The sequence below is a fragment of the Dendrobates tinctorius genome, unplaced genomic scaffold, assembly GCF_039654945.1.
Source record: "Dendrobates tinctorius isolate UK_male_01 unplaced genomic scaffold, ASM3965494v1 ptg000074l, whole genome shotgun sequence".
NCBI lineage: Eukaryota > Metazoa > Chordata > Amphibia > Anura > Dendrobatidae > Dendrobates > Dendrobates tinctorius.
The window spans coordinates 17,297,754-17,586,111 of NW_027361742.1; the positions used below are offsets into that span (position 1 = coordinate 17,297,754).

Consider the following 288,358-nt stretch of genomic DNA (forward strand, 5'->3'; position numbering starts at 1 on the left):
ACGTGGTCTTTCCCTTGTGTGCAGGTCCAGTGATGCTCCAAGAAACGGTGGATTCCCTCCTCTGGATTCCTTTCTTGTCTTTTCTTCGTGGCTCCTCACGGCAACATAGGAAAGCCACCTTGTTATCCACAGAATAGTTTACAAAGTCTTTCCTTCGCAGCTCAGGCACCTCTCGTTCCTGTAGAAATCTTGGCTCTCTCATTACACACAGAAAAGCAGCCCCTCCCCTCTCCAGTGCTGGCAGAAGAGACCAAAACAGTCTTTACAGCAGGGAAGCGCAGAATGTCCCACTGCTCTAACCAAGGGGGTGCTGTCTCTTAAAATGGCAGCTTGTCTCGACGGTCCATAGCAACGCCACTACCTTACACTTGCAGGACAGACCTCGGTATCTAACACTTCCTTCACTCCTTCACCTCCTCAAGGGCCTCCACCTGCGCTCTCAACACATCCATTAATGAGACATGTGTTCCAAAAGTACAAATAGAATCCCCCCACCTCCATATTCTGCAGCCAGGACTCACAGCAATGAGGCAGTGTTTAAATTAATACACCTTAGGGTATGTGCATACGATCAGGAATGGGTCAGTATTTGTTCAGGATTTGACACAGGTGAAATCTGCACCAAATCTGCATCTGAGTTCACTGACAGGTCATGTTTTTGATGCGTTTTTACATGCGTTTTTATGCGGTTTTTCCGCATGCATTTTTTATGCGGTTTTTAATTTTGTCACTTGAAACAAAGCTAATTGAAAGTTGGCTTCTGAGAAGGAAAAAAAGTGATCTCCTGTTTTCAGATATATCGGGGTATGTGCACACAGTCAGTAAACACTGTGGGTTGGATCTGCAGTGTCCAATCTGCAGTGTCCAGCTGTTACAGCATAGTGGATGGGATTTCAAGAAATTCCATGCCCACTACGCGTGCACTGGCCCCCGCAGCTCACTCGCGGAGACAGACATGTGTCACATCTTTCCAGACTGCAGCATGTCAACATCACAAAACAATCACTGACCTCAGGGAAACCAGTCAAAGAAAACACTGCAGCAGCCGGCAAAGGCGTTCAATCAGTGAAATCCTAGGTGCATTGCTCCCTGGGAAATATGAATATGCAAATAAAGTCCGTGGAGCCTCATTTAAGAGTTTCAAACATGGGACTAGCCAGATCTTCCTCCAGGGAAGGACCCAGCCAAGGAGTGGCTCCTTTCGGAAACCACCATTACCACCATATTAAGTGGCCCTTTAAGTCAATATCCAGCTCTTTAATATTCAGCTGTTTCCGGGTAGTTTCAAGGTCACTATGCCACCAATCTGTTGTCCTGTCTTCTTGCGGCCGGGTTAGCTGACTCTACGGTGCCTGCAGTTTAGGTGACTCCTATGTGGGCTGCGGGAACTGGCACTGAAGGCTGGATCCATAGTGCCAATGGGACATGGACCCCCTGTAGGACTGTGGGTTTCGGTAACTGCGGCCGGCTTGCGGCCTGGCTACTTTGCTTTGAATGGGTACCTTCTGCTACCCACCCGGGTTCCGGCATTGTCAGCTGGTTCTCGCCAGAGCCTTTGGCCTAGGTGCCTCCATCTTGGTATCCGAAGGTCCAGCACCATCAGCTGGTCCTTGGTAGTGCTTTCTAGCACAGGTACCTCCTGCCTAGTAACCGTGGTCCAGCACCGTCAGCTGTTCCTCGGTAGTGCCATTGGCTCTTGTAGCTTTTGCTACCCATCTGGGTTCCAGCACCGTCAGCTGGTTCTCGGCAGTGTCTTTGGCACGGGTACTCCCTGTTGCCCAGCCTGTTTTCAGCACGCCTGCTGTTTCCGGGTAGTGTCAAGGTCACTATGCCACCAATCCGTTGTCCTGTCGTCTTGCGGCCGGGTTAGCCAACTCTACGGTGCCTGCAGTTTAGGTGACTCCTATGTGGGCTGCGGGAACTGGCACTGAAGGCTGGATCCGTAGTGCCAATGGGACATGGACCCCATGTAGGACTGTGGGTTTCAGTAACTGCGGCCGGCTTGCGGCCTGGCTACTTTGCTTTGAATGGGTACCTTCTTCTACCCACCCGGGTTTCGGCATTGTCAGCTGGTTCTCGCCAGAGCCTTTGGCCTAGGTGCCTCCATCTTGGTATCCGAAGGTCCAGCACCGTCAGCTGGTCCTTGGTAGTGCTTTCTAGCACAGGTACCTCCTGCCTGGTAACCGTGGTCCAGCACCGTCAGCTGTTCCTCGGTAGTGCCATTGGCTCTTGTAGCTTTTGCTACCCATCTGGGTTCCAGTACCGTCAGCTGGTTCTCGGCAGTGTCTTTCGCACGGGTACTCCCTGTTGCCCAGCCTGTTTTCAGCACGCCTGCTGTTTCCGGGTAGTGTCAAGGTCACTATGCCACCAATCCGTTGTCCTGTCATCTTGCGGCCGGGTTAGCCGACTCTACGGTGCCTGCAGTTTAGGTGACTCCTATGTGGGCTGCGGGAACTGGCACTGAAGGCTGGATCCGTAGTGCCAATGGGACATGGACCCCCTGTAGGACTGTGGGTTTCGGTAACTGCGGCCGGCTTGCGGCCTGGCTACTTTGCTTTGAATGGGTACCTTCTGCTACCCGCCCGGGTTCTGGCATTGTCAGCTGGTTCTCGCCAGAGCCTTTGGCCTAGGTGCCTCCATCTTGGTATCCGAAGGTCCAGCACCGTCAGCTGGTCCTTGGTAGTGCTTTCTAGCACAGGTACCTCCTGCCTAGTAACCGTGGTCCAGCACCGTCAGCTGTTCCTCTGTAGTGCCATTGGCTCTTGTAGCTTTTGCTACCCATCTGGGTTCCAGCACCGTCAGCTGGTTCTCGGCAGTGTCTTTGGCACGGGTACTCCCTGTTGCCCAGCCTGTTTTCAGCACGCCTGCTGTTTCCGGGTAGTGTCAAGGTCACTATGCCACCAATCCGTTGTCCTGTCGACTTGCGGCCGGGTTAGCCGACTCTACGGTGCCTGCAGTTTAGGTGACTCCTATGTGGGCTGCGGGAACTGGCACTGAAGGCTGGATCCATAGTGCTAATGGGACATGGACCCCCTGTAGGACTGTGGGTTTCGGTAACTGCGGCCGGCTTGCGGCCTGGCTACTTTGCTTTGGATGGGTACCTTCTGCTACCCACCCGGGTTCCAGCACTGTCAGCTGGTTCTCGCCAGAGCCTTTGGCCTAGGTGCCTCCATCTCGGTATCCGAAGTCCAGCACCGTCAGCTGGTCCTTGGTAGTGCTTTTTAGCACAGGTACCTTCTGCTTAGTAACCGTGGTCCAGCACCATCAGTTGGTCCTCGGTAGTGCCATTGGCTCTTGTTCCTTCTGCTACCAATCCGGGTGCCAGCACCGTCAGCTGGTTCTCGGCAGAGCCATTGACCTAGGTGCCTCCTTCTTGGTATCCGAGTTCCAGCAACGTCTGCTGGTCCTTGGTAGTGCTTTTTAGCACAGGTACCTTCTGCTTAGTAAACGTGGTCCAGCACCGTCAGCTGTTCCTCGGTAGTGCCATTGGCTCTTGTAGCTTTTGCTACCCATCTGGGTTCCAGCACCATCAGCTGGTTCTCGGCAGTGTCTTTGGCACGGGTACTCCCTGTTGCCAAGCCTGTTTTCAGCACGCCTGCTGTTTCCGGGTAGTGTCAAGGTCACTATGCCACCAATCCGTTGTCCTGTCGTTTTGCGGCCGGGTTAGCCGACTCTACAGTGCCTGCAGTTTAGGTGACTCCTATGTGGGCTGCGGGAACTGGCACTGAAGGCTGGATCCATAGTGCCAATGGGACATGGACCCCCTGTAGGACTGTGGGTTTCGGTAACTGCGGCCGGCTTGCGGCCTGGCTACTTTGCTTTGAATGGGTACCTTCTGCTACCCACCCGGGTTCCGGCATTGTCAGCTGGTTCTCGCCAGAGCCTTTGGCCTAGGTGCCTCCATCTTGGTATCCGAAGGTCCAGCACCGTCAGCTGGTCCTTGGTAGTGCTTTCTAGCACAGGTACCTCCTGTCTAGTAACCGTGGTCCAGCACCGTCAGCTGTTCCTCGGTAGAGCCATTGGCTCTTGTAGCTTTTGCTACCCATCTGGGTTCCAGTACCGTCAGCTGGTTCTCGGCAGTGTCTTTGGCACGGGTACTCCCTGTTGCCCAGCCTGTTTTCAGCACGCCTGCTGTTTCCGGGTAGTGTCAAGGTCACTATGCCACCAATCCGTTGTCCTGTCGTCTTGCGGCCGGGTTAGCCGACTCTACGGTGCCTGCAGTTTAGGTGACTCCTATGTGGGCTGCGGGAACTGGCACTGAAGGCTGGATCCGTAGTGCCAATGGGACATGGACCCCCTGTAGGACTGTGGGTTTCGGTAACTACGGCCTGGCTACTTTGCTTTGAATGGGTACCTTCTGCTACCCACCCGGGTTCTGGCATTGTCAGCTGGTTCTCGCCAGAGCCTTTGGCCTAGGTGCCTCCATCTTGGTATCCGAAGGTCCAGCACCGTCAGCTGGTCCTTGGTAGTGCTTTCTAGCACAGGTACCTCCTGCCTAGTAACCGTGGTCCAGCACCGTCAGCTGTTCCTCGGTAGTGCCATTGGCTCTTGTAGCTTTTGCTACCCATCTGGGTTCCAGCACCGTCAGCTGGTTCTCGGCAGTGTCTTTGGCACGGGTACTCCCTGTTGCCCAGCCTGTTTTCAGCACGCCTGCTGTTTCCGGGTAGTGTCAAGGTCACTATGCCACCAATCCGTTGTCCTGTCGTCTTGCGGCCGGGTTAGCCGACTCTACGGTGCCTGCAGTTTAGGTGACTCCTATGTGGGCTGCGGGAACTGGCACTGAAGGCTGGATCCATAGTGCCAATGGGACATGGACCCCCTGTAGGACTGTGGGTTTCGGTAACTGCGGCCGGCTTGCGGCCTGGCTACTTTGCTTTGGATGGGTACCTTCTGCTACCCACCCGGGTTCCAGCACTGTCAGCTGGTTCTCGCCAGAGCCTTTGGCCTAGGTGCCTCCATCTCGGTATACGAAGTCCAGCACCGTCAGCTGGTCCTTGATAGTGCTTTTTAGCACAGGTACCTTCTGCTTAGTAACCGTGGTCCAGCACCATCAGTTGGTCCTCGGTAGTGCCATTGACTCTTGTTCCTTCTGCTACCCATCCGGGTTCCAGCACTCTCTGCTGGATCTCGCCAGAGCCTTTGGCCTAGGTGCCTCCATCTCGGTATCCGAAGTCCAGCACCGTCAGCTGGTCCTTGGTAGTGGTTTTTAGCACAGGTACCTTCTGCTTAGTAACCGTGGTCCAGCACCGTCAGTTGGTCCTCGGTAGTGCCATTGGCTCTTGTTCATTCTGCTACCCATCCGGGTGCCAGCACTGTCTGCTGGTTCTCACCAGAGCCTTTGGCCTAGGTGCCTCCATCTCGGTATCCGAGGTCCAGCACCGTCAGCTGGTCCTTGGTAGTGCTTTTTAGCACAGGTACCTTCTGCTTAGTAACCGTGGTCCAGCACCGTCAGTTGGTCCTCGGTAGTGCCATTGGCTCTTGTTCCTTCTGCTACCCATCCGGGTGCCAGCAATGTCTGCTGGTTCTCACCAGAGCCTTTGGCCTAGGTGCCTCCATCTCGGTATCCGAGGTCCAGCACTGTCAGCTGGTCCTTGGTAGTGCTTTTTAGCACAGGTACCTTCTGCTTAGTAACCGTGGTCCAGCACCGCCAGTTGGTCCTCGGTAGTGCCATTGGCTCTTTGTCAGAGACACCGCACTGAACTTGCTCACTGAGCCAGTGCGCGTGTCCTGAGTAAAGCGAACTGTGCTCAAAGCTACCTGTGGAGCGGGCAGCACCCGAATAGATGCGTACTTCAGAGCTGCAGGTCCTGAAGCACGTGACTGCTAGAGGCGTGGCCTAAACTCCACAGAGCTAGGAGCTGCAAGACAATTCCTAGCAGAGTAACTGCGAGACAAAGTTACCAAGGGGCATAGACAGGGAGAATAGTCAGGACGTAGCCAATGAGTCACACACAGAGATAGCTGCAAGGTACCAAAGGGGGCGAGCAGAGAGTAGTCAGGTCACAGGCAATGAGTCATACACAGATAGTTGCAAGGTACAAGAGGGGCGAGCAGAGAGTGGTCAGGTCACATGCAATGAGTCATACACAGATAATAACGCAGTACAAAATCAACAGGCAAACTCACAATGGGAAACAGAATCGACTCAGAACCATATAAACAAGCTATAGCAACAAACAGGCACACGGGGGTCAGCACACTAGGCCAATGGCAAAAGTATAACTGGCAGGGATTGAAGCTACCCAGGGGTTTATGAAGCTCTCCCAGAACCAGAAAGAGGCCACAATCATTAACCCCAAGTGTGCAGATCAAAACCTGCACAGAGCTCCAGACATTAACCCCCGGTGTGCAGCTCAAAAACCCGCACTGGGATCATGACAGTACCCCCCTCTCAACGGGGGGCCTCTGGACCCCCAGGCTTCCCCGGGTACTTGGCATGGAACGCCTGAACCAGGCGATCTGCATGTACCAAGCGAGCAGGGACACATGAGCGCTCTTCTGGTCCATATCACTTCCAGTGGACCAGGTACTGCAAAGAGTGGCGCACCCGCCGAGAGTCCACAATATGTCCGACCTCATACTCCAATTGACCCTCCACCAGCACTGGAGGAACAACAGTCTCAGAGTTCTCTTTGACAGATCCTGCTGGTTTCAACAGAGACTTATGGAACACATTAGATATTTTTAAGGAGGCGGGGAGACGCAACCTATATGCCACAGGGTTGACTATCTCCACAATCTCGTACGGACCAATGAACTTTGGTCCCAACTTAACTGATGGTACCTTTAAGTTGATGTTACGCGTGGAGAGCCAAACCTTCTCTCCCACCTGAAACATGTCTCCCGAGGTTCTCTTTTTGTCCGCAAAATATTTGTATCTCCCCTGGGCTCGAGAGATATTACGCTGGACCTCAGCCCAGAAGTCTCTTAACCGTTGAACGGACCCCTCTGCTCCTGGACAACCGGAATCCACCCGAGAAAACTCCCCAAAATGCGGATTAAAGCCATAGTTAATCAGGAATGGGGACATGTTGGTGGACTGACTCACCCGGTTGTTAAAAGCGAATTCAGCCAACGGTAAAGCATCACACCAATCCTCCTGTCTGGCGGAGGTCAGACACCTGAGAATTTGCTCCAGGGATTGATTGGTGCGTTCTGTCTGACCATTACTCTCCGGGTGATATGCCGACGAGAAGGAGAGTGAGATGCCCAATTTCATACAGAACGCCCTCCAAAATTTGGCCACAAACTGCACTCCTCTGTCAGACACAACATTCAGGGGTACCCCATGCAATCGGACCACATGCTGCACAAACAATCTTGACAACGTTTCTGCTGAAGGTAATGCTGCCAAGGGAATGAAATGGGCCTGTTTAGAAAACCTATCCACCACCACCCAGATCACGGTATTGCCCCTGGAAGGTGGAAGGCCGGTAATAAAATCCATGGAAAGATGAGTCCATGGCCTATCAGGAACCGGTAAAGGTATGAGTTCCCCAGCCGGTCGGTTATGCAAGCTTTTGGAACGGGCACATATGCCACAAGCAGAAACAAATTCCTTGACATCGGACCTTAACGAAGGCCACCAAAAACCCCTGGCTACTGCCTCTCTAGTGGCCGTGATACCTGGATGAGCACTCAGCCTAGAATCATGAAACTCCTGCAGAAGTCTAGGCCGCAATGAATCTGGAACAAACAGTTTATCGCTTGGCCTGGTTGCCGGAGCTAGGGCCTGAGCCCTTAGGATTTCTTGTTCCAACTCAGTTGAGACCCCCGCCACTACCACCCCTGGGGGAAGAATGGAGGACGGTGGCTCAGGGGGAGACACTGGATCAAAACTTCTGGACAGGGCATCCGCTTTAACATTTTTGGACCCCGGTCGAAAAGTAATTGAGAACTGAAATCGTGAAAAAAAAAGTGACCAACGGGCCTGTCTAGGAGTAAGCCTCTTAGCAGATTCAAGGTATGCCAAATTTTTGTGATCTGTGACAACCGTGATAGGGTAAGCCGCCCCTTCCAAAAAGTGCCTCCATTCCTCAAACGCCAGCTTGACCGCAAGAAGTTCTCTATTGCCTACATCATAGTTTTTCTCAGCTGAAGAGAACTTCTTGGAGAAGAAGGCACAGGGTTTGAGATTGGTAAGGGTGGCCAGACCCTGGGACAGCATAGCCCCCACCCCCACTTCAGAAGCATCCACCTCCACAATGAATGGTTTGGACGGGTCAGGTTGCACCAACACCGGGGCAGACATAAAACATTTCTTAATCGCTGAGAAGGATTCCTTAGCGAGTACAGACCAATTTTTTACATCAGCTCCCTTCTGGGTAAGATTAAGATCCGTGAGTGGTTTCACCACTTGTGAGAAACCTTTAATGAATCTCCGGTAATAGTTCGCAAATCCTAAGAAGCGCTGGAGCCCCTTGAGATCTCGAGGCTGAACCCAGTCAGCGATCGCCAGCACCTTCTTAGGATCCATACGAAACCCCTCACAGGACACAATCAACCCCAAAAAAGACAGCTCCTGTACAAAAAATGAACATTTTTCCAATTTGGCGAACAATTGGTTCTCCCTGAGTCTCTGGAGAACTGTCTTTAGATGTTGCAAGTGAGATTGACTGTCCGGGGAATACACCAAAATATCATCCAAATAAATAATAACAAAACGGCCTATCAGATCAGAAAACACAACATTGATGAAATTTTGGAAAATAGCGGGTGCATTAGTTAACCCAAATGGCATTACCAGGTTCTCAAAGAGTCCTTCTGATGTGAGGAATGCCGTTTTCCACTCGTCCCCTTCCCGAACCCTTATCAGATTGTAGGCCCCCCGCAGATCTAACTTGGAGAACCATTGGGCCCCAGCTAACTGGTTACATAAGTCTGGGATGAGGGGAAGCGGGTAAGAGTTCCTAACCGTTATCTTGTTCAGTTCCCGAAAGTCGAGGCACGGCCGCAAACCACCATCTTTTTTCTTCACAAAGAAGAACCCTGCTGCCACAGGTGACACAGAAGGCCTGATATGCCCTTTGCGGAGACTCTCAGCTATGTACTCCTTCATGGCTTGGCGCTCAGGCCCAGACAAATTGAACAATCGAGCCTTAGGTAACTTGGCTCCGGGTACTAAATCAATGGCACAATCATAGGGTCTATGTGGTGGCAGCGCCTCAGCCTCACTTTCGGAAAAAACGTCTTCGAAATCTTTCAGGTACTCCGGAATACCTTCCAGATCGACAGACGACACAGACACGGATTTAACAGCGTTAACAAGATGTCCCCGGTTACCACATTTATTATTGCATCCCCATTGAGTGATTTCCCCTGTAACCCAATCAATGGTAGGATTATGGCGTTGAAGCCAAGGCATCCCCAGTACCAGTCCTGCAGGCAAGTTATCTAGCACCAGACAACTTAGTTTCTCCACATGAGTGGAACCCACTTTTAGAGAAAAATGTTCAGACCTGCAACAGATACCGTCTTGGTTAAGAGGAGATGAGTCAATTGCCACAAGTTTAACAGGATCATGAAGCCTGACTGTCCCTATCTTATTAAGAGTCATAACCTTGGTATCAATCAGGTTCACAGCCGAACCGCAGTCAATAAAAGCAGTAGTCTGAACAGGACCATAACCAAGTTCCAGTTCCACCTGCAGCACCATTTTTGCACATGAGGAAAATTGTACCTGAAGGTCTGGGTAGCCTCCTCGATTACTACCCAGACCTAGTCGTTTCCCGCCATCTTGGAGGATGACGGACAGGAGGGGCAGTCCTTCTTCCAATGTCCAGATTTCCCACAATAGAAGCACAACTGCTTTTCCCAGCGGCGTCTTCTTTCCTTTCCCTCACAGGTGACAGCGCTCACCTCCATAGCCATAGGAAGAGTCTGGGTCTCATCTCCACTGAAGAATAAGGGCGATTCCCGTTGCATAATGCCTCTAGCCCGCAGCCTGCGATCCATGCGAACCGCTTGGACCATGGCATCCTCCAGGGAGTCAGGCGGAGGATGAAGTGCCAAAGCATCCTTCAGACGTTCACACAGGCCTCTGTGGAACAGCCCCCGAAGGGCGGCATCACTCCAGGAAATCTCCGCTGCCCAACGTCTGAATTCAGTACAGAACCATTCGGACGAGTGCCCCCCCTGACAGACACTCATTACTTTGTCCTCAGCAAACCGCACTCTATCAGGCTCATCATAAATAAGCCCTAAGGCTTCAAAAAATGCATCCACAGACATTCTCTCAGGGGCAGAAGAGGAAAGCGAGAACGCCCAGGCTTGTGGGGACCCCCTAAGCAGGGACATCACCACCCCCACCCTCTGTTTCTCATCCCCAGAGGAGCGGGGTCTCAAAGAAAAAAAAAGCTTGCAGCCCTCCTTAAATGCCCTGAAGTCATCCTTGTTACCAGAAAATATATCTGGCAATTTAACCGGGGATTCAGGTGGGATTAAAATGACATCTCTATTCCCCACCTGCTGGAAGCCTGCGGAAAGTACCCCCTGAACTGAGTCCTCAACCCGCCGTTGGGACTGGGCCAGAGCTTGGTGTTCCAAACTAAGCTTCTGCAGTGACTGAGTCAGGCCTTTCACCTGCTCAGATAAAGCACACATTGGGTCCATGCTGCAGCAGTGAGGAGAGAAAAAAAAAAAAAAAAATTGTAGGCCAGTTATAATGTCAGAGACACCGCACTGAACTTGCTCACTGAGCCAGTGCGCGTGTCCTGAGTAAAGCAAACTGTGCTCAAAGCTACCTGTGGAGTGGGCAGCACCCGAATAGATGCATACTTCAGAGCTGCAGGTCCTGAAGCACGTGACTGCTAGAGGCGTGGCCTAAACTCCACAGAGCTAGGAGCTGCAAGACAATTCCTAGCAGAGTAACTGCGAGACAAAGTTACCAAGGGGCACAGACAGGGAGAATAGTCAGGATGTAGCCAATGAGTCACACACAGAGATAGCTGCAAGGTACCAAAGGGGGCGAGCAGAGAGTAGTCAGGTCACAGGCAATGAGTCATACACAGATAGTTGCAAGGTACAAGAGGGGCGAGCAGAGAGTGGTCAGGTCACATGCAATGAGTCATACACAGATAATAACGCAGTACAAAATCAACAGGCAAACTCACAACGGGAAACAGAATCGGGTCAGAACCATATAAACAAGCTATAGCAACAAACAGGCACATGGGGGTCAGCACACTAGGCCAATGGCAAAAGTATAACTGGCAGGGATTGAAGCTACCCAGGGGTTTATGAAGCTCTCCCAGAACCAGAAAGAGGCCACAATCATTAACCCCAAGTGTGCAGATCAAAACCTGCACAGAGCTCCAGACATTAACCCCCGGTGTGCAGCTCAAAAACCCACACTGGGATCATGACACTCTTGTTCCTTCTGCTACCCATCCGGGTTCCAGCACTGTCTGCTGGTTCTCACCAGAGCCTTTGGCCTAGGTGCCTCCATCTCGGTATCCGAGGTCCTGCACCGTCAGCTGGTCCTTGGTAGTGCTTTTTAGCACAGGTACCGTATGCTCAGTAACCGGGGTCCAGCACCGTCAGCTGTTCCTCAGTAGTGCCATTGGCTATTGTTTCTTCTGCTGCCACTACGGGTTCCAGTACTGTCAGCTGGTTCTCGCCAGTTTCTCAGCCTTCTTGTACCTTCTGCTACATTTCCAAGATCAAGCTTTTTGAAATTGTCTTTGGTAATCCTTATTGATCTCCATGACGACGACCCTGATGACGACGACCCTGAAGACCACACCAAAGAAGACCAGAAATATGACCCTAAATAATAAGACCAAGAGGACAAAGAACATGAAGACAACCACCAAGATACAGAACAAAAGACAGAAGAACAAGAAGCAGAAGAAGCAAAAGCAGAAGAACAGAAAGCAGAAGAACATTAAGCATAAGACTAAAAATCAGCATAGAAGAAATCAAAATTATAAGCAGAAGAAGACTAAGCAGTAAATAGGGGTGAGTCCGTTCCTCCTCGTGGTGCCCCTGGAAAATGCCTGCTGCTGCAGGCCAAACTGAACGCGGACAAATCCTGTTGTAAATCTTTAGTGACAGGCAGAACGTATGGTGTAATCTTATAACTTTTATAGATAAGTACTACAGGAATGCCTGTCACCATAAGAAAATGAAGAAAAAGAAGAATAGGAAGAAGATGAAGAAATAGCATATTAAAATTAATAATAGCTGAATAAGAAGAATATGAAGAATGGAAAAAAAAAATTAATGGGAAGAAGATGAAGAAGAAGAAGATGAATAAGGTGAAGAAAAAGTTGATGAAAAAAATGCTACTGCTGCGGATCATGAAGGAGAAAGTGTGGGAGAAGTACAAAAGAAGGTGAAGAGCATGGAAGTTATGAGACATACATATCTGACAAAATACTTTTAGTTAACATAGTCAATATCTTTTTAACTCCGAACGTCTTGAAAAAAAAATTGGAATTAATGCTTTGCCATGTGATTTGAATAAACCACTATGCCTTTAATGTCTCCTCCACCTCCCACAATACATTCTACATGATTCTTATTTGTTTTCAATTATGCAGAATTAGCCAACAAGGAAATAAAGGGCTTTTTAAATTCCGATACCGGAAGTCCCATTGACTTGAATGGGACTTCCGGTATCGGAATCGGCGATACCCGATATTTTTTTCGTATCAGGCGATACCATCCGATACGATATTTTTGGGTATCGAACGGTATCGCTCAACACTAGTCGTGAGCGAAGCACTGCTCCACCCGCGTCTGTTAGTGACAGGTCCTGGCTGTAATACACAATCAACACCTGCTTGGTATGGGATCGGCTCGCTCCGTGAGCCCGCTCCATATACCCGCTTCCGATATGCACAGTACATATATGGCAGATGTCATAAAGGGGTTAATCCAACAGCCCTTTTAGGGCTAATTCTATTCTATCATATGGCAGTTAGCTGCAATTAAGGGAGAATTAGCTGCTGTATTAGGAAGAGTGTACTGGAGATACTTAAGGGAGTTTTACACATAGCAATATCGCTAGCAATATCGCTAATGCATCACCGATTTTGTGACGCAGCTATGTGTCCGGCTCCCCCCGCTGTCTGTCACTGATCGCACGAGATCGGCCGGGTCCAATTCTCATCGGGCGATTCCTGCTAGCGCTGACGAGCGACGTGTGGATGCGGGCGGGAGGACGTCAGCATCGCTGCGTGTGAAAGGTAAGTAATGACCGCTGCTGCGTCGCTACATCGCTAGTGAGATCTGCCTGTTTGGCAGCTCACTAGCGACCATTTAGCGATGCACCAGCGATCCTGACCGGGTCGTATCGTGGTCGGATCGCTGGTGCATCGCTAAATGTAAAGAGGCCTTTAGAGCAGCGTTGATTGGATAACAGTCCTTGGTGTTTCTGCGTTAAACTAGCAGACCTTTTCAGATTTAATTCAAATAGATTATATTCTCCTCTAATTAAAGATGGGCGATCTTGTTCAGGAGATGTTAACCAATCTCAAATTCTTCACAAACATTACACATTTACATTCATGTTCAAATTCCTGAGCATTTTTTCTAATACTCAGCAAAAGTTGGCAAAAGCTCATAAGTGATCAAGTTTATACTAATGCTTTGTAAGGACTTTGGCTATGATAGTGGTGCTGTATGATGAGTGGGACTGATTTGTTTCATTAGCAGAGTGGGTGTGTCTAGGTCAGAGTAGCAGCTGACTGTATTTTTTTTTTATTAATGTGTGGAGATTCCAGCAGCCAATCAGGGTCCAGAAACCATCCACAATGTCCAGACACAAAGGCTTCTGTCATTGACTGCCAAAGTCACATGTCCCTCTCTATATACAGATAGGTCCATGTATATTTGGACAGAGACAACATTTTTCTAATTTTGGTTCTAGACATTACCACATTGAATTTTAAACAAAACAATTCAGATGCAGTTGAAGGTCAGACTTTCAGCTTTCATTTGAGGGTAGCCACATTAAAATTGGATGAAGGGTTTAGGAGTTTCAGCTCCTTAACATGTGCCACCCTGTTTTTAAAGGGACCAAAAGTAATTGGACAGATTAAATAATTGTAAATAAAATGTTCATTTCTAGTACTTGGTTGAAAACCCTTTGTTGGCAGTGACTGCCTGAAGTCTTGAACTCATGGAGATCACCAGACACTGTGTTTCCTCCTTTTTGATGCTCTGCCAGGCCTTCACTGCGGCGGTTTTCAGTTGCTGTTTGTTTGTGGGCCTTTCTGTCTGAAGTGTAGTCTTTAACAAGGGAAATGCATGCTCAATTGGGTTGACATCAGGTGACTGACTTGGCCATTCAAGAATATTCCACTTCTTTGCTTTTATAAACTCCTGGGTTGCTTTGGCTTTATGTTTTGGGTCATTGTCCATCTGTAGTATGAAACGACGCTCAATCAGTTTGGCTGCATTTGGCTGGATCTGAGCACCCAGTATGGCTCTGAATACCTCAGAATTCATTCGGCTGCTTCTGTCCTTGTGTCACATCATCAATAAACACTTGTGACCCAGTGCCACTGGCAGCCATGCATGCCCAAGCCATCACACTGCCTTCGCCATACTTTTCTCTTTCCATCATTCTGGTAGAGGCTGATCTTGGTTTCATCTGTCCAAAGAATGCTCTTCCAAAACTGTGCTGGCTTTTTTAGATTTTTTTTAGCAAAGTCCAGTCTAGCCTTTTTATTATTGATGCTTATGAGTGGCTTGCACCGTGCAGTGAACCCTCTGTATTTACTTTCATGCAGTCTTCTCTTTATGGTAGATTTGGATATTGATACGCCTATCTCCTGGAGAGTGTTGTTCACTTGGTTGGCTGTTATGAAGGGATTTCTCTTCACCATGGAGATTATTCTGCGATCATCCACCACTGTTGTCTTCCGTGGGCGTACAGGTCTTTTTGCATTGATGAGTTCACCAGTGCTTTCTTTCTTTCTCAGGATGTACCAAACTGTAGATTTTCCCACTCCTAATGTTGTAGCACTTTCTCGGATGGGTTTTTTCTGTTTTTGCAGCTTAAGGATGGCTTGTTTCACTTGCATGGAGAGCTCCTTTTACCGCCTGTTTCCTTCACAGCAAAACCTTCCAAATGCAAGCACCACACCTCAAATCAACTTCAGGCCTTTTATCTGCTTAATTGAGAATGACATAACGAAGGGATTGCCCACACCTGTCCATGAAATAGCCTTGGAGTCAATTGTCCAATTACTTTTGGTCCATTTAAAAACAGGGTGGCACATGTTAAGGAGCTGAAACTCCTAAACCCTTCATCCAATTTTAATGTGGATACCCACAAATGAAAGCTGATAGTCTGAACTTCAACTCCATCTGAATTGTTTGGTTTAAAATTCATTGTGGTAATGTCTAGAACCAAAATTAGAAAAATGTCTCTGTTCAAATATATATGGACCTAACTGTAAAAAGTGGTCATGTTGTTTTGTGCCTTTTTGTAAGTGTAACAGCAAAGAGAAGCTACTCCTGCTGCTGCAAATAGTCAGTTAGATGGCTAGGCATTTTATTGTCAGCTAGTTCAGCTAGATAGGATCCTGTGTCATATCAGCCTTCCAGCATCTCAATCGTTTGTGCTAATAGTGTGGTGCAGGCAGGAGTCCACATTTAAGAATCTAAACAGTTTGTGCTAGTACTGTCGTGGAGGTAGGATTCCACATTTCCAAATCTAAGTAGTTTGTACTAATATTGTGGTGCAGGCTGGAGTACACATTTCTGAATCTAAATTGTTTGTGCTAATACTGTGGGGCAGGCAAAAGTCCACATTTCAGAATCTAAATCTTTTGTGATAATACTGTGGTGCAGGCAGAAGTCCTCATTTCAGAATCTAAATTGCTTGTGCTAATAGTGTGGTGCAACCAGGAGTCCACATTTATGAATCTAAATCTTTTGTGCTAATGCCGTGGTGCAGGCAGGAGTCCACATTTCATAATCTAAATAATTTGTGCCAATACAGTAGTGCAGCCAGGAGTCCACATTTCAGTATCTAAATAGTTTATACTAATACTGTGATTCAGGCAGAAATCCACATTTCAGAATCAAAATCATTTGTCCTAATAGTGTGGTGTAGCCAGGATGGTTCACATTTTTTAATCTAAATCGTTTGTGCTAATAGTGTGGTGCAGCCAAGAGTCCACATTTCTGAATCTAAATCCTTTCTTCTCATATTCTGGTCCAGACACCAGGCCATATTTCTGATTGTAAATCCTTTCTGCTATTAGTGTGGTCAAGACACCAAGCCACATTTCAGAATTTAAAACCTTTCTGCTAATAGTGTGGGACATAGACCAGGTCACATTTCAGAATCAAAATTGTTTGTGGTAAAAGTATGGGCCAGACACCAGGCCACATTTCAGATTCTAAATCCTTTCTGCTTTAAATGTGGGCAGAATGACACATTTCAGAGTCTAAATTGTTTGTGCTAATAGTATGGGACAGAGACTAGGCCACATTTCAGAATGTAAATCATTTGTTTTAATAGTGTGTGAAAGACATCAGACCACATTTCTGAATCTAATCTAAATCCTTTCTGCTATAAGTGTGGGCAAGAGACCAGGCCACATTTCTGAATCTGAATCCTTTCTGCTAATATTGTGGGCCAGAGACAAAGCCACATTTCTGAATCTGAATCCTTTCTGCTAATATTGTGGTCCAGTAGGAAATAATAGTAACGGTCCTAGGAACGCTGGAAATGAGACCAAGACAAGAATATTGGTGTTAATCCACAACACGTTTCAACGGTTAAACAGTCTTCTTCAGGTGGAAGTTTTCAACCTGATGAAGTCGGTTTAACCATTGAAACGCGTTGTGGATTAACATCAATATTCTTGTCTTGGTCTCATTTCCAGCGCTCCTAGGACTGTTACTATTATTTCCCATTGCATTTTGTATCCTCCTAGAAGGCTAACGGCTGGAGCTGCGGTGGACCTTTCTCCTCTGTTTTTAACTGCGACCTTCACAGCACTCCCTAGTGACAGCTTTTTTTTTCTCCTGGATATCATCAATATTGTGGTCCTGACACACTATCTCAGCAAATAAATACTGATTGTTAATAGTTAATTGTTAATTTATCGACAGGTGACAGATCTGGGCATAGGGTTGTGAAACAGCTGATTGAAAGAGGGGAAGGGTACATCCAACATGAGTGGGAAAAAGCAAGGTTGTGGTGTAAGGGGGAAGAGGCTTGGTGTTCAAGATGTACATGGGTTAGGTGGCAATGTTACTGAAAGCTGAACAAACACAGTCTCATCCTATCCAAAGACAACTGACAACATGTATTACTGGACGGGCTCACTTTCTTTGGAAGTTTGCTTTGTAGGTGAGGGCCAGAAAGAGCATGTGTTACAGTGAATGACAAGCACTGCATCAAGTGACTTCTACTCCTCTTCCTCCACCTTAACATCACACACAGTACAATCCTCAGACGTGGCACCCCAATTAGCCTTGTTTCCCCCACGTCACAACTTTCCAACTGGCCAACTGACTGTGGGGAACCAAACAATGGGAGAGTCTGCAGAGCTGTTCACAGATTCTATTCCATGGGCATCAGAGGTTTGCTCCAAAGATTCACAGAATCCAGAGAAGGAAAGCATCTGCATTCTGCACCAATGCCCAAACTTTTTTCAAGTTGGATCTGGGGCTGGATGAAGTAGGGTCCGAGCAGGATCCAGACCCTCATCAACAGACGTTAACCTCCGGGACTGGTAGGTGATCCTGATGAGACTCACATCCAGAGGCACTCATGGATTGTACTGTGCTGTCAAGGCAGGAAGAGAAGGGTTACTCCCACTTGGTGTGAACCCAGAGGTATGCAGCTAAGTATTTCAGCAGAGGAGGTGGAGGTGGGGGAGGAAACCGAAGAGGTTATGTTGTCACTTGCTGCATGTACATAGAGTGATGCAACCATGACAAACACCCGCTGCCAACACTCAGCTACAACTGTGACTGTGGCCAGCAGCCCTCGCAGTAATGCAGTTTTCAGCAAATGTAGCCTAGCCTAGGCTTTTTTTGAAACCACAGAGGATGACCCAACTCATGCTATATGCACACTTTGCAAAGAATGACTCGGTAGAGGAAAATTATGCAATAATTTGACTACTATATGCATGAAGAGGCACATGAGCGATCAACATGCGATAGTTTGGGAATCTTACTGCGCAAAAATGCGGACTAGCTGGCCTCGCCAATCACCGGACTTCCCATCAGCGACATCTGCTGCTTTTTTTCCTCCTCCATCATCGTGGCAAGTGTTCTCACACATGTCTCCGGCATCAGAACCTCCACTTGTTTACTACCTACAGTGAGAGTGACTGAAAGCCCTTCAGCTATTACAAAAGTGGAGCTGCCTGCTGTTTTTGTTTCACCGAGAACACTACATCTTTCTCAATCGACCATAACATATCAACACAATCCAGCAAATTGTCATGTTCACCCTACTCTGTCCGCACAGCAGCAAGCCCTCAGTCCTGCAATTATGGTCACATAAAAGAATGATTCCTCCTACACATGCCAAAGCTAAGAGCTTGAACTCCACCATCTCCAATCTGTTGGCCACAGAAATGTTGCTTTTCCGCCTAATGGATACAGATGATTTCTGAAAGCTTATGGAATTTGCAGTCCCCCAGTATCAGTTTCCCAGTCACAATTACTTCTCTAAGAAAGCTGTGCCTGCATTACACCAGCATCTCGCAGACAACATCATCCGTTCCTTGAAAAAATTCTATTTCTGCCAGGGTGCATTTCAGCACTGAAACTTGGAAGAGGAAACATGTGCAAGGGCATTGCATCTTGTGTAATGGACACTAGGTAACTTTGGTGGTTGAAGGGGTAGGCGGGCAAGAAACTGCTCCACAAGTCTCTGTATCCCCAAGGCTTGTGAAGCGATGGCCGGGGACCACCACAATACAGGGAGACTATGGTACACGAGATGAGGTGCAAGCAACAAAGGGTTAATTTATTTACAGGCAAGAAATGCAGTGTTTAGGAAAATGGAGAAACAGGGGTATGCTATGGAAACAGACAATTTACAAGGATAATATTCTCTAGCTGGGCCGTCAAGCAGCACAGAGCACCAACTATAACAGCTCAGTGTATTTATCCAACTGGCAAGACAATACAGTAAAGTAATGTATGATGCTACACTAACTATAACCTATCTGGCCTTTGCTAACCTGGCCACACGGCTGCCGTGCTCTATCTATTGCAGCCTATCCTAAACCCTAGCATGTGCACAGAAGAGGTTAACACTCACAGTAGCGTTGGTATCTCAGTCCAATCCCGGCGCCCCTGCAGCTTTGCAAGATGGTGCGCACTTCTTCCTGGAAGCTCTGTGCAACGTGGTCTTTCCCTTGTGTGCAGGTCCAGTGATGCTCCAACAAACGGTGGATTCCCTCCTCTGGATTCCTTTCTTGTCTTTTCTTCGTGGCTCCTCACGGCAACATAGGAAAGCCACCTTGTTATCCACAGAATAGTTTACAAAGTCTTTCCTTCGCAGCTCAGGCACCTCTCGTTCCTGTAGAAATCTTGGCTCTCTCATTACACACAGAAAAGCAGCCCCTCCCCTCTCCAGTGCTGGCAGAAGAGACCAAAACAGTCTTTACAGCAGGGAAGCGCAGAATGTCCCACTGCTCTAACCAAGGGGGTGCTGTCTCTTAAAATGGCAGCTTGTTTCGACGGTCCATAGCAACGCCACTACCTTACACTTGCAGGACAGACCTCGGTATCTAACACTTCCTTCACTCCTTCACCTCCTCAAGGGCCTCCACCTGCGCTCTCAACACATCCATTAATGAGACATGTGTTCCAAAAGTACAAATAGAATCCCCCCACCTCCATATTCTGCAGCCAGGACTCACAGCAATGAGGCAGTGTTTAAATTAATACACCTTAGGGTATGTGCATACGATCAGGAATGGGTCAGTATTTGTTCAGGATTTGACACAGGTGAAATCTGCACCAAATCTGCATCTGAGTTCACTGACAGGTCATGTTTTTGATGCGTTTTTACATGCGTTTTTATGCGGTTTTTCCGCATGCATTTTTTATGCGGTTTTTAATTTTGTCACTTGAAACAAAGCTAATTGAAAGTTGGCTTCTGAGAAGGAAAAAAAGTGATCTCCTGTTTTCAGATATATCGGGGTATGTGCACACAGTCAGTAAACACTGTGGGTTGGATCTGCAGTGTCCAATCTGCAGTGTCCAGCTGTTACAGCATAGTGGATGGGATTTCAAGAAATTCCATGCCCACTACGCGTGCACTGGCCCCCGCAGCTCACTCGCGGAGACAGACATGTGTCACATCTTTCCAGACTGCAGCATGTCAACATCACAAAACAATCACTGACCTCAGGGAAACCAGTCAAAGAAAACACTGCAGCAGCCGGCAAAGGCGTTCAATCAGTGAAATCCTAGGTGCATTGCTCCCTGGGAAATATGAATATGCAAATAAAGTCCGTGGAGCCTCATTTAAGAGTTTCAAACATGGGACTAGCCAGATCTTCCTCCAGGGAAGGTCCCAGACAAGGAGTGGCTCCTTTCGGAAACCACCATTACCACCATATTAAGTGGCCCTTTAAGTCAATATCCAGCTCTTTACGAGTTTACAGATATGACAAGGGAAATACCAAGGCCAGGTATCCATCCACAGACAGCTGTTTTGGGGTGTTGCCCCTCATCAGTGTGGAGTAGGATTCTGGCTAGGTGGGAGCAATGCCTAGTTGACCAACATCACGAAACAATCACTGACCTCAGGGAGACCAGTCAAAGAAAACACTGTGGCAGCCAGCAAAGGCGCTCAATCAGACATGTGTCACATCTTTCCAGATTGCAGCATGTCAATTTATGTAGCGGAGACTCTCAGTCTCTACTGCGTAAATTACCCATGCACTTTTTATTAGATGTGGTAAAACCGCGTATCTTCTTAATCACATGCGTCTTAACTGCTGCTACACAGCTTACTACACATGTGTACTAGTTCAAATAATGGTAAATTTTGTGACACACCTGGACTTACATGACACAGGAAGTGGAGGAAAGCACAGAGAGCGGTCCCCTCCTTTTTTAATAAATAAACAATTGAAAAGAATTAGCGTATTTTTTAACCAGCCAGAGTGAAGAAGACTACTGGGACTGATATTTCAGGCTGGTAAGGATCCAATAACCATGAACAGCACCAGTCTGAAAATACCAGGCCGCAGCAGTCTGCTTACCTTGGATGGTTAGCAAGAATATTGAGATCCCCTCCAAAAAAATAGCGTCCGGTCCCCCTATTTTTGTTAATTAGCCAAGGAAAAAGCAGACAGCTGCAGCCTAGTATTCTCAGGCTGGCGAGGCCCAAGGATTTTGGCCCTCACCAGGCTAAAGCAGTCCACAGCCATCCCACAACTGCCACATCCAAAGATGTGTCAATTGTGGTATTTTACCCGGCTCTTCCCACTTGCCCTGTAGCAGTGACAAGTGGGGTTCATATTTGTGGGGTTGATGTCACCTATGTATTGTCAGGTGACATCAAGCCCACGGCTTGGTAATGGAGAAGCGTCTATGAAACACCTATCCATTACTAATCCTATAGTTACATGGTAAATAAAGACACAGCCAGAATAAAGTCTTTTAATTGAAATAATGACACAGATTCCTTTAATAGATCTTAAATAAGCCATACTTACTGCATCGCCTATTTCACTGACACCCTCATTTCCTGGAAGAGAATTAAAATAAAAAGCAATAGCTCCTGTCCGCCAAGAAGATATTCATACTGTCCCACAACATGTCCAGCTCTGCTACATCCGGATGCCTTTGGCTGAACGGTGGCATTTTGCCACCATTCAGCCTGACATCCAGTACACAGCTGAGCTTGAAGATGATCACCGGAGATAGCTCAGTCCCCAGCGGTCATGTGCACTGCAGTTCTCTAAATCAGCTGATCTATAGTGAGAACTGCAGTGTAGGTGAATTTCCAGCTGAAACAAGGTACGCCATTACTTAAATTAGTACACATGCATAGTAAGCTGCGTTCCCACACTTAATATGCAAGTGACTAACAAGAAAATGCGGTTTTACCGCATCTAATGAAAGTGTATGGGTAATTTACGCAGTGGAGACTGAACATCTCCGCTACATAAATTGACATGCTGTGGTCTGGAAAGACGCTCCGCATGTCCATCTCCGCAGGGAATCCGGAGGCTTCCATGCACGCATAGTGGGCATGGGATTTCTTGAAATCTCATCCACTATGCTGTAACATCTGGACGCTGTGGGTAGAACACTGAGGATGTACACAGCATCCAACTCGCAGCGTTTACTGACCGTGGAAACATACCCTTAAAGATCGCAGTCACACAGCTCAGTTACCAGAGGCACTTGCGGAATGTATCATGGTGTCAGGGCAGAAAGAGGAGAAGGGTGACTCAGGGTGAGGAATGTGAGAAGAGAGAGGATGATGATGAGGTTGTAGATCCCACTTGGTACGAACCCAGATGTATGCAGCTGAGTAGCTCAGCAGAGGAGGTGGAGGAGGAGGAAGGCAAGGAGTTTATTTTGCGTCTTTCCACACCGACACAAAATAATGCAAGCACTGCATCCTCAGCCCCAATTCTGGCTGTGGCCAGCTCCGGTCGCAAGAGTGCAGTTCGCAGAGGCAGCAAGGGTTGCCTAGCCTGGGCCTTTTTTGAGACCGCAATGAATGACCCAACTTATGTTATCTGCCAAATATGCAAAAAAAACTTAGTAGAGACAAAGATTGCAATAATTGGAGTACTACATACATGAAGAGGGAGGGAACGGCATACACAACCATGAGTGTTACCCTGCCACCAATACACCATGGACTTGGACCTCATGGAAGCGCCTTAGACACGAGTGCCTTCTTGCGGCACTATTTTCATCATAGACCTCATTCCGGGGGGCAGAGCCTCCTCGTGGGTATGTCTACCCTTTGAGACTGAGACTATGTCTGAGTACATCAGGGATTATCTGGCAAAGGGGGTTTATCAGGAAGTCTGTGTCTCCTGCTGGGGCCGGGTTCTTCTTTTTTCAAAAGATGAGTGGAGAGTTACGCCCTTGCATAGACTATAGGGGATTGAATGCCATCACCATAAAAAAACAAATATCCTTTGCTTCTAATTTCTGAGCTCTTTTATAGGCTGTGGGGTGCTAGGATATTTACCAAATTGGACTTGATGGGGCCTATAACCTAATCCGTATTCTGGAAGGGGACAAATGGAAGATCACTTTTAACACCCGGGATTGTCATTATGAATACCTAGTTATACCATTTGGCCTCTGTAATGCCCCCCGCAGTCTTTCAGGACTTTGTGAATGACATCTTTTGGGAGCTGTTATCCAAATCCGTGGTGGTATATCTGGATATTTCCATCTACTCTCTGGAAATCGGCACTCACCGTAAAAATGTGTGTAGGGTCTTTGAGCTCCTGCGCGCCAATTCTCTTTTTGTCAAACTGGAGAAGTACGTGTTTGAGCAGGAGTCCCTACCATTCCTGGGGTATATCGCTTCAGCCAAGGGCTTAGCTATGGACCCTGCTAAGCTGGAATTGGTGATGAATTGCAGGAGCCTCACTCCCTTAAAGCGGTGCAGTGCTTTATGGGGTTTATCATTTACTACCGCCAATTCATTCCCCACTTTTCCACTCTAGCAGCTCCTTTGGTAGCCCTCACCAAGAAGTGAGCTAATCCTAAGCGGTGGCCTGAAGAGGTCTCCAAGGCCTTTACCTCCCTAAAGTCCCATTTCGCTAAGGCGCCAGTTCTACATTGGCTCAATGTGGATCAGCCCTTCATCTTGGAGGTGGATGCCTCTTCTGTCGGTGCTGGAGCAGTCCTGTACCAAAAGGATGCTCAAGGTCGGAATCATGCCTGTTCCTTTTTTCCAAGACCTTCTCACCGGCAGAGAGAAATTATTCCATTGGAGACAGGGAGTTGTTGGCCATGAAATTGTCTTTTTTGGAGTGGAGACATCTCCTGGAGGGGACTTGGCATCCTTTTAAGGTCTACACGGACCACAAGAAACTCCTCTATCTGCAAATCGCCCAAAGCCTGAATTCTCGTCAGGCCAGGTGGTCTTTTGTTCTTCTCCCAGTTCAATTTTACCATCCATTTTTTTGGCCGGAGAGAAGAATTTGCGTGCCGATGCCCTGTCCCGTTCTGTGGTCTCGTCTGAAGATGGGGACGAGCCACGTCTTATAGTGCTTCCTGAGAGCATTCGGACAGGGGAACTGGTGTCGCTAGAGCAGGTACTTCTGGGCAAGACCTATGTTCCACCTAATCTGTGGCCGGAGTTTCTCACGTGGACTCACACCTCCTATTTGGGTGGCCATTTTGGCACAAAATGGACCATCGAGCTTCTAGAGAGGTCTTACTGGTGGCCTTGGATGGTTCAGGATGTCAGGGAGGTCATGCAAGCTGGTGTCTCGTGTGCTAGGAATCGGCCTTTCAGGCAGAGATCATTGGGGTTGCTTTATACTTTGCCTGTGGCAGATAGGCCCTGGGAGATGGTCAGGATGGACTCCATAGCAGACCTGCCCAAATCTCATAACAATAAGCTTGTCTGGATGGTCACCGACCATTTCTCCAAAATGGAACACCTGGTTACTCTTCCATGTATACCATCCGCACGGGCTCTGGCGGCATTGTTCATCAAGCACGTGTTCTGTCTTCATGGGATGCCTGATAAGGTTGTCAGTGACCGTCGTCCCCAGTTTGCCTCTCGTTTATGGAGGGAGCTTTGTCGCCTGCTCTGCATAGAGCTCAATTTGTCCTCAGTGTATCATCCTGAGATGAATGGGCTGATAGACAGGACCACCCAGATACTGGTCACTTATCTGCGGCACTTTGTGTCCATCAGGCATGACAACTGGTCGTTCGTGCTGCCTTGGGCAGAGTTTGCTCTGAACAATGCCGTCGCCTTTTCAACTGAACTATGGTCAGCATCTGCGTGTCCCTGTGTCTATGCCTGTCTCATCTTCCAACCCTAGAGTAGTAGACTGGGCAGTGGAGGCGTGTGACATCTGGGATCGCATGCAGGATGCAAATAAGGTGTCGAAGGAGATTATCTGCTGAAATGCATCGTCATCCTGCTCCAGTCTTTGCCCCGGGTGATTTAGTGTTGCTGTCAGCTCGTAACAACAGGCTACGTGTAGAGTCCACTAAATTTGCTCCCTGTTATCTAGGTCATTTCAAGGTCCTTGAACAGGTGAATCTTGTAGTCTCTCACCTCAGTCTTCCGCTGCACTTGAACATCACCGATCTTTTCATGAGTCTCTTCTGAAACCTATGTATATGACCCGGTTTTCTGAATCTTCTGCTGGAGGCTTGGATGATTTTGAGGTTAACGCCATAATTGGGTCCATGGTGGTGCACGGCAAATAATTCTTTTTGGTTGACTGGAAGGGTCATGGACCTATTGAGCATATTCATGCCGGCCAGCTTATTGCAGCTTTCGAGCATGACAAATGGCACCGGAGGGTCTAGTGGGACGCCCCGCAGCTCGCCCAGGGCTGTGGGGTACTCGGTACCGGGCCGGTGTCAGGGGGATGGTGTGTCACAGCAGCGGTGACCCGGTCCATGGCCCTGGGTGCCCAATATCAATGGCGGTGGTGTTAAAGGTGTTAGAGTTTATAGGTATAGTTCGTGACGCCACCCGTGGTATTTGGCAAGTGAGGTGTTAGCCAACGCTGCATACAGATCCTCTGGGACTGATGGTGTGGTGCAGCAGAGATGGTATAGCTCCCCACAGGTGGAGCTGTAGTCCCAGGGCAGTGTAGGTGCAATGGATGAGGAGAGGCACAGGATGGTGTAGATGTTGTTACCCAGGTATAGTGATGCGGGAATAACTGGAGGACACCAAAGTATGCGGTTCCAAAGCTTTACTCACTGTTTGCAGTTCACACAACTGCCTGCCTCTGTACTGTGTTCTCCAGGTCAGGGCTCCAGCCAACCTCCAGGCAGGACAGGACTCTCCCTTCCACACTCCGCCAATATGTACCTTCACTGAACGACTCCTCAAATGCGCCTTTAGGTACGAAGCACTCCAGTACTTAGTTACCCTGGAATGCCTCTCTCTAGATATTCCTAGTCTTTACTTGTATGACAGACAGCTGTAGCCTGCTTCGGGGACTCCTCTAATGAGTCCCGGCTCTCTATCCATTTCGCTGTTGTGTCCCAAGTCTATGGTGGGAGTAAGGCATTAGCGGCTCACTACTCCTCCGGTGTCTGTTGCCGGATATAAAGATCCAATCAACCTTGGGGACCGGGCCCCGGCCTTTGCGCTGAGAACCTATAGGCAGGGTTACTATCCAACCCACTCCTCCTCTCTGTTCTCCTTCTCCTTCGTTCCGATCTGTTCTATCTTTCTCTTATGGAATCTGTAGTCTTCGGTCTACGTCTCTTTCTCCTTCTCTTCCTTCCCTGAGAAGCTCGTTACACTAAGACCAGTCCTCAGCCTCTCCTGTCTGACTGCCTTCCTCCGCCTTGAGCTCCTCTCAGGCTGACCTGCTGTCAGCCTGCTCTCTTCTCTGGGTCTCTCCCCAGACTGACCCCTTCTGGGTCTCTCCCAGACTAACCTGAAATCCTACACTTTCCCTCTCTTTTATATCATCCAAATCCACCCGCCTCCCAGCACATCTCGTGTTACGAAGCAGGGTTCCACAAGGGGTGCTCTGCTAACCCCCAGCCTGTAGCTGTTAGGTGGCCCCACTGAACTATCCTGTGTGTGGAATGCAGGTGTGGAGCATGGTCAGGAGTTCCCACCTTACCTGGATGGTGGGGCACTACACCTTAGGAGAAGGTGCAGTACCTCTGTGGCGACTGAAGCCTCAGGGGCGCCACATACCCCCCGTTAAACACAGCACGTCCGCGGGCTGCAGGACAACAAAAGGTACAATACAGGAACACACAATAATTTTTAAATGCTGTTTAACAATACTTATCTAATCTTCCCAGTATAGGAGGCACATTTTTTAAACGTTACAAACAGGCTAACTTCCTATCTTAGTATCAAAGTTTACTTAAGTGCAATTCTCAACTCAAAGTTCTATACTCAACACATTCTCTTTATTACATTTTCTATCAATTATTCTCTTTTTCTTTTTCTCTACTACTACTGCTATTGCTGGACGCAAGACACTGACCATCTACTCTTGGCCTGTCACCTGTCACTTGCAATTCTTCAATCTTTATTCAATTCTCACATTCTAGCTCAAAATTTCCTAAGTCTCTCTATCAAAATATTCTATAAAAGACATTTACTTTTCATGAGACACAATATTATCAAATACGGTATCAATAAAACATTCAAGATTCTTATAATGTGCTGGACACTGCTCCCAGCCGGGATTTCTTGCAGTGTCCCTTGAGGTAGACATCATTCTTCGAAAAGTGTCCATGCATCAACATTATCTTTGCAAAGAGTCTTTGTGTAACCATTATCTTCACAAAGAGGCTACATACGTAAAACCAAGAAAGGGCACCTAAAGAGGTGCAAACTATTTACAATGCAGTTCCGATCAATCAGCGTCTGTGATCTCTTCAGTTCAAATAGAAAACGCTGCCATTCAAAAACTGGTCAACATGATGAACAAAAAGGCACAACTGGTGCAAACAAGAACCCTCCTGGGTACGAGAAATGTTGTAAGTTTAGGTAATCAGCGACTACCAGACTCAAGGTAGTCATTGGCAATCCGTAGGTACTCCTCTTCCCATGGTGTCAAATCTGTAAACTTTAACTTGGGCTGCCGGATAGGTGCAGGTACTGGGTCAGCTGGGTTCTCAGTAACTGGTACAGGAGCCGTCTGGTTGGTAGCTGTGGTCAAAGGGGCAGCAACTGGTGAGCTCAGCAGGTATCGGTGAATAAATTCTTTGGGGATGCGGCGGATGTTCAATGTGTACCACCCCCTCAGTCCTTCATGCCGAGTGAACGTCACGTACTCTCCGGGCTGCAGGTCCCTGTCTGGGTGCCCCCGTCTCAGATGGGGCTCCACATCCCACCGGTTGAAGAACAGGTCACTGATCCATTTGGGGTCTGCGATAAAGCTGAAACCCCTCTCCCGATTCACATTCAGGACCTGCCCCCAACCGGCTGCATCCCGGGGGCCATGATGACCTGTACAGGCCCTCTCCTTCCGGGCCAGATCCGGGTCCAACACAGCCTACTTCCTCTGCTCCCTCTCCCAATACTCCGCTGCCAGTTTCTTCAGTGTGGCTCGCAGTGGGCCTCATTCTGCTCCTCCCGGGACCCACTTTCACCCTCAGCACCAGCATCCCGGTCCCAGGCCAGGTCCAAGATGACCTGGCCAGCTGCTGCAGCTGCCGCACACCCAGAGGCCTCCCCAGGTAAAGGGACATCTGACATAGCTGGGGCCTCCTGGCAGTGCGGCCTCGGCTCCGATGCAGGCGGTAATTGAGCGGCTGGTGGTTCAGGACCCGCAGGGGACGCTGTGGGGACCTGCGCAGCCGCGTCAGGTCTGGGCGGGGGCTCCGCTTCCATCCCCGGGTCCTCCGGTGATTTCTTCGGGCAAGCGGCACCCAGCCACACAGTCAGGGTAGACGTGTATGTTAGCGCTGCCCGGGGACAGTCCAGTGTGGCAGCGGCAGGTACCGGTGGAGGGGGTACTGCTGGTGTAGGCCCCGACGGGGCGCGCTGCCGGCTCAGTCTTTCCAAGGCCTCCCGCCTCAGCTGCAGACGGGTTGCCAATTCAGTTATTTCGGCTTCTAGTAATTGTCGGTCCATGTTGGAGTTCGGGTTGGAGCCGTCAGCCATGGTGCCGGGGGTTTGCACTTCCCCGCACTCTGCAGGCCTCCTTCCCTTGCTCTCCAAAATGGCGTTCTGGCATTCTTCTTCTTGCTCCGCCCTTCTGCTCGCCACTGGCTTTCTCTGCCCCTCCTTCCGGGGGCGGCGTCTTCTTCCTGCGCCTCCATACCAAGCCAGTATACGAACCCCTCGGGGGGTGGGCCATGCATCTGTCACATAGTAATTTAGGCAGGGACAGCCCAAGACTCTTTGCTGTCTTTTCTTAGGACCTCCCATCTCTTCACGCCCTTCTTCTCCACGCCAGCGGCCATTTCTATTGTCCATTTTACAGTCTATTAAACGTGGTCTTCTGCACATTTTCAAAAATTGTAAATTCAAGGCACACAGAACCCGATGGCATCGGGCTTCGTCATCCTGTTCGTGACGCCAAAAATTGGGACGCCCCACGGCTCGCCCAGGGCTGTGGGGTACTTGGTACCGGGCCGGTGTCAGGGGGATGGTGTGTCACAGCAGCGGTGACCCGGTCCGTGGCCCTAGGTGCCCAATATCAATGGCGGTGGTGTTAAAGGTGTTAGAGTTTATAGGTATAGTTCATGACGCCACCTGTGGTATTTGGCAAGTGAGGTGTTAGCCAACGCTGTGTACAGATCCTCTGGGACTGATGGTGTGGCGCAGCAGAGATGGTATAGCTCCCCACAGGTGGAGCTGTAGTCCCAGGGCAGTGTAGGTGCAATGGATGAGGAGAGGCACAGGATGGTGTAGATGTTGTTACCCAGGTATAGCGATGCGGGAATAACTGGAGGACACCAGAGTATGCAGTTACAAAGCTTTACTCACTGCTTGCAGTTCACACAACTGCCTGCCTCCGTACTGTGTTCTCCAGGTCAGGACTCTCCCTTCCATACTCCGCCAATATGTACCTTCACTGAGCGACTCCTCAAATGCGCCTTTAGGTGCGAAGCACTCCAGTACTTAGTTACCCTGGAATGCCTCTCTCTAGATGTTCCTAGTCTTTTCTTGTATGACAGACAGCTGTAGCCTGCTTCGGGGACTCCTCTCCTGAGTCCCGGCTCTCTATCCATTTCATTGTTGTGTCCCAAGTCTATGGTGGGAGTAAGGCATTAGCGGCTCACTACTCCTCCGGTGTCTGTAGCCGGTTATAAAGGTCCAATCAACCTCAGGGACCGGGCCCCGGCCTTTGCGCTGAGAACCTATAGGCAGGGTTCCTATCCAACCCACTCCTCCCCTCTGTTCTCCTTCGTTCCGATCTGTTCTATCTTTCTCTTATGGAATCTGTAGTCTTCGGTCTACATCTCTTTCTCCTTCTCTTCCTTCCCTGAGAAGCTCATTCCACTAAGACCAGTCCTCAGCCTCTCCTGTCTGACTGCCTTCCTCTGCCTTGAGCTCCTCTCAGGCTGACCTGCTGTCAGCCTGCTCTCTTCTCTGGGTCTCTCCCCAGACTGACCCCTTCTGGGTCTCTCCCAGACTAACCTGAAATCCTACACTTTCCCTCTCTTTTATATCATCTAACTCCACCCGCCTCCCAGCACATCTCGTGTTACAAAGCCGGGTTCCACGAGGGGTGCTCTGCTAACCCCCAGCCTGTAGCTGTTAGGTGGCCCCACTGAACTATCCTGTGTGTGGAATGCAGGTGTGGAGCGTGGTCAGGAGTTCCCACCTTACCTGGATGGTGGGGCACTACACCATAGGAGAAGGTGCAGCACCTCTGTGGCGACTGAAGCCTCAGGGGCGCCACACTAGCAGGGAAGGTAATGTTAGGCACCAGGATTCTCCCACTGCACGGGGTAGATCACAAGCCTTGTCTGCCTCTGTGGTCTCCCATTCTGCTGTGGCCCCAGTGGGAGCTGCTCAGCAAAGATGTAGGTCTCAGTGTCTTGCTCAGACTCATGCTGTTCACTTGGTTACTGCTGGCTTTCCAGCCAAAACTATAGTAACTAGCAATAGGCAGCGACCATCAGGCGTTCCAGAGGCTAAGTCCAGAAATCACCCTACTGAGCATGTTCGTGAGGTGGCGACCTCTCATTGGTGGTCGGACGTCAGCTGCTTGGGTGACATGGCAGTTCCAGTTAGGTCCACGAGCAAGGTCTTGACTGACTGGACTTGAACAAGAATGTATAAAAGGTTCCCTGGAGCGTGTATTGGTGCGCTAAGATCATTTGTGTATGGTGTGTTGCTGGATATATTACCACCCTGTGTGCATGTGTGCCGCTACTAGCACTGCGAGTGTGTGTCTAGGCAGGCAGTGTAGGGTGGGAGCTCCAGCTTGACTTAGCATCTGACACCGGGCATCCTAAGTCGCATGTGCAGCTAGCACAACTGTGTGTCATAGCGAGCACAACCACCAGCCTAGACTTCCCTGGGGGATAGCTATAGGGACCCCCACTAGCGTCATTACTTGCTGTACCCGTGAAGTCTAATGGTATAGCTCCGAGTGCTCTGTTTTGTACCACTCTGTGGAGCATCCAAGCAGGTACTTTGCACTCTTTCCACACAGAGTGACCTTTAGCTCTGTGTGTTTACGGTGCTTGAACACAGCATCGCTCTGCTATTGATTTCTAGCTGCGGTTCCTCTATCACCACCCGGAGGACCATGGGCTGTGACCGTACCTTCTCATAATTTATATTTGGTGCAATGCTCAAACAGTGTTTTTGCATTTTAACTCAGTGTTTGATCAGTATTTTACTTCACTATTTGGTCAGTATTTTACCTCAGTGTTTGGTCAGTATTTTACCTCTGTTTTAGTATTTTACCTCAGTATTTGGTCAGTATTTTACCTCAGTATTTAATCAGTATTTTACCTCAGTGTTTTAGTATTTTACCTCAGTAATTGATCAGTATTTTACCTCACTATTTGGTCAATGGTTTACCTCAGTGTTTGGTCTGCCTTTTACCTCAGTATTTGGTCAGTATTTTATCTCAGTGTTTTAATATTTTAACTCAGTTTTTGATCAGTATTTTACTTCAGTATTTGGTCAGCATTTAACCTCAGCGTTTGGTCAGTATTTTACCTTAGTGTTTTAGTATTTTACCTCAGTATTTGGTCAGTATTTTACCTCAGTGTTAGGTCAGTATTTTACCTCAGTGTTTGGTCAGTATTTTACCACAGTGTTTGGTCAGCATTTTACTTCAGTATTTGGTCAGCATTTAACCTCAGCGTTTGGTCAGTATTTTACCTTAGTGTTTTAGTATTTTACCTCAGTATTTGGTCAGTATTTTACCTCAGTGTTTGGTCAGTATTTTACTACAGTGTTTGGTCAGTATTTTACTTCAGTATTTGGCCAGCATTTTACCTCACTATTTGGTCAATGGTTTACCTCAGTGTTTGGTCTATATTTTACCTCAGTATTTGGTCAGTATTTTATCTCAGTGTTTTAATATTTTAACCCGTTTTTGATCAGTATTTTACTTCAGTATTTGGTCAGCATTTTACTTCAGTATTTGGTCAGTATTTTACCTCAGTGCTTGATCAGTATTTTACCTCAGTATTTGGTCAGTATTTTACCTCATCATTGTCAGTATTTTACCTTAGTGTTTTAGTATTTTACCTCAGTATATGGTCAGTATTTTACTTCAGTATTTGGTCAGTATTTTACCTCAGTGCTTGGTCAGTAATTTACCTCAGTGCTTGGTCTGTATTTTACCTCAGTGTTTAGTCGGTATTTTACCTCAGTGTTTGGTCCCTATTTTACCTCAGTATTTGGTCAGTATTTTAGCTCGGTATTTAGTCAGTGGTTTACCTCATTGTTTGGTCAGTATTTTACCTCAGTGTTTGGTCAGTATTTTACATCAGTATTTGGTCAGTATTTTACCTCAGTATTTGGTCAGTATTTTACCCCAGTATTTGGTCAGTATTTTACCTCAATATTTCGTCATTATTTTACCTCAGTGTTTGGTGAGTATTTTATTACCTCTGTTATGATTGCGTCACCAAGGAAAAGAGCAAGCCCAAGCTAAGCCACAGAAAACCAGAGAGGTAGGTAACTAAGTGGATTGCAGACCCCAGCATGCCTACAATGATCCTAGATGCCTCAGCACAGCCGGAGAGCTAACTAAGCTTAAAGCAAGAAAGGGGAAATCTGAACTGCCCCAGAGCAGACCCCAAAGGAATAGATAGCCCCCAAACATATATTGTTGGTGAGACAAGATGAAAACACAAACGCAGGTAGGAAAATAGACTGAGCAAATGATGGGGCCAACACTGACTAGACAGGACAGGAAAGGAAAGACACTGTGTGCAATCATGCAAAAAACCCTGCAAAAAAATTCCAACACGTTTGATGCAAAAAAATACTGAAGTCGCACGACTTCGCCCACTATATCAGCACTCTAGTATATTCTGAAAGCAGAGCAAAATGAGGCCAATCTAATAAGGGACAAAAACAAACTGGCACAAGCAGTAACATATGGATGGTGATTCAGCACAGCCCCAGCCCAGACTAGATCAAATGTAAACATAATAGCAAATGAACACTTAGCTGAACATTCAGGGACTGAGCTGGAAACTAAGACCTCAGGAGACAGGAAGAAAATCACCAGCAGAGATAGAGGGAGTCGGCTGTCTTAAATCCCAGTCTGAAACCCCAGATCTCCAATCGTCATCCTCATTATCAGGTGGCAAGCCCCTGTTAATCAGATCAGCGCCAATACCTCCAGTAACCACCAGAGGGAGCCCAGAAAGAGAACTCGCAATCCCTCTGTCAATTTGACCAGCTCCACTACCAGAGGTAGGCCAGAGGTAGGCCAGAAAGCGAATTCACAACACACCTCATTGTTTGGTCAGTATTTGATAACTATTTTACCTTAGTATTTTACTTCAGTATTTGGTCAGTTTCTTACCTCAAAATTTGGTCATTATTTTACTTCAGTATTTGGCCAGTATTTTACTGGGTCTCGTGAAGCGCAGCGTGAGTCAAGAATAGCTGCTGCTAAAGCCTATGGGGCCTCAGAACAATGCTTTATAGGACAACAGAAACGGGGAACGTTGGGGGAAGCGCTGGACTACGTCAAACCTGTGTGGGACCTTTTTTCATAATAATCTGGTGAAAGAGGGATAGCGTCTTGTTTTTATTTCTCTCTTTCTGTGTTTTTCAGGTTTCCATTTGTGGACTACATTAGATTCTCTGGACTACTTTGGATTCCCTGGACTATGTCAGACCAATCAATTCCTATAACCATCAACAAGCTTTTTCCACCTCTCAACTGGAATTTTGGACCATTCTTCTTTTGCAAACTTCTCCAGGTGTCTCATATTTGAAGGGGCGCCAGGCAGCTTCACAATGCTATTAACCTGCAGATTAACCCCATATATGCAGGTTAATAACTTTTTTACATGAAAGGTTCCCTTTAAGTCTAAGCTTCCTTGGATATTCACTGCAAATTCTCAGCCCTGAGTCCACTGCCAGAAGGCAATTCTGAATGTCAAGTAGATGAAAAATGGGGAAAGATTCCGGTGCAATCATCCAGGGATAAAATGGATTTTTATTTAAATGTAGGTAAAACATTAAAAGGCGAGGCCTAGTACCTGACGCATTTCAGGTGTATACACACCCTTAATCATAGGCCCGGGGTCACACTTGCAAGCAAGTCGCACGAGTCTCGCATCTTAATACCCGGCACTGCCGCCGGCACTCGGACCGGAGCACTCAGCTGCATAGAAATACAGTACATGCAGCCGCACACTCTGGTCCCGAGTTTCGGAGTTTCTCGCAAGTGTGACCCCGGCCATAGGCTAAGGGGGTGTATACACCTGAAATGCGTCAGGTACGAGGCCTCACCTTTTAATGTTTAACTACGTTTAAATAAAGATTTCATTTTATCCCTGGATGGTTGTGCCAGAATCTTTCCCCGTTTTTCTTCTACCTTCCTGTGATCATTAGTGGAAATGGCATCCTCAGGAGGAACTTCGGGCCAAATGTCCAGCTACACATTCTCAGCATGAGGGACCAGAGAAAAAGGAGCAAAAGGTGACAAAAGATTGTAAAAGTAGTATAAATTTCTTTATTTAACAAATCTGCTAAAAACCATTACATACAGAAGGTAACAAGAAAAGTGCACCAAGATACATGCCAATAGGACGGGGAAAAAACCCCTACAAAAACGCCACCATAATGTATGTTAGAAAACTCATAGTCAAGTGACCAGGGGGCATGGCAAGTGCTCTTTTAGGACAAAAAAGTCATTTAAATTAAGTAGCTGAGGGCTTACCATCCTGCCCACACATGTGCCTGGAGACATGACGCGCTTGCCGCTCTGAGGACCTGGCGCTTACATAGTGCATGCGCCGATTCAAGGCCTCCCATTGGTCACAGAGTCCCATGTGACCTGTCACATGGGCTACTTAAAGGTCCTGGGCCCTGAGCACACCATCCCCTTGAGAAAGCGGTGTTGTGCCAGTGAAACGCGAGTCGGGGTGGACATCTGGCCCCGGGATCACCTCTCTGAAGCCCCAACCAGTCTGGTAAGCCCTCAGCTACTTAGTTTAAATGACCTTTTTGTCCTAAAAGAGCAATTGCCATGCCCCTGGTCACTTGACTATGAGTTTTCTGACATACATTATGGTGGCGTTTTTGTAGGGGTGTTTTCCCGTCCTATTGGCATGTATCTTGGTGCAATTTTCTTGCTACCTTCTGTATGTAATGGTTTTTAGCGGATTTGTTAAATAAAGAAATTTATACTACTTTTACAATCTTTTGTCACCTTTCGCTCCTTTTTCTCTGGTCCCTTATGTATTTTGGAGTTGGTGTAGTTTTTGATAGGGAGGTACATCACTGGGTGTTTCTTTCCCTTGCAATAATATGCAACTGGGTTTTGTTGCTAACATTTTCTGTGTGGTAAGCTCCTTCGCCCCCCCCCCCTGCATCTCACTATGGATGTCGAGTCTCTGTGCTCAAACAATGGCAACACTAGGTACAAGCCAATACTTTATAAAAAAAGAAAAATCCAACCAGAGGATAAGCCCTACAACTAATCAGGTTTGTATTGAATTACAACAATGCCTACCGGAACTTAAAAAAAGACTGCAAAAATAATATAAAATGTTCGTGAAAGTAAAACAAATTTTAAAAAAATGATGGTGGAAGATGGAGACTGAAGGAGTAAGAAATCTTAACATAGATGTGCTAGCATTGCTGAAATACTGGAGTGTTTATCTATAAAGAAACGTAAAGGACTTGTACCCAAACCTTACTACCCAGCTCTAGTCTACATATAAAGAGTGAAATGTTCTCATCTACATTCTCCAATGTGGTGAATGCGCGACTACATTTATGAGAAAACCTAAGTACACCCTCTTTAAATTCTATGGTTTCTATGGTATCAGGACATAGTGAAAAAAAATGCTGATCCTTAGAAGGTCCTATAAAAGGGTATATACCTAATTACCTAATTAACATAGTACAGGGTGGGCCATTTATATGGATACATCTAAATAAAATGGGAAAGGTTGGTGATATCAACTTCCTGTTTATGGCATATTAGTATATGGGAGGAGAAAACTTTTCAACATAGGTGGTGACCATAGTGGCCATTTTGAAGTCGGCCATTTTGGATCCAACTTTATTTTTTTCAATTGGAAGAGGGTCATGTGACACATCAAACTTATTGAAAATTTCACAAGAAAAAGAATGGTGTGCTTGGTTTTAACGTAACTTTATTCTTTCATGAGTTATTTACAAGTTTATGACCACTTATAAAATGTGTTCAAAGTGCTGCCCATTGTGTTGGATTGTCAATGCAGCCCTCTTCTCCCACTCTTGACACAGTGATAGCAACACCACAGAAGAAATGCTAGCACAGGCTTCCAGTATCCATTGTTTCAGATGCTGCACATCTCGTATCTTCACAGCATAGACAATTGCCTTCAGATGACCCCAAAGATAAAATTCTAAGGGGGTCAGATTGGGAGACCTTGGTGGCCATTCAACACACATAATTGATGGTATGGTGTGGTATATGGGGTACAAAGATAGTGGGGCCATTCTTCATCAATGGAAACCTCAATGACACTGGATATCTGAAATTGCTACATGATGATGTGTTGCCCTCTTTATGCACTGAAGATGGAACGTTCCCTGAGATTTTCCAGCAAGATGGTGCACCACCACATTATAGGTGTCAGGTCCGAGCATTCCTTCAAGGAATCTGACACCCTTAGACTAGCATTTTTTCTGCGGTGTTGCTCAGTGTGTCAAGAGTGGGAGAAGAGGGTTGCATTGCCAATCCAACACAATGGACAGCACGCTGAACACATTTAATAAGTGGTCATAAACTTGTAAATAACTCATGAAAGAATAAAGTTATGTTAAAGCCAAGCACACCATTGTTTTTCTTGTGAAATTCTCAATAAGTTTGATGCGTCACTTGACCCTCTTCCCATTGGAAAACAAAGTTGGATCCAAAATGGCCAACTTTAAAATGGCCGCCATGGTCACCACCCATCTTGAAAAGTTTCCCCCTCCCATATACTAATGTGCCCCAAACAGGAAGTTGATATCACCACCCATTCCCATTTTATTTAGGTGTATCCATATAAATGGCCCACCCTGTATTATCACAGACCTGCTGTAAAGCTGGAAAATAGAAAAACTTAACAATTAATCAAATAATGTCCTTCTTTTATGGTTGTCCTAAAGAAGAAATTGGCTTGACTTTGAAAAGAGTTGACAACAAACCACTTTTATCTACAGTTGGTCCTTGGACCTTGTCTTCACCATTTCAGCAGTGTGGATCAAATCCACGTCTGTAATATAATATGCTGAATTCTTGTGGATGCTGCAGCCACTGTTATCCTCACGCTATTAGTGGCTCCAACACACAACTCCAACAGGTGTGCATACCATATTCTACCTACTCTGCATAGGCTGGATAAAAACCTATTTGCGCTTTATGTTTTTCTCTAACAACAATTAATCAAGGGTATTTGATTAACAGCACCTGACTGCTACTTATCCTTTTAGTTCATATGAAAGCAATAAGGGAGTACTTATTTTTTTCATTTTGGCCTAATTTTTGTAAAATTAATAATGAGACAATGTTTTTGGGTTATGCTAACTAGCACTACAAAAATAAATGGGGAGATCTTGGTATCAAAGCTGACCAAGTAAGTTTAACATTTCTGGATATTAAAGGGAGTCTGTCAGCACAAAGTGACTGTTGAAACCAAGCTCTTTTCCTTGATTGACAGCTCAGGGTTTACAAGAGCCAGAGAAGGGCAGACATACATGGAGAACAAGTAGATAGGCAGGATGGTATAATGAACTGTTTGGACAATTCTGCTTGCTTTCAGTAGTCATTTTAAGCTGACAGACTCCTTTTAAAATGTGTCACCTTTCAAAAAACATTTGCCTTCATTTTCACTTCCATTAACAATAACAGTAGCCTTACTTATCTTCCCTGGATCCCAGCACTGTGTCTCCAATGCTGTGTCTCAGCAGTTTGTGCAATCATGCCATGTACATTATAGACACAGCACTGGACCCAGACGAGGTAAGTAAAGCTCAGCTTATTTTTTTAAAAAATATAAAAGAGCCTATGGGTAAATTTTTTGTTGAAAGACAAGCATTTTAAGTTGTTATACATTTTCAATACACATATTTTATGAATATAATAGGCTTCAGATGATGTCTTTGGTTACTGTAAGACTAAGATCAATCAACAATCTAACAACATGGGCAAAACTTGATCACAATAAAACATATATCAATGATATTGTCATTTTAATTTAGTAAATGATTCATTTGATTTAGTAATATAATAGTACTAGCAGGAAGAGGAAGCAATATCTCCCCCAATCCAATTAGTTTGTATATTAATCATAGTCAATTGAAAAACATTATATTTAAAAAGTACCTGTATTTACATCCTTGTAAACGTCATGACACACAAAATATACAAGTACCTGTAGTTGTACCATTGTAAACCTCACTACGCACAAAAATTACAAACACAACAGTAAATTTGGTACAAATCAGCACATAAATGGAATTTGCCATGTTAATTAGACACATGTATGTTTACTTTTTTGTAAACTCTCCCAGTATGTGATCAGTTCACTGGGCTCAAATTGGTGAGAAGTGACTATCTGGTTGTAAAGACAGGGAGAAAATAAAACTTTCCAGTGGTTAAAATCAGAATCTTTAGGAGGTGGTACAGGCAAAATCCCCAGTTTGTGTAGGCAGACTCCAACAAATACATCTTCTAAGTGAAGCAGTTTGATACTTGCAGATGCCTCCAAAATCTTTTCTGCCAAGTCTCCTGAAAACACATAGCCAGTTCCTGAGCAAAACAAAGGATAGTGTTCACCTGGGTACAATTCCAGGGACATGTACCATTTACTCTCAGTATTACGATTGGGTATAAAGTTTCTCATTAAATATCCGGTGAAGTAACTTTTTCGAGGTAGTTGGTCCGGTCTTAGCAGTTTATTTATTAAATATTCTGTATTAACAAACATGTCACTGTCTGTCTTCATCACATATGGAATTTGTGGACAATATGTTGCTACCCATTTCAATCCCATCAAAGTTTTTAGAGTCAAGTTGTTGTAGGTGTCCATAAAATCCTGCTGTATAATGTCATGATAAGTTTGACTTTCATTTAGAAGAGCTTGCTCTGCATCATTAGTGAGTGCAGTTTCTTTCCCTAACAAGAATAACCTCAGTGTTAGAACACCAGGAACAATGTCTTCTTTTCCCCATGTCTGCCTGATTGCTTGACGCGCTTCTCTCTGCCATGCTTGTACTGCAATAAGAAGAATAATAAAAGGTCTGTTCTCCAGGCATTTATTGGGTTCATTAATGCTGTACTTGAAGTGGTATATGTCAGGATACATATTGCCTGGTTCTCCAGTTTGTTTTAATCTTGACAACATTTCAGGGTTCTCTTCCAAACCTGAATAATTTCTTAGACTTTTCAAGAAATTAAGGTTAATCAGGCGGCCGGTTGGAAAGATATTTGTGTTAGCAAATCTCTTCGGAAACCAGTTATAATTGTTTACAGCCAATAATATAAAGAAGAGGAATGCCGCGGTCACAAATCCCGACATGATGCCATGGACCACTGAGCGTGTGGGGTTCAGTTTCAGCCATGAGGAGCAGCGGAGTCGTTTTCTTAAAAACATGTTGGAAATGTCAAGTATTCCTTTGCAGTATCACAGCAAAGCCTATATGTCTGAAAGCCAATCCTGAAAATCAAAAATAAAAGTTGAGTACTGAACATAAATATATTCTTTTTTTAAAACACATTCAAAAATAAATATCAAATTCTGTATGTTTGTTTCTAAAACCAGATACATTAGTTGCACATGAAATCACACCTGCAAGAAACAATGACGGCATATTTTTAATTTCTTTGGTCTGTATTTTTTATAAATATATATGTATATAAGAAATAACATTCTATACACACAAATAAATAAAATATCATATATATACAGTATATATATATAGCATATCAGAAGGATAGGGGATCAGAGCAGAAGGGGTTAAACAGACGGATAGTCAAAACGAGGTCCAAGGTTAGGCAACAAAAGATTAACATACAGAACTCAGGCACAAAGGAAACAAACCACACTTAGCTGAATGTACGTCTGGCAGAGGTCTGGGAGAAACAGCTCAGTTAGGTAGCATGGCAATCACCTGGGATAATGAACATTTGGAGACAGCAACTGCCTCCCAGTCTCAGATTGGATAGGCGAGTTGCCAATCAACACACTGACAGTTCAGCACACCCCTCTACCAGATTGGAAGGCTGAGCTGTCAATAATTGTATATCCCAGACATACTGAGGGGTGGAACTGTGACAATATGTGTGTATACACAATGACAGCATGTTGGCCTTGCAGCACTGAGGTCCTGGGTTCAAATGCAACCAAAGACAAAATCTGCAGTTTGCGTGGGTTTCCTCTCACATTCCAAACACATATTTATAGAGAATTTAGATTGTGAGCCTAAAAGAATTTAAATTGTGTCTCTCATCGTCATCACTTTCCCAGTGAAGATGTTGTCTGTAAAGCACTGTGGAATCAATTGCACTATATAAGCCAGCAAAGAAAATATATATAGTAAATACATTATCACATCATAATGTTAGTGACTTACAGTATGTCTCTGTATGCCTCCAATTTAGTGCTATATTTTATGCTACATTACTAAAGTAAAAACCTTGCTTCTAGGGAAGTGTTTAGTGCCATACAAAGGTACCATACACTTGGACAGTGTACATGAAGTGTCTGAACCTTTGTTATCCAGATTCTGTGTAACACTTACATGCTCCCTTCTTATAACTATGCCTAATAAATAAGCATAATTTTATTGCTCACCCATTGCAGGCATATTTCCATACATTAAATGCATAGCAGAATCTAAAAAGAGACAAGGGGACTGATTCACGAGCAGTTTCCACCAGAATTCCAGTGTCAAACAGCTTGAAATGAGGTAAAATTTGTTGATGTACACAAGTTAATCGCAGCTCCCCAGGCTAGGTCTAAGAAAGAACACCTTTTGTAAGACAAAGGCTGATCTTCCAGATTTATTTGAAATGTCATTGTACAGGTCTGTCGGAATGTTCTTCTAATATTGACTCCTCTTTGCCTCTCTATTCTCTCCAAGTACTTAGGGAGCATTACTTCTGAAATGTTATGTAATGAACTGCAAATTTGGCTTTGCTGATGTTATGATTCCATATTCTTAAAATATCAATGTGATTTAGGTCTTGTTCAGAAGTTTTTTCTTTTTTTTTTGCAGATGTAAAAAAACTGCCTGATTTTCATCAGTGTTCTGGATCAGATTTTCAATAGTATTTGGTCGGTGTCCATTTATCCCATCAGTGTTACAAACGTTTTTCCTATACACAAAAAAAAATGAAACTAGTAGAAGTTAAGAAACCTTCATCAGTTAGTGAAAGATGGACAACACTAGGATGCAACTAAGGCATTTTTCATAGACTCATAGACTTGAATACGCAATTTTGATTATTGGATTCATGACCAGGATCATATTCGGCATATCTCTATTTCTTTAAAAAAAAAAAACACAGGTACAGAACACATATGTGAAAAACAGATCTCTGAATCAGGTCTTAAGTAGGGTGTTGGTATTAGTTAGTATTTAAAGGTTATGGGAATGACTGTATTTGGACAATAAAACAGGCTTCGAACTTCCCTTATATTAAGTAATTTTTTTAAGAACTGTACATGCAAAGTAAGGTCTCACCCATGCTCTACTTTTCGTCAAATGATTTCTCAGTGCCTTTTGGCTCTATGTCATTTTTACTAAATGATGTAAGCTGAACATGAGGCATACTACATTTTCTCAGAAGTTTTAACCAATCTGAGAGACACAATCTAGATGAGGCATACCTAGTCTAGTGTACAAAAGCTGAGTCTGTGGATCACCCCCAGGGCTGTGGGGTTTTACTCAGTACCGGGCCGGTGTCTTAAAGGTGATGTATCGCGGTGGCAATGACCCAGTCCGTGGCCCTGAGTGTCCATGTAAAATAAGAGGATTAAAGTTTATGTGTAGATAAGTTTGTGACGTCACCTGTAGTATCTGGTCAGAGGTGACCAGCGCTGCAGTGCAGATCCTCTGGGACAGATGGTGTGATGCAGCAGAGGTGTAATAGCTCTCCATAGGCAAAGCTGTAGTCCCAGGGCATTTGTAGATGTTGAGGTAGATGGTGTAGTGTGCAGGCAGGGAATGTAGCAGTGCTGAAGGGGTTGGCGCAGGAAGAAGGCAATGACACAGATGAATGCAGTTCCAAAGCTTTACTCACGTTTCTGTCATACACAGGTGCCCGCTTCAGTGCCGCGTCCTCCAGGTGAGGGACTCAGCCAACTCCCAGGCAGATGGAGTATACCCTTCCAGAATTCCCTTCCATATGTGCCTTTACTGAACGTCTCCTTTCTGCGCTAATCTGAAGTACTTGCAGTTATGAATTACACTCAAGTTCCTCTTCTGTCTGTTACTTAGAACTTCACTCATATGACAGGCAGCTGTAGCCTACTTCAGGGACTCATTGCAATCATGTTTCGGATCACACACGTTGCTACTGTGTCGTCGAGTCTTAGGTGGGAATAAAGTTGTCACAACTTCTATTCCTCCGGTTTCTGCTGTAGGATCATTAGTATCACACACAGCCTCAGATAACGGCGCCCGGCCTTTGGCACTTAAACTTAGGGAAGGGCTCTGCTCTAGCCCTCAGTCCCCAGCTCTTCCTCCACACGTTCCGCCCTTTCCTTTCTATCCCTCTGAAGAACTGATCCTTCTGTTCCCTTTCTTCCCAGCAGCTCCAGCTCACAGGAGGCTGCTGCATAAACGTCCTCTCACTCTCTCCCCCTCTAGGGAACTGATCATGACATCCTATCAGTTTTCCCCTTCTCTACTGCAACCTAAGCTCCACCCACCTCCCAGCACCCTTTATGAACCAAGCAGGGGTCATAGAGGGTGCCCTGCTGTCTAAGGTTTCCATGCTGGGTGCAGGTGCTGAAGTCTGGTCAGGTGTCCCCATCTTACCTGGGTAGTGAGGCACCACACCTCGGGAGGAGATGCAGTACCTCTGTGGCGACTGAACCCTCAGAGGCGCCACATCTGCATTCTCTCTGTCTGACATCATGTCAGTGGAATGGAAAATAAGAGTTGTTTGAAAGGGAATCTGTCATCAGGTTTTTGGCACCTAGTCTGACAACAGAGACCCTTATACCAGCGATGTATCACTTACTGGGGTGCTTGCTGTAGTTAAAATCACTGTTTTATCAACAGGAGTTTATCACAAGAGGACTGGAAAACCTTCTACTAAGTAATCGTCCTCCTTAATATGAAGAACCACGCCCCACAAAAGAACACAGAAAGCTGCCATTCAGTGGTGTGGGTGGCGTTATACAGAGCTCAACATTCAGAGAACTAGTAGATTTGCAGCAGATATAACCGTGATTTTATAAAAATGTCAGCAAGCAGCCCAGTAAGTGACACATTGCTGGAATCAGCGCCTCTGACTCTACATTATGGTGCTCTCAGATGGGGTAGTAATGGCCTGGTGATAGATTCCCTTTACAGGGCCTTACTTTCTCAATGTTCCACTCACAACATGGATGACATATGGGCTACTAGCTGTATTGTGTAGCACACAGAATAGTAATATAGATGCAGCTTTAGAATAAGATTTCAGCAGGACATCTTCACAAATAGTGTTAAAAAGGTTGGCTTCTGACAAAAGTATACAGTCACTCAATGTGACTGCAGATTACCGAATCCTGACAGCATGCAGTGTGTTATGATCCCGCGGTTTTCCCGGGGCAATCGAGTGTTCACATGAACACATATATACAATTTGTATACTTGTGGTCATGTACAGTCTCATATGGCTTCTCTCAATTAGCTTCTATTAGGAGAGGCCAAATGCATGTATTTGACACATGACTGTGTAAGGGGGCGAGGAGTCGAAGGTGCAGTTCATCTGCTTAGTAAGGTGGAATCTGAAGATGGAGGGAGCATTTCTGAAGGTACAAAATTTATGGGAGCACCGGGTCATGTGGTAGTTTTGGTGCAGTGATATGGGGCCCATCATATACTGGAGCATTATATGGTGCCCATCATATTCTGTATGGAGCATTATATGGGGCCTATTCTGTTTGGAGTAATATATGGAGCCCATCATATCCTGGAGCATTATATGGTGCCCAACATATACTGTATGGAGCATTATATGGGAGCCATTATTCTGCATGGAGCAATAAATGGATCTCATTATACTGTGTGGAGCATTACATGGGGCTAATTATACTGTATGGAGCAATATATGGGGCTCATTATTCTGTATGGAGCACTATGTGGTGCCCATAATACTGTATGGAGCAATATATGGGGCTCATTATTCTATATGGAGTACTATGTGGTGCCCATAATACTGTATGGAGCAATATATGGGGCTCATTATTCTGTATGGAATAATATATGGGGCTCATTATTCTGTACAGATTTTTTTCAAAAATAACACCCTACCCTTCCCATAAAAGACATGACAGGAAAAGCCAGGTAGGTACATGTCCAAAATGCTATCACCTGCGACAGACCATTGTATCTGTTTGACTTGCACTGGACTATTAAAAGTTATGATAGAAAAGGGTTCATATTTTTCTCAGTTCTGTGTTTTGTTTAATATTAACTAGTCTCATATTATGTTTAAGATTTTTCAAGGTGTCATATTCGATATAATATTTTCTTATTTCATATGTAAAGTTCTGACAACCTGTGCGTTATGGGTAGAATACTAGGAAATGGATGATAATGAAAACTTATTATGAAATACTTCTGAGAAAGGGCAGTTGGTGGAACTTTCAAAGGGAACTGTTACGTGTTACAGAACCACTCAGCACCCAGAATATGTTGTGCAGTTATATGTATGTATAATAGGTTCTATGTGAGATGCATGTCCCTAATGCATCAGCCCACAGGCTGCACCCCTGGGCAGAGGGTACACGATATTCTCCTTTTGTCCGCCCTCCCCCCCACCTTTGAAATTCCCACAGTAAACATCGGCAGGCTCCGGCCACCTGCGGCTTTTGTAATGCATGTCTGGCCTGCCGCTTTTCTATTGGCCTGCCCTCTGTATCTGTGTGATATATTCTGTGTCCTGTGAGTAAAGTGTTGTCAGACTGGAAATACAGTGGGGAAAAAAAGTATTTAGTCAGTCAGCAATAGTGCAAGTTCCACCACTTAAAAAGATGATAGGCGTCTGTAATTTACATCATAGGTAGACCTCAACTATGGGAGACAAACTGAGAAAAAAAAATCCAGAAAATCACATTGTCTGGTTTTTTTTTCATTTTATTTGCATATTATGGTGGAAAATAAGTATTTGGTCAGAAACAAAATTTCATCTCAATACTTTGTGATATATCCTTTGTTGGCAATGACAGAGGTCAAACGTTTTCTGTAAGTCTTCACAAGGTTGCCACACACTGTTGTTGGTATGTTGGCCCATTCCTCCATGCAGATCTCCTCTAGAGCAATGATGTTTTTGGCTTTTCGCTTGGCAACACGGACTTTCAACTCCCTCCAAAGGTTTTCTATAGGGTTGAGATCTGGAGACTGGCTAGGCCACTCCAGGACCTTGAAATGCTTCTTACGAAGCCACTCCTTCGTTGCCCTGGCGGTGTGCTTTGGATCATTGTCATGTTGAAAGACCCAGCCACGTTTCATCTTCAATGCCCTTGCTGATGGAAGGAGGTTTGCACTCAAAATCTCATGATACATGGCCCCATTCATTCTTTCATGTACCCGGATCAGTCGTCCTGGCCCCTTTGCAGAGAAACAGCCCCAAAGCATGATGTTTCCACCACCATGCTTTACAGTAGGTATGGTGTTTGATGGATGCAACTCAGTATTCTTTTTCCTCCAAACACGACAAGTTGTGTTTCTACCAAACAGTTCCAGTTTGGTTTCATCAGACCATAGGACATTCTCCCAAAACTCCTCTGGATCATCCAAATGCTCTCTAGCAAACTTCAGACGGGCCCGGACATGTACAGGCTTAAGCAGTGGGACACGTCTGGCACTGCAGGATCTGAGTCCATGGTGGCGTAGTGTGTTACTTATGGTAGGCCTTGTTACATTGGTCCCAGCTCTCTGCAGTTCATTCACTAGGTCCCCCCGCGTGGTTCTGGGATTTTTGCTCACCGTTCTTGTGATCATTCTGACCCCACGGGGTGGGATTTTGCGTGGAGCACCAGATCGAGGGAGATTATCAGTGGTCTTGTATGTCTTCCATTTTCTAATTATTGCTCCCACAGTTGACTTCTTCATTCCAAGCTGGTTGACTATTGCAGATTCAGTCTTCCCAGCCTGGTGCAGGGCTACAATTTTGTTTCTGGTGTCCTTTGACAGCTCTTTGGTCTTCACCATAGTGGAGTTTGGAGTCAGACTGTTTGAGGGTGTGCACAGGTGTCTTTTTATACTGATAACAAGTTTAAACAGGTGCCATTACTACAGGTAATGAGTGGAGGAAAGAGGAGACTCTTAAAGAAGAAGTTACAGGTCTGTGAGAGCCAGAAATCTTGATTGCTTGTTTCTGACCAAATACTTATTTTCCACCATAATATGCAAATAAAATGAAAAAAAACAGACAATGTGATTTTCTGGATTTTTTTTTCTCAGTTTGTCTCCCATAGTTGAGGTCTACCTATGATGTAAATTACAGACGCCTCTCATCTTTTTAAGTGGTGGAACTTGCACTATTGCTGACTGACTAAATACTTTTTTTCCCCACTGTACGTGGAGAAGCAGTGATCTTTTATATGCTCCCATGTAACCAAGGAATTCCAGCCAGCGTCATTCATTCAGACTCCAGCCAATGCAGAGCGGACCTCCGAAAACACGGGGTGGTACTGAAAGAGGTACCCCAGCCTGGGTAGACCCCGTTACAGGAACCTTGCATGTAGTGTTACTTCTGTCTTTAAACAATGTAAGAAAACTGCTTACAGGGCAATAAACAGAATTGTTCATGCTCACGACCAGTGTACATTCTCTTCTCTGAGTGGTTGTTATTAAGAGGGCCTAGTCCCACAATTTGGCCTCACTGGTGATTCAATAGTTTTACTTTGGGTCAGAACTAAACAGCTGCAACAGATTTTGGTGCCAAAACAGGGTGTCACGAAGTGACTGGCCCTGTGTGACACGACCCAGCAACCGGTCGGTCACTAAACAATAAACAAGAGAACAACGGGGACACAATTACAACAGTGGGCCCTGCAATAGGGAATGGGGAAATATACACCTCCTGCACTCTCCTGAGGCTGTGCCCTGGCCTATCCTGACATCCCTATACGGTTTCTTTCAAACCGTTGCCGAACAGGATACCTTAGCCCTCACTTGCCCTGCACCTATCCTTCAGTAGGGAATTGGTAAGTGCGGACATTGGTCCCAGTGTTGCACTAATACAACACCAAGGGAAAATATAACAGACAAGGTAAGACAAACAACACTTAGCTTTCTCTGCTTCAATGCACAGCAAACTAAGGCACCAGATCACAGCATTCAGCTGAAGCACCACTGCACAGCAACCTCCTGTCTTCAGCACAGTTGGTTTCCAAAGGACCTGTTATAACCAACTGTCAGCTGATGCACAAGGTGACCATTTAAAGGAAGGTGGGAGTGGTCACCATCTGCATCAGCAAAACTCACCTAGCAATGCAATGTAATTACACCAGCGGCCACCGGGGGGAAAAAAAATGACGTTAACACCCGATGGCCTGAAAGAAAAAAAGTTTATATATGAGAATGCAGATCTGCCACACATCCAAAAATTGGATCGTGACACAGGGACTGTGCCAAACCAGGCTATTTGGAAGCTGTATATGAGATTCTTGAAAAAGTGAACTTCCAGCTTCAGCAGGGTAAGAAGCCTTTCGTTCTTACACTTCAGTTTCACTTTCTCAGTGATTTTCCTGGATTTCTGAGTTAAGTTCTGTACTGCAGTATATTACACATAAATCAATTCACAGTCACACAGACTCTGCATAACTTGTACCTCCCTATCATTTGAATCTATTTATTATCCATTGACTAAGACTACCACTTCCATGTTCTTCATCATTAATGTACTATATCCCTCTTTTATTTAAACCTTTCTATTCCGATCTGCAAATGTGAGCTGTATGGCCTGACTTCCTATTCCTAGGCTGTAAAATCCCATAATGGCCACAGCTTTCACTGCATCATCTTTTCTAGTGTCTGAGATAGTCACCTCATATTAGCAGTGAAAGCTCATGTGTAGAGTTGAGCGACTTTGGTCGGATCGGGTTTCATGAAACGAAATTTGTTTCAGATTAAACTGGTACGACTAGGGCGAAAAAAGTCGGAGTTTCGTCTGAAACCCGACCCCAATGCAAGTCAAGGGGGAATAAAAGCCGGCATTGAGTGGATGAATGTCATCCGCTCAATGCCGACTTTTATTTCCCATTGACTTGCATTGGGGTCGGGTTTTGGACGAAACTCTGACTTTTTTTGCCCTAGTCGGACCAGTTTCATCTGAAACAAATTTTGTTTCATGAAACCCGATCCGACCAAAGTCGCGCAACTCTACTCATGTGATTTGATACCAGCAGGGCATGATGGGGACACCCACGAGTCTACGCCTGACCTCAAATGAGTGAAATGGTGCGGGACTTTTTTTTGTTATCTACGCAAATTAAATGGAAAATTGTTTAAACCCACAGAGACTTGCAGATTTCATGGAAATCAACTCGGAGTAGATTCTCAGCAGATAAATTCAATTATGTCTACTTGAGACCTTACACAGGCATCACTTTTTTGTGACAGATTAACTTGAAGCATTACATCAGCCATACACTGTCTCTACTTATGCACTTATGTACTATGTTCACACAGAGTTCTTTGACGTGGATTTTTCTGGACGAAAAATCCACAACTAAAAACCACTGTTTTTCAATGCATTGTTTATTATGCAGAGAGCAGGCACTTGGAAAGCCTGTGCAGTGCCTGTCAGATCGCTGATCTGACACAGCACTGTGCAAAGTTTCAGATCAGCGATCTGACACTAGACAGTGATGTCCCCCCGGGACAATAAAATAAAGTTAAAAAAAAACACGAGTACAAATAATTTATAAAAAATCCCCAAATAAATAAAAAAAAAAAATTCTCTAATAAATTATTTTTTATTGTAAATAAAAAAACAATAAAAGTACACATATTTAGTATCACCACGTCCGTTACAACCCACCCTATAAACTATTCCACTAGTTAACCCCTTTAGGGAACCCCTTAAAAAAACAAAAAAGCAAAAAACAATGCTTTATCATCATACCGCCGAACAAAAAGTGCAATAACGTGCAATCAAAAAGACAGATATAAATAACCATGGTACCGCTAAAAACGTCATCTTGTCCAGCAAAAAATGAGCTGCCATACAGCATCATCAGCAAAAAAATAGAAAAGTTATAGCTCGCAGAATAAAGCGATGCAAAAATGATTATTTTTTATATAAAATTGTTTTTATTGTATAAAAGCGCCAAAACATAAAAAAAGATATAGATGAGGTATCACTGTAATTGTACTGACCCAAAGAATAAAATTACTTTATCAATTTTACCACAGGCGGAACGGTGTAAACACCCCCCCGCCCAAAAGAATTTCATGAAATGCTGGTTTTTGTTCATTCTGCATTCCAAAAATCAGAATAAAAAGCGATCAAAAAATGTCACATGCCCGAAAATGGTACCAATAAAAACGTAAACTCGTCGGCAAAAAATAAGACCTCACATGACTCTTTGGGTCAAAATTCGGAAAAATTATAGCTTTCAATATGTGGTGATGCAAAAACTATTTTTACAATAAAAAGCATCTTTTAGCGTGTGAGAGCTGTCAAACATAAAAACCCGCTATAAATAGTAAATCAAACCCCCCTTTATCACCCTTAGTTAGGGAAAAATAATACAATTAAAAAAATGTATTTATTTCCATTTTCCCATTAGGGCTAGGGTTAGGACCGAGACTAGGGTTAGGGGTGTGTTGGGGTTAGGGTTGGAGTTAGAATTGGGGGATTTCCACTGTTTAGGCACATCAGAGGCTCTCCAAATGCAACATGGTGTCTGATCTCAATTCCAGCCAATTCTGCGTTGAAAAAGTCAAACGGTGCTCCTTCCCTTCCAAGTTCTGCCATGCGCCAAAACAGCGGTTTACCCCCACATATGGGGTATCAGCCTACTCAGAACAAATTGCACAACAACTTTTGGGGTCCAATTTCTCCTGTTACCCTTGTGAAAATAAAATATTGGGGGCAAAAATATCAATTTTGCGGAAAATTTTTTTTAAAAATGTTTATGGCTCTACGTTATAAACTTCTGTGAAGCACTTGGGGGTTCAAAGTGCTCACCACACATCTAGATAAGTTCCTTGGGGGGTTTAGTTTCCAAAATGCGGTCACTTGTTGGGAGTTTTAACAGTTTAGGCACATCAGGGGCTCTCCAAAGGCAACATGACACCCGCAGACCATTCCATCAAAGTCTGCATTCCAAAACGTCACTACTTCCCTTCCAAACCCCAACATATGCTCATACAGTAGCTTTCTCCCACATATGAAACATCAGCGTACTCAAGACAAATTGGACAACAACTTTTGGGGTCCAATTTCTCCTGTTACCCTTAGGAAAATAAAAAAATTGGGGACTAAAAGATCATGTTTGTGGAAAAAATATGACTATTTTATTTTACGGCTGTACGTTATAAACTTCTGTGAAGCCCTTGGGGGTTCAAAGTTCTCACCACACATCTAGATAAGTTCCTTGGGTGGGTCTAGTTTCCAAAATGGTGTCATTTGTGGGGGGTTTCCACTGTTTAGGCACATCAGGGGCTTTCCAAACGCGACATGGTGTCCGATCTCAATTCCAGCCAAAAAAGTCAAATTGGCCCGGTCATTAACGTGCAAACCACCCTTGGGGGTAAAGGGGTTAATGTGGATTTAGGTGTGGAATCTATGCCAAAAAACCAAGCTGAAAAATTCCATGTGACCATCCCATAAAAGAAACATAGAGTATGCGGAAGCACATCAAAAGCAAACCTTTCATTGAGTCAAGCAACCTTTTCAGTCCATTGTCAGGCATAACAATAAATCAGTAGTAACCAGTATTTATACAGGTGCTAACAATCAGCAATTACATATTAATTGTTCCACTAAACATTAAAAAGTGTCAAAATATAGTGAATCAATCATTTTCTGAAAAAAAAAATGACAAAAAATAGAAAAATAACTAGGTCAGCTCACCGCTGCAACAATTTATGTAGAGATCCCAAGAAAGCCTTTCAGAATAGACAATCTATGGTCTGGTTATGGTGCACACAGTATTCACTGACCTGGCAGCCAGGTAAAATAGCTACAAAAAGACCAAATAGGATATTCTACAGCACCAAGAAAAAAAAAGTTGGTATTAAATTTTAGCGTTCCATAGCAGAGGATATAATAGATACACAACATGCACATACAGTAGTTAAAAATAATCCAGTTTTCTTATGCGTTTCAGGTTAAAATAAAAACCTTCATCAAAGCTGAAAGCAGACATGGTGGAGGAGTGGGCCTTCTTCTTTCTTCCAACTGTACCTTTAACCCAATCCCACCTCTACCCTCCCTTATCCTCCCTTATCCTCCCCTCTTTTGAAGTCTATTCTGCCCGCATCTACTCCCCCTTCAACCTCCAAACGGCCGTCATATACCGACCTCCGGGCCCGAGCACTGCCTTTATTGACCAATTCTCCACCTGGCTTCTTCACTTTCTCTCTACTGACATTCCTACCATCATCATGGGTAACTTCAACATCCCCATTGACACCCACCGGTCGGCAGCCTCCAAACTCCTGTCCCTTACTTTATCTTTTGGACTTACTCAGTGGTCCTCCTCAGCCACCCACAGACAGACACACATTAGACCTGGTCTTCACCCGTCTCTGCTCCCTATCTAACTTCACAACCTCCCCTCTCCCTCCATCTGACCACCATCTACTCACTTTCTCATCACTGTCCTCCTCACTTGCCACCCATGTCCAGCAACATGCGCAGCCCCGTAGAAACCTTGCACATCTAGATACTCGCATACTCTCTGACTCTATTCTGCCACTGTCCTCCTTAGCTTCACTCCACGACACAGACACTGCCACTAGTTTCTACAATGCCACTCTTGCATCAGCCATCAACTCGGTCACCCGCCATGCATAGCAGAATGCCTATGAGCCAAATCCTCCTTCTTCTCTCGCTTCCTCAAACTCAATGTGGACAAATATCAACTTATTATGTTTCCTCCATCTAGCAAACCTTCCCTACCTGATGTATCACAATAAATAAATTCACACTTTCCACTGTCCCGGTAATCCACTGCCTTGGAGTAACCCTTGTCTCTGCCCTGTCCTTCAAACTATACATCCAAGCTCTCGCCAACTCCTGCTGCCTCCAGCTCAAAAATATTTCCAGAATCCATCCTTTCCTCAACCCTCATTCTACCAAAATGCTTGTGGATGTCCTAATCATCTTCTGCCTCGACTACTGCAACATCCTCCTCTGTGACCTACCTTCTAACTCTCTCGCCCACTCCAGTCCATCCTTAACTCTGCTGCCCAAACATTAAGGGCCCCGTTACATTTAGCGATGTGGGTCGCCCTTCCAGGGCTGTGGGGTACTCAATACCGGGCCGGTCTCTCAGAGGGAGGTGTCACAGCAGCGGTGACCCGGTCCGTGGCCCTGGGCGCCCATGTAAAAGGGGTTGAGTGACGGAATAAAGTTTATGAGTGATTCGTGACGCCACCTGTGGTGTTCAGCAAGGGAGGTGTTAAGCCGACGCTGCAGACAGATCCTCTGGGATAGATGGTGGGGTTCAGCAGTGATGTTATAGCCCTCCACAGGCAGGGCTGCAGTCCCAGGGCAGAGTAGATGAAGAGAATAGGTGTTGAGGAAGAGGGTGCTCGTATGGCAGACAGCTGTAGCCTTCTATCTCCTTTGGCTCACACGTCGCTGTGGTGCCTCCGAGTCTTAGATGGGAATAGAGCATTTACAGCTTCCTATTCCTCTGGTTTCTGTTGCAGGACCGTCAGTATCCATACAACCTTGGAGACCAGGCTCCAGATCATGCGCTCTAGCTGGGAATGAGCCTCAACTCACTGCTCAATCTCCCCGCTCCTCTCCTTATGTCCACACACTTCGCCCTCCTCACAGAACTACCTTTTCCCCTTCCTGGCCCCCAGAGAGCAGCTCTTCCCCCAGTTTTGGTTCAGAGCTCCCTCTGCTGGCCTGGAGTGGGAACTGTGTTGTGTGTATTAACTAACTGCTAGAGAGACCCTTTATTGCTTCCAGGCATGACATCACACTCCCTAGGAGGAAGGTAATGCCACTGTGGCGACCATACTCCTGGGGGCGCCACAGATGCACCAGCGATCCCGACAACGATATGACCCGGTCAGGATCGCTGGTGCATCGCTAAATGGTCGCTAGTGAGCTGCCAAACAGGCAGATCTCAGTAGCGACACAGCAGCGGTCATTACTTACCTGTCAGACGCGGCGATGATGACGTCCTCCGCCCGCGTCCATGCGTCGCTCGTCAGCGCCAGCAGGAAGCCGTCGTCGATAAATGGCCCAGGACGTTCTCACGCGATCAGCGATAGCCAGCGGGGGAGCCGGTCGGAGGAGTCAAATGTAGCGATATCGCTAGCAATATCGCTGCTGCGTCACAAAACTGGTGACGCTTTAGCAATATTGCTAGCTATATCGCTATGTGTAAAGCCCCCTTTAATCTCTCTCCTCGCTACACTCCTGTTTCCCCTCTTTGGAAATCCCTTCACTGGCTCCCAGTTTCCCAGCGTATCCAGTTTAATCTAACACTGACCTACAAAGCCTTCCATAACCTCTCTCCTCCGCATACTGTATTTCCGAACTAATCTCTCAATATCTCCCAAAACCTCCTCTCCTCCACACTTATTCATTCTTCAGTATTACACCCGGTCCCTGTCCTGGCACGGCACCCAGATCTGCCACTGTTACACCTGGTCCCCGTCCTGGCGCTGCATCCAGGTCTGCCACTGCCCCCCGTTCTGGGCAATCACCTCGAGCCTTGCACGCTGTCCTTAGGCAGCAGCCGGCCTTCTCTGTGTCTCATGCTGCTGTTCAGTTGAGCATTCAGGTCTCCCTCGTGTCGGCAGATCTGTAACTAAAGCTATTAGGGCACGCCCGCCCGCTCTCCTGCCTTCTTAAAGGGACAACGTGCATTTTTCAAAAAGTGCAATTAACCAATGGCAGCGCACTGGCTGCTATTTCTGGCCTCTCCTCCATAGGGAGAGTGCCAGAGCAACGAGTATCAATCATTGCTACATCCGGTTCTCATGCTAACCTGTCTGCGCTGCATCTGCAGTCTCTGTGCATTCTCTAATGCTATCTGTCTCCACAGAGTATCAGTATCCTGTGCTTCCTGGTTATATCTGCAACCATCTGGGCGAAAGCCATCCCGTTCTGCCAACAGCCATCCGAGTCCGAGGACTGTGTGAAGGTCACTGGAACCGACTCCTTACCAACTACCCGGATCCAGGACCCGTCTCATTACGGACTCTGCTGTAACGACTGTTATCCCTTTTGATCCCGCTGGGACAGCTGCCACGTGTTCGGGGTCTAACTGGAGGTAGCACCTGTGTCCTCCGGGTATTCCATTCTGGCCCTGTCTGAGGGGCTTTACTATGGGTACCCGGGGCTCACTAGTCACGCCCCCTTCGGAGCCCCCCGGACCGTGGTCCCGAGGTTCCACTTTAAAAATAAAAACGAATGTGAACTTCACATCTCTGCGTCCGCTTCCATTCGTTACACTCAGCCAATTGCCTCCAACACTTCTTCCGAATATCCCCCATCCTCTGGAATTCTGTGCCCCAACGTGTCTGGCTATCCACCACATTTGGATCCTTCAAACAGAACCTGAAAACCCATCTCTTCAAAAAAGCTTACAACCTGTAATGACCACACGGCCACCTCAACATCATCGGAGCTACTGCAACCCCTGACCTACTGTCTTCTTCCCCATAATCCAGGAGAATGTAAGCCTGCAAGGAAGGGTCCTCTCCCCTCTGTACCAGTCTGTCATTGTTGTCATGGTCCAGTCCGGAGTTTATTTTCTGCTGTCCTATCTCTGGACTGGTCATGCGGGGGTTAATCTCCTCGGCCTCATTCTGGATCTAGCTGGGCTATTTCAGTCTGTCACAGCCTGCTGACCAGTGTTAGTGATAGCTCAAGCTTCCAGTTTAGAGCCTCTGACCCTTGTACCTTGGTGATCCTCCTGCCTTTGACTTGTATCCCCATGTATGACCCGGACTGATCTCTGACCCCATCTCTTGGTATCCATCTCTGCTGCTACGATATCTGTCTGGCTTTTGATTCCCCGGCTTGGACCCCAACCACGTCTTCCATCTCACATTTTTGGACCCCGTGCTCATGTTTGGCTTTTTGACCCTCGGGTTGGTATTTTGACTTCATGTATTGCTGCTACTTCTGGTACGTCTGTTCCTGATCGTTTCTGACTCGGTTCGTCTGACCATTCTCTCATTACCTGTGGCACCTGTGCGGTTGCTCAGTGTTGCTATGCTTAGTGTGTAACCTCTCTTCCTTCACCAGCTCCCTCTGGTGGGGGTTTCACTACAATTGTTAGCTTTGTTTACTGTAAGTAAGTGGTATTTGTATTTTGATGTAACCCCGTGTCATGTAAAGCACCATGGAATTAATGGTGCTACATAAATAAATACCGTAATAATATTAATTTTCTGCATCATGTATCACTTTGGCAAACATAGTGCAAAGCAATCCAAGTGCAATTTTAAATGAGATTGTGTGAAAAATATCTCTGGTCCCTTGTTCCACTTTTTTCCGAGGTGTGTCACATTTTGGTACTGGATTTGATCTCTGGCATCACCTAATAGATATAATAAATATAAAAATCAATATCGACCTTTTAAGCAGTGTTGCCACATGTTACATAAGAAGACAAACCAAAAGCTCCATTTTCAGACAAGTGTGCAAAGCAGAAGATCTGAAATGGCTAAGTGAGGGACCTCAGACTGGAGATCTAAGGGAGTATGACACCTAGAGGTTTTTTATTTTAGTTGGTAACTCCATTATGTGTCTCGCAGTTATGTCCACCAGTCTTGTTATTTTTTATGTAGCGTTTATGATGCATGATATTATCACATTGCTGATCTGAGTGGAAATAGTGCACGTTTGTGCAATAACTTCTCTGTTTTTGCCATTTGGTATGATTGACCTTTAGGCAATCTAATAAAAAATGCTGGTATATTTGTCATCAAAAAAATATTCAAAACCAGCATAATTGTCACATGTGGCCAGAAACCGGCTAAACACCAATAATGTTCCTCCACCCAAAGTAGAGACTAAAAGGTAATAACCGTGGAGTACTCCCAACAGCATGCATACAACAGGAAAGTTTGGAGTAACCATAAACCACTAAGAGAAATTGTAGAATACATAAAAGATAAATCTTTATTATAATAGTTCATTTAAAAAGTTATCATACATTTATAAATATATATGAGGTGATTGGAAAGAGCAATCCAGAAAAACAAGGAGGCCAGAAAAGACCCCAACAAATAATAGGTGAGATAGGCAAAAGAAGAAAGCACCGCATGAATGAAAAAGCTGCCATACAATTCTCAGTGTGCAGTGTAATGCACCATGCCCAAATTATCTCTATAAACGCCACACTGGGGAACTATATGAAAGAAATCACAATATCAACTCAGCAGCGGTGTACTAAAAAAATATATAGAAACTAATCACAGGGAAATAATACCCATAGTTTTCAAACGTCATATTGCCACTTACCCATGCTGACAGTATAGAAAGGGGGGAAGACGCCTCACTCTACCCCGACGCGCGTTTTCCCACGGCTTTATCTAGAGTTTTTAGTACACCGCTGCTGAGTTGATATAGTGATTTCTTTCATATAGTTCCCTAGTGTGGCGTTTATAGAGATAATTTGGGCATGGTGCATTACACTGCACACTGAGAATTGTATGGCAGCTTTTTCATTCATGCGGTGCTTTCTTCTTTTGCCTATCTCACCTATTATTTGTAGGGGTGCTTTCTGGCCTCCTTGTTCTTCTGGATTGCTCTTTCCAATCACCTCATATACAGTTGTGGCCAAAAGTATTGACACCCCTGCAATTTTGTCAGATAACACTCAGTTTCTTCTTGAAAATGATTGCAAACACAAATTCTTTGGTATTATTATCTTCATTTAATTTGTCTTAAATAAAAAAACACAAAAGAGAATGAAGCAAAAAGCAAAACATTGATCATTTCACACAAAACTCCAAAAATGGGCCAGACAAAGTATTGGCACCCTCAGCCTAATACTTGGTTGCACAACCTTTAGCCAAAATAACTGCAACCAACCGCTTCCGGTAACCATCATTGAGTTTCTTACAATGCTCTGCTGGAATTTTAGACTATTCTTCTTTGGCAAACTGCTCCAGGTCCCTGATATTAGAAGGGTGCCTTCTCCAAACTGCCATTTTTAGATCTCTCCACAGGTGTTCTATGGGATTCAGATCTGGACTCATTGCTGGCCACCTTAGAAGTCTCCAGTGCTTTCTCTCAAACCATTTTCTAGTGCTTTTTGAAGTGTGCTTTGGGTCATTGTCCTGCTGGAAGACCCATGACCTCTGAGGGAGACCCAGCTTTCTCACACTGGGCCCTACATTATGCTGAAAAATTTGTTGGTAGTCTTCAGACTTCATAATGCCATGCATACGGTCAAGCAGTCCAGTGTCAGAGGCAGCAAAGCAACCCCAAAACATCAGCTAACCTCCGCCATGTTTGACTGTAGGGACCGTGTTCTTTTCTTTGAATGCCTCTTTTTTTCTCCTGTAAACTCTATGCTGATGCCTTTGCCCAAAAAGCTCTACTTTTGTCTCATCTGACCAGAGAACATTCTTCCAAAACATTTTAGGCTTTTTCAGGTAAGTTTTGGCAAACTCCAGCCTGGCTTTTTTATGTCTCGGGGTAAGAAGTGGGGTCTTCCTGGGTCTCCTACCATATAGTCCCTTTTCATTCAGACGCCAACGGATAGTACGGGTTGACACTATTGTACCCTCGGACTGCAGGGCAGCTTGAACTTGTTTGGATGTTAGTCGAGGTTCTTTATCCAACATCCGCACAATCTTGCGTTGAAATCTCTTGTCAATTTTTCTTTTCCGTCCACATCTAGGGAGGTTAGCCACAGTGCCATGGACTTTAAGCTTCTTGATGACACTGTGCACGATAGACACAGGAACATTCAGGTCTTTGGAGATGGACTTGTAGCCTTGAGATTGCTCATGCTTCCTCACAATTTGGTTTCTCAAGTCCTCAGACAGTTCTTTGGTCTTCTTTCTTTTCTCCATGCTCAATGTGGTACACACAAGGACACAGGACAGAGGTTGAGTCAACTTTAATCCATGTCAACTGGCTGCAAGTGTGATTTAGTTATTGCCAACACATGTTAGGTGCCACAGGTAAGTTACAGGTGCTGTTAATTACACAAATTAGAGAAGCATCACATGATTTTTCGAACATTGCCAATACTTTTGTCCACCCTCTTTTTTATGTTTGGTGTGGAATTATATCCAATTTGGCTTCAGGACAATTCTTTTTGTGTTTTTTCATTTAAGACAAATTAAATGAAGATAATAATACCAAAGAATTTGTGTTTGCAATCATTTTCAGGAAGAAACTGAGTATTATCTGACAAAATTGCAGGGGTGTCAATACTTTTGGCCACAACTGTATATTTATAAATGTATGATAATTTTTTAAATTAACTATTATAATAAAGATTTATCTTTTAAGTATTCTAAAATTTCTCTTTTTGTGGTTTACGGTATATTTGTCAGTATAGTAGATTGAGAGTAGTAGACAGAGTAGACATTGACAAGCTTTATTGATATTTGCTTTGCACTCACATTAATGTGTTGGCTTTATTCAGTCACGTTGTTCAGGCACTTATTGTTAACAACACATGCAAATATTCGTATTGTGCTCTTTTAATACTACAGTGTCATCTAATATACCAGACTACTTGGATGGTTGGTTGTTTGTTAGACATGGGTTTTTCAGCCTTATTTCAAGCTCAATGTGTTTTTTCATGTATGTTTGACTTTTTAAATGTTTTTATATTTGTTTGATATATGGTTAAATAAAATGTTTTATATTTATGGTGATTCCTGCATTCATAGCATGTTTCTTTTTGATTTTGTTACATGGTTAATTCATCACATGCTACAGACTGACTCCAAGTATTAGGTGATGCTTGCATTACATTTTTTTCTTGAGACTTATAGGCCATGCAATACTCTTACCAGAATTTACATATGCAAAGGAAGAGGACTGGATCTCTGACTCAACTTAGTAGCAATTCTTAGGGTATGTGCACACACTGCAGATTCACCTGCAGGTTTGTTTCCTGCGGAACCGCAGGTAAAACCGCAGGTAAAGTGACCTGCGGTTTTGCCCTGCAGTTTGCCACCTGGACAATGGAATAGGTGGCAAACCGCAGCAGAATCCGCAGAAACAATTGACATGCTGCGGGAAAAAAAACGCAGCTTTTCCGCAGGTAAAAAACCGCAGCGTGAGCACTGCGGTTTTGAAAACCCATAGGCTAACATGGTAAAGTACCATGTCTGCGGAACTGCTGCAGTTCTGCATGGCCAAAATAGCAGCAAAACCGCAGCAAAACCGCAGCGTGTGCACATGGCCTTAAAGTCAATATTGACCCTTTAATGAACCTTGCTGAATGACCTAACATAAGAAGCCAAACATAAAACTGCATTTGCAGATACATGTTTTGGGTTGTTGCCCCTCCTCAGTGCAAAACAAGAGATACTGCTATATATAATAGGTGGCACAAGAGATCAAGTTGTCTTACTTCCAATTTATCACCTGCAAAAAAAATAAAATTGTAAACCAACCCAAATACTCCCTGTTCCGACCTAATCCATTTAATAATGAGTGTCCCTCGATGATCTCCCCCATAGAGCAGTTACATCACGAGATGTGACCGCTCTACAGGTCCTCCGATGACACACTGACCGGAGATAATACTCCCGCAGTGTACTTCATCAGAGTTTGTGCTCTCACATTACGGCAGTGCTGCTGTTCGAGGATTTTCTCAGGAAGCGGTGCCACAAGTGACAGGATGACCTCCGATGATCTCTAGGCGGCGGAGTGATACACGGTGGGAGGATTATCTCCATTCACTGAACACTGGAGACCCTGTAGAGCAGTCACATCTCCTGATGTGACAGCTCTACACGGGAGATCGTTGTGGGACAATCATTAAATGGATTACATCGGAACAGGGAGTATACTGTTGGTTTATTTTACTTTTTTGCAGGTGATCAAGGGTATTGGGGATCAGCTGTATGGTGAGTATGTGTACTGTATGTGTGTTTTTTTTTTACTATTCAACACAGTAGCTGGATGATGGGACTATTACTGTCCCATCATCGACTAATGCTGTCACTATAGCAGACATAGCCGGATGGGACTAATAGTCCCATCGGACGATGCCTGCCTACACACAGACCCGCACACACACATAGCCCCGCAGACCCCCGCACACAAACACAGATACACACAGACACCTGCACCCAGGCCCGCATATATTCTCCGCACACAGATAGTCTCGCCCACACACTCGTCCTCCTCCCGATCTGCAGTGTTTTTCACACCCAATTCGGCAGCAAAACCACAAATCTTTTTACACCTGCGGTTTTGCTGCGGATTTAAATGACTCAGTGGTAGTCAATGGGTGCAGAAACGCTGCAGATCCGCAAAAATTGACATGCTTCGGAAAATAAAATGCCGCAAATCTGCGCGTATTTTTCCGCAGCTTGTGCACACCAATTCTGAATTTCCCATTGACTAACATTGGTTGTGCACTACACTGCAGATTGGATGCAATTCCGTGCCTCCAAAAACGTTGCAGATCCGCATCAAAATCCGCAACGTGTGCAGTTGTGCACATAGCTTAACAGTCACTTCAGCTGCCGCCTGCTGTCACTGTTATCACTTGAATATAACTCTCATCATTCTCCCCTGCTCACGCTGATCGCAGGCAGAGCAGGGGAGAATGATGAGAGCAGTCTTCAGCATCTGATACCGGGGACCAGCACTTTCTGTATTGCTGATTCTCAGGTGCCGGGATATGTAAGATGGATGTCATCCATGTGTGGCATCGATGAGCACGTGTGTAGAACGTTCTGCGCCCCGTGCTGAAGGTAAAAAACGAACATGTCAACATGTTTTGCCCGTGGAAACACTGGCATGTGCATAGACCCATTCACTTGAATGGGTCTGCGTGTCTAAGTGTCTTTGATGCCTCTTTCCGAGACACTGTCATGTGAAAGAGGCCTTAAAGCGATATCAAATCCCAAAATGCTATTTACATGCAGTTATAGTTGTAATCTGCAGGTAAATAGCATTTAACGGGAACCTATCAGTTGATACATGCTGCCCAAAAGCTGCGGCGTTTCAGAGAAAAACTTGTTAATAGCTGTGCTATTGACTAGTCGTACAAGCAAGTCTCCTGCAGCTTCTCCCTGCATGCTGACAGTGACTGATAAGTCTCGAGTAGAGATGAGTGAGCACTAAAGTGCTCAGATGCTTGTCACTTGAACCGAGCAATTCCGAATGCTTAAATGCTCATTTCAAGTAATACTGTAAGTATAATGGGAGTCAATGGGAAATCCAAGCTTTTTTTTCCCGGCAGACCCTACAAGGAGGTCTGGGGGGGCTGTGAAAATGTTGCATTGGATAGAAAAAGTGCTGAATAGAAGGAGAACAGCATGGGGAAGACTCCTGGAAGCATCTCTGTTTCAAAGACTGCTGCTGAGAACAATGGTGCGATACTTTTACTCCGCTTTAAGGACAGACAATAAAACATTCAAAATCGAAGAGATATTGGAGTTTACGGATAAAAATGCTAAGAAACATTATTTCCTGTACAATGATTTGTATATAAGACAACATGTAATAAGGATGAAAAAAAAACTAAAATTCTATTTTAAAAAAATGGAAATTTCAATGTATGGTAATTTATGAAGGAAGCAAGAACTACCAAAAATTTGATGGAAGAGACTCAGATATACCCTGTATTAGACATAAAGTAGGACCTCATACACATTCTGTTCAAATTGTCAAGTAGTGGTACTCCTAGACTCATAAAGCCTATGCACTAAATGCAAAGCCTGCCAAAAATTTCAAGCAAGGTCATTCATACACTATTGAAGTCACCAATTGTATTGCCTCATTAAAAGGTTGTGAACAAAGTGTAGTTTTGGCACTCCTACCCTCACAAAAGCTCTGCACACAGTGCAGAGCCATACATATGCCCATGAATACACCAACTGGAGTGCCTCACTCAAATATTAAGAAAGTGTAGATGCGTACTTCTACACTCATAAAGACTCTGCACACAGGGCAATGCCAGAAAAAAATTCTAAGGAGGGTCATCCATACACCCTTGAAGGCACCAACTGGAGGGCCTCATAAAAACATTAAGAAAGTGTATTTATGGGGCGTGGCTTTGGGTGCCGCACATGGCAGTCGTGTGAGTGCTCAGCTCCCGTGATATTACCCATTGAAGCGACCTATAACTCGACTTAGAGGCTTTCCCTTGAATTTCTTATTAGACATTTTTCTCTTATTTAATGGGATCATTTTGACACTAAGAATGTCAATTTTGGTTCAGTAATAATTGAACTGTGCCCCCTTGAGGGGAGTGGAGCCAGAGCCTGAGGCGCTGGGGGAGAAAGGAGAGGAGCTGAGGTGGGAGGCACCACAGCAAACAGCTGTGAGACTGAACGCGCCCTGTCACGGAGTGGGCCCCATCTTCCCCGCCTCACTGCTTGAGCATAAGCACTGGCAATGGTCAGAAAGCATCTAAGAAGAGACAGGTCAGTGAACTGAGATTAAGTGTGGACATATCGGAGCTCTTCTGCCGCTGTAGTAGTAAGTGCTGTAGCGGTGAAAAGCAGAGAGTGGCTGAGGTGGGAGGTGCCGCTGCATATAGCTAAGGGGTTGAATACACCCTGTTCCAGAGCTGACGTCATCTTTCCCCGCCTTCTATTTAGAGCCTCTACGCCAGCGAATACCTGACTGTGGCTGAGAGGAAACAGGTTGGCTAAAAGTGAATCTGGCTAACACAGCTACCTCCTCAGTAAAATAGAGCCATTTTGTGAGACTTTGCAGTGTAAGAGCGGGTCCCCAGAGGAATAAAGGTACCCGGGTCTAATTTTGATTATCCTTTGCTTCTTCTCAGTTGGAGCTACTGAGATAGTGCCCACCCATTGTGACTGGAAGGATCTGGAGTTTTAACAGCGGGGAAACTACAGAGACATAATAAGAACTTGAGATCTGGACAATTTAGAATTGAACATATTACGATTCTGGCAGCACTAGAGGAGCAGCATAATATTAGCATAATCTAAAACTTAGATTTAGGCTATGTGCACACGCTGCAGATTGGTCTGTGGATTTGCATCTGCAGAACCGCAGGTAAAACCGCAGGTAAAATGACCTGCGGTTTTACCTGCGGATTGGCCTGCGGTTTTCCCCTGCGGTTTATCAGCTCTACAATGGAGGAGATGGTACACCGCAGCAGAATCCACAGAAAATAAGTGACATGTCATTTCTTTCTGCGGATTCAAAACCGCAGCTTTTCCGCAGTTAAAAATCCGCAGCATGTGGACAGCAGATTGTAAATCACATAGATTTACGTGCTACTGTACACGGTCTGCAGAACTGCTGCAGATCCGCAGCAGCCAAAACCGCAGCGGATCCGCAGCGTGTACACATAGCCTAAGTGTTTAGATTGTGTTTCTGGCTACAAAACATTAAGATAGTGCCGGTGAACGCTGACCCTATAATGAGATATAGTAGGTAAGGTACTATAAAAGTGCTGTTTCACTCTGTGCTGGTAGAGCCTACTGGGACTATTTTAATTTATTTATTTTATCTTTTTAATTTAATTTATCTATTTTGTGCGATATGACTCTCTGATTTAAGGGTACAAAAATTAAACGTTTGAAAAATTTTCAAAATTTTTGCCTAATTTCAGTTTTTTCATAAATAAACGCAAGTCATATCGAAGAAATTTTACGACTAACATGAAGTACAATATGTCACGAAAAATCTCAGAATCAGTAGGATCCATTGAAGCATTCCAGAGCTATAACCTCATAAAGTGACAATGGTCAGAATTGTAAAAACTGGCTTGGTCATTAAGTACAAAATTGGCTCTGTCACTAAGGGGTTAAACATTAAAAGATAAGCAAGACCCCTATTTAGACACTGAACTATCTCCTAAATTGAATACCTGCTTAGACAGCGGAGGTTGGCATCCCACTAGACAGCGGATATTGCTGTGACGGGGTATGCGACAGAGCAGGAAGAGACACTAGGCCGATAAACAATCCAATGAGATTTATTGGAACAGGGAACTGGGGCAACACAAATGAAGGTAATTCTGCAGCATCTGTACTGAGTCCACAATGAAACCCCAATGCGTCCACAATGAGTCAAAACAAAGGGACCAGATCCGGGGGCACCACCTGGCAATCCAACACCAGGAAAATAGAAATAGTCCTTGGATGAATTCAATGAATCCAGCAGATCATGGACGGTCACCGGGATCTCGCCTCAGCATAAAAGCCCAGCCCTTCGCAAGTCATCACATAACAACAGTCTTTAGTTTCAGTCCTTAAATCCAGTAGGGTGGTGAGACATCACAATTCCATGTGGCAAATGATCTCCAATCTCCAAACTTGATACCAGAATCCAGCCACAGCTGCATTTCCTAGTCCTTCAAAGCACACAGTTTCAGCTAACCGAACATGTGGCTTATTCTCCTACCCCTCTTAGTATCTCTGCCCAACAAAGGGGCTGATACCAACACCCACCCCTTAAACATAGCTCCAAGGATTAAGAACATTTCAGAAACCCTGTCTGCAGTCTTTCTACAGGTTTGTGTATTGGAGACGCCCCCTGCAGAGTGGAACAAAGACAAGCATGCCCCCACCAGATAAAAGACAAGGAATGCTAATGTAAGCCTGATTACAGTATGGTCCATGTGTACAGGCTGGGGATGACTCTGTTACAATCCCTTCCCCCTTCAAGTAGTGTACAGACTAGTGACCTCAACAGGTCGCTTGTCAAGTACACGTAGACATGGCTGACATAACTCATGGCTCCTGTCTGGACAATCCATCAGCATTTGTGTCAACTGCCTCATCTTTATTGTATGGGGAAGTTGTAGGGTTGAAGGCTGAGCTGCACTTTACATCCTCTTTGACTTAAGCTCTGCTTCCTGCACCCACAAATTGACATTGTAGCGCTCCCACATCATTTCCTAGGACAATATCTGCAGGCAGGCCCCTCATCACCCCAACCACGCATTGCTTGACCCCAAAGCCAAAGTCCAGTTCTACAGTTGCTTTTGGGATATTCTTCCATTAGCCTCCAGCTAATTCAATGGTAATCCCAGGTCCATGCTGTGCTGCCTCTGGCCGAACCACTCTGGTATCAGCTATGGTGAGAAATGCCCCAGAGTCACCCACCTGAAAAGTGTTTGCTGCTTTTTTATAGTCCTCCTGGGCCTTCTGCAACATCTCAATTAATTTCTTCTGAATCTCCTGCAAGTTTGCAAGTCTGACGGTAACAGCATGGATAGAAGTGTTAACTGGAAGGTTAGGAATCATCACTGGATGTAAGCCATAGTTAGCATAAAATGGACTTTGGGATGTAGAACTGTGCTTCGAATTGTTATAAGCAAATTCAGCTGTCGCTAATTTGTACACCCAGTCATCTTGAAGGTATGAAATAAAGCAGCGGAGGTATTGTTCGAGAGTCTGGTAAGTCCTTTCCGTCTGACCGTTGGATTGAGGGTGGAATGCAGTAGACAAATTAACAGTCACTCCTAGAACTGTACAGAAGCTCTTCCAAAACCTCGATGTGAATTGCACCCCTCTGTCAGAGACTACATTGTCAGGAATTTCATGCAGCCTAAATACTTCTGTAAGCATTAATTCTGTGGTTTGTTCCGCTGTAGGAATCCCTTTAGTTGGGATGAAGTGGGCAATTTTTGTGAGTCGATCCACCACAACAAGGATCACAGTCATCTCTTTAGAAGGAGGTAGATCCACGATAAAATCCATTGAGATTGATCCCCAAGGCCTGGATGGAATTGGAAGGGGTTGAAGAAGTCCTAACGGAGACGATCGTGGTGTCTTGTTTCGTGCGCATGTTAAGCAGGAGGAAGCATACTTCTTCACATCGTTCGTACAACTAGGCCAACAAAATGAACGAAGCAGTAGTTCTTGGGTCTTCTTAACTCCAGGGTGTCCTGCGAGTTTAGAATCATGGACTAGTTTGAGAACTTCCAGTCGTACAGATCCAGGAACATATATTCTGTGGTTCAGCATCCAAAACCCATCCTTAAAAAAGAGATTGACATCCTTTGGGGGATGGTCAAGAAAAGGGTCATCTTGGTATCCATCTTTAATCTTGGTATAAAAAACTTTAGAGTCCAGTATTCCCAAAAAAATTTTAGGGTATAGAATGGTACCATCAGAGTTTGACCCCTCCTGAGGTTCAGAAAAAATCCTGGACAGTGCATCAGCCTTGCCATTTTTTGATCCAGGCCGATAGGAAATTATAAAATTAAATCTGGAGAAAAACAAGGCCCATCGTGCTTGTCGTGCAGACAATCTTTTAGCTGTACGGATGAACTCCAGATTCTTGTGGTCAGTGAGGACAGTCACTGGATGATTTGCACCTTCCAAAAGGTGTCTCCATTCGGAGAAGGCAGCTTTAATGGCTAACAGGTCTTTATTTCCGATATCATAGTTCCTTTCTGCAGATGACATGGTGTAAGAAAGAAATGCACATGGGTGAAGTTGCATCTTGTCTCCAACTCGCTGAGATAACACGACTCCTACCGCAGCGTCTGAGGCGTCCACTTCCACAACAAAAGGTAATTCCGGATTTGGACGGATAAGTATGGGTGCAGAAGTAAAAAGAGCTTTTAATTTGTCAAAAGCCTCCTGTGCCTCAGAAAACCAAAAAAATGCCTTGTTTTTTTTTTGTAAGTAAGGTGATTGGTAAGATGATCCTTGAGACGTTTTTTATAAATCTCCTGTAGAAATTGGCAAAACCTATAAAGCGCTGAACGTCCTTTAAATTTCTTGGAGTAGGCCAGTCAACTATTGCATTGATTATGCTAGAATCCATGCTCAGACCTTCTGAGGAGATGATATATCCTAAAAATTGAATCTTGGATTGCTCAAACTCACACTTTTCGAGTTTGATGTAGAGATGGTTCTCCTGTAGATGTTCCAAGACTAATTGGAGTTGCCTGCGATGTTCCTCCAAGGTATCTGAAAATATAAGAATGTCATCCAGATAAGCAACAACAAATTGGTCCAAGAAATCTCGAAAAACATTGTTGATGAAATGCTGAAAGGTGTCCGGGGCGTTGGTAAGGCCAAAGGGCATGACCAGATACTCAAAATGTCCATATCTTGTTCTGAAAGTGGTTTTCCACTCATCCCCTGGGCGAATCCGTATGGGATTGTAAGCCCCTCTTTGATCCAGCTTGGTAAAGATCTTCGCAGAATAGAGTCTTACAAATAACTCAGGAATTAAGGGAAGTGAGTAGCGGTTTTTGACTGTAATTTTATTTAATTCTCTGTAATCGATGCATGGCCGCAGAGTGGAGTCATTTTTTCTCCAAAAAGAACAAAAGTGCCCCGGTTGGAGATGTGGAAGGTTGAATGAAACCCTTCTCCAAATTTTCATCAAGATATTCCCTTAGTACTTTTAATTCTGGTTCAGAAAGGTTATAAATCCGCCCATATGGAATGTTTGTTCCAGGAAGCAATTCAATGGGGCAGTCATAAGGACGATGAGGAGGAAATTGACCAGCTTTTCTCTTACTGCAAACATCAGAGAACTGTTGATACTGAGGTGGCAGTTTATCTTCATTCCTATGAGAAATTTCTGAGACTGTTTGTTTGAAAACAGGTGGATTACTATGGAAATTGTTCTTACAGTACTCAGATGGAAACCTAATGGTCCTTGATGCCCAATTGATAGAAGGATTATGAACAGAAAACCACAGGATTCCTAGACCTAGAATCACTGGAAATTTCGGAGACGAAATAAGGTGAAAACTGACAGCTTCACGATGGTTAGGTTCAATAGAAATCTCAAGTTCAATTGTCTCATGCATAACAGGTCCAGAAGATAAGGGTGAACCGTCCACTGTTTCCATTTCAATAGGCATGGATTTGGTCCTACTTGAAATATTATTGTCAAGTGTGAATTTTAAGTCCATAAAATTTCCTCCTGCTCCGGAATCTAGCAAGGCAGAACATTGTATTTTTTGGGTGCCCATTATGACCTGAATGGGGATAACAAAATGAGATGTGACGAAAGTATTTTGTCTTTATTTTGTGTTACTGATGAGATGGTCTGCATAATTGTATCTGGCTGTTGAAAAAGGTCCAAATTGCTTGCAGACCTGGTGTTTGTGAAGGCTATAGTCCTCTTGTTAGGACAATTAATGGCAAAATATCCAGAGCCCCCACAATAGAGGCGTAGGTTCTCTGCACGTCGCCTCTCCTTCTCTTGGGCTGGGAGAGGTTTTCGGATGACATCAATTTGCATGGGTCAGACGCATTTTCCGTTCCTTGTTGATGGTTTGCTGCTGAAAAGAAGGCCGGATTATTTTCAAGGACCCACAGTCTTTCCTTTCTGCATTCAGTAAGTCTCTGATCAATTCGGATGCATAATTGAATCATAGAATCGTAGAGTTGGAAGGGACCTCCTGGGCCATCTGGTCCAACCCCCTGCTCAAAGCAGGATTCGCTAAATCATCCCAGTCAGATGTCTGTCCAGCCTCTGTTTGAAGACTTCCATTGAAGGAGAACTCACCACTTCTCGTGGCAGCCTGTTCCACTCATTGATCACTCTAACTGTCAAAAAGTTTTTTCTAATATCTAATCTGTGTCTCCTCCCATTCAGTTTCATCCCATTGCTTCTAGTCTTTCCTTGTGCAAATGAGAATAAAGTTGATCCTTCTACAATGTGACAGCCCTTTAGATATTTGTAGACAGCAATTAAGTCTCCTCTCAGTCTTCTCTTTTGCAAACTAAACATTCCCAAATCCTGCAACCTTTCCTCATAAGACAGGGTTTGCAGACCGGTCACCATTCTGGTCGCTCTTTTCTGAACTTGCTCCAGTTTGTTGATGTCTTTTTTAAAATGTGGTGCCCAAAACTGGACACAATATTCCAGATGAGGTCTGACCAAAGAGGAGTAGAGGGAAATAATGACTTCACGTGATCTAGACTGTATGCTTCTGTTAATACATCCTAGAATTGCATTTGCCTTTTTTGCTGCTGCATCACACTGTTGACTCATATTCAGTCTGTGATCTATTAGTATACCCAAGTCTTTTTTTTGGAGGACTTTATAATTGAATAAAGTCCTCCAAATGTTCTGGGGTTTCGACCCTGGCAAGCTCGTCCTTCACTAGCTCTGATTATCCTCGACGAAATTGACTCCTCTGGGCTGCAGGATTCCATGTGGTGTCGGCCACCCAGTGGCGAAATTCTGATGTGTATTCAGCAACCGAACGTCATCCTTGACGTAAATTATGCAATCTGGTTTCCGCTGTGGCACAGCGATTTGGGTCATCAAAAACTTGATCCATAGCTGTGATGAAGGAATTTAAGTTATTGAGGAGGTCACAGTTCTTTTCCACATATGGTGAGGCCCATGCAAGTGCTTCATCAGTCAGGAGGTTAATCATGAACAGCACTTTTTTCCTGTCACTGGTAAAAGGAGCAGGTTGCATCTGGAAGTAAATCCGGCATTGGTTGAGGAATCCTCAATAATGCTGACGATTCCCACTGAACTTGGCAGGCAGCGGCATCCGTGCGTTTGAGTCTGAGCTTGAATTGCGCACATCCAGGAGTTGCCTTTGTAAATCAATTATTTCCTGCTGTTGACCCGATACCACGGTTTGTAACTTAGAAAATTTTTCTTGGTAGGTGGTAACAAAGTTTTGAAGTTCAGCAACTTGCTGCCTCAAGGTTGTTACAACGGACTCCATTTTGGCACGAGATTATTCTGTCACGGTCTGTACTGAATTGGAGTCTATATTTTTGCATCCACTAGGGGGCACAGAGGCAGATAACGTAGTCAGATAACAGCCGGGTGTCAGTACACTGGAGAGGCAGTTCGGTAGCAGAGGATCAAGCAGATAACGTAGTCAGATGACAGCCGGGGGTCGGTACACTGGAGAGGCAGTTCGGTAGCAGAGGATCAAGCAGATAACGTAGTCAGATGACAGCCGGGGGTCGGTACACTGGAGAGGCAGTTCGGTAGCAGAGGATCAGCAGAAGGAAGAGCTTGACTAGAGGCTGGAAGCACAATAATCTCGCACTGCAGCAATCACAAGGCCAGGTTTATAAAGGGCGTGTAATTAGCAATCAGAGGGCCAATTAGAGAACACAGGGTGGAGCCGATCAGGAACAACAGTCACTGGTATCTGGGTTTTAGCAAGGAGCTGTCCAGTTGACTTGAATAGCTCAGGAGGTAGAGCTGCTGGGTCATGGACCTACCACTCTAGTATCTCTGCCCAACTAGGGGGCTGATCACAACACCCACCACCTTAAACATAGCTCAAAGGATTAAGAACATTCCAGAAACCCTGTCTGCAGTCTCTCTACAGGTTTGTGTACTGGAGATGCCCCCTACAGAGTGGAACAAAGACAAGATACCCGATGTTTACATTAGAAACCAATTTCCAGCGTTGCTAGTCCTGATCACTGGGGCTGTCTATGTGACAGCTCACCAGTGATCAGCCTAATGATGTCCCAGCAATCCCATCATGTAACAGTTTAGTGTAACAGGGGCTTTAGGGATCAGTGACCTGTCATAAGTCATCTGTATGAGCACCACATGAAGACCCCCCCACAGCCCAGCCACGGAGCACGAGCATATCATTAACTCAAAAGTGAAAATAAAGATTAAATGACAAAAAACAGATTTCATCAACTGAGGTAATAATAATGTTATTTTTATATAGCGCTAACATATTCCGCAATGCACACATTATCATCACTGTTCCCAATGGGGCTCACAATCTAAATCCCCTATCTTTGGAATGTGGGAGGAAAACCACGCAAACACGGGGAGAACATACAAACTCCTTGCAGATGTTGTACTTGATGGGATTGGAACCCAGGACTCCAGCACTGCAAGGCTGCAGTGCTATCCACTGAGCTACCGTGCTGCCCAGCATTAAAAGGTATCATTTTAACAGTATAATGGCACCAACCTGACACTGTAAGTTACTCAGCACAATCCTGCTGACAGGTTCCCTTTAAACCCACTGGAGCGCATTGTGATTACAGTAAACATCTGTGATTACAAGGCAGAGTCAAAGTGAGAGTGAGTAAAAGAGAGTCTTATTTAAGGAAAACCCAACATGGGCTTTTATTTTTGGAGGAATTTGCACGTTTGGTAGTGGGGCGAATCCCTCCCTCAACTCCGTGTTTTGGGAGTTTCTTTATGTCCACAATTCCCATTTAAACTCTCAGTTATGTCTTGTGTGTCAGTGTTGTTTCTCAAGCTGCTATTTTATTTTTGGAGGGATTTGCAGGTTTGGCAGTAGGGGAATCCCTCCACTCCACTATGGGTTTTGGGAGTGCCTCTATGTCCACGATTCCCATTTAAACTCTGTTTTGTCTTAGTGGTCAGTGTTTTGTTTTGCCAGCTGCAGAGCAGGAGGATCTGTTCAACCCAGGCCTCTGTGAAGTTGAATACAGTGCCAGGGACTTCAAAGCTGCTGATGAACCCAAGAGATATATGGCACTGCAGTGCCACGGCAACAGGTTTGGACACTGACTCTTTGGAGGACCCGGCTGCAAACCAGAGGTTATTGCTTACCTGGTTTTCTGGAATAGAAACTTGTTATGTTGAGCTTACTTGAGTCCTTGCCTATTGCCACACTGTGTGAACACTGCTGCACTACATGTGGTGGAGAATGTGGACAGTGTGAACTGAGGCATGCCCCAAAATCAAGTTGCAGGTCAGTGGTCAAGCTTGAAACGCTACAGATCAGGCCTGCCAACAGGATGGAGGAAATACTCAAGCAGTTGGCCCTCACTGAGCAGCAGCAGCTGCAATTTCAGTGGCAACAGCAGGAGCAGCACCAGCAGCTTCAGCAGCAACAGCAGGAGCAGCAGCAACTGATGCAGCAGCAACAGCAACATAATCATCATCAGCAGCAGAAGAGTAACCACATGATTCTGCAACAGAGTGTGGCTCTGCGAGAGACACCCCCACCACTGACCCCGATTTGTTCTGAGGCCCTGCACAAAGTCCGGTCAGCGTAAATGAAGTTGAGTCCGGAATATGACATGGAAGCCTTCCTGTTATGAATGGGTCACCGAGGATAGCAGGACCAAGCTAAGCCACCAGAAAACTAGAGAGGTTGGTAACTAAGCGGATTGCAGACTCCTGATCCTATCCACACAACTAGCAGTAGCCGTGGAGCGTACCTACGATGCCCTAGACGCCTCGGCACAGCCGGAGAGCTAACTAAGCCTAAAGCAAGAAAGGTGAAATCTAAACTGCCCCGGAGCAGACCCCAAAGGAATAGATAGCCCCCAAACATATATTGTCGGTGAGACAAGATGAAAACACAAACGCAGGCAGAAAAATTGACTGAGCAAATGATGGGGCCCAGACTGACTAGACAGGACAGGAAGGAAGGACACTGTCTGCAATCACGCAAAAAACCCTGAAAAATCCAACACATCTGATGCTCAAAAAAACACTGAAGTCACACGACTTCGCCCCCACTATATCAGCACTCTGGTATATACTGAAAGCAAAGCAAAAAGAGAGCAATATAACAGGGGACAGAACAAACTGACACAAGCAGTAACATATGGGCGGTGATCCAGCACAGCCTCAGCAGGAGCAAGCTGACCCGCACAAAGCAGAGATAGACAAAACCAGATCAAATGCAAAAAGATTAGCAAATTAACCACTTAGCTGAACAATGCAGGAACAGAGCAGTTGACATCAGACATCAGAAGGCACAGGAAGAAAATCACCAGCAGGGATTGAAGGAAGTCAGCTGTCTTAAATACTCCAGTCAGAAACCCCAGATCTCCAATCATCATTATCATTATCAGGTGACAAACCTCTGTCAGTCTGACCAGCTACACTACCTCCAGTAACCACCAGAGGGAGCCCAGAAAGAGAACTCGCAACACCTCTGTCAATCTAACCAGCTCCACTACCTTCAGTAACCACCAGAGGGAGCCCAGAAAGAGAATTCACAACACCTTCCTCAATGTCTTCTAATGCAGAGTGGAGCGGGACAGCCTACCTACTTCCCAGTGGGTTGAAGTGGTGACCCCATTCCTGATGAGACGCTCATGAAGCTTACTTTGACATCAGTTGGGAGAATGCCCAGAACTATGGGGAACTTAAAGGTGTGATCCTTTCCTGACTGGGGGTTAACACATACAGTGGGGAAAAAAAGTATTTAGTCAGTCAGCAATAGTGTAAGTTCCACCACTTAAAAAGATGAGAGGCGTCTGTAATTTACATCATAGGTAGACCTCAACTATGGGAGACAAACTGAGAAAAACAAATCCAGAAAATCACATTGTCTGTTTTTTTTCATTTTATTTGCATATTATGGTGGAAAATAAGTATTTGGTCAGAAACAAAATTTCATCTCAATACTTTGTGATATATCCTTTGTTGGCAATCACAGAGGTCAAACGTTTTCTGTAAGTCTTCACAAGGTTGCCACACACTGTTGTTGGTATGTTGGCCCATTCCTCCATGCAGATCTCCTCTAGAGCAGTGATGTTTTTGGCTTTTCGCTTGGCAACACGGACTTTCAACTCCCTCCAAAGGTTTTCTATAGGGTTGAGATCTGGAGACTGGCTAGGCCACTCCAGGACCTTGAAATGCTTCTTACAAAGCCACTCCTTCGTTGCCCTGGCGGTGTGCTTTGGATCATTGTCATGTTGAAAGACCCAGCCACGTTTCATCTTCAATGCCCTTGCTGATGGAAGGAGGTTTGCACTCAAAATCTCACGATACATGGCCCCATTCATTCTTTCATGTACCCGGATCAGTCGTCCTGGCCCCTTTGCAGAGAAACAGCCCCAAAGCATGATGTTTCCACCACCATGCTTTACAGTAGGTATGGTGTTTGATGGATGCAACTCAGTATTCTTTTTCCTCCAAACACGACACGTTGTGTTTCTACCAAACAGTTCCAGTTTGGTTTCATCAGACCATAGGACATTCTCCCAAAACTCCTCTGGATCATCCAAATGCTCTCTAGCAAACTTCAGACGGGCCCGGACATGTACAGGCTTAAGCAGTGGGACACGTCTGGCACTGCAGGATCTGAGTCCATGGTGGCGTAGTGTGTTACTTATGGTAGGCCTTGTTACATTGGTCCCAGCTCTCTGCAGTTCATTCACTAGGTCCCCCCGCGTGGTTCTGGGATTTTTGCTCACCGTTCTTCTGATCATTCTGACCCCACGGGGTGGGATTTTGCGTGGAGCACCAGATCGAGGGAGATTATCAGTGGTCTTGTATGTCTTCCATTTTCTAATTATTGCTCCCACAGTTGATTTCTTCACTCCAAGCTGGTTGGCTATTGCAGATTCAGTCTTCCCAGCCTGGTGCAGGGCTACAATTTTGTTTCTGGTGTCCTTTGACAGCTCTTTGGTCTTCACCATAGTGGAGTTTGGAGTCAGACTGTTTGAGGGTGTGCACAGGTGTCTTTTTATACTGATAAGTTTAAACAGGTGCCATTACTACAGGTAATGAGTGGAGGAAAGAGGAGACTCTTAAAGAAGAAGTTACAGGTCTGTGAGAGCCAGAAATCTTGATTGCTTGTTTCTGACCAAATACTTATTTTCCACCATAATATGCAAATAAAATGAAAAAAAAACAGACAATGTGATTTTCTGGATTTTTTTTTCTCAGTTTGTCTCCCATAGTTGAGGTCTACCTATGAAGTAAATTACAGACGCCTCTCATCTTTTTAAGTGGTGGAACTTGCACTATTGCTGACTGACTAAATACTTTTTTTCCCCACTGTATGTACAGGCACAACGGGTGTTTCTGTAGTCCTTTGTGGAGGCCCGATCCGCCAGGTCTCAGTAGTATAACTTGTTGCAGCTAGTAAAAAAATGTTTCCAGCCTGAGACCTTGACTGCTTCCCAGATGTACACAAGAACCAAGGGAAAAATACAGAAATGTAACTTTAATTAATGTATCAAAACATAGAACAATCAAAGACATATAACTAGAAATGTTAAAAAGCAGGAAACCACAAGGTGGCGCCACAGTACCAAAAACACAGAGTAAAAGGGCTTCACAATGCATGCTGAATAGATTGAAAGTGGGGTACAAAATAGTACTAGAAAAGGCAACTAAGACCAAAGTTGTTAAATACCTAAGAAATAGCAATTTCAGGGGCGTCGGGCTGTTTGGTGTGCACCACGTCAAATGTCAGGTAATGCTTCGGTTATAAATCCTTGAAGAAACAAATCCAGCTATGAAGGATAATAAAATCCAAAGACCTTTATTCCAAATTCAGTAAAATACAAAAAACCCAACCGGTAATACCGGAGGAAAGGTTTGCCAGAGGAGCACTGGACGCATTTCAAACGAATGTTCTTAGACTCAGTATGCTTCGGTTATACTTTACTTTTAGAACAGACTGAGAAGAATTTTATAGGGGTTCTTTTGGAACCTCACAGGGATTTTTCTCTGTGAAATTAGTATTGCTTAGGTATTTAGCCCCTAAGGTCTTAGTGTCACGATCCATTTTTTGGATCTGTGGCAGATCCGGGCTCATATATAACCTTTTTTTTTCTTTGAAGCCTCTGGCTTAATGTTAGTTTTTGCCCCCGGTGGCCGCCGGTGTTACTACAACCTTAGTTGCTCTGCTAATGGGTTTTTGCCCCCGGTGCCCGCTGGGGTTACTACATGTTTAAATTAGCCAACAGGTGTTACCACCCCCCTCCTTCCTATAAAAGGTTGTCAGGTGCTCTGGATCACTGTTGGTGATATTGGTCATTCCCTAACCAACCTTGGAGGAGAGAGGAGCTATTTGGAGCAGTGCTGTTGCAGCTCATCTGAGAGCCTTGATGTTTCAGCTGGAAGCTTTGTCCGCATACCGTACTCTGCTGCCTCAGGAGCATTGGCAGCAGAGAAAGCTAAGTGTTGTTTATTTTTCCCCTGTCTGTTATTTTCCTTGGTGTTTATTAGTACAGCGGTGGGATCAGTGTCCGCACCAGCCAGTTCCCTAGTAAGGGATAGGTGCAGGGCTAGTGAGGGACTGAGGTATCCTGGTCGGCGACAGGTTGAAAGAACCTGTATAGGGAACGTTAGGAGTGTTCAGGGACACAGCCTCAGGAGAGCGCAGGAGGTTGTCCACGTCCCCGTTCCCTATTATAGGGCCCATCGTTGTAATTGTTTCCCTTGTTTGTCTTGTTGTTTTAGTTAGCGACTGATTGGTGGGTTGCGTCACACAGGGCAAGTCACTTCGTGACACTTAGTTACCTTTTCTAATCCTATTTTGTACCCCACTTGCAATCTATTCAGCATGCATTGCTAGTCTCTTTGGCTCTGTGTTTTTGGTACTGTGGCGCCACCCTGTGATTTCTCACTTTTTAACATTTCTAGTTATACAGTATGTATTTCAGTGTTGTATTTTTTGATACAATAACACATTTCTGTATATTTCCGTTGGTTCTTGTGTACATTTTTTCTCTATATGATTATACTTCGATATGTACTAATTGCGTTATTTTTAATAGAATCATAGAATGGTAGTTTTGGAAGGGACCTCCTGGGTCATCTGGTCCAACCCCCTGCTCAAAGCAGGATTCACTAAATCATCCCAGACAGATGTCTGTTCAGCCTCTGTTTGAAGACTTCTATTGAAGGAGAACTCACCACCTCTCGTGGCAGCCTGTTCCACTCATTGATCACCCTAACTGTCAAAAAGTTTTTTCTAATATCTCATCTGTGTCTCCTCCCTTTCAGTTTCATCTCATTGCTTCTAGTCTTTCCTTGTGCAAATGAGAATAAAGATGATCCTTCTACAATGCAACAGCCCTTGAGATATTTGTAGACCGCTTTTAGGCCGGGGTCACACTGGCGAGGAATACGGACGATTGAGAGGCGTTAAAAGCACACATTACACACGGACAAATTATTCTCTATGGGTTTGCTCCCAACAGCCGTATATTTCTCGGGCGTATTCTACGGTCCGTGTCAATCGCAGCATGCTGCGATTGTCAGCGTACTACGCCCGTAATACGCCAATGCAAGTCTATGGGTGCACAAAAAATACGGATTACACACGGACCACACATGTGACTTGCGAGAAATACGCACCCGGTGTCTTTTAGAAAAGCCGGCAATTCAGTGCGCTATACAGTAAACTCACACTGACAGGTTTAATAAAGAAAGAAATAGATATAGACACATAGAATACATATACAGTATATATATATATATATATATATATACACACATGTCATTGTGACAAACATATATATATATATTTATATATCATTCCCCAACCCGACATGAAATGACACATGGTTTACATTCAGTAAAGCATTTCATTTCAAGTTTTTTTATATGTCCTTGACTAATAATTAGATGAGGGTTTGTGTGCAAAATTTGGGAGTTGTAGTTGTTATTTTAAGGGGTTAATTCATTGTTAAACAATGCGTGGGCTTCCCATTGCCCTATATTGGTGGCGAGTGGGTTAATCTAACAAAGGGTTAATGTCACCATTCGATTGTAAGGTGACATTAACCCTTTGTTAGATTAACCCATTCGCCACTGCTAACAACATGTATGAATGTAAGCGAAGGCCATCATCACTGCGGATGCCTTTACCCAATCTGTGCAAGGTGCACTTCAACTAACACAGGCCAAGGTTCTCCTGGACTCAGGGAGCCTAGTGACTCTTGTGCATGGGTCACTGGGAAAAAAGTTGGTGTCATATGCATTCATGGCGAACTCTGCAATTATCCAACAGCAGAGGTTACAATTTTTACTTTGTGTGGAGAGGTTAAACATGTGGTGGGAGTGGTTAAGACCCTTCCTTATGGGGCTGTTCTGGGAAGATACTTGCCCCTGTTCTGCTCCTCCGGGCGTGGAGCACGAAGATCCAGAGCCTGGGATTCCTGCTGTAGGGTCCCGTCACATAGGGAAAGAGTGTGAACTCGACAGGTTTCCCCTAGAGGTGTTGGCAGGAGAGACTGAGGAGACTACGACAGTTCCAGAGCTGGAAATTGCCACCTGAGGACAGCTTCTGTCTGTCGAAACGCGTTATGGATATCTAATAGAGGACTGTAATTTTATACCTCTAAGGCCTCTCACACTTCCGTTTTTGACAATCAGTCAAGATCCACCAATTTTGAAAAAAAACGGATCCGCCATTTTTCTTTGCGGATCCGTTTTTTTCCCCATTGACTTTCATTATTGGCGGATCCTGACTGATTGCCGTCCGTTGCATCCATTTTTTTGAGGATCCGCCACAATGTTAGTGTCCTCAAAGATTTCCAAACGGAGCTTGCAACGTTTTTTTGGCCGGCGGATCCTCCAGACATTGAATTAACCCCAAATTCTGTCTGGGTGCCGGACAAAAAAAAGAAATCTCTCTCTCTCTCCCCCCCCCCTTCCCGGCCAGCGGTTCCTTTAAATTTCCTCATTTTTAGGATCCGTCTAAAAACGGATCCTGTGCCATCCGTTCACATCAGTTGAGAACGGATCCGCTTGTCTGCCTTTTTAACTGATGCAAATAACTGAAGTGTGAAAGAGGCCTAACACCCTTCCAGTGTGTGCGATCCTTTAGACCGGGTTCATTTTTAGCTCTGCATTTTTTTTTTCCTCTGTTGAGGTTCCCGGCTGGAGCTGCACCTTTTCCTTAATCACGCCTGGCTGTCGCTCCTCTTTGGACTGTCTCATTCATTGCTTGGGGGATTTTTGGAACAGCTCTGCTTCTGTGTTCCACTGTGACCTGGGCACGGGAAAAGGTGATAAAAATGGGGTGGCTCCGCAACCGGGTGCGGAGATGGTTTTCCTGCACATGGCAGTGTGGCGCCCCTGAGGCTCAGTCACCACAGAGGTACTGCACCTTCTCCTAAGGTGTGGTGCCCCACCATCCAGGTAAGTTGGGGGCTCCTGACCACACTCCAGCACTCGCACCCCACACAATAGAGTAGTTCAGCAAAACCACATTGTGCCTCCTTGCTTAGAGAGTAGCAGAGCACCTTTGGTGGTTCCCTGCTTGGAACACTAGACGTGCTGGGAGGTGGGTGGAGTTGAGAATGCATAAAAGAGCGGGATGGTTTAGGATTACAGGTCAGTCAGGAGGTCGGTCAGACGGGGAGTCTGAGAGAGGAAGCCACTCGGAGAGGAGTGGAGATCCGTGGAAGAGGGATGGAGGAAGGAGTGCTGCAGCTGCCTCAGTGATCTGAGCCAGCTGGCACGGGAAAGGAAAGAAGGAGAAGGACATTGAACTGAAGCCTGAGCTTCCATAAGAGAGAAAGACAAGTACGGAACGTAGGAGTAAAAGGGAACACAGAGGATGTGGGAGAGAGGAAGAATCCTGCCTAGAAGCTCTAAGCGCAAGGCCGGGGCCCGGTCCCCGAGGTTGTATGGACACTAATGGTTCTGCAGCAGACACCGGTGGAGTAGTAGGCTGTAAATGCACTACTCCCATCTAAGACTTGAGGGCACAACAGCAACACGGGTAGAGAGCCGGGACTTAGGAGTTGAGAGTCCCCGAAGCAGGCTACAGCTGTCTGCCGTGCAAGTAGAGTTCTTGGGAACATCTGTCAGGAGGAACTCCAGTGTAACTCAGTACTAGGAGATCTTCACACTTAAAGGCGCTATAGAGACGTTCAGAAAAGGCACATAAGTTGGCGGAGCGTGGAAAGGAGCATTCCATCTTGCCTGGAGGTTGACTGAGTCCTTGACCCGGAGGACACGGCACAGAAGCACTACAGACTGTGAGTAAAGCTTTGGAACTACATGCCCTGGTGTCCTCCATTCCTTCCTGAGTCTGTCCGCCTGGCACTGCTACATCCCCTGCGCCAAACACTACACCATCTAAGTGTCTCTTCACCTATCCTGCCCTGGGACAACAGCTCTGCCTGTGGAGGGCTATAACATCATTGCTGTACCACACCATCTGTCCCGGAGGATCTGTCTGCAGCGTCAGCTTAACACCTCCCTTGCCGAACACCACAGGTGGCGTCACAAACTATTCCATTAACTATAATCCACCATTCACATACCCCCCATTACTTGGGTGCCCAGGGCCACGGTCCGGGTCACCGCTGCTGTGACACATCCCACTGATACTGACCCGGTACCGAGTACCCCACGGCCCTGGGAGGGCAACCCAGCAGTCAACCAGAAGTTACTTTATAGGGTTGACAAAATCCACGATGAAGTATTGGGACAGCTCATAGTTCCCCAATTGGTGCTCAACATGGCTCACACACATGCTGGCTGGGCTCTTAGGGGTTAAAAAGACACAAAATGTATTTTAAAATGGGTCTTTTGACCTGGGATTTACACCGAGGTTCAGAGGTTTTGTGAGACTTGTCCAGAGTGTCAACTGACTACACCCACCGCAATCTTACGGAGTGCATTGGTACCTCTACCCATTACAGAGGTACCTTTTAAGCTTATTGTTATGGATCTGGTAGGGTCAATCGTAAAATCCACCCATGGCCACCAACATATACTATTGGTTAGTAGATTATGCCACCATTAACCCGAAGGCAATTCCACTTCATCAAACTCGGCTAAACTTATTGCCCAGGAGCTGTTAGCCATGTTCTGTCGCCTTGGGCTACCTAAAGGATATCCTCATGGATTAGGGAACTCCTTTATGTCCAAGGTGACAAAGGAACTATGCAAGGTTCTACAAATAAAACAATTGTGCACGTCGGTGTATCACCCACAGAGCGATGGATTAGTCAAATGGTTAAAGAAAACTCTTAAATCAATTTTGAAAAAAGTGGTTTCCAAGGAATGAAGCGATTGGGACCTGTTACTGACCTATGTAATGTTTGCTGTCCTTGAGGTACCACAGACTTCAATGGGGTTCTAACCCTTTGAGCTATTGTACGACAGGCATCCTTGGGGTCTGCTTGACTTAGCCAAACAGATGTGGGAACAGCGGCCTACTCTGCATAAGAGTGTAAAGGGGGCTTCACACATAGCGATATCGCTAGCAATATCGCTAAAGCATCACCGATTTTGTGACGCAGCAGCGATATTGCTAGTGATATCTCTATATGTGACACTTACCTCCGAACGGCTCCCCCGCTGGTTATCGGTGATCGCGCGAGAACGTCCTGGGCCATTTCTCGGCGGCGGCTTCCTGCTGGGTTTCCTGCTGGCGCCGACAAGCAACACGTGGACGCGGGCGGGAAGAAGTCTTCATCACCGCGTCTGACAGGTAAGTGACGACTGCCAACCACTGCTACGTCGCTGGTGAGATCTGCCTGTTTGGCAGCTCACTGGCGACCATTTAGCGATGCACCAGAGATCCTGACCGGGTCGTATCGCTGTCGTGATCGCTGGTGCATCGCTAAATGTAACAGGACCCTAATAGAGCACGTGGCAAGTATGCAGGACCGGATTGTGGAGGTCATGCCTATAGTGAAAGAACATCTAGTGAATGCTAAGGCAGCGCAGAACTGAGCATATAACAGAAATGCCATGGTGAGACCCTTTAAAGAAGGGGATAAGATAAGATAAGATAAGATAGTCCTTTAATCGTCCCACCATGGGGAAATTCAGAGTATTGGGTATTGGTCTTAGTGCCCACCACAGAAAGTGAGCTTATGTCTAAGCGGCAAGTGCTGTATGAAGGCCAGGAAAAGGTTGTGGGGTGAATTAACGAGTATACCAGCCCGGGAAGAGAAAACCAGAACAATTATATGATATAAATCTGCTAGAAGCATGGAAGGACTGGAAATCTATGATTTCGGATGTGACTCAGGTGGCATCATCTGGGGACCCTCCAAAACCGGCCAGGGAGGAGGTCGAGAGAGATCAAGATTATTGATGCTAACATGGCCAGTACTTTAATATACTCGATCTGACCAAGGTTTACTGGCAGGTGCCTTTTACAGAGTTGGTGAAATAAAAGACCACCTTTATAATGCCGCAGGGTCTATATCACTATGTCGTCTTGCCTTTTTGGATTACATGGGGCCCCAGCCATGTTCCAGAGGCCGATGAACATAGTGTTAGAGCCCCATCAGAAGTATGCATCTAAAGTATCATCTTTAGTACTGACTTGCTTACCCCCTTGTTGCAAGTACAAGCGTTAGTGAATACACTCAGAGCCGCAGGCTTGACAGCGAATGCAAAAAAATGTGTGATAGGTCTTAAGGAAGCCCAGTACTTAGGGTACGTGATCGACCGTGTGGTTATCAAACCCCAAATAAATAAGACTGTGGCCATTCAAAAGTGGCCCTAGCCTCTTAATACTAAACAGGTAAGAGTGTTTTTCAGCATCATTGAATATTAAAAAAAAAAAAAAACAGCCAATATTCCTTACATAACAAAAGGAGTGAGTCCAGCTATAATGTCAATGGGAACTAGCAAATAGAACTAAAATTTAACTTTTAATTAATAAATTTAAAAAGTTCTAAAAAGAAAGAACAAATGAGAAAAAACTTGACGCTATAAAAACAGATCATTAATTCCACTCATCAATCAGTCAAAATGTGAGATATACAGTAAATCCAGTTATCTCAATGCCAGTCACAGTCCATCAATCGGTTGTCACACTAAGTATATTGCTTTGTACATTGTAGTCATTAAAGAGTGATAAGATGAGTCAATAAATGCATCTAGTTATCTCAAAAGTCAGTCACAGTTCCTTTATATACAATCTCAAATGAAACCGATACTGTACCTTCCATAAATACAACCCAATTTTTATTCAGTGTATTGGGTATTTACTGTATATCAACACTATAGATGTATCCAATTCACATCATAAAATCAATCCACTTTGTGTATACAATGAAATCCTGCCACTATCAATCAATCCATTTTGTGTATACAAAATAGTCCTGTTGGATCCACTATGTCCTGTTAACCGCAGATAGCGGCAGGACATTCTTCAAGTACATTGCTATTTTTTCAAAGAATTATTCCTGATCCTCTGATGAACCCTACTGGGTAGAAACGCATCGGGTGAATACTCAGAGCCTATGACTTAACTCTCATGGTTCACATTCTAATACGCTGATGAATTTGTTGCAGTGTACTATTTGGGCGAGATCAATCCTTTTTTCCTTCATTGTACTGTATACACAAAATGGATTGATTTTATGATGTGAATTGAACACATCTATACTGTTGATATAAATACCCAATACACTGAATATAAATTGGGTTGTATTTATGGAAGGAACAGTATCAGTTCCATTTGAGATTGTATATAATGGAACTGTGACTAAAGTTTGAGATAATTGGAAGCATTTACCGTCTCTCCTTATCACTCATTAATGAGAACAATGTAGAAAGCACTATATTTAGGCTCAGTTCACACTGGGTGTTTTGTTGCTCTTTTTTCTGCAGCAAAATCTAAGTGCTTGACAGGAAAGAAGCTGCAGCAAAAATGCAGGTTTTGCTTTGTTTTCAATGTCTTTTTTAATGCGTTTTTTCCATTCAATTCAATGGGTGAAAAACGCTGAAAAAACGCTGAAAGAAGTGACATGCTCTATGTCCAAAAAAACAAGCAAACCACAAAATACTGATGACAAAAAAACAAGCTGTGTGCATGAGATTTCTGAAATCTCATAGACATAGCTGGTACTGTCAAATGCAGCTGAAAATTAGCATAAAAAAATTTAAAACGCAGCAAAAACGCTCAGTGTAAACTCAGACTTAGTGTGACAACTGATTGATGGACTGTGACTGGCATTAAGAAAACTGGATTTACTGCATACCTCGCCTTTTGACTGACTGATGAGTGGAATTACTGATCTGTTTTTATAGCGTCAAGTTTTTTCTTGTTTGGTCTCTTTTTAGACCTTACTAAGTTTATTAATTAAAAGATAAATTTTAGTTCTACTTGTTGGTTCCTCATTGTCATTGGATATAACAGATGGTTCATGCCTAATTTTGTAAGGAGATTGGTCCAATCTCTTAAAAGGAAAGACGTCAGTCATGGTTCGGTGGAACCCTCAGGCGGAGGAAGTGTTCCAATCTATAAATTTTGAGTTGTGCAGTGTGCTGACAGCCTGTCCTCACCAGCCCCAACTTCAAGAAAGGCTTAATTGACCAAACGAATGCCTCGGAGGTAGGCCTAGGAACGGTTGTGTCAGAGTAGTCGAACGGAGAAGAACATCACCTACTTGAGTAGGAGACTTACCCCAGCCCACAAAAATAAAATGTAGTGGAGGAGCGCTTGGCCATTAAGTGGGAATTGGAGTCCCTACGTTATTATTTGCAGGGGTGACAGTTTCACTTGGTGACCGAACATTCACCCTTGGTATGGATGAGAAACGCCAAGGAGAAGAATGCTCGAGTCACCAGATGGTTCCTGTCACTGCAAAACTTCAGCTTCATGGTGGAACATTGAGCGGAGAAGGCACAACGAAATGCGAAAACCCTGTCACTGGCACACTGTATGGTGACAAGTGTTCAACCCCACAAGTTTGAACAGAAGAGAGGGGGATATGTGAGGCAGAGAGGGGAATCATATACGAGGGCCGGTATGCATATACAGACATATTAACCCTTTTACCCCCAAGGGTGGTTTGCACATTAATGACCGGGCCAATTTTTACAATTATGACCACTGTCTCTTTATGAGGTAATAACTCTGGAACGCTTCCATGGATCCCGGTGATTCTGACATTGTTTTTCTCGTGATATATTGTACTTCATGTTAGTGGTAAAATTTCATTCATATAACTTGCGCTTATTTGTGAAAAAAATGGAAATTTGGCAAAAATTTAGCAATTTTCCAACTTTGAATTTTTATGGCCTTAAATCACAGAGATATGGCACACAAAAAACTTAATAAGTAACATTACCCACATGTCAAAAAAAATGTCCTAAATAGTTTATGCACCACCTTAATTGCAATTATGAAAACACCATATCCACCATCAATGGATGGCAGAAAAAGAGGCATAGATAGATAGAATAAAATTTCAACAAAATATATTACACATCAAAATTTCACAAAGTTCACAATTAGCAAGGAATATACACATAAATTGTGCCATGGGTATATATAAAGAAACACTTTGAGGATAAAGATTATTGGACCAACACCAATGCCTTTTCAGTAAGATTAGTAAAAATATATAGCAAAAAATGCTCAGTATTCATATATTTATTGACTATACATCATGAAGCATGAGATGCATGCTGTAAAAAGATGTGAAAATCAGCTTACTGCGAATAAACGCTAGCCCCCCCAAAAAATTGTCAGAGCTAATCCAATATCTGTACAATAGAATTAAATGTATCGCCAGCAATACAAAATCAAGTGCTAAATGCAATGTCCTAGTCCATGTGTACTTAATTGCTGCAACACAAAAATAGCACATTGTGCCAGATACAAAGAGGTGAAGAAAAAAATTTCCATTGCTGCAATACAATTGCTAGCCACCTAGTTGCAAAGAAAAATCCTTCACTTACAAGTGTTTTGTTTCTTTAGGCCGGGGTCACACTAGAGAGGAATACGGACCAGTGAGAGGCGTTAAAAGCACGTATTACACACGGACAAATAATTCTTTATGGGGCAGCTCGCAACAGCCGTATAATTCTCGTCCGTATTCTACGGTCCGTGTCAATCGCAGCATGCTGCGATTGTCAGTGTACTACGCCCATAGTACGCCAATGCAAGTCTATGGGTGCGCAAAAAATACGGATTACACACGGACCACACGTGTGACTTGCGAGAAATAAGCAGGTCTTTTGGCAGGTGACAGGAAATGGGCCAATTCATCATCAGGAAGCTTAGACATGCTAATTAGCTGAAAAAGCACTCCAGACATCCAGGAAGTACGCTTCCACGGAGTCCTGCAGCATCATGGCGCCATATTTCCTCAATGTGGAGATGCTGATTGTACTAGTGCAGGAGCGCCTGGAAATCTGGGACCAACGTGATGCCCATTATGCCAACCGGGCAAGAAAGGAGGCGTCATGGAGGCACATATGTCGCCAGATGTTCTACGATTTTGCTGATCGGCCACGTGAGGAGCAGCAGCAACTGAGTAAGTACAACCCAAAAACTGTTTAAAATTACCTCACATCAAAAAAGGCATTTAGAATCAGACCCCCCCCCCCCCCCGTCCTGTGCTTGGAATTTTTGCCTCATGAGGCGGGTAGATTTTTATGTGACCCATGGTTTTACACTGCCATAATTTGGCCGAGGCCACAAGCTCCTCATCCTCCTAGTCAACCAAGTTATTAAGTGTAGTTACTTGATACCTGAACTATTGTGACCCTGTGTATCTGGCCTGGATGCCTCAATTATATATGCCACCCTGGGTAGAAAGCACACCCTAGAAGGCCACATGCCTAGGCTACTGGTAGCAAATCTGACCTAGCAAATATGTGAAATTGAGAATATTTCCTGTCACATTGCAGTGGAAGATGTGATGGGACACTGGCGCAGCATCCGCGACCAATACAGGTGGGAACATCAGCAGCGATCCAGGAGTGGTGATGCGGGCCACATAAAGAGGAAATTTATCTATTATGACCGCCTCTCCTTCCTCGCTCCAATTCTGGATCTGAGACCGTAAGTAAATACCTCACACCACATTACACAGATACTTTACAGGGCCCAAAAAAGGATTTATTTTTGGCTCTGTTCTATTTCATAACAGAACTCAGTCCAACCTTACGGAGAAACTGGCTCAGATACCGAGCCCATCATAGATCCTGGGTCTGTAGGGGAAGAGGTGGCTGGCCCATCTTCTCCCCCTCCAAGAAGTATGGGTGAAGATTCCTCTCAGGAAGACCCAGTGCCTGCACATACCCCACCACCAGGACCACATCCACAAGCAGGACCGTCTGCTGCTGCCCCATAAGCCACACAGGAGGAGCAGGGCAACATCAGCAGCAGCCCAACTGCCCACATCCGGGGCTCCCCACAGCCTGCTGGACCATCCTGGCGAGGAAGAAGAAGGCGCCAGATCCCTGCCCAAGATACCCGTACCAATCTTGACACAGGGGTACTGAACTATCTGGCTAGAGTCAATAATGATGATGGCGAGGAGGCATACTCACGTAGCCTGGCCCTTTATCTTCGTGCCCTTTCCTGTGAGGTGAGGCTACGTATTTGAGGATGTTTTCTGATCCTGCTTGATGCAAGCACACACCCCAATACCCCATATGAGTTATTTGAATATCTGGAGAGGTGGCAGCTTTCCCCCAGGAATCTGATGCGCCTTAGACACCCCACACACATGCTTGCTCAAGCAGGCTCTGAGAATCCTCAAATACGTGGGCCTACACCTCTCCCCCTTCCTCTCCCTACCCAACCTTTCCTACAGAAGCCACATATGTCTGGCTCTAGCCAACCTCACCAATATGGCCACTTGTTGCCACCCAGTGTTGGAGGCTGGTCCCAACCTGGTTGGGGACGACATGGCTATTTTGGTGGGTATGAGACACGGGCCTACCAGCCCCAACAAGAGGCCCCTCTCCAGTATCACTGTGGCCAGTACCAACCACAATCCCAGGAGGCAGTACACTAGCCACATCATGGGCAACAGTATGCCCCCACACAGAGCGATGGCCAAGTTGGGCAAAGTAGCCAGCAGCAAACACAGGCTGGTCTTCCACCTTCTCCTCCCACGACCTACCAAAATTTATAATGTTGCCATTTTGGTATTGGCTAATGGTTTTGTGGTTGTTTGTTTGTCAGAAAATGTTATTTGTTCCCAATTTTCACATCTGCACAAAGGCCAATTTGGCTCATTGCCACATTGATCATACGGCAATAATGTTTTTCTAAAAAAAACAAATAAGGCAAAAGTAAACATTTGTCTACTACATTTTACGTCTATCTCAATTCTAAAAAAAAGGTGTCAGCATACTAATATATGCTTACCAATGCAATTAAACAGTCATAAAATCATAAGGGGTTTAAATATATATATTTAGACACACATAAACCAAAAAATTATAACATAGACACAGCATGCTCTTGCCAAGTAGTTTCCCCCTCAGGTGACCTAAAGTAATTTGTGAAAATATCACGCACTTTGAGCCCAGAGAGCGGTCTACGTTGAGGGTTGATAGGTGATCTCGCCCTACGCACATTGTCCGAACCACGCACAACACCAGCAGAGGAGGAACAATCATGTATCCTGGTGAAGTTATGAAGAACGACACATGCTTTTATTACTTCATTTACATTTTGTTCACTCAGCTGAATGGCAGACTGGAGTACCCGCCATTTGGCACAAAGAATGCCAAAGGAACACTCCACCAGTCGCCGAGCAAGTGATAGGCGCAAGTTAAAAATTCTGCGCCGGTGGTCCAGGTTGCGCCGGGGATATGGTCTCATGACATTGCGCATTAACTGAAACGCCTCATCTGCCACAAGGACATAAGGGACTGATTCTTGAGTGGAGCCTGGTAGCTGGCGTGGTGGTGGTAGATCCAACTGGTTGGTGCGTAGCCGCCGACCCATAATGGAAGTATTGAAGACTCGAGAGTCTCCCGTCCTTCCATAGGCCCCAATGTCGACAATTACAAACTTGTATTGAGGGTCAGCCAGAGCCAACAATACAACAGAAAAGTATTGTTTATAATTGAAGAATTGTGACCTGGAGTTTGGCGGCTTACGCACCCGGATATGTTTGCCATCAAGGGCCCCAATACAATTATGAAACTGGCAGTCCTCCTCAAAGTCTCTTGATATCCTCAAACAGTCTGCCATCCTGGGCTCGGGCATGACAAGTTGATGTAGTCTTGACCATATTTCACTACATGTCGACCTGACTATGCCAGAAATGGTAGATCTTCCAATGAGAAACTCATGGTGGAGGGCGGCATAAGACAGGCCAGTGGACAGGAAGCTGAAGAACAACAGAAATGGAACATTTTAGAATGCACAAATTAACAAAAGACCAGGTACATACATACCAAACTTGTCAGTGATTAAGATCTACTAACACACATATATTTGGTCGCACAATGACTAAGTGAGATTCAGTACATATTACACATAACATTCTGGCCTGTAAGTTTAAACATATCTGGAATGAGATGAGGCCATTAAACTTAGTCCAAAAAGCAAAAAATACACATACTTTGGGCAGCACATCATGAACATAGAGAATGTGGTTGTGTAGTACATACCGTAATGTGAGTAGAAGTCGCTCCTCTGCAGATATAGCTTTGCGCATCCTTGAGTCCTGAAAGGTTATCCCAGGGCGCACTGTCTCCAAGAGTAGATCAAATGTTGCAAGGCTCATGCTTCATGATGTATAGTCAATAAATATATGAATACTGAGCATTTTTTGCTATATATTTTTACTAATCTTACTGAGAAGGCATTGGTGCTGATCCAATAATCTTTATCCTCAAAGTGTTTCTTTATATACAGTCATATGTTAAAGTTTGGGCACCCCTATTAATGTTAACCTTTTTTCTTTATAACAATTTTGGTTTTTGCAACAGCTATTTCAGTTTCATATATCTAATAACTGATGGACTCAGTTATATTTCTAGATTCAAATGAGGTTTATTGTACTAACAGAAAATGTGCAATCTGCATTTAAACAAAATTTGACCGGTGCAAAAGTATGGGCACCCTTATTTTCTTGATTTGAACACTCCTAACTACTTTTTACCTACTTCCTGAAGCACTAAATTGGTTTTGTAACCTCATTGAGCTTTGAACTTCATAGCCAGGTGTATCAAATCATGAGAAAAGGTATTTAAGGTGGCCACTTGCAAGTAGTTCTCCTATTTGATTCTCCTATGAAGAGTGGCATCATAGGCTCCTCAAAACAACTCTCAAATGATCTGAAAACAAAGATTATTCAACATAGCTTTTCAGGGAAGGATACAAAAAGGTGTCTCAGAGATTTAATCTGTCAGTTTCCACTGTGAGGAACATAGTAAGGAAATGGAAGAATACAGGTACAGTTCTTGTTAAGCCAAGAAGTGGCAGGCCAAGAAAAATATCAGAAAGGCAGAGAAGAAGAATGGTGAGATCAGTCAAGGACAATCCACAGACCACCTCCAAAGACCTGCAGCATCATCTTGCTGCAGATGGTGTCACTGTGCATTAGTCAACAATACAGCGCACTTTGCACAAGGAGAAGCTGTATGGGAGAGTTATGCGAAAGAAGAAGCCGTTTCTGCAAGCACGCCACAAACAGAGTCGCCTGAGGTATGCAAAAGCACATTTGGACAAGCCAGTTACATTTTGGAAGAAGGTCCTGTGGACTGATGAAACAAAGATTGAGTTGTTTGGTCATGCAAAAAGGTGTTATGCGTGGAGGCTAAAAAACACAGCATTCCAAGAAAAACACTTGCTACCCACAGTAAAATTTGGTGGAGGTTCCATCATGCTTTGGGGCTGTGTGGCCAATGCCGGCACTGGGAATCTTGTTGAAGTTGAGGGTCACATGGATTCAACTCAGTATCAGCAGATTCTTGACAATAATGTGCAAGAATCAGTGACGAAGTTGAAGTTACGCAGGGGATGGATATTTCAGCAAGACAATGATCCAAAACACCGCTCCAAATCTACTCAGGCGTTCATGCAGAGTAACAATTACAATGTTCTGGAATGGCCATCCCAGTCCCCAGACCTGAATATCATTGAACATCTGTGGGATGATTTGAAGCGGGCTGTCCATGCTCGGCGACCATCAAACTTAACTGAACTGGAATTGTTTTGTAAACAGGAATGGTCACAAATACCTTCATCCAGGATCCAGGAACTCATTAATAGCTAAAGGAAGTGACTAGAGGCTGTTATTTTTGCAAAAGGAGGATCTACGAAATATTAAGGTCACTTTTATGTTGAGGCGCCCATACTTTTGCACTGGTCAAATTTTGTTTAAATGCAGATTGCACATTTTCTGTTAGTACAATAAAACTCATTTGAATCCAGAAATATAACTGAGTCCATCAGTTATTACATATATGAAACTGAAATAGCTGTTGCAAAAACCAAAATTGTTATAAAGAAAAAAGGTTAACATTGATAGGGGTGCCCAAACTTTAACATATGACTGTATACCCATGGCACAATTTATGTGTATATTCCTTGTTAATTGTGAACTTTGTGAAATTTTGATGTGTAAAAAATTTTGTTGAAATTTTGTTCTACAGTCATATGTAAAAGTTTGGGCACCCCTATTAATGTTAACCTTTTTTATTTATAACAATTTTGGTTTTTGCAACAGCCATTTCAGTTTCACATATCTAATAACTGATGGACTCAGTTATATTTCTGGATTCAAATGAGGTTTATTGTACTAACAGAAAATGTGCAATCTGCATTTAAACAAAATTTGACCGGTGCAAAAGTATGGGCACCCTTATCATTTTCTTGATTTGAACACTCCTAACTACTTTTTACAGACTTCCTGAAGCACTAAATTGGTTTTGTAACCTCATTGAGCTTTGAACTTCATAGCCAGGTGTATCAAATCATGAGAAAAGGTATTTAAGGTGGCCACTTGCAAGTAGTTCTCCTATTTGATTCTCCTATGAAGGGTGGCATCATGGGCTCCTCAAAATAACTCTCAAATGATCTGAAAACAAAGATTATTCAACATAGCTTTTCAGGGGAAGGATACAAAAAATTGTCTCAGAGATTTAACCTGTCAGTTTCCACTGTGAGGAACATAGTAAGGAAATGGAAGAACACAGGTACAGTTCTTGTTAAGCCCAGAAGTGGCAGGCCAAGAAAAATATCAGAAAGGCAGAGAAGATGAATGGTGAGAACAGTCAAGGACAATCCACAGACCACCTCCAAAGACCTGCAGCATCATCTTGCTGCAGATGGTGTCACTGTGCATCGGTCAACAATACAGCGCACTTTGCACAAGGAGAAGCTGTATGGGAGAGTGATGCGAAAGAAGCCGTTTCTGCAAGCACGCCACAAACAGAGTCGCCTGAGGTATGCAAAAGCACATTTGGACAAGCCATTTACATTTTGGAAGAAGGTCCTGTGGACTGATGAAACAAAGATTGAGTTGTTTGGTCATACAAAAAGGCGTTATGCATGGAGGCTAAAAAACACAGCATTCCAAGAAAAACACTTGCTATCCACAGTAAAATTTGGTGGAGGTTCCATCATGCTTTGGGGCTGTGTGGCCAACGCCGGCACAGGGAATATTGTTAAAGTTGACTGTCGCATGGATTCAACTCAGTATCAGCAGATTCTTGACAATAATGTGCAAGAATCAGTGACAAAGTTGAAGTTACACAGGGGATGGATAATTCAGCAAGACAATGATCCAAAACACCGCTAGAAATCTACTCAGGCATTCATGCAGAGGAACAATTACAATGTTCTGGAATGGCCATCCCAGTCCCCAGACCTGAATATCATTGAACATCTGTGGGATGATTTCAAGCGGGCTGTCTATGCTCGGCGACCATCAAACTTAACTGAACTGGAATTGTTTTGTAAACAGGAATGGTCACAAATACCTTCATCCAGGATCCAGGAACTCATTAATAGCTGCAGGAAGCGACTAGAGGCTGTTATTTTTGCAAAAGGAGGATCTACGAAATATTAATGTCACTTTTATGTTGAGGTGCCCATACTTTTGCACCGGTCAAATTTTATTAAAATGCAGATTGCCCATTTTCTGTTAGTACAATAAACCTCATTTGAATCCAGAAATATAACTGAGTCCATCAGTTATTAGATATATGAAACTAAAATAGCTGTTGCAAAAACCAAAATTGTTATAAAGAAAAAAGGTTACCATTAATAGGGGTGCCCAAACTTTTACATATGACTGTATCTGCCTCTTTTTCTGCCATCAATTGATGGTGGATATGGTGTTTTCAACATTACTCACATGTTTACTTTACATCAGCACAATTTTGGAACCAAAATTTTTTTTTGTTAGGAAGCTATAAGGGTTAAAAGTTGACCAGCGATTTCTCATTTTTACAACACTATTTTTTTTTGGGACCACATCACATTTGAAGTCACTTTGAGGGGTCTATATGATAGAAAATACCCAAAAGAGATACCATTCTAAAAACTGCACCCCTGATGGAACTCAAAACCACATTCAAGAAGTTCATTAACCCTTCAGGTGCTTCACAGGAATTTTTTGAATGTTTAAAAAAAGGTTAAATTTTTTTTATTTCACCAAGGGTAACAGGAGAAATTGGACAGCAAAAGTTATTGTGCAATTTGTCCTGAGTACGCTGATACTTGATATGTGGGGGGAACCACTGTTTCGGCGCATGGCAGAGCTCGAAAGGGAAGGAGCACCGTTTGACTTTTTCAATGCAAAATTGACTGCAATTGAGATTGGACACCATGTCACATTTGGAGAGCCCCTGATGTTTCTAAACAGTGGAAACCCCCCATAAGTGACACCATTTTGGAAGCTAGACCCCCCAAGAAACTTATCTAGATATGTGGTGAGAACTTTGAACCCCCCAAGGGCTTCACAGAAGTTTATAACGTACAGCCGTAAAATTAAATAATCATATTTTTTCCACAAAAATGATCTTTTCACCCCCAATTTTTATTTTTCCAAGGGAAACAGGACCCCAAAAGTTATTGTGCAGTTTGTCCTGAGTAGGCCGATACCCCATATTTGGGGGTAAACCACTGTTTGGGTGCATGACAGAGCTCGGAAGGGAATGAGCGCCGTTTGACTTTTTCAACGCAGAATTGGCTTGATGCCATATCACATTTGGAGAGCCCCTGATGTGCCTAAACAGTGGAAACCCCCTACAGATGACATCATTTTGGAAACTAGACACCCCAAGGAACTTATCTAGATGTGTGGTGAGAACATTGAACCCCCATGGGCTTCACATAAGTTTATAACGTACAGACATAAAATTAAAAAATCATATGTTTTCCACAAAAATGATCATTTCACCCTAATTGTTATTTTCCCAAGGGAAACTGGACCCCAAAAGTTATTATGAATATGTCCTGAGTACGTTGATAACCGATATGAGGGGTTAAACCACTGTTTGGGCGCATGGCAGAGCTCAGAAGGGAATGAACGCCGTTTGCCTTTTTCAACGCAGAATTGGCTTGACACCATATCGCATTTGGAGAGCCCCTGATGTGCCTAAACTGTGGAAACCCCCCATAAGTGACCCCATTTTGGAAACTAGACCCCCCCCCAAGGAACCTATCTAGATGTGTGGTGAGCACTTTGAACCCCCAAGTGCTTCACAGAAGTTTAAAACGTAGAAGTTTATAAAAATAAAAAAAAATCATATTTTTTCCAACAAAAATTATATTTTTGCCGCTATTTTTTTATTTTCCCAAGGGTAACAGGAGAAATTGCACCCCAAATGTTGTTGTGCAATTTGTCCTGAGTAGGCTGATACCCCATATGTGGGGGTAAACCACTGTTTTGGCGCATGGCAGAGCTTGGAAGGGAAGGAGCACCATTTGACTTTTTCAACGCAGAATTGTCTGGAATTGAGATCAGATGCCATGTTGCGTTTGGAGAGCTCCTGATGTGCCTAAACAGTGGAAAAACCCCAATTCTAACTCCAACCCTAACCCCAACACACCCCTAACCCTAATCTCAGCCCTAAACCTAGCCCTAACCCTAGCCCTAACCCTAATGAGAAAATGGAAATAAATAATTTTTTTTAATTTTATTATTTTTCCCTAACTAAGGGGGGATAAAGGAGGGTTTGATTTACTATGTATAGCGGGTTTTCATGTTTGGCAGCTGTCACATGCTAAAAGATGCTTTTTATTGTAAAAATAGTTTTTGCATCACCACATTTTGAGAGCTATAATTTTTCCGTATTTTGACCCAGAGTCATGTGAGGTCTTATTTTTTGCGGGACGAGTTGGCGTTTTTATTGGTACCATTTTCGGACACGTGATTTTTTTTATCGCTTTTTATTCCATTTTTGGGATGCAGAATGAACAAAAACCAGCATTTCATGAATTTCTTTTGGGGGGTTCATTAACACCATTCCACGTGTGGTAAAATTGATAAAGTGGTTTTATTCTTCGGGTCAGTACGATGACAGCGATACCTCATGTATATCTCTTTTTATGTTTTGGCGCTTTTTTACAATAAAAACAAATTTCTATAAAAAATAATTATTTTTACATCGCTTTATTCTGCGAGCTATAACTTTTTTATTTTTCCGCTGATGACGCTGTTTGGCAGTTCGTTTTTTGCGGGACAAGATGACGTTTTCGCTGTTACCATGGTTATTTATATACGTCTTTTTGATTGCGAGGTATTGCACTTTTTGTTCGGCGATATGATGATAAAGCATTGTTTTTTGCTTTGTTTTTAATTTTTTTTAAGGGGTTCACTAAAGGAGTTAAAGGGAATCTGTCACCCCATTTTTCCCCCTATCAGCTGCCGGCACCGACATCAGGGGATTATCTACAGCAGTAGATAAGCCCCCGATATAACCTGAAAAAGAAAACGAGTTATATTATAATCACACAGGGGCGGTCCGGGTCCGGTTTTGGTCCAATGGGTGTCACGATCTGGCACCTCCCATCTTCTAACGGTGACGTCCTTTTCTTTGCTTCCCGTCGTGGCTCCTGCGCAGGCGCACTACTTTGCCCTGTTGAGGGCAGAGCAGAGTCCTGCAGTGCGCAGGCGCCGGACCTCTCTGACCTTTTCTGGTGCTTGAACAGGGCAGAGCAGAATGCTGTATATAAGCCCCTGGTGTCGGTGCCGGCAGCTGATAGTCGAAAAATGGGGTGACAGATTCCCTTTAACTAGTGGTACAGTTTTATAGGGCGGGTCATTACGGACGCGGCGATACTAAATATTTGTGTACTTTTATGGTTTTGTTTTTTAATTTACAAAAAAAAGAATTTTATTAGGGAATATTTTTTTTAAATTTATTTAGGAATTTTTTAAAAATTATTCTAACCCATTTTTTTTTACTTTATTACTTTGTCCCAGGAGGGGACATTACTATAAAGTGTCAGATCGCTGATCTGACACTTTGCAGTGCACTGTGTGATCTAACAAGCAGTGAGGCTTTCTCAGTGCCTGCTCTCAGCAGGCACTGAGAAAGCCGCCTCCCTGCAGGCCTCCGAAGGTCCCCGTGGCCATATTGGATCCGGGGGCCTGCAGGGAGGAGGCCCTCGGAACAGCGCAATCACATTATCGTGCCAGGTGTCAGCTGTGATAATCAGCTGACACGCGGCCGCGATTAGCGGCACTCCCCCAGTGAGCGCTGATCACGGTGACGTACTATCCCATCCCCGGTCATACAGGCCCGGGTACCGTGGACGCGAGAGTACTCAGATGTCAGAAGGGGGTTAAACTTGCTATTCGCATTGGGATTACAGCAAAACATATGTGATTACAAGGCAGAGTAAAAGTGAGTGTGGATTTAGTCAAGCAGTTGACCAAGTCAGATTTTAGGAGAACCCAGCATGGCTGGTATTTTATTTTTGGAGGGATTTGCAGGTTTGGCAGTAGGGGAATCCCTCCACTCCACTATGGGTTTTGGGAGTGCCTCTATGTCCACGATTCCCATTTAAACTCTGTTTTGTATTAGTGGTCAGTGTTTTGTTTTGCCAGCTGCAGAGCAGGAGGCTCTGTGCAACCCAGGCCTCTGTGAAGTTGAACACAGAGCCAAGGACTTCAAAGCTGCTGATGCACCCAAGATATATACGGTGGTGCAGTTGCCCATGGCAATGGGTTTGGACACAGACTATTTTAAGGAATTGGCTGCGGCCCGTAGGATATCGCTTACCTGTTTTTGTGAGTTTTCTGGAATAAAGATGTTTTAGGTTGAACTTACTTGGGTGCCTGCATATCTGTCACACTGTGAAAACTGCTGCACTACAACACACATACTCAGATGTACACACATGCAGTATGCTGACATGCACACACATGCAGACATGCACACATACAGTATGCAGACATGCATAAACAAATGTAGACATGGAAGACATGCACACACATATGCTTAATATGAATCTTGATAGCTTTCGCAATCATGTGTTAATGATGGCTAATATACTTATTATCTTTTGAATACCCTGGAACTTGAGCCCGAATCCGAAAAGAGAACTGGTTTAGCACACTTGTTTCAGCCATTTATATCAATATATGCATATTGCCCAACATAGCTTTGATAGCTGTAGGTTCACCTGCTTACTTTATTCTTTGTAGATTTTATATGCATTTACCAATAAAAAAAATTTTTTAAATTTGTTTTGAAGCATATGTCATTTCATAAACCCAAGATATTGAAATCTTTCCCGATTGTGTTTTGACAATATGATATGGAAGTGGTTGTCACGCTGTGACTGTACGTAAATAGGGAAAGGGGCCCTGCACTGTCCCTATCCCTGCTCCCACTTACCTCTAAAGGTAAGGAAGTGTGGGCCACCAGTCTTACTGTTCTCCTCTTAAATCCTAAGCTGTTCCCTCCTCCTCCCCAGGAGGCCTGGGACAGAAATGCTAGTTTATAAACACGTAAGAAATGCTAGTTTATAAACAGGTAAGACAAACAGGGATAACAAAAAACAACTAATATACAAAAAACTCACCAAAGGTAGAGAGTTATATAGGGAAGGGTAGGGTTGTACAAACCAAATAGGAATAGGACAATGAGGAAAGCATACACCCAAAAACAGCATTCAACAATCTACAGCAGCAACAACGCTCTCCATCTCAGCACAGAGACTCCAAGGAGCTAAGAAGTAAGGCTGGAGTCACACTAACCTGCGCGAAATACGGCCCGTAGTTTACATGCGTAATACAGATGAATGACACCTAAATAGTGCTCCGTAGGCCATCCGTAAGCAAGGTGAGGTCGCGTATTTTGCGCATGTCTGCATCCGTATGTAATCTGTATGCAATCTGTATGGCGAGATTTTCTCGCAGCCTTGTAAAATGGACATTTAACGGTTTTGAGGCCTGCAAACAATTTAAATCATTAGCCTGCACTCTATTTATACACTCAGAAACAGGTGGCTGCCTCCATTCTGTCCATTTGTCACCTTGCTTTCATGAGGTGTGTTGGTGTTCTTTGTGCAACATGGCAGAGGGTCTGAGATTCAATACAACTGAGCAGGTTCTCTTTACCTGGCTTTTGTCACGGCGCTTTGGGCAACCATACCCAGTGATAGTGGATCCGCAGAGGAGGAGACGCATGTGGGTACATCCACTTTTGAGGCAACGACTCACAAGAGGTAATTTTCACCGCCTCTATTCTTCTCTGCGGGAGCATCCGGAGAAATTTTACCAGCATTGTCGCATGAGCATTTCCACATTTGATCGACTCTTGGAGACAGTACGCCCTGGGATAACCTTTCAGGACACAAGGATGCGCAAAGCGATATCTGCAGAGGAGCGACTTCTACTCACAATACGGTATGTACTACACAACCACATTCTCTATGTTCATAATGTGTGTGCAAAATTATGTTTTTTGGCCTTCTTGGACAAAGTTTAATGCCCTCATCTTACTCCAAATATGTTTCAACTTACACACCAGAATGTTAGATCTAATATGTCCTGCATATCACTTAGTCATTGTGCCACCAAATATGTGTGTGTTATTCTCTCTCAATTCCTACCAAGTTTGGTCGGCATGTAACTGATTTTTTTTTACTTTAGGCATTCTAAACTTAACAATTTCTGTAGTTCTACAGCTTCCTGTCCACTGGCCTGTCTTATGCCGCCCTCCACCATGAGTTTCTCATTGGAAAGTCCACCATTTCAGGCATAGTGAGGTCTACATGTACAGAAATCTGGACAAGACTCCATCAAGTGGTCATGCCCGAGCCCAGGATGGAAGACTGGTTAAGGATATCAAGGGACTTTGAGGAGGACTGCCAGTTTCCAAATTGTATTGGGGCCCTGGATGGCAAACATATCAGGGTGCGTAAGCAGCCGAACTCTGGTTCCCAATTTTTCAATTAAAAACAATAATTTTCTGTTGTATTGTTGGCTCTGGTAGACCCTCAATACAAGTTTATAATTGTTGACATTGGGGCCTATGGAAGGACGGGAGACTCTAGAGTCTTCAATACTTCCATAATGGCTCGGCGGCTACGCACCAACCAGTTGGATCTACCACCACCACGCCAGCTACCAGGCTCCCCTGAAGAATCAGTCCCTTATGTCCTTGTGGCAGATGAGGCCTTTCAGTTATCGCGCAATGTCATGAGGCCATATCCCCGGCGCAACCTTGACCACAGGCGCAGAATTTTTAACTTGCGCCTATCATGTGCTAGGCGACTGGTGGAGTGTTCCTTTGGGATTCTTTGTGCCAAATGGCGGGTACTCCAGTCTGCCATTCAGTTGAGTGAGCAAAATGTGAATGAAGTTGTGAAAGCCTGTGTTGTTCTGCATAACTTCACCAGGATACATGATTGTTCCTCCTCTGATGGTGTTGTGCGTAGACCGGACAATGTGCGCAGGGTGAGACCACCTATGAACCCTCAACGTAGACCGCTCTCTGGCCTAAAAGTGCATGATATTTTCACTAATTACTTTATCTCACCTGAGGGGGCAACTTCTTGGCCAGAGCATGCTGTGTCTATGTTATAATTTGTTTCTTTAATTGTGTCTAAATATATATTACACAAGCCCTTATGATTCTATGAGAGTTTCATTGCATTGGTTTGTGTCTGTTAGTATGTTGTGAGGGATTGTGAAAAATCACACAGAGACGTTAACTAGAGTAGACAAATTTTTAGTTTTGCCTTTTTTTTTGGTTTGCTTAAAGGCAAACATAATATTGCCATAAGAACATTTTGGCAATGGGCAAAATGACCCTTTGTGCCTTCTTTAACTTTTTTTAAAAGTAACATTACATAACAAAACATAAAAAAAATTAGGCAATAACAACATTGCTGCATGACAAGATTAAACTAGATTTGCCAACAAAAGGTGAGCTCCATCACCAAAATAGAGGCTACAAGATAACACTCACATTTCCTCATAATGTTTTCCAATCATAGAAAGATTCCACCATGACAGGCAAGGCTACCTCACAGCTTTCAGACAGATATTACCTGTCTGTAGAACAGAGAATATTTAACCATGCTATACTGGAAAGGATGAAAAAACAAAACTCACTTGTTAAGACATAGAGAGAGCGTGATATTCTGAATGCTGGTCGCCTTGAATTTTTTTTCTAGAGATTGCTAGCAAAAAAGGTGACTACTTCACTAAGGCCAGCACACCTTTCCTAGGCATTAGCAAGTGAGTAGTGTATTTTCATCCTTTCATTTTACAGTATAGCGCGTTGAAATATTCTCTTTTGTACACACATGTAATATCTGTCTGAAAGGCGTGAGGTAGCGTTGCCTGTCATGATGGATTGTTTTATATGTTTGGAAAACATTGTTTAAAAATGAGAATGTTAAATTATGTTCAAAATGTTGGTGATGGAGAACACCTGTTTTTTCCTTTCTATTTGGAGCACCAGTTAAAACGCACTGGACATCTCCCGCCATCAGAATCATAAATCCTCATAGGTTGGGGAAGGGGAACGTGGAAGAATAGCCTGTGGGTGCTGTTGGACACTGTGGCCAACATCGCCCTGTGTGGGGCCATACTGTTGCCCATGATGCTGGAATTGTCCTGCCTCCTGGGACTGTTGGGGATACTGGCCAGAAAATGATGATGGTGAGGGGCTTCTTGTTGGCTGTGGTAGGCACGTGGCTCATACCCACCAACATAGCCAGATCGTCCCCAACCAGGTTGGGACCAGCCTCCAACACTGGGTGGGTACAAGTGGCCATATTGGTGGGGTTGGCTTGAGGCTGACATTTGGGGCTGCGGAATAGAAGGTTGGGTAGGGGGAGGATGGGGTTGAGGTGTTGGCCCACGTATTAGGGGCTGTTCGGACCCTGCTTGAGCAAGCATCTGTGTGGATGGTCTCATGCGCATTAGATTTCGTGGTGAGAGCTGCCACCTCTCCAGAAATTCAAAAACCTCATATGGTGTATTGGGGGGGTGCTTGCATCAAGCAGGATCTAAATACATCCCCTAATACGGAGCCGGACCTCACGGGTAAGGGCACGGAGATAAAGGGTGAGGCTACGTGCATAGGCCTCCTCCCCATCATCTGTAGTTACTCTAGACAAATAATTGAGCACCCCTGTGTCCACATTGGTCCTGCTCTCTTGATTAGTGACCTGGTGCCTTTTTCTTGTTCACCGTGATGTAAGAGCAGCCTGTGGGGAGGACCTGATCTGGGCAGTTGGGCTGCTGCTCAAGTTGCCCGGCTCTTCCAGGATGGGTGATGTGGCAGCAGCAGACCATCCTGGTGGTGTTGTGTGTAGGCCAGCCATTGTGTTGTCCTGTGATGCCTCATCTTCAGCCATCCTTCTTGTAGGGGGAGAAGATGGGCCAGCCACCTCATCCCCTACTGGATTTATAATGGGCTCTGCCTCTGAGGCCGTTCCTCGATCCGTAAGGTTGGATTGAGTTCTGTTATGAAATAGAACAGAGGCAAAAATACATCAATATTTTTGTCCCTGTAAAGTATTTGTGTAATGTATTTGTGTAATGTGGTGTGAGGTATCTACTTACGGTCTCAGATCCAGAATTGGGGCGAGGAAGGACAGCTGGTCATAGTATATGTACTTCCTTTTTACATATCCAGCATCCCCACTCCTGGACCGCTGCTGGCGTTCCCGGCGGAACTGGTCCCGGATGCTTCGCCAGCGTTTCATCACATCTTCCACTGCAATGTGACAGGAAATATTGTCAAATTCACATATTTGAGAGGTCACATTTTCTAACAGTAGTCTAGACATGGGGCCTTCTGGGGTGTGCTTTCTACCCATGGTGGCATATGTAATTGGGCAGATACACAGGGTCTCATTAGCTACACTTAAAATAATTTGTTTGGCTAGGAGGATGAGGAGCTTGTGGCCTAACCCCAAATTATGGCTGTGTGAAGCCACGTGTCACATCCAAATGTAACGGCCTCATGAGGCTAAAAGTACATGCACAGGAAGGGGGGTGCTGATTCTAGATTCCTTTTTTATTGCGCGCTAAGGTTAATGATGTTTAGCGTTGCACTTACGAATTTTATGCTGCTCATCACGTGGTCGGTCACCAAAGTCATGGTACATCTGGCAACAGATGCGCCTCCATGACGCCTCCTTTCTTGTCTGGTTAGCATAATTTGCATCGCGTGGGTCCCATATTTCGGGACGCTCCTACACCAGGACAATGAGCATCTCCACATTTATGTACGTGGACGCCATGCTGCTGCTGTACTCCGTGGAGGCGTACTTCCTGGATGTCTGGAGCGCTTTTTGAGCTCATTTGCATGTCTAGGCTTCCTGATGATGGACTGGCCCATTTCCTGTCACCAGCCAAAAGACCTGCGTATTGCTCGCAGGTCACACGTGTGGTCCGTGTGTAATCCGTATTTTTTGCGCACCCATAGACTTGCATTGGCGTACTACAGGCGTAGTACGCTGACAATCGCAGCATGCTGAGATTGGCACGGAGCGTAGGACACAGATGAGAAATATACGCCTGGTGCGAGTGACCCCATAGAGAATCATTTGTCCGTGTCTAATGCGTGCTTTTAGCGCCTCTCACTCAGCCGTATTCCTCGCCAGTGTGACTCCGGCCTAAGACTTTCACTGGCGAGGAAGAGAAGGTCTGGCCAGATTTTAGAGAGAGGAAATGAGCAGGTCAGGAACAATAGTGAGATGGAGCTTCAAGTTTCTAGCCAGCATAGAAAGGATTGTTAACCTCTTCAGCACCAACAAAACAAAATCCATTTAATATGAAACACAAACACACAGGCTATATGGAAGATCTGCGATTTACAATACGTTATGATTTTCTAACCCCAGATCTACCAGGAGGATGTGACCCACAAATGAGAGTGGTATACACTAGTTTTAGTAATTCATGTGTTAATTTATGCATGCATTCAATATGCAGATATGAATTTTTAAGGGTGATTTCACATTGCGCTACTTGCCCCCGTCGGGGTATACGTCCGAAATCCCCCACAACATGGGGTCCAGACGTATGCATCATTGCTCTGCTGTTCGCTTTTTTCACGCCTACAGGAGTTGGACACTCATGAAGCACCAAGCAGAAGGGATTAGCTTAAACAGTCATTCTGTGCAGACAAAGTCTCTTTAAATAATATTGTACCATGAATTATAAAATGACAGCAATACAATAATTATTGCAAAAAAAGGGGGAGACAAAAAAGCGCAATAGGGTCTTATCCACGTTACAAAAGACAGTATATCATGAAATATGCTCACCTGGTTAGGATGAGATAAGAGCGTGTAGGTAGCGGCTGCTGCAGATCCACAGGTCTTCAGTGACCAAAGAAATGAATCCAAAGGGAGTTTGTAGCTATATTCCGCGCTGCCGCTTTAGACAAATTCCAGGAGAATGCTGTATGATTGCAGTGGTTTTATTCTACGCGTTTCAGGGGTCTCATGCCCCCTTCATCAGGAAATACCACAAATACATACAGGTATCACAGACATAAATAGGTTTGTAAGGATGCTGGATTTCAAAAAAATGAGCGCCAACAAGTCAGATGATGCAGTGTCAAAGTTCAATGACACCACATGGTTAACAGTTAACCTAAGATATATTACAAAAGAATACGTATTTTAAAAGATTTTTTGATTAAATTTTCATTTACAAAACAGATAATAAAGTCAAATTTACGATTTAAACAAAAAAAACAAAAAAAACAAAAAAAAAAAAAAAAAGGGGAAGGGGGGAGTTTATTCCTGTTTAGAGGTGGATACCTTACAAGTGGACTAATGTATGGAAACAGCAAACCGCTTTTTTTTCATTGAAAGCATTGCAATCTTAATACAAAAAGGGGAAAAAAGTAAAAACATAATTTTAATTCATTACCAATAAAAAATATATAATTTTAGTTAAATTCTAAAAAATTAAATATAAATTATTTTTTAGTATAGAGGAAATGGGTTAAAAAATAATAAAGGATGCTAAAAGCAGCAACACACGAGAAGCTGCACAGCAGCCAGCGCTGCTCAGAATGAGAACGCAAACAGCATGGATTCATTACTTCACTAATACAAAGATCATGGGCAAATTTTAGATATAACATGAAGCACATAAAAAAGGGGGTTAATATCAGATGCAGCAACACACAGGACGCTGTGCAGGAGCCAACTACTGCTCAAAGAAAAAACGCAGGATAAAGCGGCAGAGTGAATGGGTGGCTTCATTAATAGATAAGATCGCAGGCAGCTTTAGTGTTCACCCCCTGACACATAAGTCTTTTTACTGTGAAGGAGTGGCAGTAACATTCTTGCACTGTTCACTAATCTCTATGACTAGGCAATATATGCATGGGAGCTGAGTTAAAGGAGAAATAAGATACTATTATCAGCCGGGGTCATTCTTTCATGTCAGACTAGTAGAATTAGTAGCGCTTACCCGGGCTTAATTAAAGAAGAAAAAAAAAAAAAAAAAACTCTTCAAAAAATTCTTCAAAATGCAACTAACAGAGATAATGTTTAAGACAGAGGTATGAAAGTGATTGCTCCCAAGGGCAAAAGGAGCTAAACCTGATAGGAGGCTATACAGGATTTTCATATATATAACACTCTTTTAGAGCTAACGCACAAGCAATATTTAAGCAAATACATAAATAATTTTTTTTTTTTTTTTTCCCTTTCCCTTTTCCTTTCTTTTTCATTAGACCAAGGAGGCACAGTATTGTAAAATTAAATATAAATATAAAATTGCAATTAGGTATTGCATTAAGTGCAAACAAATCTATAAAAAAATATATTAAAAACCACAAGGCGGGGACTGCATAACTAGGTTGACATTATAAACAAGGGAAACTGACACAAATAGTGCAAATAAAATTTTAAATTTAAATAGAACAAAGAGAAATTATCGCAAAAGAACTCAGAAGCCATCTATACACATGAGGGTTTTTTTTTTTTTTTTTTTTTTTTTTTTACAATACTGTGCCTCCTTGGTCTAATGAAAAAGAAAGGAAAAGGGAAAGGGAAAAAAAAAAAAAAAAAATTATTTATGTATTTGCTTAAATATTGCTTGTGCTTTAGCTCTAAAAGAGTGTTATATATATGAAAATCCTGTATAGCCTCCTATCAGGTTTAGCTCCTTTTGCCCTTGGGAGCAATCACTTTCATACCTCTGTCTTAAACATTATCTCTGTTAGTTGCATTTTGAAGAATTTTTTGAAGAGTTTTTTTTTTTTTTTTTTCTTCTTTAATTAAGCCCGGGTAAGCGCTACTAATTCTACTAGTCTGACATGAAAGAATGACCCCGGCTGATAATAGTATCTTATTTCTCCTTTAACTCAGCTCCCATGCATATATTGCCTAGTCATAGAGATTAGTGAACAGTGCAAGAATGTTACTGCCACTCCTTCACAGTAAAAAGACTTATGTGTCAGGGGGTGAACACTAAAGCTGCCTGCGATCTTATCTATTAATGAAGCCACCCATTCACTCTGCCGCTTTATCCTGCGTTTTTTCTTTGAGCAGTAGTTGGCTCCTGCACAGCGTCCTGTGTGTTGCTGCATCTGATATTAACCCCCTTTTTTATGTGCTTCATGTTATATCTAAAATTTGCCCATGATCTTTGTATTAGTGAAGTAATGAATCCATGCTGTTTGCGTTCTCATTCTGAGCAGCGCTGGCTGCTGTGCAGCTTCTCGTGTGTTGCTGCTTTTAGCATCCTTTATTATTTTTTAACCCATTTCCTCTATACTAAAAAATAATTTATATTTAATTTTTTAGAATTTAACTAAAATTATATATTTTTTATTGGTAATGAATTAAAATTATGTTTTTACTTTTTTCCCCTTTTTGTATTAAGATTGCAATGCTTTCAATGAAAAAAAAGCGGTTTGCTGTTTCCATACATTAGTCCACTTGTAAGGTATCCACCTCTAAACAGGAATAAACTCCCCCCTTCCCCTTTTTTTTTTTTTTTTTGTTTTTTTTTTTTTTTTTGTTTAAATCGTAAATTTGACTTTATTATCTGTTTTGTAAACGAAAATTTAATCAAAAAATATTTTAAAATACGTATTCTTTTGTAATATATCTTAGGTTAACTGTTAACCATGTGGTGTCATTGAACTTTGACACTGCATCATCTGACTTGTTGGCGCTCATTTTTTTGAAATCCAGCATCCTTACAAACCTATTTATGTCTGTGATACCTGTATGTATTTGTGGTATTTCCTGATGAAGGGGGCATGAGACCCCTGAAACGCGTAGAATAAAACCACTGCAATCATACAGCATTCTCCTGGAATTTGTCTAAAGCGGCAGCGCGGAATATAGCTACAAACTCCCTTTGGATTCAGCAATACAATAATAACAGATCAGGGCTGAATACAGAATCAGGGAAATCCCTATATTTATTTTTACCATTTCCGTTTTGCATTTTTCCATACTATGAAAATCCAGGCAAACACAGCACAATGAGTACACCACCTTGTTTTTTCGATATTCATGCAAATGAACTCTGGATGGTCGTTAATTTAAGAGATGTATTGATTTGGATAAATAAACACAGAAAAAATTAGGGAAGAACATATAGCACATGGAGAATGCAGACATTTAGGGCAGCACGGTGGCTCAGTGGTTAGCACTGCAGCCTTGCAGCGCTGGAGTCCTGGGTTCAAATCCCACCAAGGGCAACATCTGCAAGGAGTTTGTACATTCTCCCCATGTTTGCGTGGGTTTTCTCTGGTTTCATTCCAAAGACATACTGATAGGGAATTTAAATTGTGAGCCCCATTAGGGATGATGATGATGTGTGCAAACTGTAAAGCGCTGTGGAATATGTTAGCACTATATAAAGATTATTATTATAGGTTATGTAGTTTCCACTCTAATATAATTTACAATGTTTCATTATTTTGCATTGTTCCTTGATTAATTGATGTAAATATTTTTGCATTTTTAGCATCTAAAAGTTTATTACATTTTGGTGTTTTTAGAAACATTGGGGGACATTGACCATTATTTTTGGGTGCAACAAATAATCTGATCAACCAAAAACAGAATTCAGATATGCCTCAATGAAGCAACTGACTTTAAATTAGAAAGGAGCAGTGTATAAGGGCTCATTCACATTAGTGTATGTAACGAATGGAAGCGGAGGGACAGGTGATGAAGTTCACATTCGTCTTTTATTTTTTGAGTGGAACCTCGGGACCACGGTCTGGGGGGCTCCAAAGGGGGCGTGACTAATGAGCCCCAGGTACCCGTAGTAAGATCCCTCGAACAGGACAAGAGTGGAATACCTGGGGGAGACAGGTGCTACCTCCAGTTTAACACGTAGCAGCTGTCCCAGTGGGACAAACAGGTAAACAGATATTACAGATATAGTAGAGCTGACACTGACAGCAGAGGTACAGGGGCAGCCTCGGGAGTAGGAGCGGGTAAGGGACCAGAACTGGGACCAGCGCCAGTGCCAGAACCGGGTGCAGGGCCAGAACCGATTGTAACAGTATCCCCCCCTTTACGTCCCCTCTTTTTCAAGCCTGCATGGAATCTTTTAAGTAGGAGAGGGGCCAGGATGTTCTCTTTAGGCTCCCATGACCTTTCCTAAGGGCCAAAACCCTTCCAGTCCATCAGATAATAGGTCTTACCCGTTACTCTCTTAATGACCAAGATGTGCTCTACCTCAAAGACATCATCCTCAGAGACAGGATCAGGAGTGGTACCCGGATCCTTAAAGAAGGAGCTTAAAACTACTGGTTTGAGGAGGGAAACAAGAAAAGAGTTAGGCACACGTAAGGAAGCAGGCAATTTCAGTTTGTAAGAGCCCAGGTTGATCTGTCTCAAGACTTCAAAGGGCCCAATGAAACGGGGACCTAATTTGTAGGAAGGCATCTTCAGGCAGATGTACTTGGAGAGCCATACCTTGTCTCCGGGGAGAAAGGTGGGAGCATCCAGGCGTTTCTTGTCCGAATGCCTTTCATATGTTGTGAGCCTCTCTGCAAAGCAGACTTGGTATCTCTCCAAACTTTCGAGAAATCTTCAGTAAAGGTATCGGCTGCCGAAACGCTAGACAGTCCAGAGATAGGAAGAGGAATTCCGGGTTGGAGTCAAAACACAATCTGAAAGGGAGATTTTCTTGTAGGAGAATTCTGCCCAGAGCAGTAACTCTACCCAATCATCGTGGTGTGCGTAGACGAAGTGGCGCAGGAATCAAGACAGGATTTGATTGGTCTTCTCCACTTGCCCATTGGATTGGGGATGGTATGCCGAAGAAAAATCCAGTTCTATTTTTACCAGTTTACAGACTGCTTTCCAGAACTTCGAAGTGAACTGGACACCCCTGTTGGACACGATATGGAGAGGAAATCAATGGAGACGGAAGATATGCTGAATGAAGTGATCCGCAAGTTCAGGAGCAGACGGGAGACTAAGTAATGGAATGAAGTGAGTCATTTTAGAGAAGCGGTCCACACAACCTATACTACTGAGCAGCCGGAAGAGATGAGAAGATTCGTGACAAAATCCATCGCGATATGCTGCTAGGGAGCAGACGGAATCGGAAGAGGCCGAAGCTGACCGGCTGGCAGATGTTTAACAGTCTTGTTATGGGCACACGAAGGACAGGCTGCAACATACTCCTGGATATCCTTACCCATGGTAGGCCACCAGTTGTAACGGGAGATGAGTTGCAGAGTCTTTCTCTGACCGGCGTGACCAGCCAACTTGGAAGAGTGACCCCACCGAAGGACAAAATTGCGTTCTGAGGCGGTCACGAGTTTTCCCTGGGGGAAGCTGAGCAAGATCAACAGAGGCTACTAAGACTAACCTTGATGGTTCAATGATGTGCTGAGGTTCTTCTTCCACATTAGGAGGCAGAAAGGCTCTGGAAAGTGCATCTGCCTTGACGTTTTTGTCAGCTGGATGGAAATGAAGAACAAAATTAAATCGAGCAAAAAGCAAGGCCCACCGGGCCTGACGGGAATTCAGCCTCTGTGTGGATTGGAGGTAGGCAAGGTTTTTATGATCTGTGAATATGACTACCTGATGAAGAGCTCCCTCAAGAAGATGTCTCCATTCTTGCAGGGCTAATTTGATAGCCAACAATTCCCGATCGCCAATGAAATAGTTCCTCTCTGCGGGTGAAAAAAAGCACAGGAGATCATCTGACCTGTAGACGATTTCTGGGTGACAACCGCTCCTTCACCTACGGAGGAAATGTCTACCTCAGGAAAAAATTGCTCATTAGAATTTGGACGATGGAGAACAGGTGCAGAAGCGAAGGCTTTTTTGAGAGAAACAAAGGCCTCCTCTGTCTCGGGGGACCATTCCTTGGAGTTTACACCTTTCTAGGTTAAGGCTGTGATGGGTGCCACTCGGGTGGAAAAGTGAAGAATGAATTGCTGGTAGTAGTTGACGAACCCCAGGAACCGTTATATGGCTTACAGTCCAGATGGAGGAGGCCACTTGAGGACTGCAGACAACTTCTTCGGGTCCATCTTTAATCCTGTGGAGGACACTATGTAACCAAGGAATGACAAAGAGGATTGTTCAAAGAGGCATTTCTCAAATTTGGCATAAAGCCTGTTCTCTCTGAGTCTTTGTAGGACCAGATGTACTTGCCTCCGGTGCGAGGCCAAGTCTGCAGAGAAGATCAGAATGTCGTCAAGGTAGACGACAACACACGTGTAGAGCAGATCCCTGAAAATGTCACTAACAAATTCCTGAAAAACTGCGGGTGCATTGCTTAGGACAAACGGCATTACCAGGTATTCGTAGAGGCTATCTCGGGTGTTGAAGGCTGTTTTCCATTCGTCTCCTTCTCGAATTCGGATCAGGTTGTAGGCACCTCTGAGATCCAATTTGGTGAAGATCTTGTCCCCTCGGAGACGATCAAACAGCTCTGAAATAAGAGGTAATGGATACCTCTTTTTACCGTGATCTGGTTTAGGCCCCGTTAGTTGATACAGGGCCGCAGGGATCCGTCCTTTTTCTTCACAAAGAAGAATCCTGCTCCTTCCGGTGAAGATGATTTCTGGATAAATCCTCTGGCCAGATTCTCTTGGATGTAGTCAGAGATGGCTTGAGTCTCTGCTTGTGAAAGAGGATAAACTCTCCCACGAGGAGGGGATGTTCCGGGGTGATCAATCAGTCACATGACCTGTGTGGAGGTAGTCTCTCTGCATCCTTTTTCCCAAAGACATCAGAGAAGGACCAGTAAGAGGAAGGTAACCCTAGCAGGGTAACTGGTTGGACTGGAGGCAAAATAGGTTGAATCCGGGTTAGGCATCGATCCATGCAGGAATCTCCCCAACGCAGAACCTCTCCTGTTCTCCAATTTAGGACTGGTTCATGCATCTGAAGCCATGGTAAACCTAAAAGCAAGGAGTGAGACAAACCGGGGTACACATAAAAACAAATTCTTTCTGAATGTGTTAGACCTACCCAGAGTTTCACAGGCTCGGTCTGGAACTGGACGAGCTCGGTCAGGGGTTTTCCATCTACGGCGGTCACCCGCAGCGGGTCACGAAGACGCTGAACTGGTAGATGGTAATGATCCACAACCGCCTGCTGGATGAAGTTTCCGGCGGCTCCAGAATCCAGCAGAGTTCAGACAATTTTATTCCTCTGAAGGACACGGAGACCGAGATTTGCAGTGATGGAGAGGAATGTTCTCTACCTAGGGTGGCCTCTCCTACTGAGCCTAGGCATTGGAGTTTTCCGATCTCTTAGGACAGGTACGAATCAGGTGCTCAAGACTGCCCCTGATGAAGCCAGGCTCTCTGGCGTAACGCGTCGGGCATCTGTGGGCACCCGCCTCCCCCACCGCTTCCCTCATTACCGCGCATTGAGGTCGTTATAGCCGGATGTCATATTGTGTCTAGGGACATATGCGTATCTCCTGAGCTCAGGTTGTATGGAGTATTTTTTCTCCCTTTTGCTCTCCAGACTATGGGATCATTATAAGCTTCACTCTGGGCTCTGGTCATGTTAGCTATTTCTGCCTACAGACACATAGGTATTTTGGAGGGATTGTGTGTATATTTATCTAGCTACTATTTCTGACCATAGGGGCATTTGCTTGTAATTTTTCTGCATATTTTTGCTTTGTCCCCTTTTAGGTGGGCCTTTGGCGGGGTCTTCTTAACCCTATTGGGGTTTTTTGTATATGTCTTATTGCCTTTTTGGGCATTTTAATGTTTTTATGTCATCAGTGTGTTGTGTGGAGTTTTTGCAATAAAAGTTGTTTAAAATTTTCCACTTTATTTGAGTCTGGTGATCCCTAATTGTGCATCTTCCTTCCTTGTTTATGTAACTGCTACTTGCATGCACAGGTGATCTCGAGCAGTGGAGCCCTCCAGCCTTGTGTATACACAGGTGCTCAAGACTACCGCAGTAGAGACAACTTCCCTCTTTGCGATGCGCCTTCTGGTGGTGGCTGGCCAAACTTATGCGATCAACCTCCATCGCCTCAGGGGAGGAAGACGAGGTAGCCGACTTAGGAGAACTAGAGCCCAGGTGGTAGGGCTTTTTGTCCCATTTGATCTCCTCGGAACGTGCTTGAAAATGCAGGTCTATCCGGGTTGCTAGAGATATCAGATCATCCAAGGTAGTAGGCCTGTCCCTTCCCACCAGTTCATCCTTGATTCTACTAGACAAACCCTCCCAGAAGGTAGCCACCAAGGACTCGTTCCAGGATGAACGAAAGAATGCGAAACCGAACAGTATACTGAGCCACTGTCAGAGTTCCTTGACGTAGGCGGAGCAGAGCTGAAGCTGTCGACGTGACACGACCAGGTTCATCGAAGGTCCTGCGAAAAGCTTCTAGGAAAGACTGAAGATCATTAACCAGAGGGTCCCCTCGCTCCCACAGAGGGTTCAGCTAGCAAGGGCCTCTCCAGCGAGATGTGACATTATGAAGCCACTCTTGGCTCAATCAGAAGCAAACATATGTCCCAGGATTTTGAAGTGCAGCATGCACTGATTGATGAAAACCCCGACACTGAGCGGGGTCGCCATGGAAGCAGGTTGGGGCTGCCAGGCGAGGACCTTTACTTGCCATGCAGGCAGTACCTGGGTGCCAGTGGACAAGTCAGTTGCAGACGAGGACATCAAGGTATCAATGCGGCTAGACAAACTGCGTAGATAAGTCATGATCTTGTCCTGTTCATACCTTAGACGGGTCACCTCTTGACAAAGCTCCACAGTCAGTGGTCTCTGGGATCCAGTGGGTTCCATGGCCGTAGCAATCTGTAACGAATGGAAGAGGAGGCACAGGTGATAAAGTTCACATTTGTCTTTTATTTTTTTGAGTGGAACCTCGGGACAACGGACTGGGGGCTCCGAAGGGAGCATGACTAGTAAGCCCCAGGTACCTGTAGTAAGATCCCTCGAACAGGACCAGAGTGGAATACCTGGGGGACACAGGTGCTACCTCCAGTTAGACCCCGGACACGTAGCAGCTGTCCCAGGGGAAAAAAACAGGTAAACAGATATTACAGCTATAGTAGAGCTGACCGATGGACACCGGGTATACGAGGTGAAGGATAGTCAGGTTCCGGGTAGATAGGAAGAAGCTTTAGTGTTGTCCTTGGGTACGGATGACGGAGTGGCAGAATGGGATGGAACTTGAGAGTAATGGTACAGATGTCGTCTGTCTTGATCCATGCTGGATCAGAACTGATATAAAGCACAGGTAACCTTTTTTTTCCAAAGCTGTGCTTAAGGTGTTTTTGCCCCAGGTGGCCATTAGGATTATTGCACATTGGTGTCGTTTGTTCTAAGTTTGCCCCCGGAGGTGGTGAGCGTCATTGCACTCTAGTTTCTTTAGTTAAGTGCACATGATTATAATGCAGGTGTGATTGCTGGCTCTGCTATAAAAGAGTCACAGGTGTTGCAATCAGTGTTGGTGATAGTGTTCATTTCAACCATCCTTGGTGGAGGAAGGATCTAGAGAGAGGTCCTGGCAGCTCAGAGCCCTGGTGTGAAAGGAGTCATAGGGGATTTCCTTGGCTCTGACAGAGCTTGGTGGCAGCGATTCAGGAGGAGTGCTGCATGCTGGTGGTGGACTCTGTTGCCAGGAGCAAGTGCAACAGAGTAAAGCTAAGTTGTGTTTCCCTGGTTTTCCCCTTTATTCTGAAATTCGCCCTTCTGGAGGCGGTGTATCCAGACTTACGTGTACTACTGAAATTCGCCTGCTGGAGGCGGTGCATCCGGCTGCAAGTGTTATTATTTAAATTTGCCCTGCTGGAGGCGGTGTATCCAGGGTCACGCGTGTCATATAAATTCGCCCTGCTGGAGGCGGGGTGTCCAGACGCGCATGACTGTGACATTATCACCAACCGCAACTTTTTTCTGCTGAGCCATGGACCCTGTTCAGCCCTTTGCCCAATTGCTGCAGACCCTTACTAATGAGATTAGGGGGCTGCGCGGAGGGTTGGTGTGGCAGCTGCGGCTGTTGGTGGGCTCTGGGGGCTTGGTCCAGGAACAGGCTCAGCCAGAACCCAAGATATCCTGACAGATATTCTGGAGGGAGAGATCAATTCTTGGTGTTTCAACAAGCCTGTAAATTGTATTTCAGGCTGCGCCCTCGTTCATCAGGGAGTGAAGAGCAACAGGTGGGAATCATTATGTCCCTTCTTAAAGGGGATCCCCAATCCTGGGCCTTCTCCCAACCAGAGGATTCTCCATCTTTAGAGTCCGTGGACGAGTTCTTTGCGGCTTTGGCACTTTTGTATGGGGATCCTGATGGCGTCACCCTGGCGGAATCTCGAATCCGTAGGTGTAAACAGGGAGCCCGGGTCGCTGAGTACTGCTCAGAGGTTAGGAGATGGGCCACTAATACTCAGTGGAATGACCCTGCACTTAGGAGTCAATTTGTACAGGGTTTGTCTCCAAAGTTGCAGGATGCCCTGGTGCAGTATGCCGCCCCCAGGTCGCTGGAGGCCACCATGTCCCTTGCCATCTGGGTGGATGCCTTAGGGAAAGACATATACAAAAAGTGCCCCCTGATGTCCTCACTAGGGAGGAGGACCCACCTGTGCGGACGGAGGAACCCAGACAGCCCGGTGTTGTTGATACAAAAAAGGGGGTGTCTGCGGCTCATCGTGGTGGGGGGGTATGCTTTTCCTGTGGGAAGCCTGGCCATTTTATGAGAGCCTGCCCAGTTCATGCCAAGTCTCCTGATGAACCCATGCAAGTAGGAGGCGCTAGTTTGTTTTCAGAGCTGCCTATGGTTCGGGGAGTGGTGTCGGCATGTTTGTACTGTGGGCAGACTGGTCATGTCCTAAAGGCTTGCCCGTGGCGTGCCAAATTATCTGTGCCATCTGAGATGCCGCATTCCCCTGGTCACTTGGAGGGAGGCGACCAGGGAGTATACATTTCCTCCATTTTTCCCTCCCAAAGTACCATGTCAGCAGAGGTCTTGGCTGGCAGCGTACCGGAGGTAAAAGACTGGCGGGCGAGGGATGTAGCCAGCTGGGGGCAGTTGTGTGAGGGCTGCCGCCTAGGGACTATGGTCTCTGCCGTCTCTCTTCAATCGACCCATTCCTCTCCAGTGAGGGCAGCAGATGTGCTGCAGGAGAGTAGGGGCAAGTCTCAACCCTTGCCATTAGCCAACCCTGGGAGGTGCAGACCTCGTGGTGGAAAGGGTTGGAGGGTGGTATACCCCTTGGTGAGGTGCAGGGGTGTGTGTGGTGACACAGGGGGACGCCTCTGCTGTCAATCCCAGAAAGAGTTCTCCAAGTGGTGACAAACGAACGAGTGGCAATAAATGTTCAGGTCCGGACCTGTGTGTGAACGAGCATGTATGGGTAGCCAACAAAAAACATCCAGTGGAAGTGTGTTGTGGAGTCTTACCAGCTCATACCAAACATACACATACACAACCCGTTCCCCAGGTCAGAGCTTCGGAGATGTGTGTTGCCTCCAGAACATACTTTGCGGGCTCGTTTCTCATCAACCTGACATGCAGGTAGTTGCTGGGGTGAACTCTGGGTCTGGGCGTCCCCGCTGTAGGTGGTTCCCTGATGGGGAGTGGTATTGAGGGTCCAGAGGCCTCTCATTAAGGGGAGGGTACTGTCATAATCCATGCTGGATCAGGACTGATATAAAGCACAGGTAACCTTTTTTTTTTCCTAAGCTGTGCTTAAGGTGTTTTTGCTCCCGGTGGCCATTAGGATTATTGCACTTTGGTGTCGTTTGTTCTAAGTTTGCCCCCGGTGGTGGTGAGCGTCATTGCACTCTAGTTTCTTTAGTTAAGTGCTCATGATTATAATGCAGGTGTGATTGCTGGCTCTGCTATAAAAGAGTCACAGGTGTTGCAATCAGTGTTGGTGATAGTGTTCATTTCAACCATCCTTGCTGGAAGAAGGATCTAGAGAGAGGTCCTGGCAGCTCAGTCAGAGCCCTGGTGTGAAAGGAGTCATAGGGGATTTCCTTGGCTCTGACAGAGCTTGGTGGCAGCGATTCAGGAGGAGAGCTGCATGCTGGTGGTGGACTCTGTTTCCAGGAGCAAGTGCAACAGAGTAAAGCTAAGTTGGGTTTCCCTGGTTTTCCCCTTTATTCTGAAATTCGCCCTTCTGGAGGCGGTGTATCCAGACTTACGTGTACTACTGAAATTCGCCTGCTGGAGGCGGTGTATCCGGCTGCACGTGTTATTATTTAAATTCGCCCTGCTGGAGGCGGTGTATCCAGGGTCACGCGTGTCATATAAATTCGCCCTGCTGGAGGCGGTGTGTCCAGTCGCACGTGACCATGACATTGTCTAGAATAGTCGAACCACTGGTCACTGATATTCTGCGGAGACAAAGAGTGTAAGCAGAGTGCAAACGGAAAGCTATAAAAGCGCAGGCAAAACAGAGACAGAATCGGGATTAGCAAGAGTAGATACTTGTTAATTCAGCAACCTCCCTATGGCGGAGGGGCCAGAAATAGTTAACAGTGCGCTGCCACTGGTTAATTGGTAAAAAATGCGCATTGTCTCTTTAAGAGACCGGAGGTAAGCGCGCGCGTCCTAAGCACTCTCTCTGGTGGCCTGCTGGCAGCACGCCAGGAAGCAGAGGAGAGGCAGCAGCAGGACACAGAGGAGCAGACAGAGAGCGAGGATCCCGACGGGATCTCGCAGAGGTACAGGGGCAGCCTCGGGAGCAGGAGCAGATAAGGGACCAGAACTGGGACCAGCGCCAGTGCCGGGTGCAGGGCCAGAACCGGGTGTAACAGCATATAAAAAAATAGTTTTGATCTTGCTCCTGAAAAGTTGGACAAGTGGAATTGGAGCGCCCCGCAGGGCCTTAGATTACTCGGTACTGGGCCCGTTGACTTCAATGGGGGAAGTCACGGTGGCAGTGACCCGGTCCGTGGCCCTGGGCATCCAGTAATAAAATAGATGAAAGTTGTGTGATGCTGAAGTGTGACGCCACCCGTTGTGTTCGGCAATGAGTGGCCGACGCTGTGGTTTCGGTCCTCTGGGGCTGATGGTGACGCAGCAAATGGTTCAGCTCCCCACGGGTAGAGTGGTTTTAGGAAGTTTTGCCCCCAGCAGTTCGCCCCCAGCAATTTGCCCCCAGCAGTTCGCCCCCAGTAGTTCTCCCCAGGTACATTTCGCCACCGCACATTTCGCCCCTATCATTTCACCCCCAGGAGGATTCGCCCCCGCACATTTCGCCCCCGTACATTTCGCCCCCAGCAGTTCGCCCCCGGCAGTTCGCCCCTGGATTTTTCGCCCCCATCAGTTCGGTCAGTTCGCCCCCAGATGTTTCGCCCCCAGCAGTTCGTCCCCGGATGTTTCGCCCCCCGGATTTTTCGCCCCCAGCAGTTCGCCCACGCATGTTTCGCCCCCGGATGTTTCGCCCCTGGATTTTTCTCCCCAGCAGTTCGTCCCTGGATGTATCGCCCCCGGATTTTTCACCCCCAGAAGTTTGCCCCGGATGTTTCGCCCCCAGCAGTTTACCCCGGTAGTTTGCCCCCGGATGTGTGTACCCTGTTTTGCCCCCAGAATTTTTTGCTTGGATGTTTGGCCAGTTTGTCCTTGTGGTTCATGAATTCCCGTCCGTCATCAATTCACTTGTCACAAAAGTACTGTACAGAGTGCTGCACTTTTGTGACATTTTAAATCAACTGTTTCCATCTGTAAACCTCACAACTGATTGCATTATAGTGTTTGACAGCAATTTTAACAAGACATTTTCCAAAACGTTTCTAAAACGTTTTTGTGTTACAAAAACATACCTCGAAAAAAACGGATTCAAAAAATGTAGTGTGAATAAGGCCTGATTTAGGTGGGGAATGTAAACCACTCTAAAATCAAAACATTTTGTGAACTTTTACCTGACCCAGCACTGACCTGCTTTTTTGCAGTTTTGTTGCAGATGTAACAATTTTCATGTCAGGTGTCCTGCAAGTTACATTAGACTAGCTTTTATTCCATCTTTACATCAGAATATATCAGTGTTTAAAATCTCTACAAAGAGAGAGGTGTACTAGCACAAAACATCAGTCAGCTTCCACAACAATTCACTTTCTACAAGTATGAATTCTACAAGTATGAATTCAGTTCTATCCAAACGTGGGAAGCAGAAGTTGGTCTACGAGAATCACATGTATTTTCCAAACGAACGGCTGACGATGTCTATTCCATCTGAGTGTGTGAAAAACGGTCGACTTGCAAGGGATGCGTTTGGACCAATGAAGCATCTGGTGAAGTGGTGAAAGTAACCAATCCCCACAAATCATGCAGCACAAGCAACAAGACCTGAAGCAATCTGACTTGTCAATGAGGAACTCACAAGGGTAAGGACAACACAGGAGACACCACAACAGATTCTCCTAGAAGTCATTTCAGGAGCCCATTCTAATGTTGTAGCACTTCTCCCAAAGAAAGCATCACTGAAGAGAACAATACGATTATCAAGGCAACTTGGCAATATTCCAAGGTTGCCCCAAACCCTTGATCAACTTGTTATTCCCCAGGAGTTCCAGGGGATAAATATTAATGGTATCCAGCAGCAGTTACTTCTGCATGACTCTGGTGAGCATTTAACATTTCCATTATATAGAATTATTGCAAAGTTTATGTTGCACAAATGTGAAAAATTATCTATTACAAAGTGCTGATATAGAATACTATGTGATTATTTTGCCTTAAAGGGAAACTTTGAGGATAGTATAATGTAGGGTGAGGCCTACTTATTCCAACTATGCCTCACTTTTTTAGCTGCAGTCTGATTCTCTGCTTAGCTTCAAAGTAGAAGTCCTGCCTTTGAGATACAGTGGTCTGCCATGTTCATAAGCAGAGTGGTAACCTTGTCCACCAACCATGATTTGCAGGTATCCAGCCATTGTCAATCACAGCCAGAGGACAAGGTTGTTGCATCAAACCCGCATCACTAGATGTCAATTTTAGTGTAGAATTTTCTGCTATAAATTATCTGCAGATTGTCTGCTGCAACTACTTAGTGCATGTGAATGGACCTTAAGGATTCATTAACATGTCTCCTAACCTCTGCCCTGCCCCTCTAGCCATGCCCCCTGCCAACAGCCTGAAATGAAGTTCCAATGCTGAATTAGTGCTGGGAAGAGGGTACACCATGCTCCGGTAGGTACCGGTCACTTACCGGAGCATGGCAGGGGGTTAATTAATACTCACCACCTGCTGCCACACACTGCTTTGATACAGGACCTGGAATGATGTATGCAATCATGTGATCGCTCACGTCTCAGGATCTGCATCGAAGTAGAGTGAGGAAAGCAGCGCAGCAGCATGCGGTATTAATTTATCCTTGCCATGCTCCAGGAGGAGACAGGCACCTACTAGAGCATGATAGATCCAGGGGGCCCGCTGTTCATGGGAGCATTACACCCCTTGGCGGCAAGCCCCCTGATGGCACGGGGGCAGTGGCTTGCCCTGCCTATATGATAGGTACGCCACTGCTGCACTGCATGTCATTTTTTTTAACTGTGCATTTTTTCATGAGCATGTGGATAGGATTTAGACATTTACGCTGCATATGACCCCGACCTAATGAACCACTGAGTTAGTATGCTTTTTTTCACAAATACTTCTTACATGTTTGCTTGTCTTTTTACCAGCACTTGCTGACTACCATCATATTTTTTACTTCAGAGTATTTTTGCAAAATTGTCATTCTGTGTTTTCTTCTTGTGTTTCAGTCAGTGGGTGGTGTGAACACTGTCCGACCGACTTGTTCACATTTGTGCATGTCACATGTGTTTTTAATTCATTTTTTCCTTGCTTATGCATGGTTTGGGAGACCCCACCCCTCTCTTGTGTGACATGCACATAAAGACCTGTCTTACACCACGTGCCCACACTAGGAAGCGCCTGTCTGAATCCTGTTCATTTAGACACTGTTCATTTGTTCAGGTTTTAAATACATTAGATAGGGACTGCTCCATTAAGGGTTACCGTGATGAGGTGGAGCGGCTTGGTATACATTTTTTGCAAAAAACGTATCGACTAAATACCCTCTATTTGTTATCATCTTTTTACCAGCACTTCCTGACTACTGTTATATTTTTTTACTGCAGAGTATTTTTGCAAATTTGTTATTCTGTGTTTTCTTCTTGTGTTTCAGTCAGTGGGTGGTGTGAACACTGTCCGACCGACTTGTTCAAATTTGTGCATGTCACATGTGTTTTTAATTTATTTTTCCTGATGTAAACCTTTTATTATCATGGAATTCTGCATTTTGCTAGTTTCTGCTGCCGATATTCCTTTCACGACTTTGAAAATGTGACATTTTTGAATCTTGGAAGCATTTTTAAACAGGAATATATCATTTTCCACTGGGACAATACATGTCATAGAAAAAACTATTGTTTAGCTCCTTCACACCAGATTTTGCTTCAATTTAACGTTTCTGTCAAGATCCAAAGTGGATCTGACAAGTAAATGGACAAAGTGAACTTTTTTCCTTTGGCTTGGTGCCAAAGTGGGTTGATTGCCCTCCGGTGGCCATTAGAATTATTACACGTGGTGTCGTTTGTTCTAAGTTGCCCCGGTGGTGGTGAGCGGTAGTGCACTTTAGTTTCTTTGGTTTAATATCACGTAATTATAAAACAGGTGTGATGCTCTATAAAAGAGTGTCAGGTGTGTTTGATCACTGTTGGTGATAGTCATTTACAAGGAAGCCTGGGTGAAAGATGGAGCTGAGCAAGAGTCCTGGGCAGCCCAGCCAGAGGGGACGAGTGGCAGCTTTGGAGTCTGCAAGGAGTGCTGGCATGGATTGGTGGAGTCCAACGATGTGGTCTGCAAGAAGGGCTGGCATGGCATGGTGGAGTTGCAGTTTATGGTGTCAGCAGGAAGTGCTTGCATGGCTTGGTGGAGTGGCGACTATGGTGAGAGTTGTACTCAGCATGCTGGACTTGGTTGCTGAAAACTGGACTCAAGCATGCTGGACTTATTGGCAGAAAAGTTGGACTCAAGCATGCTGGACTTTTTGGCAGAAGCTCGACTCATCTTTGGGACTCTGTTTACTGGGCAGTTGCAACTGGTGGTGGACTCTGCTCCAAGGCTGCACTATGGTGATGGATCTGGTTATGGTGATGGATCCTGTTGGAGAAGATGCACGCAGGTGGTGGGCTCTGTTGCTAGGAGCGTACGCAACAGAGCAAAGCTAAGTGGTTTTCCCCCTGTATTGTCATTTTCCCTTATGTGTGTTTAGTGCAGTGGTGGGATTAGTTTCTGCACTGACCAATTCCTTAGTGAGGGTTTAGGTGCAGGGCGAGTCAGGGTTTGAGGTACGCGTGCGTCGCCCGGTGCAGAACCGGCATAGGGAACATTAGGAGTGCAGGGACACTGGCTCAGGGGAGTACAGGAGGTCTCCACGTTCCTATTCCCTATCGCAGGGCCCACCATTGTTATTGTTACCCAGGTTTCCCCTTTATTATTTAAATTCGCCTTTCTGGAGGCGGGGTTTTCAGACTACTGTATATATAACGTGTATTACCTAAATTCGCCAGTTGGAGGCGGTGTATCCAGCTGCACGTTTTATTATTTAAATTCGCCCTACTGGAGGTGGTGTATCCAGGGTCACGCGTGTCATGGGTTCGCCTTGCGGTACTCGCTGTGTCCAGACACACGTGACTGTGACAGTTTCTGTTGTAAAATCAGAAAATCTGAAGCAAAATATGAGTTTTTAATGTGAGATATGAACAACGGATGCTTCTGATTAGGAGAATTTATTGTGAATTCATCCCAAAATTCCACGGTTGTAAGGATACTAACGGTCCTGCAACAGATACCAGAGGAGTAGGAGGCTGTAAATGCCCTACTCCCATCTAAGACTTGAGGCACAACAGCAGCTTGGATAGTGAGCCAGGACTCAGAGCAAGGATTCCCCAAGAGAGGCTACAGCTGTCTGCCATGCAAGTAAGGTTCTTGGGAACATCTGACAGGAGGAACTTCAGTGTAACTCAATACTTGGAGTACTTCATTCAAACAAGCGCTAGGAAGGAGACTGCACAGCCCGTCTGCTGAGAGAGAATCCCTGAGTTGCTTCCAGGCTAGCCTGCTCCATTACCATCTGTAATCAGGACCCTGGACTGCAGTTATCAAGCAAATGTACTGAAATTGCACCCCACTGTGTCTTGTCTGATTCCTACCCTTACGGCACTGCTGCATCACCGTGCCATCCACCTCTACACTGCCCTGGGACTATAGCTTCACCTGTGGGGAGCTTTTACACCCTTGCTGCACCCTACCATCAGTCCCAGCGGATCTGCATGCAGCGTCGGCTTAACACCTCCCTTGCCGAGCACCACAGGTGGCGTCACAAACTATTCCATTCTATTAACTACATCCCCCCATTACTTGGGCGCCCAGGGCCACGGTCCGGGTCACCGCCGCTGTGACAAATCCCACTGACACCGGCCCGATACCGAGAACCCCACAGCCCTGGGAGGGTGACCCATCTTGGTGTCATGAACAGGATTACGGAGCCCGGTACCCCCGGGTCCTGTGAGCCATAGACTGTGTGTGAAAATTGGCACCAATAGCCGCCATTACCGCGCTGCTTGGCGCTCGTGGGAAGAAAGAGGCGGGCCTTCATGGGCGGAGCCTGCCGCAGAGCGCGAAGAAGCGAAGTGCTTCGCAGGAAGAGGACATCGCGTACGAGGAGGAGCTGAGGCCTACAGCCCGGAGCGTCGGGCCTGTGAAGCGGCCGCCGGTGAGCTCACATAAACCCCAGGCCTGGCTAAAGTTAACTAGGGGGGAAGAGGATGTCCGCGCCACGCGACAATGCAGCGGCGGGCGCCATTGCCAACCCCGCAGCACCGCAAGGAGGAGCGCCCGCCGCAGCGGTCTCCATAATGCCGCTGTCTATGCCCTACATAACGGGAGCGGCCTGGCTACCGCAGTACTCGGGTGAGTCGCATACCCTGAGTGAATTTAAAGAGAGACTTTGCAGTTTGTTTAAAGTATACCCTCTGTCTGAAAACCAGAAAGTGAATATCCTGATTGGACAGCTAACGGGTGCAGCACAGAGAGAGGTGAAAGCCTGTCAGGACACTGATAAAGAGACTGTTGCAAATATCCTGGCCAAGCTGAGGAGCACCTTTGACACCCGCACTGCAGCTGAAATCAAGATGAGGTTCTTTGGCTGTAAACAGAAGGCACAGGACAGTATAAGGGACTATGCTCTCAACCTGCAGGAGGCGCTGCAAGCAGTTAAGCAAGGCGATCCTGACAGTGTGAAGGAGGAAGATAAACTATTGAAGGCGCAGTTCATTGAAGGACTCCTATCCAGTACCCACAGAGGACAGTTGCGTATTATAACCCTGCAAAACCCTGATCTGGACTTTGCTGATTTTAAGGACAGGGCTATTCGGGTACTGCAGGAGTCCACTAACAGCCGTCCAGCGCCCTCTAAGCGCCCAGCGATCACCTACCATCAGGAAGCAACATCTTTCCCTTCCATCCCTGTAGAGGCTGATGCACAGACTCTGGATAAAGATCCAACTGAGGAGCTGTGTCTTCAAGTCCAGGAGTTGACCAAAGGGATGGCTGCACTTGCCAAAACTGTGCAGTCCCTGCAGGTGTCCTCCAAAGAAAACATCCAGCTTGCTTCCAGTCTAGAGGATGTCCCGTGGCTCCGGAAGAGGAGAGCCCCGCCACTTCGAGGGAGGAACAACGATCGCTATGACCGGGATGGGCGTCCCATCTGTCGTCGCTGCTACAAGGCCGGTCATCTTGCAAGATATTGTCCTTTAAAGGAGCAACCCCTGGTGCAGAGGGCCAACCCCCAGGAATAGGATCCCCAGGCCCAAGGAACTGGAGAGTCAAGTATGTGGGAGGGAGACCGATCCTTCCTGTGGTGATTGACTGTATCCCCATGAACGCTTTGCTGGACACTGGCTCTCAGGTGACCACTATGCCGTACATTCTGTACAAGAGGTATTGGGCTGATTTAGAACTTACCCGTGGCCCAACTGATGAACTGACAGTAGTTGCTAGTAATGGTCAGTCTTTGCCGCAGATAGGATGTAAAGAAATTACTGTCAAAGTGGGGCGGGTAGAGCTAAAGTCTCAAGGTTAAATAGTTGTTGATATTAATGGACGTGAATGTAATCCCATGATGACTCTTGGTACAAATGTAATTGAAAACTGTCTGTCTGAGGTTATTGTCTTGTTGCAACAGGTGGCTGAAACTGCTGGTTCCGGAGAACAACGAGTCCTGCAGAAGGAGATCCGAGCCCTGATGCAAAGGCAACAGGTAGAACTCTCTGGCGGAGAGATTGGCAGCGTCAGAGTGAGTGATGCTTTTCCCATTGCAATACCCCCAGATGTGAAATGTTGGTTTGGTGTCGGGCAGCTATAGGCCTTAGAGGGAGAGATTACCAGGCGCTGGTAGAACCAGTATACTCCGAGAGCAGGCCCACTGTCCTGACAGCCAGAGGGGTGGTTGACGTACGAAAGGGGAGAGTACCTGTACGCCTTTTGAATTGTGGGGAAGAGGAAGCCACAATACCTCGGTACGCCACAGTTGCTAAGCTGCTCACCGTTAATAACTCTTTGCAGGCAGCAGAACCCTTGGTCTCATCCAATCAGGTGGAGGACAGTGGCTCTGTGAAGCAGCCAGATGAGTGGTGTCAGCAACTGCAGGTGGGAACTGACTCTACACCTTCATACCAGAAAAGTGGGGTTTACAGAGTGACACAAGAGTATGAGCGGGTATTCAGCAAACACCCACTAGATTTTGGGCAGGCAAAAGGGGTTCAACATCATATCCCCACGGGAGACCATCCACCCATAAAAGAGAGGTACAGACCTATACCCCCAACACAATACCAGTGTGCTAAGAGTATGTTGAGGGAGATGAAGAAAGCAGGGGTCATCAGAGACAGTTGTTGCCCCTGGGCAGCTCCAATAGTGTTTGTAAAGAAAAAGGATGGTACCATGAGAATGTGTGTTGATTATCAGGAAAATTAACAGCATTACACATAAAGATGCCTACCCATTACCTAGAATTGAGGAATCATTGGCTGCACTTAAAACTGCTAATTACTTTTCCACCTTAGATCTCACTAGTGGGTATTGGCAGGTTCCCATGGCAGAGACAGACAAGGAGAAAACAGCATTTACCACTCCAATGGGTCTCTGTGAGTTCAATTATATGCCATTTAGGCTCTGCACTGCTCCAGGAACATTTCAACGGCTGATGGAGTGCTGCCTGGGACACATGAACTTTGAGACGGTCCTGTTGTACCTGCATGATGTCATTGTTTTCTCCAAAACCTATGAAGATCATCTGGAACACCTGGCTGAAGTGTTCGAAGCTTTGTCCAATTTTGGCCTGAAGGTGAAGCCCTCCAAGTGCCACCTCCTGAAGCCCAAGGTGCAGTACCTCGGTCATGTGGTCAGTGCAGAAGGTGTGGCACCAGATCCTGACAAGGTCACAGTCATCCGGGACTGGCCAAAGCCCAGCAACCTTCATGAAGTACGCCAATTCCTCAGACTGGTAGGCTACTACCGAAGATTTATCAAAGGCTTTACCAAAATAGCCACCCCTATGCAAAATCTTCTGGTGGGGCAGTCCAAGAAGACCAAACAGAAAAATTCCACCTTTGAATGGACTGAAGAGTTGGAAAGGTCCTTCACCAGATTGAAGATGGCTCTCACAGGTGACGAGGTCCTGGCTTACCCAGATTATGACAAACCCTTTGTGCTGTACACAGATGCTAGCAACGTGGGACTAGGAGCAGTACTGTCGCAGGTACAGAATGGGAAAGAAAGAGTGATCTCCTATGCCAGCAAGAAGCTGCGCCCCACTGAAAGGAACCCTGATAATTACAATTCTTTCAAGCTGGAGTTCCTTGCCATAGTCTGGGCTGTCACCGAAAGGTTCAAACATTACCTAGCCTCCACCAAGTTCACTATCTTCACGGACAACAATCCGTTGATGCATTTGGATACTGCAAAACTAGGTGCACTGGAACAATGATGGATGGCTCGGCTATCGAACTATGAGTTTACCATCAAGTACCGGGCAGGGCACAAGAATGCCAATGCTGATGCGCTTTCCAGAATGCCTAACCTACTAGATGCAGGAGAAGACCCTGAGGCTCTTGAAGAGATAGAGCTACCTCCCTTCCACCGGCCACTTGCGGACCAACGTGCTCAAGGAGTGAGGAACCGACGGTCTGGCTTGAAGGAGGTCATCCTGAACCCATTGCCCTATCATGATTGTGAAGAAACACAAGATAGTGACCCTGCAGTCCATCTGGTGAAGGAGCTGCTGACCCGAGCTGACTCACGTCCAGAGTCGGATGCTCCTGAAGAAACTCAGCAGTTGTGGAAGGAGAGAGGCCGGCTGTTCATTTATGAAGGGAAGCTGTGTTGGAGGAGTATCAATGCCCGCACTCATGAGCTGGTTTGGCAGGTGATAGTCCCAAAGAGAGAGGCATCAATGGTCCTGGAAGCATACCACAATGGAACTGGACACTTCGGATGGAAGAAGTTGGAAGTATTGCTCCGAGAGAGGTTCTACTGGGCTTTTATGAGGAAAGCCACTGAGAGGTGGTGCCGGGAGTGTGGACAATGTAACCTGCGCAGAAAGGATCGGGACAGCCAGAGAGCTCCGCTGCAGCCAACCATCACCAAACAGCCCCTTGAGTTGGTAGCCCTGGACCATGTGAAGCTGGTTCCAAGCCGGTCAGGCTACATCTATGCCCTTACCATTGTGGACCACTACTCAAGATTCCAGGCAGTTGTGCCTGTCAAAGATCAGACAGCCAAGACAGCAGCCAGAGCATTCCAACAGCACTTCTGTAGACCACATGGGTATCCTGAAAGAGTGCTTACGGATCAAGGTCCAGTTTTCGAGGCAGAAGTATTCCATGAATTCTGTAACCTGTATGGTTGTAAGAAGATCCGGACAACGCCGTATCACCCATAGACCAATGGCATGTGCGAGAAGATGAACCAGGTAGTTATGGACCTCCTCAAGACTTTGCCCTTGGAGGAGAGGAATCTGTGGCCAGAGAAGTTGCCCAATCTGGTAGACCTCTACAACCATATTCCAGTGAACTCTACCAACTGTACCCCAGCCTATTTAATGAGAGCAAGACCTGGTAAGCTGCCTGTTGACTTAGACATAGGAGTCCTGACACCTGAAGTAGCGGCCCCAGATGCTGATTGGGACACGGAGAGGCAGCAGCAGTACAGGAGAGATCAAGAATGCGTGGAAAGGAGTTTGGCCCAGGCAAGACAAAAGCAGGAGAAGCTTTACAATCAAAATGCACCTGCCGTTCCTTTGTCATCGGGGGGAACAAGTCTTGAAAAGAAAGAGAAGACTGCACAAATTGGATGATCAGTGAGAAGCTGAACCTTATACCATTCTGCCCTCAAATTTTGATAATACTAAGTTATGCCTTGTTAGTAAAGATGGAGGAGAGACCTCAGCAGCGGTTTTGAGAGATCATTTGAAGTTGTGTCCTGACCAGTTAAAAGAAAGAAAAGAAGAACCAGATAACGTCCAACCCATAGTGGAAGAAGAGAAGGTCAGCACAGTGCTTGTGGAATTCCCTGCGAATTGGACTAAAGTGAACGATGCTATAGTGGTGCCAGTGTTGCTGTTTCCCCAATTGGTAGCACAGGAAGATGTGACTCCAGAGAATCAGAAAAATCGGGTAGCAGATGCCACACCAGCAGTGGAGCCAGAGAACCCTCACCCTGCCAGTGGTGAACCTGTTGTGCCCCTGGTGAGTCTAAGAGGTCACAGTCAGTCTAGTATCCCTGTGTTACATAGAACCCCCAGTAGTGTATCCAGTACGTTACCCACTACACCAGTCTTACGTAGGTCTACCCGCATTACACAAGGTATACCACCCCTTAGATATCGCATATAGCAAAGTAAATGTTGAAATTGTGTATGTAAATATGTAACTGTTTTTAAGCTTTGTGCCTACAGGTAACCTGTAAGAGTTTCCTTTGGAACTTTCCAGTTTGTTTTATGGACACTGAACCACAGGACTTGTGTGTGGTCAAAAATTTTCACCATTTGCCCAGGAATGGGCCATGGACATTGATGTTTTTGACTTGCCATCATAGGACCATTTTTGAAGCACTTGGCTTTTGGACATTTTTTCATTTTTAAATCTTGTACAATTGTTATTATTGAAACTGTTTGTATGTTTCATGTTTTTGTTCAGCCCAGGAGTGCTGACTTGCACTAGGGGGGAATGTGGCACCCCCAGGAGTATGGTCACCATAGTGGCTTTGCCTTCCTCCAGGGGAGGGTAATGCCAGGCTTGGAGGCAATGATGGGTCTCTCTCGCAGTCAATCCATACATGCAACACAGTTCCACTCCAGGCCAGCAGGGGGAGCTCTGAACCGGAATTAAGGGGAGGAGTGCTCTCTGAGGGCCAAGAGGAAGGAGGAGTCAGTTAGTCTGCGGAGGGTGAAGTGTGCAGATGTGTAGGGAGAAGCTGGAGGTTGAGCTGCAGAAGGCGAGCTCCCTCAGCTTGAGAGCGCAAGGACTGGAGCCTGGTCTCCACGGTTGTATGGATACTAACGGTCCTGCAACAGATACCATAGGAGTAGGAGGCTGTAAATGCCCTACTCCCATCTAAGACTTGAGGCACAACAGCAGCTTGGATAGTGAGCCAGGACTCAGAGCGAGGAGTCCCCGAGAGAGGCTACAGCTGTCTACCGTGCAAGTAAGGTTCTTGGGAACATCTGACAGGAGGAACTTCAGTGTAACTCAGTACTTGGAGTACTTCATTCAAACAAGCGCTAGGAAGGAGACTGCACAGCCCATCTGCTGAGAGAGAATCCCTGAGTTGCTTCCAGGCTAGCCTGCTCCGTTACCATCTGTAATCAGGACCCTGGACTGCAGTTATCAAGTAAAGGTACAGAAATTGCACCCCGCTGTGTCTTGTCTGATTCCTACCCTTACAGCACTGCTACATCACCGTGCCATCCACCTCTACACTGCCCTGGGACTATAGCTTCACCTGTGGGGAGCTTTTACACCCTTGCTGCACCCTACCATCAGTCCCAGCGGATCTGCATGCAGCGTCGGCTTAACACCTCCCTTGCCGAGCACCATAGGTGGCGTCACGAACTATTCAATTCTATTAACTACATCCACCCATTACTTGGGCGCCCAGGGCCACGGTCCGGGTCACCGCCGCTGTGACACATCCCACTGACACCGGCCCGGTACCGAGTACCCCACAGCTCTGGGAGGGCGACCCATATGCTGATCGCATGCAGCTGACAGGAGAGGGCGCAGTCGAGGGCGGAGCTTAGCGGCGGCCCTGCGCTGTGCCCAGTAACGCTAGTTTGAAACTAGCCTAAGTGTCCAAGAAAAAATATGCAACTCCAGGTAGAGAAAAGTTAATCCATGTGGCAGAAATGACCAGAGTACATATTAGAGATTTGAAAGCTAAGGTATAAGAAAGATATATAAAAGAAAAAGTGTTGCTACATTACCTTAAGTAGTGGCGGTACCCCATCGCGTGTTTCGCATTTGCTTTTTCAAGGGGAGTGTGTTTTTAATATAATCAGGTAAAATTGCCTTTGGGTATCTTTTATACAGGGTGCCGCTACCTCCTGGACTAGCGCATCCACCCCGACGTGCATTTCGGCTCCTTTCTCAAGGGGCCTGCTACCAACCATGTGTCTCCATTATTTATATCTCCCAGCCGCAGCGTGGTATACCACGCGACCGGAAGTGACGCTCACCACCCAGATGTGACACGTCACATCCGGGTGGTAAGCGTTACTTCCAGTCGCGCGGACCAGAAGTGACCACGGTTATCTGATTATATTTGCGGAGTATTATTGTAATTATGGGTATGAGGGTTATTGCCAGGCAAGCGGCATTGTTTTATTGTGGACATCTAGATCATAATCTGTGATGTGGCCTATACACCTTGCGATATAATTATGGCTATATTAATATTTGTAGTAGTTTATTATTAGGGATTTTTCAGTTCTGCCCCTTGTAGCTGCAATATATTGCTGGCAGTCCCTGTGCCTATCCGTTTTCGTGGTAGCTGTCTCTTCCTGGATTTACACGTTAATTATGAATTAATTAATGAGTGACTGTGAGCAATGAGTGTGAGCAATAAGTGTACCTGTAGTCTCCTACTTCCCCAGTTTTGGCAGTATGGTTTTAATGAATTTGTTTCAATAAAAATTATATTTTTATACACACAAATAATTGCCTTGTGATCATCCTTTTTCCTATGGTTCTATGAGGTACCGACAGACGCGGAGGGTCCTCTTCAGTCATCTTCCATGCACTTCCACATTGTGTGAATATGTCATCGTTCCCGAGGGAATCCCTTTCATTATTCCTAACTAGGGATTCCCTTGATCAAGAAGACTCTCCACACAGGTAGGGACCTCGGCAAAGGGGAGAGAAGCGATTTTTATTTTCTGATGAGCAAACTCCAAACATTGCCTGTTTTGGGTCGGTGTGGTTGAACCCGAGCAGGCATTGTTCGATACGAAACCTGAACTTTCCAGATCGGGTTTGCTCATCACTAGATATAGTATGATATGTAATGGATGACAAAAAGAAGCCATTAAGTGTAACACCACTAGTACATGACAGTAAAATGATGGTCACTTGTCTTAGATCAGGGGTGTCAAACTCATTCACCAAGGGCCACACCAATTTAATGGTTGTCCCGAAAGGGCCGTTTGTTACTGAAAGACCAGATGCACACAATTGAGTCCCGTCCAGAACATGCATTTCTCTGCACAGAGCAGTGCATGCCCCTGTATAAGGCATGTCACGGTGGATCAGCTCTTTACCAAGCGCTGTCACATCTTCCCTGGATCTCACTGAAATCATGGAGAGCTATGGCTGCAGCTTTCAGTCACTTGTCCTTGTCGTTGGTACTGAAAGCTGCTGATAAACAGCTGGTTCAATGCAGAATATAACTGGACCCTATTCTTGGCCTAAACGAAGGAATGGACATCAACAGAAAAAGGGATCCTGAAGTGAGAATACCACTTTTATCTGCTGCTCCATTCTTTGGTGTACTGTCAGAGTGTTCTGTGAGGGCTAATCCCAAAACCCCCTTTCTGAAGACCTGATAAAGAGGTTCTGTAGAAGCTGGTTAACCACCACTTTAGTTCAGCAAAGCCAATATATCAGTTCTGCAGAGATGGTTGGTGGGATTAACCCTGTAGTCAGTCAACAGTCCCCCTGCTTCCATACATAGCCTGCATTAAAGGGGTATTCTCATGCCGAAGAGCAAAATAAGGCAGCATGCTTTCAGCAATCATGTTGTGATAAGCATGCTGCTGATCTTCCCCTCCTGGTACTTACCTAGAGGTCTTCTGCTCATCTTTGCCTGATCTTCTCCTGACTGTGTGGGCTGGCGATCGTCATGCTGGATCCAGAGGCCACCACAAGTCCTCTCCTTCCCAGCGTCCTCTTCTTCTGCCTGATCTCATCGCGGCACTGCGCATGCGCAGCAGTGTTTTGGTGGCAGGAGAGGCATCCTGCCCCCTGGATTGACTGATGAATGGGGCAGGAGTGACGTCATGTCAGTGAGCAGCCAGGAGACATTCGGCCTCACTGCCGCGGCATTCCTCGTGCTTCATGGATCAGTGATCCAGGCAAGATGAAAAGACAGCCAGAAGCAGGAGAAGACGTCACGGGAACCGCTAGATTGCACTCCGGGACCCAAGGAGCTGCAGCTGCGACAGGTAAGTATGTCAGTTTTTTTGTGTTCTAGAGTGATAATACTACGTTAAGGCCAGCCAATAGAGCTGCTGAAAAGGCAGCCACAAGAATCCCCAGCACATACAAATTAAACCAAAAGAAATAGCCAATATTCTGGGAAAATACTATAAGAACCTTTATATGGATAAGGTGGATCGGAGATTTCCGAAGACCACATTACTCGATCGACCAGATATCCCGAAGTTGTCAGATGAACAAAAACAATTCTTAAATACACTCATTACACAAGAAGAAATTAAACAGACAATTAGGAACTTGGGGAATGGGAAAGCCCCGGGCCCTGATGGCTATTCGGGAGAATTTTTTAAGATTTTACAGGATGAAGTATCCCCTGTTTTAGCAAAAATATTTAACGGGATACTAGAAGGGAAGCCCATGACGAGGCCCAGCAAATTAGCATATATCAAAGTTTTACCAAAACCAGGAAAGGATCCCCTGTCGCCGGGATCTTATCGTCCCATTTCCTTAATAAACGTAGATAATAAAATTATGTCTAAAATCCTGGCTGATAGATTGGCAGAAATATTACCAAACCTAATATCGGAATCACAGGCGGGTTTTGTTAAGGGTAGGTCAGCAACGAGTAACTTGAGAAAAGTCATGTTGGTCTTGGACAGGGTAAACCTTAATCCCACTCCAAGTGAAAAACCAGCATTACTAACTATCGATGCTGAGAAAGCATTTGATAATGTCAGGTGGGAATGGCTTTTCAAGGTGTTGGTAGGAATGGGTTTTGATGGCTCCTTCCTGACCTACATCACAGAGTTGTATTCAAGGCTGGAGGCCCAGATCTACATTCCGGGTTTCCTCTCGGACAGGTTCCCACTGTCCAGGGGGACAAGGCAGGGGTGTCCTTTGTCGCCTCTGCTATTCAATATAGCTCTGGAACCTTTGGTGAGAGAGTTGTCTGACCCGCAGCGGTTTCCTGGCATTCAGATCGGTGGGGAGACAGTGCGTGCTACTTTCTTTGCCGATGATATTTTGCTTTTCCTTAGGGATCCCTTTGCGCAGGTGGAACCGGCTATAGAAACGATAAATACATATGGGGATTATGCGGGCTTTAAAATTAACAAGATTAAATCCGAACTGCTTCCCCTGGGAAGGTGGGACGAGACGAATAGACAGAAATTAAATAGAGCTCAATTGGGGGTGGGTATGGCGAAATCTTATATTAAATATTTAGGCATTAAAATAGGGGGAGAGCCATCTTCTATATACAAATTAAACTACCCTCCTTTAATAACAAATATAGTAAATGATCTAGTAAAGTGGAAAGATCTGCCATTAAATTTGACAGGGAGAATACAACTTATTAAAATGATGAGTACTTCGAAATTAATGTACCACCTTCAAACAATCCCACTCCTGCTGAAACACACGGATGTAAAAGCATTGACTTCTGCGTTCTCCAAATTTATTTGGAGGAACAAAAAACCACGCATAAGTCTTAAAAAGATGATGAATCCAAAGACGGAAGGGGGCTTAAACTTATCAAGTATTAGAAATTATAATATAGCGTGTCTGACAAGGTACTTTTTAAATTGGTTGCATGGTGAGAGTAAATATTCGGCCTATGTCATAGAGAAGGAATATGCCCAACCTTGGGATCTTAGGTCCTTGTTACATGCAAGATTAAAGATGCTCCCAGCCAAAATCAAAAATTCTTTGATATTCCGGGATACTATTGCCACCTGGAAGACGGTGAGAAAAAAATATAAACTTTCGTTCCGAATATCTAAATACCTCCCAATGTGGAACAACATAGAGTTTTTACCGGGAGTAGAGAATAAACTGTTTAAGGAATGGAGAGATAGGGGTATACAGGAGATAGCTCATCTGGTTCATCCTACAGAGAACAGATGGCTAAGACAAAACGAAATAATAGAAAAATTTGATCTCCAAAAATTTCAAACGTTACAATTTGAACAGATTAGGTATCATATCATGTCCCACTTAGTAGACACGCAGGCGGAGTTCACATGCAACGAGTTTGATAAAATGGTTGATGCAGCAAAAAAATTTTCGTCTATTACATTGCTGTATAACACGATGAGAGGGGTGCTCTTAGATAGTCATCCAGATACCTTCTATAAAAAATGGGAATCGCAGCTGGAGGACAGGGCTATTGGAGACAAAATAAGGAAGGGGTGGACTAAAGCTCGACAGTCCCTTATTAATGAGAGTTGGAGAGAAACTCAATTCAAAATAATACATAGGGCAATATACGCCTTCCAGTTTCCAAGGAGTTCTGATAAGTCAGATAGAATCACGCAGTGTCCCAAGTGTAATGTCCCATTTACTGACTTACTCCATGGCCTACTGACTTGCAAGCACGTGGCGGATATGTGGGGTGCGGTTAGAAAATATATAAAGAACATATGGGATTGGGGTGATGAAATCCCGAGAGATTTGATCTTATTTCATTATTGGGAGAAGTCCCCCGTTGCTCATGAAGGGGGGGGAGGACCCCCGGATGTCGTCCATATAATCATAATGCTCATGAAAAAAATATTACTAACAAATTGGCTGCAAAAGGACATGCCCACCATAAAAGAACTCTCGGGTCGCCTGAAACATGTAATGCTAATGGAAAGGTTGGAAGCAGAAAAGAGGAAGTCTTGCGAAACATCTAGATTTTTTACAAAGTGGAGGCATTATATTGTGGAACATTGTAACAAGGAGGAAATTCAACGCATAGTTATTCCTTTCAGGGACACAACATGGTACCACAAGGAATCTTTGGGGGGAACACTGGGAAGATTAAAGCTGAACTGAGGCAAATGATTTCTGTGAGCCAATGAAAGTCAATTATGGAGAGTCATAGAGCCTGTGAGTGGGTAGGCTCTCCACAAAGCAAGGGAGGAAAAGGGTATAGGGTGTTGGGGGGGGGGGGGAGAGATCGTTGGGGAGGGAAGAGGGTAGCAGAGTTAAAGCTGTTCTTTAAATATGTAATCTTAAGGAAGAAGTGGACGCCATCGACTTCTGGACAGATTGTTACCAGACATACATGCTCTTGATTAGAGCCGTGATATTGCGTCTCTCTGATGAATGCAAATTTGTAACATGATATGTACTTGTATGGCTTTTTCTTTTTGTACTTTCTTTTGTTGTTAACAAAAAAAAAAATTTCTAATAAAAATAGAGTTTAAAAAAAAAAAGAATCCCCAGCAATGGGGGTCCTGTTTTATTTTACCCCCAGGTATGTTCAGCCCTAGATGTTTTGTTCCCTGCATGTTGACCCCAAAAGTTGAGGGTGAAACATCTGGGGTCAAAATGCTAGGGGCAAAACATCAGATGGTGACACATCCAGGGACAAAATGCTGTAGGTGAAACATCCGGGGGCAAACTGCTGGGGGTGCAAAATCCAGATGCAAAACATCCGGCAGCAAAACATTGGGGGGCGAACTGCTGGGGGTGAAACATCCGGGGGCGAACTGTCGGGTGGAAAACATCTGAGGTTGACCTGTCGGGGGTGAAAAATCCAGGGGCGAAACATCCGGTGTCGAACTGCTGGGAGCGAAACATCCGGGAGCGAAACATCCGGGGGCGAACTGCTGGGGGCGAAACATCCGGGGGCGAACTGCTGGGGACTGGCTGGGGGCGAAATGTGCGGGGGTGAAATGTGCGGGGGTGAAACCTCCTGGGGGCCAAATGCTGGGGACAAAATGTGTGGGGGCGAAATGTACCCGGGGCAAACTGCTGGGGGTGAAACATCCAAATCCCGGGTAGAGTGGGGGCCCCAGGGCAAATATAATTGATTAATTGTTCAGATGGCGGTGAACGTTGGGGTTCAGAGAAACAAGAGGACACAGAAAGGTGCAGGTTTCAGTACCTTTTACTTGCAAGTGGCGGAAATCCGGGGTGCCACATACAGGTGATGGATTGAGTCCGGCTCACCTGGAGGCATTCAGGGGATCCACCCTGCCAGGTGGGGTTTGGGACCTTCCTTCTGCGCTTTGCTTTCGGGTCCCTGCTGTTTGTAACTAAGCTGCGACCCTCTCTTGTGTGATGGTTTCTAACCTGTATAGCTGACAGCGTGAGCCTATATCACGGGTGCTGTCCTTTTCACTGTCAGACCCGGGCTCTTGATCTACTGCCGTGCCTTCAAGTGTTCAATGTCGCCGAGGAACTTGCAGTCCCCTGTACTTCCAGATTCGGCTATCAGGGCGTACAGCTCCTGTTCAGCCTAGGACTCTGGCGCCCTCTTTCTTTATCAGCGCTTCGCTCTGGGGTCAGCTATACGCAATTTTAGCTTCCTTAGAGCCTCTTATCTCCGCTCCTGTCTTTTCCCTCTTCACAGATCAGCTCCCCCTCTCCAACTGCTGACTAACTGTCATGTCCTGAGCTCAGTTGCTCTCGTTTCCATGACAGCTCCCTTGTTCACTCTCTCAGCTGACTACTTGCTGACTCTCTAACCCCATCTGCTGGCCAGAATTTATAAGGAAGCTCCCCTTTCTGACCTGCAGTGTACCGTAATACACCAACCAGACTAACAAGGTAATACGAATAGGGAAAGAGGAAAATATCAATCATACAAATATACCCACATAAACAACAGAGGTAAACACTGGGGAGTGGAGGATGGGGTTAAACCAAAGTAGGAGAAGAAAGGCAATTATCACACACTCAAAATCAAGAAACAGTCACAGATAAATCCACTACTCCAATAACAACCAACAATAACCTCCAGCCACGAATTAGAGAACACCACACATAAAGGAAAACAGGGGAAAACCAGTAGCAGCAATCATACAGTGATATATGCAGACCCAGTGGTATCTACAGCTGGTAACCCCACAGACTATAGAATTATAATTGTTAGGACAGTCAAATCACTGAACACAGCACAACACACAAGAACACATTGACCATAAGTCCTGAATTTAAAAATATATATACTTTATTATTTTATAAATAAAGTAGCAAAGCATCCGTGTTTTATAATATAAAAATATACATAAGAGGGCAGTACGATCCATTTCATAAGGGCATATTATTGCAGTAAATGGTGCTAACAAATATATATATATCTCAACAGTGAAAAAAAAAAATAAAAATAAAAATAATAATATATATTCATAAGTAAAGTGCATACAAATTAGTAAAAATTGTATATCAATTCCCTATAGGTGTACATCATAATTATACAAATAAGAAAATGTATATAAAGTGCAAAAAATATATAGGTATTAAACTGCACTATTAGTGCAAAAATAGTGCACACCATATGTGTCACTGCATACCACATGAATAATGGGAACAATACCCAATAGCACCAATAGGTGTCAGTATATGCATAGTTTATGTCATGGACCAGGAAAATTTCTGAAAACAGCGTTAGACGTCAAAGAGTATGGTAAGTATAAGATATAACTTACAAGCTACACTGCACCTGGTCTGGACAGCCGCCCTGCCCAACACGTGTGTCGGCACTTAGCCTTCGTCAGGGGGCAATAATATGCAATAATATGCCCTTATGAAATGGATAGTACTGCCCTCTTATGTATATTTTTTTAATATTATAAAACACTGATGCTTTGCTACTTTTAAAATACCTCAAGTACCTTTATTTATAAAACAATAAACCTCCAGACATGCAGCATAAGCTTCTCTGACAATGAGTGCTAGCCAGGTCTCAGATTATATAAGAAATGGGAGTGACTAACAGTGCACAGCTGAGAGCCTTAACAGCAGGAAAGTTTGTAGGAGCTCTCAACTGAGCATATTAACCCTTGCACTGCTAAAAGAAGCTTGCACCATTTAATATGAAGGTGAAGTGCTTCTAATAAGTGCAGGAGTATTAGAAATCAGACGCTGCAGTCTTCTGGCTCCTCCCTGTCACGGTATACCTGTGACAGTACCCCCCTTCTATAAGGGACCGCCTCAAAATCAGGTTTATCAGGGTGTGTCACGTGAGAAGACTCAATCAGCCTGGCCGCATAGACATCTGATGCTGGTATCCACATCCTCTCTTCAGGACCGTATCCCTTCCAGTGTTCCACATACTGAAACGACCGACGAATTAAGAGATAATCAACGATCTTGGCTATTTGAAATTCCACATTTCCAGCAACAATGACTAGAGATGGCAGGAGCGGTCATGGTACAGAGGACGAAACATATTTTATGAGCAGAGATCGATGAAACACATTATGGATCCTAAAAGTAGGCGGCAATGGAAGGCGGAATGCTATGGGATTGACGAAGGACAAAATCTTATAAGAACCGATGAACCTGGGTCCCAGTTTCCAAGAGGGAACCTTCAACTTTATGTTCCTTGAGGAAAACCACACCAAGTCACCAACACACAGGTCCGGACCCACCAAACATCTCCAATTAGCCACACTCATATATTTGGAACCCATCTTGCCACACAGTCATAATTGATGATGAAAATTGTTCTTCTTCAGGTATTCCAGAAGAATGAATCCTATTAAATTAACTCAATGGAGGATGAAACCCGCATGCCCCGAAAAACGGGGAGTTAACAGTAGACTCATGACAATGATTATTTACCGTGAACTGAGCTAGAGGTAACCTAATCCTCCTGATTCTCTAAACCAAAACACCTAAGATTCTGGTTAACCCGTTTAATTTGCCCATTAGACTGCAGGTGAAATGCTGAAGAGAATGACAGATGGATACCCAAATGAGTGCAAAATGCCCACCAAAATTTGGAAATAAACTGCAGCTCCAGTCAGAAGCAATATTGGTAAGGATCCCATGTAATTTTAAAATCTCACTGATGAAAATTTGCGCCAAGGTCTTGGAATTAGCTAGAGCGGGTAGGGCAATAAAATGTGACATTTTACGGAAATTCCATTACCACCAAAATTACAGTATTACCTGGCTTCACGGGTAGATTAATAATTAAATCAGCCGATAAATAAGTACACAGTCTACTGGAAATCAACAGTGGTTAGTGAGACCCAGGCGGATGAGTATGAGAGGTTTTAGAACGCGCACAGATACTGCAGGTGGCTACATACCCCCGGACATCCTGACGTAAACCTGACCTCCAAAACCAGTCATACCATGAAAAAAGCTGCGTAAGGAGATCTATGGTGGCTTTATTACCAGGATGTCTGGTCAAGACCGAATCATGATGTTCACTAAGAACTCTCAGACGGAGATTCATAGGTACAAATAGAGATGAGCGACTTTGCCTTTTTTCGGGTTGAGTCGGGTTTCATGAAACCCGACTTTTGCAAAAGTCGGGTCAAACGCAATCGGCCAATTATCGTGAAAAGTCAAAGGTCGACTGAAACACGAAATACAATGCAAGTCAATGGGGAAGAAAAGTCGGCAGTGAGTGGAGGACAGTAAAAACACCTACTACAGTGCCCATTTTAATGCCAAAAACATCAATTCTTATTACTTAAGCTTGTCAACCTTAATTTACTTTACAATAATAGTTAGGCATTGAAAACTGGAGGTTATTTGGCTAATGTTGTGGGGGGGTAGGACTGGCTCCAGATTTTCGTGGGCCCCGGGCCAAAGAGTGTCAATGGGCTCCTTTAACACATGCCACAATTCATGATCCTCTGATACGGCAGAGAAATAGCGGTATAGTACACTGAATAATACTTCACTTCTTACATCACATGACTGATATCCATTTTAAATTCTCCAATAGCTCCAAAAAGGGACAGTATATTACTCCATACACTATTATGGCCACTGCATAGTGCGCTATACAGAGTAATGAGGCCCATATATTTCTCCATACAGAATCATTGGTCCCATATAATGTTCGATACAATATATGATGAGCTCCACATAATGCTACAGTATATGTTGGTCCCCATGGATGAAGCTCCACTGTCTTATGGGCCCAAATAATGCTCCATATATAATGGGCCCCATTTCTAATGCTCCAGTGTATAAAGGGCCCTGTAAATGCTGCTCCAGTGTCTGATGTCCACCTTTGGAATGCTCCAGTGTATGGTGGGCCCCAGATATCATTCTCCAGAGTATAGTGCTCCCCAAAAATTGCTCCCAACCTTTAAAACAATTAAATAAGTCTCCTCAATAGGGAATCCCTGTACTAGTCTGGACTCCTCGTCGTCCCCATCTTCCATCTCTATGCACTTGGACTGTTTAGGCAGAGGGCGTACAGACGTGATGTCATCCCGCTCTCTGACCAGAATGTCACTGTCAGGAAATGCGGAAGACGTCACGGCGGTGGAGAAGGGAGAGGAAAGTATTTCAGCTTTGCAAATGCTGTGATCCTGAGCAAGCAGGGGGCGCCCACTCGTTGGCGACGGCACTGGCACAGGGCCCATCAAAGTACGGCGGTGTGTCTGACGTCCTCCAACCGGCAGAGACACTTTTGCGTACTATGAGGGGCCCTGTGCCAGAGCCGTCATCCATGAGTATGCCCCCCCACCTGCTCAAGGAACCTGCACTTTCATCTGCACCTTCCTCTTTGTCACCGTGTAAGGTGGTATAGTATGCGGGAAGGGGAACCTGAGTTTCATCAGGGTCAGATTCTGGCTGTGTAGAGTGCGAGGGGAATGTAGTGGTCTGGGTCAATGTACCAGCAGAATCATCTAGCAGTGGCTGGGCATCAGTGCACTTGTGGTGCCCCCAGGAGTACGGTCGCCACAGTGGCATTACCAAACCTCCTAGGGAGTGTGATGTCATGCTTGGGAGCAATGAAGGATCTCTCTAGCAATTAAACCAACACACAACACAGTTCCCACTCCAGGCCAGCAGGGAGTGCTCTAAACCTGACTGCTGAGGAGCTGCTCTCTGTGGTCGAGAGGAGGGAAGTTAGGGCAGTCTGTGAAGGGAAGGGGAAGTGTGTGGACGTGAGAAGGGGAGCTGTAGGATGAGCAGAGTTAAGGCTCACTCCTAGCTGGAGCGCATGATCCGAATTCCGGTCTCCGAGTTTGTAGGGACACTGACGGTCCTGCAGCAGAAACCGGAGGAAGTAGCAGCTGTAAATGCTCTGTTCCCAACTAAGGCTCGGAGGCCCCAGCAGTGACTTGTGTGAGCCAGAAGGAAAAGGCTACGGCTGCCTGCCATACGAGAAAGTTTCAAAAGAGAGTCAACAGGGGGAATGTCAGTGAACTCAGTACTGCGAGTACCTCAGATAAGCACTAGAACGGAGGCCACACTACCTATCTGCAGAGAGAGAGAATTCCTAATTTGCTTCCAGGCTGACCAACTCCTTCTCCATCTGTACTCTGGGTCCTGGACGGCACTTACCAAGTACAGGTAAAGGAACTGCACGAATGTGTCTGTCATCATTCTCCTGCGCCTTGCGCACAGCTCTGCTACATCCTGCACTGCACACCATCTACCAACTCTTTCATCTACCCTGCGACTGCGGCCCTACCTGTGCAGGGCTTCTACATCTTACCTGAACCACATCTGCCCCAGAGAAGCGACACTGCAGCGCTGGTCAATCTGATCAGAAACCACAGGTGGCGTCACGTATCATTCACCTATAAACATTATTCACCCCTTTGCATGGACGCCCAGGGCCACAGACCGGGTCACCACCACCGTGACACATCCCTCTGAGACACTGGCCCGGTACCGATTAACCCCACTGCCCTGGCTGGACACCCACACGCCATGTCAGATTCATCTTGGACTGGGGAATTCACAATTTTACTTGATAACCCAGGCATGGTATGTGAGAAAGAGCTACATGGACTAATGTGAAGTGTGGCCTGCTGCATCATTCACTTTTGCTGGGGGTGAAGGACACAAGGAAAGGGGTTCTTTGTGACCAGGAGCCAGCACTTGACGACTCAGTGCTTGCATTTTTTGAAACTTCAGAAGAGGAGGGCATCTTAGCTGGAGTCTGTTTCTGCAATGTAAGCCAAAACCAGTTCCTGATGCTCCGGCTTTAAAAGTGGTTAACCTACTCCCAGAAAAGGTAGCCTTCCAGGCGTTCTGGAGCCAGACCATGACACAGGCTCAACACCTCCTGCCATAGCTTCTATTGTGCTTTTGCCACTACCAGCAGATGCACCACCACCATCAGTACCAGCTGCCCCCCCCACGCCCACATCCGCGGCCTCTTCCACCATACTTACAAATTTTGGAGAAACCGTACCCAAAATAACATCAGATATATGGTACTGTATCAGAAGCGTGCAGCTCTATACAGTCAAAGGATAATTGTCAATCTCCCTATATATTTCATGAGTCACACAGAGACGCTCACAGGATCAGTATGGATTAGACAAGAATATAAAAAGTAGAAAAAGGGTACAGCATCATCAGATAGCAGGTATATATAGTATAGTTTAAACATTCCAAATCTCCATATATATTTCAGGAGGCAGACACAGACGCTCTCAGGCTCAGTATGGATTACAACACAATATAAAAAGCCATAAAACAGTAATGGATCTGAAGCATACAGCTGCACACAGTGTAGGGGTCATTGTCAATCTCAGTATTTATTTCCACAGTCAGAAACAGACTCTCACTTGGTCAGTTTGGATTAGACCAGAATATAAAAAGCAGTAAATGGGTAATGTATCACAAGTGTAGAGCTGTATACAGTTTTGGGGTAATTTTTAAATCTACATATAAATTGCAGGAGTAACCCACAGACTCTCACATTCTCAGGATGGATCACACCACAATATAAAAAGATCCGCAAGAAATAATCACACATGTGGGCCAATGTTCCAGGTGTCAATGATACACTTAGAGTGGTGGGTGGAGGAGGACTTCCTGGCAGAAAGGGGACAGTATCACCAGATACCAGGTATATATAGCATAGTTTAAACATTAACAATGTACGTCTATATATCAGGAGTAGTGTTGAGCCATCCCGCTAGTGTTCGAGTTCGGTTCGGTTCGTCGAACAGGAGGCAAGTTCATCGAATGTTCGTTGAACATTCGACGAACACCGTCGAAGCCCATTGAAATTGATGACAGGTAAACACAAACACATACAAACACATAGAAAACAATTACAAAACACCTTAAAAGGTGTCCCAAAGCGGACAAAATGCTCAGAAGACACAAATAACATATGGAAAAGGGCAACTACATATAGAAAAGAGGTGGAGGAGTAAAAGGAGGAAGAGGAGACAGAGATATAGGCATGTCATGCACTTATAAAGTCAAGAAAGGCTGGAATAAAAATCTAAAATAAAAAAAATCTAAAATTCTAAAATCGAAGACGATCATATACCGTCGGACTTCCCACCATAAATTATGCTAACTGCCGATCAGGCGGCGTTATTCCCACGACCCACCGAACAGCGTCCATGAAGGCAAAGTGTTTGGTTTCCGGGGGCAGTATGGTTGCAAAGCTGGACCTTAAAGGAAATGTCCAGAAGGACACCACCAGGAGTGGAGCCTGCAGCTTAATTCGACTCCCCAAAGCAGGACGCATGCCAGGAGCACGACAGTACTGAATGGAGCAGCAGTCGTGCCAGGAGGAGTTACAGAGCACAGGAACAGAAAGTACCAGGAGGTACAACAGAGCAACGGACAGAGGACAGGATACTAGAGTGTGCCAAGAGGCACTACAGAGCATGAAGCAACATGAAAGTTCAGAGCAAGTGCTAGAAGCACAATAGAATACCAGACAGAGCAGAGGACCTGAGAACAGCGCACGGCCCGACTGGGACTAAGCAGACCCAGCCAGGAAGCACAACAATAATCAGGCACCTCCCATAGGGAAGGATAGCCTGATATAGCACATGACCATGACAGGTTCCGGGTCAGATCCTAGCCAGAAAGCACATGACCACTACAACTTCTGGATCAGGTCCTCCATTACCATAGAGGAGACTGACCCGGAGGCAGCACTGACAGGAGCGCGCAATCGCAAACGTGACATGAAGAAGGAGCTCTGACGACGAGAGCTGCGCATGCGCACCCGACGGAGGCCCCGGAGGGACCGCCGTACCGGAGGGAGTGACGTTGGGACCGATGCCCCGCCTCCTGGTGAGCACGGCATGACAGTACCCCCTCCTTTATGCCCCCGCTCTCTAGAACTGGAAAATAGCACCTTGACACTAGAAGCGGGATCCAGACACTTCCTAACTGCATGAGGACTAATCAGATCCGGAGTCTCACAACGAGAAAATTTGGTCTCCTGCCATACCCTGGAGAACTCCACGGACGGAGAGTCGGAGGCAGGTGCGCCCAAGACAGGACGAACCGGCAGAGGCTCACTGACATGCTTGGAGGCCGAAGCGGTAGTGCGATTACTGTAAGTTAATTCAGCCTTAAGAGGCGAGCTGTCGGAGGATGGTTGCTTGGGAACTTCCTTCTTGGCACAGAGCGGACAAGCAGCCACAAAGTCTTTGACATCCTGATTAATAGATGGCCACCAGTAGTAGTGGGATAAACGGGAGAGTGTCTTCTTGATACCAACATGGCTGGCAACCGGAGAAGAATGTTCCCAGGATAACACATTTTTACGGTTACCTTTAGACACGAAGGTCTCCCCTGGGCGCTGGGAAGTCAACTTGACGGAAGCCACGGTAATTACCTTGGACCAGTTACTTGACAGATGTGGAGACTGACTCGCAGCACCATTCTCGACAACGTCACACGTCACAGACCGGTTGCGTGACAGATGTGGAGACTGACTCTCAGCCCCCTTCTCGACAATGTCACACGTCATAGGCCGGTTGCTAGACAGATGTGGAGACTGATTCTCAGCCCCCTTCTCGACAACTTCACATGTCACAGACCAGATAATGGATGACGGACCTGTAACCGCCGAAGACGAGCAAGCAGGGTTCTTAGGATGAACGGACAGCAGGCAACTCTTTTGACAGGACGGTTCCCAACGGAGTATATCTCCGGATTGCCAGTCCAGGGTCGGCCCGTGAGTTCGTAACCAAGGAAGACCAAGAAGAAGGGTATGAGCCGAAGTCGGCAACACGTGGAAGGAGATTCGCTCCCGATGACATGTGCCAATCTGCAACTCTACTTCCTCAGTGACCTTGTTAACGGTGTCCTGCAAGGGCTTACTGTCGACCGGAACTACCGACCTAGGAGTCTCCAAGGATCTGACAGGAATCCGAAATTTCTTAACTGACTCGAGACTAATAAAGTTACCCACTGCACCAGAGTCCACAATAGCCTTCACAGTGCAACACTCGGAACCAAAATTCAAGGACAAGGGCACGGTAAGGGGTAAAGGGGAATCACATACACCAGAGGAGAGGTCGCTTACCAGTCCCAGGCAGAGGAATTTCCCCGGCCTCTTGGGACATGAGCGTAGGAAGTGGGAGGCATCCCCACAATAGAAACAGAGCCCTTGTGCCTGCCTCTTCACACGACGCTGTTGAGCTATCTGGAGACGATCCACCTGCATAGGCTCAGGTACCAGATCTACTGCAGATAACTCGGGTAACAGATGGGAAGAACTGCGCGTGGAAGAGAAGAGGTGGGAAGCCCCTCTCTCTCTGGCTGACTCGCGGGTGCGCTCCTGGTAGGGCAAATCAATGCGTGTCGCGAGAGAGATGAGGTCCTCTAAAATGGTAGGAGTATCTCGGCCCGCCAGTTCGTCTTTGATCCGGCTGGACAGACCACGCCAAAAGGCCCCTACGAGGGCATCATTATTCCAACCAAGTTCGGAGGACAAGGTGCGAAAACATATTGCGTATTGTCCCACTGTTAGAGTACCTTGACGGAGAATAAAGAGTGACTCGGTGGTGGAAGCGAGGCGACCCGGCTCGCCGAACACCTTACGGATGGTGTCCAAAAAGACGGAAAGCTGAGAGACGAGTGGGTCGTCCCACTCCCAAAGGGGATTAACCCATGCAAGGGCCTTCCCCTCTAAGTGAGAAACTATAAATGCCATTTTAGCACGATCGGTGGGGTAATGCTGCGGCAAAAACTCAAAATGTAAACGACACTGATTCAAAAACCTGCGACACAACACAGGGTCACCACCATACCAAGGCGGCTTACATAAGCGTGGCAGCGAGAGAGGAACCATGGCCTGGGCAGAAAGTGATAGTATAGATAGGAGCTGATTATCTACCGACGACAAATAGTTGAGGATCTGGGCCTGGGAGTCGCGTTGCTGCGCGAGTTCCTGCTGGAGACTGGACAACTGGGCAGCATTCCCAGGCTCAGAGGACTGTAAGGCAGATAAACAAGACTCCATGGACTTAAGAAATAACATAATTCTAGTTTGGTTTTCCCGGAGAAACGCCAGCTCCTTTTGGACGGAAGTCGTAGTACCAGCAGGGTCCATGGCCTGATTATACTGTGACGTTCAGGAGCAGACAACATCCAGAGTGGACCCTCTGGGTCGTGGATCTGGAGCCCCTGGGCCGAGCATGCCAGGTGATGACCGACCCCTATACAGGGATCATTAGGGGCAGGACCGCAGAGGTCAGAACCACGACAGCCGGTACCAAGAGGGGCGGCTCACAGGAGACACGGATGAGTGTATGGGAACTGGGTACCAGGAACACAAAGAGTGTACACGGAAGTGCGCAAACTACAGACAGTGCGAGACAGGTAGCCGTGAGCACGTATGGCGTATAGCGAGTAATACGTCCTGAGGTAAACAAAGCAGGACGCGTGCCAGGATCACAACAGAGTACTGAATGGTGCAGCAGTCGTGCCAGGAGGAGTTACAGAGCACAGGAACAGAAAGTACCAGGAGGTACAACAGAGCAACGGACAGAGGACAGGATACTAGAGTGTGCCAAGAGGCACTACAGAGCATGAAGCAACATGAAAGTTCAGAGCAAGTGCTAGAAGCACAATAGAATACCAGACAGAGCAGAGGACCTGAGAACAGCGCACGGCCCGACTGGGACTAAGCAGACCCAGCCAGGAAGCACAACAATAATCAGGCACCTCCCATAGGGAAGGATAGCCTGATATAGCACATGACCATGACAGGTTCCGGGTCAGATCCTAGCCAGAAAGCACATGACAACTACAGCCTCCGGATCAGGTCCTCCATTACCATAGAGGAGACTGACCCGGAGGCAGCACTGACAGGAGCGTGCAAGCGCAAACGTGACATGGAGGAGCTCCGAGGATGAGAGCTGCGCATACGCACCCGACGGAGGCCCCGGATGGACCGCCGTACCGGAGGGAGTGATGTCGGGACCGATGCCCCGCCTCCTGGTGAGCGCGGCATGACATACAGTATCACCGGATAACAGGTATATATGTAACATAGTTTACACATTAAAAATCTATGTCTATATATCAGGAGGCAGACTCAGACGGTCTCAGGCCCAGTATGGATTCAACAAGATTGTAGAAAGTTGAGAAAGGGTACAGTATCACCGGATAACAGGTATATATAGCATAGTTTAAACATTAAAAATCTCCGTGTATATTTCCGGAGTCCGACAAAGACACTCACATCCTCAGTATTCATTAGACAAGAATCTAAAAAGTAGATAAAGGGTAATGTATTCGAAGTGTACACCAGTATACTCTGTTGGGGAATTTTTCAATCTTCATATATATTTCAGTCTCAGTAAGACAGTCCAGATTCTCCGCAAGAGGAAACGAGATGGATACAAGTACAGACGGAAAGTCGAGCGATTGCAGAAATTTTGGAATTACTAATCACGGGAAAAACTCCCGGGAGAATTCTCAGAGGCGATGCTGACCCTCAATTACTTTGTCTGTGGAGACAACGAATACAGTTCTTGTGAAGAAAGGTTTGCTGTATTGCAGTACCGTGGATCCCATCACCGTTACTCATCTCCATCAAATTGTGATCACAGGGAGAGATGTAGACATTGTCCTCACTGCCTATCATGATCGGTCAGATAACTTTGGAGTGCAAAAGACACAAGCCACAGGCCATAGGCGATTCTACTGGATTGGCATGAAAGGACACATTTAAAAATGTGGGCAGGAATGTCACATGTCTGTGAGTAGGAAAACCGTGAAAGCTGATGATAAACCACCACTGCATCTCATTGTGAGTGGACGTCCATAACAAATGGAAGCCATTGATCATGTGAAGATAGAGCCCAGCAGGACAGGGCATAGCTACGTCTTAACCAACATCTATCAGTTCACCAAATTTGTATTGGCAGTCCCAGTGAAGGATTTAACAGCCCAGACTACACAGCGGTGGAGCAGGGAGAGGTAAGTATTGCAAGTGCTGGGGCCCTGAGCAAGCAGGGGGAGCCCACTCGTGGGCGGCGGTACTGGCACAGGGCCCCTCAGTACGCCGGTGTGCCTGACAGCGGGTGTGCACCCCCACCGTCAGAGACACTTGATTGTACTATGAGGGACCCTGTGCCAGTGTTGTCGCCCAAGAGTGGGCCCACCCACCTGTCCAGGGCAACGGCACTCGCACGGGTGCGTGTGCCAGGTGGTGACCCCGGCCCTGGGGGGGGGGCAGCCAGTTAGGGAGGTTGAAAAAATGGCATATGTTGATGTTGGACATTTAGCAGCTGCAAATAGAGGAATTGGAAAAGTCCAAGGAAGAGGAGTACAAAAGCGAGCCATTTTTCTGGCAACCTACATGTCATCAGGGGAAGGTGGGACAAAATCCTTTGAAACCCATGCATGGTTCATTTTAATGAAGGTTAGATCATCAACATTTTGGGTCGACAGACGGGTCCTTTTTTCTGTCACGATTGATCCAGCAGCACTGAAGACTCTTTCGGATAGCACACTAGCAGCAGGGCAAGCGAGCTCCTGTAAGGCATATTGTGCCAATTCAGGCCAGGTGTCCAGTTTACATGCCCAATAGTCAAAGGGGAATGACCTGTGAGGGAGAACATCGATATGGGAGAAGTAGTTTGTAACCATAGTTGACAACTGTTGTCTCCTGTCACTTTCAATCGATGCAGTATTACCAGTCATGTGAGCGGTACTTGAAAAATCAGTCCACAACATGGTCATGAAACCCGTGTCCAACGCCACTTTGGCTGTGTGCACCACGAACACCTCTTCCATGTAGCCCCCTACGGCTCATGAGAGAACCATCACCGCCGCTGTGTTCTGGGAATGCCTCAAACAAACGGTTTACCAGAGTTGCTTGTTAGCCAATATTAGCTCTAGGTTCTCCTGTGGCATGATGTTTTGGAATTTGCCTTTATAGTGCGGATCCAGGATGATGGCAACCAGTAGTCATCATCGTTCATCATTTTGGCAATGCGGGGGTCCCTTTTTAGGATCTGCAAGGCATAATCACACATGTGGGCCAATGTTCCAGGTGTCAATGATGCACTGAGAGTGCTGGGTGGAGGAGCACTTTCTGGCAAATCAACATCCCTCCAGTCGCGCACAAACCCTGTACCTGACCTTGCCATGCCAACATTTTCTCTTGCCCCCTGAGAAGCATCCTCCTCCCCTAAATAATCATCCCCATCATCCTCCTCTTCTTCCTCCACCTCGTCCAGGAGAGTTCCCTGAGCAGACAATGGCTGATTGTCATCAAGGCTTCCCTCCCCCTCTTCCTCCTCGGCTGCAGACGCCTGCTCCTTAATGTGCGTCAAAGTTTGCATGGGTATGGGATGCTCATGCTAATGATGGCGTTGTCTGCGCTTACCAGCTGTGTGCATTCCTCAAAACACTGAAGGACTTTACAGAGGTCTTTCAGCTTCGACCACTGCACACCAGACAACTCCATGTCTGCCCTCAAACTGCCTGCCCGTGTAATCCTCCCACAAATGCATTACAGCCTTCCTCTGTTCGCACAGCCTCTGAACCATGTGCAAGGTGGCGTTCCACCTTGTTGCAACGTCGATAATAAGGAGGTGCTTGGGAAGGTGGAGCAATCGCTGCAGTTTCTGCATACGAATGGCATGTACAGGCGACCGGAGGATGTGCAAGCACAGCCTTCGCACCTTATGGAGCAGGGCTGTTAACTCCGGATAATTATTGAGGAAGCACTGCACCACCAGGTTCAAGGTGTGAGCCAGGCAAGGTATGTGTCTGAGTTTTGAAAGGGCTATGGCTGCCACAAAATTCCGCCCGTTATCACTAACTACCTTGCCTGCCTCAAGATGTAGACTGCACAGCAATGCCTCAGTTTGTCGCTGCAAGTAGTCGGCCAGTACCTCCGCAGTGTGTCTGTTGTTGCCCAAACACATCATCTTCAACACAGCCTGCTGACGCTTACCACTAGCTGTTCGATAGTGGGACACATCATGTGCAACACTCGCAGCTGCAGACGGAGTGTTCGTGCGACTGCGCTCTGTGGACGAGCTTTCGCTTCAGGAGGAGGAGGCGGGTCGAACGCCTACAGCCAACTGTTTCCTATACTGTGGGCTAGGCAGCACTGTCCCACCGCCGCTGTCCCCTGTGGACCCTGCATCCACCACATTAACCCAGTGCGCAGTGATGGACACGTAATGGCCCTGGCCATGCCTACTGGACCATGCATCTGTTGTGAGGTGCACCTTTCCACTCACTGATTGCTTGAGTGCATGGACAATGTGGTCTTTCACATGCAGGTGGAGTGCTGGGATGGCTTTTCGAGAAAAGAAGTGCTGACTGGGTAGGTCATAGCGTGGTACTGTGTAGGCCATGAGCTCGCGGAAAGCTTCGCTTTCAACCAACTGGTAGGGCATCATCTCTAACAAGATTAGTTTGGCAATGTGGGCGTTCAAACACAGTGTATGCGGATGAGAGGATGAGTACTTTCTTGTCCTACTCAGTCTCTGGTAGGGTGAGCGGGACTTGAGAGCTGCATATGGTGGAACTAGCAGTGGACATGGCGGACTGAGAGAGGGTTGGTGATGGTGTTGGTGGTCTTGCTGATGGCCTAGATTCAGTCTTTTGTAGCAATAATATTGTGATTCCCTGACTGCTTTGGCCTTGCGACGACACCTCAACATTTGCTGATGGTGGTGTGCTAACCGGTGGGCTTACAGTGGGGGAGGCGATGTAGCGTTGCTGACTACCTTCATTCGGAGCAGGTGCACATGTGGTACGTGAGGTTTGGTAGTCCGTCCACGCTTGCAAGTGCATGGTGGTTAAATGTCTAAGCATGCAACTGGTATTCAAATTTCTCAGATTTTTCCCTCGGCTAAAGGTCTTTGTGCACTTCTTATAGATAACCTTTGCCTGATCAATAGGATTTTGTTCAAAAAAGTGCCACACTGCACTCTTCCTACTATGGAATACATTTTGAGGTCTTGCACGCTGTGCTAATTTGACTGTCTGGCCAAGCTGTCCAGCAACTCTTTTGGTTTTTGTAACCTGTTTTTGGACTGCTACGGGCCTGCCAGATAACAGCTGTTGCAATGTCAATGCCTGCTGCGGATCCTACTCCTCCTCTTCTGAGCTATTGGCAGCGGCACCCTCTTCCCCCAATGGATGCCAATCTGGGTCAACAACTGGGTCACTGTCAGGAAACGCGGAAGACGTCACGGCGGTGGAGAAGGGAGAGGAAAGTATTTAAACTTTGCAAATGCTGTGATCCTGAGCAAGCAGGGGGGGCCCACTCGTTGGCGACGGCACTGGCACAGGGCCCATCAAAGTACGGCGGTGTGTCTGACGTCCTCTAACCGGCAGAGACACTTTTGCGTACTATGAGGGGCCCTGTGCCAGAGCCATCATCCATGAGTATGCCCCCCCACCTGCTCAAGGAACCTGCACTTTCATCTGCACCTTCCTCTTTGTCACCATGTAAGGTGGTATAGTATGTGGGAAGGGGCACCTGAGTTTCATCCGGGTCAGATTCTGGCTCAGTACACTACGAGGACAACGTAGTGCTCTGAGTGAATGTACCAGCAGAAAAATATAGCAGTGGCTGTGCATCAGTGCACTCCATGTCAGATTCATCTTGGACTGGGGAATTCACGATTTGACTTGATAACCCAGGCATGGTATGTGAAAAGAGCTCCACAGAGTAATCTGTAGTGTGGCCTGCCGCATCCTTCACTTTTGGTAGGGTGAAGGACACAAGGAAAGGTGTTGTTCCTGACCAGGAGCCTCCACTGACGACTCAGTGCTTTTATTTTTTGAAAATTCAGAAGAGGAGGCGATAGAGCTGGAGGCTGTATCAGCAATGTAAGCCAAAACTTGTTCCGGAAGCTCCGGCTTTAAAAGCGGTTTACCTACTCCCAGAAAAGGGAGCCTTCGAGGCCTTGTGGAGCCAGACAATGACGCAGGCTCAACACCTCCTGCCTTAGGTGCTATTGTGCTTTTGCCACTACCAGCAGATGCACCACCACCATCAGTACCAGCTGGCAACCCCCGCCCACTTCCACGGCCTCTTCCACCATACTTCCTCATTTTTGGAAAAATGTACCCAAAATACCACCAGCTATATGGTACTGTAAAACAAGGTACAAGGTGTATATAGTATTGGGGAGAATTGGAAGCTCCCTAGAGATTTTAGGAGGCTAAACTATTATCTCAGGCCCACTATAGATTACACCTCAATTTAACAGGCTGAAATAGGCAGGTGTATGACCAGGCACAAGGTGTGTATATAGTATTGGGGAGAATTGGAAGCTCCCTAGAGATTTTAGGAGGCTGAACTATTATCTCAGGCCCACTATAGATTACACCTCAATTTAACAGGCTGAAATAGGCAGGTGTATGACCAGGTACAAGGTGTGTATATAGTATTGGGGAGAATTGGGAGCACCCTAGAGATTTTAGGAGGCTGACAATGATGCTCTCAGTCCAAGTATAGCAGCAGGCAGCATTATAAGCAGGACTGCTGCACACAAAAGTGTGGAAAAATGAACGCTTGGTAACTGTGCAGAAAAGAGGAAGAAAAGTATTTTTGCTTTTAAAAAAGCAGTTTGCACAGCAGTGTGCAAACAGCAATGCAGCTATCAGGGAGCCTTATAAGGCAGCCTAATAACCAACAGAGCTGATGCACAAAAATATAGCCTCCCCTGTCACTGCACACAAACTGTTGTGTTGTAAGTGGAAATCGCTAACAGCAGAAGCAGTTTTTTGGTTCTTGATCCCTGTCTAACGATTCTTATTCAGAATCAGCAACTGCAACCTCTCCCTAATGCTAAGATCGGCAGAAGATGGCGGTCGGCGTGCTCGCCCTTTTATAGCCCCTGTGACGCCACACAAAGCAAGCCAATCACTTGCATACCCTTCTCAAAGATGGTGGTGACCGATGCCCATGTCATCGCGTTGCCCACACTGTGCGTCCTCCATCATTGGCTGAAAAAGGGTGCTGGAAGCATAATTTGAAACGCGTCTTTGGCGCTCTGGTCGCCGACCTCATGGCCGACCTCACGCTATGGTCGGGTTTCATGAAACCCGACTTTAGCGAAAGTCGGCGACTTATGAATTTGACCGACCCACTTCGCTCAACTCTAGGTACAAACAGTTTCCCTAATGGACACGCAGCCTCTTTCTCTAGATCGGAGCATATAGACGAAATAACCACCCTTTTTTCTAGTATAGGAATCGGTTCACAATTATCTCCACCCCCATGAAAACAACGAGATAAGGCATCTGCCTTAATGTTCCTGTTTCATAGCAAATATGTAACAAAAAAAGTTAAACCTGTCAAGGCGTTAGACATTTCACAGATTCGAGATATACCGGATTCTTATTATCCCTGATTACTTTAGCTGGATGAACTTCCCCCTTCAAAAAATGACACCATTATTACCAATGTAATAATTTCTCTCAGAAGGTAATTTTTTTTACAAAAGTATGCACATGGATGCTATTTACCAAGAGACATACCCTGCGACAATACAGCCCCCTACTCCCACTTGAGACGCATCAACTTCTGCAATACAAGGCTGAGTGACATCAGGCTGTATTAGAATGGGCACAAATGAAAAATACTCCTTCCAGGTATTGAATGCCTCCCTGGCCAGACTGGACCACTTGGAAAAGTCTGTTCCTTTCCTAGTCATAAAATAAAAGCCGCACTACCAGCAAATCTGGTACACGAGGTGTAACAATGATTGGGCATATTATACCTGAGGTGTGAATGTGGATATACAGGTGACCCTCTGCACCAACTTCTCCGGAAGAAAGAGTGCAAAACAAGCTTCGGGGCAGAGGGACACCCAGGATATCCACATACACACCACAGGTATAATATGCCCAATCATTGTTACACCTCGTGTACCTGATTTGCCAATAGTGCGACTTATTTACACTATAAGCAGCCTTATAGAAGACTGCAGTACCCAGGACATTGAACCTCCTGTTGTCTATACGTGGCATGTATCTTCATCACAGCCTATGTTAGCTTAGGCTCAGTTTCTTGTGACTGCCATTTCACTTGCCTTTTTTCCTACAGTTTGCTGCCTTTCTTTGCCAAATGTTTAGGTTATCACTACATTGTCTATTTAATTGCATTGCTTACATATTTGCATTTTTTTATTTAACCTATCAGCAGCCTTAGGGTATGTGCACACGTTGCAGATTTGCGTGCAAAATTTTCTGCACAGTATCTTCATCTCTTGGCAGAAAATGCAGGTATAAATCTGCGTTTTTGATGCATTTTGATGCGTTTTTCATGCGTTTATGCGGATTTTCAAGCATTTTTTTCACGGGGATTGTATTCATTTTTGTAAGCTAAATATAGATATGTTATTTAACAAAAAAAAAAAAGATTTGTGATGTCATTTTTGGTCCAACCTCCTCTTTAACATTTGTCCAACGCACACTCCATTACACACACAGATAAACAGACAGCGAGAGAGATAGATAGATAAATAGATAGATAGATAGATACAGCTGTGGCCAAAAGTATTGACACCCCTGCAATTCTGTCAGATAATACTCCGTTTCTTCCTGAAAATGATTGCAAGCACAAATTCTTTGGTATTATTATCTTCATTTAATTTGTCTTAAATGAAAAAACACAAAAGAGAATAAAGCAAAAAGCAAAACATTGATCATTTCACACAAAACTCCAAAAATGGGCCAGACAAAAGTATTGGCACCCTCAGTCTAATACTTGGTTGCAGAACCTTTAGCCAAAATAACTGCGACCAACCGCTTCCGGTGACCATCAATGAGTTTCTTACAATGCTCTGCTGGAATTTTAGACCATTCCTCTTTGACAAACTGCTCCAGGTCCCTGATATTTGAAGGGTGCCTTCTCCAAACTGCGATTTTTAGATCTCTCCACAGGTGTTCTATGGGATTCAGGTCTGGACTCATTGCTGCCACCTTAGAAGTCTCCAGTGCTTTCTCTCAAACCATTTTCTAGTGCTTTTTGAAGTGTGTTTTGGGTCATTGTCCTGCTGGAAGACCCATGACCTCTGAGGGAGACCCAGCTTTCTCACACTGGGCCCTACATTATGCTGAAAAATTTGTTGGTAGTCTTCAGACTTCATAATGCCATGCACACGATCAAACAGTCCAGTGCCAGAGGCAGCAAAACAACCCCAAAACATCAGGGAACCTCCGCCATGTTTGACTGTAGGGACCGGGTTCATTTCTTTGAATGCCTCTTTTTTTCTCCTGTAAACTCTATGTTGATGCCTTTGCCCAAAAAGCTCTACTTTTGTCTCATCTGACCAGAGAACATTCTTCCAAAACGTTTTAGGCTTTTTCAGGTAAGTTTTGGCAAACTCCAGCCAGGCTTTTTTATGTCTTGGGGTAAGAAGTGGGGTCTTCCTGGGTCTCCTACCATACAGTCCCTTTTCATTCAGACACCGACGGATAGTACGGGTTGACACTGTTGTACCCTCAGACTGCAGGGCAGCTTGAACTTGTTTGGATGTTAGTCGAGGTTCTTTATCCAACATCCGCACAATCTTGCGTTGAAATCTCTTGTCAATTTTTCTTTTCCGTCCACATCTAGGGAGGTTAGCCACAGTGCCATGGGCTTTAAACTTCTTGATGACACTGCGCACGGTAGACACAGGAACATTCAGGTCTTTGGAGATGGACTTGTAGCCTTGAGATTGCTCATGCTTCCTCACAATTTGGTTTCTCAAGTCCTCAGACAGTTCTTTGGTCTTCTTGCTTTTCTCCATGCTCAGTGTGGTACACACAAGGACACAGGACAGAGGTTGAGTCAACTTTAATCCATGTCAACTGGCTGCAAGTGTGATTTAGTTATTGCCAACACCTGTTAGGTGCCTCAGGTAAGTTACAGGTGCTGTTAAATTACACAAATTAGAGAAGCATCACATGATTTTTCGAACAGTGCCAATACTTTTGTCCACCCTCTTTTTTATGTTTGGTGTGGAATTATATCCAATTTGGCTTTAGGGCAATTTTTTTTGTGTTTTTTCATTTAAGACAAATTAAATAAAGATAAAAATACCAAAGAATTTGTGTTTGCAATCATTTTCAGGAAGAAACTGAGTATTATCTGACAGAATTGCAGGGGTGCCAATACTTTTGGCAACAACTGTAGATAGATATGGGATAGATAGATCTATAGATAATACCTATCAATCTATCTATAGATCTATCTATAGATAGATATATATCTATCTATCTATAGATCTATCTATAGAAAATAAATGAAAAAACAGCACAAAATGGAAAAAGGATTCGGGTGCTGGCCCTCCAGGTACATACCAAAACTCCAGATAGTCCATCAAAAAAGATAGCAGCACACCATGTTAGTTTTCAATAAAGTGCTTTTTTAATAGCCCATATGGCTATGTGCCCATGCAGCAATGTTTCGGTTCAATAGGTGTGAACCTTTTTCAAGGATATAGACTGGGAAGCGGGTAATACCCATGGATCTTCCCAGGCTATGAATATCAGCTCGCAGCTGTCTGCATAGCCTTTACTGGCTATTAAAATAGGGGGTCCCCCAAATAAAATGACGTGGGGGTCCCCCTATAATTAATAGCCAGAAAGGCTACTCAGACAGCTGCGAGCTGATATTCATAGCCTAGGAAGGGGCCATGGCTATTGCTTCCCCCCGGTTACAAACACCAGCACGCAGCCACCCCAGAAATGACGCATCTGTAAGATGAGCCAATTCTGGCACTTAGCCTCTCTCTTCCCACTGCCATGTATCGGGGTTAATGTCAACTTTGTATTGTAAGGTGACATTAAGCCTGGTTAGTAATGGAGAGGTGTCAATTTTCTGGACAGACAAAACCGGATCCGTCTCATCCGGTTCATCCGTTTTTCTATCCGTTTTTTCGACGGATTACGCCGGATCCGGTTTTTAAAATTGACCCTTGTGGCCTTCCGAACGGGATTGGCTACTGGAAAACTATATGTAGCGTGTTCCTACAGCCCTTCTTTGACAGGTTGTAGAGGAGAAAGTGCAGGTTGGAGAGAAGAGCAAGTTACTGGCGAAGATGGATGTTGTGATTGGAAATATTTTGAAGAATTTGGCGGATTTTACAGCGGAGGCGAATCGTTTGAGGGTGATTGTTCTGGAGAAGGAGAGAGCGAGACAGCAGCGCATCAGGCATCGTAGACGACGTTTGTGGATCCACCCCATCACAGCCAAGAGAATGACGCGTGGGGTCTATTCTACACTATGCATGGACCTTCGACGAAACCCGGATAAATTTTTTGGATATGTTAGGATGAAAATGGAGAATTTTGATTACTTGGTGGAGCGCATTGCACACCTCATAAGAAAAGCGGACACCTATTGCCGCTTCTCTGTTTCACCCGCAGAGCGTCTGATGGTGACTTTAAGGTAAGCCACATTTATTGGATGTGATCGCATCAGAGCACACTTTCACTGCAATCTTGTTGGTGGTAATTTGTATCTCCAAGTGTTATAGGTCAGTTTTGGTATGTAATGCTGTGATTTAAAACTAATTTATTGTTTTTTAATTCCCCACAGATTTCTTGCAACTGGAGAATCCCTTTCGTCACTGCATTTCCAGTACAGACTCGGGATTTCCACCATATCTGGAATTGTGAAGTACACATGCCGTGCACTGTGGGACTCCTTAGCTGAAGAGTTTTTACCAGAGCCCACAACAGAGAGGTGGATTGAAATTGCTGACAAGTTTCAACAGATATGTCAGTTTCCAAACTGCTTGGGCGCTGTGGACGGGAAACATATCCGCATTGTAAAGCCAGCTGGATCGGGATCGGAATATTTCAATTACAAGAAATATTTTTCAATTGTCCTCATGGCCATCGCTGACGCGGAATACAAATTTATTGCGGTTGATATTGGGGCCTATGGCCGCTCCAATGACTCTCAAGTTTTCAAACTGTCTGCCATGGGGCGTAAACTGTATGGAAACACCTTCCAGTTCCCACCACCTAGACCGCTGCCGCAAACATCTGGTCCACCTATGCCATTTGTCTGTGTAGGGGATGAAGCCTTCCAGCAGTCAGAACACCTTTTGAAACCGTACTCTAGCAGAGGATTGACAAGACCAAAACGCATTTTTAATTACCGCCTCACAAGAGCAAGAAGAATGGTTGAATGTACCTTTGGTATTCTGACAGCCAAATGGCGGGTCCTATTGACTGCGATCAACCTCAAGACAGAAACTGTGGACGAGGTGATCAAAGCGTGCGTGGTACTCCACAATTTTGTTATCTGCAAGGAACCCATTTCCATTGAGGACACCTCTGAAGAAACCACCTTGCAAGATTACCATGACATTACCACTAGAAGTTCTGTGACGGTTTCAGTAATGAGTAGTGTTGAGCATTCCGATACCGCAAGTATCGGGTATCGGCCGATACTTGCTGTATCGGAATTCCGATACCGACTTCCGATATTTTTTCAATATCGGAATTCGGCATCGGAATCGGAAGTTCAGTTGATTGACGGCCTGACGTCATCATGATGCGCGGTGTGTGCGCATCATGATGCGCCGTCATTTCGGGCCTTCCGGGGGTCTCTGCCGGCCTGCCGGGGGGCTGTGCCGGCCTGCCGGGGGGCTGTGTGGACTGCCCGGGGTCTCTGCCGGCCTGCCGGGGGGCTGTGCCGGCCTGCCGGTGGTCTGTGCACCCTGTGGGGGTCTGTACCGGCCTGCCGGGGGGCTGTGCCGGCCTGCCGGGGGGCTGTGCTGATGTCCGGGGGTCTGTGCAAGCATCGTCCGATGGGACTACAAGTCCCATCGGGCGATGCCTGCTACCATGACAGTTATTGACACATTAGCCAATGATGGGACAGTAGTAGTCCCATCATCCGGCTAATGTGTTAAATGTTAAAAAAAAAAAAAAATACTACATACATACTACATGCATGCTACATACATACTACATGCTACATACATACTACATACATGCTACATACATACTACATACATACTACATACATACTACATGCATGCTACATGCATGCTACATACATACTACATGCATGCTACATACATACTACATATATACTACATACTACATACATGCTACATACATACTGCATGCTACATACATACTACATACATACTACATGCATGCTACATACATACTACATATATACTACATGCATGCTACATACATACTACATGCTACATACATACTACATATATACTACATGCATGCTACATACATACTACATATATACTACATGCATGCTACATACATACTACATGCTACATGCATGCTACATACATACTACATACATACTACATGCTACATACATACCACATATATACTACATACATACAATACATTCATACAATACATACATAGACATACAGTACATATAACATAGAGTAACATACTTACCAATACTTGTCACATTGTTCCCCGAAGCCATTGTCTTTCCGGAATAAATATTAACATAACAAACCACAAAAATACTCACCCACGATCCGAAGCAGTCCACGAGTGTGTCCCACGACGATCTTGGGTAGAGAACTGCAGCATCAGATGATGCTGCCGTTCTCTACGGGCTGCAGGAATCCAATGACGGAAGGTAGGTATCCTTCCGCACTGTATTCCTCCGCCACTTAAAAAAAAAAGTCCCTAGTCTCACTTTATGCCATTGCTGCGTGGGAATTTCCCACACAGCAATGGCATAAAGTGAGACTAGGGACTTTTTTTTTTTTTAAGTGGCGGAGGAATACAGTGCGGAAGGATACCTACCTTCCGTCATTGGATTCCTGCAGCCCGTAGAGAACGGCAGCATCATCTGATGCTGCAGTTCTCTACCCAAGATCGTCGTGGGACACACTCGTGGACTGCTTCGGATCGTGGGTGAGTATTTTTGTGGTTTGTTATGTTAATATTTATTCCGGAAAGACAATGGCTTCGGGGAACAATGTGACAAGTATTGGTAAGTATGTTACTCTATGTTATATGTACTGTATGTCTATGTATGTATTGTATGAATGTATTGTATGTATGTAGTATATATGTGGTATGTATGTAGCATGTAGTATGTATGTAGTATGTATGTAGCATGCATGTAGCATGTAGTATGTATGTAGCATGCATGTAGTATGTATGTAGCATGCATGTAGTATATATGTAGTATGTATGTAGCATGCATGTAGTATGTATGTAGCATGCATGTAGTATGTATATGGTATGTATGTAGCATGTAGTATGTATGTAGCATGCATGTAGTATATATGTGTTATGTATGTGGTATGTATGTAGCATGCATGTAGCATGCATGTAGTATGTATGTAGTATGTATGTAGTATATATGTAGTATGTATGTAGCATGTAGTATGTATGTAGTATGCATGCAGTATGTATGTAGCATGCAGTATATATGTAGTATGTATGTAGTATGTAGCATGCATGTAGTATATATGTAGTATGTAGCATGCATGTAGTATATATGTAGTATGTAGCATGTAGTATGTATGTAGCATGCATGTAGTATATATGTGTTATGTATGTAGCATGTAGCATGCATGTAGCATGCATGTAGTATGTATGTAGTATATATGTGGTATGTATGTAGCATGCAGTATGTATGTAGCATGCATGTAGTATATATGTAGTATGTATGTTGCATGTAGTATGAATGTAGCATGTATGTAGTATGTAGTATGAATGTAGCATGTATGTAGTATGCATGTTGTATGTATGTAGCATGTAATTTTTTTTTTTTTTTTTTTTTTTTTTTTACATTTAACACATTAGCCGGATGATGGGACTACTACTGTCCCATCATTGGCTAATGTGTCAATCACTGTCATGGTAGCAGGCATCGCCCGATGGGACTTGTAGTCCCATCGGACGATGCCTGCACAGACCCCCGGAGCCTGCACAGCCCACCGGCAGGCCGGCACAGCCCACCGGCAGGCCGGCACAGCCCCCCGGCAGGCCGGCACAGCCCCCCGGAGCCTGCACAGCCCCCCGGCAGGCCGGCACAGCCCCCCGGAGCCTGCACAGCCCCCCGGCAGGCCGGCACAGCCCCCCGGCAGGCCGGCACAGCCCCCCGGAGCCTGCACAGACCACCGGCAGGCCGGCACAGACCACCGGAGCCTGCACAGACCCCCTGGCAGGCCGGCACAGCCCCCCGAAAGGCCCGTACAGACCCCAGAGAGGCTGTACAAGGGCAGGAAAGGGTTTTTCTTATTCCGATACCGGAAGTCCCATAGACTTGAATGGGACTTCCGGTATCGGAATCGGCGATACCGATACTTTTTTTAAAGATCGGCCGATACCATCCGATACGATACTTTGAAGTATCGGACGGTATCGCTCAACTCTAGTAATGAGGGACAATTTTGCACTATACTTTATGTCACCTCAAGGCAGAGTACACTGGCAGGATGACAGAGTGTGAAAGATTTGTGCCCTAACCAAACTTGTGTACCTTCTGGACCAACAGTATATACCTTTGCCAACCAAAGTTGGCTATCTTGTCATGGTCTCTATTTTTAGCTTTAGGCCACAGGTGTGTACCTGGTTGTGTTTTATGCAAAGTATTTCACCTTTTAACAAAAGTTGTGTACATTGTTAGGAAATCACCAACAATAAACACAACTTTTTAGGTGAAATACTTTGCTTCAAACACAACCAGGAACACAACTGTGGCAAAAAGCTAAAATTTACCCACAGTTATATACCTAGTTTTGAATACCATTTCACCTTTTAAATACCCTGTATTTAACCTTTTTCGCCGCAGAAAGAAATGACAGACAACCAGTGTAAAATAATTTAACTTTTATTGAAAAATGTTTTTTTTAGTAAACTTTTTTAAAATTTTAATAAACTTGTTTAATAAAACTTTGAAACTATAAAACTGAAACCATAAAACTGGTCATTTTTATTTAAATACACACATTATAATTCTGTGTAGTGTGTGGTGGAAATACTGCTGTAGGGGCTGCGGGACACTTCGACAATGGGAGTGTGGAGAGAGGACTGGGATCGTGGTGGGGAAGGAACAGTTAGAGGTGAAGGTGTGGAAAAAACTACAGAATGGGTGGACATGTGGGAAGCAGAAGAGGTGGTGGGTGGTGGAGTGGAGGGTTGGGCAGGGACTGTAGGAGCAGATGATGTTGATGGCAAGTTGTATGGGGAAGGAGTTTGGTACGTGGCAGGTTGCTGGAAGTGGGGAGATGTCTGGTACGGGGCAGGTTGCTGGAAGTGGGGAGATGTCTGGTACGGGGCAGGTTGCTGGAAGTGGGGAGATGTCTGGTATGGGGCAGGTTGCTGGAAGTGGGGAGATGTCTGGTACTGGGGAGGTTGCTGGTACTGGGGAGTTTGCAGGTACTGTGGAGGTTGCTGGTACTGGTGAGGTTGCTGGTGCTGGGGAGGTTGCTGGTGCTGGGGAGGTTGCTGGTGCTGGGGAGGTGGATGGTGCTGGGGAGGTGGATGGTGCTGGGGAGGTGGATGGTGCTGGGGAGGTGGATGGTGCTGGGGAGGTGGATGGTATGTAATAGGAGGGGGAGGATGGAAAGTGGCTGGAGGTGGATGGTATGTAATAGGAGGGGGAGGATGGAAAGTGGCTGGAGGGGGTGTAGATGTAATAGGAGGGGGAGGATGGAAAGTGGCTGGAGGGGGTGTAGATGTAATAGGAGGGGGAGGATGGAAAGTGGCTGGAGGGGGTGCAGGTGGAGGAACTACTGTGGTGGGAGGAGGAGGAGGTTGGGAGGTAACTTGCTGGAGAGCAGCGTGGCATGAATGCATTACATGCATCTGCTGGGCAGGAGAGAGCGTTTCCATGCGCTCCACAACAGACCTGAAAAAGGTGTGGTTTGGCGAAGATCTTGCTTCTGAATGCATGGTTTGCAGAAGTGTCTTCACCTCCAGAATGCTGGAGTTGATCTGCTGATAGCCTGCGGATATTTGCTCTGACAAGTCTTTGAGACAGTTCTGGAAAGATGCATTCAGATGCAAGAACTCTGGCGCATAAGTCTTTTCCTGACCCCTCTGCCGCTGCCGCCCAGTACCCGCAGGTGTACTAGAGGTGGCAGGGGCAGAAGGGTGGGGTAAAGGGAAAGCGATCTCCTCACCAGCAGCTTCATGTAATGTAGGCGGCCACGATGCTCCTGTGCTGGTGGATGGGACAGATGGGTCGAATGTGTGGGAAGGCTGGGAAGGTGCAGATGTACCGGGGCGGTCGAAGTGTCCCTCGGTGCCGGTCTCCTCAGGGATCGCCTCAGAAGGGTCCAATCGTGCCGGCTCCTGAGTGCTGCTCACCGTGCTGTGGAATAAAGAGAAAAAAAAACAATTAAAATACTGACATGGTATGGCCCTGGCTGAAAAAATTTTTTACATATAACATTTTTTTTCACATGTGGTGTGTAATATTTACCTTCTGGTGACCATTGTTTCCCGGAGGAACGACAGGGCTTCTGCGTACTTGTACTTGCTCCTGCGTCCTCCAGATCCACTCGGGGCCCGCATCTCTTTATTGAACTCCTTCTTGAAACGATCCCTCACAGACTGCCACCGATTCACAATTCTGTTCCCTGAAACAAGAAAGGAGTGGTTAGTATACAACATCAGTGTTTCCCAAACTCCAGTCCTCATGGTCCCCAGGGGTCATGTTTTCATGATTTCTATAGTAAATAGAAATCCTGAACACATGATCCGTGGGGACCACGAGGACTGGAGTTCGGGAAACACTGGTTTACATCAAGCAACCGGTACTGTATATACTTACGCTCTTTAATCTGGGCCCGAGCTTCGAGGTCCTCCCAGCGGCCCACAAGGAGAGAACAGATTTCCTCCCAGAGTCGTCGGGTAACAATCAGGTCAGCGTGGCGGCGGTCAGCCATATTCCAGAGCGGCTCCCTTTCTCTGACGAGATCGATGAGGCGGTCCACATCAATCCCTCCATCCTCACCGTCAGAGTCGGGAGCACGCTGTGAAGGCTGTTAAAGAAAAAGACAAAAATAACATAATTAGCCTCCACAAAAGAAATGAAATAAAAAGTGCAAAAAAACAAAGTAAAAATATTTATACTTACACGCTGGTGACCGCCGCGTTGCTGTCGCCGACGACCCTGGGAGGCACTGCGAGGACCTCTTGGCCAAGCACCAGATTGGGAAGACTAGAGAAGAAAACAAAAAAAGTTATGTCTTTGGATGTAGGCATTTGTTTGCTGTGTGTGGTCTGCAGAACATTGTTTTCTATGTGTTGTGTGTAGTGTGATGTTGTGTTTCTGCGTTTGATGCAAAAAACTTACGAATTGTGAGCCCACTCCAAGTGTCTGTCCACCCCTTCCTTCTTCTTCTGGGAGCTCCTCTTCATCTTGTGATTCCTGTTTTGAAATAAAAGGCAATGAATAGACATATTTTACAGAGAAGATGGATTTTGGAAATAAAAACTTACCGTCAAACGCTGACGATGCGAGGGAGGGCTCCCAGAAGATGTGCTGTCCTCTTGCTGGCCAGACTCCATGGCTGTGGGTGGTGTTACAGCTGCTGCCAGTGAAGCCAGTGCTGCTGCTGCTGCTGCTGCATCTCTTGGGCGGCTGTTGAATAAAGAGAAACAAAGGGCCAATGAATATCTTGATATTCAATAGCCCTAGTTTGGAGGAATGGGGGATTTGATAATTACCGTCTCTCATCTGCTGCTGGCCTCCCCTCCTCAGCATGTTCTATTTGCTGCTCCATTTGGGGTGGTGGTGGTGCGGATGGTGCTGCAGTGGTCTCCTGCCTTCTCCTGCGCCTGGTTGCTGTCTTGGGTGGCATGTTGGGTGTGGCTGTGGGTCCCACTGTCTTGCTTTTATATATGTCTTGTGGGCAGAGCTACTGAGCATGCTCAGACCAAAAAACCGGATCCGGCCGACGGATCCGGCTTTCGCCGGATCCGGCGCATTGCGGCGCTCATAGGCTTTCATTGTGTGAAAAAGCCGGACGCGCCGGATCCGGCGTGTCCGGCTTTTTCGACGGAGACAAAAAACGTTACAGTCACCGTTTTTTCCAGACGCCGGATCGCGACACATTGCCGGATCCGGCGAAAACTGGATGAAACGCATGGCCATCCGGCGCGATCCGGCGCAAATGCAAGTCAATGGGGGGGAAAACGGATCCGGCATTGCATTTCGCCGGATCCGGTTTCTGTCAAAAGCGCCGGATCGCGCCTGACGGCGAAAACCTGATGTGTGAAAGAGGCCTTAGGCAGCAAACTGTAGGAAAAAAGGCAAGTGAAATTGCAGTCACAAGAAACTGAGCCTGTGCTAACACAGGCTGTGATGAAGATACATGCCACTAGAGATGAGCGACTTTTTTCGGATCCAGTCAAGTTTCATGAAACCCGACTTTCTCAAAAGTCGGGTCGAACGCAATCGGCCGATTATCGCGAAAAGTCGAAGGCCGACTGAAACACGAAACCCAATGCAAGTCAATGGGGAAGAAAAGTCGCAGTGAGTGGAAGATAGGAAACACACCTACAGTGCCCATTTTAATGCCAAAAACATCAATTCTTATTACTTAAGCTTGTCAACCTTAATTTACTTTATAATAATAGTTAGGCATTGAAAACTGGGGGTTATTTGGCTAAAGTTGGGGGGGGTAGGGCTGGCCGCAGGTTTTCGTGGGCCCAGGGCCAAAGAGTGTCACTGGGCTCCTTTAACACATGCCACAATTCATGATCCTCTGATACGGCAGAGAAATAGTGGAATAGTACAATGAAAAATACTTCACTTCTTACATCACATGACTGATATCCATTTTAAATTCTCCAATACCTCCAAAAACGGACAGTATATTACTCCAAACACTATTATGGCCACCGCATAGTGCGCTATACAGAGTAATGAGGCCCATATATTTCTCCATACAGAATCACTGGTCCCATATAATGTTCGATACAGTATATGATGAGCTCCACATAATGCTACAGTATATGTTGGTCCCCATGGATGAAGCTCCACTGTCTTATAGGCCCAAATAATGCTCTATATATAATGGGCACCATTTCTAATGCTCCAGTATATAATGCGCCTTGTAAATGCTGCTCCAGTGTCTGATGTCCCCCATTTGGAAAGCTCCAGCATATGATGGGTCTCACAGATGATGCTCTAGTGTACGATTGGACCAAATAATGCTCCATATATAATCTGCTACATTTACAATGCTCCAATATATGATGGGCCCCATGGATGATGCTCCAGTGTCTTATGGGCCCAAATAATGCTCCATATATAATGGGCCCCATTTCTAATGCTCCAGTGTATAATGGGCCCTGTAAATGCTGCTCCAGTGTCTGATGTCCACCTTTGGAATGCTCCAGTGTATGGTGGGCCCCATATATCATTCTCCAGAGTATAGTGCTCCCCAAAAATTGTTCCCAACCTTTAAAACAATTAAATTAGCCTCCTCGCTAGGGAATCCCTGTACTAGTCTGGACTCCTCGTCGTCCCCATCTTCCATTTCTCTGCACTTGGACTGTTTAGGCAGAGGGCTTACAGAAGTGTTGTCATCGCGCTCTCTGACCAGAATGTCACTGTCAGGAAACGCGGAAGACGTCACGGCGGTGGAGCAGGGAGAGGTAAGTATTTCAACTTTGCAAGTGCTGTGATCCTGAGCAAGCAGGGGGGGCCCACTCGTTGGCGATGGCACTGGCACAGGGCCCCTCATAGTACGGCGGTGTGTCTGACAGCCTCCCTCCGGCAGAGACACTTTTGCGTACTATGAGGGGCCCTGTGCCAGTGCCGTCGCCCATGAGTATGCCCCCCCACCTGCTCAAGGAACCTGCACTTTCATCTGCACCTTCCTCTTTGTCACCGTGTAAGGTGGTATAGTATGCGGAAAGGGGAACCTGAGTTTCATCAGGGTCTGATTCTGGCTGTGTAGAGTGCGAGGGAAATGTAGTGGTCTGGGTCAATGTACCAGCAGAATCATCTAGCAGTGGCAGGGCATCAGTGCGCTTGTGGCGTCCCCAGGAGTACGGTCGCCACAGTGGCATTACCTTCCTCCTAGGGAGTGTGATGTCATGCTTGGGAGCAACGAAGGATCTCTTTAGCAGTTAAACCAACCCACAACACAATTTCCACTGCAGGCCAGCAGGGAGAGCTCTAAACCTGACTGCTGAGGAGCTGCTCTCTGTGGTTGGGAGGAGGGAAGTTAGGGCAGTCTGTGAAGGGAAGGGGAAGTGTGTGGACGTGAGAAGGGGAGCTGGAGGATGAGCAGAGTTAAGGCTCACTCCTAGCTGGAGCGCATGGTCCGGATTCCGGTCTCCGAGTTTGTAGGGACACTGACGGTCCTGCAGCAGAAACCGGAGGAAGTAGCAGCTGTAAATGCTCTGATCCCAACTAAGGCTCGGAGGCCCCAGCAGCGATGTGTGTGAGCCAGAAGGAAAAGGCTACGGCTGCCTGCCATACGAGAAAGTTTCAAAAGAGAGTCAACAGGGGGAACTTCAGCGAACTCAGTACTGCGAGTACCTCAGATAAGCGCTAGAATGGAGGCCACACTACCTATCTGCAGAGAGTGAATTCCTAATTTGCTTCCAGGCTGACCAACTCCTTCTCCATCTGTACTCTGGGTGCTGGACGGCACTTACCAAGTACAGGTAAAGGAATTGCACGACTGTGTCTGTCATCTTTCTCCTGCACCTGGCGCACGGCTCTGCTACATCCTGCACTGCACACCATCTACCAACTCTTTCATCTGCCCTGTGACTACGGCCCTACCTGTGCAGGGCTTCTGTCACGTTTCCGCCGGACTTAGGGCCTGCTGTTCCGGTCGCGGCCTCTAGGAGGCGCCGGACCGCCACTTTATCGTCAGACTCAGGGACGGCTGTTCCTGCCTCGGCCACTGGACAGGGCCGTGGTTCTGTCACGTCAGGCTCAGAGCCTACTGTCCCGGCTTTAGCCTCTAGGAGGCGCCGGTCTGTCACGTCGCCGTTAATTTCTGGGTCTGCTGCTCCTGTCGCGGTCACTAGGAGGCGCCATGGCTCGCCCAGGAGTTATGGTGCTGACAGAGTAAGGGCACCTGCGCAGGCATCTGGTGGACGCAGGCTCCACCCCTCTGTCAGTCATCAAGAGGTTACTGCATCTCCATCTGGCCTGGTCCTGGGGGCGATACTGATGACATCATCAGTCCAGGAACCTATGAGGGGTGACCTGATCCCTGAAATACCTTGGGACTGGTCTTGCAAGCCGCTGGATATATTCTTGGTTCCCCTGTGTGTTACTGTGTGAATTGCTTTCTGACTGACTGACTTTGGCCTGGACTTCTGACTCTCCTTCTGCCTAACGATTCTGTACCTCTGCGACTCTCCTGGTTTATGACTTTCGGCCTGAATCTGACTCTGCTTCTGCCTAACGATTCTGTACCTCTGCTACTCTCCTGGTTTATGACTCTCGGCCTGAATCTGACTCTGCTTCTGCCTAACGATTCTGTACCTCTGCTACTCTCCTGGTTTATGACTCTCGGCCTGAATCTGACTCTGCTTCTGTCTACCGTTTTTGTACCATTGCTGCCCGACTGGTTTAGACTCGCATATCTCCACGTTTGTGTCCTGTATTGGAACACCTTTCTGGCGACCGTCCTGCTCTGGTCACTGCTCCTATTCAGACAGCGCCTCCTGGGCTCTGCTATAAATCCAGATCCCTGTATAGGGGTAAAGGGTATCAGTGTTTCTCGGGGTGTTGCCTGGCTGCAGCCCAGACCCGCAGGCGGACGTCACATTATATCCGGCCAAATAAAAAAAACCTGCTTCTTGTGTATATATCCAGCATATACAAAAGCAGTCTCCCTGAACTTTTTTTTTCTCTCCCTTCTTCTGACTGAGCTGATTTCTGGCCTAAACACCTGGTTCAGTGCACAGCCTGAAGGAGCACTTTCATCTTCCTGCACCAGTATGCTGCAGTCTGGAGCCTTCAGAGAGAGAGCTGAGCGTCAGAGATCCATACTACTGAGACATCGGCCTCTGGGCAACTCTGGCTATGGTTGCCCAGGGGCACAGGTATTGCCCGCAGATGCGGCTAAAGTTTTATTGCCTATTGCCCTTTCTTTTGGTCAGAAATCTCAGTGTGTGAACGCATATGTGGATTGTGGATCTGAAGGGAATTTTATGGATTCTTTGGTTGCTAAAAGTCTCGGTGTACCCCTATTAAGACTTAATGCCCCTATAAAAACTACGGCTATTAATGGCACATCTATTGTCCAGGAGGGGGTTAAATTTGTTACTGACAAAATCACTATGTCGGTGGGAGCGTTGCATACCGAGGTTATGTCATTTTTTGTGATGGATAATTTGTCTGCTGCAGTCATTTTGGGGATGCCATGGCTACGCCAGCATAATCCAGTCATCGACTGGCACCTAGGCGATGTTATACGCTGGAGTTCACACTGTCAGGAAAACTGCATGTCGCTAACAGTAAACCAAGTTAAAGTTAAACCCCTCCACATACCGTTTGCCTTCAGAGATTTTGAGGATGTCTTTTCTATTGCAAAATCTGAAAAGCTACCCCCTCACAGAAAGTATGATTGCCCTATAGATCTGATTCCAGATGCCCGTCTCCCAAAAGGGAGAATATTTAATCTCTCAGGTCCAGAGCGTCAGGCTATGAACGAGTACATAGCTGATAGCTTAAAAAAGGGGTTTATTAGACCGTCCATTTCACCAGTTGGAGCTGGCTTCTTCTTTGTAGAAAAGAAAGATGGTGGTCTCAGACCCTGCATTGACTACCGGGAATTGAATGCAATCACTATAAAGAACCAGTACCCGCTTCCACTCATCCCTGATCATTTTAATCAGCTAATGGGAGCCCGTTGGTTTACTAAACTGGACCTCCGGGGGGTATACAATCTAGTCCGCATAAGAGACGGGGATGAGTGGAAAACAGCCTTTAATACCCCTCTTGGCCACTTTGAGTACCTGGTAATGCCCTTCGGACTCAGTAACGCACCTGCCGTGTTCCAGCACTTTGTAAATGACATTTTCAGGGACATTTGTGGGGTGTATGTCGTCGTGTATTTAGATGACATTTTGATTTATTCTGCTGACCCTGTGACACATGCTCAGCACGTTCGCTCTGTACTGCAGAGACTGCGAGAACACTCCCTGTTTGCTAAACTGGAGAAATGTGTTTTTTTTGCGGAGGAGGTACAATTTTTAGGATATGTGGTTTCAAGCACAGGCTTCCGTATGGATCCTGCCAAGATCCAACCTATTAAAACTTGGGTGCAACCCAAGTCGCTAAAAGCGCTGCAGCGATTTTTAGGGTTTGCAAATTATTACCGAAAATTCATCAGGGGTTTCTCCGAAATTGCTAAACCACTCACGGATTTGACCCGAAAAGGGGCAGACGTGACCAATTGGAACCCTGAGGCAATTCAGGCTTTTGCTACGTTAAAAGAGTGCTTTGTAGCCAATCCAGTTTTGGTTCAGCCTGATCTGGACCGCCCGTTTATTGTAGAGGTGGACGCCTCTGAGGTCGGAGTGGGAGCAGTGCTGTCGCAAGGCACTGCATCACTCACTCAGCTTCGCCCATGTGCCTTTTTCTCCCGCAAATTCTCTGCCACTGAGAAGAATTACGATATAGGTAATCGGGAGTTATTGGCGATCAAATGGGCCTTCGAGGAATGGCGCCACTTCCTCGAAGGCGCCAAACATAAGATCACTGTGATTACAGATCACAAGAATCTGACTTACCTGGAGTCAGCAAAAAGATTAAATCCTAGACAAGCGAGGTGGGCCTTGTTCTTCTCTAGGTTTGATTTCTTAATAACCTTTCGTCCTGGTACCAAAAATGTGAGGGCTGATGCTCTCTCTCGAAGTTTCTGCCCCTCACAGGCTGAGGACTCGGAGCCAGTTCCAATACTGGCCAATGGTATTGTTGTGTCGGCTGTGTCTCTGGACCTTCTGGAGATCCGTAGGTCCCCAGAACCAGCCCCTGACTCGACGCCCCCCCAGAAATTGTTTGTTCCAGCGCCGTTTCGCCTACAAGTTCTGAAGGAGTCGCACGACTCCGTCCTGGCAGGCCATCCTGGGGTCAATAATACCGCCAGACTTGTGACTAGGAGTTTTTTGTGGCCAACGGTAGTTAAGGACTGCAAGGATTATGTACTAGCTTGTGAAATCTGTGCTCGCGCCAAGTCCCCTCACAATCGGCCTGCCGGCTGGCTCCAGTCCTTGCCCGCTCCAGAGAGTCCATGGACCCACATCTCCATGGACTTCATTACTGACCTACCACCCTCAGAGGGGAAGACATGTATCTGGGTGGTGGTGGACAGGTTCAGTAAGCAATGTCATTTTGTTCCCCTCTCTGGATTACCTAATTCAGAAACTCTGAGTAAGTTGTTTATTGTTCATGTAATAAGGCTGCATGGCGCTCCAGAGAATATCGTGTCCGACCGAGGTACCCAGTTTGTTTCCAAATTCTGGAGAGCATTCTGCAAACGTATTGGTATTGAATTATCCTTGATTCCCGTTTAGTGAGAAAGTCTGTGCAATATTTAGTTCATTGGAAAGGCTATGGCCCAGAGGAGAGGTCCTGGGTCCCCGCTAGTGACATTCATGCCAAGGGGTTGATTAGAAGGTTTCACCTCCTTCACCCTGATAAACCGGGTTTTGAGGGTCCGGAGGCCCCTCTTGGAGGGGGGGGTACTGTCACATTTCCGCCGGACTTAGGGCCTGCTGTTCCGGTCGCGGCCTCTAGGAGGCGCCGGACCGCCACTTTATCGTCAGACTCAGGGACGGCTGTTCCTGCCTCGGCCACTGGACAGGGCCGTGGTTCTGTCACGTCAGGCTCAGAGCCTACTGTCCCGGCTTTAGCCTCTAGGAGGCGCCGGTCTGTCACGTCGCCGTTAAATTCTGGGTCTGCTGCTCCTGTCGCGGTCACTAGGAGGCGCCATGGCTCGCCCGGGAGTTATGGTGCTGACAGAGTAAGGGCACCTGCGCAGGCATCTGGTGGACGCAGGCTCCACCCCTCTGTCAGTCATCAAGAGGTTACTGCATCTCCATCTGGCCTGGTCCTGGGGGCGGTACTGATGACATCATCAGTCCAGGAACCTATGAGGGGTGACCTGATCCCTGAAATACCTTGGGACTGGTCTTGCAAGCCATAGATATATGGACCAAGATATATTCTTGGTTCCCCTGTGTGTTACTGTGTGAATTGCTTTCTGACTGACTGACTTTGGCCTGGACTTCTGACTCTCCTTCTGCCTAACGATTCTGTACCTCTGCGACTCTCCTGGTTTATGACTTTCGGCCTGAATCTGACTCTGCTTCTGCCTAACGATTCTGTACCTCTGCTACTCTCCTGGTTTATGACTCTCGGCCTGAATCTGACTCTGCTTCTGCCTAACGATTCTGTACCTCTGCTACTCTCCTGGTTTATGACTCTCGGCCTGAATCTGACTCTGCTTCTGTCTACCGTTTTTGTACCATTGCTGCCCGACTGGTTTAGACTCGCATATCTCCACGTTTGTGTCCTGTATTGGAACACCTTTCTGGCGACCGTCCTGCTCTGGTCACTGCTCCTATTCAGACAGCGCCTCCTGGGCTCTGCTATAAATCCAGATCCCTGTATAGGGGTAAAGGGTATCAGTGTTTCTCGGGGTGTTGCCTGGCTGCAGCCCAGACCCGCAGGCGGACGTCACAGCTTCTACATCTTAGCTGCACCACATCTGTCCCAGAGAAGCGACACTGCAGCGCTGGTCAATCTGATCAGAAACCACAGGTGGTGTCACGTATCATTCACCTATAAACATTATTCACCCCTTTGCATGGACGCAGAGGGCCACGGACCGGGTCACCACCACCGTGACACATCCCTCTGAGACACCGGCCCGGTACCGATTAACCCCACTGCCCTGGTGTTATGATCCATGCTGGATTATGACAGATAAAAGCACTAGTAACCTTTTTTCTCCTTAAGCTGTGTGTTTAAAGTTAGTTTTGCCCCGGTGGTCATTGGGGTCATTGCACTGTGGTGGTTTCAGTTCCAGTTTTGCCCCTGGTGGCCGTTAGGGTCATTGCGCTCTGGTTACTTTAGTTTAGTGCACGTGATTATGAAGCAGGTGTGATTGCTCTGGCTCTTACCTATAAAAGAGTGTCAGGTGGTTGCAATCACGGTTGGTGATTTTGCTCATTTACAACCAAGGTTGGTGGAGGAAGGAACTACAGAGAGGAGTTCCTAGCAGCTCAGGGGAGTTCTGGTGTTATAGCTTCAGGTGGAAGCTGAATTCAGGTGTCTAGCTTCAGGGGTGAAGCTGAATTTTGGTGTCGTACTCTGTTGCTTGGAGCAATAGCAACAGGGCAAAGCTAAGTGGTGTTATCCCTGTTTCTACCTTTCCTTTTGTGTGTTTCAGTGCAGTGGTGGGATTAATTTCTGCACCGTCCATTTCACTAGAAAGGGCTAGGTGCATGGCAAGGTAGGGATTTTTAGGTATCCTGCTCATCGACGGGTGCGGTACCCACCTAGGGACCGTCAGGAGTGTACAGACACTGACTCAGGGGAGTGCAGGAGGTCTCCACGTCCCCGTTCCCTATCGCAGGCCCCTCCATTGTATCGGTTTCCCTGGTGTTTCCCTTTATTATTTAAATTCGCCCTGCTGGAGGCGGTGTATCCAGATACACGTGTAATTCTGAAATTTGCCTGCTGGAGGCGGTGTATCCGGCTGCACGTTATATTATTTAAATTCGCCCTACTGGACTGGGGAATTCATGATTTGACTTGATAACCCAGGCATGGTATGTGAAAAGAGCTCCATGGAGTAATCTGTAGTGTGGCCTGCCGCATCCTTCACTTTTGGTAGGGTGAAGGACACAAGGAAAGGTGTTGTTCCTGACCAGGAGCCTCCACTGACGACTCAGTGCTTTTATTTTTTGAAAATTCAGAAGAGGAGGCGATAGAGCTGGAGGCTGTGTCAGCAATGTAAGCCAAAACTTGTTCCTGAAGCTCCGGCTTTAAAAGCGGTTTACCTACTCCCAGAAAAGGGAGCCTTCGAGGCCTTGTGGAGCCAGACAATGACGCAGGCTCAACACCTCCTGCCTTAGGTGCTATTGTGCTTTTGCCACTACCAGCAGATGCACCACCATCAGTACCAGTTGGCAACCCCCGCCCCACTTCCACGGCCTCTTCCACCATACTTTCTCATTTCTGGGAAAATGTACCCAAAATACCACCAGCTATATGGTACTGTGAAACAAGGTACAAAGTGTATATAGTATTGGGGAGAATTTGAATCTCCCTAGAGATTTTAGGAGGCTGAACTATTATCTCAGGCCCACTTTAGATTACACCTCAATGTAACAGGCTGAAATAGGGTGGTGTATGACAAGGTACAAGGTGTATATAGTATTGGGGAGAATTTGAATCTCCCTAGAGATTTTAGGAGGCTGAACTATTATCTCAGGCCCACTATAGATTACACCTCAATTAAACAGGCTGAAATTGGCTGGTGTATGACAAGGTACAAGGTGTATATAGTATTGGGGAGAATTTTAATCTTCCTAGAGATTTTAGGAGGCTGAACAATTTTCTCAGGCCCACTATAGATTACACCTCAATTTAACAGGCTGAAATAGGCTGGTGTACTCATATGAGAAGGTACAAGGTGTATATAGTATTGGGGAGAATTTGAATCTCCCTAGAGATTTTAGGAGGCTGAACTATTATCTCAGGCCCACTATAGATTACACCTCAACTTAACAGGCTGAAATAGGCTGGTGTACTCATATGAGAAGGTACAAGGTGTATATAGTATTGGGCAGAATTTGAATCTCCCTACAGATTTTAGGAGGCTGACAATGAAGCTCTCAGTCCAAGTATGGCAGCAGGCAGCCTAATAAGCAGGACTGCTGCACACAAAAGTGTGGAAAAATGAACGCTTGGTAACTGTGCAGAAAAGAGGAAGAAAAGTATTTTTGCTTTTAAAAAAGCAGTTTGCACAGCAGTGTGCAAACAGCAATGCAGCTATCAGGGAGCCTTATAAGGCAGCCTAATAACCAACAGAGCTGATGCACAAAAATATAGCCTCCCCTGCCACTGCACACAAACTGTTGTGTTGTACAGTGAAAATTGCTACCAGCAGAAGCAGTTTTTTTTCCTTCTTCCCTGCCTAACACTCTCCCTTATTCAGAATCAGCAGCAGCAACCTCTCCCTAATGCTAAGATCGGCAGAAGTAAGATGGCGGTCGGCGTGCACGCCCTCTTATAGCCCCTGTGACGCTACACAAAGCAAGCCAATCACTTGCATGCCCTTCTCAAAGATGGTGGTGACCGCTGCCCATGTCAGCGCGTTGCCCACAGTGTGCGTCCTCCATCATTGGCTGAAAAAGGGCGCTGGAAGCATCATTTGAAATGCGACTTTGGCGCTCTGGTCGCAGGTCTCATGGCCGACCTCACGCTATGGTCGGGTTTCGTTTCATGAAACCCGACTTTAGCGAAAGTCGGCGACTTATGAATTTGACCGACCCGTTTCGCTCAACTCTATATGCCACGTATAGACAACAGGAGGTTAAATGTCCTGGGTAATGCAGTCTTCAATAAGGCTATGTGCACACGTTGCAGATTTTATTGCAGATCTGCAGCGTTTTTGCCGCACGGATTTGCATCAAATCCACAGTGTAGTGCACAGCCAATGTAAACCTATGGGAAATGGAGATTTCTTGTGCACAAAGAATTGACATGCTGCGGAAAATAAAACGCTGTGAATCCGTGCGGTTTTTCCGCAGCATGTCAATTCTTTCTGCAGATCTGCAGCGTTTCTGCACCAATTGACTTGCATTGAGTCAGTCACATCCTAAGCAAAACCGCAGGTGTAATAAAGATCTGCGGTTTTGCTGCGGATGTGAGGAGCAATATGGTGATGGGATATATTTTCCTTCGTCACATACTTCTACTAACTGACCCGTGGAAGCGCTATTAGGCCTCATACTCACTGGCGATAAAATCGGACGATTGCAATCCGATTTTAAATCGGATTGCACTCTGACCAATGTTAGTGAATTGGTGACATCTCACTTGCGATTTTTTTTTCTCATCCAAAATCGGTCTGAGAAAAAAATCGCAGCATGCTGCGATTTGCAGCGATTTTCTCCAATACAAGTCAATGGGTACGATTAAAAAAACGGACCATCCATTTTACATCCGTTTTAAATGGATACATTACCATTCTATGGTATAGAACACTGCAAATGGTCCTGTAAATGACTGTAGAAAAATAGCTGCTGGGAAAAAAAACGGATTGCAAACGGATAGAAAACGGATGGAAAGAATAAAAATCGCATGACACTCGCATAACACTCCACCCTTTTTTACAGTCCAGAAATCGGACCTTTTTTTAATCGCCAATGGGTATGAGGCCTTAGGCGTGAAACGGCCGTCGTCAGAGTTTGTTCACTCCTTTCTTCAGCCTCCCGGCCATGAAGTTTTAAACTTTTTTGCCAATAAACAGCGGATTTTCTATTTGGATTGGGGAGTGCTAAAGTCCTTCTTTCCTTTTGATGGTTGATTTGCATGTACTGTGTTTTCAGGACATGCACCCATGATCATGGTGTTAAGCCTAACACGCTGCATGGATTTGACAGCATAGACCGGCAACGGTACCGGCGGTGCCGACTGGCTTTTTTCTTGTTATATTGCATGGGTTTAATACTTTTGGACATCATTGTGTGCTCATAATCTTAATGCATGTAAACTTTTGACTTTGCAGTAAGTAATAAAATTCCTTAAAACATTCTCTCTCTGATTACTCTGGCATTTGGCAAATATTAATAAACTAGATGGTGGCTCGATTCTAACGCATCGGGTATTCTAGGATAAGCAATGAATGTATAAAGAAAAAGCAAGTCGGCACTGCCAATACTACTGCCGATGTGAGACTGTCATGTCCATACTGCTTGTGGAGGCTGAACCCCGAGATCTCGGGTGCTAGTGCAGAGAACACAATGTATGGATCCAATAAGAGGAAAGGATGGCATAGCACTCACCAATCCAGGTGAAAAAGTCAGCTTTATTTAGCAATCCACATTAAAACTTCATGGCCGGGAGGCTGGAGGAAGGAGTGAGGAATGTCTGACGACGGCCGTTTTGTGCTTACTAGCACTTCGACGGGTCAGTGAGTAGAAGGATGTGACGTGGGAAATTATACCATGCCACCTTATTGCTCCTTCTTCTACAGCTGCTGCCATAATGATATGAAATACATAGACATTTAAAAACAATTTAAAAGGGGAAGGGAAGACCATACGGCCACTATATGTTCGTTTCAGGGAACATTTTCCAATCAGCGACGCGGGATTCGCGGCCGGACTGCGCCTGTCGCTGATTGGTCGCACCCGGCCGGCCACGACCAATCAGCGACGCGGAATTTCCGTTACAAACAGAGAGACAGACAAACAGAATTAGATGATTATATAGTAGATATTTAATTGACATATAGCGGGAAAGGTTTATTCTGATGATTTCATGTCAGATATTGAGAAAAACATGCCTGTCTTTTTATATAGTGTATATAAACTTCTAGTTTCAAGTGTACAGCATCGGAAAATACTGTATATGCATTTATGAAGTAAAAAAATAAATAATTGAAAAAAATGTAATCGGGTCCCCCATTAAATTTTATGTCCAGCTGAGGGAAAGCTGAAGGCTAGGAGCTGATGCTAACATTCTGGAAAAGGGCCAAGAGCCATAAAGGATCCCAGGCTATTAATATCAGCTCACAGCTGTTTGCTTAGCCTTTACTGGTTAATATAGGTAAGACCCTCCCAACAAAAAATGACCTGGGGTCCCCCCCTATGTTAACTAACCAGCAACGGCTAAACAAGATAGCTCAGTGTGAGCTGGCTGCCATGGTGAGCAGTTGTAGCACTGATGTCACCGCTCACCAAACCATCCGGATCTTTGTGGGATATGAACTTAATAGATTATCAGCAGCAAGGTTAGTATAACTTTGCTTTTTTATTTTTGTTGAATAAATCGGTAGGGTCAGTGAGTTTTTATTTCACATAAAGGATGTTGTGTGCTTATTTCAATTAAAGGACTACTCTCTCTGCCTGTGTCTTTATTACATATGAATATGGGGTAGAACTTGGGGTGTCTTATAGACTCCTCTGCATTACTAACCCCTGGGCTTGATGTCAGCATCCATAAAAAAGCTGACATCAAAAGGATAACTATTACTCCACTTGCCGACACACCAGGGCAAATGGGAAGAACCAGAATTGGCACATCTATTTTTAGGGGCTGCTATTTTTATGCTGGGGAGGGCCAATATCCATGACCCCTTCCCAGTCTGAGAATACCAGCCCTCAGCTGTCTGTTTTAGCTAGGAAGTTTATCAGAAATGAGGAGGACCCCAAACAGTTTTTTTTTATTATTTACTTAATTAATTCTTAAAAATGGCATAGGGACCCGTCTAATTTTGATAACGAGCCAAGATAAAGTTAACAGCTAAGGCCTGCAGCTCGCAGCTGTCATTTTTGATGGCACTGTTAATCAAAAATAGACAAGACCCCCATGTCTTTTTTTTTTTTTTTTTTTTTTTATACACACTGTGCCGGCCAATAACAGCTAAGTCAATACTTGGCATGGCTGTAATTTAGCTGGAGGTGCCAACACTGTAAAGTGTGTTGATTGGCTGAGCTGCAGCCTTTCAACAAACTTTCTTGGGGCTGCCGTACCCGTTCAGGTTCACCCATCTCTAGTAAAGACTAAATCATGGCTTAAGGCTAAGTTTATACTTGGCATATTTGTTGATGTAATTCATAGAAAAGCTACAACATATCTGAATGGATATAAATCTGGAGCATTACATTTCTGCAAAAGACTAACCACTGCAGTAGATAAGATGGAGGTAGAAAGGGGAATTAAGACTCTGTATTCAAATCTAAATTTTCAGGTTTGACTGGCGGCGTGATTTACAGCGTCTTGCAAAAGCTTTCAGCCCACTGGAAATTTCCAACCTTTTCCCACATATCACGCTTCAAAAATAAAGATACCAAATGTAAATTTTTGGTAAAGAATTAACAACAAGTGGGACACAATTGTGAAGTTGAACGAAATTTATTGGTTATTTTAAATTTTTGTGGAAAGTCAAAAACTGAAAAGTGGGTTGTGCAATATTATTCGGCCCCTTTACTTTCAGTGCAGCAAACTCACTCCAGAAGTTCATTGTGGATCTCTGAATGATCCAATCCTGTCCTAAATGACTAATGATGATAAATATAATCCACCTGTGTGCAATCAAGTCTCCGCATAAATGCACTTGCTCTGTGATAGTCTCAGGCTATGCGCACACGGTGCGGATTCTGCTGCGTTTGCGCAGCAGTTTTGGCCCTGCGGAAACGCAGCAGTTCCGCTGACAAAGTACAGTACAATGAAAGCCTATGGGTTTTCAAAAAATGCTGTGCTCACGCTGCGGTTTTTTCCGCGTGGTTTTGCTGCGGTTTACAAACCGCAGGATGTCAATTGTTTGGGCGGTTTCCGCAGCGGTTTCACACCTTTACCATAGTAGAGGTGTGAAACCGCAGGGCAAAACCGCAGGATAATCCGCAGATAAACCGCAGGTCACTTGACCTGCGGTTTTACCTTCAGATCCGCGCAGAAAAAAACGCAGGTGAATCTGCAGCGTGTGCACATAGCCTAAGGCTATGTGCACACGCTGCAGATTCACCTGCGTTTTTTTCCGCGCAGATCCGCAGGTAAAACCGCAGGTCAAGTGATCAGGAATTGCTGGTTATTTTAAATTTTTGTGGAAAGTCAAAAACTGAAAAGTGGGGCGTGCAATATTATTCGGCCTCTTTACTTTCAGTGCAGCAAACTCACTCCAGAAATTCATTGTGGATCTCTGAATGATCCAATGTTGTCCTAAATGAGTAATGATGATAAATACAATCCACCTGTGTGTAATCAAATCTCCGTATAAATGCACCTGCTCTGTGATAGTCTCAGGGTTCTGTTTGAAGCACAGAGAGCATCATGAAGACCAAGGAACACAACAGGCAGTTCCGTGATACTGTAGTGAAGAAGTTTAAAGCCGGATTTGGATACAAAATGATTTCCAAAACTTTAAACATCCCAATGAGCACTGGGCAAGTGATCATATTGAAATGGAAGGAGCATCATACCACTGCAAATCTACCAAGACCTAGCAATCCCTCTAAACTTTCATCTCAAACAAGGAGAAGACTGATGAGAGATGCAGCCAAGAGGCCCATGATCACTCTGGATGAACTGTAGAGATCTACAGCTGAGGTGGGACAGTCTCTCCATAGGACAACAATCAGTCGTACACTGCACAAATCTGGCCTTTATGGAAGCGTGACAAGAAGAAAGCCATTTCTCAAAGATATCCATAAAAAGTGTTGTTTAAAGTTTGCAACAAGCCACCTGGGAGACACACCAAACATGTGGAAGAAGGTGCTCTGGTCAGATGAAACCAAAATTGAACTTTTTGGCAACAATGTCAAACGATATGTTTGGCGTAAAGGCAACACAGCTCATCACCCTGAACACACCATCCCCACTGTCAAGCATGGTGGTGGCAGCATCATGGTTTGGGCCTGCTTTTCTTCAGCAGGGACAGGGAAGATGGTTAAAATTGATGGTAAGATGGATGGAGCCAAATACAGGACCATTCTTGAAGAAAACCTGTTGGAATCTGCAAAAGACCTGAGACTGGGATGGAGATTTATCTTCCAACAAGACAATGATCCCAAACATAAAGCAAAATCTACAATGGAATGGTCCACAAATAAACGTATCCAGGTGTTAGAATGGCCAAGTCAAAGTCCAGACCTGAATCCAATCGAGCATCAGTGGAAAGAGCTGAAAACTGCTGTTCACAAACGATCTCCATCAAACCTCACTGAGCTCGAGATTTTTGCCAAGGAAGAATGGGCAAGAATTTCATTCTCTCGATGTACAAAACTGATAGACATACCCCAAGCGACTTGCAGCTGTAATTGCAGCAAAAGGTTGCGCAACAAAGTATTAGGTTAAAGAGGCCGAATAATATTGCATGCCCCACTTTTCAGTTTTTGAATTTCCACAAAAATTTTAAATGACCAATACATTTCGTTCAACTTCACAATTGTGTCCCACTTGTTGTTGATTCTTCACCAAAAATTTACATTTGGTATCTTTATGTTTGAAGCATAAGTGGGAAAAGGTTGAAAAGTTCCAGGGGGCCGAATACTTCGGCAAGGGACTGTATATTATGTGGTTTGCCTGAAGAGAAGTATAAGGCTATGTGCACATGCTGCGGATTCACCAGCGGATTTTTCCGTGCAGATCCGCAGGTAAAACCGCAGGTAAAGTGACCTGCGGTTTTCCTGCGGATTGGCCCGGTTTTCCCCTGCGGTTTGACACCTGGACAATGAAGTCAATTCTTTCTGCGGATTTAAAACCCCAGCTTTTCTGCAGTGAAAAAAACCGCAGCATGTGCACTGCGGATTGTAAATCCCATAGACTTACATGGTACTGTTCACTGTCTGCAGAACTGCTGCGGATCCGCAAGGCCAAATCCGCTGCAGATCCACAGCAGAATCCGCAGCGTGTGCACATACCCTAAGAATATAGGAGCAAGAGAATGATTTGGATATACTGTACAGTTGTGTGAAAAAGTGTTTGGCAGCTTCCTGATTTCCTATTCTTTTGCATGTTTGTCACACTTAAGGCTATGTGCACACACTGCAGATTCACCTGCGGGTTTTTTCCGACGGAACCGCAGGTAAAGCGACCTGCGGTTTTGCTGCGGTTTGGCCTGCGGTATTGCCCTGCGGTTTCACACCTCTACTATGTTAAAGGTGTGAAACCGCAGCAGAATCCGCTGAAATAATTGACATGCTGTGGAAAAAAAAAATGCAGCAAAACCGCGTGGAAAAAAACGCAGCGTGAGCACTGCGGTTTTGAAAACCCATAGGCTAACATGGTAAATTACCATGTCTGCGGAACTGCTGAGGTTCCGCAGGGCCAAAACCGCAGCGGAACCGCAGCAAAAACCGCAGCGTGTGCACATAGCCTAAATGTTTCAGATCACCAAACAAATTTAAATATTAGACAAAGATAAACACAAGTAAATACAAAATGCAGTTTTTAAATGAGGTCTTTATTATTAACCCCTTCCTGACATCTGACGTACTATCCTGTCCATGGGACCCGGGCCCCTATGCCCATGGACGGGATAGTACGTCATAGCAATTAGCGGTGCTCACGTGGGGAGCGCCGCTGATCGCGGCCGGGTGTCAGCTGATTATCACAGCTCACACCCGGCACTATGTGTCAGGTGTAGTCACGGACCGCCCCCGGCAAGTTAACCCCTGGCACACTGCGATCAAACACGATCGCAGTGTACCGAGGGTTTAGGGAAGCATTGGCAGGGAGGGGGCTCCCTCGGTGCTTCCCTGAGGCCCCCGCAGCAGCGCGATGTGCTGTGCTACTATGGGGGCCTCCTTCCCTGCAGGTCCCCAGATCCAATATGGCGGTGGGAACCCTCGGGGGCCTGCAGGGAGGCGACTTCCTCACTGCCTGCAGAGCGCAGGCATGAGGAAGCCTTGTGCAGCGCCTGTGTCAGATCGCTGATCTGTCACAGTGCTGTGTGATGTGTCAGATCAGCGATCTGACATATGACAGTGATGTCCCCCCTGGGACAATGTAATAAAGTTAAAAAAAAAAAAAAAAAAAAAAAAAAAAACTTTAAAAATAATTTATAAAAAACATCGCTAAGGCTGGTTTCACATTTGCGTTTTTTAGCGCTGGAAAAAAACACATACGTGCGCATGCGATTTTTCCCCTATATTTAACATGGGTGCGCATACATGCGCGCTTGTAAGCGCATGTATGCGATTTTCATGCGCTGCGTTTTTTTGGGGTGTGCGTTGGTATTTTCCAGACGCTGCATGTTGCATTTTTTGGCCCTGGAAAAAAGCGCATGCGCACGTATGCGCACGTTTTGCGCTAAAAATGGCCATTATAGCCTATGGATGCGCATACGTGCGCACTGGCATGCGCAGGTATGCGATTTTTTAGCGCTGCGTTTTTTGGGTGGTGTCCACTTTTTATCCTAGTTAGAATCTTCTAAAGTCAAAAAAAAAAAGTCTATATAAAGGAGGTGCCTGCCAAAACTCTGCCACTACTACACTGAGAGATTGAAGAGCAGACAGTCAACCAAGAACCCATTATATCAGCGAAGAATGTGAGTATATTACATTATATGCCTGTCCTTTTAAATTATGTATGTACTAATGATTTTTATTATTTTTACATGCAGTATGTCTTCAGAATCAGAGTATTCCCCATCGCGGCAGGAATTGGCGCAAGCAGACCGTGAGGTGATTATTTTCGTGCATCTGGTAAGTATATCTGCTGCTTCTCCAAATCTCTTACGTTTTTTTCAACTTTCTTAAGACATCGTCATCATCATCTGCGGACGGCACTAGTGAGGGCGAAGAGCAGGAGCAGCGAAGCCAAGTCCCGGTGGTGATACGGAATGTAAGTATCAAATGATTTGTAATGTTCTTTATTTTTTATCTTCTATTTTTACTCATTTTTTTGTTTCTTTTTTTGTAACTTTTTATTCAATTTAAATTTGATTATTCTAATGAATGTGTTTTGTCTAGGTTCCACAACGGGATGAGGACGTCTACCTGGATAATGAGCAGCTCATCAGCCTGGTCCAGGAGCGTTCGCCGTTGTGGGACAGCCGTGACCGGCTGTACAAGGACAATGTGGTGACCCGGCGGCTATGGAATGAGGTGGCCGCAGCGTTGATGGATGGCTGGGACAGCGCCACAGCATCCTCCAAAAAGGCGTTTAGTGAGTATTTCCCTGCTCTGTATTGTGCCGCAGTGACTGTTGTCCTTGACGGCACTGTTGGGTTTCGTGCTAGGCGTATTCTAGCAGGAAACCCAACAGTGTCATCGGTGTCTACAGTGACTGCTTTGAGTATTGTATTGCTAGATTGTGCCGCAGTGACTGTTGTCCTTGACGGCACTGTTGGGTTTCGTGCTAGGCGTATTCTAGCATGAAACCCAACAGTTTCATCGGGGTCTACAGTGACTGCTTTGAGTATTGTATTGCTAGATTGTGCCGCAGTGACTGTTGTCCTTGACGGCACTGTTGGGTTTCGTGCTAGGCGTATTCTAGCAGGAAACCCAACAGTGTCATCGGGGTCTACAGTGACTGCTTTGAGTATTGTATTGCTACATTGTGCCGCAGTGACTGTTGTCCTTGACGGCACTGTTGGGTTTCGTGCTAGGCGTATTCTAGCAGGAAACCCAACAGTTTCATCGGGGTCTACAGTGACTGCTTTGAGTATTGTATTGCTAGATTGTGCCGCAGTGACTGTTGTCCTTGACGGCACTGTTGGGTTTCGTGCTAGGCGTATTCTAGCAGGAAACCCAACAGTTTCATCGGGGTCTACAGTGACTGCTTTGAGTATTGTATTGCTACATTGTGCCGCAGTGACTGTTGTCCTTGACGGCACTGTTGGGTTTCGTGCTAGGCGTATTCTAGCAGGAAACCCAACAGTGTCATCGGTGTCTACAGTGACTGCTTTGAGTATTGTATTGCTACATTGTGCCGCAGTGACTGTTGTCCTTGACGGCACTGTTGGGTTTCGTGCTAGGCGTATTCTAGCAGGAAACCCAACAGTTTCATCGGGGTCTACAGTGACTGCTTTGAGTATTGTATTGCTAGATTGTGCCGCAGTGACTGTTGTCCTTGACGGCACTGTTGGGTTTCGTGCTAGGCGTATTCTAGCAGGAAACCCAACAGTTTCATCGGGGTCTACAGTGACTGCTTTGAGTATTGTATTGCTACATTGTGCCGCAGTGACTGTTGTCCTTGACGGCACTGTTGGGTTTCGTGCTAGGCGTATTCTAGCAGGAAACCCAACAGTTTCATCGGTATCTACAGTGACTGCTTTGAGTATTGTATTGCTACATTGTGCCGCAGTGACTGTTGTCCTTGACGGCACTGTTGGGTTTCGTGCTAGGCGTATTCTAGCAGGAAACCCAACAGTGTCATCGGTGTCTACAGTGACTGCTTTGAGTATTGTATTGCTACATTGTGCCGCAGTGACTGTTGTCCTTGACGGCACTGTTGGGTTTCGTGCTAGGCGTATTCTAGCAGGAAACCCAACAGTGTCATCGGTGTCTACAGTGACTGCTTTGAGTATTGTATTGCTACATTGTGCCGCAGTGACTGTTGTCCTTGACGGCACTGTTGGGTTTCGTGCTTGGCGTATTCTAGCAGGAAACCCAACAGTGTCATCGGGGTCTACAGTGACTGCTTTGAGTATTGTATTGCTACATTGTGCCGCAGTGACTGTTGTCCTTGACGGCACTGTTTTTTTTTATCAACAGTGGACAAAGTCCGAACACGTTGGCGTTCGATCAAGGACCGCTTCAACAGTGATGTTCGTGCTGAGGGCCAGGTTCGCAGTGGATCTGCGTCAAGGACCAGAACTAGATACCGTCACTATCACGCGTTGCAGTTCCTAAGACCGGTCCTTGCCACAAGATCGTAAGTATTATACATTTTGGGTTTTTATTTTTATTAATCTGTGTTTTTCTAATCCACAGCTGATGCTTCTTGTAAAGGCATGGTAGTAATGATTTTCCTTTCTTCCACAGCACCTGGAGCAGCACCCTGCAACCTGGCCCTGGAGCGGTCCTTCCTCGGACGTCCTCTGACCCGTCCCAGCCATCCGACAGCCAGGAAGCACCTTGCAGGTCAGCCACACACACAGCTGGTGACCAGGAAGCTGGGCCATCAGGTGTTCCCCTGTCCCAGGTCTCTGCCACTGGTTATGCGGGCACTACCCGCCAGCGGCAGAGGGCCTTGGACAGGAATGTCTTGCCCGAGTTTATGCATTTGAGCGAGACATTTAATTCCAGCCTCAAGTCACTGTCCGACAGAGTTGAAAGCGGTTTTGCACTCATGGAACGTGGTTTTAACCACTTTGAACACCGCTTCAATTCTGTAGAACAGCGCCTTGACCGTCTGGAGGCCGACCTCAACAGACCAGCACACCATTTTTTTAGTAAGATTGAAAAGGGCATGGCGGAACACCTTAGTCCTGATCAACAGCTGAATGTGCTGCAGGCCTGCAACAATGCTTTCTTGCAGGCTATGCAGCATAATCGGTACGGTCAGCAGTCAGTGGTGTCCTTTCCACCTGTGCCACCATTGACTCGCTTCACCTCACTACCGACTTGTGCTGCATACCACTGCACGGACACCTCTATTCAAAGCCAGGACACCCACCGTTACACCACCACAAGTCTGAGTGCAGCTGGTCACTTCACCGACACCACCATGGCAAGCGCTGCTCCTGTCTGGAGCACCACCGCCAATCCCATGCATGCGTGGAGCTAAGCCACCACTAGGCAAACATGGAACAGCCCTGCCGCTACAACAACATGTAGTAGCCCTGCCACCACCACTCTGCAAACCTGGGCCATCACTGCCGCCACCAGTCCTCCTGCAAGGACGAGCACTGACAACGAAGAGCAGCATCAGCCAACTCAGCAGCAGCAGCCAACTCAGCAGCAGCAGCCACCTCAGCAGCAGCCGCCACCTCAGCAGCAGCCGCCACCTCAGCAGCAGCCGCCACCTCAGCAGCAGCAGCAACCACCTCAGCAGCAGCCGCCACCTCAGCAGCAGCCGCCACCTCTGCAGCAGCAGCCGCCACCTCTGCAGCAGCAGCCGCCACCTCTGCAGCAGCAGCCGCCACCTCAGCAGCAGCAGCCATACCAGCAGACGGGGGACCTACATTCCATATTTGCCCCTACTTCAAGGCGAAATCAATCAAGGCGGGCATTGGGCCAAAGTCGGTCCAGGCACACAAGCCTACGGCGACATGCCATTACAACTAATGTAACTGAACAGATTTCCTCTCCTACAAGTGTTCCAAGTTTAATTCCCTTAACTGGACTACCTTCCCCCACAAGTTTTGTTGCCCCTTCCCCTCAAACACCATCTTCAACTGCAAGTGTTGCATATTCCCTGCACACCCCCAAATTGAAACCATCTGCCCCCAAACGCCGTAAAAAATAATTTTTAGTTTTTTTTTTGTGATAAAAAATAAATTTAAATTTGTGGTTCACCATTAATAAGTTTCATTAATGTTGTTTGCGCCGCTCACACACACTGATGGGTAAATACATGTTAAAAACCAACCCAAGGGCTAGTATAGTCATATGTGAAATAACACGGACTAGTATAGTCATTCCAAGGCCTAGTGTAATAACTCTAGTTTTACCAAATAGAATCTGGTTTCATGAAAAACAAACTGTTGAAACTTGTCTAAAAAATAAGTTTCTTTCTAGTTTCACCAGTTTGTTTTTTGTGAAACAAGATGCTAGTTGTTAAAAATCGAGTTATTACAGTAGGCCTTGGTATGACTATACTAGGCCGTGGTATTTCACATAATACTATACTACTAGCCCCAAGGCCTACTATACTCATATTTGAAATACCACGGCCTAGTATAGTCATTCCAAGGCCTAGTGTAATAACTCTAGTTTTACCAAATAGAATCTGGTTTCATGAAAAACAAACTGTTGAAACTTGTCTAAAAAATAAGTTTCTTTCTAGTTTCACCAGTTTGTTTTTTGTGAAACAAGATGCTAGTTGTTAAAAATGCTAGTTGTTAAAAATCGAGTTATTACAGTAGGCCTTGGTATGACTATACTAGGCCGTGGTATTTCACATATTACTATACTACTAGCCCCAAGGCCTACTATACTCATATTTGAAATACCACGGCCTAGTATAGTCATTCCAAGGCCTAGTGTAATAACTCTAGTTTTACCAAATAGAATCTGGTTTCATGAAAAACAAATTGTTGAAACTTGTCTAAAAAATAAGTTTCTTTCCAGTTTCACCACTTTGTTTTTTGTGAAACAAGATGCTAGTTGTTAAAAATCGAGTTATTACAGTAGGCCTTGGTATGACTATACTAGGCCGTGGTATTTCACATATTACTATACTACTAGCCCCAAGGCCTACTATACTCATATTTGAAATACCACGGCCTAGTATAGTCATTCCAAGGCCTAGTGTAATAACTCTAGTTTTACCAAATAGAATCTGGTTTCATGAAAAACAAATTGTTGAAACTTGTCTAAAAAATAAGTTTCTTTCCAGTTTCACCACTTTGTTTTTTGTGAAACAAGATGCTAGTTGTTAAAAATCGAGTTATTACAGTAGGCCTTGGTATGACTATACTAGGCCGTGGTATTTCACATATTACTATACTACTAGCCCCAAGGCCTACTATACTCATATTTGAAATACCACGGCCTAGTATAGTCATTCCAAGGCCTAGTGTAATAACTTGTAATGGAGCAGATTACATGAGCAGATTACATTCATCCACTCAATGCTGACTTGTATTCCCCATGGACTTTCATTGGGGTTGGGTTTTGAGGGTTGTGTTTTGAGAAAATCACATACTTTGTTTTAAACTAGTTGCACAATTTTCTCTTGAAAAAAAATGGTTTCCTGATTCATGGCCTGCAGCTTTGCTCATTCCAATATATTTCACGCAGACTAGCAATGCTGCATTTTAACTCGTATGTGTATTTACCTGCCCAGGTGTGTGAACATAACAAAATTCAGTTATACATGGGAAGTTTTTTAATTAATTGGAGTTTAAAAAATATAGTGCACTCAGTAATGGTATCAAATAAGGATTTTTATTACCATAAACAACAACATTACACCATTTCATCTTGCCAGTGCACCCGTCCTACATCAGAAATAAAGTAGGCCGCAAATTTGTCCCTCATTTGGCCAACTTCAACGGATGACCTGAGAGTGTGCTGAGTGAATTCAGGCAATGGGTTAGGAGCATCATCGTCCAGTTCAAAGGTCGGGTGCTCTTTAGCCATCACAAAGTTATGTAGAACCACACAGGCCTTCACCACCTCATCGACTGTTTCAAGTTTAAGATTAATGGCCGTGCCCAGAATTCGCCATCTGGAAACAAGAATCCCAAAAGCACACTCGACAGTTCTTCTGGCCCTGGTCAGCCTGTAATTAAAAATTTTTTTGGTGTGGTCCAAGTCCCGGCTGGAGTAGGGTTTCAGTAAGTTTCCGCACATTTGAAAAGCCTCATCGCCAACCATTACAAAGGGCAGTGGCGGAGCTTCGGTGTGAGGAAGAGGCCGTGGCATAGGGAAATTAAATTGGTTGCCATACAACCTCCGGCCCATGTCTGAGTTTTTAAAAGCCTGCGAGTCATTACCACGGCCAAATGCTCCAATGTCCACTGCTACAAACATACATCCGGCATCCGCAATTGCAATGAGTACTATTGAAAAGTACTTTTTGTAATTATAGTACTCAGATCCCGTTCTTTGGGGTTTGATGATCCGTATGTGTTTCCCATCAACAGCTCCCAAACAGTTGGGAAAATTGCATACTGTCCAGAATTTGTCAGCAATTTCCATCCACTTTTCAGCGGTGGGCAGGGGCATAAATTCTGGGCAAAGAACATTCCAGAGAGCCCGGCAGGTGTCAGCAACAATTCCAGACAAGGTAGAGATTCCAATACGGTACTGGAAGTGTAGTGAGGATAGGGTTTCTCCAGTCGCCAGGAATCTGTGAACAGACAAAGAAGTAAAATTAATATTTATGTATATTATTTTTAAAAACTATAAAAAAAAATATTAGTACATTCACGAAAACTAATTACCCAAGGTTTTGAATACTAAATTTACAAAAAAAAAACATCAGACCACACCCCTTTGTTTTTAAAACATACCGTAATGTCACCAGTAGCCGTTCCTCAGGAGGAATCGCACGACGGAGCTGTGTGTCCTGTCTCCGGATGGATTGTTGGACACGAGCAAGCAAATCCATGAAACTTTCGTGGGACATCCGGATATAATCAGTAAATTTCTCCGGGTTTGCACGTAGCTCGCTGTAGAGGGTGTGGTATGCCCCACGGCTCTCCCGGAGTTCAACAATCGGATGTATCCACATACGCCGCCGTCTTCGCTGCCTCTCTCTCTTCCTTTGTTCATGGCAAGCAACTGCATACGCCTGAGCCATCGCGATGTCCAAATCCAAGTTGAAGTGAAAACTCTTCCAGCGCAGATCCATGGTCACGAGAAGAATCAAGCAAATGTGAAGAATACTGTAGACAGGGTCTATATATATTAACATACCACACCCACAATGAAGTCCCATTGGTCTTGTGTGTTGTTGAATGGTTGTTTTTTCTTTTTTGTGGGGTTTTTCCAAAATCTGTAAAAAAACGCAAACGCACAAAAAACGCATACAAACGCGCAAAAACGCTGCGTTTTTTCCTGCATGCGCATTAAAATGCTGGAAAAAAACGCAGCGTTTGTATGCATTTGTATGCGTTTTTTTAATGCGTTTTTTTGCGGGAAAAACGCGCTGCAAAAAAAAGCAAGTGTGAAACTAGCCTAAATAAATTAAAAAAAATATATATTCCCTAATAAATTCAATTTTTTGGAAATAAAAAAAAACAATAAAAGTACACATATTTAGTATCGCCGCATCTGTAACGACCCACCCTATAAAACTGTCCCATTAGTTAACCCCTTTAGCGAATCCCTGAAAAAATAAAAATAAAAAACAAAGCAAAAAATAATGCTTTATTATCATACCGCCGACCAAAACGTGCAATAGCGCGCGATCAAAAAGATGCATATAAATAACCATGATACGTCATCTTGTCGAGCAAAAAACGAGCCGCCACACAGTGTCATCAGCGAAAAAATAAAAAAGTTATAGCTCGCAGAATAAAACGATGCAAAAATAATTATTTTTTACATAAAACTGTTTTCATTGCATAAAAGCGCTAAAAAATGACATAAATGAGGTATCGCTGTAATCGTACCGACCCGAAGAATAAAACCGCTTGATCAATTTTACCACACGCGGAACGGTGTAACGCACCCCCCAAAAGAAATTCTTGAAATGCTGGTTTTTGTTCACTCTGCGTCCCAAAAATCAGAATAAAAAGCGATCAAAAAATGTTATGTACGCATTAATGGTACCAATAAAAACATCAACTCGCCCCGCAAAAAATAAGACCTCCCATGACTCGGCGGGTCAAAATATGGAAAAATTATAGCTCTCACAATGTGGTGATGCAAAAACTATTTTTACAATAAAAAGCGTCTTTTAGAGTATGACAGCTGCCAAACATAAAAACCCGCCAAAATAGTAAATCAAACCTCCCTTTATCATCCTCTTAGTTACGGAAAAATAATAAAATGTAAAAAAAATGTATTTATTTCCATTTTCCCATTAGGGTTAGGGTTAGAGTTAGGGCAAGGGCTAGGGTTAGGGCTAGGGTAAGGGCTGAGATTAGGGTTAGGGGTGTGTTGGGGTTAGGGTTGGAGTTAGAATTGGGGGGTTTCCACTGTTTGGGCACATCAGGTGCTCTCCAAACGCAACATGGCGTCTGATTTCAATTCCAGCCAATTCTGCGTTGAAAAAGTCAAATGGTGCTCCTTCCCTTCCAAGCTCTGCCATGCGCCCAAACAGTGCTTTACCCCCACATATGGGGTATCAGCCTACTCAGGGCAAATTGCAAAACAAGTATGGGGTCCAATTTCTCCTGTTACCCTTGGGAAAATAAAAAAATTGGGGACTAAAACATCATGTTTGTGGAAAAAATATGATTTTTTTTATTTTCACGCCTGGGCGTTATAAACTTCTGTGAAGCACTGGGGGGGTTCAAAGTGCTCACCACACATCTAGATAAATTCCTTAGGGGGTCTAGTTTCCAAAATTGGGTCACTTGTGGGGGGGTTCCACTGTTTAGGTACATCAGGGGCACTCCAAAGGCAACATGACACCCGCAGACCATTCCATCAAAGTCTGCATTCCAAAACGTCACTACTTCCCTTCCGAGCCCCGACGTGTGCCCATACAGTAGTTTTCTCCCATATATGGGGTATCAGCGTACTCAGGACAAATTGGATAACAACTTTTGGGGTCCAATTTCTCCTGTTACCCTTGGGAAAATAAAAATATTGGGGTCTAAAAGATCATTTTTGTGGAAAAAATATGATTTTTTTATTTTCACGCCCGGGCGTTATAAACTTCTGTGAAGCACTGGGGGGTTCAAAGTGCTCACCACAGATATAGATAAGTTCCTTGGGGGGTCTAGTTTCCACTCATTTGTGGGGGGTTTCCACTGTTTAGACACATCAGGGGTTTTCCAAACGCAGCATGGCGTCTGATCCCAATTCCAGCCTAAAAAGTCAAATGGCGCTGCTTCCCTTCCGAGCTCTGCCATGCACCCAAATAGTGGTTTACCCCCACATGTGGGGTATCAGCGCACTCAGGACAAATTGAACAATAACTTTTGGGGTCCTGTTACCTTTGGGAAAATAAAAATTGGGGGTGAAAAGCTAATTTTTTTGGAAAAAATGTGATTTTTTAATTTTATGGCTGTACGTTATAAACTTCTGTGAAGCCCTGGGAGGTTCAAAGTTCTCACCACACAGCTAGATAAGTTCCTTGGGGGGTCTAGTTTCCAAAATGGTGTCATTTGTGGGGTGTTTCCACTGTTTTGGCACATCAGGGGCTTTCCAAACGCGACATGGCGTCCGATCTAAATTCCAGCCAAAAAAAGTCAAATGGCGCTGCTTCCCTTCCGAGCTCTGCCATGCGCCCAAATAGTTGTTTACACCCACATATGGGGTATCAGCGTACTCAGGACAAATTGCACAATAACTTTGGGGGTCCTGTTACCCTTGGGAAAATAAAAATTGAGGGTGAAAAGATAATTTTTGTGGAAAAAATATGATTTTTTTTAATTGTACGGCTGTACGTTATAAACTTCTGTGAAACCCTTGGGGGTTCATTGTTCTCACCACATATCTAGATAAATTTATTGGGGGGTCTAGTTTCCAAAATGGGATCACTTGTGGGGGGTTTTCACTGTTTAGGCACATCAGGGGCACTCCAAACATGACATGGCATCTGATCTGAATTCCAGCCAATTTTGCATTGAAAAAGTCAAACGGCGCTCCTTCCCTTCTGAGCTCTGCCATGCGCCGAAACAGTGGTTCCCCCCACATATCAGCGTACTCAGGACAAATTGCACAATAACTTTTACTGTCCAATTTCTCCTGCTACCCTTGGTAAAATAAAAATAATTGGACCTGAATTAATTTTTTTGTGAAAAAAAGTTAAATGTTCATTTTTTGTTAAACATTCAAAAAATTCCTGTGAAGCACCTGAAGGGTTAATTAACTTCTTGAATGTGGTTTTGAGCACCTTGAGGGGTGCAGTTTTTAGAATGGTGTTACTTTTGGGTAACTTCTATCATATAGACTCCTCAAAGTGACTTCAGATGTGATGTGGTCCGTAAAAATAAAATAGTGTTGCAAAAATGAGAAATCGCTGGTCAACTTTTAACCCTTATAACTTACTAACAAAAAAAAAATTTGGTTCCAAAATTGTGCTGATGTAAAGTAAACATATGTGAAATGTAACTTAATAAGTTTTTTGTGTGCCATATCTCTGTGATTTAAGGGCATAAAAATTCAAAGTTGGAAAATTGCAAAATTTTCAAAATTTTTGCCAAATTTCCATTTTTTTCACAAATAAATGCAAGTTATATCAATGAAATTTTACCACTATCATGAAGTACAATATGTCACGAGAAAACAATGTCAGAATCACCGGGATCCATGGAAGGGTTCCAGAGTTATTACCTCATAAAGGGACAGTGGTCAGAATTGTAAAAATTGGCCCGGTCATAAACGTGCAAACCACCATTGGGGGTAAAGGGGTTAAGGGAAAAAGAAATCCAAACCTACAGGGCCCTGTGTGAAAAAGTGATTGCCCCTAAACTTAATAACTGGTTTGGGCCACTCTTAGTAGCAACACCTGGAAACAAACGTTTGCGATAACTGTCTGTGAGTCTTTTACAACAAGCTCTCTGGAGGAATTTGGCCCACTCATCTTTGCAGAATTGTCGTAATTCAGCTACATTGGAGGGTTTCCAAGAATGAACCGCCTTTTTAAGGTCATGCCACAGCATCTCAATCGAATTAAGGTCAGGACTTTCACTAGGGCACTCCAAAGTCTTAATTTTGTTTTTCTTAAGCCATTCATAGGTGGACTTGCTGACGTGTTTTGGATCATTATCCTGCTTCATAAAACAAGTACGCTTTAGCTTGAGGTTACAAACAGATGGCCGGACTTTTTTGGTAGACAACAGAATTAATGGTTCCATTTACCACAGCAAATCCTCCAGGTCCGGAAGCAGCAAAACAGCCCCAGCGCACCACACTACCATCACATTTTACTTTTGGTTTGATGTTCGTTTTTCTAAAATGCTCTGTCACTTCTACGCTAGATGTAATGGGATATACACCCCCCATAAAGTTCAACTTTTGTCTCGTCTGTCCACAGAGTATTCTCCCAAAAGTCTTGGCGATTATCAAGATATTTTCGGTCAAAATTGAGACAAGTCTTTATGTTCTTATTGCTCAACAGGGGTTTTCATCTTCGAAGTCAGCCATGCAGGCCATTTTTACTCAGTCTCTTTCTTACCGTAGAGTTATAAACACTGACCTTAACTGAGGCAATTGAGGCCTGCAGTTCTTGGATGTTGTCATGCGGTCTTTTGACCTCTTGGATGAGTCATCGCTGCGCTCTTGGAGTAATTTTGGCTGGCTGGCCAATCGTGGGGTGGTTCACTACTGTTTCATGTTTTTTTCATTTGTGGATAATGTAGTCCCAAAGCTTTAAAAATGGCTGTATAACCTTTTCCACACTGATAGATCTCAATTATTTTGTTTCTCATTTGTTCCAGAATTTCTTTGGATCGTGACATGATGTCTAGCTTTTGGCCTACTTCACTTTCTAATGCATGTACAATTTAAGTGCTTTCTTGATTGAGAACAGGTGTGGCAGTATTCAGGCTTGGATGTGTCTAAGGATTTTGAACTCAGCTTCCCAAAGATGTGATAAACCACAGTTAATTTATGTTTTAAAGGGGAGAGGGGCAATCACTCTTTCACACAGGGCCCTGTAGGTTTGGATTTCTTTTTCCCTCAAGCCCTTCGTGATCGGGCCAATTTTTTAAATTCTGACCAATGTCACTTTATATGGTCATAACTCTGGAATGCTTCAACAAATCCCAGTGATTTTGAGAAAGTTATTTCGTGGCACATTATAATTTATGATACTAGTATATTTAGATTATGTCTTGTGTTTATTTATAAAAAATATCAGAAACTCGACAAAAATATATAAAAAAATTGCAATTTTCAAACTTTGAATGATTATCCCTTTAATCCAGGTAGTCATACCACAGAAGAACATTAATAAATAACATTTCCCTCATGCCTGCTTTACATCAGCACCATTTTTGAAATGCTAAGTTATTTTGTTAGCCTTTTAGGAGGTTTAAAAATGTAGCAGTAATTTTTCACTTTTTCAAGGAAATTTACAAAATGTATTTTTTGGCGGAACCTATTCAAGTTTGAAGTGACTTTAGGGGTGCTATATATTGGAAAACCCCAAACGTGATACCATTTTAAAAACAGCACCCCCTGACATATTGAAAACTGCTATCAAGTAGTTTATTAACCCTTCAGGTGATTTTCAGGAATTAACCCCTTTCTGCCATAAGACGTACTATCCCGTCCCTGGGACTTAATTCCCAGGGATGGGATAGTATGTCATAGCGATCAGCGGCCGGGTGTCAGCTGATTATCACAGCTGACACCTGGCACAATGTGTCAGGGGCGGTCACGGACCACCTCCGACACGTTAACCCCTTGTACACCGCGATCAAACACGATCGCGGTGTACCGGGGGTTAAATGGAAGCATCGGCAGGGAGGGGGCTCCCTCCGTGCTTCCCTGAGCCCCCCACGGCAGCGCAATGTGCAGCGCTGCTGCGGGAGGCTCTTTCCCTACAGGCCTCCGGATCCAAGATGGCGACGGGGACCTTCAGGGGCCTGTAGGGAGCTGACTTCCTCAGTGCCTGCAAAGCACAGGCATGAGGAAGTCTGCAGCAGTGCCTGTGACAGATCGCTGATCTGTCACAGTGATCTGTGATGTGACAGATCAGCGATCTGTCACAGGACAGTGATGTCCCACCTGGGACAATGTAATAAAGTTAAAAAAAAAAAAAAAGTGTAAAAATAATTTTAAAAAAATCGCTAAATAAATTGGTAAAAGAAAAAAAAAATATTCCCCAATAAATTCATTTTTTGAAAATAAAAAATAAAAAAAACAACAAAAGTACACATGTTTGGTATCGCCGCGTCCATAAAGACCTGCCCTATAAAACTGTCCCTTTAGTTAACCCCTTTAGCGAACCCCTTAAAAAATAAAAATAAAAAACGAAGCAAAAAATAATGATTTATCATACTACCGAACAAAAAGTGCAATAACGCGCGATCAAAAAGACGCATATAAATATCCATGGTACCGCTGAAAACGTCAGCTTGTCCCGCAAAAAACAAGCCGCAATACAGCGTCATATGCAAAAAAATAAAAAAGTTATAGCTCGCAGAATAAAGCGATGCAAAAATAATTATTTTTTATATAAAATAGTTTTCATTTCAAAAAACTGCGAAAACATAAAAAAAAGCCTAAATGAGGTATCGCTGTAACCATACTGACCCGAAGAATAAAACCGCTTTATCAATTTTACCGCATGCGGAACGGTGTAAACGCACCCCCCCAAAAGAAATTCATGAAACGATGGTTTTTGTTCATTCTGCGTCCCAAAAATCGGAATAAAAAGCGATAAAAAAATGTAACGTGCCCGAAAATGGTACCAAAAAAAACGTCAACTCGTCCCGCAAAGAATAAGACCTCACATGACTCGGTGGGTTCATTGTAAGGGTTCCAATGGATTGTGATGAATAAGAGAAAATGCTCACACAAGAATTGAATTTACTAAATAGATTTACTATATAAAGTGATAAGATCAAATAATAAACAATATAAAATTATAAATACATATGCATTAATCAGAAACAGGCATTATTCATACATTACATTATTCAGATAGTCTCATCTCAGTGTCCTCTCTGGTCTGTCACATCTCTTTCTCTGTGTGTCTCTCCCTCTCTCTCTCTACCCTCCTTTTATCCCCCCAAAAGCATCCAAATGTGTCTTAGTTGAAAAGCTTTGATCTATCCTTGAATGCTAATGAGAAAGTCCCCTGACCAGATAACATCCTTGGGAAATGTTTACACACCCAAAATAATTATGGCAACAAAGGTCCTTTGTTGGTAGATAAGTGTAAGCCAGTCATTTGCTCTGCTTGGACAATTTGACCATCTGGTTGAAACCAGTTTCAATGACCTTCTAGGAAGGTTCAAAGAGCTGAATACTGTGTATGTATGTATATATATACACTCACTGGCCACTTTATTAGGTACACCTGTCCAACTGTGTGTTAAGACTTAATTTCTAATCAGCCAATCACATGGCGGCAACTCAGTGCATTTAGGCATGTAGACATGGTCAAGACAATCTCCTGCAGTTCAAACCGAGCATCAGTATGGGGAAGAAAGGTGATTTGAGTGCCTTTGAACGTGGCATGATTGTTGGTGCCAGAAGGGCTGGTCTGAGTATTTCAGAAACTGCTGATCTACTGGGATTTTCATGCACAACCATCTCTAGGGTTTACAGAGAATGGTCCGAAAAAGAAAAAAAATCCAGTGAGCGGCAGTTCTGTGGCCGGAAATGCCTTGTTGATGCCAGAGGTCAGAGGAGAATGGGCAGACTGGTTCGAGCTGATAGAAAGGCAACAGTGACTCAAATTTCCACCCGTTACAACCAAGGTAGGCAGAAGAGCATCTCTGAACGCACAGTGCGTCGAACTTTGAGGCAGATGGGCTACAGCAGCAGAAGACCACACTGGGTACCACTCCTCTCAGCTAAGAACAGGAAACTGAGGCTACAATTTGCACAAGCTCATCGAAATTGGACAGTAGAAGATTGGAAAAACGTTGCCTGGTCTGATGAGTCTCGATTTCTGCTGCGACATTCGGATGGTAGGGTCAGAATTTGGCGTAAACAACATGAAAGCATGGATCCATCCAGCCTTGTATCAACGGTTCAGGCTGGTGGTGGTGGTGTCATGGTGTGGGGAATTTTTTCTTGGCACTCTTTGGGCCCCTTGGTACCAATTGAGCATCGTTGCAACGCCACAGCCTACCTGAGTATTGTTGCTGACCATGTCCATCCCTTTATGACCACAATGTACCCAACATCTGATGGCTACTTTCAGCAGGATAATGCGCCATGTCATAAAGCTCGAATCATCTCAGATTGGTTTCTTGACCATGACAATGAGTTCACTGTACTCAAATGGCCTCCTCAGTCACCAGATCTCAAACCAATAGAGCATCTTTGGGATGTGGTGGAACGGGAGATTCGCATCAGGGATGTGCAGCCGACAAATCTGCGCCAACTGTGTGATGCCATCATGTCAATATGGTCCAAAATCTCTGAGGAATGCTTCCAGCACCTTGTTGAATCTCTGCCACGAAGAATTGAGGCAGTTCTGAAGGCAAAAGGGGGTCCAACCCGTTACTAGCATGGTGTACCTAATAAAGTGGCCAGTGAGTGTATATATATATATATATAGTATAACTGATTGAAACTATATCAATAGTTGGTATTAATTAATTGGAGTGTTGAAACCATTAAAAATAAATCATAGTATACATTCCACCTCTTGGTTCAATCACTGTAATTAATTAACCTGCCACTAAACTATACCATGTTTCATTATTTGCATTGTTCATTTATATATATATATTTATTTGCTACCAATAGAAAACCGCTTGGTAAAAAATAACATCCTGGGCTTAAAACGGAACAAAAACAACATAGGACCAACAGGTAATGAAATATCAAATGTCTGTAGAAATCTTCTTTCTTCAGATCTTCTTGACCACAATTTTTAAATGGGTCTCTGTTGCAGGGAAGCACAGGGACTATTATGCCCTCATCACTTTGGGGTGACTTCACTACTTTCCCTGGTTAGCAAAAGAACAGACTCTAAAGCAGGGGTCCTCAAACTACGGCCCATGGGCCACATGCGGCCCGCCGAGAACTTTTATCCGGCCCACGGCCAGGCCGACATTGAACTGCACTGCAGTTCAACACCGGCGGGCCATGTAATCGCGGGCTGGACTAGGTGCCGAGGAAAGGCATTGCGCAGCCCTCCGTATGCAGCACAGTGCACACAGACGACGTGACTGTCATCACATCGCCTGCACAGCCTGATGACGTCATGCCGCCTTTGCATGTGCTGGAAGATGGAGACGAGCGGGTGCCTCTTCAGAGCAGCGAGGGACATAGGTGAGTACTTTTTTTTTTTTTTTAATGCCGGGTCCTCTTGGGGACATTTACAGTACTTGCCTATTGTGGACCTGCACTGCCTTTTGGGGACCTGTGCTACCTTTTGGGGACCTGTGCTACCTTTTGGGGGCATTTTCCTGCCTATTGGGGACCTGTGCTACATTTTGGGGACCTGTGCTACGTTTTGGGGACATTTCCCTTCCTATTTGGGACCAATGCTGCCTATTTTGAACCTGTGCTGCCTATTGGGGACCTGTGCTACCTTTTGGGGACCTGTGCTGCCTATTGGGGACCTGTGCTGCCTATTGGGGACCTGTGCTACCTTTTGGGGACCTGTGCTACCTTTTGGGGACATTTTCCTGCCTATTGGGGACCTGTGCTACGTTTTGGGGACCTGTGCTACGTTTTAGGGACATTTTCCTGCCTATTGGGGACCAATGCTGCCTATTTTGGACCTGTGCTGCCTATTGGCGACCTGTGTTGTCTATTGGGGACATTTTCCTGCCTATTGGGGACCTGTGCTGCCTTTTGGGGACCTGTGCTACCTTTTGGGGACATTTTCCTGCCTATTGGAGATCTGTGCTGCCTATTGGGGACCTGTGCTACCTTTTGGGGACCTGTGCTGCCTATTGGGAACATTTACCTGCCTATTGGGGACCTGTGCTGCCTATTAGGGACCTATGCTGCCTATTGGGGACATTTACCTGCCTACTGGGGACCTGTGCTACCTATTGGAGACCCTGTGCTACCTTTTGGGGACCTGTGTTGCCTATTGGGGATATTTACCTTCCTACTGGGGACCTATGATGCCTATTGAGGACCTGTGCTACCTATTGGGGACATTTACCTGCCTATTGAGGACATTTACCTTCTTATTGGGGACCTGTGCTACCTATTGGGGACATTTACCTGCCTATTGGGGTCCTGTCCTGCTTATTGGGGACCTGTGCTACCTTTTGGGGACATTTACCTGCCTATTGGAGACTTATGCTGCCTATTGGGGACATTTACCTGCATTTTAGGGACCAATGCTGCCTATTGGGGATTCTGGCAGCACACCATGAGGTAAAAGTGGAGTTCCACCAATATGGGCACTGGTGAGGCTGCATTGATGGGCACTGATCAGACTGCATTGATAGGCACTGATCAGGCTGCGTTGATGGGCATTGATCAGGCTGCATTGATGGGTACTGATCAGGCGGCATTGATGGGCACTGGTCAGGCTGCATTGATGGGCACTGATCAGACTGCATTGATGGGTACTGGTCAGGCTGCATTGATGAGCACTGATCAGACTGCATTGATGGCCACTGATCAGGCTGCATTGATGGGCACTGATCAGGCTGCATTGATGAGCACTGATCAAGCTGCATTGATGGGCACTGATCAGGCTGCATTGATGGGCACTGATCAGTCTGCATAGATGTGCACTAATCAGACTGCATTGATGGGCACTGATCAGACTGCATTGATGGGCACTGATCAGGCTGCATTGATGGGCACTAATCAGACTGCATTGATGGACACTGGTCAGGCTGCATTGATGGGCACTGATCAGGCTGCATTGATGGGCACTGATCAGATTGCATTGGTGGGCACTGGTCAGACTGCATTGATGGGCACTGGTCAGGCTGCATTGATGGGCACTGGTCAGGCTGCATTGATGGGCACTGATCAGACTGCATTGATGACCACTGATTAGGCTGCATTTATGGGCACTGATCATGCTGCATTGATGAGCACTGGTCAGGCTGTATTGATGGGTACTGATCAGGCTGCATTGATGGGCACTGATGTGCACTAATCAGTCTGCCGTGGTGGGCACTGATCAGACTGCATAGATGTGCACTGATCAGACTGCATTTATGGGCACTGATCAGGCTGCATTGATGGGCACTGATCAGGCTGCATTGATGGGCACTGATCAGGCTGCATTGATGGGCACTGATCAGGCTGCATTGATGGGCACTGATCAGGCTGCATTGATGGGCACTGATCAGGCTGCATTGATGGGCACTGATCAGGCTGCATTGATGAGCAATGTAGTCTGTATGTCTCTGAGTGGGCAATTTTATTGCTGGTATATTGTTTTTGTAGTGCTGTATATATGTTGGTATTTTACTAATAGCAATTTTGAAACCCTAGGAAACAATGATATCAAGAAAGAGAAAAAATTGACTCGAAGTGTAGGATATTCGAAGAACCCCCAAAAATCGGTAAGTTTGATGATTTAACTTTACTTCTTCATTTTTAGTATTGTATTTGTTCCTATTTTGTTTTATTACTTCTAAATAAGATATGTGCAATGTGCATAGGAATTTGTTCATGATTTTTTTAAAACTGTATTATGGCCCTCCAATGGTCCGAGGGACCGTGACCTGGCCCCCTGTTTAAAATGTTTGAGGACCCCTGCTCTAAAGAGCAATCTGTCCCTGCCCTTCATGACATTAACCCCTCGGTGCAGGTTTCCAATGACTGAGCATAAGAGTCCTTTCATCTTCTATTGCTGCAGCTGTTCAGGGCCTCACTTTACATGCCATTTGCATCAGCTGGCAGTCATGAGGATTCACCCTGGTTGACAGTTCAGCATCATCTGGGCTCAGTCTCAGCGCTCAATTGGACATCTTCAGTCTACACACAAGACACAGTCTGCACTGAGGGAAAGTGAAATTCACAATCATATTTGAAAGTTCCAAAGTCTTTGTAGAGCTAACTCAGTCCAAAGCAACAATCCAAAATAACTCAGTCCATGATATATTCACAGTCCAAGATAGATTAACTTGTTCAATATAACTCAGTCCTGGTGGCTTGTTTTCCACCCCTTGATCAAATAAATCAAACAAAATTACCGTAGGTTTGTTGGTCCAAATTAATTGTGCCCAGAATGACCTTCGAAATTTTCTACTGTAGCGAATATTTCTACTCTAGATAATAATACTACATAAAATATATATATCATATTTGTATGGACTTATACACTGATCAAACACATCAAATTCATGTCAATCACATTTGCATAATAACGATGATCATATTTACCAGTACAATCATGTTCATGGAGATCACAAAATAATGTTACTACTAATCAGAATCAGTACAATTACATGTTAAGGAAAACCGAACCTAAACCAATTTGCTATTAACCCAATTCTAGCAAATTATTATTTTTACATAATATACACATTACATCAACACACACTCTGGCTAAACCTATTGCACTCATTCAGTAAGCAGGAGAGATTCTCATTTATATATAGACAAACACACACTTTGGCTAAACCTATTGCACTCATTCAGTAAGCAGGAGAGATTCTCATTTATATATAGACAAACACACACTTTGGGTACCCACACATTTGCATTGCATGACTCAGGTGTAGGTGAACAAAGCTATATCAAGACATTAACAAACTAGCATTCATTGAAATCATTTAACATATATATTCTTCAAAACCCAATTTGCACGGGAGCTCCCCAAAAAAAAAATGTTAAAACTCAAAAATAAGTCATAAAATATAATCTTATATTAGGTAGATGGACTCCTTTTTCACTACTGCAGGAATGAACTATTTACTGTGCACTGTATTTACATGTTAATTAAATGGCCAAGGTTTCTTCTTTCACTCCTGCAAACAAACAAAAGGGTAATTACACCCCCCACCCCCCAATCCAACATGTAGTGGACTGGAAAGAGAAAAAAAAGCAATTCCTTTAAAAACCAAGAATGCTAAACACAGTACAATTAAAATTCAGAAAATGAGCTCATAAAAAATAAAAATATACCGAATAAAAAGTAAAAATAAAAATACCACGTGGATTTTTTTCTTTGGCTGTGAACCAATTTTAATCAAGGGATATACATGACAAATACACAAAGCACATACAGTGACAAAGACAAACACTTAGTACAAATAAGTCATCTATTTATCTTGTCAACCCCCCAGTATATTATCAGTCATCTAACTTTAGGTCAGTCTTAAATTCAATGTCTGTACTGTCACTCCCTCTTTGACTTGTATGTTTCTCTCACAATGGCTCCCACATGCAGAATCATCTTATATCTGCTGTGGTCTTTTGCCTTTTAAAACATCAAGGTCTATTACAAACCCTCAGGTGAGGAATGCATATTTATGCATCACCAAGACCAAACCCAATTCATCATATATCAGCCAGCGCATATGTCACAGTATGCTCACAGGAGTATTTCTCCAAGAAACTCTAGAATGAAAACAAACATCATTAGACATCAAAAAAATGGCAAATCTGTTCAAACAACAATTTTCAGGGATATTCAAGAACTTTTATAATTAGTCCATGAGGGAATCTTGGCAGGGGGTGTAGTATGCCATGGTATTGGAAGAGTGCAAGGGGCGGTTACAGTGGGGGCTTTGCATGCCTCCATCAGGTGTCCCACCTCTATCTTTCCAACCCCCTATCTCATTTTTCGCCACTCTCTTGGGTCTGGCGAGTTGCAATTTATCTTTTCTCCTCAGATCTTGCCATCTCCTCAACAGGTCACTTGTAGAGATCCCATCTATCCCATGGAATGGAACTCCACTAGCTATCAGGTCACAAAACAACTCCTTCCTGCTCTTTCTAATTTGAGCATCATCCTCTTTTCTCCTTTCTTGATCTACTCTCTTTACTGTACTATTTTTTGATACTTTTGCTCTCTCTAGAACAGATAGCTGGGAGATTAAATTGCATGCTGTGCAGACAGTAGTGGAATTTCCCATAAGTGCACTGAACATAGTGAGCAATGGGGCTTTGTATGACGCTGGGGCACCTTCTATGAACTTATTCTTCATCAATACTGTCAATATTGCAGCATCTGGTCCCTTCCAATCCTCAACAACAACAAAATGATCATTTAGATCAGACAAAGGATTGCGAGTTATGCCACCTATACCTGCAATTTCTCTCAATCTCTGAACTCCATCTGCAAGTCTCCCATCGTGTCTGTGGTATTAATTCCATGGGAGAGTCATACACTTGTGCCACAGAATCCCTCACCAAATGCAGCAAAGAGAAAGTCTCTGTAGTGTCCCTTGCACGTCTCATTTTTAGACGCACCATAGGATCAATACAAATACTACAAAGTCCTACTGCCTCAAGACGGTTCAAGATTATAGTATCGGCTCTCTGATCCCATAATCTGAGAATCCATGCTAACAAAGGTTCTCCTGCTTGCTGCCTGTACCTGGTAGCTAATTCTGATAATTCTCCTGCTGTATAATTCCTAGTTTCTTCGGTCATTGAAGCTTCTGCTCCTGTAGCTGCGTTTCCTGCATCCATCCTATCTCCACTACGCTGTGTGACTTCTCTCCTAGTTTTAGTAGCCACAATCGGTCTGGCTTGCTTTTCTTCCTCATCTGTCTCACAGCCATCCCATTCTAGCAAATCTGACCATTTCTCACGTGCAATCATGATTCTAATCTGTGCAGTACTAATATCTGACACTGGCCGCTGTCTCCTCCTGCGCCTATTCTTATTCACATTTTTCATTACATAAGCTTCAAAATTCCTTTGCATATTGTCATGCTGTTTCATTTGGTCTCTCAAGGCTGATTGCAAGCTAATCCTTTGCTCTAAAACTGTATGCAGCTCTAAACGAAAATTGTCTATCTCCTCCTGTAATCTTTGGGACACTTGCACACAGATCCATCCAACGGCTGCTGCAGCTTTCTGCTCTTTTGCATCATACCTTGAGAGATCAAATTTGCCAGCCACATCCTGAGGATTTGATAACCGCTGTCCCTCCATATATTTGTTACATTCCTGTGCCATGGGGGTCCACTTTCCTGGTAACACCCATTCTGACAAAGATCTGACATTACTCTCAACTGCTTTCCTACTCTTAACAAACTTTTTCAATTTTGCAAACATTTTTATTCAAAACAATCCCACTGCAGCCACCAATTTGTATTGTAAGGGTTCCAATGGATTGTAATGAATAAGAAAATGCTCACACAAGAATTGAATTTACTAAATTGATTTACTATATAAAGTGATAAGATCAAATAATAAACAATATAAAACTATAAATACATATGCATTAATCAGAAACAGGCATTATTCATACATTACATTATTCAGATAGTCTCATCTCAGTGTCCTCTCTGGTCTGTCACATCTCTTTCTCTGTGTGTCTCTCCCTCTCTCTCTCTACCCTCCTTTTATCCCCCCAAAAGCATCCAATTGTGTCTTAGTTGAAAAGCTTTGATCTATCCTTGAATGCTAATGAGAAAGTCCCCTGACCAGATAACATCCTTGGGAAATGTTTACATACCCAATCTAATTATGGCAACGAAGGTCCTTCGTTGGTAGATAAGTGTAAGCCAGTTATTTGCTCTGCTTGGACAATTTGACCATCTGGTTGAAACAAGTTCCAATGACCTTCTAGGAAAGTTCAAAGAGCTGAATATATATATATATATATATATATATATATATATATATATATATATATATATATATATATAGCATAACTGATTGAAACGATATCAATAGTTGGTATTAATTATTTGGAGTGTTGAAACCATTAAAAATAAATCATAGTATACAGTGGGTCAAAATATGGAAAAATTATAGCTCTCAACAAGTGGTGATGCAAAAACTATTTTTACAATAAAAAGCGTCTTTTAGAGTGTGACAGCTGCCAAACATAAAAACCGCCATAAATAGTAAATCAAATCCCCCGTTATCACCCCCTTAGTTAGGGAAAAATAATAAAATTAAAAAAAGTATTTATTTCCTTTTTGCCATTAGGGTTAGGGTTAGGGCTAGGGTTAGGGCCAGGGTTAGGGCTAGGGCTGAGATTAGGGTTAGGGGTGTGTTGTGGTTATGGTTGGAGTTATAATTGGGGGGGTTTCCACTGTTTGGGCACATCAGGGGCTCTCCAAATGCAACATGGCGTCTGATCTCAATTCCAGCCAATTCTGCGTTGAAAAAGTCAAATGGTGCTCCTTCCCTTCCAAGATCTGCTGTTGTGAGTTCATTTTCCCCTTCATTACTGAAGCCCGAGGAACTCCCTCTTCTGGTAAAGAAAGGTAGTGAGCCTGATTGTCAAACACCTGAGGCTGATGATGAGGACTGGCTGAGTGGAGTTATGAACTGGATATAAGGCTGCCGACGCCCTTCTGCCCTGCGGGTGATTTCTCTGTGGGATCCTTGGAGACCAGTCTGAATTCCTGCTCCTCCAAAGCTAAGTTTGCTGCTCGGCCTTTTGCTTTTGTTCTTTGACTTTGTTTTTGCTTTGTTTTTCTGGATTTCTGCCATTCCCTGCTGGGGTGTGCTGAATTCATTTAGCTCTGTCTTCTGAAAATACCTGAGTGCTGATTCAGTTTTTGAAGCCTAGCTGCTTCAGGGCCTTTTTCATATCAGCTGGTTGGCTTATGTTGTTGATAGGGTTTTGGCAGATTGCAGACAGCAGCCTTCCTGTCCTTTCCTATCTAGGTAGTTTTGGGGCCCCGTCTTTGCTCAGTCTATCTTTCTGTCTGTGTTAGTATTTTCATCTTGCTTCACCATCATTATATGTTGGGGGCTGCCTATTGCTTTGGGGTCTGCTCTGGGGCAGTTTAGATTTCCCCTTTCTTTCTTTAGGCCTATGTATTTCTCCGGCTGTGATCGAGGGGTCTAGGGCATCGTAGGAACCCCCCACGGCTGCTGCTAGTTGTGTTGATAGGTTCAGGGGTCTGCAATCTGATAGTTGCCAACTTCTCTGGTTTTCTGGACTTAGCTTGTATTTCTGCTTTTGCCTCCTACGGTGACTCATTCATAACAGAATCACCCGCCACACCACAGATTCTAGGGTACTCAATAGCAGGAAAGAATTGTAAAAAAAAAAAAAAAAGTGTGTATATTTTTTCCTCTATATCTGAGGCCGTAGGGGGAATTTTTTTTCTCTCAATGGAGATAAAGCAATTGTCTGATCGTGTGGAGCAGCTCGCTGCGGAAGTGCGGGGAATTTCCGCCTACCTTGCTCATTCACATGCTGCTGAACCAAAGATTCCTACACCTGATGTATTTTTTGGGGATCGGTCTAAATTTTTGAATTTCAAAAATAATTGTAAATTATTTTTTGCCTTGAAGCCTAACTCGCAGCAGGTTAAAATTGTCATCTCTTTGCTGCGTGGCGATCCCCAGGATTGGGCGTTTTCTTTGAAACCAGATGATCCTATTCTGACTAATGTGAACGCATTCTTTCAAGATTTGGGGTTGTTGTATGACGAACCTAATGCCATTGATCAGGCCGAAAAGACCCTGCTGGCATTGAGCCAGGGTCGTGATTCTGCAGAATTGTACTGTCAAAAATTCCGAAAGTGGGCAGTACTTACTACCTGGAATGATTATGCCTTGGCTGCTCTCTTTCGGAAGGGGTTGTCAGAAGCCGTAAAAGATACTATGGTGGGATTTCCTGTTCCCTCTGGTCTTGACGATTCTATGTCATTAGCCATTCAGGTTGATAGGCGTTTGCGCGAACGCAAAGCTGTACGAGAGTTGTTGCCACCTGTTGAACAAATGTCTGAACCTATGCAATGTGATAGAGTTTTTTCCAGAGAGCAGCGTCAGGAGTTCAGAAGGCGTAATAAGTTGTGTTTTTTCTGTGGAGATGCCTCGCATATTATTTCTGTCTGTCCCAAACGAGAGAAACGCTTTGCACACACGTTTTCTGTTGGGGGTGTTCAACCTAAGTTTCTTCTGGCTATTACTCTGATCTGCTCCCTGTCCACATTTTCTGCCAAGGCGTTTGTGGATTCGGGAGCAGCCCTAAACCTAATGGACTTGGATTTTGCTAAACGTTGTGGATTTCCGATGACACCTCTGCAGACGTCTATCCCTTTGAGGGGAATTGATGCTACTCCTTTGGCTAAAAATAAACCCCAGTTTTGGACCCAGGTGGTAATGCGGGTCGCCCCAGACCATCAAGAAAATTGCAGATTTTTGGTGTTGCATAATCTGCATGATACTGTTGTTCTGGGGTTTCCCTGGTTACAGATTCATAATCCAGTTTTGGATTGGAAATCTGTGTCTGTGGTGAGTTGGGGTTGTCGGTGTGCCTTTAGTGAGGCTCCAGTGTTTTCCACCTCTCCTCAGTTGCATGATGTTCCTGATTATTTGGCGGACTTTTATGATGTATTTAGTGAGAATGAGTCTGCGTCTCTGCCTCCTCATAGGAGTTATGACTGTGCAATTGAACTGAGCCCGGGGTGTAAATTTCCCAAGGGTCGGCTCTTCAATTTATCTGTACCCGAGCATGAGGCTATGCGATCCTATATTAAGGAGGCGTTGGAGAAGGGTCATATTAGACCATCCTCGTCACCCTTGGGTGCCGGGTTTTTTTTTGTAGCCAAAAAGGATGGATCATTAAGACCTTGTATTGATTATCGTGCCCTCAACAAAATTACTGTTAAATATCAGTATCCGTTACCCCTGATTTCTGATCTATTCTCCAGAGTTAAAGGTGATTGCTGGTTTACCAAGCTTGACCTCAGGGGGGCGTATAATCTTATTCGCATTAAGCATGGGGATGAATGGAAGACGGCGTTTAATACTCCGGAGGGACATTTTGAGTACCTGGTGATGCCTTTTGGGCTCACTAATGCCCCTTCTGTCTTCCAGTGCTTCATGAACGATATTTTCCGAGATTTTGTCGATAAATTTTTGATTATCTATCTGGATGATATTTTGATCTTCTCCAAGGATTGGGATTCTCATGTGGAACATATTCGGACTGTGTTCCGGATCTTGAGGGAGAATTCCCTGTATGTCAAGGGATCTAAATGTCTTTTGGAGTACAGAGGATTTCTTTTTTGGGATTTATTTTGTCCCCGTCAACTATTGAAATGGACCCGGCCAAGGTACAGGCCATTCACGATTGGGTTCAGCCCACTTCTTTGAAGGCCCTCCAGAAGTTTTTGGGTTTTGCTAATTTTTATCGGAAATTTATAGCAAAATTTTCTAGTATTGCCAAGCCATTGACTGATTTGACTAAAAAGGGTGCTGATGTGTTAAATTGGTCTCCGGAGGCTGTTTCTTCCTTTCAGGAGTTGAAGCGAAGATTCACCTCCGCCCCGGTTTTGCGGCAACCTGATGTCTCACTTCCATTCCAGGTAGAGGTGGATGCTTCTGAGATTGGTGCAGGAGCTGTTTTGTCCCAAAAGGATCCTGTAACATCTAAAATGAATCCCTGTGCTTTCTTTTCCCGAAAGTTCTCTCCATCTGAGCGTAACTATGATGTGGGGAATAGGGAACTGATGGCCATGAAACGGGCATTTGAGGAGTGGAGACATTGGTTGGAGGGAGCTAAGCATCAAGTCGTGGTCCTCACTGACCACAAGAATTTGATTTACCTAGAGTCGGCTAAGCGCTTGAACCCTAGACAGGCTAGCTGGGCCTTGTTTTTTACACGTTTTGATTTTGTGGTTTCTTTTCTTCCTGGAACAAAGAATGTCAAGGCAGACGCCCTCTCTAGGAGCTTCCTTGCTGATTCTCCTGTGGTGACCAAGCCTGCTACCATCTTAGGCGAAGGGGTAGTTCTTTCTGCCATCTCGCCCGATTTGAGACGTGCTCTGGAAGAGTTCCAGGAGGACAAACCTGAGCGTTGTCCCAGTGGAAAGTTGTATGTTCCTGACCAGTGGAAGAAGAGAGTGATGTCTGAAGTTCATTGCTCTGCTTTGGCTGGTCATCCAGGTATTTTTGGTACTAGAGATCTGGTGAGTCGTTTTTTTTGGTGGCCCTCCTTGTCTCGTGATGTCAGGAATTTTGTGCAGTCCTGTGGGACGTGCTCCCGGTCTAAATCGTGTTCTCGCTCTAGTGGGTTGTTGATGCCTTTGCCTGTACCCAAGAGGCCATGGACCCATATTTCAATGGATTTCATCTCTGATATGCCTGTCTCTCAGAGGATGACTGTTATTTGGGTGATTTGTGATAGGTTCTCTAAGATGGTTCATCTTGTACCACTCCCTAAGTTGCCGTCTTCCTCTGAGTTGGTGCCCCTGTTTTTACAACAGGTGGTTCGTTTGCACGGGATTCCTGAGAACATTGTATCTGACAGAGGAGTCCAGTTTGTGTCTAGATTTTGGAGAACTTTCTGTTCCAGGCTGGGAATTCATTTGTCCTTCTCCTCTGCTTTTCACCCTCAGACCAATGGGCAGACAGAGAGAACAAACCAGACCTTGGAGTCATATTTGAGATGTTTTATTTCAGCTGATCAGGATGATTGGGTTTCATTTTTGCCCTTGGCCGAATTTGCTTTGAATAATAGAGCTAGTTCTGCCACTTTGATGTCACCTTTTTTTTGTAACTTTGGGTTTCATCCTCGATTTTCTTCAGGGCAGGTGGAGCCCTCTGCCTGCCCAGGTGTTGACACTGTGGTGGAGAGAATGCACCAGATCTGGGACCAAGTGGTGGATAAGTTATCTCTCTCCCAGGAGAAGGCCCAGCGGTTTTCCAACCGACATAGGACCATTGGTCCCCAGTTTAAGGTTGGTGATATGGTGTGGTTATCATCAAAAAATATTGCTTTGAAGGTGGCTTCTCCTAAGTTTAAGCCTAGATTTATTGGACCTTACAAGATTGTGGAGATTATTAATCCGGTCTCTTTTCGTTTGGCTCTTCCTGTCACATTTAAAATCCATAATGTGTTCCATAAATCTTTGTTGAAGAGGTTTGTTGAACCTGTTGTTCCGGGGTTGGCACCCCCAGACCCTGTATTGGTTGAAGGTAACATGGAGTATGAGGTAGAGAAAGTACTGGATTCCCGTCTGGCTAGACGGAGACTCCAGTATTTGGTTAAGTGGAAGGGTTATGGTCAGGAGGATAATTCCTGGGTCTCTGCCTCTGATATTCATGCCAAACGATTGGTGCGTGCCTTTCATCGGGCTCACCCTGATCGCCCTGGTGGCGTAGTTGAGGGTTCGGTGACCCCTCCTCAAGGGGGAGGTACTGTTGTGAGTTCATTTTCCCCTTCATTACTGAGGCCCGAGGAACTCCCTCTTCTGGTAAAGAAAGGTAGTGAGCCTGATTGTCAAACACCTGAGGCTGATGATGAGGACTGGCTGAGTGGAGTTACGGACTGGATATAAGGCTGCCGACACCCTTCTGCCCTGCGGGTGATTTCTCTGTGAGATCCTTGGAGACCAGTCTGAATTCCTGCTCCTCCAAAGCTAAGTTTGCTGCTCGGCCTTTTGCTTTTGTTCTTTGACTTTGTTTTTGCTTTGTTTTTCTGGATTTCTGCCATTCCCTGCTGGGGTGTGCTGAATTCATTTAGCTCTGTCTTCTGAAAATACCTGAGTGCTGATTCAGTTTTTGAAGCCTAGCTGCTTCAGGGCCTTTTTCATATCAGCTGGTTGGCTTATGTTGTTGATAGGGTTTTGGCAGATTGCAGACAGCAGCCTTCCTGTCCTTTCCTATCTAGGTAGTTTTGGGGCCCCGTCTTTGCTCAGTCTATCTTTCTGTCTGTGTTAGTATTTTCATCTTGCTTCACCGTCATTATATGTTGGGGGCTGCCTATTGCTTTGGGGTCTGCTCTGGGGCAGTTTAGATTTCCCCTTTCTTTCTTTAGGCCTATGTATTTCTCCGGCTGTGATCGAGGGGTCTAGGGCATCGTAGGAACCCCCCACGGCTGCTGCTAGTTGTGTTGATAGGTTCAGGGGTCTGCAATCTGATAGTTGCCAACTTCTCTGGTTTTCTGGACTTAGCTTGTATTTCTGCTTTTGCCTCCTACGGTGACTCATTCATAACACTCTGCCATGCGCCCAAACAGTGTTTTACCCCCCACATATAGGGTATCAGCATACTCAGGACAAATTGCAAAACAACTTTTGGGGTCCAATTTCTCCTGTTACCCTTAGGAAAATAAAAAATTGGGGACAAAATTATCATTTTTGTGGAAAAAAATGATTTTTTTATTTTCACGCCTAGGCGTTATAAACTTCTGTGAAGCACTTGGGGGTTCAAAATGCTCACCACACATCTAGATAAGTTCCGTGGGGGGGTCTAGTTTCCAAAATGGGGTCACTTGTGGGGAGTTTCAATAGTTTAGGTACATCAGGGGCTCTCCAAACGCACATGACACCCGCAGACCAATCCATCAAAGTCTGCATTCCAAAACGTCACTACTTCCCTTCCGAGCTCCGACGTGTGCCCATACAGTAGTTTTCTCCCACATATGAGGTATCAGGGTACTCAGGACAAATTGGACAACAACTTTTGGGGTTCAAGTTCTCCTGTTACCCTTGGGAAAATAAAAAAATTGGAGACTAATTGATCATGTTTGTGGAAAAAATACGATTTTTTTATTTTCACGCCCAGGCGTTATAAACTTCTGTGATGCACTGGGGGGTTCAAAGTGCTCACCACACATCTAGATAAGTTCCTTGGGGGGTCTAGTTTCCACAATGGTGTCATTTGTGGGGGGTTTCCACTGTTTTGGTACATCAGGGGTTTTCCAATCGCGACATGGTGTCCGATCTCAATTCCAGCCAAAAACGTCAAATGGCGCTGCTTCCCTTCCGAGCTCTGCCATGCGCCCAAATAGTCATTTACACCCACATATGGGGTATCAGCGTACTCAGGACAAATTTCACAATAACTTTTAGGGTCCTGTTACCCTTGGAAAAATGAAAATTGGGGGTGAAAAGATCATTTTTGTGGAAAAAATATGATTTTTTTAATTGTACCGCTGTACGTTATAAACTTCTGTGAAGCCCTTGTGGGTTCAAAGTTCTCACCACATATCTAGATAAGTTCCTTGGGGGGTCTAGTTTCCAAAATGGGGTCACTTGTGGGGGGGTTTCCCCTGTTTAGGTACATCAGGGGCTCTCCAAACAAGACATGGCGTCCGATCAGAATTCCAGCCAATTTTGCATTGAAAAAGTCAAACGGCGCTCCTTCCCTTCTGAGGTCTGCCATGCGCCGAAACAGTGGTTCCCCCCCACATATCAGGTATCAGCGTACTCAGGACAAATTGCACAATAACTTTTGCAGTCCAATTTCTCCTGTTACCCTTGGTAAAATAAAAAAAAATTGAACCTGAAGTATTGTTTTGTGAAAAAAAGTTAAATGTTCATTTTTTTTTAAATATTCAAAAAATTCCTGTGATGCACCTAAAGGGTTAATAAACTTCTTGAATGTGGTTTAGAGCACCTTAAGGGGTGCAGTTTTTTGAATGGTGTCACTTTTGGGTATTTTCTATCTTATAGACCCCTCAAAGTGGCTTCAAATGTGATGTGGTCGGTAAGGCACACGCTGTGGATTAGGTGCGGATTCATCCGCGCGGATTTTGTAAAATCCGCAGGTGAAACCGCAGGTCAAAAGACCTGCGGTTTTACCTGCGGATTGCTCTGCGGTTTTGCCCTGCGGTTTTTCATCTCCTCAATGGAGAGATGGCAAACCGCAGCAGAATCCGCAGAAAGAATTGACATGTCAATTCTTTCTGCGGATTGAAAACCGCAGATAATCCGCGTGGAAAATTCTGCACCGTCTGCATTGCAGTTTTTGATTCCCTTAGGGAATCATGGTACTGTACACCGCAGCAAAAACTGCTGCGGGTCTGCAGCGGCTAAAACCGCTGCGGAACCGCAGCAAAATCCGCAGCGTGTGCACACAGCCTAAAAATAAAATGGTGTTGCAAAAATGAGAAATCGCTGGTCAATTTTTAACCCTTATAACTTCCTAACAAAAAAAAATTTTGGTTCCAAAATTGTGCTGATGTAAAGTAAATATGTGGGAAATGTTATTTATTAAGTTTTTTGTGTGCCGTATCTCTGTAATTTAAGGGCATAAAAATTTAAATTTGGAAAATTGCGAAATTTTCAAAATTTTTGCCAAATTTCCATTTTTTTCACAAATAAACGCAAGTTATATGAATGAAATTTTACCACTAACATGAAGTACAATATGTCACGAGAAAACAATGTTAGAATCACCGGGATCCATGGAAGCATTTCAGAGTTATAACCTCATAAAGGGACAGTGGTCAGAATTGTAAAAATTGGCCGGGTCATGAACGTGCAAACCACCCTTGGGGCTTAAGGGGTTAATGCAAAGTGGTATAGCCAGAATGAAAAAGCGTTTGTTTACCACCTAAATGTCAGTAAGGGCCCCGTCACACATAGCGACGCACCAGCGATCCCAACAACGATATGGCCTTGTCAGGATCACTGGTGTGTCGCTACATGACTGCTGGTGAGCTGCCAAACAGGCAGCTTCACCAGCGATCAGCACCAGCGACGACGCGGGTAACAAGACGCACGTCACTTAGTTACCAGCGCGCTGGTGCAGGGAGCTGGTAACCAAGGTATACATCGGGCTTCTAAGCGGCACGCGGCCCTTAGAAACCCGATGTGTACCTTGGATACCAGCTCCCTGCACCAGCGCGCTGGTTACTAAGGTACACATTGGGTTTCTAAGCGCTTAGAAGCCCGATGTGTACCTTAGTTACCAGCGCCAGCTCGCTGATCGCTGGTCTCCCGCCTGCCACATGCAGTGATGCGTGCTGGCCAGCGGGAGACCAGCGATCAAAAAAATGTCCTGGCCATTTCAGGACGATCAGCGATACCCGGCAGGGGGACCGGTCGCTGGTAAGTGTCACACACAGCGATGTCGCTGGTGAGATTGCTGTGGCGTCACAAAATTTGTGACTCAGCAGCGATCTCGCTAGCGAGATCGCTGTGTGTGACAGGGGCTTAACTTCTGAACTGGCCGCTATAGCCGGGAGACTCTAAGGTCGCTATTTGTCCATGAACTGCTATGGCAAACATCAGGACCAAACAATTATGATCTCGGTGTGTCAATTAGATTAAAGTGCAAGCCCCCACAATCTATTAACCATTTATTTGATGTAGTCACTTTTGACAGCAGCAACTAAGGGGTTAAACAGATATGGATGGTGCCAACACTGATCGTTTGTGATACAGCAAGTTGTCTGCTATAGTGGACAGCCGACAGCTGCTGAATTGTCACCTGTATGGGCATGATATTCTCTTATATCCCAGGTCAGTAAAAATACGTATTGGCTGTCACAAAGGGGTTAATAATAAAGACTGTCATTTAAAAACTGCATGTTATGTTTACTTGTGTTATCTTTGTATAATATTTGAATCTGTTTGATGATCTGTGACAGACATGCAAAAGAATAGGAAATAAAGAAGGGGGCAAACACTTTTTCACACAACTATATTCCTGGTTATCATAAAAATTGCCATATTTCCTACATATGCCTAAGATATAATTTCACAGGCAAGATTATTTACTTTTACAGCGCTAAATGTAATTTAACTTCCCTATCATTGCGCTGCAAATCTATCTGCAGAAGTAACAAGTTAAGCGATGAGGGTTTTATGAGCATAAACTGCGAACCCAGGACAAATGTCAACTTGTCATGTAAATGTGAAAACTATTTTCATCCAGGAAGAGATGAAAAAGACGGCTTTAAGCACACAATTAGCTCTTTTTTCAATTTCAAGGTTATAGGGTTGTGAGGTACAATCGCTGTAATACGCATGCCAAATGTAAATGCATTATGGCATTATCTGAAATGAACTAAGGGTATATCGGTATGGACAATTACAACATTTCAACAGCTAAAAACACATTACAAATGTCTTCTATAAGAACATGTGCTGTCATTTATCTGAGCTGCTAAACAACCTGAAGGCTCAGCCAGGACTAACTTCAGGCAGCGCTTAATACATGCATTTCTAGATATGACACATGAAATGCTTTTGTAATCTCTCAGGAAAAACGCACTCCCCCTGTTTTTCTATCATTTTCATTTCCTCATCATTGCTTTTGCACTAACCACTTTTTGTTCATCAAAATGGCACATTTTGTTCCAAGCTGTTTTTGCACAAAAATGTGCAACCATGTGATTTTACACTGTTCTCATTGCTTTTGACATGTTGCTGCCAAAGTGGGCATTGTTAGCTATATTAATTGGTGTAAGCCTGATTTATGAATTACAAATTTAAAAAAAGCTACAAAAAAAGTTTCACCTCTTGCTCCAAGGGAGTGTCACAATTAGGCCGGGATCAAACTAGCGAGAAACTTGCACGAGTCTCGCACCAGCACTCGGGACCGGAGTGTGCGGCTACATGTATTTCTATGCAGCTGATATGGAGACGCGAGACTCATGCGAGTTTCTCGCAAGTGTGATCCCAGCCTTAGGCCACATTCACACTTTGAGTATTTGGTCAGTATTTTACATCAGTATATATAAGCCAAAATCAGGGGAAAAGTATAATAGAAACATGTCACCACTTCTGGATTTATCACCCTCTCCTGGTTTTGGCTTACACATACTGATGTAAAAATACTGATCGTGTGAGCATTAAAAATGTGATACAAATGCCAGTACAAAACGCACACAAAAACAATAAAAAGGCAAATCTGCAACATGAAAAGCTTAACAAATACTCAGGATGGGAGCTTAGACTGAAATGGGGCATTTGGGGGGTCGCTCTCCTCTGCTGTAACTTGCCCAACATTGAAGGAAAACAGAAAGTGAGAAGACAGCAAGAAGGCAGAGGTGGAGACCAGGTAAGAGCACAATGCCCTATGCACTGCTCTCCGGACTATTCCCTGCCAGCAGGTATTTCCTGCAGATGAGGAGCCTTCTCTAGACATCACAGCTACAGCTTGTATTCCCCGTATACAGGGTACATGGCCGGAGACACGGTGCCGCAGCGGCTTCTGACCTGCGCTACAGAAGTTTCCTCCCAAGCAGGAACGCACCTTGCAGTGGTCAGTGTGCGGCTAGCACAGGCTCGTCACCCGCCCGGGCTGATGGCAGTGCCGGCCCTCCTCCTCTGGAATGTTTCCCTGACATCGCCACTTACCCGCAGCAGCAATGTCAAACGGCGGCGTCTGCATCACTGCCCTACCTCCGCTCCCAGGCTAGCCCCTTCACTCCTTCTAACCACTCCCGGTGCGCGGGAGCGGTGCCCGCCGGCTCTCCGTGCAGCTATGAACACAGCCGTCCTGTCAGCAGCTAGCCTGCATAGTTTAGCGCTGGCGGGCATAGCGACTTGTGGCAAGTCCTGCCGCGCCTCCCGTGCACAGGTAAAGGTGGGCACATTAGCTCCAGACTGTTGGATTTTTGAGGATCCATCTTCTTTCATAAGCTGCTAACGTGTGCGACATTCTGTGCAGCAGAATCCTGTCAGGTGGCACAACTTTGTCAGGCTGCACAACCCTTCAGGCATGCAGGCAGCAGAACCCTGTCAGGCAGCACAACCCTGTCAGACCGCAGAAGCTTGTCAGGCTGCACAACCCTTCAGGCATGCAGGCAGCAGAACCCTGTCAGGCAGCAGTACCCTGTCAGGCCGCAGAAACTTCTCAGGCTGCACAACCCTTCAGGCAGCCTGTCAGGCAGCACAACCCTGTCAGCAGAACCCTGTCAGGCAGCACAACCCTGTCAGACCGCAGAAGCTTGTCAGGCTGCACAACCCTTCAGGCAGCCTGGCAGTAGAACCCTGTCAGGCAGCACAACCCTGTCAGCAGAACCCTGTCAGGCAGCAGTACCCTGTCAGGCAGCACAACCCTGTCAGCAGAACCCTGTCAGGCAGCAGTACCCTGTCAGGCAGCACAACCCTGTCAGCAGAACCCTGTCAGGCAGCTTGTGACAACCCTGTCAGACAGCAGAACCCTGTCAGACAGCAGAACCCTGTCAGGCAGCAGTACCCTGTCAGGCAGCAGAACCCTGTCAGGCAGCACAACCCTGTCAGACAGCAGAACCCTGTCAGGCAGCACAACCCTGTCAGACGACAGAACCCTGTCCGACCACAGAGCCCTGTCAGGGAGCAGAACCCTGTCAGACCACAGAGCCCTGTCAGGGAGCAGAACCCTGTCAGACCACAGAGCCCTGTCAGGCCGCACAACCCTGTCAGACCACAGAGCCCTGTCAGGCAGCACAACCCTGTCAGCAGAACCCTGTCAGGCAGCACAACCCTGTCAGACAGCAGAACCCTGTCAGGCAGCACAACCCTGTCAGACAACAGAACCCTGTCTGACCACAGAGCCCTGTCAGGCCGCACAACCCTGTCAGCAGAACCCTGTCAGACCACAGAGCCCTGTCAGGGAGCAGAACCCTGTCAGGGAGCAAAATCCTGTCAAGCTTCAGAACCCTGTGAGGCAACACAACCCTGTCAGTCAGCATGACCCTGTCAGGGAGCATGACCCTTTCAGATAGAAGACATCGCAATGGGTCACCAGCTCCATGTATGAGGGCACACACCACAGAAGATCATGGGCCTCACACTTGTTATTACATAGGGAACACAGTTTTTTTCCATATGAAGTCAACTGAAAAATATTCTTGACAGATTTAGTGGACACTACAGAGCTATGCCCAAACGCTAATGGGGCAGGAGTTGTATTTGTACCAAGGCTCTGGAGTCCAGGTGTGGGCACAAAAGGTCTCTTAGAACCATATGAGAAGAGCATGGTGAATCAGGTGTATTGTGTCAACTACTGCTTGTGTCCATGCCTGCACAGGGGCCCAGCCACCTGTTTCCTTGTTGACCAATCCAAACCTAAATGGAGTTGTCATAGCAAATGCCCTGGTGCTTGAGCGAGCCCAAATGGCACATCAACCCCTTCACCCCCAAGCAGAGGTTTAGCTAGGGTTTTAGTTCAGGGGGGCAAAACTTCTGAGTGGGCCCCTAACCAGGTAACCTTGATTAAAACTCTGTGACCCACACTAATAGTGGACGTAGAAGAACCTCAGCAGATGACCGCGCTGTTGCTGAAAATAATCTCTGTAGAACCAACATTGATATTATCGTCATATGTTCAGTGGTAAATACCAGTCCTACAGAACATATAAGTGATTACAGCACTTGGTGACTTACAGAGGACATTCTTTCTGATGGAACCGTTCACTTTTCCCATCTTTTCCATCTGGCCCAGAGCGACATGATAACTTCTCCAGCCAGGACTCGGCTGCAGAGGTTATAACAAAGACACATTTCACTTCCCGCATTCCAGCCCCATCACCATCTACTCCAAACCTGCACAAACTCCTTATTCTGCTGATACCCCAATGCTTACCCGCTGCTGCCATATGTCCCTATTACTGAACCTGCTGTGTGGTTCTGTGTGCCCTCTAAATTCTAAAGCAACTCTCTAGAATATAGTAATGCCGGGTGCGAGTGCCCTAGAAAACAGTGGCCACATTTTGCCCACTAGAAAAATTCCATGTAAAAATGGAAAAATTAATTTTTGCTACATAAATGTTGCTTCAGCCCCAAATCTTTCATTTTCACTGGGGTAACATAAGAAACTAGGCCATACAATTTGTTGTGCAATTTCTCCTAAGTACAAGCGATACCCCAGATGTGATAGAAAACTACTGTTTGGGCACACAGCAGAGCTTGAACGGGAAGGAGAACCAATTGCCTTTTGGAGTGTAAAATTGACTGGAACCGATATAGCATGTTATGTTGTATTTGCAGAGCCTCTGATGTGCCTAAACAATGGAAAGCTCCGACAAGTGAAATCATTTTAGAATCTACACCCCTCAAGGAACTTACCTACAGGTTTGGTGAGCACCTTAGTGACCACCAATATGTCTTTTTACTGACCTGCAATATAAGAGACTAGCATCCCCCAACAGGTGCCAATCCTGCAGTTGTCGGCTGTACATTGTAGCTGACAACTTTCTGCATCAGCAAAGATCAGTGTTGGCACTGACTGTGGTCATTTAACCCCGTAAATGCTGTTGTCAATCATGACCACGGCATCTAGATGGTTAAAAGTGTGGGGGCTTCCTTTTTAACCCCTTTAGTACCCTGAGGTCTTGATTGTGAGGTCCTGATGTTTGTCATGATAGTTGACGGCCAAATAACCGCCTTAGAGTCTGCCAGCATTAGCTGCCTGTTCAAAAGTTATCAAAATTTAGGTGGTAAAAATAAACTTTTTCTTTCCTGTCATGCTACTTTGCATTAATTCCTGAAAAGCACCTGAAGGATTAATGAACTACCTGAAAGCAATTTTGAATACGTTAAGGGGTACGATTTTTAAAATGGTGTTACTTTTGTGGATTTCCAATATATAGGACCCCCAAAGTCGCTTCAAAACTGAAACAGGTCCCTACAAAAATAAGTTTTGTAAAAAAATTTTTTGAAAAAATAAGAAAATTACTGCTACATTTTTAATCCTTCTAAAATGTTAACAAAATATAACAACATTTTACAAAGAGTGCTGATGTAAAGTAGACATGTGTGAAATGTTATTTATTAATGTCCTTGTGTGGTATGACTATCTGGATTAAAGAGTCATTCAAAGTTTGAAAATTGTAATCTTTTAATTTTTGTTTGTAAAATTTCTGATATTTTTATAAATAAACACAAAACACATGAAATTAAATTTGCCATTATCACAAAGTATGAGGTATCACGAAAAAGCAATCTCGAAATCAATGTGATATATTGAAGCATTCCAGAGTTATTGGCCTGGTCACTAAGGGGTTAAACCCACAAGGTCTTCATAGAATTTTATAATTTTGAACCCTAAAAATGGAAATGTAACTTTTTCCTCACAAAAATGTTGCTTGGCCCCTTTTTAGGTTAATCATCGGGCCTCATTTTTTAAATCTGATCAGTATCATATTGTTGAGGTAATAACTCTGGAACACTTCAACAGAACCAACTGATTCTGAGTGTTTTTTTGTGACATATTGTATTTCATAATAGTGGTAAAATTGGTTTATATGACTTGCATTTATTTGTAAAAATATAAGAAATTTGGCAAAAATGTAGAAAATTTCACAATTAACACAATTTTAATTCTTATGCCCTTAAACCAGAGAGTTATGTCAGACAAAATTTGTTGTTCAATTTCTCCTGAGTGCGCCAATACCCCATATGTGGTTGAAAACTTGTTTTGAGGCACAATGAAAAGCTTAAAAAAGAAGAAACACCATATTGGAGTTCAGGTTTTGCTGGAATGGTTTGAGGGTGCCATGTCACATTAGCAGAGCTCCTGAGGTGCCAGAACAGCAGAAAACCCCAACAAGTGATGTCATTTTATACACTACACCCCCCAGTGAATTCATCTAGGGGTGCAGTGAGCATGTTGACACCACATAAGCCTCACTGAATTTTATAGCATTGGGCAATGAAGAAAGAATAATTACATTTTTACAGCTAAAATGTTGTTTTGGCATCAAATTTGTATAAGACCTAATAGGAAAAAATGCACCTCATAGTTTGTTGTGCAATTTCTCCTGATTGAGACAATACCCTGCATGTAATTAGGAACTACTTTTGAGACACAATGCAAAGCTCAAAAGGAAAGGAACGCCATATTATAGTATAGATTTTACTGTTATGGTTTGCGGGTGCCATGACCCACAGGTAGAACCCCCCCAAAAATGACCCCCAAACTACACCTCTCAATGAATTAATCTAGGGGTGCAGTGACCATATTAACACCAGGGGTGTGTCCAGAATTTTATACCATTGGGCAGTGAAGAAAAAATATTTACCTGCTTAACACAAAATTATTGTTTTAGCCACAGATTTTACATTTGCACACAGGGAAATTGGTAAAAATGGCATCAGAATTTGTAACACAATTTAGCTGAATGTGGAATTCCCCCAAATGACCTTACTTTGGAAATGATACCCCTGCCACACATGTAGTTTAGGCCCACCGTGGGGCTCAGAAGGAATAGGGGCATTTGGATTTGGGAGCACAGAATTTGTTGGATTTCTATTGGGGGCAAGGAGCCATATAGCTTTTCCAGAGCCTTTGCACTACCAGTAACATGGAAGCTTCCTATGTTTCCATTAAGAGATGATGGACCTGATTGGGGCCTTGTTTTTGTTTTTTTTTGTAGATTGAGTTTAAGCTTTTATTGGGAACAGTTTACATAATGTTTGTCATCACAGTTATCCAGCACTCTTCGCTGAGCACTTATATCGGGGTTTCCATCCAAATCTCAAAGTGACATGATTCAGATGAAACCCCCTTGAGTGATCCATTCACTGTAATGAAGCAACAGAGTTCCTTTGAACTCTGTCTGGCCTCTGTTCAGTGGTGTCCTTTTCAGAAGTGCAGAAAACTGACTGATGGCACTTTTATGTGCGCCTCAAAAGATGAACACTGCTGGATCAAATGCCAGATGTCGTCCACAGTGACTTCATCTGCCTCATTATAGTGAATCTTACTTTCGGGATTCTGTCTGAATCACTTATTTCAGAGATTTACGTGGAAACCCCAGTGTAAGTGGAGCGCCCCACAGGACCTTAGGTTACTCGGTACCAGGCCGGTCAGGTTCTTTAAAGGGGATGTCACGGTAGCAGTGACCCGGTCCATGGCCCTGTGTGGCCAGTAAAAAAAAAATAGAGGATAATTATGTGGTGTTTGGTCGTGACACCACCTGTGGTGTTCAGCAATGGGCGGCCGACGCTGCGATCTTGGTCCACGGGGGCTGATGGTGACGTAGCAAAGATGGTTCAGCTCCCCACGGGTAGAGCAGGGCCCCAGGGCAAATATATTTGATTGTTCAGATGGTGGTGAACGTTGGGGTGCAGAGGAAAAGTGAAGGACGCAGAGGTGCCGTTTTCTTTACCTTTTACTTGAACGTAAATGCAATCTGGGGTACCACATCCAGATGATGGATTGAGTCCAGCTCACCTGGAGGCATTCAGGGGACCCACCCTGCCAGGTGGGGTTGGGGACCTTCCTTCTGCGCTGTTTTCGGGTCCCTGTTGCTTGTAGCTAAGCTGCAGCCGTCTCCTGCGTGATGATTGCTAGCCTGTATGGCTGACAGCGTGAGCCTATATCACGGGCACTGTCTTGTTCACTGTCAGCCCCGGGCTCTTGGTCTGCTGCCGTGCCTTCAGGTGTGTGTTCAGTGTGGCCAAGGAACTTGCAGTCACCTGCACTCCAGATTCGGCTGTCAGGGCGTAAGCTCCTGCCAAGCCAAGGACTCTCGTGTCCCTTTTATCAGCGCTTCGCACTGGGGTCAGCTATATGCAATTTTTGTTCCCCAGAGCCCCTTGTCTCTGCTCCTGTCCCTTCCCTCTCCACAAACCAACTTCCACTGTCTCTAACTGTCTTGTCATGAGCTCCAACTGCTCCCGATTTCATGACAACTCTTGTTTACTCTCTCAGCTGTCTTCTTACTGACTCACTAACCCCACCTGCTGGCCAGAATTTATAAGGAAGCTCCCCTTTCTGGCCTGCAGCAGTAATTGTCATGTACATTGTGTTACCTGGCATGGGGACGCCCCCTCCTGCCTCCAGGCATGACATCACCCCTTAGAGGGAGGCAATGTCACTATGGCAACTGGACTTGGGGTGCCACATAAACGCTCAGAGTAGAGCACAGGATAAATGTGAGACAAACTTTACTGCGATCTATAGTAGGCAAAAAGAAATAATCAACAGCAGGTGAAGAATATGTGATTCTTCAGATTTTGTATTAGTCAATGCCTGATGAAGAGACCTGAGTAGTCTCGAAAGCTTGCAATGTGTTACCATCTTTTCAGTTAGCCATTAAAAGGTATCAACAACTGAGGACTCTCAATTCTGAATATTTTTCTATCTACTGGCTAACACGGTACAAAGATATACATCTTTCCTGTTTTTTTTTATGTCATTCATCATGTGGAATAAAGGATTAGATGACTTTAATCTTTGGGTAGGTGCGTTTACAGCTGTACCAGATTTTATATCTTTTTTTCTGTTTGGCTGCTGTTACACACCGAAAGATGCATTTTTTTCAAAAATGATTTTGTATCACCATATTTTGAGAGCTATAATTTTTCCATATTTCAGTTACAAATTTTCCAAATTTCAGCCGACATGTGAAGGCATTTTTTTTGCGGGACGAATTGATGTCTTTATTGTTACCATTTTGGAGCACATAACAATTTTTGATCACTTTCTATTCCAGTTTTGGGAGGCAGAATGAACCAAAACCAATTCAGTTATTTTTTTTTTTTTTTATGCCGTTTCACGTGTAATAAAATTGATAAGGATAATCTGGTCAGTATGATTACAGTGTTACCACATTTATATTATTTTTTATGTTTGTGCCTTTACATAATAAAAATTTTCATAGAAAAAATTATTTTTGCATTGCTATATTGCTATATTCTGAAAGCTATGACTTTTTAATTTTTCTGCTGATGGACAAGTATGTTGGTTTGTTTTTATGCGGGACAAGTTGATATTTTCAGCAATTACCATTTTTATTTACATTTGTCTTTTTGATCACATTTTATTCCACTTTTTTCCAGCAGTAGGATGAAAAAGCAGTTTGCCACGTTTTTTTTTTTTTTCACGGCATTCACTGAAGGGGTTAGCTAGTGTCATTCTTTTATAGATCGGGTCATTTTGGATGAGGTGATACCAAATATGTAAAAAAAAATTCATAATGTGTATTTATTAGTATAATTTTATTATTTTCCACTTTTTATATTTTTTCAATTTTTTTTTAACTTTTTTTTTAACTTAGTCCCTCTATGGGAATTTCACTTTTTTTTTTTACTTTGACTGCAGATATAATACATTGCAATGCAGCAGCTTTGTAATGCATTATACCTGTACATGCTTTGAGCATGGTCTCAGAAGCATTCTGTAGCTTGGTGATCTGGGAGTCATCATGACTATCTCGAGTCACCATGGCAATGATTGGGTTGCCACGATGATACAGCAGGGGGCTGTGATCTGAAGGCAGAGGGAGCGCCTGTCCCTCTACCTTCCCCCTAAGTGCTGTGATCGCTCTCAATCGCAGCATGTAGGGAGGTAAAACCTCCAGGGGCAGTGTTGGCATTGTCTGTGTTTGTTAGGTCTAAAGCTCAGCCACCAGCAGCGCCGGGCTCCTGCTGTGATCGAACAGGAGGTGCCAATATTTCAGCACCTACTGTGCGATCATACTGAGATCATTCAGTCCGACGGAATGGGTCCCCGCACTTCTTCTTGTGCCGCTTAGCTGTTGGCATTGATCTGTCACTGTGAGTTTACACCAGTGACAGTTGAAAGTCATGACGGGCATAGCACATTATAATGTGGGAACTGACACCCGCTCATGACATGCTTTGTCCGTCATTGGGCGTAAAAATGTGACATAAAACTACTGTTTGGAAACATGGCAGGGCTCTGAGGAGACAGAGCGCCAAATGAATTCTAGAGCGCAATATTGGCTGGAATAGATTGCAGATGACATGTCACATGTGAAGAGTTAGCAAGCCAAAACAGAAACCCCCAAAAGTGACCCTATTTTGGAAACTTCACCTCCTGACAAATTCATCTACGGGTGTAGTGACCATTTTTAAGCCTCGGGTGAATAAGAGAATTGCATAATATTGGGCTAAGTTAATGGAAAATTTCCATTTTTTACACTTAAATGTTGCATTGGTCCCAAGCTTTTAATTTCCAAAAGAGATAATAGGAGAAATTGAATTGTACAATTTCAAACATATCAGCAAGAAAGGCAACATGCTAGAAGCCAGTAATCACCAAACAGTAACTCAATATTTTGAGTGTACAAAAACCAAATATTTAAAAACACTTAAAAACAGAGTGCCCACTGAAGGTGGGTCCTGCCTTGCTGGCCAAAAAAAACATTTATTGTATATGTAAACACAGCCGTGTATAACAATACAAGATGAATATCATAAAGATTGACCTAATCATACAGGAAATTTGACACCTGGTGGGGAAAGATGTAACCCCTTACAAATAAGAAGGCTGGTCCAAACAATCAGGGCAATTGTTACTACCCACCTTTCGTGTCTCCCTCTTTCCTCATAGATTGTAAGCTTGCGAGCAGGGCCCTCATTCCTCTTGGTAGCTGTCATAATCTATGTGATTATTGTTATACTGTAATGTCTATTGTCTGTACAAGTCCCCTCTGAAATGTAAAGTGCTACGGAATATGTCGGCTCTATAGAAATAAAATTTATTATTATTATATTATTATTAAGAAAAATATTTATAACCAGAATTAGACTCGCTATTCTAAGCAGAAAGTGCTATGTGCAGGGTTGCAGTACAATAGCAAACATTTAATTGAGGACACTAAGTTTTAATCATCAAAATTATGCAGTGCATATAACTTAATATACTGTATCATAGTTGTTAGTAAAAAGAGGCTCAATCGCGATCATCCATTTCTTTCTTTTTGAATGGTACATGCAATTTCTCCTGAGTATGCCAATACCCCATATGTGGTCGAAAACTACTTTTGAGGCACAGTTCAATTCTCACAAGTGAAGAAACGCTGTATTGGAATTCAGATGGTGCTGGAATAGTTTGAGGGTGCCATGTCATATTGTCAGAGCCCCTGAGGTTCCCCAACAGTGGAATCCTCCATTTGTGACACTATTTTACAAATTACACCCCCAAGTGAATTCATCTAGGGGTGCAGTGAGCATGTTGACACATGTGCCTCAAATAATTTAACATAATTGAGTGATGAAGAAAATATAATTATATTTTTACCACTAAAAAAATTTTTTGGCACCAATTTTTTATTTTTATAAGGGCTAATGGGGAAAAAATGGACCTTGCCATTTGTGATACAATTTCTCCAAAGTGTGCAAACACTTTATATGCAATTGGGAAATACTTTTCAGGCACAGTGCTAAGCTCAGAAGTAAAGGGCCACCATGTTATTCTGTAGATTGTACTGATATGCATTGCGGGTGCCATGACCCACTGGAAGAACCTCTAAGGTGGCAGAACAGCAGAAGCCCCGTAAGTGACTCCATTTTAGAAACTACACTTCTTAATGAATTCATCTAAGGGTGCAGTGATAATATTCAACTATAGGTGTGTCAGAGAATTTTATACCATTGGGCAGTGAAGAAAAAATAATTGCATTTTTAACATAACAACAATTTTGTTTTATCCCCAGAAAAATGGCACCAAAACTTGGCACACCATTTTTCGTGAACGTGGAAATACCCCATATGTGGCTGTACACTACTGCTTAGACACTTGGCAAAACTCGAGCGTGAAGGAGCGCTCCATATACAGAGGCCCTAAGTGCTAGAAGAACAGAATACCCCCTTAAGTGACCACATTTAGAAAATTATACCCTTTTGGGAATTTATCTACAGGTGCACTGACAATTTGACTCCATGGGTGTGCCCAATACATTACGCCCAGCTCATGCTTCTGGAAACATGCACTCTCATCGCTACAGAAATGCCAAACATGTGGATACTAAATGTGGATTAGGCACACTGGAGCTCAGAAGAGAGGGGGGCATTTTGATTTGGGAGCGCAGAATTTGCTGTATTTCTTTTGGAGAAGCCATTTCACTTTTCCGGAGCCTTTGTTACCAGTAATGTGTAAGCCCCATATTTTTCCATTAACAGATGATGGACCTGAGTGGGGGACTTGCCTTTTTTTGTGGATTGAGTTGAAGCTTTTATTAGGAATATTTTATATAACATTTTGGCTCATATTTATCCTGTGCACTACGCTGAGCACTTACATTTGGGTTTCCGTTTAACCCCTTTCTGACATCTGATGTACTATTCCGCCTACGGTACCCGGGCCCATATGACCGGACACGGGATAGTACATCAGTGCGATCAGCGACGCTCACGGGGGGGTCAGCTGATTATCACAGCTGACACCTGGAACTATGTGCCAGGGGTGGTCATGGACTGCCCCGGCACATTAACCCCTGGCACTCTCATCAAACATGATCGCAGCATACCAGGGACACAGGGACCCTCAGAACAGCGCGATGTGCTTGCGCTGTTCCAAGGGCCTCCTCCCTGCAGGCCCCCGAATCCAATATGGCCACGGGAGCCTTCGGGGTCTGCAGGGAGGTGGCTTCCTCAGTGCCTGCTCAGAGAAGGCACTGAGAAAGCCTATACAGTGCCTGTGAGATCACTGATCTGACACAGTGCACTGCAAAGTGTCAGATCAGCGATCTGACACTTTATAGTAATGTCCCACACTGGGACATTACTATAAAGTAAAAAAAAAATGTGTAAAAATAATTTATAAAAAATCCCTAAATAAAAGAAAATTCCCTAATTCTTTTTTTTTGTAAATAAAAAAAGCAATAAAAAGTAAACATTTAGTATCGCCGCATCCGTAATGACCCGCCCTATAATGCTGTCCCTCTAGTTACCCCCTTTAATGAAAAAAAATATACAAAGCAAAAAACAATGCTTTATCATCATACCGCTGAACAAAAAGTGCAATAACACGCAATCAAAAAGACGGATATAAATAACGATGGTACCACTGAAAACAAAATCTTGTCCCGCAAAAAACGAGCCGCAATACAGCATCATCAGCGAAAAAAAGTTATAGCTCGCAGAACAAAACGATGCAAAAATAATTATTTTTTATATAAGATGGTTTTTATAGTATAAAAGCGCCAAAACATAAAAAGATATAAATGAGGTATCGAAGTAATCATACTGACCTGAAGAATAAAACCGCTTTATCAATTTTACCACACGCAGAGCGGTGTAAATGCCTCCCCCAAAAGAAATTCATGAAATGCTGGTTTAAGTTCATTCTGCGTCCCAAAAATCGGAATAAAAAGTGATAAAAAAAGTCACGTGCCCGAAAATGGTACAATAAAAAAAGTCAACTCGTCCCACAAAAAATAAGGCCTCACATGACTCTGTGGGTCAAAATACTGAAAAATTATAGCTCTCAAAATGTGGTGATGCAAAAACTATTTTTACAATAAAATGCGTCTTTCAGCATGTGACAGCCGCTAAACATAAAAACCTGCTATAAATAGTAAATCAAACCCCCCTTTATCACCCCCTTAGTTAGGGAAAAATAAAATTAAAAAAAAACATGTATTAATTTTCCATTTTCCCATTAGGGTTAGGGTTAGGGCTAAGATTAGGGTTAGGGGTATGTTGGGGTTAGGGTTGGAGTTAGAATTAGGAGGTTTCCACTGTTTAGACACATCAGGGGCTCTCCAAATGCAACATGGCGTCTGTTGTCAATTCCAGCCAATTCCGCATTGAAAAAGTCAAACGGTGCTCCTTCCCTTCCAAGCTCTGCCATGCGCCCAAACAGTGGTTTATCCCCACATATGGGGTATCAGCCTACTCAGGACAAATTGGACAACAACTTTTGGGGTCCTGTTTCCCTTGGTAAAATGAAAATTGGGGGTGAAAAGATTATTTTTGTGGAAAAAATATGATTTTTTAATTTTACGGCTGTACTTTATAAACTTATGTGAAGCCCATGAGGGTTCAAAGTTCTCACCACACATCTAGATAAGTTCCTTGGGGGGTCTAGTTTCCAAAATCGTGTCATTTGTGGTGGGTTTCCACTATTTAGGCACATCAGGGGCTTTCCAAACGTGACATAGCATCCGATCTCAATTCCAGCCAGTTTTGCGTTGAAAAAGTAAAACGGCACTCCTTCCCTTTTGAGCTCTGCCATGCGCTGAAACAGTGGTTCCCCCCTCCACATATCAGGTATCAGCATACTCAGGACAAATTGCACAATAACTTTTGCAGTCCAATTTCTCCTGTTACCCTTGGTAAAATAAAAAAATTGGACCTGAAATAATTTTTTTGTGAAAAAAAGTTAACTGTTGAAACATTCAAAAAAATCCTGTGACGCACCTGAAGGGTTAATGAACTTCTTGAATACCGTCAGGGGTGCAATTTTTAGAATGGTGTCACTTTTGGGTATTTTCTATCATATAGACCCCTCAAAGTGACTTCAAATGTGATGTGGTCCCTAAAAAAAAAAGTGGTGTTGTGAAAATGAGAAATCGCTGGTCAAATTTTACCCCTTATAACTTCCTAACAAAAAAAATTTTGGTTCCAAAATTGAGCTGATGTAAAGTAAACATGAGGGAAATGTTATTTATTAAACTTTTTGTGTGCCATATTTAAGTGATTTAAGGGCATAAAAATTCAAAGTTGGAAAATTGCGAAATTTTCAAAATTTTCGCCAAATGTCTCGGTTTTTTTCACAAATAAACGCAAGTTATATGAATGAAATTTTACCCCTTTCATGAAGTACAATATGTCATGAGAAAAACAATGTCAGAACCACTGGGATCCATGGATGCATTCCAGAGTTATTACCTCATAAAGGGACAGTGGTCAGAATTGTAAAAATTGGCCTGGTCATTAACGTGCAAATCACCCTTGGGGGTTAAGGGACTAAATCACCAAATAAAACTCCATCTAATCCATTCAATATAATGAGGCAGCAGAGTTACTATTTACCTCATCTGGCTTCTAGTTAGCAGTTTCTCTTTCAGAACTGCACAAAACTGTAGCCCAACCGCATTTTTATGCACGCTTAAAAAAGCTGACACTGCCGGATCACAGGCCAAACTGCACTCATTGTCTCCATTTACCTCATTGTAGGGAATCTTCTGCCAGGTGTTACGTCTGAATCGCGTATTTTAGAGATTTTCTTCCGAAACCCCGGTGTAAGGGTACCGTCACACTTGGCGACGCACCAGCGATCCCGACAACGATGCGACCTGGTAGGGATCGCTGGTGCATCGCTACGAGGTCACTGGTGAGATGTCAAACAGTCAGATCTCAACAGTGATGCAGCAATGATACGGAACGATACGACGGTCGTTGGAACCCTATCTGGGACCCTGTCTCTCAGACCTGTAGTATTGAGGTCGTTCGTCGTTGTCCCTGTCAAACACAGCGATGAATGCTGGCCAGCGGGACACCAGCGATCAAAAAATGGCCCAGGACATTCTCGGAGCAGGGGCCCGATTGCCGCTATGTGTCACACGTAGAGAGATTGCAGGCGAGATCCATGTTGCGTCATAAAATCGGTGACGCAACAGCAATCTCGCTATGTGAGATGGGGGCTTAAGCGCTCAGTGTAGAGCGCAAGATTAATGTGAGCCAAGCCTTACTGCAATCTTTGGGAGACAGAAAAACAAATGAAGATCAGGTCAAGAATTTGTTCTATTTATTTTTTACACAATTCCTTTTGTGTTTTAAGTGATTAGATGGCGATACCAGATTTATATCTGTTTTTTATGTTTGGCTGTCATCACACTAAAAAAATCCTCTCTTTTACAAAAGCAAGTTTTTGCAGCACTATATTTTGAGAGCTATTATTTTTCTATATTTGTGCCAACAGTCATTGAAGGCTTTTTTTGTGGGATGAGTTGATGTTTTTATTGGTACCATTTTCGGGCACTTAACTTTTTTGATCAGTTTCCATTCTGATTTATGGGTGGCTCAATGAAAAAAACCCAGCAATTCTTGAATTGTTTTTTTTTTTGGGGGGGTTATGCCATTCCGCATGTGATAAAAGTGACAAGACACCTTTATTCTTAAGGTGAGTACAATTACAGCGATACCACATTTATATACCGTATATACTCGAGTGTAAGTTGACCCGAGTATAAGCCGACCCCCCTAATTTTGCCACAAAAAACTGGGAAAACGTATTGACTCGAGTATAAGCCTAGGGTGGGAAATGCTCCATAGATTATTCCCCCATATGGTGTCCCCAGAAGAAGCTCCATAGATTATTCCCCCATATGCTGCCCCCATAAGAAGCTCCATAGATTGATCCCTATTGTTCCCTCATATGCTGACCCCAGAAGAAGCTCCAGATTATTCTCCCATATGATGCCCCCAGAAGAAGCTCCATACATTGTTCCCCCATATGCTGACCCCAGAAGAAGCTCCATAGATTATTCCCCCATATGCTGCCCCCATGCTGCTGCTGCATGTAAATATAAAAAAAATGACATACTCACCTCTCCGTCGCTGGGTGTCAGGTGCCGGTGTCACTGCTGGCACCTGAGATACTCACGTGTCCTGCATCCATGGCTGCTCACCGCTATCTGCCACGTCATCAGTCAGTGACGTTCAGACTGCAGGTGGGGCGGCGTGCACTAACCACGTCACCGTGCCCTCTGCTGTCTGAAGTCACTGACCAATGACAGACAGCAGCAAGCAGCCATGGACGCAGGACAAGTGAGTATCGCTATACTTACCCGTCCTGACGCTGTGTCTTGAGCCCCCAGCTTCTCCCCGTGCTCTCTTCCTGCCTTCAGCGGTCACGTGGTACCGCTCATTAAAACTCATGAATATGCGCATATTCATGAGTTTCAATGAGCGGCACCACCTGACCGCTGAAGGCAGGAAGAGAGAGCACGGGGAGAAGCTGGGGGCTCAAGACACAGCATCAGGACAGGTAAGTATGACCTGACACCCCGCCCCCCCTCCCCCTCCGACCCCCTTTGTATATGACTCGAATATAAGACGAGAGGGGGACTTTCAGCCCAATTTTTTTGGCTGAAAATCTCGGCTTATATTCAAGTATATACGGTAATTTTTTTAGGTTTTGCCGCTTTTACACAATAAAAACTATTTTATAGGAAAAAGAATTGTTTTTCCATCATTATATTCTGAGAGCTATAGTATTTTTATTTCTCTGCTGAAAAAGCGGCTTTCTTTTTGTGGGACAAGATGTCTTTTTCAACGATACAATTTTTATTTACATTTGTCTTTTTCATCCCGCTTTATTCCGCTTTTGTTCAGTGGGATGATGAAAAAGCATAATAATCTTTATTTTTATTATAATAATAATCTTTATTTTTATATAGTGCTAACATATTCCGCAGCACTTTACAGTTTGCACACATTATCATCACTGTCCCCGATGGGGCTCACAATCTACAGTGTTGTGCAAATTAATTGGGGACCATTTGTATGCGCACATGCTGTAACTCTACGCAAACACAGGAACTACCCAAAAGGAATGCACAGAGCAAGCCAGGAGGGGGGGAAAGATCTGGACAATATGCCTCGCCCATCGGACTGGCCCAAGCATATTTACATACACCGTAGGAGGGACAAAAATGGTATTTATGTATCATTGGTGGGGAGTCAAGGGGTATAAAAAAGCATTTAAATGAAAATGGAAAACTGTTTAGACTTATCTGAAATAAGTGAATTATTCTGACTGTGTCTTTATTTACAATACAACTGTAGGATTAGTAATGGATGGCTTCTCTATTACTAAGCCATGGACTTGATGTCACCTGAAAATACAGACATCAACCCGACAAATATTACCCCACTTGCCACCACTACAGAGCAAGTGGGAAGAGTCAGGCAAAGCGCCAGAATTGGTGCATCTAATAGATGTGTCTTATCTTGGCAGTTGCGGGCTGCTATTTTTAGGCTGGGGGGGCAATATCCATGGCCCCTTACCAGACTGAGATTACCAGCCCCCAGCTGTCTGCTTTTTCAAGGTTGGTTGTCAAAAATGGGGGGTGACCCTATGTTTTTTTAAATTATTTAAATTAAAAAAACAGCATGGGGACCCCTCTACTCTTGCTAACTAGCCTTGCTGACAGCTGATGGTTGCAGCCCTCAGTTATGAATTTTGTCTGGCTGGTTTTCAATTTTTTACAGCTCATGAGCGGCTAATGAAAACTCCCATCCGCCGCTTCTGCTCTCACTGTAATTAGCAGTAGCAGGTGTCAGATGATGGGAGCTTTAGGCCTCTTTCACACATCAGGTTTTCGCCGTCAGGCGCGATCCGGCGCTTTTGACAGAAACCGGATCCGGCGAAATGCAATGCCGGATCCGGTTTCACCCACATTGACTTGCATTTGCGCCGGATCGCGCCGGATGGCCATGCGTTTCATCCGGTTTTCGCCGGATCCGGCAATGTGTCGCAATGTGTCGCGATCCGGCGTCTGGAAAAAACGTCTACTGTAACGTTTTTTGTCTCCGGCGAAAAAGCCGGACACGCCGGATCCGGCGCGTCCGGCTTTTTCACACAATGAAAGCCTATGAGCGCCGCAATGCGCCGGATCCGGTTTTTTGGTCTGAGCATGCTCAGTAGCTCTGCCCACAAGACATATATAAAAGCAAGACAGTGGGACCCACAGCCACACCCAACATGCCACCCAAGAAAGCAACCAAGCGAAGCAGGAGAAGGCAGGAGACCACTGCAGCACCATCAGCACCACCACCACCCCAAATGGAGCAGCAAATAGAACATGCTGAGGAGGGGAGGCCAGCAGCAGATGAGAGACGGTAATTATCAAATCCCCCATTCCTCCAAACTAGGGCCATGGAATATCAAGATATTCATTGGCCCTTTGTTTCTCTTTATTCAACAGCCGCCAAAGAGATGCAGCAGCAGCAGAAATGGCATCACTGGCAGCAGCAATACCCACAGCCATGGAGTCTGGCCATCAACAGGACAGCACATCTTCTTCTGGGAGCCCTCCCTCGCATCGTCAGCGTTTGACGGTAAGTTTTTATTTCCAAAATCCATCATCTCTGTAATATATGTCTATTCATTGCCTTTTATTTCAAAACGGGAATCACAAGATGAAGAGGAGCTCCCAGAAGAAGAAGGAAGGGGTGGACAGACGCTTGGAGTGGGCTCACAATTGGTAAGTTTTTTGCATCAAACGCAGAAACACAACATCACACTACACACAACACATAGAAAACAATGTTCTGCAGACCACACACAGCAAACAAATGCCTACATCCAAACTCATAACATTTTTTGTTTTCTTCTCTAGTCTTCCCAATCTGGTGCTCGGCCAAGAGGTCCTCGCAGTGCCTCCCAGGGTCGTCGGCGACAGCAACGCGGCGGTCACCAGCGTGTAAGTATAAATATTTTTGCTTTGTTTTTTTGCACTTTTTATTTCATTTCTTTTGTGGAGGCTAATTATGTTATTTTTGTCTTTTTCTTTAACAGCCTTCACAGCGTGCTCCCGACTCTGACGGTGAGGATGGAGGGATTGATGTGGACCGCCTCATCGATCTCGTCAGAGAAAGGGAGCCGCTCTGGAATATGGCTGACCGCCGCCACGCTGACCTGATCATTACCCGACGACTCTGGGAGGAAATCTGTTCTCTCCTTGTGGGCCGCTGGGAGGACCTCGAAGCTCGGGACCAGATTAAAGAGCGTAAGTATATACAGTAACGGTTGCTTGATGTAAACCAGTGTTTCCCGAACTCCAGTCCTCGTGGTCCCCACGGATCATGTGTTCAGGATTTCTATTTACTATTGAAATCCTGAAAACATGACCCCTGGGGACCATGAGGACTGGAGTTTGTGAAACACTGATGTTGTATACTAACCACTCCTTTCTCGTTTCAGGGAACAGAATTGTGAATTGGTGGCGGTCTGTGAGGGATCGTTTCAAGAAGGAGTTCAATAAAGAGATGCGGGCCCCGAGTGGATCTGGAGGACGCAGGAGCAAGTACAAGTACGCACAAGCCCTGTCGTTCCTCCGGGAAACAATGCTCACCAGAAGGTAAATATTACACACCACATGTGAAAAAAATGTTAGATGTAACTTTTTTTTTTCAGCCAGGGCCATACCATGTCAGTATTTTAATTGTTTTTTTTTCTCTTTATTCCACAGCACGGTGAGCAGCACTCGGGAGCCTGCACGATTGGACCCTTCTGAGGCGATCCCTGAGGAGACGGCACCGAGGGACACTTCAACCGCCCCGGTACATCTGCACCTTCCCTGCCTTCCCACACATTCGACCCATCTGTCCCATCCACCAGCACAGGAGCATCGTGGCCGCCTACATTACATGAAGCTGCTGGTGAGGAGATCGCTTTCCCTTTACCCCACCCTTCTGCCCCTGCCGCCTCTAGTACACCTGCGGGTACTGGGCGACAGCGGCAGAGGGGTCAGGAAAAGAGTTATGCGCAAGAGTTATTGCATCTGAATGCATCTTTCCAGAACTGTCTCAAAGTCTTGTCAGAGCAAATCTCCGCAGGCTTTCAGCAGATCAACTCCAGCATTCTGGAGGTGAAGACACTTCTGCAAACCATGCAGTCAGAAGCAAGATCTTCGCCAAACCACACCTTTTTCAGGTCTGTTGTGGAGCGCATGGAAACGCTCTCTCCTGCCCAGCAGATGCATGTAATGCATTCGTGCCACGGTGCTCTACAGCAGGTTACCTCCCAACCTCCACCTCCCACCACTGTAGTTCCTCCACCTGCACCCCCTCCAGCCACTTTCCATCCTCCCCCTCCTATTACATCTGCACCCCCTCCAGCCACTTTTCATCCTCCCCCTCCTACTACATACCAGCAACCTGCCCAGTACCAGCAACCTCCCCAGTACCAGCAACCTCCCCAGTACCAGTCATCTCCCCACTTCCAGCAACCTGCCCCGTACCAAACTCCTTCCCCGTACCAAACTCCTTCCCCATACAACTTTCCATCAACATCATCTGCTCCTACAGTCCCTGCCCAACCCTCCACTCCACCACCCACCACCTCTTCTGCTTCCCACATGTCCACCCATTCTGTAGTTTTTTCCACACCTTCACCTCTAACTGTTCCTTCCCCACCAAGATCCCAGTCCTCTCTCCACACACCCAGTGTCGAAGTGTCCCGCAGCCCCTCCAGCAGTATTTCCACCCCACAGTACACAGAATTGTAATGTTTGTTTTTTGTAATAAAAATGCCCATTGGGTTTAAAACCTTTCTAAAAAAGTTTTTTTGCACTTTAAAAACATTTTACAAAAAAAAAAAAAATTTAAATAAAAGTTAAATTATCGTTTCACAATGGTTGTCTGTCATTTCTTTCTGCGGCGAACTATGTTTTAAAAAAAGGTTAAATACAGGGTATTTCAAAGGTAAAAAGGTATTCAAAACCAGGTATAACTGTGGGTAAATTTTAGCTTTTTGCCACAGTTGTGTTCCTGGTTGTGTTTGAAGCAAAGTATTTCACTTAAAAAGTTGTGTTTATTGTTGGTGATTTCCTACCAATGTACACAACTTTTGTTAAAAGGTGAAATACTTTGCATAAAACACAACCAGGTACACACCTGTGGCCTAAAGGTAAAAATAGTAAGACCATGACAAGATAGCCAACTTTGGTTGGCAAAGGTATATACTGTTGGTCCAGAAGGTACACAAGTTTAGGGCAAAAATCTCTCACACTCTGTCATCCCAGTGTACTCTGCCTTGAGGTGACATAAAGTATAGTGGAAAATTGTCCCTGAAACCGTCACAGAACTTCTAGTGGTAATATTTCCAATGACAACATCCATCTTCGCCAGTAACTTGCTCTTCTCTCCAACCTGCACTTTCTTCTCTACAACCTGTCAAAGAAGGGCTGTAGGAACATGCTATATCTAGTTTTCCAGTAGCCAATCCCGTTCGGAAGGCCACAAGGGTCAATTTTAAAAACCGGATCCGGCGTAATCCGTCGAAAAACGGATAGAAAAACGGATGAACCGGATGAGACGGATCCGGTTTTGTCTGTCAAGAAAAAGACGGATCCGGCAGAAAACCGGATCCGTCACATCCGGTTTTACTAAACATTTGCCGGATCCGGCGTTCCGGCACGACGCCGGATCGCGCCTGACGCCGAAAACCTGATGTGTGAAAGTAGCCTTAGTCCCATCAGCTGACACCAGTGACCGAAGGTAAAGTTTATACTTCCGATCACAGCTGAGCGTGTCTTATGACAGCGTGGAAACCGTGGCTTTCTGACCGGCGGGGAAGATTACCCTGCCGATCAGAAACGGTGTTTGCCATGCTGCCATGCACATGACAGCGCAACAAACACCTGGTGTTCGGGCTGACGAATCCGAACAGTAACATGGACTTTCTGGTGAAGTCCGTGTTCAGTGTCCTTGCCCGAACAGTAGGTGTTTCGTACGGACGACGAACTTTACTGTTCAGGTTTGCCCATAGCTACCCTTAATCCTAGGGCTCTTGTTGATTAAAATTACTTCTGATTTTGATCCAAAATGAGGAAGGTAATTGTGATGGAACAGTTTGTAGTAAATATAGCAATTTTGTCATTATTGTCATTTCAATGATATTCTGCCAAACCAGGAAACCCAGGCCTTGTTCCAGGAATTGAGGCTTTCTGTCATGACTCTGAACAGGATGGTTCCGCCTACATCCTGGTCAGGGTTAATTTTAGTTTGCCTATCTTTGCTTCTGGGGCAGCTATTTAATGTTGACAGTTCCTGGATTTGGTGTCGGTGATACTTCCGTATACTCGGTTTGTGGTTGCTGACCTAGGTTACTCGCCCGTAAACGTTGTGCCTCTGTGCTGGAGTGCTTTGCTGTGTATGACCCAGTTTGTCTCCTGTCTTTTGCCTCTGTGTCCTGCCTTGTACTGCCCTGTCCCTCCTGGTTATCTGGCCACTTGGCTTGTCTTCGTTTACTCACTGTCTTATCCGTAGGTACCACGCTCTCATCTGACTTTTGACCCTCCACTCTCCTTTGACTATGTTTACTTTCTGTGCCCTGTACTCTGCGCACTCAGTTGCCTTCCCTGTCCTCACGCTTGGTGACTCTGCCCCCTGGTCACATGACTGCTTAGTTCCAGGTCCTGTGCTCACTGCTTAGTCTCAGGTCCTTGAGCACTGCGTGCCTTGTCCCTTCACTGTGTTTGTTCATGTGCCCCCTGATAGCGCCCCCTAGGCTGCACCAGTGACACCTTTGGTGTCAAAACACTTTCCTCAAGTTTGGATAAAAATGGGAGGAAATTAAGTGCAAACATCTTTGAGAGGTCTGAGGGGATATCAGTGCCTAGATAGTCAACTAAGTCATTTGATGGCCATTTAAAAGGGAAGTTAGCTGTTAAAGTGTCTATCAGTTGCTGGGGTAAGGACATGTCAAGGGCCTCCGACTTATCAACATTTATTTTAAAATTTGACCAGTTCTTAAAACACTCCAACTCAGACATCAGGAAGGGTAGGGAAACGTGTGGCTTTGTGATGTAAATCAACAAATCTTCAGCATTTATATTAATGTTCCCCAATTGTAATTCTCCATATGTGTAGGATAGAGCGCATTGCCTGTATAAGATGTTCCATTATTAATATGTACAGGAGGGGAGACAAAGGGCACCAGTGTTTAGTCCCATTCTTCACAGAAGAGGGTTCTGAGAGTGAGCCACTGATTTTTAGTCTAGCAGAAGGGGAATTATATAGGGCAAGAATTATAGCCATGAAAGATGGGCTCAGTCCAATGAGTTTTAGAGATTGAGAAAGGGAAGACCTGTAAATCCTATGAAAGGGCTTCTCGGCTTCAAGTGATAAGATCATAAGGGGGTTTTAGGAGTATTAGCATAATCAATAATATGACAACGTTTTAAAGGTATTGTCCTGGGCCTCTCTTCCTGGGACAAAACCAAGCTGATCCAGCTGGATCAAGATGGGTAAATGAGGGTTTAGTCTGTTATAGAGTATTTTGGCATAAAACTTTAAATCCATATTTAAGGGTCTTTTCCTGGTTTAGGTATAACCGCTATGTGAGCAAATGTGGACTATCTGTGGAATTTTCCTACTGAAGTCTGGAGGTTATATAATTTAGAGTGATAAGATATGAAGACATCAGCAATATTTGGAGTGGTGTTTACTAAAATGTCTCAAGGACCTTTAACCCCTTAGTGACGGAGCCAATTTGCAGCTTAATGACCAGGCCAATTTTTACAATTCTGACCACTGTCAATTAATGAGGTTATAACTCTGGAGCGTTTTAATGTATCTTGCTGATTCTGAGATTGTTTTAGTGTGACATAGTTTACTTCATGTTAGTGGTAAAATTTCTTCTATATGACTTGTGTTTATTTATGAAAAAAAGCGGAAATTTGGCGAAAATTTTTAAAATTTTGCAATTTTCAAACTTTTAATTTTTATGCCCTTAAATCAGAGAGATATGTCACACAAAATACTTAATAAATAACATTTCCCACATGTTTGCTTTATATCAGCACAATTTTAGAACAAAATTTTTTTTTTTGTTAGGAAGTTATAAGGGTTAAAAGTTGACCAGCGATTTCTCATTTTTGCAACAAAATTTACAAAACCATTTTTTTAGGGACCACATCACATTTGAAGTCACTTTGAGGGGTCAATATGACAGAAAATACCCAAAAGTGACACCATTCTAAAAACTGCACCCCTCAAGGTGCTCAAAACCACATTCAAGAAGTTTATTAACCCTTTACATGCTTCACAGGAACTGAAGCAATGTGGAAGGAAAAAATTAACATTTTAACTTTTTTTTAATTATAAAAATTGTCTCTTCAGAGAGGAAGAGAACTAGAACTCTAGTGCCACCTATTGGAAGTAACAATCCTAAAAGTCAATGTTGACCCTTTAACGAGCCTTGTTACATGACTTAGGATAAAAGCCAAGCCAGAATCTCAATTTGCAGACGCTGTGTTTCGGGGTACTGCCCCTCGTCAGTGCAAAGTGTGAGATCTGGTTTGGCTGTGAGAGAGGCGTCTGACCAATATCCTAGAAGCATCATTTCTCCTTGCGGAGAATGACATGCTAAGCATGTCGAGATGAGGAGACTTAAAGCCCCAATTCTCCTCTGAGAAATATGCTAATTATGCAAATTACCAAGGCTCCTTAAAGGGTCAACATTGACTTTTAGGATTGCTACTTCCAATAGGTGGCACTAGAGTTCTAGTCCTCTTCCTCTCTGAAGAGACAATCTGCATAATTAGCATATTTCCCAGAGGAGCATTGGGGCTTAGTCTCCTCATCTCGACATGCTTAGCATGTCATTCTTTGCAAGGAGAAATGAAACTTTTTTTTTTTTTACAAACATTTTACTTCAGAATCAATTTTTTTTATTTTCACAAGTGTAAAAGAGAAAATGAACCACAAAATTTGTTGTGCAATTCTCCTGAATACACTGATACCCTATGTGTGGGGGTAAACCACTGTTGGGGCGCATGGCAGAACTCAGAAAGGAAGGAGCACCGTTTGACTTTTTCAATGCAGAATTGGCTGGAACGGAGATTGGATGCATGTCGTGTTTGGAGAGCCCCTGATGTGCCTAAACAGTGAAAAACCCCCACAAGTGACACCATTTTGGAAACTAGACCCCTTAAGGAACTTTTCTAGATATGTGGTGCATACTTTGATCCCCAAAGTGCTTCACAGACGTTTATAACGCAGAGCCGTGAAAATAAAAAATCATTTTTTTTCCACAAAAGTGATTTTTTTTTAGCCCCCAATTTTTTTATTTTCCCAAGGATAACAGGAGAAATTGGACAACAAAAGTTGTTGTGCAATTTGTCCTGAGTACGCTGATACCCCATATATGGGGGGAACCACTGTTTGGGCACATGGGAGAGCTCAGAAGGGATGGAGCGCCGTTTGGAGACCCTCTGATGTACCTAAATAGTGGAAACCCCTCAATTCTAGCTCTAGCCCTAACCCAAACACACCCCTAACCCTAATTCTAACCCTAATTCTAGCCCTAACCCTAATTCCAGCGCTAACTCTAACCCTAATGGAAGAATGAGAATAAATATATTTTCTTTATTTCATTATATTTCCCTAACTAAGGGGGTGATAAAGGGGGGGTTATTTACTATTTTTTTATTTTGATCACTGTGATAGGGTTTATCACAGTGATCAAAATGTACCTTGAATGAATGAATGAATGGAATCTGCCGGCCGGCAGATTCGGCAGGCGCACTGCACATGCGCCCGCCATTTTCTTCCCAGAAGAACATGGCGGCACCCACCAAAGGATTAAGGAGGGCCTGAGGATGATCGGGGACCCAATTTCTCTCTCCTCTGATGTGTGATCACATCAGAGGAGAAAGTAAATTCAAAATCGCAGCTTTTTTTTTTTCTTTGCGTCGCTGTTATACAGTTAATAATAACGGCGACTGCAAAAGCGGGCTTGGTAAAAACCAACCCGAATCATGTTCTCTGGGGTCTCGGCTACCCCTGGCATTGTGTTGGATAAGGATATAGTCCAGTCTGCTGTACGAATCATGGGGAGTAGAGTAAAAGCTATAATCTCTATCTGACGGTTGTTGGATTCTCCAGAAGTCACAAAACTTTAGATGAAGGAGAGCTCTTTTGGTCAGTTTGATTACTGTATATGAGAGATGAGATTTATTTTTAGAATTATCAAACACTGTGTCTAATTTAGACTTAACATCTCCACAGAGTATTACAGTACTTCTAACAAGAGGAGTAAAGGCCTCGTCACACACAGCGAGATCGCTAGCGAGATCGCTGATTTTGTGATGCAACAGCGATCTCGCCAGCGATCTCGCTGTGTGTGACACGCATCAGCGACCGGCCCCCCCACGGATATCGCTAATCATGCAGGAATGTCCTGGGCCATTTTTTGATCGTTGGTCTCCCGCTGGCCAGCACGCATCGGCAGCGGGAGAGCAACAATCATCGAGCTCCCAGCGCTGTAAGCAGACGCTGGGAGCTGTTATCCAAGGTAAATATTGAGTAACTAAGCACGCATCGCTTAGTTACCCACTGTGTACCTTGGATACCTGCATGCTCGCGCTGGGAGCTGGTATCCAAAGTACACAGCGGATAACTAAGTGACGCGCGCGCTTAGTTACCCGATATTTACCTTGGATACCAGCTCCCAGCGCGAGCATGCAGGTATCCAAGGTACACAGCGGGTAACTAAGCGACGCGCTCGCTTAGTTACCCGATATTTACCTTGGTTCCTCGCTGGTTCTGATCGCTGGTGAAATCTGCCTGTTTGACAGCTCACCAGCGATCATGTAGCAAGGCACCAGCGATCCTGACAAGGTCGTATCGTTGTCGGGATCGCTGGTGCATCGCTTAGTGTGACGGGTCCCTAAAGGCCCCTTTACATTTAGCGATGCACCAGCGATCCCGACCACGATATGACCCGGTCAAGATCGCTGGTGCATCGCTAAATGGTCGCTACTGAGCTGCCAAACAGGCAGATCTCATTAGTGATGCAGCAGCGGTTGGCGGTCACTCTTACCTTTCAGACACGGCGAGGGTGTCAGTCTTCTGCCTGCGTCCATGGCTCGCTCGTTGGCGCCAGCAGGAAGTCGACGACGAGAAATGGACCAGGCCGATCTCGCGCGATCAGCGATAGCCAGCGGGGGAGACGGTCGGAGGTAAGTATCACATGTAGCGACATCGCTAGCAATATCGCCGCTGCGTCACAAAATCGGTGACACTTTAGCGATATTGCTAGCGATATCGCTATGTGTAAATCCTCCTTAACTGTCAATCAGATTGGTAATAAAGGATGACTGATCTTGATTTGCAGCATAGGCAATAATGACTGTAAAGAGTTGCCCATCAATTGCCAGAGAGAGGATATATCATTTATACAATGTGATTTTCTGGATTTTATTTTTGATATTTTGTCTCTCAATGTTAAAATTAATCTATCCTTAAATTTATAGACTGTTAATTTCTTTGACAGTGGGCAAACTTATAAAATCAGCAAGGGATCAAATACTTATTTCTCACACGGTAAATGGAAAAAGAGGGTACACCAGGAACTATTCAATGTAAGATGTCTTATTAGAACACAGAACAAAGACATGACATAAAACCATTAAAAAGCAGGTGAACCAAAATACTCAACTGGTGAGCCAGAAAATGTGGCACCACAGCCACAGGAAAATTTGTTATAATAGCAGCAAGCACATTATGTTGTAAAATGAATAAGTAACATATTAGAGTATTACAGTCCCAGTGTAAACATATACTACTAATTAGATGCTAAAGTGCATATACTATAAACACAAGGAGGAAATCTAAGGGTGTTACAAGCATATTAATGCACACTGCTATGCTGAAAAGTTCTCCAATACGCGCTTTGGGGACATGCTTCGTCAGGGGGACTGCCTAGTTTTCATAATGGGGTCACTTGTGGGGGTTTCCACTGTTTAAGCACTTTAGGGACTCTCCAAAGGCTACATAGCATCCGCTCTCAATTCCAGCCATTTTTGTGTTCAAAAAGTCAACCAATGCTTTTTTTCCTTCCACATTTCATTAATTCATGTGAAACACTTAAAGGGTTAATACAATTCTTGAATGTGGCTTTGAAGATGTTGAGGGGTGAAGTTTTCAGAGTAGTGTCATTTTAAGGTATTTTCTGTCATACAGCACCCCAAAGTCGCTTCAAATGTGATGTGGTCCATAATAAAAATGTTTTTGTAAATTTTGTTTTATACACCCGTGAAAATTGTTGGTACCTCTCATTTAATGACAGAAAAACTCACAATGGTCACAGAAATAACTTGAATCAGACAAAAGTAATCTATACATATAAAAATGAGCGTGTGTGTATCAAGCCATGCCCATTGCACATAGCCACACTCAATCCACACGCAATCCACACGCAATGAGTGTATGTGTGTGCATCAAGCCACACTCACTCCACACGCAAAGCCCCATATAAGCACTGGACTATGAGATGGAGGATATGTATGATGGGTATACGGGCATGGAACTATGGGATGGAGGATAATCATTTATAATTTGTTATAACTAACCACAGTTGGTTACTATGCCTGGGCAACACCGGGCTCTTCAGCTAGTAATAAATAAAAAATCTATGAATTTTTAAAAAAATTCTGTGGAAGCATTGTTGAAAAGCAATGTCTGACTTTCATTTGTTCATTTTCATAGATTTGTTATCTATTTCTTTTGTCAGATTCAAGTTATTTTTTGACCATTGTGGGTGTCACACTGTAATACACTAATCTCACCTCTACTTTACCTGCATGATGAATTAATAGGAAAAGCACGTGGTATTGATGGAGCTGTTGTTTTCTTGCCAAAGAAACTCAATAAGATCAATGAGGTGGTTAGCCGCACACGGAATGGAGAAATAGTAAAGATGACAATTACTTTCACATTTGAGTTAAAACACACTTCACCAACTTGCTTTCACTTTTACAACATTATATTCCGAAGCCTTGAAGAAAAAGATGAATATATTGTGAAGCAAACGGGTATGAATAATTATTATCACCCAAATGATGTTACATAAGTCAGAACATACGCAACCTATTAGTGGTGAAATGATTTACCACAGAAATTTAGAAGTATGAGACTACAGTAGTGTCATCTTGTGGACTGATATGAGCCACAAAGTCCTTCAAAGTGAAACTGTTGTGGATGTATTGTACAATTTTCTCTTGAAAATTTAGAACAACATGCCTTCTATGATGCATGCATTAAAGAACTGATTGGCCAGATATGTACAGACTCAGGATGACCGGGTCACGGGTACCTGTGCTGCGCTGGGTCTGGAACTATCAAGGCTGCGTCCTTTGTTTCCCGGGGGGGGGGGACTAGGGGAACGGACAGGCCCCATTACCCAGGAAGGGGGAGCATGTTTAGATAGGGAACCTGGCCATAAGCTGAGTGGAAAAAAAAAAAACAAAGCAGGAGTGAGTCCCCAGCTGTCAGTGTGTGAGCAGCAAGGGGGGCAGTGCACTACGCACCCAAAGCGCAAGCGCTGCGATGAATTGCAGCAGACAGATCTGGTAACCTAGAGGCAGAGGGGCCAGCATAAGAGAAAGTGGGCACGACAGCAGAGATTTTTGGCGTGGACAAACAGCGCATAGGAGGCTGAGCAGCGTGCTCCGTCCTTAGAGCACTGGCGCCGCAAAGGACTGTTCCCATTGGCTCCTGCCAATAAAAGCGGTACTGCCAGAGAGTGAGGATTTGTGTGCCCATTGACCACCAGAGAGCGAGGCGCCTTGTGCTTCCTGTAACATCAGTACAGCGCACGTGCGCAGTAGAGAGAGCCAGTTCATGCCACGTGTTCAGCATTGATAACCTATAATTATAAGGCACAGAGGAATGAAAGAGGATGTTGGTACGGTCAGCAAGGTACTCCCTCAGCATTTTCCCAAACTTTGCACTCCTTGTGAGAGTCCCCAGAGCCTCAGGGCCAGGGTGATGGGAGGGTCTGAGAAAACTCTAGCGAACTTTGCCAGTGTTCCACTGCCTCTGCTGGATTGGAGTTGTGTCTCTCACCTGTACTCCGTGCTTGGCCAACGAACTGTGACCTCTGCTGCCAGCATTTTCAGATAGGAATTTTTTTACTAATTCTGCAAGAAGGGCCCTCTGGTCCTCCAACATTTTAGTACACCTGACTGCCTCTGCAATAAGAGATATAAAGTTCTCCTTGTAGCGTGGGTCTAGAAGTGTCACCAATCAGTATTGCCTGTCACCCAAAATTTTGAGAAAGCGAGGGTGATGGGAAAGGCAGCATAACATAAACTCAGCCATGTATGCAAGACTGCTAACAGTCAATACTTCCGTGTCCTCACCAAGAGAACGACTGACCATGCTCTCCTTCCTCATCCTCCTTGTCCTCAGACCTCCTCAACTTTCGACTAACCTCAGTAATATCATTGTAAATACATAATTGGAAATACATTATTTAAATACACCCCTGTAGTTTTTATCTCCCCTACCTCATTGTAGATTGTAAGTTGTCACAAGCAGGATGGTTTTTTGGGGGTTTCATTATTGTTATTGTTGTTACTTAGTGTAGATTGCAAGCTGTCACGAGTAGGGTCGTTTTATTTTGGCTTAATTATTGTTTTATTATCGTTGTTACCTATCACTGTTGTGTTTGAAACTGTTAAACTGCAAATATGTTGGCTCTATATATAAATAACTATAATTATTAATATTAGAACACAGAGAAGCAGGATGGAGACATTAATTATGGCGTCATTGCCGCTCACCATCTTGGTGGATTCCTCAAAGTTTGGAGGATGGTACATATGTATGACATCTACAGTATGTCCACTCCTGAGATCATATGTGAAGTCAGAACTGAATACTGATAGCCTTGTTGATGCTGGTAGTCAACAACTGCCCTCTTCTGCACACAAATCCTTTCCAACATCTGCAGTGTAGAGTTCCAGCACATGGGGACATCACACACCAGTCGGTGAGCCAGAAGCTGCAAATGCTGCTGAAGCACGTCAAGGGCAGATGATGCTCTAGCTGACTTTTTAAAATGGGTACGCAGAGCATCGTACTTTTTCTAGCAGATCTGGCAGCTCCATGTCGCTTTTCAGAAAACGTTGAACAATGAGGTTAAGCACATGGGTCAGGCATGGCACTTGTGTGAGCTCACCTCGCCACAGTACAGCCAACAGGTGCCAGCCATTTTCACACATGACCATGCCTGGCTTGTTGGTTCAGCAGTGTCAGCCACAGATCTACCTGCTCTTTTAGAGCTGTCCACAACTCTTCAGCATTGTGCGGTTTGTCACCTAAGCATATTAGCTTCAGCACAGCCTTTTGCCGCTTGGATGAGGTAGTGCTGCAGTGCTTTCAGCTTGTGACTGATGTGCTACTTTCGGAGATGAAGGCTGAAGAGGAGGCGAAAAAGGAGGTTCAGGAGTTGTAGACTGTGGGGGCAACCCAGATTGACGTAGGGTCCGCAATACTCTGGGTTGGGAGGAGGAGCACCATCCCAATGTCGGACTGGGTCCCAGCTTCCACTATGTTAACCCAGTGTGCCATTAGTGAGATGTACCGTCCTTGACCACAAGCACTTGTCCATGTGTCCGTGGTTAGGTGGACTTTCCCAGTAACAGCATTGTGGAGGGCACGGGTAATGTTCTGGGACACGTGCCTGTGTAATGCCGGGACAGCACACCGGGACAAATAGTCCCACATGTTCGGGGCCTTGGGGGTGATCCTCGACTCTGCCCTCTTTCAAGCTACATATCCAGTCCCTTTCCTCCTCGTGCCCACTACAGCTCAAAAACATTTCCAGGAACCGTACATTCCAAGAAACTGCAAAAATATTTGTGCATGCCTTCATGATCGCCCACCTCGACTTTTGCAAACTTCTATTCTCTGGCCTCCCCTCTAGAACTCTTGCACCACTAAAATCTATCCTAAACTCTGGTGCCCGAGTAATCCAACTGTCCCTCCGTTAATCCTCAGCCTCTCCACTCTGTCAGGCCCTTCACTGCCTTCTTATTGTCCAGATGCTACAGTTCAAAACCATAACTATGACATACAATGCCTTCCACAACCTGTCTCATCCATACATCTGTGACATGGTCTCCCAATGTCCGACTGGGTCATGGCTTCCTCTATGCTAACCCAGTGTGCCATCAGCGAGATGTACCGTCCCTGCCCACAAGCACTTGTCCACGTGTCTGTGGTTAGGTGCACTTTCTCTGTGACAGCATTGTTGAGGGCCCGGGTAATGTTGTGGGACACGTGCTTGTTTGTGTAATGTCATGACGGCAGACCGGGAGAAATTGTGGCAGGTGGGGAACAAGTACCATGCGATGGTCATCACCATCAGGTTGCGGAAAGCTTCCGTCTCCCACGAGCCTAAAATGCAACATTTAGAGTGCAAGCAGACAAGAAATGTGTGAATTTAGTACTGTGGCGTTGGCTGCGTATTTCCGCTTGCTTCCATGGACTGGGGTATGGACAACTAAACGCTGCGCTGGGACAAGGACGTGCTTCATAATGGTGCTAGTTGAGTTTGGGTGCAACTGAAGATGCAGAGCAGGAGGCATCTTTGCATGCACCATAGACAGAGGATTGGCTTGCACGCACAACATCAGAAGAAGCAGTGGTATCACCCGCAGACACTGTTCATGGAGCCTGGTGTTCAATCAACAAAGTCGGGTGCTTTGCTGCCATGTGCCTGATCATGCTGGTGTTGTTTTGGCTGGTAGTTTTGCTACCCCTGCTGATGCAGTCATGGCCGGTGCTGCAAATGGCCTTTTTGGGGTTATTGGCAGGGTCATAGTAACATAGTAACATTGTAACATAGTTATTAAGGTTGAAGGAAGACTTTAAGTCCATCTAGTTCAACCCATATCCTATCCTAACCTGCCCTAACATGTTGATCTAGAGGAAGTCAAAAGAACCCATGTGGCAAACAGTAAGCTCCACATTGGGTAAATAAATTCCTTCCTGACTCCACATACCGCAATCATTATAGCTCCCTGGATCAACGCAATATCAAGGAAACTAGTGTATATAACCTGTAATATTATTGTCACGGGCACGCGCGGCTGGACACAGCGCCCCCAGCAGGGCGAATTTAGATGACACGCGTGACCCTGGATACACCGCCTCCAGTGGGGCGAATTTAAATAATAAGACGTGCAGCTGGATACGCCGCCTCCAACATGCGAATTTAGGTAATACACGTAACACGTAATTCTGGAAACCCCGCCTCCAGTAAGACGAATTTAAACAATAAGGGAAACCTGGGTAACATTAAAAATGGAGGGCCCTGCGATAAGGAAGTGGGGAAGTGGAGACCTCCTGCACTCCCCTGAGCCAGTGTCCCTGCACTCCTAACGTTCCCTATGCCGGTTCCGCACCAGGCGACGCACAGGAACCTTAAAACCCTGACTCGCCCTGCACCTAAACCCTCACTAGGGAATTGGTCGGTGCGGAAACTAATCCCACCACTGCACTAAACACACATAAGGGAAAATGACAATACAGGGGGACACCACTTAGCTTTTTGCTCTGTTGCTTGTGCTCCACGCAACAGAGCCCCACCACCTGCGTGTATCTTCTCCTCCAACAGGATCCATCACCATAACCGGATCCATCACCATAGTGCAGCCTTGGAGCAGAGTCCACCACTAGTTGCAGCTGCCCAATAAACAGAGTCCCAAAGATGAGTCCAGCTTCTGCCAAAAAATCCAGCATGCTTGAGTCCAACTTTTCTGCCAAAAAGTCCAGCATGCTTGTGTCCAGCTTTCAGCAACCAAGTCCAGCATGCTGAGTGCAACTCTCACCATAGTCGCCACTCCACCAAGCCATGCAAGCACTTCCTGCTGACACCATAAACTGCGACTCCACCACGCCATGCCAGCCTTTCTTGCAGACCCCATCGTTGGACTCCACCAATCCATGCCAGCACTCCTTGCAGACTCCATAGCTGCCACTCGTCCCCTCTGGCTGGGCTGCCCAGGACTCCTGTCCAGCTCCATCTGTCACCCAGGCTTTCTTGTGAATGACTAACTGAAGACCTATCACCAACAGTGATTGATACACCTGACACTCTTTTATAGAGCATTCACACCTGCATTATAATTACGTGCACAAACTAAGGTACTAGAGTGCAATACCGCTCACCACCACCAGGGCAACTTAGAACAAACGACACCACAGTGCAATAATCTTAATGGCCACCGGGGGCAAACACCACACTTTGGCACACAGCCAAAGGAAAAAAAGTTAACTTGTGCATTTAAAACTGTCAGATCAAACCTGGATCATGACAATTATACTTTTCAAGAAAGGCATCCAGACCCTTCTTAAATTGTAGTAGGGAATCACTCATTACAACATCATATGGCAGAGAGTTCCATAGTCTCACTGCTCTTGCAGTAAAGAATCCACGTCTGTGATTATGCTTAAACCTTCTTTCCTCCAGATGTAGAGGATGCCCCCTTGTCCCCGTCACAGGTCTGAGTAAAAAGATCATTAGAAAGGTCTTTGTACTGTCCCCTCATCTAATATACTGTATAAAGCTCAAAGTGTGTATGTATGTATGTATGTGTGTATGTATGTGTGTGTGTATGTCCGGGATAGGCATCCGCACCGTTGCAGCTACAGCCGCAAAATTTGGCACAGTCACATGTCTGGACCCCGAGAGTGTCCTAAGCTATGTTGTGAGGTGAAATTTTAACCCTGCACGTTCCAATTCACCAAGCAATTTTGCCCCTGTCTACATACTGGGGAAAAAGTGTGTGCGCGTCAAGCCCCGCCCCTCATTATGATGTCATAATGCCCCTATCTACATATTGGGGAAACAGTGTGTGCATATCAAGCCCCACCCCTCATTATGATGTCACGATGGTTGCCATGGCGACGCTGATGTCATCATAGGTTGCAAGCCCCGCCGCTCATTATGATGTCAAAATGGTTGACTATGGAATGGAGGATGTGTGATGGGTATATGTGCACTGGACTATGGGATGGAGGATATGTATGACGGGTATATGGGCACGGGCCTATGGGATGGTGGATTTGTATGATGGGTATATGGGCACGGGACTATGGGATGGAGGATGTGTGATGGGTATATGGGCACTGGACTATGGGATGGAGGATATGTATGACGGGTATATGGGCACGGGACTATGGGATGGACGATATGTATGACGGGTATATGGGCACGGGACTATGGGATGGAGGATGTGTGATGGGTATATGGGAACTGGACTATGGGATGGAGGATATGTATGACGGGTATATGGGCACGGGACTATGGGATGGTGGATATGTATGATGGGTATATGGGCACTCGACTATGGGATGGCGAATATGTATAATGGGTATATGGGCATGGGACTATGGGATGGAGGATGTGTGATGGGTATATGGGCATGGGACTACGGGATGGAGGATGTGTGATGGGTATATGGCACTCGACTATGGGATGGAGGATATGTATGATGGGTATATGGGCACGGGCCTATGGGATGGAGGATGTGTGATGGGTATATGGGCACGGGACTATGGGATGGAGGATAATTATAATTTGTTATAACTAGCCACAGTTAGTTACTATGCCCGGGCAGCGCCGGGCTCTTCAGCTAGTATATTTATAAATTGTAATAAGATCACCCCTAAGCCTTCGTTTTTCCAAACTAAATAACCCCAAGTATAATAACCTGTCTTGGTATTGCAGACCCCCCAGTTCCCTAATAACTTTGGTCTCTCTACTCTGCACCCGCTCCAGTTCAGCTATGTCTTTCTTATACACCGGAGACCACAACTGTACACAGTATTCTAAGTGTGGTCACACTAGTGACTTGTGTAGAGATAAAATTATGTTCTCCTCATGAGCAAATATGCCTCTTTTAATGCATCCTGTTATTTTATTTGCCTTTGCAGCAGCTGCCTGACACTGGCCTCGAAATGTGAGTTTGTCATCCACCCAGGTCTTTTTCAGTTACTGTTTTGCCAAGTGTTTTACAATTAAGCACATAATTATACATCTTGTTTGTTCTACCCAAGTGCATGACCTTACATTTATTCCCATTAAAGCTCATTTGCCATTTATCAGCCCAAGCTTCTAGTTTACATAAATCCTCCTTTAATATTAAATTGTCCTCCTTTGTATTGATTACCTTGCAGAGTTTAGTGTCTTTAAAATCAACCAGACTGATAGGGGGACATTCAGTGTCTCCCTCTCCCACACTACCTCCTCACCTCAACCCCTGTCTTTTGGTGTTCCCCAAGGCTCAGTTCTAGGACCCCTATTCTTCTCCATCTACACCTTCGTCCTGGGACAGCTGATGTAATGGCATGGTTTGCAATATCATCACTATGCCGATGACACGCAGATCTACCTATCTGTACATGACATCACCTCCTTACTGACCAAAATCACATGTCTTCCCGCTATTTCATCCTTTTCTGCTCGCTTTCAAAAAGTGGACATGGACAAAACAGAATACATCATCTTTAAACCATCTCACACTGAGTAGATATGAGAGCTGTGTATGCATCATTCAGTACCACTTTAGTAAGAGGGAAAGTTTGCCCAAGAGAAAATGATTTTACAGACATTCACGGCCTTTTTTTCACATTTTTTGCAACTGTGATCTTCATCTTCTTGGTGTGGATGTGGTAAATTTCAAAGTCGTCATCAATACCATCATCGTCCGTACCTTGTAAAGAGGAAATCTGGTGTTTCCCAGGGTCGTGGTTATCTACGTTTAGTGGCATTCCTTTAACAGTGTTTGTTACACTAGAACAAATAATTTCGACTGTGACAATTGGATATTATTGGTAATATGCATGGGTGAAGATGAAGAAGCTTGTGCCATGGGTGTGTTTATAGTTACGGACGGTGCACTCCTTTTTAAACTTAGTTTTTCACGAGCATCCATTAGTTTGTTTGGTTTTCCTCCAACACTGATCTGCTTTCTCTAATTCAGCATCTCACGAACATGTTGCACTTTGCCCTTTATACAGACACGTGCGTCTTTGGCAACATATTTTGGACAGGCACTTTTTAGGCTGAGTCTCACACACGCATCTGTTACACCGATCTTCTGACGGGCATGAAACAAATTCTGGTAATTGGTGGTGGCTAAACGACTAATCATTGTAGGCTGTATCCTAGATCTGATACCTCCCATAGCTACTGCTGTTAGTAATCATGTACATTCCCATTCCTGTCATCACCATGCCCCTTTTCCTGATCACTTAATCCAGCGATTCGTCCACCATATTTTTACTAAAAACCTGCACCTTCCCAGCAGCCACTGTGTAGGAAACCATGTTACAGTTTTACAAGGTGTTTATGATGCCCCTAAAAAATTTTTTACCCACTATGTTGATATATACCCCCAGGGGGATATGTTTGTCAGCCCATACACTTAGTGTATGGCCATTCCAAGTATAGATGAAATGCTCCTTTGTAATGTAATTTTTTTTTTTATGAAACCCTCCTCCACGTTTCTTCCAAGGGGGATTGTGGTGCATTCAAATTAGGGCCAGACCTTGCATTCACTTTATGGTGGTAATAAAAAAAAATTAAAATAATAATACATAGTAACATAGTAACATAGTTATTAAGGTTGAAGGGAGACTTTAAGTCCATCTAGTTCAACCCATATCCTATCCTAACTTGCCCTAACATGTTGATCCAGAGGAAGGCAAAAAAAACCCATGTGGCAACAGTAAGCTTCACATTGGGGAAAAAAATTCCTTCCCGACTCCACATACGGCAATCAGACTAGCTCCCTGGATCAACGCAATATTAAGGAGACTAGTGTATATACCCTGTAATATTATACTTTTCAAGAAAGGCATCCAGTCCCTTCTTAAATTTTAGTAGTGAATCACTCATTACAACATCATATGGCAGAGAGTTCCATAGTCTCACTGCTCTTACAGTAAAGAATCTGCGTCTGTGAGTATGCTTAAACCTTCTTTCCTCCAGACGTAGAGGATGCCCCCTTGTCCCCGTCACAGGTCTAAGAGTAAAAAGATCATTAGAAAGGTCTTTGTATTGTCCCCACATATATTTATACATTGTAATAAGATCACCCCTAAGTAGAGTTGAGCATTCCGATACCGCAAGTATCGGGTATCGGCCGATACTTGCTGTATCGGAATTCCGATACCGACATCCGATATTTTTTCAATATCGGGCATCGGAATCGGAAGTTCAAAGTTGATTGACAGCCGAAATGACGTCATCATGATGCGCGGTGTGTGCGCATCATGATGCGCCGTCATTTCGGGCCTTCCGGGGGTCTCTGCCGGCCTGCCGGGGGGCTGTGCCGGCCTGCCGGGGGGCTGTGTGGACTGCCCGGGGTCTGTACCGGCCTGCCGGGGGGCTGTGCCGGCCTGCCGGTGGTCTGTGCACCCTGTGGGGGTCTGTACCGGCCTGCCGGGGGGCTGTGCCGGCCTGCCGGGGGGCTGTGCTGATGTCCGGGGGTCTGTGCAGGCATCGTCCGATGGGACTACAAGTCCCATCGGGCGATGCCTGCTACCATGACAGTGATTGACACATTAGCCAATGATGGGACAGTAGTAGTCCCATCATCCGGCTAATGTGTTAAATGTTAAAAAAAAAAAAAAAAATACTACATACATACTACATACATACTACATACATACCACATATATACTACATGCTACATACATACCACATACATACTACATGCATGCTACATACATACTACATGCTACATACATACCACATATATACTACATGCATGCTACATACATACTACATGCATGCTACATACATACTACATGCTACATACATACTACATACATACTACATGCATGCTACATACATACTACATGCTACATACATACTACATATATACTACATGCATGCTACATACATACTACATGCTACATACATACTACATACATACTACATGCATGCTACATACATACTACATGCATGCTACATACATACTACATGCATGCTACATACATACTACATACATACTACATATATACTACATGCATGCTACATGCTACATATATACTACATGCATGCTACATACATACATGCTACATATATACTACATACATACTACATACATACTACATATATACTACATGCATGCTACATACATACTACATGCATGCTACATACATACTACATGCTACATACATACTACATACATGCTACATACATACTACATGCTACATACATACTGCATACATGCTACATACATGCTGCATACATGCTACATACATGCTACATACATGCTACATACATGCTGCATACATGCTACATACATGCTGCATACATGCTACATACATACATACTACATATATACTACATGCATGCTACATACATACTACATGCTACATACATACTACATGCTACATACATACTACATACATGCTACATACATACTACATGCTACATACATACTACATACATACTACATGCATGCTACATACATACTACATACATGCTACATACATACTACATGCTACATACATACTATATACATACTACATGCATGCTACATACTACATACATGCTACATACATACTACATGCATACTACATGCATGCTACATACAATACATTCATACAATACATACATAGACATACAGTACATATAACAGAGTAACATACTTACCAATACTTGTCACATTGTTCCCCGAAGCCATTGTCTTTTACGGAATAAATATTAACATAACAAACCACAAAAATACTCACCCATGATCCGAAGCAGTCCACGAGTGTGTCCCACGACGATCTTGGGTAGAGAACTGCAGCATCAGCTGATGCTGCCGCTCTCTACGGGCTGCAGGAATCCAATGACGGAAGGTAGGTATCCTTCCGCACTGTATTCCTCCGCCACTTAAAAAAAAAAAGTCCCTAGTCTCACTTTATGGTAAAAGCTGTGTGGGAAATTCCGTAGAGAGCGGCAGCATCAGCTGATGCTACAGTTCTCTACCCAAGATCGTCGTGGGACACACTCGTGGACTGCTTCGGATCATGGGTGAATATTTTTGTGGTTTGTTATGTTAATATTTATTCCGTAAAGACAATGGCTTCGGGGAACAATGTGACAAGTATTGGTAAGTATGTTACTCTATGTTATATGTACTGTATGTCTATGTATGTATTGTATGAATGTATTGTATGTAGCATGCATGTAGTATGTATGTAGTATGTATGTAGCATGTATGTAGTATGTAGTATGTATTTGGTATGTATGTAGCATGCATGTAGTATGTATGTAGTATGTATGTAGCATGTAGTATGTATGTAGCATGTATGTAGTATGTATGTAGCATGTAGTATGTATGTAGCATGCAGTATGTATGTAGCATGCATGTAGTATATATGTAGTATATGTAGTATGTATGTAGTATGTATGATGCATATATGTAGTATGTATGTAGCATGCATGTAGTATGTATGTAGCATGCATGTAGTATATATGTAGTATGTAGCATGTAGTATGTATGATGCATATATGTAGTATGTATGTAGTATGTATGATGCATATATGTAGTATGTATGTAGTATGTATGTAGCATGCATGTAGTATGTAGCATGCATGTCGTATGTATGTAGCATGTAGTATGTATGATGCATATATGTAGTATGTATGTAGTATGTATGATGCATATATGTAGTATGTATGTAGCATGTAGTATGTATGTAGCATGCATGTAGTATGTAACATGCATGTAGTATGTATGTAGTATGTATGTAGCATGCATGTAGTATGTATGTATGTAGTATTTTTTTTTTTATTTTTTTTTTTACATTTAACACATTAGCCGGATGATGGGACTACTACTGTCCCATCATTGGCTAATGTGTCAATCACTGTCATGGTAGCAGGCATCGCCCGATGGGACTTGTAGTCCCATCGGACGATGCCTGCACAGACTCCCGGACATCAGCACAGCCCCCCGGCAGGCCGGCACAGCCCCCACAGGGTGCACAGCCCCCCGGCAGGCCGGTACAGACCCCGGGCAGTCCGCACAGCCCACCGGCAGGCTGGCACAGCCCCCCGGCAGGCCGGTACAGACCTCGGGCAGTCCGCACAGCCCCCCGGCAGGCCGGCAGAGACCCCCGGAAGGCCCGTACAGACCCCCGAGAGGCTGTACAAGGGCAGGAAAGGGTTTTTCCAATTCCGATACCGGAAGTCTCATAGACTTTTTTTAAAGATCGGCTGATCCATTCCGATCCGATATTTTGAAGTATCGGACGGTATCGCTCAACTCTACCCCTAAGCCTTCGATTCTCCAAACTAAATAACCCCAAGTGTAATAACCTGTCTTGGTATTGCAGACTCCCTAGTTCCCTAATAACCTTGGTCGCTCTTCTCTGCACCCGCTCCAGTTCAGCTATGTCCTTCTTATACACCGGAGACCAGAACTGTACACAGTATTCTAAGTGTGGTCGCACTAGTGACTTATATAGTGGTAAAATGATGTTCTCCTCATGAGCATCTATGCCTCTTTTAGTGCATCCCATTATTTTATTTGCCTTTGCAGCAGCTGCTTGACTCTGGCCACTAAATGTGAGTTTGTCGTCCACCCGTACACCCAGGTCTTTTTCAGTGACTGTTTTGCCCAGTGTTTTACAATTAAGCACATAATTATACAACTTGTTCGTTCTACCCAAGTGCATGACCTTACATTTATCTCCATTAAAGCTCATTTGCCATTTATCAGCCCAAGCTTCTAGTTTACATAAATCCTCCTGTAATATAAAATTGTCCTCCTCTGTATTAATTACCCTGCAGAGTTTAGTGTCATCTGCAAATATTGAAATTCTACTCTCTATGCCCCCTACAAGGTCATTAATAAATATGTTAAAAAGAAGCGGGCCCAAAACTGACCCCTGTGGTACCCCACTGCTAACCGTGACCCAGTCCGAGTGTGCTCCATTAATAACCACCCTTTGTTTCCTATCCCTGAGCCAGCTCTTAACCCACCTACACATATTTTCCCCTATCCCCATTGTTCTCATTTTATGTATCAACCTTTTGTGTGGCACCGTATCAAAAGCTTTTGAAAAGTCCATGTACACCACGTCCACTGCATTCCCTTGGTCCAGTCCAGAACTTACCTCTTCATAAAAGCTTATCAGATTAGTCTGACAGGAACGGTCTCTTGTAAACCCATGTTGATATTGGGTCATAAGGTTATTCTTCTCCAGATGCTCCAGTATAGTATCTCTTAGAAAACCCTCCAGGATTTTACCCACAGTTGAGGTTAAACTTACTGGCCTATAATTTCCAAGTGCAGTTTTTGTCCCCTTTTTGAATATTGTCTGTGGTACAGACCCTGTTATTATGGAATCTTTAAAGATTAAAAATAGTGGTCTATCTATGACTGTGCTTAATTCCTGCAGTACTCGGGGGTGTATCCCATCCGGGCCCGGGGATTTGTCAATTTTAGTGATTTGTAGACGCCGCCGTACTTCCTGCTGGGTTAAGCAGGTGACATTTAATGGAGAATTTTTATCCCTGATCATGTTATCCATCATGGGATTTTCTTGTGTAAATACTGTTGAAAAAAAGTCATTTAGCATAGTGGCTTTTTCCTCATCCTCATCCACCATTTCACCCAGACTATTTTTAAGGGGACCAACACTATCATTTTTTAGCTTCTTACTATTTATGTAGTTAAAGAATATTTTGGGATTATTTTTACTTTCTCTGGCAATGAGTCTCTCTGTCTCAGTCTTTGCTGTCTTGATTTGCTTTTTACAGAATTTATTTAATCTTCTGTATTTATTTAATGCCTCATCACTACCTACTTGCTTTAATTCTCTAAATGCTTTATTTTTATCACTTATTGCGCCCCTTACAGCTCTATTTAGCCATAGTGGTTTCCTCCTATTTCTCGCATGTTTATTCCCATACGGTATATATTGTGCACAGGTCCTATTCGGGATGCTAATAAACGTCTCCCATTTTCTTTGTGTATTTTTATGTCTCAGGATATCGTCCCAGTTAATTGCACCAAGATCATCTCTCATCCGTTGGAAATTTGCCTTCCTGAAGTTTAGTGTCCTTGTAACCCCTCTACTACACATCTTATTAAAGGATACATGAAAACTTATTAATTTGTGATCACTATTACCCAAGTGACCCTCAACCCTTACATTTGATATGCGGTCTGGCCTGTTGGTTAATATTAGGTCTAGCAGTGCCCCCCCTCTTGTTGGGTCCTGAACCAGTTGTGAAAGGCAGTTGTCTCTCATAGTAGTCAAAAACCTATTACCCTTGCTGGAACTGCAGGTTTCGGTTCCCCAATGTATTTCAGGGTAGTTGAAGTCCCCCATAATAATGACTTCTCCTTGAGTCGCTGCTTCATCTATTTGCTTTATGAGGATATTCTCTGTAGCTTCCATTATTTTTGGAGATTTATAACAAACCCCTATCAGTAATTTATTATTTTTCCCCCCTCCCCTTATCTCTACCCACAGGGACTCTACATTTTCATTAGATTCATATATATTATCACGAAGGATGGGTTTTAAGGATGATTTTACATATAAACACACGCCTCCCCCTCGCTTATTTGTACGGTCATTTCTGAACAGACTATAGCCCTGTAAATTAACAGCCCAGTCATGGCTCTCATCCAGCCATGTCTCAGATATCCCCACCATGTCATAATTATGTTCCAACAACATTAACTCCAATTCCTCCATTTTGTTGGCGAGACTTCTGGCATTAGTATACATGCACTTGTATGTATCTCTCTGTACCTCTATTCTTTCTTAAATTATTAACTGTTCTAACCCCACCCCCCATGCCACCTCCACCCCCAATGTCATTATTTGTGCCCAGGTCTCTATCTGCACTGTCTTCCCCTCCTATAAAAGGAATACCCTCCCCCCGTCCCTAGTTTAAACACTCCTCCAACCTTCTAGCCATTTTCTCCCCCAGCACAGCTGCACCCTCCCCATTGAGGTGCAGCCCGTCCCTAGCGTAGAACCTGTAGCCAACTGAGAAGTCGGCCCAGTTCTGCAGGAACCCAAACCCCTCCTACCTACACCAATTCCTGAGCCACTTATTAACCTCCCTAATCTCCCGTTGCCTCTCTGGCGTGGCACGTGGTACAGGAAGTATTTCCGAAAATACCACCTTGGAGGTCCTTGCTTTAAGCTTACAGCCTAATTCCCTGAAATCATCTTTAAGGACCTAAAGACTTTTGTTTCATGTGGCCATCTAGTACATGGTTTCAAAGGCTTATTGGGGTGCATGTAACATTGGTGCAGGGCAGGCCTTGCAGTCAATGCATAAGAAAGGTGTGATGTCACGTGTGACTGGATACACCGCCTCCAGCAGGGTGAATTTCTATAACACCCGTGAACCTGGATACACCGCCTCCAGCAGGGCGAATTTAAACAGAGTTAAGGGGAACACCGTGGAAACCGTTACAATGGAGGGCCCTGCAATAGGGAACGGGGACGTGGAGACCTCCTGCACTCTCCTGAGTCAGTGTCCCTACACTGCTGACAATCCCTACACAGGTTCCGCACCTGGCGACGAGCTGGATACCTCAAATCCCTAGCTCGCCCTGCACCTATCCCTTTCTAGTGAACTGGACGGTGCAGAAACTAATCCCACCACTGCACTAATACACACAAGGAAAGTCACAAACAGGGAAAAACACCACTTAGCTTTGCTCTGTCGCTATTGCTCCCAGCAACAGAGTACAGCACCAAAGTTCAGCTTCACCCCTGAAGCTCGACACCTGAATTCAGCTTCCGCCTGAAGCTATTACACCAGAGCTCCCCTGAGCTGCCAGGAACTCCTGTCTGTAGTTCCTTCCTTCACCATACTTGGTTGGAAATGAGCAATATCACCAACAGTGAGTGAGACCACCTGCTACTCCTTTATAGATAGGAGCCAGGGTATCACACCTGCTTCATTATCACGTGCAATAACACTAGCAGCCACCGGGGGGCAACTGAACCAAAGTAACCAAAGTGCAATGACCCTAACGGCCACCGGGGGCAAAACTAGAACTAAAACAACCACAGTGTAATGACCCTAACGGCCACCGGGAGCAAAACTAACTTGAAGCCAACAGCTTAAAGGAAAAAAAAAAAGGTTACTAGTGCAAAATCTGTCATAATCCAACCTGGATCATGACAAAAAGAGTCTTGGAGTACAAAATGAATAATGTGAAGTGGATTTTCCTGTGGTTATCCAGTATGTGGCTTTAAAAGCTTATTGGGGTGCATGTAACTTTGGCGCAGGCCAGGCCTTGCATTCAATGCAACATTTTTTCAGGAAGCCCTCCTGTACCTCTCGTAAAACGGGTATTGGGGTGCATCGTAATTCTTGGCAGCCCATCCACTCACTGCATAGGCAATAACAGTATAGGAGACCCACTGTTTTAATAATGGCCCTTTAAGAATATTAATGCCGCCTGATGGCCCTCTAAAAATAGGCTCTGTGACTAAGAGTCCCTCCTTCATAAATGAAACGAGATGTGTCTGCTTATGTGTCACATGCCACATAGCCAGCTAGGGTTGTTAATTGTTACAATGACATTTCCAAGTGAATGCATTTGTATTGGTTGAAAGCAATGCTAAAGTTGAAAAATGCATCAAAAACACTGTGTGTGAACATAGCCCAAGTGGTGGAGGAACATTTTTGTTTTGAGTTAATTATTTTGCCTTATATACAAGTCATTAATCTGGAAAGGATGTTCCTTAACATATTTCCCAGCAAAATCCATTTTGCTTTTGTTTTTGAATTTTTTTTGGTGCGCCTGTAAAAATGGCGTGAAACTCTGACAACATTGTTTACAGCTGTGACCTAGGAGTCAGAAATGCTTCCAGGGGCATTTGCCATGATCATCCTGTGTCATTTGAGCAGTGTTTCCATCATTTTTAGTTGTTTTTAGACCTTAAAAGGACCCCCGGGGGGATGGCTGTAAAAATGCTTGGGTGTTCCATAGACTTACATTGGGCTCATTGTTCTGTCCGAGTACCCGAGTATTCCAATTTGCCCGACCCGAGCATTTTAGTGCTCACTCATCACTAGTCCTTACCTTTGAATGACTAGACAACTATAACAGCCACATCCTGCAAGTCTTCAACTTGCCATTCTTTCATTTGGGGTCCTCCTTCCCAAATATAAAAACGAATAAACTGCGTTGGCTAACTCCTCCTCCTCCTCCAACTTTACCGCCACCCCCAACCTCCTCTTACGCTTGGACCTGTTCCTTTTGGTTTAAGATTCTTATTTTTTATTTATACCCTTCATAGCATAGGGACAGGACGCACCTGTAGTGAGGGATAGTACTAGGTTTTGCGTGTGCACGGTTTTGCAAAACCACTCTCTATGTGTACTCTCTACCCATGTCTGTGATAGTATAGTGTGTAACAAGGGGGCACAGGGTGGTAGTCATAGGCGAGTCCACTAGGTCACAGTCAGTGAGCACCCCGACCCTTTGCACATAAAAAGACAGATAAAGTCCCAGCCCTGTGGCACAGTTAGTTACCTCTGGCACACGGTTGCTTGCCATACTGGAACGATGTCCTCTGGATGCATCACATATCACACTTCGATACCAACAGTGGCAAACTTTTAATAAAGATGAAAAAAGGTGATAGCACTTCCTGCACTTTCCCTATGCAGATATGCAGCCTCGTCAGCTTCCATCCAGTTCCTGGGAGCACACAGTCCTTTGGAGGGCACTTACACAGTTCCAGTGCCCGTTCCCACTGCCCGGCAGTCCATGGCAGCACTTTCTCCCCTCTTTGGGTATATTATGCTCCTGACCAAGCAGAGTGTCCTGCCCTGGGCAAGCCTGCCTGGGTACTGCTCCAGAAGCAGGAAATTGCTGCTTTTTCATCCTGCTATTCCAACCCATTTTTTACTTAACTCTTTCTGTCTGTTGTGCAGCGGTAGCACACTTATGCAGTGAAGAGGCAGTGACCCACAAAGTTCAAACACAAAGTCTCTTTAATATGTTACTTCATACATTAAATGTCCATTTCACACACAAGTGCATATAGCGTTACTGTCCATTTCATAGCACTACATACTACATGGCTTTAGATTGCAGTCCCTAAACATGCTGGACCTCTTTGTCCAGTTACCGTGGGCCACCACATGGCTGCATTAGGCTGTGTGCACACGCTGCGGATTTTGCTGCGGTTCCGCAGCGGTTTTGGCCGCTGCGGACCCGCAGCAGTTTTTGCTGCGGTGTACAGTACCATGATTCCCTATGGGAATCAAAAACCGCAGTGCGGACGGTGCGGAATTTTCCGCGCGGATTATCTGCGGTTTTCAATCCGCAGAAAGAATTGACATGTCAATTCTTTCTGCGGATTCTCCTGCGGTTTGCCATCTCCTCTATTGAGGAGATGAAAAACCGCAGGGCAAAACCGCAGAGCAATCCGCAGGTAAAACCGCAGGTATTTTGACCTGCGGTTTCACCTGCGGATTTTACAAAATCCGCGCGGATGAATCCGCACCTAATCCGCAGCGTGTGCACACAGCCTTAGTGTCTTTTTACTCATATAGCCGTAAACAGTCCTTGATATCCTCAAGCAAGAAATTGCTGTTTTTTTCAGCCTGGTGGTCCAGCCCCTTTTTTATTTAACCCTTTCTGTCCCTAACTTTAACGCATACAACAGATAATATACACAGTAGACACAGACACACCACATTACATTAATAAAACAGTAATACATAACATTAACATACAGGTAAACCCTCAGCATACCGCACAGGGCACACATACCCGGCATATAGGTGAGATGGGGCAACTGAGGGTCCCCACCACCTCCTTACAGGTGAGTAACCAAAAGTTTTAATAATCTCCAACTGAGTCGGTGGGTGTGGTGTGTATAAACATATTTTTCTACTTGTAAGAAACCAAGTCTGTGATACTACTGTGCCTAAAGCTGCTGTGGCATTCTTTAACCCATATCTGTTGGAGTACTTTGCCATAAGCCACTGTGTGTATTCTTTAACTCGCATCCATGAGTACTTTGCCAAAAGCCGCTGTTTTCTTTAACCTATATCTGTGAGAGTACTTTGCCAAAAGCCTCTGTGTATTTTTTAACCCATATCTGTGGGAGTAATGTGCTTTTAAGCCACTGTGTGTACTCTGCAACCCTACCTGAGACGTACTGTGGCCCAATGTCTTGGTGTAAAATATATCAGTTTCTGTGGAGGAAACGTGGAAACATGATCTGTGGGCAAAATGTTTAACTGGACTACTTATAAAAAGCCATGCTGCGGACTGCCAGATCGAACCAAGATCATACTACAAGCTTTTCATCGGTGGTGTCTGGAATGCACGTGACTGGAGCAGACATTTTGGAGCTGTGGGGGTGCTGTGCCCCATGATCTGTGGGTGAAATTTGTTATCTTCTGTGGGATATAGTTCACAAAAGCCTCTGTGTACTCTGTCTTTACGAGTAGTGTCCATAAAAATATTTTTACTTTACCTTTGTGCCCGAACCTAAAGCTCCTTAAAATATTTAACAACTCATTCCAATTACAGAGCCTCTAAATTGTCATTGGGGGCTATTCTGTCTCACCATATCAGCTGCTGATTCAGTTGAGAAGTGGTTAATTTGCTTGACTGCTGCCTTTCTTAGATGTGGATGACAGAAAAAACTGACGGCACATCCTAGTCTGAATAGGTGCATACCAAAAAACATATCAAAATAAGGAAATGGTTGCACTCAATTGCATTAAGGCATATCAAATATGAAATATATGAAATGTGAATAGCATAATGGCTTTTGGAATTTAGAAAAAACATATGAGATACTTAGCACAAAATTTGGACAAAAGATGTGAACCCATTCACCAACGTCAAGGTGATCTCATTGAACGGGTCCCTATTCTAGCTGCCTCATGTGAACTACTGGCTAATAACAAGATAAAGCCTATATTTATAGGAAGATAGGAACCAAAAAGTGATTGGATGTAATTAAAATCACAGCTTGATGAAGGGCGGAGTGCTCAGTCAGAAAGCTAACATACAAATGACAGAGAAAACTGACGGCACATCCTAGTCTGAATAGGTGCATATCAAAAAACAGCTTGCATACCAAAATAAGGAAATGGTTGCACTCAATTGCATTAAGGCATATTAAAAATATGAAATATATGAAATGTGAATATTGAGTGCAACCATTTCCTTATCCTGGCGGCGGATTGCTATCTGTATGCAGAATCAAACTACAAGCTTTTTATCTGTGGCTGCTCTACTGTACACTGCTGAAGATAAAAGTTTGGCTCTGTGGGTCAAATTTGTAAACTGCTAATATAGGGTACTCTGCCCCATGCTCTGTGGGTGAAATATGTAAGCTGCTTCTTAGGGGGTACTCTGCCTCATGCTATGTGGGTGGTGAAATTTGTAAGGTGCTAATGAAGAGGTACTCTGTCCCATGCTCTCTGGGTGAAATTTGTAAGTAGCTTCTGAGAGGGTAGTCTGCCCCATTCTCGTGTGAAATTTGTGTAATATCATGGCCACCGGGGGTAGCTTCTTCGGCCGCTCCAGTACTCACTGTGCTGGAGGCTGTTTCATCTCCGGTACGCTGTACACTTTGGGGACCCAATGGACTGCAGACAGAGGCTGGAATCAACTTTAACAACTCAACTTTATTCTCTTCAGGGCACAGCATAGCCACAATGGCTACAGGACCCTTTACTCGATAACAGCAATACATCTTCATCTACAGCAGTACATCACTTCTTCCTTCAGTTCACCCGTATGAACCACGCAAGCAAGCTGACATGTCACACGGAGCACGGTGAGCGCGGAACTACTTCCCTTCTTCCTGAGCCCGACTTCAGCCCACGAAGGTACCTGACTTATCCGTTACAGCTCACCACTTTACGGCACTGTTGCTCCTGTTCGTGTCCTAGATTTGCTGCTCACTAGACTCTCCACAAAGCTCCCGTACTCCAGCTGCTACTTCCACAGGGGGCACACCCACGGACCTCCCTGGCTTGCACTACTCCAGACATGGGCTGGATTCAATAGACTGGCTTGGTTGTCACTTCAGCTCTTCCTTGCTAACTGACTTGACCACTGAGACTCCTTCTTTGGTCTCCCTGGTCCTGCAATTCCCAGTCTCTAACTGAATAACCTCCAGCGACTTCCTCGCTGGCTACTGCTGTAGGCATTCGCTGTGCTTCACTTCTGTCCAGTATAGCTACCCCCGGCTCAACTCCATCTGGAGGGAAAAACTATCTCCTTTTTGCTCCTGTCTCACCACACTGTTGTGAGTTAATTTTCCCCTTCACCATTGAGGTCTGATGAACTCCCTCTTCTGGTGAAGGAAGGTAGTGAGGCTGATTACCAAGCATGATGACTGGGTGACGGGAATTGCTGACTGGATATAAGGCAGCCGACGCCCTTCTGCCTTGCTGGTGATGTCTCTGAGGGATTCTAGGAGACCAGTCTGATTCCTGCTCCTCAAAAGCTAAGTTTTCTGCTCTGCTTTTTGCATTTGTGTTTTTGGTTTTGTTTTGCCTTGTTTTTCTGGATTTCTGCCATTCCCTGCTGGGGTGAGCTGAATTCCTTTTTGCTCTGTCTCAGAAAATACCTGAGTACTAATATAGTCTTTTTGAAGCCTAGCGTCTTCAGGGCCTTTTTCCCCATCAGCCTGTTGGCTCTTGTTTTGATAGGGTTTTGGCGGATTGCAGACAGCAGCTTTTCTTTCCTGTCCTTTTTAGTTAGCTTGGGCCCCATCATTTGCTCAGCCTATCTTTCTATCTGTGTGAGTGTTTTTTCATCTTGCTTCACCGTCATTAAATGTTGGGGGCTGCCTATTGCTTTGGGGTCTGCTCTGGGGCAGTTTAGATTTCCCTTTCTGTCTTTAGGCTATGTAGTTCTCCGGCTGTGATCGAGGGGTCTAGGGCACCGTAGGAACCCCCCACGGCTACTGCTAGTTGTTGATAGGTTCAGGGGTCTGCAATCCGATAGCTGCCAACTTCTCTGGTTTTCTGGACTTAGCTAGTATTTCTGTTTTTGCCTCCTATGGTGACTCATTCATAACAGAATCACCAGCCATACCGCAGATCCTAGGGTACTCAGTAGCAGGAAAGAATTGTAAAAAAAAAAAAAGAAAAGTGTGTATATTTTTTCCTCTATGTCTCTGAGGCCGTAGGGGGAATTTTTTTTTTTCTCAATGGAGATAAAGCAATTGTCTGATCGTGTGGAGCAGCTCGCTGCGGAAGTGCGGGGAATTTCCGCCTACCTTGCTCATTCACATGCTGCTGAACCAAGGATCCCTACTCCTGATGTGTTTTTTGGGGATCGGTCTAAATTTTTGAATTTAAAAAATAATTGTAAATTATTTTTTGCCTTGAAGCCTAACTCGTCAGGGAGCTCCGAGCAGCAGGTTAAAATTGTCATTTCTTTGCTGCGTGGCGATCCCCAGGATTGGGCGTTTTCTTTGAAACCAGATGATCCTATTCTGACTAATGTGAACGCATTTTTTCAAGCCTTGGGGTTGTTGTATGACCAACCTAATGCTATTGATCAGGCTGAAAAGACCCTGTTGGCATTGAGCCAGGGTCGAGATTCTGCAGAATTGTACTGTCAAAAATTCAGAAAGTGGGCGGTCCTTACTACCTGGAATGATAATGCCTTGGCAGCTCTCTTTCGGAAGGGTTTGTCAGAAGCCGTAAAAGATACTATGGTGGGATTTCCTGTTCCCTCTGGTCTTGACGATTCTATGTCATTAGCCATTCAGGTTGATCGGCGTTTACGTGAACGCAGGACTGCACGAGAGGTGTTGCCACCTGTTGAACAAGTGTCTGAACCTATGCAATGTGATAGAGTTTTGTCCAGGGAGCAACGTCAGGAATTCAGAAGGCGTAATAAGCTGTGTTTTTTTTTGTGGAGATGCCTCGCATATTATTTCTGTCTGTCCTAAACGAGAGAAACGTTTTGCACACACATTTTCTGTGGGTGGTGTTCAACCTAAGTTTCTTCTGGCAATTACTCTGATCTGCTACCTGTCCACATTTTCCGCCAAGGCTTTTGTGGATTCGGGAGCAGCCCTGAACCTAATGGACTTGGATTTTGCTAAACGTTGTGGATTTCCGATGACACCTCTGCGCACACCTATCCCTTTGAGGGGGATTGATGCTACTCCTTTGGCGAAAAATAAACCTCAGTTTTGGACCCAGGTGGTCATGCGGGTCGCCCCAGACCATCAAGAAAATTGCAGATTTTTGGTGTTGCATAATTTGCATGATACCATTGTTCTGGGGTTTCCCTGGTTGCAAATTCATAATCCAGTTTTGGATTGGAAATCTGTGTCTGTGGTGAGTTGGGGTTGTCGGTGTGCCCTTACTGAGGCTCCGTTTTTTTTCCACCTCTCCTCAGTCGCATGATGTTCCTGACTATTTGGCGGACTTTTATGATGTATTTAGTGAGAATGAGTCTGCGTCTTTGCCTCCTCATAGGAGTTATGACTGTGCAATTGAACTAAGCCCGGGGTGTAAATTTCCCAAGGGTCGTCTCTTCAATTTATCTGTACCCGAGCACGAGGCAATGCGATCCTATATTAAGGAGGCATTGGAGAAGGGTCATATTAGACCATCCTCTTCACCCTTAGGTGCTGGGTTTTTTTCGTGGCCAAAAAGGATGGTTCATTAAGGCCTTGTATTGATTATCGTGCCCTCAACAAAATTACTATTAAATATCAGTATCCGTTACCCCTGATTTCGGATCTATTCTCCAGAGTTAAAGGTGCTTGCTGGTTTACCAAGCTTGACCTCAGGGGGGCGTATAATCTTATCCGCATTAAGCATGGGGATGAATGGAAGACGGCGTTTAATACTCCGGAGGGACATTTTGAGTACCTGGTGATGCCTTTTGGGCTCACTAATGCCCCTTCTGTCTTCCGGTGCTTCATGAACGACATTTTCCGAGACTTTGTGGATAAATTTTTGATTATCTATCTGGATGATATTTTGATCTTCTCCAAGGATTGGGATTCTCATGTGGAACATGTTCGGACTGTGTTCCGGATCTTGAGGGAGAATTCCCTGTATGTCAAAGGATCGAAATGCCTTTTTGGGGTACAGAGGATTTCTTTTTTGGGATTTATTTTGTCTCCGTCAACTATTGAAATGGACCCGGCCAAGGTACAGGCCATGTATGATTGGGTTCAGCCCACTTCTTTGAAGGCCCTCCAGAAGTTTTTGGGTTTTGCTAATTTTTATCGGAAATTTATAGCAAAATTTTCTAGTATTGCCAAGCCATTGACTGATCTGACTAAGAAGGGTGCTGATGTGTCTCCGGAGGCTGTTTCTTCCTTTCAGGAGCTGAAGCGAAGATTCACTTCTGCCCCGGTTTTGCGGCAACCTGATGTCTCACTCCCGTTCCAGGTAGAGGTGGACGCTTCTGAGATTGGTGCAGGAGCTGTTTTGTCCCAAAAGGATCCTGTAACATCTAAAATGAATCCCTGTGCTTTCTTTTCCCGAAAGTTCTCTCCATCTGAACGTAACTATGATGTGGGGAATCGGGAACTGTTAGCCATGAAATGGGCATTTGAGGAGTGGAGACATTGGTTGGAGGGAGCTAAACATCAAGTCGTGGTCCTCACTGACCACAAAAATTTGATTTTCCTGGAGTCGGCCAAACGCTTAAACCCTAGACAGGCTAGGTGGGCCTTGTTTTTTACACGTTTTGATTTTGAGGTCTCTTTTCTTCCTGGCACTAAGAATGTCAAGGCTGATGCTGTCTCTAGGAGCTTCTTTGCTGATTCTCCTGTGGTGACCAAGCCTGCTACCATCTTAGGCGAAGGGGTAGTTCTTTCTGCCATCTCGCCCGATTTGAGACGTGCTCTGGAAGAGTTCCAGGAGGACAAACCTGAGCATTGTCCCAGTGGAAAGTTGTATGTTCCTGACCAGTGGAAGAAGAGAGTGATGTCTGAAGTTCATTGCTCTGCATTGGCTGGTCATCCAGGTATTTTTGGTACTAGAGATCTGGTGAGTCGGTCTTTTTGGTGGCCCGCCTTGTCTCGTGATGTCAGGAATTTTGTGCAGTCCTGTGGGACTTGCTCCCGGTCTAAACCTTGTTCTCGCTCTAGTGGGTTGTTGATGCCTTTGCCGGTCCCCAGGAGGCCATGGACCCATATTTCAATGGATTTCATCTCTGATATGCCTGTCTCTCAGAGAATGACTGTTATTTGGGTGATTTGTGACAGGTTCTCTAAGATGGTTCATCTTGTACCACTCCCTAAGTTGCCATCTTCCTCTGAGTTAGTGCCCCTGTTTTTGCAACAGGTGGTTCGCTTGCACAGGATTCCTGAGAACATTGTATCTGACAGAGGAGTTCAGTTTGTGTCTAGATTTTGGAGGACTTTCTGTTCCAAGCTGGGAATTCAGTTGTCCTTCTCCTCTGCTTTTCACCCTCAGACCAATGGGCAGACGGAGAGAACAAACCAGACCTTGGAGTCGTATTTGAGATGTTTTATTTACGCTGATCAGGATGATTGGGTTTCATTTTTGCCCTTGGCCGAATTTGCTTTAAATAATATAGCTAGTTCTGCCACTTTGATGTCACCTTTTTTTTGTAACTTTGGGTTTCATCCTCGATTTTTTTCAGGGCAGGTGGAGCCTTCTGCCTGCCCAGGTGTTGACACTGTGGTGGAGAGAATGCACCAGATCTGGGACCAAGTGGTGGATAAGTTCTCTCTCTCCCAGGAAAAGGCCCAGCGGTTTTCCAACCGACATAGGACCATTGGTCCCCAGTTTAAGGTTGGTGATATGGTTTGGTTATCATCAAAAAATATCACTACGAAGGTGGCTTCTCCTAAGTTTAAGCCTAGATTTATTGGACCTTACAAGATTTTGGAGATTATTAATCCGATGTCTTTTCGTTTGGCTCTTCCTGTCACATTTAAAATCCATAATGTGTTTCATAAGTCCTTGTTGAAGAGGTTTGTTGAACCAGTAGTTCCTGGGGTAGCACCTCCAGACCCTGTATTGGTTGAAGGTAACATGGAATATGAGGTAGAGAAGATACTGGATTCCCGTCTGGCTAGACGGAGACTCCAGTATTTGGTTAAGTGGAAGGGTTATGGTCAGGAGGATAATTCCTGGGTCTCTGCCTCTGATATTCATGCCAAAAGATTGGTGCCTGCCTTTCATCGGGCTCACCCTGATCGCCCTGGTGGCGTGGATGAGGGTTCGGTGACCCCTCCTCAAGGGGGAGGTGCTGTTGTGAGTTCATTTTCCCCTTCACCATTGAGGTCTGATGAACTCCCTCTTCTGGTGAAGGAAGGTAGTGAGGCTGATTACCAAGCACATGAGCAGGATGATGATGACTGGGTGACGGGAATTGCTGACTGGATATAAGGCAGCCGACGCCCTTCTGCCTTGCTGGTGATGTCTCTGAGGGATTCTAGGAGACCAGTCTGATTCCTGCTCCTCAAAAGCTAGGTTTTCTGCTCTGCTTTTTGCATTTGTGTTTTTGGTTTTGTTTTGCCTTGTTTTTCTGGATTTCTGCCATTCCCTGCTGGGGTGAGCTGAATTCCTTTTTGCTCTGTCTCAGAAAATACCTGAGTACTAATATAGTCTTTTTGAAGCTTAGCGTCTTCAGGGCCTTTTTCCCTATCAGCCTGTTGGCTCTTGTTTTGATAGGGTTTTGGCGGATTGCAGACAGCAGCTTTTCTTTCCTGTCCTTTTTAGTTAGCTTGGGCCCCATCATTTGCTCAGCCTATCTTTCTATCTGTGTGAGTGTTTTTTCATCTTGCTTCACCGTCATTATATGTTGGGGGCTGTCTATTGCTTTGGGGTCTGCTCTGGGGCAGTTTAGATTTCCCTTTCTGTCTTTAGGCTATGTAGTTCTCCAGCTGTGATCGAGGGGTCTAGGGCACCGTAGGAACCCCCCACGGCTACTGCTAGTTGTTGTTGATAGGTTCAGGGGTCTGCAATCCGATAGCTGCCAACTTCTCTGGTTTTCTGGACTTAGATAGTATTTCTGTTTTTGCCTCCTACGGTCACTCATTCATAACACCACACCTCTAAGCTAACCCTTCTAACAGTCTTCTCACTAGTTGAGCTCAGTACCCCCATCTAGTGGCCCTTTTCTAATATAACACCTACCTAACTACCTAAAGTCATGTGGCCGCAAACACACATGCACACGACATACATACATGTACACATAGAATACGAAAACATCAATATTTACAGAGCGAGGCCCTTGACCTTACATTTGCACTCTGCCCCATGCTCTGTGAGTGAAATTTGTAACTGGATTAGAAGTAGTTAGCCCCTGTCTCTGTGAGGGCACTGTTAACTTTTTATGTTATTCATTTACTTCCTATTTTACCATGATTGCTATGGTGAGAGAACCCCATTAAGTCATTTCAATATCCATATTTGTTTGCAGGGCAATTGTCCTGCTCTTACCCACTTTTTTCTTTCTTCTGCAGCCCTCTAGCATTTACTCTGACCATTTTACAGCCATTTTACAGCACTGAAGTTCGGCTCCCCATTGACTTCTATTGGGTTCAGATCCGGTGTCAAGTTCAGAACCAAACCAAACTTTTTACTATATGTTCGGCAATCCCGGCAAACTCAAACATCCACTTGAAAGAATGCCATAGGGAAGGTGTAGAAACCTTATCGAGGTGGGGATTACAAGCGCAAACTACTTAGTAGAGAATATACTGGATTTTCACATTGAATACTAGAATACCTCTGGGTTTAAACGCCAGACAGGACCTTATTAGATACTATCAGTAATTATTAATACATGTGTCTTGCTGTATATTAACTTTAGGTCAAATTAAACAATATTGCTAACCGATGTGAATGTATTTCCTCCTTTTTTCCTTCCTTTTTCGATGTTTTCATTTGTTTTCCCTTTATGCGTGTATATTCAAATATTGTTAATTGTATACCCAATGATCTCCTTGTAGATACTATATAATTGTGACCACCTAATGTGAGATTAGATCTTGACAAAGACTCTTCAGTCAAAACGCGTTGATCTAACCCATGTTTTATACCCGACTTGATGTGGTCCTTTCCATGTTCTATTTAAATCGAATAAAAGTTAATTTTCAACTGCTACTTAGTCCGCTGGATCCTTCCCTCCTGCTTTTTTTCAAACATCCACTTGTTAGCTCATCTCTAATCAAGAGTCCTTTCCTTGAGCACACTATTTTTTTTAAAAGGACAGTGTTGCTGGTCTTTCTCCTTCATCTAATCTCAAATGTATGCAATCCACGTACAAGAAAAGATGTACACATGCTGTGCCACCCTGTAAACTCAAAATCACTGCTTAAGAGTATGTAATAATTATAGGGGATAACTCAGGTGACTCTGTGCGTGGAACAAGATGACTACAGGACACAGCTTTATAAGTGATAAAGTCTATATTAACACACGGTGATACAACAGATGCAGAAAGAAACTCAAGTCCATAACACTTGGAGAAAATATAAGAAGCAGCTTAGCAGTCTATAGGAACTTCAGAGGAAGATGCAATCAAGCAAAAAGTCTATGAAGCACAGTTATTTCTTGAGGATACTTGGCATGAATAAATCCTTGTCTTAGTCCAGACACAGATAGCTAAGCTTAAAAGGCAGTTCAAATCTTATCTTAGCTTGACCAGGAAAATAGTCTCAGGCTCTTGCAGAGCAGGAACAGCTTACATGTCCAGCAAATGCAGATGGAAGTGAAACACGAGCAGCAGAGGAAGAAGAGTTCTGGAAACTGGAGTATGCAGCAGGAACTCAGAGCAGAGCAGCAGGATCACCACACAGGTTCACAGGAGACTGTATATAGCCAGGGAGCAATCAGAGGTCAGGAGCTGGATGCAAGGCAGAATACTCAAGCACAGACTGAAGGCTGGGGTGGAGTTTTATAGCAGGAGGACACAATGCACATGAGACCAAGGACACCATCTTGGAAAAGGGCAGTAATGCAAAAAGGTTAAAATGTTCAGAGTCCTGACATTACTCCCTCCTTAGAAGCGGCCTCAGGACGATCCTGGACCTGGTTTCTCAGGGAATCTCCGATGAAAACGAGAAATCTTCTGTTGGGCATTGATGTTTTCCACAGGTTCCCAAGAGTCTTCCTCAGGGGAATATCCCTGCCATCTTATCAGATATTGGAGCCGATTCATGCGAATCCTGGAATCAACACTAAAAAAACTGCTGAGATGGTTGTGGATTTTAGGAAAGATCAACATGAGATACTTCCAATCTACATCCATGACAAAGTGGTTCTTAGGGTCACAGAGACCAAATTCCTTGGTGTTATCATCTCTCATGATCTTAAATGGGGGAAAAACGTGGATGCTGTTATAAGAAAAGCACAACAGAGGATGTTCTTCCTGCGTCAGCTGAAAAGATATGGTTTGTCTAAGAATCTGCTGATCTTATTCTTTAATGCTGTCATCAGATCTGTGATTTGTTCCTCTCTGATAGTCTGGTATGGGGGAGCCACTGCGCATGACAAACTCCGCTTACAAAGGACTTTCAGAACAGCAGAGAGAATTATAGGCTCCCCCCTGCCTAAAATCCAGGATCTTTATGATAAGAGTATTCGATCCCACGCATTGAAACTTTCATCCGATCCCTCTCACCCGGGACACTCCTCATTCCAACTACTCCCTTCAGGACGTCGCTTCAGAGTCCCCAAATGCAGTACCAACCGCCATATGAACAGCTTCTATCCACTCTCTGTTCAACAATTAAATCGTCATGTGTAGACTATATACTGTATCTGTCTTGTTAGATGTTACTTGTTGTATCTGTTGTTATATATTATGTTGCCTCTTTGCCACAAAGAATTCCTTGTATATATGTAATATGTACTTGGCGATAATAAATTTGATTTGATTTTGATCAATAATTTCCTCCACCACAAATTGTTCTTGGTCATCAATCACCACAGGCTGTGGAGGTGGCACAACACGTCCCTGGAAGGTATTAGGAGATACAGGCTTTAGTAAAGATACATGAAAAACTGGGTGTACCTTCATAGTCCTAGGCAGCTTCAGCCGGCAGGCCACAGAGCTCACAATACCGTTGATCTTGAAAGGGCCAATGAATTTCTGTCCAAGTTTCTGTGAAGGAACGTTTAACTTCAGATTCTTAGTTGCTAACCACACGGAATCTCCTACCTTGAACATGGGTGCAGGTTTACGGAATCTATCAGCCGATTTCTTATAACGTTCTTGAGTTGTGGTCAGGGATTCCTTCAGAACTTCCAGATTTTGCCTCAACGCAGTCAGTCTTTCCTCCACTGCCGGAACCGGAGAATTAATTGGCGACCTAGGTAAGATACACGGAAGATAACCCAGATTGGCAAAGAAAGGTGTAAATTTAGTGGAGGCACTCTGAGAATTGTTATATGAAAATTCGGCTAATGGCAGCAACTCCAACCAGTCATCCTGGAGATGGCTGACATAGCATCTTAGATATTGTTCCAGCGTCTGGTTGGTCCGTTCAGTCTGACCATTAGTCTGGGGATGGTAAGCGGAAGAGAGACAGATCTTAATATTGAGTGCAGAGCAAAACCCCTTCCAGAATCTTGAAGTGAACTGTACTCCCCGGTCAGAGATGATCTCATCCGGGACCCCATGTAACCGAAAGACATTCTGTATAACCAAGTTCACTGTATCTTTAGCTGAGGGTAGGCCGGTGCACGGAACAAAATGGGCAGCTTTGGTCAGGCGATCAACTACCACCATGATTGTATTCATGCCCCCGATGTGGGCAGCTCCACGATAAAGTCCATTGATATAGACCCCCAAGGGCGAGATGGAACAGGTAATGGTTGTAGAAGACCCGTAGGTGCCACATGAGGAGTCTTGTAACGAGCACATACCTCGCAAGAGAGCACATAGTCCTTGGTATCCTTCAGGCACGTTGGCCACCAGAAGAATCGGCTCAGGAACTCTTGTGTCTTCTGTACCCCCCTGTGACCAGCCAACTTGGAGTCATGTACCAACTCGAGGATCTGCAGACGGACGACCTCAGAGACGTAGATACGTCGATCTCTGAACCACATGCCACCCTTAAAGACAAGATTAATATCCACTGGTGGGTTGGCCAGAAATACATCACCGTCATAAGCCTCCCTGCACTCCTTCCACAAGTCCTGGTCGTGGATAACGCCGATGAAATTGGCATCCGATAGAATGGTCTTGGGCGGAGCTCCAGGTACGGAGTCCGCAGCATGGATTCGGGATAAAGCATCAGCCTTCCCATTACGAGAACCTGGACGGTACGAGATAACAAAGTTAAATTGGTTTAAAAATAAGTTCCAACGAGCCTGACGAGGAGAAAGACATCTAGCGGATCTAAGGAACTCTTAATTGCGATGGTCAGTTAGCACTATGATCTGTTGTGCAGCTCCTTGCAGATGATGTCTCCATTCTTTGAAAGCCGCAATAATGGCCAGCAATTCCTTGTCTCCCATGTCGTAATTCTTCTCTGCTGAGGTTAGTCTACGGGAAAAGAAAGCACAAGGATGTAGCAGACCCTTCTCTCCAGTCCTTTGGGAGAGAATCGCCCCCAAAGCATTATCGGAAGCGTCCACCTCCACAATGAAAGAAAGTGTTGGATCTGGGTGTATCAACAGTGGTGCTGAGGTGAAACAGATCTTAAGCCGATCGAAAGCTTCTTGAGCCTGTGATGACCACTTAAAGGGCTTTTCCTTCTTTGTCAAGGAAGTAATGGGACGGACAATATCAGAAAAATTTCGAATAAAGCGTCTGTAGAAATTTGCAAAACCAATAAAACGTTGGACCTCCTTAACGTTCTTGGGTACCAGCCAGTCAAGGATAGCCTGAATCTTACCGGATTCCATGTTCTGCCCCTGGGGAGAGATGATATACCCTAAGAACTGTATCTCAGAATGATGGAACTCGCATTTCTCCGGCTTAATATACAGATGGTTCTCTTTCAGACGTCTTAAAACAGTCTTGACATGTATTTCATGTTCCTGTAGAGAGTCAGAAAAGATTAGTATATCGTCCAAATAGATCACCACAAACTGGTCCAACAAATCTCTGAAAATGTCGTTAGCAAGGTGTTGAAACGTTGCAGGGGCGTTACAAAGGCCGAAGGGCATCACAAGATATTCAAAGTGTCCATACCGGCATCTGAATGCTGTCTTCCACTCATCCCCTGGACGAATACGCACCAAATTATAAGCCCCACGAAGATCTAGTTTAGAGAACACTTTAGCATGGCGGACTCTTTCCAGTAATTCGGGAATCAGAGGCAAAGGGTAACGATTTCGTATGGTTACCTTATTAAGTTCCCGATAGTCAACACAGGGTCTCAGGGTCCCATCCTTCTTCTTAACAAAAAATATAGGTGCCCCTGCTGGTGAGGAAGAAGGACGTATGAAGCCTTTGGCCAGATTTTCATCAATATACTCCTTTAAGGCTTGAAGCTCAGGTGCCGCCAAAGGGTATACGTTACCAAAAGGAATAGCTGCCCCAGGAAGCAGCTCAATGGGACAGTCATAATGCCTGTGTAGAGGAAGCTGATCTGCATTCTTCTTGTCACAGATGTCAGAGAACTCTTTATATGCTGAAGGTAAAGTAAATACCTGTACATGTGGTTCTATGGCTATGGACTCAGGGACAGCTTCTGTTAATGCTGCGTTGCTCCTTGTTGGAAAGATGATCTCCTTGGTTTCCCAGTTGATACTTGGGTTCTGAGAACGCAACCAAGGAATGCCTAAAATCACAGGAAAATGAGGAGAAGAAATTAGCAAGAAAGAAAGTTGCTCCTGATGACTAGGCTCCAACAAAATTTCAAGGGGTACGGTCTCCTGATCCACAGGCCCAGAGATTAGAGGTGACCCATCCACGGTTTCCATGGTAAGTGGAGAGGCTCTTTGCTGAATTTTAATACCATGTTCCTTGGCAAATGCGATATCCATGAAATTGCCACCTGCACCAGAGTCAATCATAGCTGCACTGGAAATCCACTCTCCTGAACACAGGATCTTAATAGGGAGAGAACAGTGAGAGTTCTTCTCCTTCAGCTCCTTGGGGGGTGAAGTCATAGAAAGTGAATGAAATACAGCGTTTAGAGGCAGGCTACATTCAGAGATGTCAGATTCATCATCACAGTTGTCATATTCTCCTACTGCTGCTAGCACCTTATTAGGCCGCTTGGGACACTTGGGACAGTTGATTAAAAAGTGGTCAGACTGACCGCAGTAGAAACATAGACTCTCACGAAGGCGATGCTCCCGGCGCTCATTACTCTCGCGCCTCTGAACGGAATCAATTTGCATGGGCACCTCCTCCCCCTCCCGAGAGGTTTTACCTGCAGGCTCTTTGGAAGGAAGGGAAAAGTTAGAAATACGGTTATATGCAGCAAATTTCTCCTGCCTACGCTCAGTAAGGCGAATGTCTATGCGCACACAATGCTGTATAAATGTCTCTAGCTCTTGTGGTGACTCAGAGTGAGCTAGTTCATCCTTTACAACACTAGACAGACCTCTCTTAAAAATAGGCAATTGTGCATAACTGTCCCAATTGGTATCTACCGCTAATCTCCTGAATTCAGTGGCATACTCAATAACAGAATGTTTAGCCTGGCGTAAAGACAACAAAGCAGATTCGGCGGTTGCATGGCGATTAGGGTCATCAAACATTAATGCCATAGCGGCCAAGAAATCATCCAAGTTATTTAACCCCTTACCTACAATTGACGTAATATTCCGTCCATGTGACCATGGACCTAATTACCATGGACGGAATATTACGTCATCGCGATCAGCGGCGCCCACGTGGTGAGCGCCGCTGATCGCGGCCGAGTGTCAGCTAATTATCATAGCTGACACCCGGCACAATGTGTCAGGGGCGGTCACGGACCGCCCCTGACACGTTAACCCCTTGCACACCGCGATCAAACGCGATCGCGGTGTACCGGGGGTTAAAGGGAAGCATCGGCAGGGAGGGGGCTCCCTCCGTGCTTCCCTGAGCCCCCCACGGCAGCGCAATGTGCAGCGCTGCTGCGGGGGACTCCCTTCCTCCAGGCCCCCGAATCCAAGATGGCGACGGGGGCCTTCGGGGGCCTGAGGAAGCTGGCTTCCTCAGTGCCTGCAAAGCGCAGGCATGAGGAAGTCTGCAGCAGTGCCTGTGACAGATCGCTGATCTGTCACAGTGATCTGTGATGTGACAGATCAGCGATCTGTCACAGGACAGTGATGTCCCACCTGGGACAAGGTAATAAAGTAAAAAAAAAAAAAAAAAAAAGTGTTAAAAATAATTTAAAAAAAATCGCTAAATAAATTGGTTAAAAAAAAAAAAATATTCCCCAATAAATCCATTTTTTGAAAATAAAAAAAAAACAAAACAATAAAAGTACACATATTTGGTATCGCCGCGTCCGTAATGACCTGCCCTATAAAACTGTCCCATTAGTTAACCCCTTTAGCGAACCCCTTAAAAAATAAAAATAAAAAACGAAGCAAAAAATAATGATTTATTATCATACCACCGAACAAAAAGTGCAATAACGCGCGATCAAAAAGACGCATATAAATATCCATGGTACCGCTGAAAACGTCATCTTGTCCCGCAAAAAACGAGCCACCATACAGCATCATCAGCGAAAAAATAAAAAAGTTATAGCTCGCAGAATAAAGCGATACAAAAATAATTATTTTTTATATAAAATTGTTTTCATTGCAAAAAACCGACAAAACATAAAAAAACGACCTAAATGAGGTATCGCTGTAACCGTACTGACCCGAAGAATAAAAACGCGTTATCAATTTTACCGCACGCGGAATGGTGTAAACGCACCCCCCAAAAGAAATTCATGAAAAGCTGGTTTTTGTTCATTCTGCATCCCAAAAATCGGAATAAAAAGCGATCAAAAAATGTCACGTGCCCGAAAATGGTACCAATAAAAACGTCAACTCGTCCCGCAAAAAATAAGACCTCACATGACTCGGTGGGTCAAAATATGGAAAAATTATAGTTCACAATATGTGGTGATGCAAAAACTATTTTTACAATAAAAAGCGTCTTTTAGCGTGCGACAGCCGCCAAACATAAAAACCGCCATAAATCGTAAATCAAACCCCCCGTTATCACCCCCTTAGTTAGAGAAAAATAATAAAACTAAAAGAAAATGTATTTATTTCCATTTTCCCGCTAGGGTTAGGGTTAGGGTAGGGTTAGGGCTAGGGTTAGGGTTAGGGCTAGGGTTAAGGCTAGGGTTAGGGTTAGGGTTAGGGCTAGGGTTAGGGCTAGGGTTAGGGTTAGGGATAGGGTTAGGGCTAGGGCTCAGATTAGGGTTAGGGGTGTGTTGAGGTTAGGGTTGGAGTTATAATTGGGGGTTTCCACTGTTTGGGCACATCAGGTGCTCTCCAAAGGCAACATGGCGTCTGATCTCAATTCCAGCCAATTCTGCGTTGAAAAAGTCAAATGGTGCTCCTTCCCTTCCAGGCTCTGCCATGTGCCCAAACAGTGTTTTACCCCCACATGTAGGGTATCAGCCTACTCAGGACAAATTACAAAACAACTTTTGGGGTCCAATTTCTCCTGTTACCCTTAGGAAAATAAAAAATTGGGGGCAAAAATATAATTTTGCGGAAAAAAATGTTTTTTTTATTTTCACGCCCAGGCGTTATAAACTTCTGTGAAGCACTTGGGGGTTCAAAGTGCTCTCCACACATCTAGATAAGCTCCATGGGGGGTCTAGTTTCCAAAATGGGGTCACTTGTGGGGAGTTTCAATAGTTTAGGTACATCAGGGGCTCTCCAAACGCACATGACACCCGCATACCAATCCATCAAAGTCTGCATTCCAAAACGTCACTACTTCCCTTCCGAGCCCCGACGTGTGCCCATACAGTAGTTTTCTCCCACATATGAGGTATCAGCGTACTCAGGACAAATTGGACAACAACTTTTGGGGTCCAATTTCTCCTGTTACCCTTGGGAAAATAAAAAAAATGGGGACTAAAAGATGATGTTTGTTGAAAAAATACGATATTTTTATTTTCACGCCCGGTCGTTATAAACTTCTGTGAAGCACTGGGGGGTTCAAAGTGCTCACCACACATCTAGATAAGTTCATTAGGGGGTCTAGTTTCCAAAATGGGGTCACTTGTGGGGGGTTTCCACTGTTTAGGTACATCAGGGGCTCTCCAAACGCAACATGACACCCGCAGACCATTCCATCAAAGTCTGCATTCCAAAACGTCAGTACTTCCCTTCCGAGCCCCGACGTGTGCCCATACAGTAGTTTTCTCCCACATATGAGGTATCAGCGTACTCAGGACAAATTGGACAACAACTTTTGGGGTCCAATTTCTCCTGTTACCCTTGGGAAAATAAAAAAATGGGGACTAAAAGATCATGTTTGTGGAAAAAATACGATTTTTTTATTTTCACGCCCGGTCGTTATAAACTTCTGTGAAGCACTGGGGGGTTCAAAGTGCTCACCACACATCTAGATAAGTTCATTAGGGGGTCTAGTTTCCAAAATGGGGTCACTTGTGGGGGGTTTCCACTGTTTAGGTACATCAGGGGCTCTCCAAACGCAACATGACACCCGCAGACCATTCCATCAAAGTCTGCATTCCAAAACGTCACTACTTCCCTTCCGAGCCCCGACGTGTGCCCATACAGTAGTTTTCTCCCACATATGAGGTATCAGCGTACTCAGGACAAATTGGACAACAACTTTTGGGGTCCAATTTCTCCTGTTACCCTTGGGAAAATAAAAAAATGGGGACTAAAAGATCATGTTTGTGGAAAAAATACGATTTTTTTATTTTCACGCCCGGACGTTATAAACTTCAGTGAAGCACTGGGGGGTTCAAAGTGCTCACCACACATCTAGATAAGTTCCTTGGGGGGTCTAGTTTCCAAAATGGTGTCATTTGTGGGGGGTTTCTACTGTTTTGGTACATCAGGGGCTTTCCTAATGCGACATGGTGTCCGATCTCAATTCCAGCCAAAAACGTCAAATGGCGCTGCTTCCCTTCCGAGCTCTGCCATACGCCCAAATAGTGGTTTACACCCACATGTGGGGTATCAGCGTACTCAGGATAAATTGCACAATATCTTTTAGGGTCCTGTTACTTTTGGAAAAATAAGTATTGAGGGTGAAAAGATCATTTTTGTGGAAAAAATATGATTTTTTAATTGTACTGCTGTACGTTATAAACTTCTGTGAAGCCCTTGGGGGTTCAAAGTTCTCACCACACATCTAGATAAGTTCCTTGGGGGGTCTAGATTCCAAAATGGTGTCATTTGTGGGGGGTTTCCACTGTTTTGGTACATCAGGGGTTTTCCAATCGCGACATGGTGTCCGATCTCAATTCTAGCCAAAAACGTCAAATGGCGCTGCTTCCCTTCCGAGCTCTGCTATGCGCCCAAATAGTCATTTACACCCACATATGGGGTATCAGCGTACTCAGGACAAATTGCACAATAACTTTTAGGGTCCTGTTACCCTTGGAAAAATAAAAATTGTGGGTGAAAAGATCATTTTTGTGGAAAAAATATGATTTTTTAATTGTACCGCTGTACGTTATAAACTTCTGTGAAGCCCTTGTGGGTTCAAAGTTCTCACCACATATCTAGATAAGTTCCTTGGGGGGTCTAGTTTCCAAAATGGGGTCACTTGGGGGGGTTTCCACTGTTTAGGTACATCAGGGGCTCGCCAAACGTGACATGGCGTCCGATCTGAATTCCAGCCAATTTTGCATTGAAAAAGTCAAACGGCGCTCCTTCCATTCTGAGCTCTGCCATGCGCCGAAACAGTGGTTCCCCCCCACATATCAGGTATCAGCGTAGTCAGGACAAATTGCACAATAACTTTTGCAGTCCAATTTCTCCTGTTACCCTTGGTAAAATAAAGAAAATTGAACCTAAAGTATTTTTTTTGTGAAAAAAAGTTAAATGTTCATTTTTTTTTTAATATTCAAAAAATTCCTGTGACTCACCTAAAGGGTTAATAAACTTCTTGAATGTGGTTTTAAGCACCTTGAGGGGTGCAGTTTTTAGAATGGTGTCACTTTTGGGTATTTTCTATCATATAGACCCCTCAAAGTGGCTTCAAATGTGAAGTGGTCCCTAAAAATAAAATGGTGTTGCAAAAATGAGAAATCGCTGGTCAATTTTTAACCCTTATAACTTCCTAGCAAAAAAAAATTTTGGTTGCAAAATTGTGCTGATGTAAAGTAAACATGTGGGAAATGTTATGTATTAAGTTTTTTGTGTGCCGTATCGCTGTGATTTAAGGGCATAAAAATTCAAAGTTGGAAAATTGCGAAATTTTCAAAATTTTCGCCAAATTTCCGTTTTTTTCACAAATAAACGCAAGTTATTTGAATGCAATTTTACCACTAACATGAAGTACAATATGTCACGAGAAAACAATGTCAGAATCACCAGGATCCATGAAAGCGTTCCAGAGTTATGACCTCATAAAGGTACAGTGGTCAGAATTGTAAAAATTGGCCCGGTAGTTAACGTGCAAACCACCCTTGGTAGTGAAGGGGTTAACCGTGGGTCACGAGACTCAATCATTGGATTCGCCCAGGCGAGCGCTCGTGAGGTCAGTAGCATTATTACACACAATACCTTGGATCGATCAGTAGGAAAACGGTCGGCATGCACATCAAAATATAGCATACATTGATTCACAAAGCCACGAAATTTGTCGCGATCACCATTAAATCTGAATGGGGGCAACTTGGGTGGGCTAGCTGGTGGCGGTTGCCCAGCGGGTAAAGTTACTTGTGCAGCTATTTGCGTGCTTATGTCCTGAAAAGCCCGTCCATACTGGGACTCTATGCCAGCAAGTTTGTTTTCCTGGGCTGCCATGCGGTTGCTTAAGTCCTGCAAAGTCTGTCCAAACACTTGTTGTTCAAAGCTTCCAAACTTCTTTTGTAGACCTTCCACATCTTTCTGCAGTGATCTAATTATGGAAAACACCTGCTCTAGTCTGCTTTCTGCAGTCATTGTTCCAGCAGTCTCCTTTTTATAGGGCTTGAGTATCCTGTAATAATTATAGGGGATAACTCAGGAGACTCTGTGCGTGGAACAAGATGACTACAGGACACAGCTTTATAAGTGATAAAGTCTATATTAACACACGGTGATACAACAGATGCAGAAAGAAACTCAAGTCCATAACACTTGGAGAAAATATAAGAAGCAGCTTAGCAGTCTATAGGAACTTCAGAGGAAGATGCAATCAAGCAAAAAGTCTATGAAGCACAGTTATTTCTTGAGGATACTTGGCATGAATAAATCCTTGTCTTAGTCCAGACACAGATAGCTAAGCTTAAAAGGCAGTTCAAATCTTATCTTAGCTTGACCAGGAAAATAGTCTCAGGCTCTTGCAGAGCAGGAACAGCTTACATGTCCAGCAAATGCAGATGGAAGTGAAACACGAGCAGCAGAGGAAGAAGAGTTCTGGAAACTGGAGTATGCAGCAGGAACTCAGAGCAGAGCAGCAGGATCACCACACAGGTTCACAGGAGACGGTATATAGCCAGGGAGCAATCAGAGGTCAGGAGCTGGATGCAAGGCAGAATACTCAAGCACAGACTGAAGGCTGGGGTGGAGTTTTATAGCAGGAGGACACAATGCACATGAGACCAAGGACACCATCTTGGAAAAGGGCAGTAATGCAAAAAGGTAAAAATGTTCAGAGTCCTGACAGAGTAAGTCATAGCTCTGAATGTTTTGGGATATTTTTTTAAAATCTATTTGTATTGTTCTGTCCGTGCATGAGGTAAATGAAGATGTGGTTGATTAATAAGGGGCTGGGAGAGATCCTACCATCTTTTTCCTCAATGCAGAGCAGACAGGACCGGCAGGTACAGCAGGTGGTGGCAGGTTAGTCTTTCTGACGCTTACACTGTTCCTCAAGTCCTTTCATCTGTGTGACGCTTTCATACCTTGATGACGGTGTTGGTGGAGTTGCAGTGTTAGATTCTAAGAAGTCAAGGCTAGAGTCAGTCCTCATTTGGGCCTGTTCGTTGATGAACTTGCAGAACTGACTGAATGGAGGAAAGGTGACATCATATGACCTTTTGTAGCTGGAAACGCACACTGCCCACTTCTCTTGCAGACTGTGTGGCAGCTTTGAGACGATTGGGTTTATCCCATGGGCAGTGTTCAGGTAGCATGGTCCAGACAGATGAGGGTCTCTTTTCGCAAGCTCCAGCTCTGTTTCCCGCACTTCATGATAATCAGGGTCGAGCTGCGCCTGCTGTACTTCGGCACCGTTCATCGGCCATTTTGTGGTACTATATACAGAGAGTCTTTTTGCACGATGCAGTTTGAGGTGACGCTGCAGGAGATTTATAGCAGAGCAGGGCTGCAGTATGTGAGCAGGAAGAGCGCGGGCACGTGGATAGGGATATGTGGCACCTCTGAGGATTCAGTCACCACACAGGTACTGCACCTCACCAAGAGGTGTAGTATCCCACTACCCATGTAAGGTGGAGACACCAGACCACACTCTTACACCTACAACCAATACACACCCTAGAGTAGCAGGGCACCCTGGATGACCCCTGCTTGGTTCATAAAGGGTGTTGGGAGGTGGGTAGAGCTTAGGTTGAGAGCGGAAGAACTGAAGGAAGTCAGGATCAGTTCCCCCCCTTGGGAGAGAAGTGAGAGGACATGTATGCAGCAGCTCTGTTAGCAGGAGCTGCTGAGAAGGAAGGTGACTGAAGGAAGCTCCCTGAAGTGGGAAAGGGATTCCCAGAGGCACAGGTGGAGAGAATGCTCCCCGTGGGGCTCATTCCATGCTGCCGGACGTCAGGTGGGGGAAATCCAGGTCACAGAAGGGTCTCGGCCCCTAGCCTAGTGGAGTGGAAATCAGGACTCAGCTAGAAAGCCGACAGCTGTGGCAACTGTAGGGGCCACAGTCACTAACCACAGTTATCTTCGCTGGAAAAGTAGCCAAAATGGAGCAAGGAAACAAACTGTGCACGTTATCCAACAAGGTCCGCGGCTGCTGGCCAGGGACACACTGTGAGGTGTGTAGGAAGAGGCGAGAAAGCAACACTGTGAGATGGCCAGGGAAGGCATATACTGACTGGGAATTCTGGAAAGGTGTTCTCCATCTGCCTGGAAGTTTGCTGGATCCCTCACCTGGAGGACGCAGCACCAAGCGGTTATCCGTGTAAACAGGAACTGTGAGTAAAGCTTTGGAACTGCGTTCAGCTGTGTCCTCTGAATTCTTTCTGCAACACCTATTCAGCACTGCTACATCCCTTGCTCCACCCTACATCATCATCTCTCTCAACACCTTCCATCTGCCCTGGGACTAAGTTCTGCCTGTGGAGAGCTACTTCAACTCTGCTGCATCACACCATCAGTCCCAGAGGATCTGCATTGCAGCGCTGGTCGCCTCTGACCAGATACCACAGGTGGTGTCACGAACACTTCATAAAGAGTTCTTGTAATCTTTATCTCCCCTGTAAATAACCCCTTTTATTGGATGCCCAGGGCCAAGGACTGGGTCACCGCCGCTGTGACACTGTCCCTTTTAAGAAGTATCCCGGTACCAAGTACCCCACGACGCTGGCGGGCGCTCTAGATATGAGTGATTCTGGCCAGGCTTCAAAGCAGTTTTCGACTGTTATGTCCCCGCATGAGGCGAATGAAGATGTGGTTGATTAATAGGGGGCTGGGAGAGATCCTACCTTCTTTTTCCTCAATGCAGAGCAGACAGGACCGATGCTGTTCAGCATCTGGAGAGATGATGCATACCAGGGATTGTGCTATCCAGACTTGTTTATTTGGAAGTCCGGACATACAATGTATGATCGGTAATACAGTAGCTTCTCAAGGAATGCAGGTGTGAGCAAAGTGGTCGCAAACTGATGCCTTCCTCAGCTCGGTACAAGGGTGTCTCGCCCTCAGATAGTGAAACTAAAATGATATGGCTGTTAGGAGGAAAAGGTGACCCTTAAACCAGAAGGCACGCCCATAAGATTTAATTTTACAGACTGCCATACAGAAAAAGGCCAGTAGGTGGCAGCAGAGCAGCATGTAACAGATACCATACACAGCATGAAAATAATACAATATACAAACCAGACGAATGGAACAGCACAGGTATTCTTTGTGGTAGTAAACAAAGTAGTAATAATATGTCATGCTCAATGTCTTTATGTGTTAAACTAACCATTTTAGCAAGGATGAAAGATTTGGCATTCCGATCCATAAAAAGAGATTACCAGTGGTCCAATGTAAAAGAAAAACTAACTCATGATGTTAGAGAAGAACCAGGATTGATGGACATGTGTAGTGGTGAAATTATTATAAGTATGATACTAGATAATTAATAAATTGTGCGCTTTTTTTGCCAATTAATACCTTATTTATATGTTTTTATATATAATTTTTTTCAATTGCTGTTGTTGTTGTCTGGCCAAAATTCATAATAAAGGCTTATTTTATTATATATATTTTGGTTTTTATTAAGCTCTTTATATACACATGTCCATCAGTCCTGGTTCTTCTCTAACATCATCAGTTAGTTTTTCTTTTTCATTGATACCGGATGGTCTGCCATCCAATTTTGAAAGGAACACATTGGTTACTTATTAAATTACATTTTGCTGTTTATTATTAATTTATTACATATTGCTGCAGTTTCCTTTTTTCCAGTGGTCCAGTGTGCAAAGCACTCCTGTGAGCTGGAAAGTCCATCTCTAGGTTTATTAATTTGGACTTGCATAAAAACTGCCCACACAGTCATCGGCAGAGTATACACAGATAATGTCTTAATCCCTTAGTGACAGAGTCAAATTTTAAAAATCTGACCAATGTAAATTTATGTGTTAATAACTCTGAAACGCTTTGATAAATTCCAGTTGTTTTGACTGTTTTTTCTATGACACATTATACTTTATGATAATGGTAAATTTATGTTGATTTTTTTTATAAATAAACACAAAACATATCAGAAATTTGACAAAATGTAAAAAAAATTGGCAGTTTTCAAACTTTGATTATCCCTTTCATTCAGCTAGTCATACCATAGCAAAACATTAGTAAATATTTTCCACATGTCTGCTTTACATCAGCATCATTTGTAAAATGTTATTTTATTTTGTTAGCATTTTAGGAGGTTTAAAAATGTAGCAGTAAGTTTTCATGGAAATTTACAAAATTATTTTTTTTAGGGACCTATCCAGGTTTGAAGTGACTTTAGGGGCCCTATATATTGGAAAACCCCCAAAAGTGATACCATTTTAAAAACAACACCTCCTGACATACTGAAAACTGCTGTCGGGTAGTTTATTAACCCTTCAGGTGATTTTCAGGAATTAATACAAAGTGGCATGATAGGAATGAAAAACTTGATTTTTACCACCTAAATGTC

General features: G+C 44.9%; 1 protein-coding gene across 2 annotated transcripts; it reads right to left on the reverse strand.

Moving 5' to 3' along the window:
• Positions 1 to 38,180: 38,180 nt before the first annotated feature.
• LOC141096350 (beta-1,3-galactosyltransferase 2-like) lies at positions 38,181 to 217,351 on the reverse strand. Of its 2 annotated transcripts, none has more exons than XM_073582900.1 (2): positions 217,024 to 217,351; positions 38,181 to 39,957 (listed from the first exon to the last, which is right to left on the reverse strand). In XM_073582900.1, the coding sequence occupies exon 2, from the start codon at positions 39,892 to 39,894 to the stop codon at positions 38,773 to 38,775; it is 1,122 nt and encodes a 373-aa protein (XP_073439001.1). In that variant the 5' UTR covers positions 39,895 to 39,957; positions 217,024 to 217,351; the 3' UTR covers positions 38,181 to 38,772. The 2 variants fall into 2 exon arrangements, with proteins under 2 accessions (XP_073439001.1, XP_073438999.1); XM_073582898.1 differs by having other exon boundaries at positions 38,182 to 39,957; positions 217,128 to 217,350.
• Positions 217,352 to 288,358: the final 71,007 nt, after the last annotated feature.

Bases quoted from the DNA above. Each gene is read 5' to 3' on its own strand.
- LOC141096350 (XM_073582900.1), bottom strand. From the start codon at position 39,894: ATGTTTTTAAGAAAACGACTCCGCTGCTCCTCATGGCTGAAACTGAAC.